Source organism: Anolis sagrei, chromosome 11, assembly GCF_037176765.1.
Source record: "Anolis sagrei isolate rAnoSag1 chromosome 11, rAnoSag1.mat, whole genome shotgun sequence".
In the NCBI taxonomy this organism is placed as follows: Eukaryota; Metazoa; Chordata; class Lepidosauria; order Squamata; family Dactyloidae; genus Anolis; species Anolis sagrei.
This window is the reverse complement of record NC_090031.1, coordinates 28,784,960-29,073,317: the sequence shown is the minus strand read 5'-3', so window position 1 is coordinate 29,073,317 and position 288,358 is coordinate 28,784,960. Positions and strand designations below refer to the sequence as shown.

The following is a 288,358-nucleotide window of genomic DNA, read 5'->3' as shown; positions in this document are numbered from 1 at the left end:
AACAGCGTCATGAGCGGATGCATCACTGGAGGAGCCATTGGCTTCCGGGGTGAGTAAGCCCTTCAGTTGGAAACATGGCTTTTTTTTAGTGCTGTGCTTCCTATGGTCTCATTTAATATTCTCATTGTATTGGGCCATTTCAGGAGAGGTAGGTAAGAAGGACTATTCTGATTCTGATAATTATTATTTATTTGGCCAGAGAGGCCACTTTTATGTCAGCAGGTTCTCTCCTTTGGCCCTCTAGCTAGGATCCATTTTCTCTCCTTAAGATCAAGTTAAGCCCCATCCACACTGCTATTTAATCCAGTTTCTGAATTATCTGCTTTGAACTGGATCATACGGTAGTGTAGACTCATACAATTCTTTAAGGATTTTATTTTTAGTTTAGTTCGAGTATAATGCTTCTAGGGTTTTAAATTATGTCATATTGGTGTTACCATATTTATTTATTTATCTTGTCAAAAGCAAATTTATTTATTTATTTACTTACATTTATATACCGCCCCTCTCAGCTCAAGGGCGACTCAGAGTGGTTAACAATAGGCTAATTATATAATATAAAATAATACATAATAATAATGCAGTTCTTTGAGTATGTTATAATAATACAATAATTGTATTAATAACATATCACATTTATTTGCGCATGTAATAATAATACATGATAATGCAGTTCTTAGTGAACATAATAATAATACCATAACTATATGTATTTATTTATTTATTTGACTTGTATACCGCTACTCCCAATTTGGCTCAGAGCGGTTTACAGCAGTAGATTAAAACAATACAATTAACTTTAAAATACAATAAAAACAAGAACAGACATAGTCCCGAATTATTCACCCATTTGTGCATGTATATATATTATATTATATATAAATATTATTACATGCACAAATGCTTTATTATTGTGTATTATTATATTATATTATATTATTACATGCACAGAGCTGCATTATTATATTATTTTACATTACTACATGCACAAAGAAATGCTTTATTATATTATTATAATATAATAAAGCATTTCTTTGTGCATGTAGTAATGTAAAATAATATAATAATAATAATGCAGCTCTATGCATGCAATAATATAATACACAATAATAAAGCATGTAATAATATATAATAACAAAGCGTTTGTGCATGTAATAATAATATATTAATTATAATATAATAAAGCATTTCTTTGTGCATGTAGTAATGTAAAATAATATAATAATAATGCAGCTCTGTGCATGCAATAATACACAATAATAAAGCATGTAATAATATATAATAATATAATAACAAAGCATTTGTGCATGTAATAATAATATATTATATTAATTATAATATAATAAAGCATTTCCTTGTGTATGTAATAATACAATAATTTAATAATATATAATAATAATATAAAGCATTTCTTTGTGCATGTAATAATTGATGATACCGTTATAATGTATTTTAATAAATCACAATCAAAAACTTGACATTATACTAGATATCCTTTGATCAGAAGCAAGCCACAGGGAGTGTCTCTGGTGTCGCTGTGAGAAGGTCCTCCCTTGTGCATGTGACAGGGCTCAAACCTCATTGGAGTCAGTGGTCTGTGGTTTGCTCTCTTCTGCGAGAAATGCTGCCTGAAGGCCATCCAGTCCAACTTCCTTCACCAGGGCAAGAAAACATAATCAAAGTCCTCCTTACAGAGCCATCCAGCCATATAGATATATATGATTCAGACACAAACACATATATGTATATGACAGATATAGTACCATAGATTTGAAAGGGACCCCTAAAGAAGGACAATGATTTGTTGCAAGTTCCAAAGTAGGCAAACTAGACAATCTCCACATCAACACTGACAAAGAAACCGCAAGATATACGGTTTGCCCACAAGCAGAAAGACATGACATAGATTAGAAACCAACACTTTCTCATTACTTCATTTTCCAGATCACCAGGCTGGGCCACAGCAACACGTGGCAGGGGATGGCTAGGATAATAATAGTAGTAGTAGTAGTAATAATAATAATAATAATAATAATAATAATACATCGCACAGTCCTAGATGCTTGGGAAGTGTTTGATTTGTGATTTTGTGATACGAAATCCAGCATATATCTCTCGTTTGTTTGTGTCAGTAAAATAATAATAATAATAATAATAATAATAATAATAATAATAATACATCACACAGTCCTAGATGCTTGGGAAGTGTTCGACTTGTGATTTTGTGATGCGAAATCCAGCAAATATATCTCATTTGTGTCAGTAAAATAATAATAATAATAATAATAATAATAAATCACACAGTCCTAGATGCATGAGAGTGTTTATCTTGTGATTTTGTGATATGAAATCCAGCAAATATATCTCGTTTGTGTCAGAAAATAATAATAATAATAATAATAATAATAATAATAATAATAACAATAATAAATCACACAGTCCTAGATGCTTGGGAAGTGTTCGACTTGTGATTTTGCGATATGAAATCTAGCATATAGATCTTGTTTGCTGTGACATACTGTGTTTTTGTATCAGTAAAATAATAATAATACATCACACAGTCCTAGATGCTTGGGAAGTGTTCGAGTTGTGATACGAAATCCAGCGTATATATCTCGTTTGCTGTGACATGCTGTGTTTTTGTGTCAGTAAAATAATAATAATAATAATAATGATAATAATAATAATACATCACACAATCCTAGATGCTGGGAAGTGTTTGACTTGTGATTTTGTGATACGAAATCCAGCATATAGATCTCATTTGCTGTGACATACTGTGTTTTTGTATCAGTAAAATAATAATAATCTTTATTTATACCCCGCCACCATCCCCCCAAAGGGGACTTGGGGTGGCTTACATGAGGCCAAGCCCAAAAATACATTACAGCAAAATACAATAAAATAAAACCAGAACAACAGAACTAACACCACAATAAAATAGATAAAGCACAGGAATACAATAAAACAAAATAAAACAGAACACGGTAATGCAATGAGAAATCAGTCACAATGAGCGGGTCACATGTACAACATAAAATGATTTTCTCTGGATGAGAAAAAGAAATGATTATAAGGATATAATAATAATATATAATTATATAAATTATAATATATTTATATTATTTATATTATAAATAATATAAATATAAATCAGGGATATAACAATAATAATAATATAGTGTTTTATTTATTTATTTATTTACCTTATTTATATACCGCTGTTCTCAGCCCGAAGGCGATTCACAGCGGTTCACAACAAATACGAACAGCAAAAATTCAGTGCTACAGTATAGAAACAGTTAACAACCTAACACATTACATGACCCATTCACTGTCGTCTCGTCATCAAAAACATGTTCCAGATTCGTCATCCATTTTTCCATTCCAGTGTTCATTAACCAATCATTGCACTAATTATTCGAACGCCTGCTCAAATAGCCAGGTCTTCACTTTTTTGCGGAATACCATTAGAGATGGTGTTAGTCTAATGTCCGTAGGAAGGGTGTTCCACAGCCGAGGAGCCACCACCGAGAAGGCCCTATCTCTCGTCCCCGCCACGGTCATCTTGAACCACAAGGAGAGGCAAGAAATAATAATAATAATAATAATAATAATAATAATAAGCAGAAATAGACCCAAGTGAAATGGAGAGTGGTATTATTGTTGAGCCCAACATGATGTGTATCTTGTCCCAAAGCCTGCATAGGATAATCTCCCACAAATAAGAGCATTAAAGGGCTTCCAGCTTAAGCTTGTTACATGAAGCCTGGGGTCTCCACAAAGCTGTTGCCTTGGGATGACCGTTTCCAGGATGACACAGCATTGAGCCACTGCCGTCAAAGGGGTCCCAAGCTGGAGTCCTCCTGCAGCCAATGCACAACGTAAAAGGAGCGGAACCAAGGGCTGAAAGGAAGGAGAGGAATGGAAGGTGGAAATGATGAAAACTTGCTCATCCATGGCCTCCTTTTGCCTTGCAGCCGGTGCCAAAGCGGGTCTCCTGGGCTGCGGGGGCTTTGCTGCCTTCTCTGCCGTCATCGACTACTACCTGAGGTAGCGTGAGCCGTCTTTTGTGCCGACAGACGGGACGGCTTCCCGAGGAGATGCATCCCACAGGAAGAAGCCAGCGCCTCCGCTTGCCTGGGTCCCATTCTGCCAAAGGTACAAACGGATTGGCGTGGGGCTGAGCTCTGCTCAAGTTTTGTGGATTCAGGAAAAACATCAGGACTCGCTTTCCCCAGAGGTGAAATTAGCGACTAATACAGCCACAACTGAGCTTTGGAGGCGGTTGTTGTGGGTTGAATCGGAATAGAGATCAACACATGGGACAGACGCTCCCTTATTGTTTGCGGTTGTTTGAGATGTTGGTTTGTTCTCTGTGTGGCTTTTGCAACCAAGCGGGAGGGATTGGGACCCTCTCACAAGGGGCAAGTATCCAGAAAACAGAATGAATATGGTTTCCTATTCAACCCAGTCTGTAAATCGTTTCTATTTTGTCATTAAGCTCGATTCTTTGGGGCCTTTCAAGGATTCAAAGTGGGGATTGAAGTGGGAGGAAATGGCTGTGTTGAGGGCCTTTTTCCTCTTCAGATCGCACCCCCCCCAGATCTCTTTAGTAATTAAAGCTACCGTATATACTCAAGTATAAGCCGACCCAAATATAAGCAGAGACACCTAATTTCACCACAAAAAAAATGGGAAAACGTATTGACTCGAGTCTAAGCCGAGGGTGGGAAATGCAGAAGCTACTGGTCAATCTCAAAATCAAAATAGAGACTAATAAAATTACATTAATTGAGGTATCCACAGGTTAAATGTTTTGAGTATTTACATAAAACTGTAATTTAATATAAGTGTCCAACTCTGATGAAACCATTATGCCAACCTTTTTCAAGGTAAATGTGCTTACATATCCTTCCAATAAGAATAGAGTAAAATAATAAATGTCATAATTATAATATAGTAAAATAATGGAACTGTAATAATAACAGTAATAATGCAGTGAAATAATGATAGTAACAGTGAAATAATAAATGTAATAATAGAGTAAAATAATGGAAATTTAATAATAGAGTGAAATAATAAATGTAATAATAGAGTAAAATGGTAAATATAATCATAACAATGATAGAGAAAAATAATAAATGTAATAATAATAGTAAACAATAAATAAATATAATAATAGAGTAACATGCTAATTATAATCATAACAATGATAGAGAAAAATAATAAATGTAATAATAATAATAATAGAGTAAAATAGCAAATGTAATAATAATAGTAAACAATAAATAAATATAATAATAGAGTAAAATGCTAAATATAATAATAAATAAAGTAAAATAATAAATGTAATGATAGTAAGAGAAAAATAATAAATAATAAAAAAATAAAACAAAAAATTAATGTAATAATAGAGGAAAGTAATAAATATAATAACAGTATAACTGTATAACAATACTAAAAACAATAAATATAATAATAGAGAAAAATAATAAATGTAATGATAAGAGAATAATAATAAATGTAATAATAAATAGAGAAGAATAATAAATATTATAACAATATAACAATACTAAAGTAAAACACTACAGTAAAATAATATAATAATAAATAGAGTAAAATAATACATTTATTTATTTATTTCTCACATTTCTATCCCGTCCATCTCAACCCCCGAAGGGAAATGTAATAATAATAAAAAATAAAGTAAAATAAAAATATAATAATAAATAGAGTAAAATAATAAATTTATTTATTTATTTATTTATTGCATTTCTATCACGTCCTTCTCAACCCCCAAAGGGAAATGTAATAATGATAAAAATAATAGAGTAAAATAATAAATATAATAATAAATAGAGTAAAATAATACATTTATTTATTTATTTATTTATCGCATTTCTATCACGTCCTTCTCAACCCCCAAAGGGAAATGTAATAATAATAAAAATAATAGAGTAAAATAATAAATTAATAATAATAATAATAATAATAATAGAGTATAAAATAATAAGTTTGACTCGAGTATAAGCTGAGGGGAGTTTTTTCAGCCTTAAAAAAGGGCTGAAAAACCCGTCTTACACTCTAGTATATACAGCGTATCTTCTATTCCAAGACCCATTCTCCCTCTTTCAATAAAAACAGGTGTATCTTATGTGTCTCTTACGGTGGAACAGAAATTAAGGTGCGTCTTACAATCAGTGTCATCTCACAATGGAAGAAATATGGTAACGGGGCAGAGAAAGGTGAACAGGAATGACCTCTTCCTCTCTCATCCTTTTTGAAAATGGAAAGATCGAAAGAGGATCTCATCCCCTCTGTACCCGTTGAGACATCTTGCTTTTTTTTCGACTTTTTTATGGAATTAACGTCCTGCAAAAGAATCACGGCGCAAATGATAACACCAGACGATTCCTTTGTGCAAACGTTGTGGGTTTTATTAACAGTTTTTCCTTTGAAAGACATGATTTTACATCGATGAAAAAGTTGTTGTCTATAGAAGGGGAAGGAAATTAACCTGTGATGAGACACAACCAAAATTATATATATATAATATTATATATATATATATAGATCCTTAAAACGAGTCAAATATCAATGATTCCTATTTCATCTCCCTGCCCCATTGTCAGAAACAAATAGAAAAGGCAAGCAGGGATATTTTTTGGATTGATGTCGGGCTTACGTAGGAATTAATGCCTATTTTCCTTGGCATCTGCAACTGTTTCACACACACACAGATGCAGAGTTTGGCCCCTAAATCAAGTAGAATATCCCCGGTCCCTGAATTGTCGCCGCATCGATTCCCAACCCGCTTGAGGAAATGGAGCACAATAGTACCAGTTGGAGGAAAGAGGCCCCCACCATTTAAACGTAAGTCGTCGTTCTACTCTGTAAATAAAAATCTTATTAAATAATACACAAAATGAGAGAGAGAGGCCTTGGATGTGCAAGAAGCGAAAGGAAACCCGGGCACGGCCTCCTCCCTGAGCCTTCCGTAGTCGAACCCTGTAAGCAACGAAACCCTGTTCCGAGGCGGAGAAAAGGATGCCGGTTTCCCCACGAAAAGGCTCCGGATCGAGGAGACCCGTCGCCTTTGTGAAGCCGTGAATTCAAGAGGATAATCCACGAAGTGAAACGGGGTGTTACTCAGTCCTTTGGGGGGATTTTGGCAACAGAATTAGCTCCGCGTCGAACCATAAATAAACCGCAAAGGGAAATGAGAGCTCGCTTTCTTCTCTCTCTCTCGTTCGCACACCAAAGTCACCATTTCGCCGCCAGCTTCGGAACCTTTTTACGGCACGAGAGTAGGGAAACCGATAGGAATAAAGAGAGAAAGAAGGACGGGAAAGGGAGCTCCTGCTTCCTTCCAAGCCGCCATTCAGGGAGGAGAAGGTTGCCCTCATCGTTGTGGGGCAGAATGTCCTAAAGATCCCCAAGAAGCTGCCATACTTTGAGAGGTTGGTCCGCCGAGGCTGTGTCGATTCCTGGGAATCGATACAAAAAGGGATTCGGACCGCTAAAGGGGGGAAGAAGGGGGAAGGTTGTACAAAACGGTTGTCCGAGAGGCACAGGCAGCGCGAGTCCTGGGGAACAACAACAACAACAACAAGTTGTTGTGAGTAACAACAACAACAACGTCCTCCTCGGTTTGGAGCAGCGTCCGGGGTCCGCGTCTCTCCGCTTCAGAAAAGCCGGGCCATCGTTCACTTGTAAGCTACACGTCGGTAGAGAAGTAGAGCAAGTTGCGCTTGAGCTCGGCGAAAGAGAGGGGCGGGTGCTGCAAGTAGTACAGCAACACTTGGACCTGCAGAAAGCAGACACAAAAAACATGTAGGGATGGTGGAGAATGTAATCCATCATTGGGACTCACTGTTGTGTCCCTCTTTTCTTTATGGCCCCAAAAAATCCAGGGTCGTTTTACCCAACCCAACACTAGACGCAAGGAGATAGTTCAACAGGTTTGTTTGGCCAAATCACCCTGCGGGGTGAACAAGGGAAAAAAGGGAGATGTCTCAGCCCCAATGGGTGACATCATTGGACACACCGACCTGTCCAGACTAATGTATCATATTGGTGGGGTTTGCAGGGCAGTGGCAGGGGATTATGGGATCTGGACTACACATCTCTATCATGACCATCTTAAAGTACTGCTGGGGTTTGGGGAGGCGGGGGGATTGATAGGGTGGTGGGAATTGTAATTCACCCACACTTGGAGAGCCATGTATGGAAGTACAGGCCATCCCCGGGTTACAAACATCCATTGGGCTGTAACACAGCTGGTTAATCGTCAGCAGCAATAGATCACTGCCAACCGGAAGGAGTCAAGTTCGAAGTCAAGTTGGATTGAGTACCCAACCGTCAACCTAAGCTAAGCAGTTCGAAAACAGCTAAGTTGTGAGAAATTAGGCACTGCTTTAGCGGGGGAGATATTTTACACCACCATAAAATGCTGGTGATCAAAGAACCAAAAAGAGATCGTCATCTCAGCGAATGGAGCAACAGCACTCCCCTGTGGCCAGAATTGAGCATAACCTCCAGGCGCCAAAGGTGGAAAATGCCGAAATGCCTCTATCTGTCTGTCTTGTATATCCTGAAAGGGTTATTATCATGGGGAAAAAGTACCTGTTCTGATAAATAATTTAGCGAATTTTAAAATAATGATAATAAATAATGATGATGATTTGTAATGGATAGAATTAGAAGACGTAAAAGAGCTGACATGTCAGCTTATGATGTTTATTTATACCCCGCTTTTTCTCTCCACAAAGGAGACTCAAATTGAGGCTCAACTCATGTGTTTTCTAGGACTTTCTTAGGCTGATTATTCTGAAACGCAGGCCAAAGAAATAATAATAATAATAATAATAATAAGGCTCTTCAAATAATAATAATACATGGCTCTTTAAATAATAATAATTATTATTATTATTTAAATAGCCATGTATTATTATTATTTGAAGAGCCTTGTTATCATTATTTAAAGAGCTGTGTTATTATTAGTAGTACTTAAAGAGCCATTTATTCTTATTATTTAAAGTACCATTTATTCTTAGTTTTATTATTTAAAGTACCCTGTACTGTTATTTCACAAAACATTGTTATTATTAAAAGATCATCATCATCATCATTATGAAAAGATCAATATTATTATTTAAAGAGCCTTATTATTATTATTATTATTATTATTATTATTATTATTATGAGATCCATATTATTATTTAAAGAGCCTTACCATTATTATTACTATTATTAAAAGATGCATAGTATTATTATTTAAAGAGCCTTGTTGTTATTATTATCATTATTTAAAGAGCCGTGTTATCATTAGTAGTACTTACAGAACAATTTATTCTTATTATTTAAAGTACCATTTATTCTTAGTCTTATTAGTTAAAGGACCCTGTACTGTTATTTATTAAAAGATCATAATCATTATTATTATGAAAAGATCCATATTATAATTTAAAGAGCCTTATTATTATTATTATTATTATTACTATTACTATTACTATTATTATGAAAAGATCCATATTATTATTTTAAGAGCCTTATTATTATTACTATTATTAAGATTCTTCTTCTTCTTCTTATTATTATTATTATTATTAGAGTCTTGATATAATCATTAACGAGCTGTGCTATTATTAGGTTCTTGTGGGTTTTTTCGGGCTATATGGCCATGTTCTAGAGGCATTTTTCCTGTGCTATTATTAGTAGTATTTAAAGAGCCATTTATTCTTATTATTTAAAGTACCATTTATTCTTAGTCTTATTAGTTAAAGAACCCTGTACTGTTATTTAACAAAACACTGTTATTATTAAAAGATCATCATCATTATTATGATGATGAAAATATCCATATTATTATTTAAAGAGCCTTATTATTACTATTATTAAAAGATACATGTTGTTATTATTAAAAGAGCCAGTTATTATTATTATTATTATTATTATTATTTAAAGAACCATTTATTATTATTGTTAATATTATTTAAAGAGCCTTATTACTGTTATTATTTAAAGAGCAATATTATTATAACAGGAAGACATTGGTGATTATATGTTTTTAATGGTTTTTTAATGGACTTTTATAATGTTCTAAATGTTTTGAATTATATGATATGACTACTACGGCAGTGAATAGCTGCCTCTTTGTAAGCCGCCTTTGGGCTGAGAAAGGCGGGATAGAAATATCGTAAATAAAATAAATAAATAATAAATAAATTACGGTTAGAGCCCTTTGTTATTATTGCTATTACTATGATGATGATGATGTGAATGGTGCTTTCAATGGCAAGGTTGTGCCATCGTTGTGGGCGTTTGCCCTGCCCTTCCTGACCTGGGCCATGACGTCGTGGGACCAGATGTCGGAGGCCAGGCTGAGGGGCCCCTTGCTCTCCCCCTCGGAGGGCCGCAGCAGCGTGGGGCCAAAGACCGTGGCCAGGTTGTGCAGAGACATCTTGTTGACCGGCTCCTTCTCGGCCGCCCTGGCAAGGACAAGAAAGGAAAGGAGGGACGGCCTTGATTGCGGGAACCCAGGTACGGGAAACCCCCATCCAGACCACACCTTGACTTGATCACACATCCTAAATTGATCTGAAAACAAAGGGGTATTGCTTCATTCTTTTCAGCCATCTTTTTCCTTTGAGGGAATCCAAGGGAAGGACAGGGAAAGAAGGTTAAGGAGAGAGAAGCAGGGGCAGGGGATCCCTCCACTTTGGGGAGAGATAGATAGAAGAAAAGGAAAGGATAGGGGATGAAAGGAGGGGAGAAGAGAGAAATGAGAGAAGGAGTGAGGAGAGGAAAGAAAGAGGGAGAGTAGGAGAAGAGCGTAAATGAGAAAAGAGTAGAGGAAAGGAAATGGGAGAGATGAGAGGAGGGGAGAAGAGAGAAATGAGAGAAGAAGTGAGGAGAGGAAAGAAGGAGGGAGAGTAGGAGGAGAGCGTAAATGAGAAAAGAGTAGAGAAAAGGAAAGGAAATGGGAGAGAAGAGATGAGAGGAGGGGAAAAGAGAAATGAGAGACGACGCAAGGAGAGAAATGGAGAAAAGGAGAAAAAAAGAGGAAAGGAAAAGAAAGAAGAAAGAAGGAGATGAGAAAGAGAGAAAAGAGCAGGGGGGACGAGAGGAAAAGGAGAGTAAGATGAGAAAGGGAGAAAAAGAAGAGAAAAGGAGGGGTGAAGAGAAATGAGAGATGAAGGGAGGAGAGGAAAGGAGGGGAAGAGAGAAATTGAGAGGAAAGGAGAAAGGAGCGAAAAGGAGGAAAAGGAGGAAAATGGAGAGGAGAGGAAATAAAAGTGAAATTTAGAGGAGAGAAAGAGGAAAGGAGAAGAAGAGAGGATAATGAGAGGGCAAGAAAAAGAATAGGAAAAGAGGAGAGGAAAGGAGAGAAGAAGAGAGGAAAAGGAGAAGAGAAAAGGAGAGGAAAGAAGAAAAATTTGGAGGATAGGAAGAGATGTTGGAAAAGGAGAGAAGAGAAAGAGGAGAAGACAGGAAAGGAGAAGAGAAGAAAGAAAAGAGAAGGAAAGGAGGGGAGAGGAAGAGATGAGGAAAAAGGAGACAAGAAAAGGAGAGAAGGGAGGGAAGAGAAAGAAAAGAAGGAGAAAGGGAAAGAAAAAAGAACAGGAAAGAAAAGAGAGGAAAAGAAAGAAGAGAGAAAATGAGAGGAGGTGAAGAAAGAAGAGACCCCCAAGATGGAAAGAGTAGGTGGTAAAGGAAAGGTGAGGAGGGACGGGAAGATGGCCTGACAGGAAGGTTGCTTCTTCCTTTGTCCCAAAGGTCTCCAAAGTGCCCTCCCTTCCGCTGCGTGTTGTCCAACGGGACAGATGTGTTCTCCTCCCCGAGACACGAGTTTTCCTGGCGGCCACAGTGAGGCCTCTCCTTTCCCTTTCTCCAGCTTGTTTCTTGACCAGCCAAAGAGGGAAGGGAAGGAGGGGAAACCACGCCAAGAAGGCAGGATTCCAGTCCCGGTTCCAACCTTCCCGTCAACCCCGTCCAAGCCACAGCTCTTGAAGAAGTGTTGTGTCCTCAGCAAAAGGCCACGGAACAAAAACTCAGCCTCTTCTTACCCAGATGTTTCCAAAAACGCTTCCTATGCACCTGTTGTTACTGCGATCGCTGCCTGACCCAGCCACAAAACAAACAAACAATAACCAAGGAGTTGCAAGGAAACTGGGTTGCAAACCAAAATATCCTCTCCTGGATGCTCTGAATCCCTTCCAAGATGGAGAAGAAGGTTAGGGTCCCCCACAGAAGTGACAACATCTTTGGAACCTAAGATGCCCAGACTCCAAAGAAGGGAATGGAAAGAAGGAAGGAAGGAGAGAGGGAATAAAAGAAAAGGAGGAGAAGGGAAGAGAAGAGAGGAAGAAAGGAGAAGGAGGGAGAGAGGAAAGGATACAAGGGAAAGAGGGAAGGCAGGAGTGGAAGGAGGAGAGGAAAGGAGAGAAGAAAGAAAGGAGGGAGAGAGGAAAGGATACAAGGGAAAGAGGGAAGGCAGGAGTGGAAGGAGGAGAGGAAAGGAAAGAAGAAAGAAAGGAGGGAGAGAGGAAAGGATACAAGGGAAAGAGGGAAGGCAGGAGTGGAAGGAGGAGAGGAAAGGAAAGAAGAAAGAAAGGAGGGAGAGGGAAAATTGGAGAGGAAGATAAAGTAAAGGAGAGGCAAGGGGAGAGGTAGGGAAAGAGGAAAGGAAATAGGAAGGAGAGGAAGAGGGGAAAGGGAAGGAAAGAAGGGAAGGAATAAAATGAGGGGGAGGGAAGGAAATGAAGGGAAAGGAGAATGGGGAGAAGAAAGAAGGAAGGATGGAAAGAGGAAAAATGAAGAAAGGAGAGGAAGAGAAAGGAAAGAACAGAAAGAAGGAGACAGGAAAGGGAAGAAAAGAGAGAAGGGGGAAGGTAGGGAGACAGGAAAGGAAACAGGAAGGAGAGGAAGAAGGGAAAGCATTAAGACGAAGGGAAGGAAACAGAAGGGGAAGGAGGAAAGAGAAAAAGAAGGAATGATGGAGAAGAAGAAAGGAGAGGAAGGGAAAGAGGAAGGGAAGGAGAAAGGAGAGGAAGAGAGGAAAGTGAAGGAAATAAAAGGGAAAGAATAGAGAGAGGTAAGGGAAGTGTGAGAGAAAGCCTCAGTGTTAGTAGGTCTCGGTATGAGAGAGGCCTCAGTATGAGAAGCTTTGGTGAGGGAAGCTCCAGTTTGAAGGCCTCCTGTGTGAAGCTCCTGTGTGTGAAGGCTAATGTGTGTAAAAATACACTGTGCAAAAGCTCCTGTGTATTTGCTCAGGCTTTCTGGAGCGAGGAACGTATGTACTCGCAGTTTCCAAAGAGGGGAAGACAACTCACCGCTTCAAGTGTTCCAGCAGGAAGAGGAAGGTGATGAGGTTGGGGTCCGGCAAGGAGCGCAAGAGGTGCATCATGCAGTTCTCTTTGGCCGCCGGGTCGGAGAGGGCTGCAAGGGAAGCAAAGCGGTGGGAATAGCCGCCAAGATTGGGACTGGCCCGTGTTGCTGGGCCAAACACACAAGGGCTTCTCTCTCTCTCTCTCTCTCTCCCTCTCTCTCTTACCGATGCCCTCCATGAAGGCAGGGTAGAGCCGGTCGGTGAGGAGGGGCTCGGGCAGCTCCCGGAAGTACAGCTTCAGGGTCCCCGCAATGGCATTGATGTCCATGTCGCTCAGCATCATCAGGATGTCTTTGCTGTCTGCGGGGAAGGAAGCGACACCAAGCCGTTACGAATACGACACACCCGGGAAAGCTCTGGATTCAGGCCCCCATCATCCCTGGGCGAGAGAGAAGGCAAAGGCGTTGCCATTTTCTCTCTCTAGAGCAGCGGTCCTCATCGAAGCCCCCGTCTCAGACTTTAGACCCGCTGCTCCTTCTGCTATTCCGACCCCCGCTTGGACTTCCATTGGAAGTCAGTAAGAATGAGGACGTTGCAGGTTGGTGTGTGTCTTTCCTCTCTCTTGATGGGACAGCAGAATAAGTGAGGAACGGAGAAGGGAGAGAGAGAAAGGGTGGAAGGAAAGGGAGGTAGAAAGAAGGGGAGGAAGGAATGAAAGAGGAAAGGAAGGAGTGGAGGAAGAGAGGAAAGAGGAAAGGGAGACAGGGAGAAAGGAGAGAAAGAGAGACAAAGGGAAGAAGGAAGGGAGGAAAAAGATGAAGGAGAAAGGGAGGAAAAAGAAAAGGAAATGGAGAAAAGAGAGAGAAAGGGAAGAAGGAAGGAAAGAGGAAGGGAGGAAAAGATGGAGGGAGGAAGGAAAGAGGAAAGGGAGATGGAGAAAAGAGAGAAAGAGAGACAAAGGGAAGAAGGAAGGAAAGAGGAAGGGTGGAAAAAGATGAAGGAGGGAGGGAGGAAAGAGGAAAGGGAGATGGAGAAAAGAGAGAGACAAAGGGAAGAAGGAAGGAAAGAAGAAGGGAAGAAAGAAACAAAGGAAGGGAGGAAAAAGTTGACGGAGAAAGGAAGAAGGAAGAGAGGGAGGAAGGAAAGGAAAGGGGCGGAAGGAAAGAAGGAAAAAGATGGAGGAAGGAAGGCAAAAGGTGAAGGAGGAAGGAGGGAAAGAGACGAAGAAAAGATGAAAGGGAGAAGGAGGATGGAAAGAGGAAGGAGGGGTGGAAGGAAGGAAAAAGCTGGATAAAGGAAGGAAAGAACAAAGGAAGGAGGGGAGGAAGGAAGGAAAAAGATGGCGGAAGGAAAAAGATAAGGGAAAGAATAAGGAAAGATAGAGGAAGAAAAGATGAAGGAAGGAAGGAAAATGAGGAAGGAAGGAGGGAGGGAAGGAAAGGGAGACAAAGGAAAGGGAGAGGGAGGGAGGAAAGAAATGGAGGGGAGGGAGGGAGGAAGGGAAAAGACAAAGGGAGGAGGACAGAAGGAAAGGGACAAAGGAAGGAAAGAGAAACGAAGAAAGGCACGGAGAAAGGAAGGAAAAAGTTGAAGGAAGGAGGGGAGGAGGGAAGGGAAGGGAGGAAAGAAAATGAAAGTGAGGAGGAAGGAATGAAAGGAAAGGAAGAGAGGGAGGAAGGAAAGAGAGACGAAGCAAAGAGGGAAGGAAAGAAGGAAGGAAAAGGTAGGAAAAAGGGGAGGAAAAAAAAGACAATATATATGTGGAACCTAGCATGCACATAGTTTCCACTCTACTACCCAGCTGTCTTTCCCTCTCTTAAAAAAAATAGATGCAAATAACTGCAGGCGGGTACGCATTGGAGCTTTGAGAGAGTTAGGAAAGGAGCCAAGGAGCATTGTCTGCCTGCAAGGAAAGCCAAGAGAAGGGTTTCTCACTGGCATCAAAGGCGGCCTTCAGGGCCTGGATGTCAGTGGCCACCCCGGAGATGCGGTAGATGCCCACTTCGTCGATGCCACGCTTCTCGACTTCCTCGATGCACTGGCGGACGATGTAGGGCACCTTGGAGCGCTCCCGCCTGGGAAATAAGGGAGGAAGACGCATATGAATGATGGGGAATTTGCATGGCCCCACCCACTGCCTCTCCCTTAACCCAATGTATATTATATTATATTCCCTCTGCTGGATGTATAGATAACCAACCCCTCAAGCTTTCCCTTCGGCATCACCTACTTGGTGACCACGCTGATCTTGACCCCAAAGACCCCCGTTTGCTTTTTGGAGGGGGTCCTCTTCAGGCTCAGGTCCCGGCTGGTGAACTTCATGGAAAACTCCACCTTGACCTGAAAGGAGGGAGAGAAGGAAAGCAGGATTGAAAGACAAAGAGAGGAAAGGAGGAAGTTCCGTACACAGAACTGTATGGGATTGAGAAGACCCTCCTCCTCCTCCTCCTCCTCACCCCATTCATCTCAATGACGTCCATGTGCCAGTCCTTGGTCTGAACTGTCTGCGGGTCGAGCTGCCAAAACAAAACAAAAAGGGAGGAAATGAGAGCTGGAGATGGTGTTTTATCTTCAGGGTGGACTACAACTCCCAGAATCCCCAACCCATTCAAAATGGACGTCCTTTAACTCATTGTAAAGTTGTACAGATCTGTTCCGAATCCTAGAAAAGCCACTTTTGGGGCCTGAGAGGCACTGCTCCAAAGCAATGAAAATAAACTGTGACGATAACGACAACGTGAGTTAGGAAAAGGCCTCTATAGGAAAGCGAGTGCAGGACGGTCCCCGGAGAGGCATCCAAAAGCGGTGCAGAACGTCCCATTGGAAAGCTGGAATGCTCCACGCCGAAAACAACAACAACATTGCAGGAAATTTTCCATGTGTTGTCAAGGCTTGTATGGCCGGAATCGCTGGGTTGCTGTGAGTTTTCCAGCCACGAAGTCACACAAAGCCTATCGCCCCCGGACGCGTCCTTGTCCGCCCCCCAAAAAAGCCCTGAAGCAGCTTTATTTGACCCCCTTCCTCTGCAAAGGCCTCTTCTCCTATTCCCTGCCCGTCAGCAGAAGGAGAGAAGGAGCGCAGGAAGGACGGAAGGAAGGAAGGACGAGAAAGGGGAGAGGGGGTCGGCTCTAGGTCATTCGCTCCACCACTGAAACCTTATTTTCGCCGGGAGTTATAGTATTATCTAAAGGAGCGCCCGACTTTAGTATACTATAGTTATGCATAAAGTCCAATGTATACAGACACCGAGGCACCCAGAGAGCAGCCAGACTGTCCCAAAAGAAGGCGAGGGTTGAATTGGATCTTCCGTTGTTGTTGTTGTTGTTGTTGTTGTTGTTGTAGGTACCCAGCGATGCCCGGGTTAGGTATTTTTGAAAATATCTATACACTGTTCCAGGTGAACTGCAACTGCCATAGTTCCAGGAGAACTACAATTCCCATCATTCCATGCAAACTACAGCCCCATCATTCCAGGAAAACTACAACTCCCATCTATCTAGGAGAACATCATTCCAAGAGATCTACAACTCCCATCTATCTAGGAGAACAACTCCATCATTCCAAGAGAACTACAACTCCCTTCATTTCATGTGAACTACAACTCCCATTGCTCCAAGTGAACTACAATTCCCATCATTCTATGTGAACGATAGCTCCCATCTTTCCAGGAGAACTACTATTCCATCATTCTAGGTGAACGATAACTCTCATCGTTCCAGGAAAACTAGAACCCACATCATTCCAATCGAACTACAACTCCCATCCTTCCAGGAAAACTACAACTCTCATCATTCCAGGCAAATGACAACTCCCATTGTTCCAGGCAAACTAGGCAAATCCTATCATTCCAGGAGGACTACAAACCCCATGATTACAGATGAAATACAACTCCCATCATTCCATGCAAACTACAACCCCCATTTTCCCAGAAGAACTGCAACTCCCATCTTTCCAAGAGAACTACAACCTCTTTCATCCCAGATGAACTACAACTTCCATCATTGCAGGTAAACTCCTACCTTCCCAAGAGAACTTCAAACCAAAGTTCCTTTACAAGTTACGGACTCTGATACCCCCAGAGAGCATCCAAACAGTCCAAAACAAACAAAAACGAGGACTGAATCAATCCATCCTCAATGTTATTATAACTTCTATTATTGTTGTTGTTGTTGTTAGGGCTGGCATGTCCTTACCCTAAACCACCATCACCACCACCTCCTCCTCCTCCCCCAATTCGAGTAGGGGGTCCCTCGTATGTCTTTCTCCCCATCAAAGCCAGAAGAAGAGAGAACGGGAGAGCGATTCCGACCCCAAAGCCCTTCGGATCCCTTCCCAAAAATGTTACTAAGCCCATTAAAGGGGAATGACCACCTTTGGCTGGAGGAGCAGCTTGCTGCGGACCCTTCCCCAGAGCCGGGCGCCGGTGTTGGGGGTCCTCCGCTTGCCTTCGGGGACTTCCTTCTTCTCCTCCAAAGAGCAGCGGTGCGGGACCTGGGTCATCTTGTTCCCCAGAAGCCTCCCGAATATGTATATATATGTGTGTGTGTATTGCAGGAGAGAAGAAGAAGAGGAGGAGAGGATGGGGAGAAGGACAACGGGTTTCCTCTCCATCCCCTTCTCCTATTACAGCCTCTCCTTCTGCATGTTAACTCCATCGGTGCCAGGTCTGTCACCCGTTTTGAACTCCATCATTCGAAAAAGGAAAGGGCATTCGGAGGACAAGCTTCTCCATAATAATAATAATAATAATCCAGCATATAGATCTCATTTGCTGTGACATACTGTGTTTTGTGTCAGTAAAATAATAATAATAATAATAATAATAATAATAATAATATACTTTATTTTTAACCCGTCCTCTCTCCCCAAGGGGACTCAGGGTGGCTTCCAAAAATAAAATAAAATAAAATATACAATAAAATGGCAAATATTCAATGCTAAGTGCAAATAACAATAAACACACAGAGCAACCATTAAAATTATTCCCACCACATACGCATATAGAAGCCAATTTCTCCAGATCTGTGCCAACACAATTCTGTGATTCATAGAATCAGAAAGTTGGAAGAGACTTCGTGGGCCATCCAGTCCAACCCCATTCTGCCAAAAAGCAGGAAAATTGCATTCAAAGCCCCCCCCCCCCCCCCGACAGACTGAATAACCTGTTCTCTGTGATCTGTTAAGAAAACAAGAGATTTGCCAGTGCATAGAATCAACAGAGCTTCAGAAGTGTTTTTCAGTGCTCTCTCTCTCTCTCTCTCTGTAAATATATATATATATATATATATATATATACACACACACACACACACACATACATACATATATATATACACACACACATATACATATGCATACACACTCTCCCATAAAACAACTTGTTTCATATCATGCACTCAAGAGACAAAAATGAAGTAGGACTTGGATAAAAATAACATATTTGGTTTACTCATATCTGGCCCCACACACAGTGCTGGACACACATTGGATCTGGTTTTCTGCCAGGGATGGGAGCAAGGTAGCGGTGTTGAGGAGTTGTCCATCTCTCCGTTGCCATGGACCGACCACTATCTGGTCAGCTTTAGACTCACTGCACCTCCCAACCTCTGCAGAGGTGGGGGACCCATTAAGTTGGTCCGCCCCAGGAGGCTAATGGATCCGAATGGATTCCTGACGGCTCTTGGGGATTTCCCCGCCACCTCGGTTGGTGATTCTGTTGATGCCCTGGTATCCCTCTGGAACGGGGGAATGGCCAGGGCAATAAACACGATTGCTCCGGAACGTCCCCTCTCAAGTAGCCGAGCTAAACCAGCGCCTTGGTTCAACGAGGAACTGGCAGCGATGAAGCGAAGTAAGAGGAGACTAGAGACTGTGGTGTTCAGGACAGGAGACTGTGGTGTTCAGACCCGAGCGAGTTAAATCGAACACGGTTTATAGCCTTCCTCAGGGCCTATGCCGTGGCAATTAAGGCAGCAAAGAAATCTTTCTTTGCTGCCAATATTGCGTCCGCAAAGAACCGTCCGGCTGAGCTGTTTCGAGTTGTCAGAGGTCTATTAAATCCCACCACTCCGGATGGGAACCCTGACAACTCAATGGCCCGCTGTGAAGCATTTGCTCGGTTCTTTGCGGACAAAGTCGCTTTGATCCGTTCTGACCTGGACGGCAGTCTCAGAGGATGTAACACGAGCATCTGCTTGTCCGATTTTGTTGGATTCATTTCAATTGGTGAAACCTGAGGATGTGGACAAGATACTTGGAGGAATGAGGGCAACCACATGCATCCTAGACCCCTGCCCATCCTGGCTTCTAAAGGAGGCCAGAGGGGGATTGGCCGAGTGGGTGACGGTGGTGGTTAATGCCTCCCTTCGGGAAGGCAAAATTCCAGCCAGCTTAAAACAAGCTGTGATAAAACCGCTGTTGAAAAAACCATCACTGGATCCCACTCAATTCGTCAACTATCGGCCTGTTTCCAATCTTCCCTTTTTGGGCAAAGTCCTGGAACGTGTGGTGGCTTCACAACTCCAGGTATTCTTGGTAGACACTGATTATCTAGACCCGGCACAGTCTGGCTTCAGGCCGGGACATGGTACCAAGACAGCCTTGGTCGCCTTAGTGGATGATCTGCGCCGGGAGCTAGACAGGGGGAGTGTGTCCCTGTTGGTTCTGCTGGACCTCTCAGCGGCCTTCGATACCGTCGACCACGGTCTCCTTCTGAGATGCCTCGCGGGAATGGGCCTTGGTGGCACTGTTCTGCAGTGGCTCAGGTCCTTCCTAGAGGATCGTACTCAGAAGGTGTTGCTGGGGGACAACTGCTCTACCTCACAACCATTGTCTTGTGGGGTTCCTCAGGGCTCAATTCTGTCCCTCATGTTATTTAACATCTACATGAAGCCGCTGGGAGAGATCATCCGGAGTTTCGGGGTACGGTGTTATCTGTACGCAGACGACGTCCAACTCTGTCACTCCTTCCCACCTACTACTAAGGAGGCTGTTCAGGTCCTGAACCGGTGCTTGGCCGCTGTGTCGGACTGGATGAGGGCGAACAAATTGAAATTGAATCCAGACAAGACAGAGGCACTCCTGGTCAGTCGTAAGGTCGAACAGGGTATAGGGTTACAGCCTGTGTTAGACGGGGTTACACTCCCCCTGAAGACACAGGTTCGCAGCTTGGGTGTGATCCTGGACTCTTCGCTAAGCTTGGAAACCCAGGTTTCGGCGGTGTCCAGGGGAGCATTTGCACAACTAAAACTTGTGCACCAGTTGCGCCCGTACCTCGGGAAGTCTGACTTGGCCACGGTAGTCCATGCTCTGGTTACATCCCGTATTGATTACTGCAAAGCGCTCTACGTGGGGTTGCCCTTGAAGACTGCCCGGAAGCTTCAGATGGTCCAGCGCTCGGCAGCCAGGTTGTTAACGGGAGCGGCACTCAGGGAGCATACCACTCCTCTGTTGAGCCAACTCCACTGGCTGCCAATCTGCTACCGGGCACAATTCAAGGTGCTGGCTTTAGCCTATAAAGCCCTAAACGGTTCTGGCCCCACTTACCTCTCCGAACGCATCTCCACCTATGAACCGACTAGAACATTAAGATCGTCTGGGGAGGCCCTGCTCTCGGTCCCGCCTGCATCGCAGGCGCGTTTGGCGGGGACGAGAGACAGGGCCTTCTCAGTGGTGGCCCCTCGGCTATGGAATGCCTTACCAGCAGACATCAGACAGGCACCTTTGTTGCTGGCATTCCGGAGAAAGGTCAAAACTTGGCTTTATGAACAAGCGTTTGGTTAAACAGTGCAACTGAACATAGGAAGATGGTAAATGGAACATAGGAATGGCACAAGGATTATGAGAACGGATCTGATTTTACGGAGGCGATGTTTGATTTGTTATTGTTGTTTGATTGATGCTATTGTTTTTGTTGTTGTAATTGTTGTGTTTTAATTGCATGTAAACCGCATTGAGTCGCCTATACAGGCTGAAAAATGCGGTATACAAATAAAGCAAATAAATAAATAAATAATACTCATAACCTTCATGTGTTCAGCATAACACAGGTCCACAACTTATCCGTCACTGACTGACTTTGCAGCTGCAAGGCTATTTGATGCTAATCAAGGTGGCCAATAGCACACTCGCTTCCAATGGACAAGAGTTCTTTCTCCCACCCTGGACATCATTCCACAGTGATTGATATATATATATATATATATATATATATATATATATATATATAATATACACATGCACGCACATACACACGGCCCGCTTTCCTAGTTTCCAACAGACTTCTCAACCTCGGAGGATGCCTGCCATAGATGGGGATGAAACGTCAGGAGAGAGTGCTTCTGGAACCTTGCCAGACATTCTGGAAAACTCACAACCCAGTGATTCCGGCCATGAAAGCCTTCGACATGATCAAAACACTTCAGCTTCTTCCATATACACATCGCTTCATTCCAAACCCAAGCAAACGATCCCAGAGATTGGAAATTTGTGAATGGAAACATCTCGTTCTGGCATCTTTCTCACCTTGAGAAAGTGGTTATTGATTCCCAATGAACCAGAAACAAATAACCCTCTTAAAATATAACGTGTTCCAAAGCTGCCTTCGTTTCCTCCCTCCCTTCCTCCCCATATTCCTCCTCCTCCTCGCCCCATTCATCCCTACCTGGACTTGCCCCTTGCCCACGATCTTGTCCACGATCTCGTTGTTGTCCTTGTTCATCTTGCTCTTGTCGTAGCATTTCTCGTAACACAGGATCCGGAGCGTCTGGGAGCCCTCCAGCTCAATCTCAAATTCCTGCAGAAATTGGAGAGAAAGAGAGGATGAGTGGTTGCTTCTTAGCATTGCACACACATATAATGCACACACACACACACATATATACATAGACAAATTATATAGCTAATCCTTTCTATACACTGCCCTCTTGTGGTTGCCTCTGAGCACAGCATGCATATATATCTGTATCTATATCTCACCACTAGCTAATCCTTTCTATCATATTTCCTTTTTGTGGTTGCCTCTGAGAACAGCATGCATATACATAGCTAATCCTTTCTATATACTTCCCTCTTGTGGTTGCCTCTGAGCACAGCATGCATATATATCTCTATCTATCTATCTATCTATCTATCTATCTATCTATCTATCGCCACTAGCTAATCCTTTCTATCGCTATATTTCCCTCTTGTGGTTGCTTCTGAAAACAGAAGGTATATATATAGCTAATCCTTTCTACACACTGCCCTCTTATGGTTGCCTCTATGCATTGTAGACATAAATATAAACCAGGAGCTAATCCTTTCTATACACTGCCCTCTTGTGGTTGCCTGAGCACAGCATGCATCTATCTATCTATCTATCTATCTATCTATCTATCTATCTATTGCCACTAGCTAATCCTTTCTATCGCTATATTTCCCTCTTGTGGTTGCTTCTGAAAACAGAAGGTATATATATAGCTAATCCTTTCTACACACTGCCCTCTTGTGGTTACACCTAAGCACTGCGCATATAGCCAGTAGCTAGTCCTTTCTAGAGGACTGTAAAACACATATATATAGCCAGTAGCTAATCCTTTCTATCCACTGTCCTTTTGTGGTTGCCTCTGAGCATTGCAGACAGAAATATAACTCAGTAGCTAAACCTTTCTATACACTGCCCTCTTGTGGTTGCACCTAAACACTGCACATATTAGATATATATAGCCAGTAGCTAATCCTTTCTATGCACTGCCCTCTTGTGGTTACCTCTGAGCATTGCAGACACAGATATAACCCAGTAGTGAATCCTTTCTATACACTGCCCTCTTGTGGTTGCACCTAAGCACTGTGCATATAGCCAGTAGCTAATCCTTTCTATGCACTGTCCTTTTGTTGTGGCCTCTGAGCATTGCAGACATAAATATAACTCAGTAGCTAATCCTTTCTATACGCTGCCCTCTTGTGGTTGCACCTAAACACTGCACATATTAGATATATATAGCTAGTAGCTAATCCTTTCTATACGCTGCCCTCTTGTGGTTGCCTCTGAGCACTGCAAACATACATACTTATAAGCCAATAGCTTATCCTTTCTATACACCACCCTCTTGTGGAGCTTCCGAGCATTGCATTTTTATATATATAGCCAGTAGCTAATCCTTTCTATAGGCTGCCTCAGCCACACTGCCATCTCCCTCTATGTGTGTGTTTGGAGGCCTAGGCACTCTGTGCTTGCTCAGAGGCATCGTGGGCCGGGCTCACCTCGTTCCACTGGGGCTCGGTGGTGTCCCTGAAGACGCGCGTCTTGGCTTTGCTGACGAAGTACCCGAAGGAGTCCACTTCCAGCGTGCAGTACAGGTCTGGCAAGAAGAGAGGAAGGCGGAAAGGGGTGCGTGAAGGAGGGAAGGAAGGAAGGAAGGAGAGAAGAGCAAGTTTTGGGAGGAACGCATGCAGCCCAAGGCTTGGACTCACTGGCCGAGTGTTTGAAGCCTGTGGCCGAGTGGACGATGACGTGCAAGAAGCCATTCATGCCTGGGGATTCATCATCTGCAAAAAGTGGAGAGAGAGGGGAGGTTGGCTTGCTTTTAGTGTATTTATCTCCAGGTATGGTTGGACTACAGCTCCCATCATCTTCTCCTATCATCCTCTAGACTGCAACTCCCATCATCACCTATCCAAGTGCAGCTGGGCTGCAATTCCCATCACTCCTTTCTGGATGTGTATATACCACTACTCCGATCACCCTCTATCCAGATGCAGCAGGACCACAACTCCCATCATGTGCTATATGTATGTTGAGACTACAACTCCCACTATTATCATCATCATCATCCTGTATCCAGGATGAGCCTGAACTACAACTTCCATCATCCTCTACCCAAGACTGGGCTGGACTGCAACTTCCATCATCCTCTATCTAGATGCATCTGGTCTATAACTCCCATGATCCACTATATGTAGTTGAGGCTACAGTTCCCATCATCCTCTATCCAGGATGAGCCAGAACTACAACTCTCATCATCCTCTATAGCGGGGGGATGGGAGTTGTGGTCCAGCCGCATAAAGGGTAGGAGATGATATGAGTTTTAGCCCAGTCACATCTATGTATTTCAGGCCACAACTCCCATCATACCCTATCCAGGATCAGCCTGAACTACAACTCTCATCATCTTTTATCTAGGATTTGGCTGGACTGCAACTTCCATCATCCTATATCTAGTTGCAGCTGTCTACAACTCTCATCATCCACTACATATATATGTTGAGGCTAAAGTTCTCCTCATCCTCCATCCAGGATGAAACTGAACTACAACTCCCATCATCCTTTATCTAGGATTTGGCTGGACTGCAACTTCCATCATCCTCTAGATGAAGCTGGTCAACAACTCCCGTCATCCACTATATGTATGTTGAGGCTACAGTTTTCATCATCCTCTATCCAGGATGAGCCTGAAACACAACTCCCATCATACTCTATAGTGGTTGATGGGAGTTGTAGTCCAGCAACATCTATATATGTTGACGCTACAACTCCCATCATTTATATAGGTTGAGCCTGAACTATAACTCCCATCATTCTTTATCCAGGATTTGGCTGGACTGCAACTTCCATCATCCTCTATCTAGCTGCAGCTGTCTACAACTCCCATCATCCACTATATGTATGTTGCGGCTACAACTCCTATCATCCACTGTATGTTGAGGCTACAACTCCCATCATCCACTATATGTATTTTGAGGCTACAACTCCTATCATCCATTATATGTATGTTGAGGCTATAACTCCCATCATCCACTATATGTATGTTGAGGCTACAACTCCCATCATCCACTATATGTATGTTGAGGCTACAACTCCCATCATCCACTATATTTATGTTGAGGCTACAACTCCTATCATCCACTGTATGTTGAGGCTATAACTTCCATCATCCACTATATGTATGTTGAGGCTACAACTCCCATCATCCACTATATGTATGTTGAGGCTACAACTCCTATCATCCACTGTATGTTGAGGCTACAACTCCCATCATCCACTATATGTATGTTGAGGCTACAACTCCCATCATCCACTATATGTATGTTGAGGCTACAACTCCCATCACCCTCTATCTAGGATTTGGCTGGACTGCAACTCCCACCGTCCGCTACCTAGATGCGGCTGGACTACAACTCCCATCATCCTCTTACCTGGATGTGGCTGGACAATTCCCATCATCCTCTATCCAGGAAACGGCTGGGCTACAATTCCCACCATCCTCTATACATGCAGGACTACTACATACATCCTCTATGCAGGACATGGCTGGACTACAACTCCCATAATCCTTATTAATCCCTCCCAATCCTCACAATTATTTAGCTGGGCAACGAAAGGAGTCTTTGTGGTTCAAACAGACGTATAAACAAGCAATATTTTCACTTTTCCACAGCAATAGAGAGGTCTAGAGAGAGAGAGAAGCCTCCTGAACGTGGGCCACTCACCGTCCTTATTGCTGGTGACCGGGAGGTGATGGACGGTGCGCAGCTTGAAGCAGGAACCGGTCAGTACTTGCAGCTCAATGGAGCTGAGCACAAAGGCCTGGAGGTCTAAGGAAGGATCCAGACGACGGGAAGGAAGACATCAGGAAGCAGGCATTAACAATGCTATTGACATCGTGCCCCAGGCCAAAGTGGAAATGCCCCCTTTGAGGCCAATGCCATAGAGTTATACCATATATATACATATATATATGCCCTCACCTTTCTTTTGCAGTTTTTGGATGGCTTCCCTCCATTCGGCTCGTTCGTAGTCGGACGACAAAAGGAATAAGTAGCTCTGGAAGGGAAAAGCAGACCGTCGAGTCCTGCTCAGTGGGCAATGTGTCCGCTCCGGATTGCCATCCGAAGCTTCAGAGCGAGGGAAGAGAAAGGTCAGCCCTTCTCACCACCCTATTGATTGGAGGTAGAGCAGGCTTGGGCCAACTTGGGCCCTCCAGGTGTTTTGGACTTCAACTCCCACAATTCCTAACAGCCGGTAGAGCTAGAGGTACCTTTCCGTTGCGGTTGTGGATCCGGAAAGGGATGGAAGGCGAGTTGAGGAGCAGCCAGAACTCGTTGTCAAACATCTTTTTCTTGAGGCGCTCCACCGCCCGGCTCTGGCCTTTGTTGGCCTTCTGCAGAAAAGAAGGAAGGAAGGAAGGAAATAAAGGAAAGGAAAGGAAAGGAGGAAGGAAGGAAGGAAGGAAAGAGGAAAGAAAGAAGGAAGGAAGGAAAGGGGAAAGGAGGAAAGGCAGGAAGGAGGAAGAAAAGAAAAGGAAGGAGGAAGGAAAGAAGGAAGGAAGGAAAGAGGAAAGAAGGAAGAAGGAAGGAAGGAAAGAAAAAAGGAAAATAAAGGAAAGAAAGAAAGGAAAAAGGAAGGAAAGAGGAAAGAAGAAAAGAAGGAAGGAAAGAAAAAAGAAAGAAAGGAAAGAAAGAAAGAAAGGAAAGAGGAAAGAAGGAAGGAAAGAGGAAAGAAGGAAGGAAGAAGAAAGGAAGGGAAGAGGAAAGGAAGGAGGGAGGAAAGAAGGAAGGAAGGAAAGAGGAAATAAGGAAGAAAGGAGGCAAGAAAAAGAAAGATGGAAGAAGGAAGGAAGGAGAAAAGAAGGCATTAGGAAGGAAAAAAGGAAGAAGAAAGGAAGGAAGAAAAGAAAGAAAGAAAGAAAAGAAGGAAAGAAAGGAAAAAGGAAAAGGATTGAAGGAGAAAGAAAGGAAGGAGGCAGGAAAAAATGAAGAAGGAAGGAAGGGAGGGAGGAGAAAAGAAGGAAGGAAAGAAAGAATAAAGGGAGGGAGGGAGGGAGAAAAGAAGAAAGAAAGGAGGAAAGGTTGGACTGGGTGGCCTTTGGGGCTCCCTTTCAACTCGAGGAGTCTAATAATAATAATAATGTAATTAACAATAATAATATAATGCATAATAATATTATAATGGGGGGGGGGAATCGCCTGCCCACCTCCTTCTGGACCTCGCTCTTGATGGAGGAGATCTTCATCTTGACGTCCTCCAGGTCGTGGTCGGGCATGGCCTGCACTTGAGGGCAGGCGTCCGACTCCTCTGGCGAGGGGAAGACCAGCTCCGCCAGCGGCAGGTACCACTTGCACTCATACTGCTGGGGCTTCCTGCCAAAGAGAGAGAGAGGCGCACAAGGAATCAAGGCACACTGCCTTCCTCTGGATGCCGCTTGGGATCACATTGGCCTTTCCTGCTGCAGCATCACACTCCCAGCTCATGTCCAGTTTGGGGTCATATCTATTACTATGGTCAAGTCGTTAACTATGTGACATAGAGAACAACAGTAATTCTACCTTCTTTCCTGGCATAAGGGGTTGGACTGGATGGCCTTTTGGGGGGCTTTCCAACTCCAGAGCAGCCAATATAGTAAACATAATAATGGTATAATCTATAATAAAATAATCTATAATAATAATATAATCCATCATCATAATAAAATAATCTATAATAATAAAATAATCTATTATAAGCTATAATATTAATAATAATAATAATAAGTAATATAATGTATTGTATTGTCGAAGGCTTTCATGGCCGGAATCACTGGGTTGTTGTAGGTTTCTTCGGGCTATATGGCCATGGTCTAGAGGCATTCTCTCCTGACGTTTCGCCTGCATCTATGGCAAGCATCCTCAGAGAGGATGCTTGCCATAGATGCAGGCGAAACGTCAGGAGAGAATGCCTCTAGACCATGGCCATATAGCCCGAAAAAACCTACAACAACCCAATATAATATATTATTATTATTATATAATGTAATATAGGCCTTCACCTGCCAGCGGCCTTCTTGAGCTTGGCACAGAGCAACCAATACAATAATAATAATAATAATAATAATAATAATAATATATAATAATGTAATCACAATATAATCTATAACAATAATATATAATATATCTAGACTCTGAAAAAAATAATAATATATAATAATAATATGTAATATAATAATAATAATAATAATAATAATAATAATAATAGAGGTAAGAGTTTTCCCCTGACATCAAGTCCAGTTGTGTCCGATTCTGGGGGTGTTGTCCATAGACACCTCCAAGGTCATGTGGCCAGCATGACTGCATGGAGCGCTGTTACCTTCTCGCTGGAGCGGTACATATTGATCGACTCACATTTGCATGTTTTCGAACTGCTAGGCTGGCAGAAGCTGGGGCTAACAGCGGGAGCTCACACTGCTCCCCAGATTCGAATCTGTGACCTTTTGGTCAGCAAGTTTAGCAGCTCAGTGGTTTAACCCACTGTGCCATCAGGGGCTCAATAATAATAATAATAATAATAATAATAATAATAGTAATGTAACATAAACATATGGCCTTCTTGAGCTTGGCACAGAGCAGCCAATATAATAATAATAATAATAATAATAATAATAATAATAATATAATTATAATAATATAATATGACATAATATAATATTATAAAATAGCAGTAGCAATAATAATAATGGAATATAACGTTTCTCACCCGGCGGCGGCCTTCTTGAGCTTGGCGCAAAGCAGCCAATATAATAATAATAATAATAATAATAATAATAATAATAATAGAATATATATAAATCTATAATAATAATAACATAATCTATAATAATAATATAATGTAACATAATATAATATAATATAATATAATATAATATAATATAATATAATATAATATAATATAATATAATAGCAGTAGCAATAAAAATAATGGAATATAACGTTTATCACCTGACGGCAGCCTTCTTGAGCTTGGCGCAGAGCATTAATAATAATAATAATAATTTGTCATGTCAGGAGCGACCTGAGAAACTGCCAGTCGCTTCTGGTGTGAGAGAATTGGCCATCTGCAAGGACATTGCCTAGGGGACGCCCGGATGATTTTTGATGTTTTTTTTATCATCCTTGTGGGAAGCTTCTCTCATGTCCCCGCATGAGGAGCTGGAGCTGATAGAGGGAGCTCATCCACCTGCTGGCACAGGGGTTCAACCCACTGCGCCACTGGGGGCTCAATAATAATAACAGTAATAGAATATATTTATACATCTATAATAATAATATTAATATAATCTATAATAATAATGTAACATAATATAATATAATAGCAGTAGCAATAATAATAATGGAATATAATATTTCTCACCCAGCGGCGGCCTTCTTGAGCTTGGCGCAAAGCAGCCAAAATAATAATAATAATAATAATAATAATAGAATATGTTTATACATCTATAATAATAATAATAACATCATCTATAATAATAATATAATGTAACATTATATAATATAATAGCAGTAGCAATAATAATAATAATGGAATATAACGTTTCTCACCCAGCGGCGGCCTTCTTGAGCTTGGCGCAGAGCAGCATGTCGGTGAAGAGGAAGAGGTGGCGCAGCTTGCGGGACCCTTCGGCCACTTCCACCAGGAAGCCATCCTTGACCAGCTGGCGGGTCTGAGGAGGAAGGAGGATGAGTGGGTGGCCCAGGGTCATGTGACCACTCCCCCCCATGGTGACCCCCGACCCGTGACCCCCACTGTACCTCCCCCTTGGGGGTGGTGACGGCGGTCCTGCGGGGGTCGATGTCCTCGTTGATGCTGGAGAGGAAGGTCTGGGAGACGCGGAGGGCGTCCTGCAGCAGAGGGAAGTCCGGGTGGTCGGGCGGAGTGTGCTTCAGCAGGTCCTGCCAGCAAGAATCATATATATATACATATTTATTTATTTACTTTGCTTATATACCGCTGTATCTCAAGCCCGAAGGCGACTCACGGCGGTTCACAAACATACATATATACACACACACACACACATATATACACACATTTATATATACACACACATATATACACATATATATACACACACACACACACATATATATATACACACACACACATATATATGCAAACACACACACATATATGTATAATAGATATATGTATATATGTATATGTGTGTATATATATATGTGTGTGTGTGTATATGAATAAAATAAAAATAAAATTATTATTTTATTGCTAGTTTATAATATATATATATACACACATATATACACACACACATATATATGCAAACACACATATATGTATAATATATATATGTATATGTGTATATATAAGTATGTGTATATATGAATTATTATTTTATTGCTAGTTTATAATATATATATATATATATGCAAACACATATGTATAATATATATATGTATAATATATATGTATATGTGTATATATATATATGTATATGTGTATATATGAATAAAATAATAATAAAATTATTATTTTATTGCTAGTTTATAATATATATAACATATATATACATATATATACATATATACACACACACATATATATGCAAACGCACACACATATATGTATAATATATATTTGTATATATATATGTATATGTGTATATATGAATAAAATAATAAAATAATTATTTTATTGCTAGTTTATAATATATATATACACACACACACATATACACACACACACACACATATATATGCAAATGCACACACATATATGTATAATATATATGTGTATATATGAATAAAATAATAATAAAAATATTATTTTATTGCTAGTTTATTATTTATATATATATACATACACACACACATATACACACATATATGTAATATATATATATGTAATATATATATATATATATACACACACACACACACACACATATATATATATATATACTACTAGTAATAAAATAATATATCCATATATATATACTAATCCTTTCTATCTCTATCCAGTTTTTTTGGCACACAGACCTGATATACCCAAATATAAATACTGATGGGTTTTGAGTGGAATTGGCCTGGACATTTTGGAGTTGGAGGTATGTGTCTAAATGTATATATATCTAATAATAATAATAATATAATGACGAAAGGAGGATAATTTACTTACATGTAACACGAGTGTGCTGCGGGTCACACGGTTTATTGGCTTGTAGAGCAGTGCTATAAAATGAGGTGGAAAAATAAATGTAACTAATCGGAATATTTTCTAAACTTAATAACATAATATTATTATATACAAATATACAAATAATATAAAATTTTATATGTATGTAATATAATGTATATAATATGATGGCATATTAGAAAATATGTAAATCACAAAATATACTATAACAATATTATATTATATTAATATTATATATATATATATATATATATATATAATACAAAAATAAAATATAATATATGTAATAATAACTATAGAGTGATAATATTATAATAGTGATAAAATAGTATGTATATAATATCACACAATGATAGCAACAAGGAAGGAGGGTTGTAATAATAATTATTATGGTAATAAATATATTGTAACAAGGCAATATCATAAAATATAGTAAAAATATAGAAATATAGAAATAATTTACTAATATATAATATTAGAAATAATATACTAATTCGTGCCCCATAGGCACAAATGCAACGAAACCACCCTTTGCTGCGGCAGAGAAAGAACAAAGGGTTTTGGGCTTCATTCTGGCCTGAAATCAATGGGGGAAAAAGGATATTATTACGTCATGGAAGGGAAGAATGAATGAATGAATGAACGAGAAGAAAAAGAAGAAAGGGAGGGAGAGAGAGAGAGTGAGAGAGGCACACACAGAGAGAGAAAGGGAAGAAAGGAAGGAAGGAAAGAAGAGGAAAAGGGAGGGAGGGAGGGAGGGAAGAATGAATGAATGGATGGATGGATGAAAGAGAAAAAGGAAGGAAGGGGGAAAGACACAGAGGGAAGGGGGAAGGACGGAAAGAAAGAGAGGAAGGGAGGAAGAAGGGAGGAAGGAGAGGAAGGGAGGAAAGGAAGGAAGAAGGGAGGAAGGAAGGAAGGAAGGAAGGAAGGAAGGAAGGAAGGAAGGAAGGAAGGAAGGAGAGGAAGGGGGGAAGGAAGAGAAGGAAGAATGGATGAAAAAGAAGGAAGGAAGAAAGGCACAGAGGAAGGGAAGAAGGGAAGAAAAAAGAGGAAGGAAAGAAAGAGTGGAAAGGAAGGAAAGAACAAAAGGAAGAGAAGAAAGCGAAGAAAGAGAGGGATGGGAGGAAGGAAGGGGGAGAAGGAAAGAATGGATGAAAGAGGAAGGAAGAAGGAAGGGAGGGTGGAAGACACAGAGAGGAAGGAAGGAAAGAGAGATATGAAGGGAGGAGAGGAAGGAAGGAAGGCAGGAGGAGGGAAGGGAAAAGAAAGAAGGAAGGGAAGAAAGAGAGGAAGGGAGCAAGAGAAAGGAAGTAAGGAGGGAAGGGAAGAAAGAAAAAAGAAAAGAAAAAGAAGAAAGGAAGGGAGAGAGAGACACACAGGAAAGGAGAGAAGGAAGGAAGGAAAGGAAGAAAGGAAAGATGATGGAAGAAGAGAAAGGAAGGAAAGAAGGAGTGAAGGAAGGAAAGGAAACAAACAAACAACAAATTATAATAACTAAACAAATAATAGGATAAACCGACTGTAATATGGAAGAGAGAAGGGTCCCACCGTAGGAGCAGTGGCAGCAGAAGCGGACGATGAGCAGGACCTCCATGGAGGCTCCATCGAGGAAGAAAAGAAGGAATGAAGGAAGGAAAGAAAGAGAGAAAGGGGGGAAGAGAAAGAGGGGAGGCACCCCAAAGAGGCGGGTCCCTTCCCCTCATTCTCCTCCAATAGGGACACAAGGGGCTTGATCAATACTATGGCCGTCATGCATTATTCATGAGACGAAAAAGGGAGGAAGGGGAAAGGCGGACAAAGGAGGAAAGGAAAGAACAGAATCCAATAATCCATACCTTCCATGGAGACGGAGGTGTGGCTCTCCTTGGAGTCCTTCGGCCCCTTCACCTTCAGCTCCTGACCAAAAGGGGAATATTATTATTATTATTACTATCATTGTATTATTAGGATTATCAATATTATTATTACTACTACTACTACTATTATTATTATGACTACCATCACTGTATTATTATTATTACTATTGATGTTGTTGTTATTTACAGTATTATTGCCCTATTATTATTATTACCATCATTGTATTCTATTATTATTTACAGTATTAATTGTCCCATTATTATTATTACTACTACTATTATTGAAAATATTAAAATATAATAATGTATAATAATAATATTAAAATATAATAATGTATGATAATAATAATAATATTACTACTAATACTATTATTGAAAATATTAAAATATAATAATGTATAATAATCATAATAAAAATAATAAAATATAATAATGTATGATAATAATAATATTGGTGATATAACAATGATATAGCAATAATGATCATAAAGTATTGATAAGATGATCTATTATTAATAATCATGATAACAAAATATTGATGCTATAACAATAACAGTGAGAATAATGATGATCTATTCATAATAATAAATATTATAAATATTATTACTGCTATATTAGTATTATATTATTAATATTTTTATTATCATTATTATTAATAATATATCATCCTGTATTGATGATCTAGTATTGATACCTGTGCTCCTCTCTCAATAATCATAATAATATTAGCAATATAATAATAATGCTAATATAATAACTAAAATGGTGACATAATAATAATAATAATAATAATAATAATGCCAATATAATAATAATGCCAATATAATAATAATGCCAATATAATAATAATTGGCATTATTATTATATGGGCATTATTATTGTCAACAATAATACCAATATAATAATAATGCCAATATAATAATAATTGGCATTATTATTATATGGGCATTATTATTGTCAACAATAATAATCACAGTAACATAATAATAATGCCAATATAACAACAACAACAATGCCAATATAATAATAATCTTGGCAATAATAATAATAATCACAGTAACATAATAATAATGCCAATATAACAACAACAATGCCAATATAATAATAATCTTGGCAATAATAATAATCACAGTAATATAATAATAATGCTAATATAACAACAACAATGCCAATATAAGAATAATCTTGGCAATAATAATAATAATTACAGTAATATAATAATAATGCCAAAATAATAATAATAATAATAATAATCTAGTATTGATGCCTGTGCTCACCTCTGAATAATAATAATAATAATAATAATAATAATAATAATAATAATAATAATAATAATGCCTCTACTCACCTCTGAGATTTTCTGGAACTGGTTGTTATTCTGGCTGCACTTTAGAGCCGTTTCTAATGCGACCTTGTAGTTGTCCACAAAGGCCTTGTAGACGCCCAGCTGGGAGGCCTGTTGTGGGAGGAAGAACACAACAAATAAATAAACAACAACAACAAAAAACACAACAATAATAATAGTTGCTGCGTGACCCACCATCTTCTGGAAGAGGTGTCCCTGCACCGCAGCGCTGTCCCAGGCCTGGACCCGTGGCCAGAGCCCATCATAGAGCTCCTTGTGGATCTCGTAGATCTCCTGGATCTTGTAAAAGATGGTCTCGATCTGCTGGGCCGTCAGCACCGGCTGTGACGTGGTGGCAGTGGCCCTCAGAGGCTTCAGCGGCTGCCGGCAGAGATTATTATTGTTAGGGTTGGACTGGATGGCCTCTAGAGGTTCCTTCTGACTCTCGAATTCTATTATTGTTGTTGTTATTATTATTAGGGTTGGACTGGATGGCCTTTAGCGGTCCCTTCCTACTATGATTATATTATTTCAGCTCTAGAATTCTATTCTATTATTATTATTATTATTATTAGAGTTGGACTGGAAGGCCTCTAGGGGTCCCTTGGATTCTTGAGTTCTATTATTATATTCTATTATTATTATTATTATTATTATTATTATTATTGGGGTTGGACTGGAAGTCCTCTAGGGCTCCCTTGGATTCTTGGACTCCATTATTATATTCTATTATTATTATTATTATTATTATTATTATTATTGGGATTGGACTGGATGGCCTCTAGGAGTCCCTTGGATTCTTGGGTTTTATTATTATATTCTATTATTATTATTATTATTATTATTATTGCTATTACTATTATAAGATTTGGACTGAATGGCCTCTAGAGGTCCCTTCCTATTCTAGGATTATTATTTTTATTATTTTATTATTAATAATATTGAGATTAGACTGGATGAACTTTGGAGGTCCCTTCCAGCTCTAACATTCTATTATTATTGTTGTTGTTGTTGTTGGGCTAGATGGCTTTTAGAGGTCCCTTCCGACCCTAGGATATTATTATTATTATTATTATTATTATTATTATTGGGATTAGACTGGATGGCCTCTAGGATTCTATTCCTTCAGCCATGATATTGTTTTTAAAATGTATAATGTGTGTTCATTGTGTGTGTTTTAATCTGTATTCTTGGGCTTGTCTCCTTGAAAGCTGCCCCGCTAATAATAATAATAATAATAATAATAATAATAAATTTTTGGTCGTGTCAGGAGCGACTTGAGAAACTGCAAGTCACTTCTGGTGTGAGAGAATTGGCCGACTACAAGGACGTTGCCCAGGGGACGCCCGGATGATCTGATGTGTTATCATCCTTGTGGGAGGCTTCTCTCATGTCCCCGCATGAGGAGCTGGAGTTGATAGAGGGAGCTCATCTGCCTCTCCCCGGATTCGAACCTGCGACCTGTCGGTCTTCAGTCCTGCCGGCACAGGGGTTTAATCCACTGCACCACCAGGGGCTCCCCTTTGGGGTATAAGAATAAAGTTATTATTATTATTATTATTATTATTATTATTATTATTATTATTATTATGGGACCATTATCAGCTAAGCAAACCAATTGGGGTTGGACTGAATGGCCTCTAGAGGTCTCTTCCAACTCTAGTATTCTATTATTATTATTGTTATTGTTGTTGTTGTTATTATTATTATTATTATTATTGGGGTTGGACTGAATGGCCTCTAGAGGTCTCTTCCAACTCTAGGATTCTGTTATTATTATTATTCTATATTATTCAATATTATTATTATTATTATTATTGGGGTTGGGATGGGTGGCCTTTGGAGGTCTCGTCCAACTCTAGGATTCTGTTATTATTATTATTCTATCTTATTGTTGTTGTTATTATTATTATTATTATTATTATTATTATTATTATTATGGGACCATCCAACAGCTCGGCAAACCCATCCAGCCTTTTGCTTCCTTTCTGCGTTTCACAAAATACAGAAGAAAGAAAGAAAGAAAGAAAGAAAGGAAAGGAAAGGAAAGGCTGTTGCGCAAGAAAGGAAAGAAAAAGAAGGAAGCAGAAGCTCCAAATAGAGAAGCCAAAAGAGACGCTTTTCTTTCGAGATGAGGATGGAAGACCTCAAAAAGACATCCGAAAAAAGAGAGAGAGAGAGAGTTTATTATGTTGGGCAAGTTTGCTCTAGATGCATCATCAGTGTGCTCTCTGGCTGCAGGGTAAACTACAACTCCCACCATGGTGAGTCAGTCCCCTCCAACCCTTACTCAACTCCAGGAGGCAGAGTTCGTCACGGGGGTTCTCTGTGCCAAGTTTGGTCCAATTCCATCATTGGTGGAGTTCTGAGTGTTCATTGATTGCAGGTGAACTATACATCCCAGGACCTCCAACTCCAAAAAGTCCAGGCCAATTTCCCTCAAAACCCACCAGTATACAAATGTGGGCGTATTGGGTATGAATGCCAAGTTTGGTCCAGATCCATCCTTGGTTGGGTTCATAGTGCACTCTGGATGTAGGTGAACTACAACTCCTCTAACACCCTCCAAAGAACTTTAGTATGTTTTGTTGTTCATGGGAGTTCTGTGTGCCACATAAGTTCCAGATTGTGTCAAGCTAGTTCGGTCCATTGCTGGTGGAGTTCAGAGTGCAGTTCTTAGATGGCAGGTGAACTATACATCCCAGGACCTACAACTCCTATAAATTATGGTGATTAATTCCTCTGCTTGCTGTGTGCCATTGAAAAGAATAGGAAAGAGTTAAGGGAGAGGCAGTGGGCGGGGTCATGCAAATTCCACACCAATGGAGAGAGTAAGGAACACTGAGATGCCTGTGGTGGAGGAAACGCATACAATCTAGGATGGAATAGTGCCCATAGGAAAACCTTGACTTGGGTGGTTTTGGTGGAAGACATTGGCAGGGCTCTTGGACATGTTCACGGAGCTTGCTATAACCTGCCGCGTCATTGGAGGGAGGGCCATTGGTGTTTCCTGAGTGGTGGGAGATATAGTTTTTTGTCTAAGTGGGCACCCCAGCCACACACACACATACAGATTTTCACTTTTATTATGTGTATAGATAGATAGACAGAACTATTATGATGGGGCTGAGAGTCTGCGAGATTCCAATGTCGGGGTTGAGAGTGTGTGACTCACCAGGAGGAGGGCCTCCAGCTGGTGGAGATACATCTCTTCGTTGGCCAGGAAGTCCTTGAGCACCACCAGGCGCATGTCCTGCCCCTTCCCCTCCGCATCCCCTGCCGCTCCCTGGGAAGGAAAAAGAGGAAGAGAGAGAGAAACAGAGAAAGGAAGGAAAGAAGGAAGAAAAAAGAGGAAGGGAGAGAGAGAGGAAGGAAGGAAGGAAGGAAGGAAGGAAGGGAATAAGGAAGGAAGAGAGAGAGCAAGTAAGAGGGAGAGAGAAAGAGAGAAGAAGGAAGGAAGGAAGGAAGGAAGGAAGGAAGAGGGAAGAAAAAGGAAGAATGAGAAGAAGGAAGGGAGAGAGAAAGAGAGGAAGGAAGGGAGAAAGGAAGAGGGAGAGAGAGAAAGAGAGGAAGAAAAAAGAAGGAAGAGAAGAAGAAAGGGAGAGAGAAAGAGGAAGGAAGGAAGGAAGGAAGGAAGGAAGGAAGGAAGGAAGGAAAGGATGGCAAGAAAGAAAGAAAAAAGGAACAAGGAAGAAAGAAGGAAAGAAGAAGAAAGAAGGAAAGGAAAGAAGGAAGAAGAAGGAAGGAAGGAAAGGAAGGAAAGAAGAAGGAAAGAAGAAGGAAGGAAGCAAAGGAAGGAAGGCGGCAGGAAAAAAGAAAGAAGGAAAAAGGGGAAGAAGGAAGGGGAAGAAGGGAGAGGGAGAGAAAGAGGAAGGAAGGAAGAGAAGAAGGATGGGAGGAGGAAAGGGAGAGAGAAAGAAAGAGAAACATAGAGGAAGGAAGGAAAAATGGAAGAAAGAATAGGAAGAGGAAGACAGAAAGATGGCAAGAAAGGAAGGGAAAAAGGAAGAGAAAGAAAGAAAGAAAGAAAGAAAGAAAGAAAGAAAGAAAAAGAAATAGAGGGAAAGAAAGGAAGGGAGAAAGGAGAGGGGGAGAGAAAAAAGGGAGGAAGAAAGTAAGGAAGAGAGACGAAGAAGGAGAGATAAAGAATGAGGAAAACAGAGAAAGGAAGGAAGAAGAAGAGAAAAGAAGAGAGAAAAGGAAAAAGAGAAAGAGAACGGAAGAGAGAGAAAAAGAAGGAGGAGAGAGAAGGAAAGAAAGGGAGAAAAGAAGATAGAAAAAGAAAGAAAGAGGAAAAGAAAGATAAAAAAGAGAGAAACAGAGAAAGAGAAAGAAGGGGAGAAAGGAAGAAAGAGTAATGGTAAATATAGCAACATATATCATCCAGTTATCAATAGAATAAAATATAATTTTTATATTATTATCTTTGCAGTATTATTATTAGCAGTAAAATTATTATTAATAACAATATTATATATCATTGCAGTATTATTATCACTATTATTATTATGATACAGCCTTGCAATATTTTTAATATGGACTTGTAGTATATTATTATTAATCTTATATAGTCTTGCAGTATTATTATTATTATTATTATTATTATTATTATTTTATGCAGCCATGCAATACTGTTATTATTATTATTATTATTATTATTATTATTATTCATATATATTCTTGCATTTCAAAGTGGTCAACAATGCAAATAGGCAAAAGCACTCTGCACATGCTCAGGGGAACAGCCTCAAAATGGGATTCACTGAGGAGGTGCGGCTCAGAAAGGATCCCACCAAAATTATTATAATAATAGTAATAAGTCTTTGGAAACCAAACTCAAGTCTAAACACGATTAATTAATTCCGGTTTTACATAACATTCCCTGGAGGCGGTTTTCCATATAAATAAATAACACTTTAAATATGTCATATTTTAAATAATACTGGGCACAAAAGGAAGGCTCGTCATTATGTTTTATTATCATATTTATAATGTTGTTGTTGTTATTCTAAGTGGGTGATTTCTAAAGTGCTTTGGATTTCAAAATTGGGGGTCCGTGTTGTCAGCCTATATTAATATTATCATTATTATATTTACAATATTTATTTTTATATTTATATATTTACTATATTATTATTATGTTTACTATATTATTACACTTTATATATTATTATTTACTATATTATTATTGTCATCATATTTACTATATTAATATTTATTCAATTTATTATATCTGCTATATTATTATCATTATGATGATAATTTTATTATATTATATTTATATTTGTTTACTATATTATTATATTTACTAAGTTTATATTTTTACATTTATTTTTATTTATTATATTTTCTATATTTATATTTATTTTTATATGCATATATCTACTATATTATTATTATTATGTTTACTATATTATTGTCATCATTACATTTACTATATTCATATTTATTTCTATATTTATTATATTTGGTATATTATTTTCATTATTGCACTTTTATTTTTATTATTTTATTATATTTATATACTATATTTTATTATTATATTTATTAAGTTTATATTTTTTACATTTATTTTTATTTATTATATTTAATATATTATTATATTTACTAGATTTATATTTATTATATGAACTATATTTTTATTATCATCATAGCTATATTTACTATTTTTATATTTAATATATTATTATATTTACTATCATTATATTTATCATATTTACGATATTATTGCCATTATTTACATATATATATATATACACACACACACGACCTTTACCTTTACTTAATTATAATACATATAAATATTGTAAATACAATAATGGTGGTAATAATACTATAGTAAATATAGTATTATTACTATAGTAAATATAGTATTATAGTATAGTATTATTATCCGACTCCGGTACTCATCTCCATTTCTAAGCCAAAGAGCCGGCGTTGTCCTTAGACACCTCCAAAGTCATGTGGCCTGCATGACTGCATGGAGTGCTGTTCCCTTCCCACCAGAGCGGTACCTATTGACTTACTCACATTTGCATGTTTTCAAATTGCTAGTTCGGCAGAAGCTGGGGCTGACAGCGGGAGCTCACCCCACTCTCCGGATTTGAACCGCCTACCTTTTGGTCAGCAAGTTCAGTAGCTCAGCGGTTTAACCCACTGCGCCACCAGTATTTATTATACTATATTATTAGTATCATTATTATATTTACTACATTTCTATTCATTTTTGTATTATATTATTATTACTATAGTTACATTATTATTATTATTATTATTATTATTATTATTATTATTATTATTATTAGTTTCCTATTTGGAAGGGTCCCCCAAAGGCCACCCAGTCTGACCCCTTTCCTTTTGCCAGGCAAGAAGATAGTATCATCATCATCCATAATCATCATCATCATCATTCTAGACTTGGAAAGGGCTCCCCAAAAGCCATCTAGTCCAACCCCCTTCTGCCAGGAAGGAAGATAGAATTACTATATCATCATCATCATCATCATCATCATCATCATCATCATCGTCATCATGATGCTAGAATTGGATAGGGTCCCCCAAAGGGCATCCAGTCCGACCCCCTTGAAAAATAATATAATAGAATAATAATAAAAATGTTATGTTATAATTATATTATATTATATATTGTTATTATTATTATTAGTCTCCTATTCAGAAGGGTCCCCCAAAGGGCATCCAGTCTGACCCCTTGAAAAATAATAGAATAGAATAATAATAGAAATGTTATATTATTATATTATATTATATATTGTTATTATTATTATTAGTCTCCTATTTGGAAGGGTACCCCAAAGGCCATCCAGTCCAACCCCTATAATAATAATAGAATAGAATAGTAATAGAATATTATTATTATTATTATTATTATTATTATTATTATTATTTTCCTATTCAGAAGGGTTCCCCAAAGCCCATCCAGTCTGACCCCTTTCCTTCTGCTAGGCAGGAAGATATGATCATCATCATCATCATCATCATGATAGAGTTGGATAGGGTACCCCAAAGGGCATCCAGTCCAACCCCCTCGAATAATAATAGAAATGAACCACAACTATTATTATTATTATTATTATTATTATTATTATTATTATTATTATTATTAGTCTCCTATTCAGGAGGGTCCCGCAAAGGCCATCCAGTCCAACCCCTTTCTTTCTGTCAGGAAGGAAGCTAGAATTACTATATCATCATCATCATCTTCATCATCATCATCGTCATGCTAGGGTTGGATAGGGTCCCCCAAAGGGCATCCAGTCCAACCCCCTAGAATAATAATAGCAATGAAAAATAATAGAATAATTATATTATTATTATTATTATTATTATTATTATTATTATTAGTCTCCTATTCAAAAGGGTCCCCCAAAGGGCATCCAGTCCAACACCCTAGAATCATAATAGCAATGAAAAATAATAGAATAATTATATTATTATTATTATTATTATTATTATTAGTCTGCTATTCAGAAGGGTCCCCCAAAGGGCATCCAGTCCAACACCCTAGAATAATAATAGAATAGAATAATAATAGAAAATTATTATTATTATTATTATTATTATTATTATTATTATTATTGTTATTGTTGTTAGTCTCCTATTCAAAAGGGTCCCCCAAAGGCCATCCAGTCCAACCCCCTAGAATCATAATAAAATATTACTATTATTATTATTATTATTATTATTATTATTATTATTGTTAGTCTCCTATTCGGAAGGGTCCTCCAAAGGGCATCCAGTCCAACCCCCTAGAGTTATGATAATAGAATAGAATAATAATAGGAGTTATATTATATTATATTATATATTGTTGTTGTTATTATTATTAGTCTCCTATTCGGAAGGGTCCCCCAAAGGCCATCCAGTCCAACCCCCTAGAATCATAATAGAATAGAATAATAGAATAATAATAGAAATATCACATTATTATTATTATTATTATTATTATTAGTCTCCAAAGGCCATCCAGTCCGACCCCCTAGAATAATAATAGAACAGAATAACAATAGAAATATATTATTATTATTATTCTCCTATTCAGAAGGGTCCCCCAAAGGCCATCCAGTCTGACCCCTTTCCTTCTGCCAGGCAGGAAGATATCTTCATCATCAACACCATCATGCTAGAGTTGGCAAGGGTCCCCCAAAGGCCATCTGGTCCGACCCCTTTCCTTCTGCCAGGCAGGAAGATGGAGTTGTTATTATGACGAGGATGGAGAGTAGGAAAGGGACCCCCAAAGGGCATCCAGCCTGACCCCTTTCCTTCTGATGATTCTGATCCTCCTCCTACAGGAGGGAAGGGTCCCCCAAAGGCCATCCATCCTGAAGCCACCTGTGGAGGGGTCACCTGTGGAGGGTTGGCTTCCTGGGCGAGGACTCTGTCGAGGAAGAGCAGGGCCTCCTCCTCCTCCTCGTGCATGGCCGGCTGCCTTGGCCCGGGACAGGACGGTCCTAGAGCGAGGGCCGGCCCCAAGGCATCCCGCCCGGAGTGGATCCGGAACCCAGGCAGGCTTCAAAGGAGGAAGAGAAAGGGAGAAAGAAGGAAGGAAGGCTGGCCTGGCTCCCCTTTGAGGAAGTGAGTGGCCCAAAGCAAGAGGAGGAGGAGGAGGAGGAGGAGGAACCAGCAGCTGCCAAAAGGGAAGGAGGAAAAAAAGAAAGAAAAGAAAAGAAGGATAAAAGGGAGGAGGAAAGAAGCCACGCCTGGAGAAAGGAGGGAGGAAGAAAAGGAGGAGGAAGAAGGGGCTGAAATGGGTGGCCATCTGCCAGGAGGGATTGGACGGTGTCGACTTCCTTAGGGTCGGACTGGATGGTCTCTGGGGGTCCCTTCTGAATAGGAGACTAATAATAATAATAATAATAATAATAATAATAATAATAAGTGGAAGAAAAGGAGGAGGAATGGGCCAAAATGGATGGCCATCTGCCAGGAGGGATCGGACGGTGTCGACTTACTTAGGGTCGGACTGGATGGTCTCTGGGGGGTCCCTTCTGAATAGGAGACTAAAAATAATAATAATAATAATAATAATAATAATAATAATAATAAGTGGAAGAAAAGGAGGAGAAATGGGCCAAAATGGATGGCCATCTGCCAGGAGGGATCGGACGGTGTCGACTTACTTAGGGTCGGACTGGATGGTCTCTGGGGGGTCCCTTCTGAATAGGAGACTAATAATAATAATAATAATAATAATAATAATAATAATAAGTGGAAGAAAAGGAGGAGGAATGGGCCAAAATGGATGGCCATCTGCCAGGAGGGATCGGACGGTGTCGACTTACTTAGGGTCGGACTGGATGGTCTCTGGGGGGTCCCTTCTGAATAGGAGACTAAAAATAATAATAATAATAATAATAATAATAATAATAATAATAAGTGGAAGAAAAGGAGGAGGAATGGGCCAAAATGGATGGCCATCTGCCAGGAGGGATCGGACGGTGTCGACTTCCTTAGGGTCGGACTGGATGGTCTCTGGGGGTCCCTTCTGAATAGGAGACTAATAATAATAATAATAATAATAATAATAATATGTATCGCATTATTTACCTACATATCACAAGGTCCAAAACACTTGGGACTAGTGGTCTTGTTTGCTGTGTACTAGCCTTGGTATGTATCAAATAATAACAATAATAATAATAGCAATAACAATTATAACAATATATAGCAACAATAACAATAAATAATAACAACAATAATAAATAATAATGCTGGTCAAAGGACATTTAATCAACTACCGAGCTTGCAAACTTTGTGCTTTGTTTGTTTGTTTGTTAAAACTGGTTTGCTCATGACATGATAAATAAATAAAATTAATAATAATAAAAATAAATAATAATAACAATAAATAATGACAATAATAATAATAATAAGTAACCACAATAAATAATCATAATAATAATAACAATAAATAACAATAAAAATAAATAATAAGGACAATAAATATAATAATAAATAATGATAATAACAAGAATATCTAATAATAAATAATGACAATAAATATCATAACAATAACAATAATATTAACAATAATAATGAATAATAACAACAATAATCAAATAATAATAATAATAATAATTCTATCTTCCTGCCTGGCAGAAGGGGGTCAGACTGGATGGCCTTTGGGGGTCCCTTCTGAATAGGCGATTAATAATAACATTAATATAATAAAATGTATTATTATTATTATATTTTCCTTTATGAGAGAAGAGGGTTGGACTGGATGGCCTTTGAGTTCCCTTCCAAATAGGAGACTAAAGGTGGTCCCAGTGGTGATCGGCACACTGGGTGCAGTGGCTAAAGACCTTGGCCTGCACTTAAACACAATCAGCGCTGACAAAATACCAGCTGCAGAAGGCCACCTTACTGGGATCTGCACACATTATTCGCCGATACATCACACAATCCTAAACACTTGGGAAGTGAGTGACATGTGATCCAATACAACAGCCAGCTGTGTAGTAATCTTGTTGTGTTTCAAATAATAATAATAATAATAATAATAATAATAATAATAATGTCTTGCAGAAGGAAAGTGACTAGCAATAATAATAATAATAATAATAATAATAATAATAGTAATAATAATAATATCTTCCTGCCTGGCAGAAGGGAAATGTCTAGCAATAATAATAATAATAATAATAATAATAATAATAATGTCTTCCTGCCTGGCAGAAGGAAAGTGACTAGCAATAATAATAATAATAATAATAATAATAATAATAGTAATAATAATAATATCTTCCTGCCTGGCAGAAGGGAAATGTCTAGCAATAATAATAATAATAATAATAATAATAATAATAATAAGGCAGGATAAAAAAAATAAAGACATTAAATATATGTTTCGGGTCGAATGCCCCGAAATATGTGTCTCGTGGTCAGGCCTCTTTATGGGGCCAAAGCCGAACAGCAGAGACTGCATTCGGAGAAAGAAAGGAAGCCACAAAACCACAAGGTTTGCATTGGAAAAAAACGGGGTCCCTTTAAGAAGAGAGAAGAGCGGGGCCTTCTGCAGGCAGGAAGGGGTGAAAAACAGAAGGCTCTTTGCAAAAGTCCAAAGTGCAACCAGGAAGGATTTAAGGAGAGCTCGGAAGCCAAACAAAGCCTTTAAGAATGGGGACAAAGGGGCCTTGGGAGCACGAATAATAATAATAATAATAATAATAATAATAATAATAATAATAATAATTCCAATAAGCAGAACCTATACTATGTTAGGGCTAATAATAATAATAATAATAATAATAATAATAAAGACTCTGTCCCAGTGGGGATCGGCAAACTGGGTGCAGTGCCTCAAGACCTTGGCCTGCACTTAAAAACAATCGGTGCTGACAAAATTTCCATCTATCAGATGCAAAAGGCCACCCTACTTGGATCTGCAAGCATTATTCGCCGATACATCACACAGTCCTAGACACTTGGGAAGTGTCCAGCGTGTGATCCAATTCAACAGCCAGCAGAGTGACCTTGTTTGCTGTGTACTGATCTTTTTGTGTTTCAAATAATAATAAATGATAATAATAATGTAATATAAAAATAATATAATTCCTGGGTTGCTGTTGCCTTTGACAACACAATAATAATCCCAATTAGGAGATGCCAGACTAGGTTATGGCTATTATTATTATTATTATTATTATTATTATTATTGCAAAGTCCACAGAGCCATAAAAACCATTATTATTATTATTATTATTATTATTATTATTATTATTATTGCAAAGTCCACAGAGCCATAAAAACCATTATTATTATTATTATTATTATTATTATTATTGCAAAGTCCACAGAGCCATAAAAACCATTATTATTATTATTATTATTATTATTATTATTGCAAAGTCCACAGAGCCATAATAACCATTATTATTATTATTATTATTATTGCAAAGTCCACAGAGCCATAATAACCATTATTATTATTATTATTATTATTGCAAAGTCCACAGAGCCATAAAAACCATTATTATTATTATTATTATTATTATTGCAAAGTCCACAGAGCCATAATAACCATTATTATTATTATTATTATTATTATTATTATTATTATTGCAAAGTCCACAGAGCCATAAAAACCATTATTATTATTATTATTATTATTATTATTGCAAAGTCCACAGAGCCATAATAACCATTATTATTATTATTATTATTATTGCAAAGTCCACAGAGCCATAAAAACCATTATTATTATTATTATTATTATTATTATTATTATTATTATTGCAAAGTCCACAGAGCCATAAAAACCATTATTATTATTATTATTATTATTATTATTATTGCAAAGTCCACAGAGCCATAAAAACCATTATTATTATTATTATTATTATTATTATTATTGCAAAGTCCACAGAGCCATAAAAACCATTATTATTATTATTATTATTATTATTATTATTATTATAGAAGAGAATGGGAATAGGACTTCAATCCCGACATTATATTCCCATTGATGTAGCCTAAGATTGCATTGGCCTTTTTTGCTGCAGCTTCACACACTTGGCTCAGTCATATATATATATAATATACATACATACATATATACAAATGTGTGTGTATATATATATACTACTACTGTCAAGCTGCATTGCTGCTCTTACCCCATTGTTGCTGGTGCTCCCATTGGGCGTTGCATGGTCGGCCCCCTCGTCCGGGCCCCGGGCCCCCAGCTGTGGGGACATGGTGGGGGACTCGTCAATGTAAGGCATGGCCTCCGGCGGGGGCGCCTTGGGCTCCTCGTTCCCCTCCGCGTCATAGTCCTCCGACCCGTAGCTGAAGTCTGTTCAAGTGGAAGCAAGGAGGGCAAGATTAATACTTAATAATAATAATTAATAATAATAACAATAATAAAATATATAGTGGAGATCATATTAATATTAAATGATAATAATAATATATGGTAAACATAATATTAAGATATGGTGAGTATAATATTAATAATAAATAAGGATAATAATACTAATATTAATAATATATGGTGAGGATAAGATGGTACCAATAATAATAATATTATTATATGGTGAAGATAATGTTAATATATAATATATGGTGAGGATAATGTTAACACTGAATAATGATAATATAGTATAAATATATGTAATAATAATAATATGGTGAGAATAATATTAATATTAAATAATAATAGAAATATATAGTAAGAATAATAATTAATGTTAAATAATAATAATAGAAATATATAAAGTAATAATAATAATATTAATATATGGTGAGGATAATATTAAAATTAAATAATGATGATAATTATTATAATTAATATATATATAAGTAGCTGAAGTCTGTCCAGAGGAAGAAGAAGCAAGAAGTCATTATTATATAGCCTTGCACCATTATTAACATTATGATTATATAGCTTTGCAGCATTATTATTATTATTATTATTATATAGCTTTGCAGATTCTATTATTATTATTATTATTATTATTATTCTGTCTTGCAGTATTTATTATTATTAATAATAATTATGATTATATAGCCTTACAGTATTATTATTATTAATAATAATAATTATGATTATATAGCCTTGCAGTATTATTATTAATAATAATTATTATGACTATATAGCCTTGCAGTATTATTATTAATAATAATTATGACTATATAGCCTTGCAGTATTATTATTAATAATAATTATGACTATATAGCCTTGCAGTATTATTAATAATAATAATTATGACTATATAGCCTTGCAGTATTATTATTAATAATAATTATGACTATATAGTCTTGCAGTATTATTATTAATAATAATTATGATTATATAGCCTTGCAGTATTATTATTATTATTAATAATTATGATTATATAGCCTTGCAGTATTATTATTATTCCTCCAACCAATAGCTGAAGTAGATGTCACAATAATATAAAATATAATGATAATAATAGTAATAATAATAATAATAATATGAGATTCCATACTCAACCTGGCCTTCCTCCCATAGTTGATTATGATTATACACACACACACATACCTACATACAAACATACACACATAAAATAATATAATATAATAATATAAAATAATAATAAGGCTCAAGGCACATGATACAAGACACAAAGGGGGGGGGGACTCAGTGCAATCTGGACCTTGCAAACGGGGGAAATGGAGCGCAAAGGCTCTCATGCATAATTAATAATGCTATTAATTAACATGCAGAACAGTATCAATGCAACTGGGACATATCTAGATAGATAGGGAAATATAATATACTCGTTTCAAGGCCCCCAAAACCCCAACTGCCTTGCAGCAGTGGGTTCTGCAGTTTAACGGCCTGCAAAAATCCCATGGTTTTTGTTATTTTTTTTGTGGGTTCCACTGGCACACAAATAGGGTTTGCAACCATGCACGTTGCATGCAAATAGGGCATTTTGCAAGGGAAAAATTCACCAAAGGCATGGAACACGATGCAAAATGGCCAATGCAAATGCCCAGGAATGGACTTCCTCTTTGAAGCAGAGACTGGATGAGCCTCTGCCGAGAAGGATTGATGGGTAGCCTGCCTGAGTTCCTTCCTCCCACCCGTAAAATGACATAAGGCTGCGTTGGATTGCAAAAACATTGCTTTCGTGATGATTGTAAAGCCACTTTTGAGTCAGTGTAGACGTGGTTGGCCTCCTCCATAGCAACCAGAGATGAGCTAAGGAACGAAGGAGGAGGCGGAGAAGAGCGTCATATATGTTCCTTGATGATAAATAGGAAAAGATAATTTTGGGATGAGAAGCATGCACACATTCCTCCCATCATGATGATGCATTCCACCTGATAATGATGATAATATCACACTGATGATGATGATAACAGTAGTAATAATAATAATAATAATAATAATAATATCACTATGATGATAATAATAATGATATTACTGATGATGGTGATCTTACTCTGATAATAACAATATAGTAAAATTATATTATATTATATAACTGTTATTGTTATATGAGTATAATAGTGATAGAAGGATGCAGCAGCAGCAAGAGGGGGCGGTTGCCGGGGAGGCGGTTGCCGGGGAGTTGGTTGCCGTGGAGACAAGAGCAGCAGTGGGAGAGCTGTGTGTGTGTAGGATGCAACTGTCTTTTTTATGGCGGGGATGTTATTCGGCGTAGCAACCGTCTCTATCCCTATTTTGGCCTTGCATTCCTTGCACAATGTTACGGCAAATCTGATGCACAAATAATTATTCTTTGCACAAAAGCCAGGGGTGGAAATATTGCAAATCCATTTCGTGTTTACGTTCGGATCTTGCATTTGGAAGATCCTGCTTTCAATAATAATAACAATAATATACCTTCATATAATTATTATTATCTGAATATCCTAATGTTCAATGACTTTTGTGTTCAGGTCCCATTTTACATTATAAATAATAATAATAATATAGTACAATTATATTATTATATATCTTGTATATTATTATTATTATTATTATTAGAGTATCTTAATATTCAATGCCTTTCATCTTCAGGTCTCATTTTAAATGATAATAATAATAAGAAGAATATAGTATAATTATATTATACTATCTTGTTTATTATTATTATTATTATTATTATTATTATTTGAGTATCCTAATATTCAATGCCTTTCGTCTTCAGGTCTCATTTTAAATGATAATAATAATAATAATATAGTATAATTATGTTATACTATCTTATATTATTATTATTATTATTATTATTTGAGTATCCTAATATTCAATGCCTTTCATCTTCAGGTCTCATTTTAAATTATAATAATAATAATAATAATAATAATAAGATAGTATAATTATATTATACAATCTTATGTTATATTATTATTATTATTATTATTATTATTATTATTTGAGTATCCTAATATTCAATGCCTTTCGTCTTCAGGTCTCATTTTAAATGATGATAATAATAATAATATAGTATAATTATGTTATACTATCTTATATTATTATTATTATTATTATTATTATTATTATTATTATTATTTGAGTATCCTAATATTCAATGCCTTTCATCTTCAGGTCTCATTTTAAATGATAATAATAATAATAATAATAATAATAAGATAGTATAATTATATTATACAATCTTATGTTATATTATTATTATTATTATTATTATTTGAGTATCCTAATATTTAATGCCTTTCATCTTCAGGTCTCATTTTAAATGATGATAATAATAATAATAATAATAATAATAAGATAGTATAATTATATTATACAATCTTATGTTATATTATTATTATTATTATTATTATTATTATTATTTGAGTATCCTAATATTCAATGCCTTTCATCTTCAGGTCTCATTTTAAATGATAATAATAATAATAATAATAATAAGATAGTATAATTATATTATACAATCTTATGTTATATTATTATTATTATTATTATTATTATTATTATTTGAGTATCCTAATATTCAATGCCTTTCATCTTCAGGTCTCATTTTAAATGATAATAATAATAATAATAATAATAATAAGATAGTATAATTATATTATACAATCTTATGTTATATTATTATTATTATTATTATTATTATTATTATTTGAGTATCCTAATATTCAATGCCTTTCGTCTTCAGGTCTCATTTTAAATGATGATAATAATAATAATAATAATAATAATAATAAGATAGTATAATTATATTATACAATCTTATGTTATATTATTATTATTATTATTATTATTATTATTATTATTTGAGTATCCTAATATTTAATGCCTTTCATCTTCAGGTCTCATTTTAGATGATAATAATAAATAACAATAACCTCAGCAGACTAAAAGCCAAAATCAGGGTCACAACAACATAGAACTGCAATATGCTGACGATAACATAGTCTGTGCACATTCAGAAGAAGACCTGCAAGCCACTCTCAACAGCTTTGCAGAAACATACAAGCTCGAGAAAACCAAACTGCTCTTCCAGAAAAAGGTATCAGCTAATCGCTCTGCATTATTATTATATGAGTAACCTAATATTCAATGCCTTTTGTGTTCAGGTCCTGTTTTACATAATAGTAAAAAATGATATTGTATAATTAGATTATACTACTACTATTATTATATGAGTATCCTAATATTCAATGGCTTTCATGTCCAGGTCCCATTTTACATGATAATAATAATAATAATAATAATAATAATACAGTATAATTATATGACTTTGATTATTATCTGAGTATCCTAATATTAACTGCTTTTAGTGTCCAGGTCCCGTTTTACATAATAATAATAATAATAATAATAATAATAATAATAACAACAACAACAACAATGTAAAATAGCTATATTATATGACTATGATTATTATCTGAGTATCCTGATATTCAATGCCTTTCGTGTTCAGGTCCCATTTTACATAATAATAATAATAATAATAATAATAATAATAATAATATAGAATAACTATAGAAGTATCCTAATATTCAATGCCTTTCATGTTCAGGTCCCGTTTTACATGATGATAATAATAAATAATAATATAGTATAATTATATTATATTACTATAATAATTATTATTATATGAATGTCCTAATATTTGTTGCTTTTCATGTTCAGGTGCTATTTTACATGATAATAGTGATAAATAATAATAATAATATAGCATAATTATATTATATGACTATTATTATTATCCGAGTATCCTAATATTCAATTTCTTTCGTGTTCAGGTCCCATTTTACATAATAATAAATAATAATAATATGGTATAATTATGTTATATGACTATTCGTATCCTGGACAAGTCCCCAATGTTTGTATTTTCTCAAAATATTATTATTATTATTATTATTATTATCATTATCATCTGAGTATCCTAATGTTCAATGTATTTCATGTTCAGGTCCCGTTTTACATGATAATAATAATATAGAATAATTATATTATATTACTATTATCATCTGAGTGTCCTAATGTTCAATGTCTTTCGTGTTCAGGTCCCATTTTACATGATGATAATAATAATAATAATAATAATAATAATAATAATAATAGTAATAGTAATAATAATAAACAATAATAATATAGAATAACTATATTACATTACTATTATTATTATTGGAGTATCCTAATATTCAATGTCTTTCGTGTTCAGGTCCTGTTTTACATGATAATAATAAATAATAATATATTATAATTATATTACTATTATTATTATCTGAGTATCCTGATTGCCTTTCATGTTCAGGTCCTGTTTTACATGATGATACTACTACTACCACTACCACTACCATACTACTACTACTACTACTACTACTACTACTACTACTAATAATAATAATAAATATAATATAATTATATTTCTATTACCTGAGTATCCTAATGTTTAATGTCTTTCGTGTTCACACTTGTTTTACATGATAATAATATTTATTTTATGTATTTACTGCATTTCTATACCACTTTTCTCACCAATGAGGGGACTCAATGTGGTGTACATCAAAAAAATGCCAACTTACATACAACACCAAAGCATAATATCCAAAAACAATGAGATATACTAACTATAAATTAAAATCAGATTAAACAAGGAACATAAACAAACACTGAGGCAATGAAAGTACATAATCAAAACATCTTAATGTGAACCTTAAAATCACATAATCCAGAATCGTAATCATTTCTTGCACTGCATTACTTTACTGCCTTGGTCCCACAGTTATGTTTATACGTTCTTGCTGAAGGCCAGGAGGGAGGCCGCTGATCAAATATCACTAGGGAGAAAGTTCAATAGACAAGGGGCCACCACTGAGAAGGCCCCATCTCTCGTTCCCGCCAGTCACACTTGCGAGGAAGGTAGGACTGAGAGAACGGCCTCCCCAGGAGATTTTAACCTCAGAAGTGGTTCATAGAGGGAGATACGCTCGGACAGGTAAACTGGGCCTAATCTCAGTGGAGAGTTCCATAGACGAGGAGCAACCACTGAGAAGACCCCATCTTTTGTTCCCACCAGTCACGCTTGTGAAGGAGGTGGGACGGAGAGCAGGGCTTCCTCGGACGATCTTAACTTCTGAGATGGTTCATAAAGGGGATACATTCGGACAGGTAAACTGGGCCTAATCTCAGTGGGGAGTGAGTTCTATAGATGAGGGGCCACCATTGAGAAGGCCCTGTCTCTCGTTCCCACTATCTGTGCTTATGAAGGAGGCGGGACTGAGAGGAGCGCCTCCCTGGATGATCTTAACCTCCGAGATGGTTCATAAAGGGGGATATGTTCGGACAGGTAAACTGTGGGGAGGGAATTTCATAGACGAGGAGCCACCACTGAGAAGGTCCTGACTCTTATTCCCACCAGTCGTGCTTGTGAAAGAGGTGGGACTGAGAACAAGGCCTCCCCGGATGATTTTAACCTCCAAGATGGTTCATAAAGGGGGATATGTTCGGACAGGTAAACTGGGCCTAATCACAGTGGGGAGGGAGTTTCATAGACAAGGGGCCACCACTGAGAAGTCCCCGTCACTTGTTCCCACCAGTCGTGCTTGCGAAGGAGATGGGACTGAGAGTAGGGCTTCCTCAGATGATCTTAACCTCTGAGATGGTTTATAAAGGGGGATACGTTTGGACAGGTAAACTGGGCCTAATCTCAGTGGGGAGGGAGTTTCGTAGACGAGGAGCCACCACTGAAAAGGCCCCATCTCTTGTTCCCACCAGTCGTGCTTGTGAAGGCGGTGGGACTGAGAACAGGGCCTCCCCGGATGATCTTAACCTCCGAGATGGTTCATAAAGGGGGATACGTTCGGACAGGTAAACTGGGTCTAATATCAGTGAGAAGGGAGTTCTGTAGACGAGGAGCCACTACTGAAAAGGCCCCGTCTCTTGTTTCCACCAGTCATGCTTGCAAAGGAGGTGGAACTGAGAACAGGACTTCCCCACATGATTTTAACCTCCGAGATGGTTCATAAAGGGGGATACATTCAGACAGGTAAATTCATCCTAATCTCAGTGAGGAGGGGCCATCACTGAGAAGGTCCCGTCTCTTGTCCCCACCAATTGCACCTGCGAAGGACAGGTAAACTGGGCCTAATCTCAGTGGGGAGGGAGATCTATAGACGAGGGGCCACCGCTGAGAAGGCTCCATCTCTTGTTCCCATGCTTGCGAAGAAGGTGGGACTGAGAGCAGGGCCTCCTCGGATGATCTTAATCTCTGTGATGGTTCATAGAGGGAGCTACTTTTGGACAGGTAAACTGGGCCGGAACCATTTAGGGCATTATAGGCCAAAGCCAGCACTTTGAATTGTGATCGGTAGCAGACGGGCAACCAGTGGGGCTGACGTAACAGAAGGCATGTCCTCTCTCTGTACGCCGTTCTGGTGAGGAACCTGGCCGCTGCCGTTGGACTATTCGAAGCTTTCGAACAGTCTTCAAAGGCAGCCCCATGTAGAATGCATTGCAGCAGTCTATTAGAGATGTGACTACTATCCAAGTTCATAGGGTAAATAATAATAATAATTATATGTGTCAGCCTGGCCTGCCTTACAAGATTGTTGTGAAGACAAAAAGTGGAGTCAAAGCAATCTTGAGAAAGGAAAGGAGGGTCAAAATGTAAACAGCAACCCCACAACAACAGAAATAATAACAGAGATGCAATCACAAAAGCTAGAAATTAAATAATAATAATAATAACAACAACAACATAAAGATGCAATTACAAAGATGTAGAACTAAATAATAATAATAATAATAATAATAATAATAATAATAATAATAATAATAATAATGAGATGCAATTACGAGGGCTAGGAATATATTATTACTATTATTTATTTATTTATTTATTTGCTAGCCTTTGTAATTGCATATCTTATTATTATTATTATTATTATTATTATTATTTTCCTAGCCTTCATAATTACAGATATGAAATTGCAAAGGCGAGGAAATAACAACAATAATAGTAATAATAATAATGACAGATGCCTTTACAAAGGCTGGGAATTAAATACTGCTACTACTACTACTACTAATAATAATAATAATAATAGCGACAGAGATGCAATTATGAAGGTGAGAAATTTAATAGTAATAAATAATAATAATAATAGTGACAGAGATGCAATTGCAAACACTAGGAATTTAATAATAATAATAATAATAATAATGACAGAGATGCAATTACAAAGGTCAGGAATTAAATAATAATAATATTACTACTACTACTACTACTAATAATAATAATACTGATAGAGATGTAATTATGAAGGTGAGGAATTAAATAATAATAATAAAATAATAACAATAATAATAGTGACAGAGATGCAATTTCAAAGGCTAGGAATATAATAATAATAATAATAATAATAATAATAATAATAATATAGAAATGCAATTACAAAGGTTAGGAATTTAATAATAATAATAATAAGTATCCGCCTGCCTACCTCACAAGGCCGTTGTGAGGAAAAAGACAGCTCCCCAAAGGAAAGAAGGGACCGAAATCATAACGATAATGATATGGGGGGTCTTAAAGCAACCCAAGCCTTGTTTGCTATCCAAAAGGAGAGACCAAGCCCCGTGAACCCCAAATATCTTGGGGTTTCGGGGAAAACAGAACGAAGGAACGAAAGAGGAAGAGAGAAGGAGACAGAGGCTCGGTTGCATAAGCAATGATATCACCACTGTGTGTGTCTCCCCATTGAGGTGGACCCCCAAAATAGAGCATATCCACATCATATACCCCCCAAAATAGATCATACTTATATATACTTATACATACATACACATACATAGATAGATAGATAAATAGATAGATATGTATCCATTTCAAATGGGATTTATATAATCCTAAGCTTTTCCACTGAGAATATATGGGGGTCCCCCCAAAATATTGGGGGTCAGCACCCCAAAAAGGAAGGAAGAGATACCAAGGGATGTTGGTCCATGTCAAGCCTCAAAGGGAAAGGCACAGGGATGCAGGATGGAAGGGATGCCCGATGTCGTAAAGGGGGACCCCAATGTTGACATGAAGACCCCCCCAAAAAGAGGCACCTACTGCTATAGAGGGTGTCGATCCAGGAGAGGCGGGGAAGGCCGGTGCTGTGGTGGCTCAGCGGCTCCATGGAGGGCTCTGCATGGCAAAACAAAGGAGGAGAGAAGGATGGAGGGATGGGGAAAGAGGCTGGCGGAGGAAGAGAGAGAAGGAGGGATGGAGAGAGAGAGACAGGGAGAGAGATGGAAGGGGAGGAGCTCCAGCACAGACAGGCGTCCAGACGTCTACGCTTTTTGGGAAGGGGGGCATCTCTAAGTGGGTCGAGGACCACTTATGATATTATGACACATATTACTATATTACTATTATCTAAATATTATTATTATCATCAGAAGAGTGAGATCATCGTCAGATATTATTATCATCAGAGTGATATTATAATATCATAATCACTATCAGAGTGATATCATCATCATATAGACAGATAGATAGATAGATGGATAGATAGATGATATCAGAGTGATGTCATCATCATCAGATCAATATTATTAATATCACAATCAGAGTGATATCATCATCATCAGATCAATATTATTAATATCATAATCATCAGTGATATTATCATCATCAGATCAATATTATTAATATCATCATCAGTGATATCATCATCATCAGATCAATATTATTAATATCATCATCATTGGTGATATTATCATCATCATCAGAACAAAATTATTAATATCATCATCATCATCATCATCATCATCAGTGATATCACCATCATCAGATCAATATTATTAATATCACCATCACCAGTGATATTATCATCATCAGAACAATATTATTAATGTCATCATCATCATCATCATCATCATCAGTGATATCATCATCATCAGATCAATATTATTAATATCATCATCGCCAGTGATATTATCATCATCAGAACAATATTATTAATATCATCATCATCATCATCATCATCAGTGATATCATCATCATCAGTGATATCATCATCATCATCAGAACAATATTATTAATATCATCATCAGTGATATTATCATCATCAGATCAATATTATTAATATCATCATCATCAGTGATATCATCATCATCAGATCAATATTATTAATATCATCATCAGTGATATCATCATCATCAGATCAATATTATTAATATCACCATCACCAGTGATATTATCATCATCAGAACAATATTATTAATATCATCATCATCATCATCATCATCATCATCATCATCAGTGATATCATCATCATCAGTGATATCATCATCATCAGATCAATATTATTAATATCATCATCATCAGTGATATTATTATCATCAGATCAATACTATTAATATCATCATCAGTGATATCATCATCATCAGATCAATATTATTAATGTCTTCATCACAGTGATATCATCATCATCAGATCAATATTATTAATATCATCATCATCAGTGATATTATCATCATCAGATCAATATTATTAATATCATCATCATCAGTGATATTATTATCATCAGATCAATACTATTAATATCATCATCAGTGATATCATCATCATCAGATCAATATTATTAATGTCTTCATCACAGTGATATCATCATCATCAGATCAATATTATTAATATCATCATTACAGTGATATCATCATCATAACAAAATTATTAATATTATCATCACAGTGATATCATCACCATCAGATCAATATAATTAATATCATCATCACAGTGATATTATCACCATCAGATCAATATTATTAATATCATCACGATATCATCGTCAGATCAATATTATTAATATCACGATATCATCGTCAGATCAATATTATTAATATCATCATCACAATGATATCATCAGAACAATATTCTTAATATCATCAGAGTGATATCATCATCATCAGATCAATATTATTAATATAATCACCATCAGAGTGATATCATTATTATCATCAGAGTGAGAGTATCATCATCATCAGTAATATTACCATCATCATCATCAACATCATCATCATCACAGTGATACTATTATCAGAGTGATATCAGATATAGATAGATAGAATACACATATCACACACATATATAGTATATATATTAGATATTGTATCGGCGAATAATGCGTGCAGATCCCAGTAAGGTGGCCTTTTGCAGCTGGCAGATGGTAATTTTGTCAGTGCCGATTGTTTTTAAGTGTAGGCCAAGGTCTTGAGGCGCTGCACCCAGTGTGCCGATCACCACTGGGACCCCCCTGACTCTGGTTTTGCCAGAGTCTTTGCAGTTTGATCTTTAAATCCTCATATCATGTCATCTTTTCCAGTTATTATTATAATTATAATAATTATTATTATTATAGTCAGACAGATAGATAAGAAGATAGACAGACAGACAGACAAAGTAAACATATTACATACATTATGACTATCATCATCATCAGCAATATTACTATTATAGTCATCATCATGAGAATGATATTAATTTCACCAGAGTTATGTTATTATATTAATATCATCATCATTGGAATGTTATTATTATTATCATCATCATCATCATCACAATGATAGTATCATCATTAATATTATTATCATCATCACGGTGATATTATTATCATCAGTGATATCATCATCATCGGTATTATCATAATTATCAGTAATATTATCATCAGAGTGATATAATCATAATCATCAGAGTATTATTATCATCATCAGTAATATTATCTTATCATCATCATCATCAGAGTGATATTATCATAATTATCAGTTATATTATAATTATCATCAGGTTGATATTATTATTAGCTTTATCATCAGAGTGATATTATCATCACCATCGTCGTCATCATAGTAATCCATTGTGTCTTGTTAGCATCAAGTGGCGGGGAGTTCCATAGGGTAGTAATAATAACAATAGGGAAGAAGAAATGATAATAATAATAATGAATGAGAATAGTAATAATAGCATTATTAGGACTATTATTATTATTATCATCATCGTGATCCATTGTAGTCATTAATATGGCATTTTGTTAGCATCAAGTAGCAGGGAGTTCCATAGGACAATAATAATTGGGAACAGGAAAAGAAACTGAAATGATAATAATGAATGAGAATATTAATAGGATTATTATTATCATCATCATCGTGATCTATTGTAGTCACTAATTGGCATTTTGTTAGCATCGAGTGACAGGGAGTTCCATAGGGTAATAACAATAGGGCAATAATAATAATAGGGAACGAGAAAAGGAAATGATAATAATTAAGCATGAGAATAATAATAGGATTATTAGGATTATCATCATCATCACCGTGATCTATTGTAGTCACTAATTGGCATTTTGTTAGCATCAAGTGGCAGGGAGTTCCATAGGGTAACAACAATAGGGCAATAATAATAATAGGGAACGAGAAAAGGAAATGAGAATAATAATGGAATTATTAGGATTATCATGATCATCATCATGATCTATTGTAGTCATTAATTGGCATTTTCTTACCATCAAGTGGCAGGGAGTTCCATAGGGTAATAACAATTGGGTATACAAATACAGTAAATAAATACATAAAGTAATAAAAATAATAGGGAACGAGAAAAGGAAATGATAATAATAATGAGAATAATAATAATATGATTATTAGAATTATTATAATAATCATAGTGATCCATTGTAGTCATTAATTGGCATTTTGTTAATGTCAATTGGCAGGGAGTTCCATGGGATATCCTTCAGCCTAAAGTCTTTCAGGATTGATAATGATGATGATAAGAAGGAGGAAAAGAAGAGGAAGGAGAATGACTGGGGCCAAGGGTCACACTCTCTCCAGCATTTGGGTCACGATCAAGAAAGAGAAGTGCAGATTATTATTATTATTATTATTATTATTATTATTATTATTATTATTATTTGAAACGCAACAAGATGAGTCCACAGCAGACAAGATCACTCTGCTGGGTGTTTTATTATTCTTATATTGTATTGTTGAAGGCTTTCATGGCCGGAATCACTGGGTTGTTGTAGGTTTTTTCGGACTATATGGCCATGTTCTAGAGGCATTCTCTCCTGACGTTTCGCCTGCATCTATGGCAAGCATCCTCAGAGGTAGTGAGGTCTGTTGGAAGTAGGAAAGGGGGTTTATATATCTGTGGAATGACCAGGGTGAGACAAAGGACTCTTGTCTGCTGGCGCTATTATTATATTGTTATTGTTATTGTTATTATTATTACTATTAATATCAATGTGGTGGAAGCTCCTGATTTGGGGCTTTTAAATAAATATGGGCTGGATGGCTATCTGTCAGGAGGGATCGGATTGTGCCTTTTCTGCATGGAGACAGAAGGGGGCTGGACTGGATGGCCTTTAGGGACCCCTTCCAACTCTATCATCATCATCATCATCATCATCATCATCTTTGGGCCACTGGTACTCAGAGAGTAATACAATTTTGGGAGTTTACAGCACCAACTAGTGGCCAACACAAGTATTGCAAAAATTACACTATTGAGTAGCCAAATCCAGAAAAGTCCCAAAAGGCCAGAAATGCCACACACATACTTATAATATTGTAATATAATATGTACTATTATATATAGTAATATATATACTAATATATATATATATATATATATATATATACACACACACACACACACACATACACACACACACACTAATATATATATATATATATATATATATATATAAATATATAATAGCAATATAAAATAATATTAGAAATATAATAGCAATATAAAATAATATAAATATATAATAATAGAGATATAAAATAATAATAATAATAGAAAAATAAAATTATATATATATGCATATATAAATAATATTAGAGAAATAAAATAAAAATAATAGCAATATAAAATAATATTAGAAATATAATAATAGCAATATAAAATAATAATATAAATATATTATAATAATAATAGAGATATATAATAATAATAATAATAGAAAAATAAAATTTATATATATATATATATTCGTATATAAATAATATTAGAGAAATAAAAAATAAATAATAAATAATATTAGAACTATAATAGCAATATAAAATAATAATATAAATGTATAATAATAATAGAGATATAAAATAATAATAATAGAAAAATAAAATTATATATATATGCATATATAAATAATATTAGAGAAATAAAATTAAAAAATAATAGCAATATAAAATAATAGAAATATAATAGCAATATAAAATAATAATATAAATATATAATAATAATAGAGATATAAAATAATAATAATAATAACAGAAAAATAAAATTTATATATATATGCGTATATAAATAATATTAGAGAAATAAAAAAAATAATAGCAATATAAAATAATAGCAATATAATAATAGCAATATAAAATAATAATATAAATATATAATAATAGATATAAAATAATAATAATAATAGAATAAAATTTATATATATATATGCATATATAAATAATATTAGAGAAATAAAAGAAAATAAAAATAATAGCAATATAAAATATTAGAAATATAATAATAGCAATATAAAATAATAATATAAATATAATAATAATAGAGATATAAAATAATAATAGAAAAATAACATTATATATATGCATATATAAATAATATTAGAGAAATAAAAAATAGCAATATAAATAATATTAGAAATATAATAATAGCAATATAAAATAATAATATAAATATATAATAATAATAATAGAGATATAAAATAATAATAATAATAACAGAAAAATAAAATTTATATATATATGCGTATATAAATAATATTAGAGAAATAAAATAAAATAAAAATAGCAATATAAATAATATTAGAAATATAATAATAGCAATATAAAATAATAATATAAATATAATAATAATAATAGAGATATAAAATAATAATAGAAAAATAAAATTATATATACACCAATATATGTATATAATATATACACACACTTATATTTAAAATACATATATAAACAGAGACTAATATTTATACTTTACTATTAATAAATATAGACCTATTTATATTATTATAATACAGGGAAGGAGAAAAAAGAAGGAAAGAAAGTAGCCCTGCTTCAGCTTTTCCCTTCTTGCACTTCTGATCTCTTAAAAGGGGGCGTGGCCTGATTTGGGACGGCCCCCTCCTCTTTGTTTGAAGGGCGGGGTTCACTTGGCTCCTGGCCCCGCCCACTATTCATAGGCCCCGCCCCCACTCCCATATGGCCCCGCCCACTCCCACTGGCTTTCAATCCAGATCGGTGTGAAATACTAATAGAAATATAAAATAAAAATAATAATAGAAGAATAAAATAATAACATAATAATAATAGCAATATAAAATAATGATAGAAATATAATAATAGACATATAAAATAATATGTTGACTACTGCAACGCTCTCTACATGGGGTTGCCTTTGAAGACGGCCCGGAAGCTCCAACTAGTCCAACGGGCGGCAGCCATGGTATTAACAGGAGCAGGGCGCAGGGAGCATACAACTCCCCTGCTGTACCAGCTCCACTGGCTGCCGATTAGCTACCGGGCCCAATTCAAAGTGCTGGCATTGGCCTTTAAAGCCCTAAACGGTTCTGGCCCAACATATCTATCCGAACGTTTCTCGGCCTATCAGCCCACCAGGACCCTAAGATCTTCGGGAGAGGCCCTACTCTCTATCCCACCTGCTTCACAGGTGCGGCTGGCGGGAATGAGAGACAGGGCCTTTTCTGTGGTGGCCCCGTGGCTTTGGAATGCCCTCCCTATAGAGATAAGATCAGCCTCCTCGCTGATGGTTTTTCGAAAAAAACTGAAGACATGGATGTTTGAACAGGCATTCGGCTAATCCGAGGCGACGAAGTTTTCGATCATGGACTGGCAATCACAGACAACGAAATTGGATTATGATTTTAATTATGAGATGCTTTGGTCTGTATTGGTGGCCCAATACTGTGTACTGTATATGTACTTGTGTTTTATATTTTTAATCTGAATATTGTTGTTTTTAAATGCTGTAAACCGCAATGAGTCGCCGATTTAGGCTGAGATATTAGCGGTATACAAGTGTACTAATAAATAAATAATAAATAAATAAATAAATAATAATAGAAATATATATATATATAATAGTAATAATAATAGAGATATAAAATAATCATAATAGCAATATAAAATAATAATAGAAATATATAATAATAATAGATATGTAAAAGAACAATAATAGAAAAATAAAATAATATTAGAAATATAAAGTAATAATAGGAATATAAAATATTAGAAATAAAAAGTAATAATAATAGAAATATAATCGTAATAGAGATATAAAATAATAATAATAGAAATATATAATAATAATGGAGATATAAAAAAACAATAATAGAAAAATTAAATGATATTAGAAATATAAAGTAATCATTATAGGAATATAAAATATTAGAAATAAAAAGTAATAATAATAGAAATATAATAATAATAATAATAGAGATATAAAATAATAATAATAGAAATATATAATAATAACGGAGATATAAAATAACAATAATAGAAAAATAAAATGATATTAGAAATATAAAGTAATAATAATAGGAATATAAAATATTAGAAATAAAAAGTAATAATAATAGAAATATAATAAAAATAAAAATATAAAATAATAATAATAAAATAATAGAAAATAAAATAATAATAGAAATATAGCAATAATATTAGAAAAAAGTAATAATAACAGAAATATATAATAATAGTAATATAAAGATAAAATAAGAATAACAGAAAAATAAAATAATAATAGAAATATATAATAAGAATAGAAATATATAATAATAAAAATAGAAATAGAAAATAAGAATAGAAATATAAAATAATAATAATATTAGAAAATAATAATAATAATAATAGAAATATATAATAATAGTAATAGAACTGTAAAATAAGACTATAAATATAAAAAATAATAGAAATATAGCATAAGAATAGAAATATATAATAATAATAGAAATATAAAATAAGAATAATAGAAATATAAAATAATAATAATCCACACTATATACAATAATAATAGAAATATAATAATAATAATAATAATAATAATAATAATAATGCACACTATATAAAAGAGTAATAATACAATGCACACGATACCTGGTCTCCTGGGGAATCCCTCTTATCTGGCCTCCCAAATGCCCTTCCATTGGTTTCCTCTTCTATTTCTGGGAAATGGAAGTTCAGTCCAAAGAGGTTTCCCCCTTCTTCTCCCAATGCAGAGTGAATGCGGAGGAAAAGGAGAGCCCCAAGTCCCATTGGCAAAGCCTTGGCATCAGTCCCTTGGCGGAGACCCCGGTCAGTCAGTGGCAATAATGCAACAGGCAAAGCCCCCCAAAGCCTGCCTTCTTTCCTGCCTTCCTTCCTTGTGGGCTTTCTCTCTTTGCAAGGAGAAGGAGCTGCAAAGGCCATCAAGGAAGGAAGGGCTGAGTGCTTTTTTGGAGCCGGTCCCAATGCTGAAGAAGCAGGAAAAACCCCATTGAGAGACTCTGGATGGAGGCCCCACAAGGGAACCCACAGGCCTGGCGCCAAAAGGACACCGGGGGGGGGGGGGGGGGCACACAAGCCAGAAAGTGAAATAGTCATTATACACAAACACACACATCTATATATATTATTGAAAGTATTAAATGTCAATGATAATAATACGATCATGATGAATTACATCTGCTGCTGATGATTGTCTGTCTATCCATTTATCTGTCATTTGTCTCTCTGTCTTTCTATTGCTGTCTGCCTGTCTATCTATTTTCCTATCTATCTATCTATCTATCTAGATATCTATATCTCTAGTTTCCTGTCCTGTCCTATCTGTCTGTCTATCTATCTATCTATCTATCTATCTATCTATCTTCTTGTCCATCTATCTGTCATTTGTCTATCAACCTATCTATCTATCTATCTATCTATCTAGATATCTATATCTCTAGTTTCCTAACTTATCTATCTATCTATCTATCTATCTATCTATCTGTCTGTCTGTCTGTCTGTCTGTCTGTCTTCCTGTCTATCTATCCATCTATCTGTCTGTCACTTGTCTCTCTGTCTTTCTATCTGTCTGTCTGTCTGATTATATGTCTATCTGACTATCTATTTATCTCATCTATCTATCTATCTATCTATCTATCTATCTTCCTGTCTACCTATCCATCTATCTATCTGTCTGTCGCCTGTGTCTCTGTTTTTCTATCTGTCTATCTGATTATCTATCTATTTATCTATCTATCTGTCTGTCTATCTATCTGAATGTCTGTCTGTCTACCTATATTTCTATCCATCTTTCTATCCATCCATCTATCTATCTATCTATCTATCTATCTATCTATCTATCCATCCATCCATCCATCCATACATACATACATACATACATCCGTCTATCTATATCTCTAATTACCTATTCATCCATCTCCCTATCTTGATATCTATCTCTCTAGTTATCTATCTATCTATCTATCTACCTATCAGTCTTCCTGTCCATCTATCTGTCATCTGTCTATCTATCTATCTATCTATCTATCTATCTATCAGTCTTCCTGTCTACCTATCCATCTATCTGTGTGTCATTTGTCTTTCTATCTATCTGTCTGTCTATCTGATTATCTATCTATCTGACTATCTATCTATATCTCTAATTACCTATCCATCCATCTCTCTATCTTGATATCTATCTCTCTAGTTACCTATCCATTCTATCTATCTATATATCTATCTAATCTATCTATCTATCTATCTATCTATCTAAGAGAGAGAGAGAGATGCATTATTGTTGTTGTTTTTGTTCATTCGTTCAGTCGTCTCTGACTCTTCGTGACCTCATGGACCAGCCCATGCCAGAGCTCCCTGTTGGCCGTCACCACCCCCAGCTCCCTCAAGGTCAATCCAGGCACTTCAAGGATGCCATCCATCCATCTTGCCCTTGGTCGGCCCCTCTTCCTTTTGCCTTCCACTTTCCCCAGCATCATAGTCTTCTCCAGGCTTTCCTGTCTCCTCATGATGTGGCCAAAGGACTTCATCTTGGCCTCTACTCTCCTTCCCTCCAATGAGCAGTAGGGCTTTCTTTCCTGACGTATGGACTGATTGGAGATGCATTATATAGAACAGTATATTAAAGTATCCTATCTATCTATCTATCTATCTATCTATCTATCTATCTATCTATCTATCTATCTATGCCTCTTGCATTTCTGCCTCTGTCCACCAGAGGGAGCAGGAGCACAAGGCTTGCCTTAATCAACTAAGGCTGGGTCTACATTGCCATAGGATCAAGTTTCTACATAATATAATATTAATATATTCAGTTTCTGAATTAAATATAAATATCAAGTTTCTAAATTATATATAAAATATATAATATAAATAAAATCTAGTTTCTGAATATATCATATAATTCATTCTGAATGTAATACAGTACAATATGATACACAATCCAGCTTCTGAATTATATATAAAACATTAATTCCTTTTTTCATTCATTCTTTCCTTTCCTCATTTGTTCATTCTTTCTTTTTTATCCCTTCATTCGTTCTTTTTCTTTCTTTCCTTCCTTCTTTCATTCTTTCAATCATTATTCTCTCTTTCCTTTGTTACTCTTTCTTGTTTTTTCTTTCCTTCCTTCATTTCATTCTCTCTTTCCTTTATTCCTTTTTTTCATTTCTTCCTTCCTTCCTTCCTTCCATTCTTTCCTTCCTTCCTTCCTTCCTTCCTTCCTGTCTTTTCTTTTTTACTTCCCTCCTTCTTTCATTCATTCCTTTCCTTCCTTTTTCCTTCAATTCATTCTTTCATTCATTCCCTTTCCTTTCTTTTCCTCCTTCCATTCATTATTCTCTTTCATTTGTTACTCTTTGTTTTTTCTTTCATTCTTTCCTTCCTTCCTTCCATCCATCCATCCATCCATCCATTCTTTCCTTCCTTTCTCTCATTCCTCCTTTGCTTCTTTCTTGTCTTATAATAATAATAAGAGGAAGAAGAAGAGGAAGAAGAAGGAGGAGGAGGAGGCAACTATGACGTCTCTGGCACAAGCCAGTCAAGGTGGTCCCAGTGGTGATCGGCACACTGGGTGCAGTGCCTCAAGACCTTGGCCTGCACTTAAACACAATCAGTGCTGACAATATTACCATCTGCCAGCTGCAAAAGGCCACCTTACTGGGATCTGCACACATTATTTGCCGATACATCACATAGTCCTAGACACTTGGAAAGTGTCCGACGTATGATCCAATACAAGAGCCAGCAGAGTGATCTTGTCTGCTGTTGACCCATCTTGTGTTTCAAATAATAATAATAATAATAATAATAATAATAATAATAATAAGTGTGATCCAATACAACAGGCAGCAGAGTGTCTGCTGTGGACTCATCTTGTTGTGTTTCTAATAATAATAATAATAATAATAATAATAATAATAACTTTATTTATATCCCGTCCATCTCCCCAAAAGGACTCGGGGTGGCTTACAGAGCTGTTTGCTGGATTTTCATTCATTCATTCATTCTTTCCTTCCTTCCTTCTGGGGCAAACCTGTCATTATTCCCCGGAAGAGCAAGGCCGGCTTTTGAAGTCTCCCCTAAGGATGTTTGGGAGGCCCTTCCTTTCCTATAGGCAGATGTATGGGTTGACAGGCAGGCTTTGCACCCTCCGCAAGGACATTCCTGGAGGTCTTTGGCTTCCTCCTGGGTAGCAATTTGAGGCCTTTTGGCCCCTTTTGATCGGAGGGCGGATCGGAACCCAGAGCACATTCCTTTCCGGGGAAGGACCCTCCCCAAAAGCCCCGGGAATGAAGAGAGAGGCCTCCCCTCCCCATAAGGAAGGCTCCATGGCCCCATCTCCACAACATGATAATATAATATAATATAATATAATATAATATAATATAATATAATATATAAACATTGTATTGCTGTGCATCATAGAAAAGGGTAGGAAAGGGTTAAGGGAGAAGCAGTTTGCAGGGTAATGCAAATTCCCCACCAGTGGAGAGAGAAAGGAACACTGGGGTGCTTGTGGTGGAGGAAACACATCGAATCTAGGATGGGATTGTCCCCGATAGTATAATATAAACCAATGTGCAGCATAGGAAAGGGTTAAGGGAGAGGCAGTTTGCAGGGTAATGCAAATTCCACACCAGTGGAGAGAGAAAGGAACACTATGGTGCCTGTGGTGGAGGAAACACATCAAATCTAGGATGGAATTGTCCCCGATAATATAATATAATATAAACCTCTGATTGCTGTGCGTCATAGGAAAGGGTAGGAAAGGGTTAAGGGAGAGGCAGTTTGCAGGGTAATGCAAATTCCACACAAGTGGAGAGAGAAAGGAACACTGGGGTGTCTGTGGTGGAGGAAACACATCAAATCTAGGATGGAATTGTCCCCAAATGAAAGCCTTTCCTTGGGTGGTGGGCAGTGTGGTGTTGGTGGGGGACATTGGCAGGGCTCTTGGACATGTTTACAGATCTCGCTATAACCTGCGATGTCATTGGAGGGAGGGCCATTGGTGTCTCCTGAGTAGTGGGAGACATAGTGTTTGTGGAAGTGGACACTCCAGATTTTCATTTTTATTATGTGTATAGATTGTAGCATATATAATATATCTATATCTATCTATACACATGATGAAAGTGGAAATACGTCTGTGTGTGTAGCTGGGGTGTCCACTTCCACAGACAAGCTCCTGCCTCCACAAACACTATATCTCCCACTATTCAGGAGACACCAAAGGCCCTCCCTCCAATGACATTGCAGGTTAGAGCGAGCGCTGTAAACATGTCCAAGAGCCCTGCCAATGTCCTCCACCAACACCATACTGCCCACTACCCAAGTCAAGGCTTTCACCCTAGATGTCATATGTTTCCTCCACCACAGACACCCCAGTGCTTCTAACTCTTTCTACTGGTGTGGAATTTGCATGACCCCGCCCACTGCCTCTCCCTTAACCCTTTCCTATTCTTTTCTATGGCACATAGGAAACAGAGGAATTGATCAGCAACTAGAGTGGTTTGGGGAGAATTCACCATTATTTATAGTTGTACGTCCTGGGATGTATAGTTCACCTCCAATCTAAGAGAACTCCAGAATTCCACCAACGATGGACCTGGAACTCACTTTAGCACATAACCCTCATGACCAACAAAACACACTAGAGGTCTTTGGAGGGATGTATAGAAGTTGTAGTTCACCTCCATCCAGAGTGCACTATGAACCCATACAATGAGGGATCTGGACCAAACTTGGCATGTATATCCGATATGCCCAAATTTGAATACTGGTGGGTTTTGAGGGGAATTGGCCTGGACATTTTGGAGTTGTAGGTACTGGGATGTATAGTTCACTTCCAATCAAGCAGCACTCTGAACTCGACCAAAGATGGAATTGGAGCAAACTTGGCACACAACCAGCCAAAAATACTGGAGGTCTTTGGGGAAAAGTCCCCTTGATTTGGAGGAGTTGTAGTTCACCTACACCCAGGGAGCACGCTGAACCCAAATAATGATGGATCAGGACCAAAATAAGCACACAGATCCGATATGCTGATATTTGATTACTGGAGGGGTTGGAAGGAAACTGACTTTCCTTTCTGGGAGTTGTAGTTCACCCACAACCAGAGAAACTGTGACCTCCACCGATGATGGACCTGGACCAAACTTGGTACACAGAATTCCCATTGACTAACTCAACCTACTGGAGGGATTGGAAGGGACTGACTCACCATAGTGGGAGTTGTAGTCTATCCTGCAGCCAGAGAGCACACTAAACCCCACCAATGATGCATCTACAGCAAACGTGCCCAACATAACAAACTTTAAGTACTGATGGAGTTTCGGGGGGATAACATGGCATGATGGGAGTTGTAGTTCACCCACAAACATGTGCAATATGTACAATTCAAAAATTGGTTTTTCAAATAACCTGAATGCCAAGTGTAATATAATGCATAAAGCCTGCAAATCTTTCTAGCTGGTATTATTGTATTTTGCAGAAGCCCTGAAAATGAGACAAAGGTCCCATTCATGTCGTCTCCGTCCCGTTCTTAACTGTGAATCGTTAGCAATGTTTGTAACTCGAGGACAGCCTGTACTTTGCAAAGCTGGCATTGGTTCAGGTCTTCCTCTCTCCTTCCGAATCCTCCCAACGAAAAGGGTGGCGATTCCAAACCGGAGGCAGGCAATTAGTGTCATGAATTATGGCCAGAAAGAGGATGTTTCCGGCGTGGAGGAGAGCTCCTACCTGGGGGCAGGTGATAAAAAAGGGGTGGGAATGTGGAAGGATGCACTCCAAGGGATGCTCGGGCATGTTGCTGTCCATTTGCATTCGCCATGTCTCCGGAGCAAGGAGACGCTAACGGGACGTCTGTCTCGCCGGAGAACCGTCCATCGGAAGTGAAGGGAAACAACAAACGTCCGGGATGTTCCGAGTCCCGTCGTGCGGCGGCGAATGTCCGCGAGCGCAAACGGGTTCTGGACTACAACCGGGCGTTCAATGCGCTGCGGGCGGCTCTGCGGCACCAGGCCGGCGGGAAGCGGCTCTCCAAGATCGCTACCTTGCACCGGGCCATCCGTCACATCGCCGACCTCTCCAGAGCCTTGTGCGTGGAACACTGCCAGTCAACTCCGGGGCACAATCCGCACGGCGACGGGCCTCCGGAAGGCGGACAGTACTTTTCGGGACCTTCCTCCCAACACTGTTATGATGACAACCACGACTACGAAGCCCGGTGCTCATCTTGCCCGGACGGGTGCTCAATGAAGTGTGCAAGTGGCGTGCAAAGCCGGCACACTTTCCTTTGGGAATGCAGGTATTTCTAAATGAGGACACACCTTCCTGACCATCCTGATTTGAACCCATGGCCGGCGCTACAGGATAGAAACATCATTGATGGGACCTTCATCTCACCGAACTTCCAGGTTTCATAGATTCCCGGGCTTCTGCAAAAGCAATTAATGAAAGCAAGAAGGACTTGCAGACTTTTCTGAACTGTGTAGATTATCACAGATTCTCAGGTCTCTGCAAAGCTAGAAGTGGGGCAAAAGCTAGTGTTGTCCCATGGAGGGTGAGTGAAGAGTATGAGGTAAACCTCTGTGTGAGATAAACTTCATGTGAGAAAGCTCCAGTGTAAAGGATACTGTCAGTACGAGTCAGTGGGCCAAAGTTAGTGTTGTCCTGAGGAGAGTGAATAGGCCAAAGCCTGCTAGTCAGTGGGCCAAAGCTATTGTCGTCCTGAAGAGTGTGAGGTAAACCTCTGTGTGAGAGAACTCTCATGTGATAAAGCTCCAGTGTGAAGGCTACTGCCTGTACAAGCCAGTAGGCCAAAGTGAATGTCGTCCAGAAGAGAGTGAGCAGGCTGAAGCCTGTTAGAGTCAGTGGGCTAAAACTATTGTCGTCCTGAAGAGTGCGAGGTAAACCTCTGTGTGAGAGAACCCTCATGTGAGAAAGCTCCAGTGTGAAGGCTACTGCCTATACGAACCAGTGGGCCAAAGTGAATGTCGTCCTGAAGAAAGTGAGCAGGCTGAAGCCTGTTAGAGTCAGTGGGCCAAAGCTATTGTCGTCCTGAAGAGTGTGAGGGAAACCTTTGTGTAAGAGAAACTTTGTGCGAAAAAGCTCCAGTGTGAAGACTACTGCCAGCACAAGCCAGTGGGACAAAGCTAATGTCACCCCATGGAGAGTGAGTAGACCAAATCTTGCTAGAGTCAGTGGGCCAAAGCTATTGTCATCCTGAAGAGTGTGAGGTAAACCTCTGTGTGAGAGTACCCTCATGTGATAAAACTCCAGTGTGAAGGCTATTGCCTGTACGAGCCAGTGGGCCAAAGTTAGTTTCGTCCTGAGGAGAGTGAGTAGGCCAAAGCCTGCTAGTGTCAGTGGGCCAAAGCTATTGTCATCCTGAAGAGTGTGAGGTAAACCTCTGTGTGAGTGAACCCTCATGTGAGAAAGCTCCAGTGTGAAGGCTACTGGCTGTATGAGCCAGTGGGCCAAAGTTAGTATCGTCCTGAGGAGAGTGAGTAGGCCGAAGCCTGCTAGAGTTAGTGAGCCAAAGCTAGTTGTCCTGAGGAGAGCAAGTAGGCTGAAGCCTGTTAAGAGTCAGTGGGCCAAAGCTAGTGTGACCCTGAGGAGAGTGAGCAGGCCAAAGCCTGTAGTAGGCCAAAAGTTAGCATCGTCCTGAGGAGAGTGAGTAGGCCGAAGCCTGTTAAGAGTCAGCGGGCCAAAGCTAGTGTTGTCCTGAGGAGTGTGAGATAAACCTCTGTGTGAGAGAAGCCTCGTTTGAGAAAGCTCCAGTGCAAAGGCTGCTATGTGTAAAGCTACTATGTATTTGTTTATTTGTGTTATGGGAACCTTGTTCTTGTATGTAGTGCAACCATATTATTTTACTACAGAAGGTCCAAAGACTGTAATTTGCTAGGCGTGGAAACAGATTAACGAACTGATAAAGACCCAATGAAACCAGGACAGTGTGCAATGCAAGATGCACAAGAACAAGGGTCAGGAGGAGAACGCAATCAGATTCGAATCCAGAGTCCTTTGGAGACTAGAACCCAGCCTGTCCTACCTTGCAGGGTTGTTGTTGTTGTTTCTATAATGGATAGGAAGTTGTGGACCAAAAGATAGATTTTGACTGATTCCAAGACTCTGTGAACATTACAATCCACTTCCTGGAGTTTGCTGGATCCGGTGTTGCTAATGGAGCGATAATGGCTTCTTCTCTTGTGAGTTTCTAATCACACACACACACACACACACACACAAATGTATTTCAAGCTGCTTTTAAAAACTATCTGGTTTGGAATGGGCTTGGCAATTGTGGTCTTATGTTGTTGTTGTTGTTGTTATTATTATTTTCTTCAGGGCGATGCTCTAAGAGTAAGTGGCATGCCCGTTGTTGTTGTTGTTGTTGTTAATCTCATGTGAAAGGAGCAGGGAGATGCTCAGAGAAGAGGCCACAAGGTGGCAATGCCACACCAGTTACAAACTCCAGCCAAAAATGATTGGCAATGTAATATGGGATGAAAAGAGACCCATTTGAATCTTATATTTCATTATCTTATATATTATATGTCATATTATTATCTTATATATCATATTATATCACATGTCATATTATATTATATTATATTATACTATATATTATATTATATTATATTATATTATATTATATTATATTTATTATAAAAAGGTAAAGTTTTTCCCCTGGCATTAAATCCAGTCATGTCCGACTCTGGTGCTCATCTCCGTTTCTAAGCCGAAGAACCGGCGTTGTCCGTAGACACCTCCAAGGTTTTGTGGCCGGCATGACTGCATGGAGGGCTGTTTACCTTCCTGCCGGAGCAGTACCTATTGATCTACTTGCATTTGCATGTTTTCAAACTGCTAGGTTGGCAGGAGCTGGGGCTAACTGTGGGAGCTCACCCCGCTCCCTGGATTTAAACCACCTACCTTTCAATCAACAAGTTCAGCAGCTCAGCGGTTTAATGCACTGTACCACCAGGGGCACACATATTATAGTAAAAGGTAAAGGTTGTCCCTTGATATTAAGTCTAGTCATGTCTGACTCTGGGACTCTGGTGTTCATCTCCATTTCTAAAGCGAAGAGCCAGAGTTGTCCATAGACACCTCCAAGGTTTTGTGGCCGGCATGACTGCATGGAGGGCTGTTACCTTCCTGCCGGAGCAGTACTCACATTTGCATGTTTTCGAACTGCTAGGTTGGCAGGAGCTGAGGCTAACTGTGGTAGCTCACCCTGCTCCCTGGATTCGAACCACCTACCTTTCAATCAGCAAGTTCAGCAGCTCAGCAGTTTAACGCACTGCACCACTGGGGACACACATATTATATTATAATACATATTATATTATATTATATTATACATTGCATTATATTATATTATATTATATTATATTATATTATATTATATTATACTACTAGCCATCCCCTGCTACGCATTGCTGTGGCCTAGTCTGTGTATATGTGTTTTGTGTGTATACATGCGTGTGTATATGCGTGTGTGTGTGTGTGTGTGTGTGTGTGTGTGTATGGTTTTGTGCATGCGTTGTAATGTAATTTTTAATTTTTGGCTTTTTAAATCTCTTCTGCTGTGTTTTTTTTTTTTAGTGTTTTTATGAGTGATGGTCACTTGTTGGCCTGATTGGTGTCTTGTGTCCAAATTTGGTGTCAATTCATCCAGTGGTTTTTGAGTTATTTTATTCCCACAAACAAACATTACATTGTATTGTCGAAGGCTTTCATGGCCGGAATCACTGGGTTGTTGTAGGTTTTTTTCGGGCTATATGGCCATGTTCTGGAGGCATTCTCTCCTGACGTTTTGCCTGCATCTATGGCAAGTATCCTCAGAGGTAGTGAGGTACCTCTGAGGATGCTTGCCATAGATGCAGGCGAAATGTCAGGAGAGAATGCCTCCAAAACATGGCCATATAGCCCGAAAAAATCTACAACAACCCAAATATTACGTTTTTATTTATATAAAAGATATATTATATTATACTACATATTATATTATATTACATTATATTATGCTATACAGTGTATTATATTATATTATACTATACATTATATATATATATATATATATATTATTTATAAATTTGTCCAACAAAATGTATAAGCATGCATTCTTCTCTCTTTTTACAGTAGCTTAGACAAAAGAGTATATCATATTATATACAATCTAGCAGTAAAAAAACATCAAAAACATCTTTAATAATATTTCTTATCATTATTTTTAAATTTCTTTTACAACTTATACTACATATAACTCTATCACACACCTTTTATCCACTTATACATATTGTATTTCTTTATAATTATTATTATACCACTTTTCCCCCTCTTCTCCTTAGTTTGTTATATTGCTACTATATTATGTTATATTATATTATATTATACTACATATTATATTATATTACATTATAGTATCAATAATACTAATCATTGCAATTATAATAATAGGAATAACAGTAATAGCAAGCATAGTAGCAATAATAATATAAATAATAACACTAATAGCAATAATAATAATAATAATAATAATAATAATAATAATAATCCTTCCTGGAAAGCGAAGGACAATTTGGGGGAAATATCCTCCCAGAATATCCCAAAACCCAAACCATCCCCTCCAGAGGGGTTGCACGAGACCGAAATAACCCCCCGAAAGACTTTGTGGGGATTTATTTCCATTTTTGGCATGGCTTCCTTTGGAAAGGGAGGGTCCCAATAAGTGTGATAAAACCAATGATAGAGGCAATATCAAAAAAGGATGCATAATTAATGCACTTCTGCTGGGAGGCAGGAGGGCGAGGCTATCTCTCTATCTCTCTATCTATCCATCCATCCATTCAAAGGGCTCCTCCTCCTCCTTTGGATAGGGCTGCTCAGGTTGGCAAAAGCCTTATTTGGAGAGGAAAGGGAAGGAGGAGAAGGAGAGGAGAAGGAAAAGAAAAGGAGAAAAAGAGAAGGAGAGGGAAAAGGAAAGAAAGAAAAAAGGAGAAGAGAAGGAAAAGGAAAAGGAGGTAAAGGAGAGGAAAGGAGGAGAAGGAGAAGGAGAGAAAGAGAGAAGGACAGGGAGAAGGAAAAAGAGAAGAAGAGGGGGGAGAAGGAAAAGGAGAAGGAGACAAAACAAAAGGGACCCCAAAAGAGAGTAAGAGAGGGAGAGAAAGGGAAGGAGAAAGAGAAGGAAAAGGAAAGGAAAGAGAGGCAGAGAGGATCCTTCAAGGGGAAAATCAGGCACTTAAGGAGAGAAAGAAGGAGGAGGGAAAAGAAAAGGAGATAAGGAGAAAAGGAAGAGGAGAAAGTGAGTGAGAGGAGAAGAGAGGAGGAAGAAAGGAAAGGGAGAGAAAGAAGGAAAAGGAGAGAAGGAAAAGAAAAGGGGAAGAGGAAGAAAAAGTGAAGGAGAGGAGAAGGAAATAAGAGAAAGAAAAGGAAGGAAAAGATAAAGGAGAAGGAGAAAAGGAGGAGAAAAAAGGAAAAGGAGAGAAAAGGAGAGAAAGAGGAAAAGGAGAAGGAGGAGAGAAGAAAGAAAAGGAGAGAAAGGAGAGAGAAAGAAGGAAAAGGAGGGAAGGAAAATAAAAGGAGGAGGGGGAAAGGAAGAGAAGGGGGAGGTGAAGGAGAGGAAGAAGGAGAAAAGGAGAGACAGGAGAGAGAGAAAGAAGGAAAAGGAGAGAAGAAAGAGAGAAAGGAGAAAGAGAAGAAGGAAAAGAAAAGGAGAAGAGGAAGAGGAAGGGAAGGAGAGGAGAAGGAGAGAAAGAAGAGGAGAAAGAGATAGAAGGAAAAGGGGAGAGGGAAAAGAAGGAGAAGAGGAAGAGAAGGAGAGGAGAAGGAGCCTTCAAGGAGGAGATGGGCATCTGAAGGGCCATGGCTCTGGATCCCGAGAAGGCACCTCCGGAGGTCCCAGGCGAGAGGGAGAAGCTGCTGGAGCCCTTGGCCCCCAAATCCCCTTTGGAGGAGGCTCCGGGGGTCTCTGGCGAGGCGGAGAAGAACGGAGACGCCTTGAAGGAGCCCCTGAGTTTGGGGGTGGCCCCCTTCCCTCCCCACGGGGGGCCCCCTTCCCGCCCCAAGGACTACCTCTGCCTCGCCATCTTCGCCTGCTTCTGCCCCATCTGGCCCATCAACGCCGTCGCCTTGGTCTTCTCCATCATGGTAAGGCATAGCCAGGCGTGCGCTTTTGGAGAGCCCTAGGGGGACCCACTTCCCAGCCCTCCCCACAAAAAGTGGGGCGCCCTAGAATAAAGTTAAGGGGCTCCTCAAACTCCCTAAAGGACCACCTTTTGGATCCACTTTGAATTTTGTTTGGGGCGGTTTCCATAGCGACGGGGGAAGGATCCCAAAAATGAGGTTCCCTTACTAGGCTCAGTCCCCGTGCGCTTTTGGAGAGCCCTAGGGGGACGCACTTCTTCACCCTCCCCACAAAATGTGGGGCGTCCTGGAACGAAGCTAAGGGGCTCCTCAGACTCCCCAAAGGACTAACTTTCGGACCCCCTTTTAATTTTGTTTGGGGTGGTTTCCATAGTGAAGGAGGAAGGATCCCCAAAAGGGGGTTCCCTTTCTTTGCGTAAAAAGGCAGGCTCAGTCACCGTGCGCTTTTGGAAAACCCTGGGGGGTCGCACTTCCTTGCTCTCCCCACAAAAGGTGGGGCGCCCTAGAACGAAGTTAAGGGGCTCCTCAGACTCCCCAAAGGACCACCTTTCGGACCCCCTTTGAATTTTGTTTGGGGCGGTTTCCATAGCGACGAGGGATGGGTCCCAAAATGGGGGTTCCTTTTCCAAAGCGCGCAGTTCTTTAAGGAATGGAAAGCCATGCTTAACTGCACTTTTGGAGAGGCCTGGGGGGACCCACTTCCTCGCCCTCCCCACAAAAAGTGGGGCGACCTAGGATAAAGTTAAGGGGCTCCACAGACTCCACAAAGGACCACCTTTCGGACCCACTTGAAATTTTGTTTGGGGAGGTTCCCACGGCGACGGGGGAGGGGTTCCAAAAACGGGGTTCTGGATGGATGCAGCCAGGAAAGGAAAGGAAGTTGGGCGAGAAAGAGCTTGGTCTCCAAAGTGCACAATGTTGGGAAAGTTGGGCCAAAAGGGATGAAAAGAGCCCCATTTCAATATAATATAGTATAGTATAGTATAGTATAGTATAGTATAGTATGATATGATATAATAAAATATTTATTTATTTATTTAGGGCTTTTATATCCCATCCTTTCTCAACCTCCGCAGAGGGACTCAGGACAGCTATATAGTATAATAATATAATAATTATATATAATATAATATTATATATATATTACTATTCATTGTATTGTATTATATCCTACTATACTATTATACTGCGGAGCTCCTGATGACACAGAGGGTTAAACTGCTGAGTTGCTGAACTTGCTGATCGAAAGATCGCTGGTTCAAATCCAGGGAGTGGCGTGAGCTCCCTCTGTTAACCCCAGCTCCTGCCAACCTATCAGTTTGAAAACATGCAAATGTGAATAGATCAATAGGTACTGCTCTGGCGGGAAGGTAATGGCGCTCCTTGCAGTCATGCTGGCCACATGACCTTGGAGGTGTCTATGGACAACGCCGGCTCTTCGGCTTAGAAATGGAGATGAGCACCAACCCCGAGAGTTGGACACGAATGGACTTAATGTCAGGGGAAAACCTTTACATTTACTATACTATTATACTATATATTCTATTATATCATATCATATTATACTACACATTGTATTATATTATATTATATTATACTATTATACTATATATCATATTATACTACATACTATTGTATTGTATGATATTATACTATACTATTATACTATATATTCTATTATATCATATTATACTACACATTGTATTGTATGATATTATACTATACTATTATACTATATATTCTATTATACTATATATTATATTATATTATATTATATTATACTACACATTGTACTATATTATACTATACTATTATACTATTTATTCTATTATACTATATATTCTATTATATCGTATTATACTATACATTGTATTGTATTATATTATGCTATACTATTATACTATATATTATATTATATCATATTATACTACATATTGTATTGTATTGTACTATATTATACTATATTATTATACTATGTATTCTATTATATTATATCATACTATACTATACATTGCATTGTACTATATTATACTATACTATTATACTAAATATTCTATTATACTATATATTTTATTATACAGGGTTAGTCAAAATGAATAGGCCAATTCGGGTACAATTAATTTTCTGATTGGCCTATTCATTTTGACTAACCCTGTACTATATATTCTATTATATCATATTATACTACACATTGTATTGTATTACAATATACTATACTATTATACTATAAATTCTATTATATTATACTACACATTGTATTATATTATATTATATGGCGCAGAGGGTTAAACTGCTGAGCTGCTGAAGACTTGCTGATTGAAAGGTCGCAAGTTCAAATCGGGGGAGCGGGGGGAGCTCCCACTGTCAGCCCCAGCTTCTGCCAACCTAATGTATAATAATAATAATAATATATTCTGTATAATATTATATTATACTATACTATTATACTATATATTATATTATATTACATTATACTATACAGTATATTGTATTGTATTGCACGACATTACATTACATTAGGAGAAGCGTATGGGGAAAGCGCACCACGGCAGCCAAAGTGGGGCCAAACTGTGTCAGTCCTACAGTGTAGATGCACCAAATTCATCACTTTCTTTGTAAGGTTTGCAGATGTTTTGGTCACTTGGGGATTTGGGTTGGACATGACTTGTGTCTTTCAGGAAATAAAGCAATCCTGGCAGAGGCCAGGAGGGATCTTTCTCTTTCTGCTCGATAAGCAAACCATTCCTCGGCCATGTAAAAGGTGTTTGTTTGGAGCGGCCCAAGGAAAGAAAAGAAAAAAACCTGGCCAGCTCTCCATCTCTTTAAGTGCTTTCCTCCTTTGGTTTCGGCCCCAGAAGGGAAAACATTGGCAGGAGAAGGTGCTTTTAGGGGAAGATGGGTGGGAGGAAAAAACCCAGTCCTCTGAGCATGCGCAGAGTGCCTGTCCACCCACAGCAAGCACAGCCTTATTGTTTTAACAGTGTGAAATGGTTGGATGTGACTGGCGTCCTCATTGACTGGGTCTCATTCTCTTGTAACATGGACCGGTCCTTAGGTTTTAAATTGGGTGAGACACTTGGATAACAACAACAATAATAGAGAGTCTGCTATGGCCAGGTGGTGAGTTACTTGTACTCTCATTTAAGAGGAGAGCTTACTACTACGAAATAATAATCATAGAATCAAAGAGTTGGAAGAGACCTCATGGGCCATCCAGTCCAACCCCCTAATAATAATAATAATAATAATAATAATAATAATAATAATAATACATCACACAGTCCTAGATGCTTGGGAAGTGTTTGTGATAAGAAATCCAGCATGTAGATCTCATTTGCTGTGACATACTGTGTTTTGTGTCATAATAATAATAATAATAATAATAATAATAATAATAATAATAATAATAATAATATCACAGTCCTAGATGCTTGGGAAGTGTTCAACTTGTGATCTTGTGATACAAAATCCAGCATATAGATCTAATTTTTGTGTCAATAATAATAATAATAATAATAATATTTTTTTGTCGTGTCAGGAGCGACTTGAGAAACTGGAAGTCGCTTCTGGTGTGAGAGAATTGGCAGTCTGCAAGGACGTTGCCCAGGGAACACCCGGATGTTTTGATGTTTTTATCATCCTTGTGGGAGGCTTCTCTCATGTCCCCGCTTGGAGAGCTGGAGCTGACAGAGGGAGCTCATCCGCCTCTCACCGGATTCGAACCTGTGACCTGTTGGTCTTACTCTGGCACAAGCCAGTAAAGGTGGTATCCAGGGGTGATCGGCACACTGGGTGCAGTGCCTAAAGACCTTGGTCTGCACTCAAAAACAACCGGTGCTGACAAAATCACCACCTGTCGGTGGCAAAAGGCCATCTTACTGGGATCTGCACACATTATTAGCTGATACATCAGATAGTCCTAGACAATTGGGAATTGTCCGACGTGTGATCCAATACAACAGCCAGCAGAGTGTCTGCTGTGGACTCACCTTGTTGTATTTCAAATAATAATAACAACAACAACAACAACAACAACAACAACAACACCCTGCTATGGAGAAGTGGTGAGCCACTTGGACTCCATTTAAGAGAGGAGAGCCTAGTAATAATAGCAATAATAATATATAATAATATATAATAATAATAATAACAATAACATTAACAACAACAAAAGTGGGGCCTGTCATGGTGATGTGATGAGTCACTTGGACTCCATTTACGAGAGGCGAGCCTAATAATAGTAACAATACAAATACATAATAATAATAATAATAATAATAATAATAATAATAATAATAATAATGGCCTGTCGTGGCAAAGCCACTTGAATCCCCATTCAAGAGAGGAGAACCTAATAATAATAGCAATAATAATATGTAATAGCAATAATAATAACAACGGTGGGGCTTGTCATGGTGATGCGGAGAGCCACTAGGACTTCATTTAAAAGAGGCGAGCCTAATAATAATAATAATAATAATAATGGTCTTCGTGGTGAAGCGTTGACCCACTTGAATCCCCATTTAAGCAAGTCTGAGTCCCTCTACTGAGGTGAGAAAATCAGGATATAAAAGTTTTAAATAATTTTAAATAATTAAGATAGGAGAGCCTCATCATAATCATCATCATCATCATTATCATCATCTATGGGGCCAAAGTGGTGCAGTGCATTAAATCTCTAAGCTGTAGAACTTGCTGACCGGAAAGTCAGTGGTTCGAATCTGCGAATGGGGTGAGTTCCCGCTGTTATCCCTAGCTCCTGCCAACCTAGCAGTTCAAAAACATGCAAATGTGAGTAGATCAATAGGTACTGCTCCGGTGGGAAGGAAACGGTCCAGCATAGTGGTCGTATTTGTTGTGTACTAATCTTGTTGTGTATCAGATAATAATGATGATTGAAAGCCGGCCATGGTCATAAGGAAGTGCCTGTTTTATGTTTGGTGCCAGTCCAGGAACAGTGGGCAGCAGGGAGACCTGGACGGTGCCCGGCGCCTGGGTCGAGTGGCCCGCTTCCTCAGCCTCCTCTCCATCCTCCTGGGCTCCGTCATTATCCTCACCTGTTCCCTCAACTTCGCAGGTAAGAAACCCAGGGAGGGTCAGCAGGCGGAAAGGGAACCCCAAGGGCCATCTAGTCCAGCCCCAAGACTGCCTAGAAAAGGAGGCTCCACCACCATCCAATGGGGTCCATAATTGATGAAGCTTGGAAAGGGGTCCCAAAGTCTATCCAGTCCCACCCCTTTGCCACTCAGGAATAGGCTAAACTAAAGCAGGCCATAATTGATGATGTTCGGAAGGGGTCCCCAAAGAGCATCTAGTCCAACTCCTTTGCCATACAGCCTTCTTGGAAGATGGCCACTCGACCTCTGATTCAAGACATCCAGAAAAGGAGGCTCCACCTCCATCTAAAGTGATTCATAGTCCATGAAAGTTGGAAAGGGGTCTCCAACGGTCATCTAGTCCCACCCCATTCTAAAACAGGCTAAACAAAAGCAGTCAATAATTGATGACATGGGAAGGGGGTCCCCAAAGGCCATCTAGTCCAACCCCTTTGCCATTCAGGCAGAGGCTAAATGAAACCAGCCCATTTGAAGAGGGTCCCCAAAGGCCATCTAGTCCAAGCATCTAGAGAAAGAGAAGGATGGATGGATAGATATGGATGGAGGGAGAGAAATACAGAGGTGAATATAGATGGATAGAGAAAGAGGGATGGATAGATAGATATAGAAATGGGTGGATAAAGAGAAAGATAAATAGAAAGGGACAGTGAAACAGGGATAGATGATAGATAGATAGATAGATAGATAGATAGATAGATAGATAGATAGAGATTAATACATAGAGGGATGGATGGAGAGAGAGAAATACAGAGATGAATATAGATGTATAGAGAAAGAGGGATGGATAGATAGATATAGAGATGGGTGGATGAAGAGAAAGATAAATAGAAAGGGATAGTGAAAGAGGGATAGATAGACGGATAGATAGACGGATAGATAGATAGATAGATAGATAGATAGATATACATACAGGGATGGACAGAGGGATGGATGGATGGAGAAAGAGAGGGGATGGATAGATATATATGGATGGAGAGAGAGAAATACAGCGGTGAATAGATCGATGGATAGAGAAAGAGGGATAGACAGATGGAGAGAGATGGATGGAGAGAGAAATACAAAGATGGGGAGATAGATGGATAGAGAAAGGGATGGGGAGAGAGAGAGATGGGTAGAGGGATGGATGGAGTTAGAGAAAGAGATGGATAGAGAGAGCGATTGATAGATGGAGAGAAAAATACAGATGGATGGATGGAGATAAATAGAGAGGGAAGGTTGATGGAAAGATACAGAGATGGATGGAGAGAGAAATACAAAGATGGAGAGATAGGTGGATAGAGAAAGGGATGGAGAGAGAGGGATGGATGGATGGATATAGCGATAAATACAGAGATGAACAGATGGATAGAGAAATGGATGGAGAGATGGAGAGGGAGAGTAATTGATAGATGGAGAGAAAAATACAGATGGATGGATGAAAAGAGATAAATAGAGAGGGAAGGATAGATGGAGAGAGATCAATAAACTGCATTGCCATAGGAAGGAGAACTGTGGACTCAACAACAACAACAACATTGAACTGCAAAGACTCTGGCACAAGCCAGTCAAGGTGGTCCCAGTGGTGATCAGCACACTGGGTGCAGCGCCTCAAGACCTTGGTCTGCACTTAAACACAATCGGCGCTGACAAAATTACCATCTGCCAGCTGCAGAAGGCCACCTTACTGGGATCTGCATGCATTATTCGCTGATACATCACACAGTCCTAGACACTTGGGAACTGTCCAACGTGTGATCCAATACAACAACCAGCAAAGTGATCTTGTCTGTTGTGAACTCATCAAATAATAATAATAAATATATAATAATAATAATAATATAACAACTCTATCTTCCTGTATAACATATTGGGGATGGACTGAATGATCCTTCCAAACTCTAGGAGTCTAATAATAATAATAATAATAATAATAATAATAATAATAATAAATACATCACACAGTCCTAGACACTTGGGAAGTGTCTGACGTGTGATCCAATACAACAGCCAGCAGAGTGATCTTGTCAGCTGTGGACTCATCTTGTTGTGTTTCAAATAATAATAATAATTATTATTATAATATAATAACTCTATCTTCCTGCATAACATATTGGGAATGGACTGAATGATCCCTCCAAACTCTAGGAGTCTAATAATAATAATAATAGTAGTAATAATAATAATAATTATTATAATTATTATAAATACAGTCGTAGACACTTGGGAAGTGTCTGACATATGATCCAATACAACAGCCAGCAGAGTAAACTTGTCAGCTGTGGACTGATCTTGTTGTCTTTCAAATAATAATAATAATAATAATAATAATAATAATAATAATAATAATAATAATAAAGATATCCAGAAAAGGAAGGTCCACCTCCATCCAAAACAGTCCATTGTCCATTATAATGGGAAAGGGGTCCCCAAAGGCCATCTAGTCCAACCCCCTTTAAGCCATGCAAGGAGATACAAGGGAAGCACTCCTGAAAGATGACCACCCAGCTTGTTTCAGGGTAAATTGACTTCCCTTTGAAGTAGGCCTAGAGTTGGAAGGGGCCCTCCAAAGGCCATCTAGTCCAGCCCCATCCTGTATGACTAAAAGCAAACCTATATTCCTTGAATTGTGAATAATAATATCCTGCCAAAAGGGAAACGGTAACAAGCTTGTGTTGGAAAGGGACCCATTCTGTCTTTCTTCCTCTACTCCCAACAGGTCTCCTGAAGGCCAACTGAAGTGGAAGGAAGGCCAAGAAGATGGCCTGCAACGCATGGGACAAAGGCAATTAGACCCTTGGATTTCCTGAAGATGGACAAATGGACGAACAGACGGAGATGGGGGGTTTTCTCGTTTGTTGCAGACTCCTTTTCGTCTCTGCAGAATGAAGGCAAACGTCCCTTTCTTTCCACGCGAGAGGCCCACCCACCAGGCAACGTCCAGCTCTGTTGCAACCTTGCAAAACGTTTTGTATTCCCGACGAACCTTGTCGCAGAAAACTATGCATGGTTGAATGCATCAAATCCCCCCAAAATAGGCCCATCTTTGGGTTAATTCTGCATGGAGGAGGTTGACGTTGGAAGTATGGAGGATTCTGCATGGAAGAGGCTGACGTTGGTTGACATTATATTATTATTATTATTGGGGATGAAATATATGTATTTGGGTTTACATGCACGATTCCTACACCCTGCAAGAAATGCGCCCTTAATGCTCCATCCCCCTTCATGGACTTCGTTTTTTCTCAATGGGAAATGGTTTCTTTCCCTGGACGGGCCACCAAGAGACGTTGTGTTGACAAAAGACCCGCTCCTGGCGGAATTGGAAATCATGAGCTCGATGTGGGTTCCTTCCTTATGGGGAAGAGCAAGGAGATGGACGGCTATTTGGTTTGGTTTTTCAAGCATCGCCCTTTTATGTAACCCCCATTTTCCTCCTACTTCAAGGGTCCACATTTTGGCTGTCACTCAATCCTTGTATCTTCTTCTTCTTCTTCCTGCAAGAACCCGTTTCCCCTCCATTTATATTTCTTGGCATGAAGGATATTAAAACAAATACTCGAGACCACACCAAATACCATGAATGGTGAACATGACAATGTTGTGCTTCTGGTTTGTCCAAAGGCTGGGAGAGTGTGACTATGCCCAAGGCAGAGGGAGGGAGGAAAGGAGGGAGGGAAGGAAGTAAGAAAGGAGGGAAAGGGGGAGAGAAGGATGGAGAGAGGAAGAGAAGGAAGAAGGAGGGAGAGAAGGGAGGAAGGCAAGGAGGAGGGGGGGGGAGGAAGGAAGGAGGGAGGGAAGGAATGAAGGGGGAAGAAAGGAAGGAGGGAGGGAGAGAAGGAAGGAGGAAGAGAAGGAAGGAGGGAGGGAGGGAAGGAGGGGGAGCAGAATGGAAAGAGGAAGGGATGGACGGAAGGAAGGAGTGAGGGGGGAAGGGAGAAAGAATGAGAGGGGAAGGAAGGAAGGAAGGCAGGAAGGAGGGAAGGAAAGGAAGGAGGGAGGGCAGGAGGGAGAGAGAAGGAAGGGAGGAGGGAAGGAAGGAAGTAGAGAGAAAAGGAAGGAAGGAAGGAAGGAAGGAAGGAAGGAAGGAAGGAAGGAGGGAGGGAGGGAGGGAGGGAAGGAAGGAAGGAAGGAAGGAGGGAAGGAAGGAAAGGAAGGAGGGAGGGAGGGTGGGAAGGAGAGAGAAGGAAGGGAGGAGGGAAGGAAGGAGGGAGAGAGAGAGAGAGAGAGAGAGAGAAAAGGAAGGAAGGAAGTAGGGAGGGAGAGAAGGAAGGAAGGAAGGAAAGGAGGGCAGGAGGGAAGGAGAGAGAAGGAAGGGAAGAGGGAAGGAAGGAGGGAGAGAGAGAGAGAGAGAAAAGGAAGGAAGGAAGGAGGGAGGGAGGGAGGGAGAGAAGGAAGGAAGGAGGGTGGGAAGTAGAGAGAAGGGAGGGAGGAGGGAGGGAAGGAAGGCGGGAGGGAGGAAAGCATGCCTTGCTTCTGCGTCTCCACTTCAAATTCTATCTGTCCTCCACTCATCCTTCATGTTTGTATGGATTTAGCTATATCATCTATTTATACACCCAGACCAAGAAAGAGATCTATTGATGCATCCATCCATGGAGGTAGGTCCCACCCCCCCTCTCCCTATCTATCAATCTCTCCATCCTTCTCTTTATTGATCTTTCTCCATCTATCCATCTCTATTGATCTCTCTCCATCCATCCTTCTGTATTTATCTCTCCGTCCATCCATCCATCTCTCTCTATCCATCCCTTTCTCTGTCCTTCTATTCATCTCTGTATTTATGTATTTCTCCATCCATCTCTTTCTCTATCCATCTCTGTATCTATCTCTTCATCCATCTCTGTATCTCCATCTATCCATCCCTCTCTATCCATCTGTTTATCTGTCTCTGTATTTATCTCTCTATCCATCTCTGTATCTATCTCCATCTATCCATCCCCCTCTCCGTTCACCTCTCTATCTCTGCATTTATCTCTCTCCATCCATCCACCAACACATCTCTGTATTTATCTCTATCTCCCTATTCATCTCTCTCCATCCATCCCTCTCTATCTCTCCACTCATCCGTTTCTGTATCTTTCTATCCCTCTCTACTCATCCATCCCATCTATGCACCGATCTTACCAACCTATCTAGCTAACCATCTCATCCATACAGATCTATTTACTTCCCTCCCTACAGCTATCTATCATCTATCTACGCATCCACCATTCATGTAGAGGAGGTCCTCAACCTGTGGGCCCTGAGATGTTTTGGCCTTCAACTCCCAGAAATCCTAACAGATGGGAAACTGGCTGGGATTTCTCGGAGTTGTAGGCCAAAATACCTGAGATCCACAGGCTGAGAACCACTGATAGAACTATCCTTCAATCATCTATCCCTCAAGATAAACAGATGTTTACATATCTATGCATCTATCTATACATGGAGATTTCTCTATTATCTAATTTAATTTAATTTAACCTATCTGTCCATTGAGGTAAGAAGAAAGGTAGATTTATCTATCCATCTATATCTATCCATCTATATCATCTATCTAGTCATTCCTATCTATCTGATTGATAGATATAGGAATGACTAGATAAATGATATAGATGGATCTATTGTCATCCATCCATCCATCCATATCTGTCTATTCGCCCATTCATGAATATCATCTATTCCTCCATCGATCTATCTAGATCCATCTATCTCCATCAGATGATACAGATGGGTGTCCTTATATCTCTATCCATCCATCCATCCATCCATCCATCCATCCATCCATCCATATCTATGTCTATCCATCCATCTTTCTCTCTCTAGTCATCCATCTACACATGCAGATCCATCCATCCAATTTATATATCCACCCAATATCTCTCTCATCTTTCTATTCATCCATCCATCTAGATGTATCCATCATCTCTAGCTATCTATCCATCCCTATCTATCTATCTATCTATCTATCTATCTATCTATCTATCCATACATATAAATCTGTCCATCCATATCATTTATCTATCCATCCACCCAATATCTCTCTCTCTCATCTTTCTATTCATCCATCCATCCATCTCTATCAGATGATAGAGATGGGTGTCCATCCATCTCTATCTATCCATCCATAACTATCTCTCTCTCTAGTAATCCATCCACACATGTAGATTCATCCATCCATATCATTTATATATCCATCCAGTTTCTCATCTATTCATCCATCCATTCATCTAGATGTATCTATCCATATCTATCAGATTATAGAGATGGTTGTCCATCCATCCATATCTCTCTCTCTACCTATCCATCCTTATCTACCTACCTACCTAATTCATCCACACATGTAGATCCATCCATCCGTATCATTTATCTATCCATCCATGCAATATCTCTCTCATCTATCTCGTCATCCATCCACACATGTAGATCCATCCATCCATATCATTTATATCTCTCTCTCATCTTTCTATTCATTCATCCATGTATCTAGATGTATCAATCCATATCTATCAGATGATAGAGATGGGTGTTCATCCATCTCTATCTATCTATCTATCTATCTATCTATCTATCTATCTATCTATCTATCTATCTCTCTATCTCTCTATCTCTCTATCATCTATCCATCCATCCATCCATATCTATCCATCTAATCCATCCACACATGTAGATCCATCCATATCATTTATATATCCATCCACTATCTCTCTCATCTTCCTATACTTTCATCCATGGATCTAGATGTATCCATCCATATCTATCAGATGATAGAGATGGGAGTTCACCCACCCATCTCTATCCATCTATCTATCTATCTATTTATCTATCATCATCCAGATCTATCTTTCCATCCATCCATCCATCCATCCAAATCTATCTCTAGTCATCCATCCGCACATGTAGAGCTATCCGTCCATCCATATAATTTATTTATCCATTCATTCAATCTTTCTCTCTCTCATCTCTCTCTCCATCCATCTATCTACCTCTCTATCCATTCCTTGGGGAGAGGCGGGTAAGAAATAAAAAGTATGATGACTGCTGTTGCCATTATTATTATTATTATTATTATTATTATTATTATTATTATTATTCCTACTATCATTATTATCAACCATGGCCCTCATCTGTGGAGATGGATCTATCCAGAGACATTTGCTGCCCTTAGAAAACTAGCTTCTGATCCAAGCCATTCCCTTAGTCATCGATGTGGATGCACATTGATATTTTGGAGCCTGCATTTCCGCTCTCCCGGAAAACGCGGCAGAGACACCAAGCCATTTCTGAGATTAAATAAATGCATTTTCTTTTTATTATTTCGGAAGAAGTGCCTGTTATTTCACCAGCTCCGCCAAGCTTTCGGAGTCCAAGAAGAAATTGAATGTTACCTCCTTTTTCCGGGATGATGGTGATAAGAAACACTCCTGGAATTCCACCCAAAGGGGCCAGAAGATCGGAGAAACCCGCATTCCTTTCCGTTTTCCCCACCAAAAACGAAATGAAGTAAATGGGATGCCTTTGCCAAAATAGGGACCCTCCTTCTCCCCTTTCAATCCTACGCACTGCTTTGGTTTACTGCCATTTTTTTTGGTCGGGAGACGGTTTTAAGCTCTGGTTCCCCTCCCCATACAAGGCCCCAATCCCTTTCCTCTGCTATTCTTCTCATCTCTTCCTCCCCATCAGCTCTCTCCTGGTCCACCAAATATTGAATGAGATTGGAGAAATATTTGAAGGAGACAGATATAGAGATCTTTCTGACTCCAGTTGGAAGTCAGAGAAACGGGGGATGGAGATCTTGAGATAGAGCTCCAGCTGGGGATGGAAGCAACATGGACAGGAAGAGACTGATAGATAGATAGATAGATAGATAGATAGATTAGATAGATAGATAGATAGATAATGTATGGATGGATGGACAGATAAGACAGAAAGAGAAACATTGGACAGGAAGAGATAGAGAGACAGACAAAAACATTGGATAGGAAGAGAAGAATGGATGGATGGATGGATAGATAGATAGATGATAAAAGAGACAGAGAAACATTGGACAGAAACAGATAGATAGAAAGAGAAATTATGAGAGATAGAGAGAATAATCCAGTTGGAGAAACATTGGACAGGAAGATATGGATGGATGGATAGATAGATAGACAGTTGATAAGAGAGAAAGAGAAATACTGGAGAGGAAGAGATGGGCAAAATAGATGATAAGAGAGATACACATTGGACAGGAAGAGATGAATGGATGCATAGAAAGATAGATAAGAGAGAGAGAGAAACATTGAACAGGGATAGATAGAAAGAGAAATAATAAGATAGATAGGTAGATATATAAGATAGATAGTAAATAGACAGACAATAGGGAGGGCCATCCAGTTGGAGTTTGCAGAAATGTTAGACAGGAAGAGATGAATGGATAGATAGATAGATCGATAGATAAGAGAGACAGAGAAACTTTGGACAGAAAGAATAGATGGAACGAGAAATGAGGGTGGGGAGGAGAAAGTTGAGAGACTGGAGAAACACTGGAGATGAAGAGATGGATGGATGGATAGATGGATAGATATATGATAAGAGACACAGATAGAGAAACACTGGAGAGAAAGAGATGAATAGATGGATGGATAAGATAGATGATAGAGAAACAGATCGAGAAACATTGGACAGGAAGAGATAGAAAGAGAAGTGATGAGTGAGAGTCAACCACTTGGAGACTGGATAAACACCGGACAGGAAGAGACAGATGGATGGATGGATGGATGGATGGATAGATAGATGGTAAGAGAGATAGACAGAAAAACACTAGGATGGGTACAATAGAAATAGATAGATAGATAGATAGATAGATAGATAGATAGACAGACAGACAGGTAGACAGACAGACAAGAGAGACAAATAAACACTGGACAGGAAGAGAGAGATAGAAAGAAAAAAATAGAGAGAGATCTATCCAGTTGGAGACTGGAGAAACACTGGTCAGGAAGAGATGAATGGATAGATGGATAGAAAGATAGATAGACGGATAAACATTGGACAGGAAGAGATGGATGAACAGATAGATAAGATAGAGAAGAGATAGGTATCCATTCAGTTGGAGACTGAAGGAACATTAGATAGAAAGAGAGAGAGATAGATAGATAGATAAAAATATCCATCCAGTTAGGATAAGAGAAACAGTGGTTGGAAATATCTATCTATCTATCTATCTATCTATCTATCTATCTATCTATCCACCTGCTCACCCGCCCACCAACATTCCTCTATCTGTCTATCATTCCTCTACCTATCTATCCATCCATCCATCCATTCATCCATCCATCCATCCATCCATCCATTCCTTCCATTCCATCCACCTACTCTATCCATCCATCCATCCACCCACTCACCCACATTCCTGTTTATCATTCCTCTACCAACCTATCTATCCATCCATCCACCCATCCACCTACTCTATCCATCCATCCATCCATCCATCCATCCATCCATCCATCCATCCATCCATCTATCCATCCATCCATCCATCCACCCACTCACCCACATTCACTGTTTATCATTCCTCTACCTATCTATCCATCCACCCATCTATCTATCCATCCATCCATCCACCCACTCACCCACATTCCTCTGTTTATCATTCCTCTACCTATCTATCCATCCATCCACCCATCCACCTACTTTATCCATCCATCCATCCACCCACCCACTCATCCATCTACCTACAGTCCTCTATCTGTCTATCCATCCATTCACCCACCTATATTCCTCTGTCTGTCTGTCTGTCTGTCTGTCTGTCTGTCTATCTATCTATCTATCCATCCATCCATCCATCCATCCATCCATCCACCAACCATCCACCCACCTACAGTACTCTATCTGTCTATCATTCCTGTCTATTCATCTATTCACCCTCCTATATTCCTCTGTCTATCATTTATCTGTTCATCTGTCTGTCTGTCCGTCCGCCCACCCACCCACCTACCTACAATCCTCTATCTGTCTATCATTCCTCTATCAATCCATCCATCCACCCACCATTCCTCTGTCTATCATTTATCCATCCAGTTAGAGATTGGAAATTTTCTATTGAATGGATCTTCAGTTGGGGATCTGAGAAATGTTAAGATGGCGAGATAATATAGCTACATCTATATATACCTTCAGTGAAGAGACTGGAGAAGTATTGGCTGGGGAGATCTATCCCATCCATCGTATGTATGGAGATATATATCCCATCTATCTCAAGCTGGACCAAGTTAGAATCCGAGTTGCAAAAAGTTAGAACCCAAACAGACCCTAAGCTAGATTTCTAACAAACCGTGCAGGTTAAATCCATTGAAACGAAGCTTCCAAAGCGATTTAATTAAATTCCTGGGAGTTTTTTTTTGGGGGGGGGGGAATGGGGGGCGGACAAAGAAATCCAACTGCCAGCATCCCAACTGGCTGCATGGACTGGGGGATACTGGGAACCCCAATCCAAAAAAAAAAAAAGGGAGATCTTTGCAGACCGGGGCAGAGAATGGGAACCGAGCCCAAACTCCAGAGCAACGCGAATGAGGAAAGGGGATAAACAAGGCCGTCATCATCACCTTGGGAAGGAAGAGACGGAGAGAGCGTCCCGCCTAAGCTTCCTGCCTCGGTTTCCCCAAAGCCGTTAAGAATGTGGCCTTAATGGGAGGGAGTGGGCCGGCCATTTCGACCCCCCCCACCCGAAAGTCTCTCTCGTGGTCAGGGCGCACAGCGTCCGTCAATGGAATGCGTAGAGGAGGAGGAGGATGGTGCAGATCCCGATGACGGCGCCCAGGATGAAAGTGTCGCGCCGCTTGCGCAGGTTGATCCGCTGGATCAGGCTGTTGACGGCCGGAAAGCGGTCTTTGGGGCAGAGAGTTAAGGTCAAACGACGCCTCCGGAGAGAAGATGACACTGAGGGAAGTCCCTTTACATATAGATAGAGAGATAGATAGTAGGGCTGTGCAAAACTATCGTTAGTTAGACTGAGACTGAGGACATGGCATTCTGGGAAATGTAGTTTGGGAAGGCAGGATAGAAATATCGTAAATTATTATTATTATTATTGACATGTTGGCGAAAAATTGAGGACTCAGCCTACAAGAAGGGTTGGGAGCTGGTCATGTTCACCTTGGAAAAGAAAAGAGGGAGGAACGACCCAAAGGCATCCTTTCAATTCCTCAAGAAATAAAGTGCTGGATCTTCAAGGGACAGCAGCAACACCTTCCAGGGTCAGGCTAGATGGCCTTTGGGTCGCTTCCAAAAGACTGGACTGTTTGTGTTGTTTATGCGAAAGGATACTGGCCAAGGAGTTCATCTTGCTCTGAATGGACTTCATCATCCCTCGCTGGGAGGTCATGTTTTCCTTGGTCGCCATTGCAATGCTAGGATCGAGAGAAAGAGAGAGAGAGAAAGAGAGAGAAAGAATGAATGAAAGAGAGAAGTTGTGCCATTAGAACACAAGAATAAGGTATTCCTTTTCCCATTGCATTGTGCGACTTTTAGAATCTAGGGCTTTATTTCGGTTTCTTTTGTTGGCTTGGAGTCATAACAACAAAAACAACGAGCACACAACAACAACAACAACGAGCACACAACAAGAACAACAACAACAAGAACAACAACAATCAGTCACGAGAAGAGGCAGGTAAGAAATAATAATAATAATAATAATAATAATAATAATATATTATTATTATTATTATTATTATTATTATTATTATTAGAATCATAGAATCAAAGAGTTGGAAGAGACCTCATGGGCCATCTAGTCCAACCCCCTGCCAAGAAGCAGGAATACTGCATTCAATATTGCATATTATTATTATTATGACACAAAAACACAGTATGTCACAGCAAACAAGATGTATATTCTGGATTTCATATCACAAAATCACAGGTCAAACGGTTCCCAAGCGTCTAGGACTGTGTGATGTATTTTCGAATGATGCGCGCAGATCCAAGTCAGGTGGCCTTTTGCAGTTGACCGATTGTGATTTTGTCTATTATCATCATCATCATCATCATCATTAGAAACACAGTAAGATTAGTGCACAGCAAACAAGATCACTCTGCTGGCTGTTGTATTGGATCACACGTCAGACCCTTCCCAAGTGTCTAGGGCTGTGTGATGTATCGGCAAATAATAATAATAATAATAATAATAATAAATTATAATAATATATTATTATAATATATAATAATTTAATTGGGAATGCTGTGTTTAATAATAATAATAATATATTATTATTATATTATAATATATTATTATTATTATTATTATTATTATTATTATTATTACTATTATTATTATTATTATTTCAATGCATCCTAGCCTTGGAGGAAAAAGAATATAAATCAATCCAAAAATGATAATAGCAGACTATGCAATGCTGACCTTCTTTTGCAACATTCTGAATGCCATTTAGAAGTTTAGTAGGAAAGCCTATTGAAACGAAGGACCAAGAAGGGTATCGAATCACGATGGAGGACCTCAAAAATGCCTTGTAGAGGATGTACTTTGTCAGACATGGTTGCACAAAACCATAGATTACAGCAAACCCTATCCAAATCAAGGACTTTGGGAGCAAGAATATCCCAAAATTGGTTGCGTTGCATATTACTTTTTTCAAAAAATGGCGGAAAAAATTCATTCGGCGGAAACTAACGGGGGGTGGTCCAAGGGCCAGAGCCTTAATTATGCCCAAAGTTTGCACCGTTTGGTAGCAAAAGAGGGCAGATGCTCTCCACTGTCTGCCGGGGAATTGGCTTGTTTTAATTGGGAACGCTGTGTTTCCATCACGGCCCGAAACGTCTCCTCCTGGAGGGAGTTATGTTCCTATTTTTAAAGTGCAATATTATTATTATTATTTTAAATGATGGGAAGAATCCTTCAAGCTAAAAAGCTGTCAACAAACAGAAATTAAGGGAGGGAGAGAGCGAAGGTAAAGGAAAACAAACACACCTTTGAGAATATTATTGTATTTCATCACATAATAGTCGCACCCCCATTTTCCGGGTGCCAAAAATTGTATTTTTTGTTTTCTTCACATAATAGTCACACCCACATTTTCTGAGTGTTGAAAATTGTATTTTGTGCTTTCTTCACATAATAGTCGCACCCCCATTTTCTGGGTGCCATAATTGTATTTTATTTTGTTTTTCCCACGCAATAGACACACCCCATTTGAGGCTGATTCTCCTTCCTTTCTTTGAAGGCAAGACCGTTTAAAAACTACATAATGGAGGCCTCTGGAGTTCCACTCTTCTCTCCTCCCTCCTTTCTTCTTTCTCTGAAAGCAGTTTAAAAACTATGGAAGCTCCACTCTCCTCTCTTCTCTTTTCAAATTTAAGGCAGTTTAAAAACTATAAAATGAATGTTTCCCAAGCTCCACTCTTCTCCCTCCTTCTTTCTCTGGAGGCAAAGCAGTTCAAAAACTACATAATGGATGTCTCTGGAGCTCCACTCTTCTCTCCTCCCTCCTTCCTTCCTTCTCTGAAGGCAAAGCAGTTCAAAAGCTATATAATGGATGTCTCTGGAGCTCCACTCTTCTCTCTTCCCTCCTTTCTTCTTTCTCTGAAGGCAAAGCAGTTCAAAAGCTATATAATAGATGTCTCTGGAGCTCCACTCTTCTCTCCTCCCTCCTTTCTTCTTTCTCTGAAGGCAAAGCAGTTTAAACACTACACAACTGAGGTCTCTCCATCTCCACTCTTCTCTCCTCCCTCCTTCTTGTTATAATTTTATGTGACTTTTTAAATATTTTTGTACCGTTTTGACCTGTTGTATGATATATGTGCACTCTGGAGTCCCTCGTACGCCACCCTGAGTCCCTTTGAGGAGATGGTGGTGGGATATAAAGATGATGATTGTTGTTTTTATTATTATTATTATTATTATTATTATTATTATTATTATTATTATTATTCCAAGGCTATAAGGCAGTTTACAAAACCTGGAATGGAATTCTTTGGAGAACGGAGGGAAGATGTGAGAAAAACATCTCATCAACCCGTCAGGATCTTGCTCAGAAGGCAGCCGGCCAAGCACTAATGTTAAATACATTTCAGGCCCCGGTTCAATGAAAATGACAACAAATGCTTTCTGTTGCATTAAAGGAATGAAATGTGGAAGAAAAGAAAAAAAAAACAGGAGTGGGGGAATAAAAGAAAACAAAGAGAGGAAGGAAGACATCATTAAGGATGAGCTTGATTGCCGGTTTTTCCGACAGCTACTTAAAAACCTCCCACGAGTCTTTGGGGAATAGGAGGGGGAGAAAACATTTTCTAGAAGCAAAGGCACTCTTTCTGCTCCAGTTTCCTTATCTGTCCACTCGAAAAACCTTCCTATAGATTTTGGGGGGCCACAAGTCCTGGTAGTCTCTGACCAATTTGGGAATTACGGGAACAGAAACCCTACAAGTTTGAGAAATTGCTCGATGGATGAATCCGTCCTATAATGACGGACAGAGACTTTTGAGATCGTAGATCAGAAAAATTATGAAGACTTGAGTTTTTGCTTCCTTTAGGAGATACAGCTTCATTTCGTGGGATGCCGAGATAATGAAAACAGGTTGTTAGGAAAGACAGCACAACAGAGGTACATAGGCAGAGAAGGAATATCTGGCTACGCATTGCTGCAGGAGAAAGCAATACATCCATGATAAATGGGCAACCAGGATGGTCTTTATCCCGGAGGAGAAATGGATGTAAATCAGGTGGTAGGACATCCCAGAAACCCTGTTGCAGGACTTTCCTGGACATTGTATAGCTCAGACCTCCAAGATTTGCTCCTCAAACAAAACAATCACAAAGGGAGACGAGAAAGAGAAATGGATGACATCTATCCACAAACTCCATTCCGTTGGCGGTGCTTTCGCCAGAGTCAATGGTTTCTTGGCTCACAAGAAATTCATGCACGAGGCAATCAATCCAAAACTTCATCCGCTATTCAGAGGCTGGCTTGGCTTGTACAGAAAACCCATTTCCCACCCATGTCAGTTCAATTACCTTTTTTTGACCATCACAGAGATCAAACTTGCCACTCTCTACATCTCCAGTGCATTTTTCTCTCTCTACTCATCCATTCATCCACCCATGGAGACAGATCTATCTACCTACCTACTGACCTACAACCCATCTAGCTAGCTATTATCTAGTTATGCCTCCATCCATCCATGGAGATAGATCTAGCAATCATCTATTCATCCATGCATTTCTCTCTCTCCATCCACCCACGGAGACAGATCTACCTACCGACCTACTATGAATCCATCCAGCTGGCTATCATCTAGTTATGCCTCCATACATCCATGGAGAGAGATCTAGCAATCATCTATCCACCTATGCATTTCTCTCTCCCTCTCTCTCCACCCACCCATCCACCCACGGAGACAGATCTACCTACCTACTTACTACGAATCCATCCAGCTAACTACCATCTATTTATGCCTCCATCCATCCATGGAGAGAGATCTAGCAACCATCTATCCATCCATGTATTTCTCTCTCTCCGTCTTTCTCCACCCACCCATCCACCCACGGAGACAGATCTGCCAACCTACCTGGTGACCTACAAAACCCATCTAGCTAGCTATCATCTATTTATGCCTCCATCCATCCATGGAAAGAGATCTAGCAATCATCTATCCATCCATGCATTTCTCTCTCTCCCTCTCTCCACTCACCCACGGAGACAGATCTACCTACCTACTAACCTACAACCCATCTAGCTAGCTATCATCTATTTATGCCTCCATCCATCCAGCCATCCATGGAGAGAGATCTAACAATCATCTATCCATCCATGCATTTTCTTTCTCTCTCCCTCTTTCTCCACTCACCCATCCACCCACTGAGACAGATCTACCTACCTACCTACCTATGAAACCATCTATCTAGCTATCAACTATTTATGCCTCCATCCACTCATGGAAATAAATTATCTATCACCTCAATGACATACCTGTAGTTTGGAGATAGAGCTATCCATCCATCTATCTATCCAGATCCACAGTCTATGAATCCATCCATTAAGATATCCATCCATCTCTGTATCCAGAGCCACCATCTATACATCCATACATTGAGATAGCTATCTATCTATCTATCTATCTATCTATCTATCTATCTATCTATCTATCTATCCACCCATCCATCCACCCATCCATTCCTGTATCCAGAACCACTATCTATACATCCATACATTGAGATAGCTATCTATCTACCCACTCACTCACCCACCCATCCATCCCTCACTGTATCCAGAGCCACCATCTATGCATCCATCCATAGAGATATCTATCTATCCATCCATCCATCCATCCATCCATCCATCTATCTATCTATCTATCTATCTATCTATCTATCCACCCATCCGTCTACCCAGACCCACCATGTATGCAACCATCTATGGAGACATCAAATTTTTTTACATGTATTCATCTGTTTAACCAGATCCACCTATGCATCCATCTATGTACATCTCTCTCTCTCTATAGATCTATCCATCTGTCTATACATCTCCACCATTTATGCATTCATATATGGACATCTATCTATCTATCTGTCTGTCTGTCTATTGATCCATCACCCACCCCTCCACAGAATTATATCTAACCATTTATCGATTGATCTATGCATATAGACTGTCCATCTATCTATCCAGATTCACCATCTATGTATCTATTCATGATGTCTATCATCTATCACCCATCCATCCACTGAGACAGAGCTATATCTGTTTATCGATCCATACATGTATATAGATGTATCCATCTCTCTAGCTCTCCAGATCCACCATCTATGCATCCATCCATTGAGATTTATCAATCATCTCTCCATCCAGTGAAGTTTCACTCTGTGCATTTGACGAAGTGGCACATTTCTGCCTCTCTCTTAGACGTTCCAGAAGTCCCTTTAATAGCCTTTCATCCTAAACCTTTATGTCTGTGAGAAAGGGAAAGGAGATCGAACCCTACGCTTTTACAGGAAGCATCATTATGGTTTAATGCATTTACGAGGCTATAGTCTGGCCGTGAGCCAACTTCGGCCCTCCGGGTGTTTTGGACTTCAACTCCCACAATTCCTAACAGCCTACCGGCTGTTAGGAATTGTGGGAGTTGAAGTCCAAAACACCCGGAGGGCCAAAGTTGGCCCATGGCTGTAGTGCCAAAGATATAGCGAATGGAGACTCTCGGAGCAAGAGGCGACTTGAAAACAAAAGGGTTTTGAAGAGGTGGTTCAAAAGGCATGGGATTGGGAGAGGACGTCGATGGGTATACAGAGGGAGGTAAACAACAACAACAACACTCTCATCCCTCTCCCGAAACCACCAGACGCAAGCAATTTGGAGCCAAGAGGGAGATTACCTTGTTCCAACCCTAATGGCTGAAAACCACATCGAGCCTCCGTCAGCCAGAAAAGAGAAAAAATTTGCAACCTTGCAAAAGCAAGCGGGCGCAATCTGTCGCGAGGGAGAATGACGGAAGGGTTCATTAAAAGACGGGGCCGTTTCGTTCCCTCCAGAGGGGAAGCAATTCCCCAAAGCAGCGGCCGATTAATCATGGTAAACAGGTAAAGCCAGGAAATAGCGACAGGTCCCGTGTCGTTGCAATGAAACCAAGTGTGTGCAATGCTGTGCGGGGAAATCGTCCTCCTTGCCTTGACTGTAAATCCCATCGCCTCTAGGAAGGCATACAGGGATGGGAGTTGTAGTACAGAGGTGCACTCACCAGAAAGTGGGTGGTAATAACAGTAAATATGTTGAATCTTACCTTATTGTTTCTTCTATCAGCCGGTCGGAACTGAGAGGGAAACAAAAAAAAGACTCTTAATCATAATAGCATTTACCTATTTCTTTTTCCTTGAGATCTAAATAACAACAATAATTATTAGCATCATAATCTCAGTTATTATTATTGTATCTATATAAATAAAAATGTAATGTTCGTTTGTGGGATTAACATAATTCAAAACCACTGGACGAGTGTGTGTGTGTGTGTGTGTGTATATATATATATATATATATAAATGTAATGTTTGTTTGTGGTATTAACATAACTCAAAAGCCACTGGACGAATTGACACCAAATTTGAACACATTACACGTATCAGGCCAACGTGTGACCAGCACTCATAAAAACACTGAAAAACACAGCAGAAAGGACTTAAAACCCCAGAAAAGCTAAATGACGATACATAAAAAAGGAAGTTGAAGGGAAGGAAGGGGAGAAAGAAAGAAAGAGAGTAAGAGGGAGGGGAAGAAAGAAGGAAAGAGAGATGGAAGGAAGCAAAGAGGTAGAGAAGGAAGAAAGAGAAAGAGGAAGGAAAAGAAAAAGGGAGGAAGGAAGGGAAGAAGTAGAGAAGGAAGAAGAGAAGGAAAGAAAAAAGGGAAGAAAAGGAAGGAAAGAGGGAGCGAAAGAAAGAAAGAAAGAAAGAAAGAAAGAAAGAAAGAGAGAGAGAAGGAAGGATGGAAGCAAAAAGCAAAGGAAGGAGAGAAAGGTGAAGGAAAACAAAAAGGGAGGGAGGAAGGAAGGAAAGAGGCAGAGAAGGAAGGAGAGAAGGAAAGATAATAAGGGAAGGAAGGAAGGAAGGAAAGAGGGAGCGAAGGAAGGAGAGAAAGAAAGAAGGAGAGAAAGAGGGAGGGAAGGTTGGCCACAGCAATGCGTGACAGGTACAGCTAGTCTATATAAATAAAAATGTAATGTTCGTTTGTGGGATTAGCATAACTCAAAAACCACTGGACAGATTGACACCAAATTTGGTCACAAGACGCGTATCAGACCAACAAGTGACCATCACTCACAAAAACACTGAAAGACACAGCGGAAGGGACTTATAAAGCCAAAAATCAAAAATTACATTACAACGCATACACAGAACCACACACACACGCACATATGCGCAAACACACATATACACATACATGCACAAAACACATATACAGAGACTGGGCCACAGCAATGCGTGGCAGGGGATGGCTAGTCAATAATATTATCGTCATCATCATTATTTTCCCTTGAGATCTTCTCATCATCATTATAATATAAATTATTACCATTATCATCATCATCATTATTTTTCCTTGAGATCTCCTTATTATTGCCATATCTATATGAATAAAAATGGAAACATCCATCTGTGAATGACCTCAAATTTCCCAAAATACTTCACCGATTGCTTCGAAATTTGGAAAGAATGTAGCACTCGAACAGGTGAATGTTTTTATGCATTCACATACCTACTATCATGTAGACGTTGAACTAAAAATCTAAAACTCTTTCTTAAAACATGAAGAAATTCATTTAAATCCTTCCCACTGATTATCAACAACAAAAAATAATAATGTCCCCATCATATTGATCAATTATTTTGAGCCCTAAATATACAATTGTCTTTCGCTCACACAATATGGATTACCGATATCAAAGTTAAGAGGACGCTGCATTGACGGCGGTATCGACTGCCCCGTGGATGATAGTGCATTCGGTGCTTTGCTGCCAAATCCCATAACCATGTTTTAAAATAAATGTTCTGAAGAGAGTTGTGTTAAAAAAGGGGGCAAGATGGCGCCTGCAGATTGTAGTTTGCCCATCTATGATATATAAGTCACGCACGGAATTAAACTGAATAGTGGATATTACTCAAATAATAAAATAATTGTTGCCTTCGACAACAAAAACATTATTTTCCCTTTGTTGTAGGTCACTTCCAGCATTGAGATACATACACACACACACACACACAATCTCCATCCATCTACATTCCCCTATCATTCCTCTATCTATCTATCCATCCATCCATCTACCTTCCTCTATCATTCCTCCATCTATCCATCCATCCATCTACATTCTTCTATCTATCATCTATCTATCTATCCATCCATCCATCCATCTACATTCTCCTATCTGTCTATCATCTATCTATCTATCTATCTATCTATCTATCTATCTATCTATCTATCTATCTATCTATCTATCTATATATCTATCTATATATCTATCCATCCATCCATCTACATTCTTCTATCTGTCTATCATCTATCCATCCATCCATCCATCCATCCATCCATCTACATTCTTCTATCTGTCTATCATCTATCTATCCATCCATCCATCCATCTACATTCTTCTATCTGTCTATCTGTCCATCCATCCATCTACATTCTTCTATCTGTCTATCATCTATCTATCTATCTATCTATCTATCTATCTATCTACCCACTCACCCACCCACCCACCCAGGTATGCGGGAAAGAGAAGGAAGAGAAGAAAAAAGGAAGGAAATAGAGGGAAGGAAGAGAAGGAAGGAAGGTAGGAAACAGAGAGAAAGAGAGAACGAAGGAAAGAAGATGGCTAGGAAAGAGAAAGGAAAGGAAGAGAAGGGAGAAAGAAAAGAGGGTAGGAAAGAGGGAAAGAAGAGAAGAAAGAGAGAAAGAAAGAAAGAAAGAAAGAAAGGCAGATAGGAACAGAGAGGGAAGAACAAGAAGGAGAGAAGAAAGGAAGTAAACAGAGAATGAAGGAAAGGGGAGGAAGGGAGAAAGAAAGGTCGGAAACAGGAAGGAAGAGAAGAAAGGAAGGAAGGGAGAAAGAAAGGAAGGAAACAGAAAAGGAAGGAAGGGAAGGAAGGAAGGGAGAAAGAAAGGAAACAGAAAGGAAATGAAAGGAAGATAGATTGCCAGGAAAAAGAGAGGGAAGGAAGGGAGAAAGGAAGAAAGGAAACAGAGAAGGAAGAAAGGGAAGGAAAGGAGAAAGAAAGGAAACAGAAAGGAAATGAAAGGAAGATAGATTGCCAGGAAAAAGAGAGGGAAGGAAGGGAGAAAGAAAGGAAGGAAACAGAGAAGGAAGGAAGGGAAGGAAAGGAGAAAGAAAGGTAGGAAACAGAAAGGAAGATATTAAAGGAAGATAGATTGCCAAGAAAAAGAGAAGGGAGGACGGGAAAAAGAAAAGAAGGAAACAGAGAAGGAAGGAAGAGAGAAAGAAAGGTAGGTAGGAAACAGAAAGGGAAATAATCCAGTGGTCTGAACCAATACTGTTGTTGCATCCATTTACCATCCATAAAATGCTATTTTATCGTCATGACGTGTGTCAGTTTTGGGTCCAAAACGAAGGTCCCAAAACCAATAGGGCTTTTGGATCATTCAAAACCCATGTTGAAGTTTCTGTGGTCTCTCAGATGTGAAGACGGGCAAGAAACAGCTTGCTTTTGGGGCTGGTAAAAACATAACAACGTCTCCAAACCGACCCAGATTCCTGGATCTGCTGGGAGACAGGCCTTTCAGTCTATTTGATCTGGATCGGAAATGTTTTACAATTACTTGAAGCCAGAAAATGGAGAAGAGCTTTCAGAGAGAGCAGCCTGTTGAAGAGGGAAATAAATGAGCCCCGGGTGCATTCAAAAATGGAGCAATTAGCAGCAAGAAAGCAGATACGGAAGCAAACCAACTTCAGAGAGAGTTTGCCACCTTTCTCCTTTTTTTAGCCAGAACCCGAAACCAAGTGGGAGCTCCTCCTCAGGTGAGAACACGATGTCTCACCTGGATAGAAAAAGAGGGAGGCCTGACAACAAATATGTCGATATATTTAAATATACAACGAGGCGTTGTGTAAACGAAGAAGAGTCTGTGGCCTGGATCCCGAAGGGGGGGTGGGGGAGGCAACAGGGCTTCCAAGAAAAATGAAAAACCACTCACATAATGATAATAATAATAATAATAATAATAATAATAATAATAATCGTGTGATCCAATACAACAGCCAGCAGAGTGATCTTGTCTGCTGTGGACTCATCGTGTTGTGTTTCAAATAATAATAATCATTATTAGTTTTTACATTCTGCTGTGAATTTGGATATACTGGAGCCTGACAAACCAAGCTGCTGCTGCTGCTATTATTATTATTATTATTATTATTATTATTAACACAAGATTAGTATAATAATAATAATAATAATAATAATAATATTAAGTTTTTACATTCTGTTGTGAATTTGGATATACTAGAGCCTGGCAAACCAAGCTGCTGCTGCTGTTATTATTATTATTATTATTATTATTATTATTATTATTATTATTAGAAACATAAGATTAGTATTATAATAATAATTAGTTTCTACATTCTTTTATGAATTTGGATATACTGAGCCTGACAAACAAAGCTGCTGCTGCTGTTGTTGTTGTTATTGTTATTATTATTATTATTATTATTATTATTATTATTAACATAACAAGATCAGTCCACAGCAAATGAAAATGAACAAATTCTGGCTACCAGTATTTTAAAAAACGCTAAAATCATAACAATAAATAAAGAATAATATTCAAAACAGGGGAACTCTCAATGAAGGATTCCCCCAGACAGTAAGAAGCCACACCTTGTAAACTGCTAGGCCATTAAATGCTAATTAAGGTGGTCAATTGAAACATTCACACCTACCTCCAACTGACAAGAGTTCTTTCTCCCACACTGGACATACCAGAGATATACAGTATAAACCCAAATTTCCTAGTTTCTAACAGACCTCACAACCTCTGAAAATGCTTGCCATAGATGCAGGTGAAATGTCAGGAGAGAATGCTTCGGGAACATGGCCCGATAGCCCGAAAAACATACAGCAACCCAGTGATTCCAGCGATGCAAGCCTAAATTTGTCACAATATCTCATAACCAAACAGGGAAATCTCTGGTATAGACCCTATTACTATTAATAGTTATTATTATTCTGCTCACAAAAAGCAATCCAATTTACAATTTGAAACAGGATGAACAGAGGCCCCATCAAGGCTGTACCAGATCCAAATTGGGGCAAATTAGTAAACTACAAACCCTACAAAACATATCAAACATGGATTGGAGTGCTGTGATGAGAAAGGGCTTGTGCTGGATGGGGAAGCTCTCTATTTATGTCCTTTGTGATGTATGGGTTTTCTCCTGCCTTCCTCCTGAGGCTGAGAGTGTGTGACTTGTACTCAATGGCTTTCGAGTCCCAGTCTCCCACTTTCCACCCTCACTCACTCACTCCCTTTCGGATCCAAGGCCGAACCCGATCAAGGGAAGCAAACACCAAATGGAGAACTGATGCTGAGGTGAGGTGTGGAGAGATATAAATACATGGAGTTAATGACTCGCGATGGAAAAGGTGCTACATTTCCCAAGGCTGAGCAGCCTCCAATTTCGGGAGCAGATGGAGAGGAGAAGCACGGCGCTCCGATCCAAGCGCCGGACCGGCTCGGAGATCTTGCTTTATTTTCCCCAAGCAATTTGGAGAAGACATCTGTCTCTTTGCATCCTGGGGAAGGAACAGCTTGCGGGAGACGGAGAAAAAACATCTCTTTTTCCCCTCCAGAAAAGGCAAACTTGCCCAAAACTCTCTGGTGAAGAAAAGATGGAACCGTAGAGTTGGAAGGGGGCCTAAATTATTGCTGTTAATAAGTTTTGTATTCTTAAGTTTACGGCATACGTGTCGGATATTGCGTCGTAAGGACGAATTTAACGAATCCGATACGACTTCCGAATTTTGACTTTTATCACCTTACCCAGTGTCCGGGTGATTTGAAAATGGCATTGTTTGTTTTGGGAAGTTCGGTAATATCTCTGGATGCAGGGTGAACTATAACTCTCATACTCTCCACATACCCCTCCCCAACACCCAAATTTCTCCAGTATGCTATGTTGGTCACCAAGATTTTGTGTGCCAAGTTTGGTCCAGATCCATCCGTGGCTATGTTCTGTGCTATCTGGATAAGGGTGAACTACAACTCCCAGAACTAAGGTCAGTCTCCCCCAAATACTGCCTGTATGCACAGTTGGCCATGTTGGGTCCGTGCACCAAGTTTGAGATTTGACGTCAGCTGGGTTCAGTGCTCTATGGATAAGGGTGAACTACAACTCCCAGAACTAAGGTCAGTCTCCCCCAAATACTGTCTGTATGCACAGTTGGCCATGTTAGGTCTGTGTGCCAAGTTTGGTTGAGATTCGACGTCAGCTGGGTTCAGTGCTCACTGGATAAGGGTAAACTACAACTCCCAGAACTAAGGTCAGTCTCCCCCAAACACTGCCTGTATGCAAAGTTGGCCATGTTAGGTCTGTGTGCCAAGTTTGGTTGAGATTCGACATCAGCTGAGTTCAGATAAGGGTGAACTACGACTCTCAAAATCAAGGTCAATTTCCACAAAACCCTGCAGTATGTTCAGTTGTTCATGGGGCTTCTCTGTGCAAAGAGAATGCAGGTCAACTGTAACTCCCATAAATCAATGTCAATATCTCCCAAACTTCTCTAGTATGTTCTGTTGGCCATGGGGCATCTCTGTGCCAAGTTTGGTCCTGGTCTGCCATACGTGGGGGTCGCAGTGGTCTCTGGAAGTGAGTGAAGGTCTCTGGAAGTGAGTGAAGGTCTCTGGAAGTGAGTGAAGGTAGTGCAAATCCCATCATCTGTGGTCCATCCTCCCCAAACTGCACCAAGATATAAAATGGGATATGGGGGTGGGGTGGCTGTATGCCAAGTTTGGTCCCAGTCCCTCATTCATGACAGTCGCAGTGGTGTCTGGAAGCGAGTGAAGGTACTGCAAATCCCATAATCTGTGCAAGTTTGGTCCATCGTTAGTTGGGTTCACCGTGTTCTTTGGATGTAGGTGAACTACAACTCTTATAGCTCAAGGTAAATTCCCTCCAAACATCCTGTGTGCCAAATGTGGTCCAGATCTATTGTTGGTGGGGGACACAGTGTTGTGTCTTGATGCAGGGTGAACTACAACTTCCATCATGTGGAGTCAGTCCCCCAACTCCCTCCATCATCATCCTCATCCTCATCCTCATCATCATCAGAAACACAACAAGTCCACAGCAGACAAGATCACTACTACTATACAGATGCCCTCACTGATTGACTTTGCAAACTTCATGGCTACTCAATGCTATTTAAGTTTACTCGTTGCAACATCCACACTTGTTTCACACTTGTTCTTTTCCCCCACTCTGGATATTATTCCACAGGAATAGATACACCCCACTTGCTTCTATGCAGACACCCTCACTGACTGACTTTGCAAACTTAATGGCTACTCAATGCTATTCAAGCTTGCTCATTGCAACATCCACACTTGCTTCAAACAGAGAAGGGTCCTTTCTCCCACCCTGGACATTATTCCACAGGGATAGATACACTCCACTTGCTTCTATGCAGACACCCTCACTGATTGACTTTGCAAACATCATGGCTACTCAATGCTATTCAAGCTTGCTAATTGCAACATCCACACTTGCTTGGAACAGAAAAGGATCCTTTCTCCCACCCTAGACATTATTCCACAGGGATAGATACACCCCACTTGCTTCATCACTTCTATGCAGACACCTTCACTGATTGACTTTGCAAACTTCATGGCTACTCAATGCTATTCAAGCTTGCTAATTGCAACATCCACACTTGCTTCAAACAGAGACGGGTCCACCCTGGACATTATTCCACAGGGATAGATACACCCCACTTGCTTCACTAGCAACAGAAGGTCTGAGATGCAAGTGAAGCGTCAAGAGAGAATGCAACTGGGACACGGCCATACAGCCTGAAAAACTCACAGCAACCCAGTGATTCCGACCATGAAAGCCTTTGACAACACAATTTTAAAACAGTCGGGGATTAATGTTAAGTCATCCGCAGCTGTCGGAAACCCATTCCGGGAATGCGCTAATGGGCCCGGCCAGCCGGCTAAGTGTTGCTGCGCCTTTCCACTCTCTTGGCAGAGAAAAGAGGCTTCGGAGAAGGAGGCGCGGGGAGGAGCTCCTCTACGGAAACACGGGCACCATAACACCAGGCAAGCCAAAGCAGCACGGGCTTGAATGGCGGTGAAAGAACGGCACCGAGAAGTAGAGAAACAGGAGGTTTAGCATAGCTGGTAAATCATAATATAGTAATAATAATAATGATAATTCACTTTATTTATAACCCACCACCATCTCCACAAAGGGGACTCGGGGCGGCTAACATGAGGCCAAGCCCAAAATAATACAACATACTAAACACAGAATAACAAAATATGAAATAACAAAATCAACAATATAAAATAGCATAGTAAATCATCAGCAACTATAAGATCTATCAACTGAAGGTTGCAAGTTCGAAACCCCGGGTTGCCATGAGCAGCCGACTGTCAGCCCTGCTCACTGTTTACCTAAGCAGTTCGAAAACAGCTTTAGCTGTTATTAGAGAAATTAGGTAAGACTAAAAGCAAGGGTGGTGTTTTACAACGCCATAAAGAAAAAGAAGACCAGAAAATGCTGGAATGAGGAAGTCCTGACGGCTCTTCGTCATAGAGGATGGAGTGACAGCACCCCCTGTGGACTTGAGCCCAACCGTCTATGGCATCAAAACAACATCTTCTGTGCTGTCTGTCTGTGTACGGTCTATACAAATGGCACTGAATGTTTGCCATGTATGTGTACTTGTGATCAACCCTGAGTCCCCTTAGGAGTGAGAAGGGCGGAATATAAATAAAGTGTTATTATTATGTTATTATTATTATTCCGTGTTATCTATTCTGCTGCATTCTCAAAAGCTTGCTCAAACAGCCAGGTCTTTACTCCCCCCCCCCCCCCCGGAAAGTCAGGAGGAAGGGGGCTGATCTAATATCCCTGGTGAGGGAGTTCTATAGCCGGGGGGGGGGGGGGGGGGAACCACTGACAAGGCCCTGTCCTTCATCTCTGCCAATCGCACTTGCGAGGCAAGCGGGATCGAGAGTAGGGCCTCCCCAGACAATGTTAAGCTCCTAGATGGTTCATAGGAGGAGATACGTTCGGACAGGTAAGCTGGTCCGGAATCGTTTAAGGATTTATAGGCTGAAGCCAGCACTTTGAATTTGTTTGGTAGCAAATTGGTAGCCAGTGGGGCTGATGCAACAGAGGAGTAGTGTGTTCCCTGACTGCCGCTCCTATTAGTAACCTGGCTACCACCCGTGGGAATATTTAAAGCTTCCGAACAGTCTTCAAAGGCAACCCCACATAGAGCGCGTTGCAGTAATCTACTCGGGATGTAACAAGAGCGGTAGCAAATTGGTAGCAAGCGGAGCTGACGCAACAGAGGAGTAGTGTGTTCCCTGAGCGCCGCTCCTCTTAGTAACCTGGCTACCACCCGTGGGAATATTTAAAGCTTCCGAACAGTCTTCAAAGGCAACCCCACCTAGAGTGTGTTGCAGTAGTCTATTCGGGATGTAACAGGAGCGGTAGCAAATTGGTAGCAAGCGGAGCTGACGCAACAGAGGAGTAGTGTGTTCCCTGAGTGCCGCTCCTCTTAGTAACCTGGCTACCACCCGTGGGAATATTTAAAGCTTCCGAACACTCTTCAAAGGCAACCCCACGTAGAGCGCGTTGCAGTAGACTATTCGGGATGTAACAAGAGCGGTAGCAAATTGGTAGCAAGCGGAGCTGACGCAACAGAGGAGTAGTGTGTTCCCTGAGCGCCGCTCCTCTTAGTAACCTGACTACCACCCGTGGGAATATTTAAAGCTTCTGAACAGTCTTCAAAGGCAACCCCACGTAGAGCGTGTTGCAGTAGTCTATTCGGGATGTAACAAGAGCGTGGACCACCGTGACCAAGTCACACTTCCCAAGCACCCGGATAGCCACCGTTTCCTGCAACGCCCGAATGCCTCGCCCAAAGTTCAGAGCTGCATTAAGAGACGGAGTGTGCATTCAGTTCATTGCAATGAAGATAATTTTACTGTCAGCTGCGGCCTGTTTTTTGGAGGGCGGAAAACGGGAGGAGAAAAAACACAGTGAGACATCTATCCAGCCTCCAAAGTAAAGGCCTGTTGAGTAAGAAATATTCAAAGCTGGGTCGCCAGGAAAGGGCAGTGCGTTGGGGTCAGATGTGCCCATGACAATGGACGAGCAACGAGCAAAGCAAGACTTGAAGCAACACACTTCCTACTATTCTCTGGCCTGGATAATAAAGATTGATTCAGCCTTGGGGGGAAACATGCTTGGAACTCCTTTCAGAAATCTCCCACCCTTTTTCTCCCCCTCCAAAAGTGTTTTGTATCTCCTTAATGGATGCACAAAACGCTGCGGAAAATCTAATAACGCTCCATCGCTCCTTTCGATCTCAGAAAGCCATCGATCATAGGAAATCAGAAGGGGTAGCGGTGAAAGGCGGAGGTGATGGCGCAAAACCAGGGAAAGCGCCAGGTCCTGATGGCTTAAGATAGTGCCACATTTCGGCACAGAAAAACAGCTGTTTCTCGGGGTTTTCTGCCTGCGTTTTGTGTCTGGAAGCATTCACTTCTAAGCTACTGGGTCACCCACCGCCTTATATGCCTTTTTAAAAGAAACTAGGCCTCCGAAATCAGAGGCTTGAGCTCAAGGCATCAGGTGAGGGGGTGTTCTAGGGCTCCAAAAGCATCAGGTACCATTTTAAAAATAATCTCTCTCCCTGGTTATTTTTGTGTGCAGAAAACGGGGGAAGAAATGGACAAAAAGGCACAGACAGAAAGGATAAGTTACCGACACCGCATGATACTTGGCTCTGAATGTATCAAAAATGGTTTTGCTGGCTTTCACCACTACTAACGGCAATAGCAGTAAAACTGCTACCACTATAATAGTAATAGCAGCAGTAAAACTACTACCACTTATTACTCCTATAATAATAGCAGTAATGCTACCACGAGTATTACTCAAATAATAATAATAATAATCATCATCATCATACTAATAATAGCAGTAATGCTACTACCACTAGCATTACTCCAATAACAATAGAATTAATAGGAGTAATAATATCACTAGTATTACTCCAATAATAACAGTAATAATAACAATAATAGCAGTAACACTACCACTTATTACTCCTATAATAACAGCAGTAATGCTACCACAAGTATTACTCCAGTAATAATAATAGCAATACTACTATCACTAGTATTACTCCAATAATAATAATAATGATAGTAATAATAGCAGTAATACTACCACCACTAGCATTACTCCAATAATAACAATATTAATAGAAGTAATACTACTACCATTAGTATTACTTCTATAATAATAGAAGTAATACAATTACCACTAGTATTACTGCAATAATAACAATAACAGTAATACTACCACTGGTATTACTCCTATAATAAAAGCAGTACCACAACTATCACTAGTATTACTCCTATAATAATAATAATAATAGAAGTAATGCAACTACCACTAGTATTACTCCTATAATAATAGCAGAAATACTACTACCAGTAGTATTACTCCAGTAACAACAATATTAATAGCAGTAATACTACTACCACTAGTATTACTCCTATAATAATAGCAGAAATACTACTACCAGTAGTATTACTCCAGTAACAACAATATTAATAGCAGTAATACTACTACCACTAGTATTACTCTAATAATAATAATAATAATAATAATAATTTGTCATGGTGATGAACTTATCTAAATTCTCTGACCGAATTATTTTACACTCGCCACTCTCCTCCCCCTGCTTTCATCTCCTAATTTAACCCCATTTTTACCAAACATATTATTTTTTCAAGTTTTATTGTGTCTTAAATTATTTAGTTAACCATTACAGGAGTATAGCGATTAGTGTCTATTTGTCTCTGTGTTGTTTTCTTTTATTGTTGACACGGTCAGCGGACTAATCAATAAACAGATCTATCTATCTATTACTACTACTACGTCTACCAACAACACCCAACAGAGCTCATCTTCTCTGTGGGAATTGCCTCTACAAACCGCCAAAGAATCGATTCATGGACTGGCCTCGGCTATAGTTATATAAGCAGACTCCCTTTTTATTGATTTCCCCTGTTATTAGGACAATAGGGAGCTTGGTTCCGACCAACTTGGTTCCCTTTTCCCCTCCAAACACTTTGCAGGATGAGTTTTCCCGAAGCCTGTCTATTCATCACTGGGTCCTGTGCTTCCCTTTGATGGAAAGCTTGCCGGCAGATGAATTATTTACTCCACTCTCGCCTAAAAGGGCATTAACAAGGAAAAGTAGGGCTGAATTGGACAGGGTTCAGTGGAGCAAAGCAACACAGCATTATAGATTTAGGAGAGACCCCCAAGGGCCATCTAAACAATCCCCCTTATGCCAGGCAGGAAAAGTACAATCAACTGACAACAAGCAATTCCTTCCAATGGGATAAAGAAGCCTTTCACTCCAATTTGAATGATGGTTTAACATTTGTAAAGTCAACTGAACCAAGATCCGTTGAACAATGGTCAACTAAACTCAGACCCGTTTGAATTATGGTTTAACGCCTGGAAGGTCAGCTAAACCCAGATCTATTTGAATAGTGGTTTAACATCTGGAAAGTCAGATAAACCCAGACCCATTTGAATTATGGTTTAACATCTGGAAGGTCAACTGAACCAAGATCCATTGAAAAGGGTCAACTAAACTCAGACCCATTTGAATTATTAACACCTGGAAGTTCACCTAAACCCAGATCCATTTGAAAGGTGGTTTAACATCTGGAAATTCAGCTAAACCCAGACACATTTGAATTATGGTTTAACATCTGGAAAGTCAACTGAACCAAAGTCCATTGAACAATGCTCATCTAAATTCAGACCTATTTGAATGATGGTTTAACATCTGGAAAGTCAACTAAACTCAGACCCATCTGAATGATGGTTTAATGCCGGGAAGGTCAGCTAAAACCAGACCCGTTTGAATTATGGTTTAACATCTGGAAAGTCAACTGAACCAAGATCCATTGAACAATGGTCAACCAAACTCAGAACCATTTGAATTATGGTTTAACATATGGAAGGTCAGCTAAACCCAGACTCATTTGAATTATGGTTTAACATCTGGAAAGTCAACTGAAGCAAGATCCATTGAACAATGGTCAACTCAACTCAGACCCATTTGAATTATGTTTTAACACCTGCAAAGTAAGCTAAACTCAGACGCATTTGAATGGTGGTTTAACACTTGGAAAGTCAGCTAAACCCAGATCCATTTGAATGATGGTTTAAAATCTGGAAAGTCAACTAAACTCAGATCCATTTGAACAATGGTTTAAGACAGACATCTTCAAATTGCGGCCCTCCAGATCTTTGGGCCTCCAACTCCCAGAAGCCCTAATGAGTTTGTTCAATTGTCAGGAATTCTGGGAGTTGAAGGCCCAAACAGCTGGAGGGCCACAGTTTGAAGATGCCTCGTTCAACATTTGGAAAGTTAACTAAACTCAGATCCATTGGAACGATGGTTTAATGTTTGAAAAGTCAATTAATCCCAGATCCATTGAACAATGGTCAGCTAAACTCAGGATCCACTTGAATGGTGGTTTAGTATTTGGAAAATCAGCAGAACGCAGATCCCTTTGAATGATGGCTTAACATCTGGAGGGAAAGTCAACCAAATCCAGGTCTATTTGAACAATGGTTTAACATCTGGAAAGTCAGCTGAACCCAGATCCATTTGAGCGATGGTTTAACATTTGGAAAGTCAACTAAACTAAGATCTATGTCAACAATGGTTTAACACTTGGAAAGTCAGGTAAACATTTGAGTGATGGTTTAACATCTGGAAAGTCAACTAAACCAAGATACACTTGAAAAATGGGCAACTAAACAGATCCATTTGAACGATGGTTCAACATCTGGAACATCAACTAAACCAAGATCCATTTGAACAATGGTTTATTTTGGATTTAGACAGCACACTAAACTAAGATTACTTTCACTATGGTGTGCTTAAGCAAAGCAGTTTCAGAAACAGTGATCTGAAGTCGGCTCGCTGTGAACAAACGATGACAGCAATATAATGTGAGCATTGGCTATAAAATACCAAAACAATGATAGCAAATACTGTACTAAACCATGGTTGTTTTTGACGATGGCTGATTAATCTTAATTCTAACGACAAGTCAGCATCATAAGTGGTGACATAAAGATGGTTTGTTGCAATCGAACCACAGTTAGCATCAATGAAAAAACTCCAAAACAATCTCCTTTCCTTCCCGCTGACCTATGGTTTGTATGGCACTGATGCCATTCCTACCAAATGGAGACTACAGCTCCCTATATGTTGTCACACAACGTGGCCTTTTTGCCAAATCTTAAGGACATCCTTCCTGTTTATTCACCGCAACGTACATCAACAAAGATCGAATGCCAGAGGAAATTACGGGTTCACCACTAACAGCAAATGCAATTTCCTGTTGGGTTCTTCGTCCCCCAAAACACAATCCTTTTCCCTGATATCCCAAAAGGAAAGTGAGATTCATGAGGAAACAGCACCCCCTTGAGTTGGAACATGGGTACTGTTTCCCCATTCCATTTCCACTGGGAAAAATGGTCCTAGAAATACATAATTTCACCAAGTGAACTAGAAAAGGAAATGAATGATGGAGGAAGACTCTTGGAACCCGTTGGAGCAAGATCTCAGCCACAGCTGGACAGCAGTTGTTATTACATAAGACAACAACAATGGGAGGAAGACTGTAGTCAAAGCTGGGCAGCAGCTACTACTAAATATGATTATGATATAAATAATAATAATAATAATAATAATAAGTTGTAAATCTTAAATTCCACCTCATATTGCACTTTCTAAATAGTTCACTGACAATAACAATGATTATGATAATAATGATAATAATAACAGCTTCTAACAGGCTGTTCAATAATAATAATAATAATAATAATAATAATAATAATAATAATAATAATAATCCCTCCTCCCTTCCCTGTTTTCTCCCTTTCTTTCTTTCCTGTCTTCCTTCCTCCTTCTTTCCTTTCTTTTTAATCCCTTCCTTCCTCTTCTACCTTCCCTCTTTCCTACCTTTCTCCCTCCCTTCCTCTTTCCTTCTTCCCCTTTTCCCATGTTTCTTTCTTCTTTAATTTCTCCCTCCTTTCTTCCCTATTTTCTACCTTTTCCCCTCTCTCCTTCTTTCCTTCTCCTTTCCTCCCTTCTTTTTCTTTTTCTCGCCTTTTTCTTCTTTTCTCCATCCCTTGTTCCTTCCTTCCAACCTTTCTCCCTCATTTTTTATTTCTTTCTTTCTTTCCTTCCGCCCTTCCTCTTCTCCCTTTCCTTTCCCCAACTTTCTTTTTCTCCCTCCTTCCTTCCCTTTTCTACTTCTCATTATTTCTTTCCTTCTTTCCTCACTTCCTCTTCTCCCTTTTCTTTTCCCCACCTTTCTTTCTTCTTTTCTCCCTCCTTCCTTCCCTTTCCTACCTTTCTCCCTCTTTCTTTCTTTCTTTCTTTCTTCTTTTATCCCTCCCTCCATCCTTTCTCCCTCCCTTTTTCTTCCTCTTCTCCCTTCCCTTTTCCATCTCCCCTTCCTTCTTCCTCCTTTTCTCCCTCCCTCCCCTCCTCTTTCTTGCTCCCTCCTTTTTTCTTTCCTACCTTTCTTCCCCCTTCCCTCTTTCCTAGCTTTCTCCCTCACTCCTTTCTCTTTCGTTCTTTTCCTTCTCCCTTCCTTTTCCCTCCCTCCTTCCTTCCTCCCTTCCCTTTTCCCCACCTCCCTTTCTTTCTTACTCCTTTTCTCCCTCCCCTCTTCCCTTCCTTTCTCCTTCCCTTTCTTTCTTACTCCCTTTTTCTTGTCCCTTCTTTTTCCCCCTTCTCTCTTTCCTCCCTCCTTCCCGCTTTCCTTTCTCCCTTTTTCTCCCTCTCTCCCTCCTGCTTTCCTATCTTTCTTCCTCCATTCCCTCTTTCCTACCTTTCTCTCTTCATCCATTTCCTTCTCTTTCTTTCTTCTTTACTCCCCTTTGCTCACCTCCCTTTCTTCCTCCTTTGCTCCCTCTTTCCTTCCTTTCTCCGTTCTTCCCACTTTTCCTTCCTTTCTTCTTTCCTCCCTTTCTTCCTCCCTCCCTCCTTCTTTTTCTTTCAGCGTCCACAGAAGAAGTGAGGCCTAGGCACAGACTTACTTTCGGAGGTGTTCGTGCTCCTTCAAGAAGAGCTCCGTCCGCCGGTTGTTGACGCCGCTCCCGCTTTTGTAGGATCTGAAAGATGGAGGGGGGCAAATATCACTGTGGGCAGGAACGGCCTCAAGGGCCTCTCTGAAACCCAGAAGCCCCCTCTATCCGGACCCCCGCTTCCTGATGAGAAAAGCCAGGCTGAAGATGCAGATTTCACTCACTCGATATCTTTCTGCACTGAGCCGAGGAGGTTTTCTCTTTCGCGGACGGCGAGGAAGTTGGTTTTGGTTTTGTGGAATTCATGGGTGTAGTCCTGCCGTGAGAATGATAACAACCATGATGAGAACAGTAAATAATAGCAACAATAGAGATTCCAGGCTGGTTCAGCCCTTGGTGAGATTCCCAATGAAGTATTCACTGGAAGCCTATCTGAGCCCTTTGAGCGGAAAATGCGATTAGACTAACTGAAAACACTGGCCAAGGGTATTTAAAATACAGCAGGTCCCCCTTTTTCATGGGGGTTAGGGACAAAGGACCCTAGAATGCATGCCCCTCATATAAGGGGTTGTAATGTAATAACAACACAACATCATAGAGTGTTGTACTGTAATAATAATAATATGCAGGGTTTACTGTACTAATATTATTATTACTAATATAAAGAGTTGTACTGTAATAATAATAATAATAATAATAATATACAGGGTTGTACTGTAATAATAATAATAATAATAATAATATTATGCAGGGCTGTATTGTACTAATAATATTATTAATAATATAAAGGATTGTACTGCAACAATAACAGCAATAATAATAATAATATACAGGGTTGTACTGTAATAATGATAATAATATGCAGGGTTGTATTGTACTAATAGTAACATTAATAATATACAGGGTTGTACTGTACTAATAATAATAATAATAATATGCAGGGTTATACTGTACTAATAATACTAATAGGTATATACAGGATTGTACTGTAACAACAATAACAATATACAGGGTTGTACAGTACTAATGATAATATTAATAATATACAGGGTTGTATTGTAATAATATTAATAACAATATATAGGATTGTACTGTACTAATAATAATATTTATAATATACATGGTTGTACTGTAATAATAATAATAATAATATACAGGGTCGTATTGTACTAACTATATTATTAATAATAATATACAGCATTGTATTGTAATAATATTAATAATAACAATATACAGGGTTGTCCTGTACTAAAAATAATATTAATAATATACAGGGTTGTACTGTAATAATAACAATAATATACGGTACAATTATTATTATTAATAATAATATATAGAGAGTCATACACACCAGTATTCAAAACACACCAGTATTCAAACTTGGACATATTGGGTATGCATGCCAAGTTTGGTCCAGATCCATCATTGTTTGGGTTCATAGTGCGCTCTGGATGTGGGTGAACTACAACTCCTATACATTCCTCCAAAGACCCCCAGCATGTTTTGCTGGTCATGGGGGCTCTGTGTGCCACGTTTGGTCCAATTCCCTCTTTGGTGGATTTCTGACTGCTCATTGATTGCAGTGAACTATACATCCCAGTACCTAAAACTCCTGTAAATCATGGTGAATTCTCCCCAATCCTCTCTAGTTTTTTCAATTGCTGATCAATTCCTCTGTTTGCTGTGTGTCATAGAAAATAATAGGAAAGGGTTAAAGGAGAGGCAGTGGGCGGGGTCATACAAAGTGCACATGAATGGAGAGAGAAAGAAACACTGGGATGTCTGTGGTAGAAGAAACACATAAAATCTAGGATGGGCTGGTGGTGGGCAGTATTGTGTTGGTGTTTGAGTTTGTACTAGCTTCGGCCAGGCCTTTTAATTGCTCTGAATAGGCAGGATTATTTTTAATATATATGTGTTATTGTGATAATTTTATGCTTATGTTGTTTTGTTAATTTTAGGTCATGCTGAGTCCCCCTCGGGGAGACAGAGCGGTGTATAAATAAAGTTTATTAATAATTATTATAATTATAATTATTATTGTTGTTGTTAGGTTCTTGTGGGTTTTTTTGGGCTATAGGGCCATGTTCTAGAGGCATTTCTCTAGAACATGGCCCTATAGCCAGAAAAAACCCACAAGAACCTAGTGATTCCAGCCATGAAAGCCTTCGACAATACATTGTTGTTGTTGTTGGCAGGGCTCTTGGACATGTTCATGGCACTCGCTATAACACACAATGTCATTGGAAGGAGGGCCTTTGGTGACTCCTGAGTGTTGGGAGTTATAGCTGTTTGTGGAGAGGGAGCTTGTCTGTGTCAGTGGACACTCCACCCCAGACACGCACACATATTTTTATTTTTTTATATGCATAGATATTTTAATATTTTTAATATTTTAATGTTTTAATATTATTTTAGAATTCAATCCGCCCGTCGCGTGTTGCAACGAACATGCAAAATGTGTCCGCTTGACTGACAATCTTAATTGGGGCTTATTTTTGGGGCAGGGCTTATATTACGAGCATCCTGACAAATCACGCTAGGGCTTATTTCCCGGTTAGGTCTTATTCTGGGGGAAACAGGATGCAATTGAGGAAAGCATGGGAATCCAAAGCAGAAATGATCCAGCATCATGAAAGAGAATTCTCTAACCAAAGAGTGGGAGAAAATGGAGAGGCATTTCAAAAAATATGTCTCACAACAAGAAAGGTCGGAAATTCCTACCAATAATTGGATAAGAATAGGGAGTAGCCATAGAAAAAAAGTTTGACTCTGAAGTGGTGTCTTTATATTTATTGTTTAGTTAATAAATACATTTTTTGAAAGGGAGCACAAACGACACGAAGGTGGACAGTCCTACCTACCTGCAAGATGTCTCTGTGCCGCTGCAAGGTGTGCATGAGTGCTGCGTTGAGGGAGGGCACACCGGCGCTGTTGGCATACTCTGACATCTTATCGTTGATCCCTGTGAGCTGCAACACAGAGAGAGAGAGAGAGAGAGAGAGAGAGAGAGCACAAAAGACTTTCTTTCTTACTTCCTTATTTCCTTTTCTGTCTCCTTTCCTCCATCTCTTTCCCCCCTCCATCTCATTTTTTCTTCCTCCCTTCTTTTTCTGACTTTTCTCCCTCCTTCCTTTTCTCTCTTCCTCTTCTATCACTCCCCTTCCCTCTTTTTTCTTTCTCCTTCCCTTCCTCTTCTGCCTCCCTTTGTTCCTTTCTCCCTCTCTTTCTCTTCTATCTCCCTCCCTTCATTTTTCTTTTTTCCTCCTTTCCACTATTTTTCTGACCATTCTTCCTCCCTCCTTCCCTTTCTCTCTTCCTCTTCTGTCTCCCTCCTTCCCCTTCTTCCTCTTTCCCCCTTTCCTCCCTTTCTTCCTTTCTCCCTTCCTTCTTGTCTTCTTCCCTCCTTCCCGTTTTCTCTTCTATCTCCCTCCCTCTTTTCTTTTTTCCTCCCTCCTTTCCACTATTTTTCTGACAATTTTCCCTCCCTACTTTCCTTTCTCTCTTCCTCTTCTATCTCCCTCCCTCCCTCTTTTTCTGATCATCATTCCTCCCTCCTTCCCTTTTTCTCTTCCACTTCTGCCTTCCTCCTTCCCATTCTTCCTCTCACCCCTTTTTCCTCCCTTTCGTCCTTTCTCCCTTCACTCCTTTCTTCTTCCCTCTTTCACTTTCCCTTCTATCTCCCTCCCTCTTTTTCTGACCATTCTTCCTCCCTCCTTCTCTCTTCCTCTTCTGCCTCCCTCCTTCCCCTCCTTCCTCTCTTCCTCCCTTCTTGTATTTCTCATTCCCTTTCTCTCTTTCTCTCCTATCTCCCTCCCACTTTTCTTTTTCCTCCCTCTTTTAAACTCTTTTCCCAAGCTTTCTTCCTCCCTCCTTTTCTTCCTCCCTACTTCCCTTTCTCTCTGCCTCCCTCCTTCCCTTTCTTCCTCTCTCCCTTTCCTTTCTTCCTTTTCCCCTCCCTTCCTGTCTTCTTCTCTTCCTTCCTTCCTATTTTCCTCCCTCCCTCCACTTTTTGTTCCTTTCACTCTCCCATCCTGTTCTCCTCCTTTCCTTCCTTTTTCCCTTTATTCCTTTCTCTTCTGCCTCCGTTTTTCCTTATCTTTTTCTTCCCTCTCTCTTTTACTCCCTTTTCTTTCTTCCTCTTTTTCCTTCCTTCTTCTTTTTCTTTTTCCTCTCTCCTTTCCTTGTCCTTCTCTCCCTTCCAATTCTCCTCCTACCCTTTCCTTCCTTCCTTCCTTGCTTCCTTCTTACTTCCTTTTCTGTCTTCCTCTCTCCTTCCCTTTCTTTCCCTCCCTCTTTTTTCTTTCTTCCTCCCTCCCTTACCTCCTTCCCTTTCTTTCTTCCTTTTTCCTCCCTCCTTCCCTTTTGTTCTTTTTCCTCCCTCCCTATCTCTCCTTTTTCCTCCCTCTATTTTTCCTTCCTCTTTCCCTTCCTGCTTTCCTCCTGCCCTCCTTTCCTTCCTTCCTCTTCTGCCTTCCTTTCTCCTTCCCCCTTTCCCCCCTCTCCCTCTATTGCATCCTTTTCTTTTCTCCCTCCCATTTTTCTTCCTCTTTTTTCCTCCCTTCTTCCCTTTCTCTTCCTTCCTAGTTTCCTTTCCTTCTTTTCTCCCTCCCTTCTGGCTTCCTCTTCTGCCTCTCTCTCTCTCCTTATAATAATAATAATCTTTATTTCTATCCTGACCCATTTCCCCGAAAGGATTCGGGGCAGCTTTCCCTTTCTTTCCTTCCCCCTCTTTCCCTTTCTTTCTTCCTCCCTCCTTTGTTTCCCTTCCTTTCCTCCTTCCTTAACCTTAGTTCACTGTTAGGGTCTGCCTTCAAGTCAATTCTTCCATCAGCCCTAGAGGCACAATCCAACACTCCAACGAGGGTTGCTCTCCCTCAGACAGATGCTGTTCTCCTTGCCTATGACTTGGTCTCAGAAGCAACATGGAGTTTCCAATACTGGGGACAGGTATGGGAAAGTTAAGGGCTTTTCCTAATTGGTGGCGGAAATTCCTCACCTTCCCCAGGAGCTGCTCAATCTCCACAGCCATCGTTTCAAACATTCGGTCTTGGCTCGATCCGTTCAGGAGAGGAGTTGTGTCGGAGCTGAGGAATACATGGACGAGAGGCCGAGAAAAAGAGAGCTTCGTTGTAAACATGCCACAATTGCAAGAAAGTAGATTTAATTTTGACAGGAATCTGATAAAATCACAGATTGGAACCCTATATTTTGACTATACCATAGAACACTCTCCTCAGGACGACACTAACTTTGGCCCACTGACTCTAACAGGCTTCGGCCTACTCGCTCTCCTCAGGTCAACACTAGCTTTAGCCCACTGACCAACAGGCTTCAACCTACTCACTCCCCTCAGGACAACACTAGCTTTGGCCCACTGACTCTAACACCCTTCGGCCTACTCACTCTCCTCAGGACGACACTAACTTTGGCCCACTGACTCTAACAGGCTTTGGCCTACTCACTCTCCTCAGTACGACACTAACTTTGACCCACTGACCAACAGGCTTCGGCCTACTCACTCTCCTCAGGACGACACTAGCTTTGGCCCACTGACTAACAGGCTTCGGCCTACTTACTCTGCTCAGGACGACACCAGCTTTGGCCCAATAACTCTAACAGGCTTTGGCCTACTCACTTTCCTCAGGACGACACTAGCTTTGGCCCACTGACCAACAGGCTTTGGCCTATTCACTTTCCTCAAGACGAAACTAGCTTTGGCCCCTGACTAACAGGCTTCGGCCTACTCACTCTCCCCAGGACAACACTGGCTTTGGTCCATGGACTCTAACAGGCTTCAGCCTACTCACTCTCCTCAGGACAACACTAGCTTTGGCCCACTGACCAACAGGCTTTGGCCTACTCACTCCCCTCAGGACGACAATATCTTTGGCCTACTGACCAACAGGCTTCGGCCTACTCACTTTCCTCAGGACGACACTAGCTTTGGCCCCTGACTAACAGGCTTCGGCCTACTCACTCTCCCCAGGACAACACTGGCTTTAGTCCATGGACTCTAACAGGCTTCAGCCTACTCACTCTCCTCAGGACAACACTAGCTTTGGCCCACTGACCAACAGGCTTTGGCCTTCTCACTCCCCTCAGGACGACAATATCTTTGGCCTACTGACCAACAGGCTTCGGCCTACTCACTTTCCTCAGGACGACACTAGCTTTGGCCCCTGACTAACAGGCTTCGGCCTACTCACTCTCCCCAGGACAACACTGGCTTTAGTCCATGGACTCTAACAGGCTTCAGCCTACTCACTCTCCTCAGGACAACACTAGCTTTGGCCCACTGACCAACAGGCTTTGGCCTTCTCACTCCCCTCAGGACGACAATATCTTTGGCCTACTGACCAACAGGCTTCGGCCTACTCACTTTCCTCAGGACGACACTAGCTTTGGCCCCTGACTAACAGGCTTCGGCCTACTCACTCTCCCCAGGACAACACTGGCTTTAGTCCATGGACTCTAACAGGCTTCAGCCTACTCACTCTCCTCAGGACAACACTAGCTTTGGCCCACTGACCAACAGGCTTTGGCCTTCTCACTCCCCTCAGGACGACAATATCTTTGGCCTACTGACCAACAGGCTTCGGCCTACTCACTTTCCTCAGGACGACACTAGCTTTGGCCCCTGACTAACAGGCTTCGGCCTACTCACTCTCCCCAGGACAACACTGGCTTTAGTCCATGGACTCTAACAGGCTTCAGCCTACTCACTCTCCTCAGGACAACACTAGCTTTGGCCCACTGACCAACAGGCTTTGGCCTTCTCACTCCCCTCAGGACGACAATATCTTTGGCCTACTGACCAACAGGCTTCGGCCTACTCACTTTCCTCAGGACGACACTAGCTTTGGCCCCTGACTAACAGGCTTCGGCCTACTCACTCTCCCCAGGACAACACTGGCTTTAGTCCATGGACTCTAACAGGCTTCAGCCTACTCACTCTCCTCAGGACAACACTAGCTTTGGCCCACTGACCAACAGGCTTTGGCCTTCTCACTCCCCTCAGGACGACAATATCTTTGGCCTACTGACCAACAGGCTTCGGCCTACTCACTTTCCTCAGGACGACACTAGCTTTGGCCCACTGACCAACAGGCTTTGGCCTACTCACTCTTTCAGTGCTGGACTCACACTTTTGTAATAAAAATATGCAGTTAATTTTTAATATTGCTGATAGGAGAAAAGGAAGAAAGGGAGGAAGGAAGGAAGAATGGGGAGGAGAGAGAAAAGGAAATGGTGGGATGAAGACAGGAAGGGATGGAGAGAGAACAAAAGAAAGAAAGAAAGAAAGGAAAAAGAGAGGGGAAAGAGTAGGCCGAAGCCTGTCGGTCAGTGGGCCAAAGCTAGTGTCATCCCGAGGAGAACGAGTAGGCCAAAGCCTGTAGAGTCAGTGGGCCAAAGCTAGTGTCATCCCGAGGAGAGCGAGTAGGCCAAAGCCTGTTGGTCAGTGGGCCAAAGCTAGTGTCATCCCGAGGAGAGCGAGTAGGCCAAAGCCTGTTGGTCAGTGGGCCAAAGCTAGTGTCATCCCGAGGAGAACGAGTAGGCCAAAGCCTGTAGAGTCAGTGGGCCAAAGCTAGTGTCATCCCGAGGAGAGCGAGTAGGCCAAAGCCTGTAGAGTCAGTGGGCCAAAGCTAGTGTCATCCCGAGGAGAACGAGTAGGCCAAAGCCTGTAGAGTCAGTGGGCCAAAGCTAGTGTCATCCCAAGGAGAGCGAGTAGGCCAAAGCCTGTAGAGTCAGTGGGCCAAAGCTAGTGTCATCCCGAGGAGAACGAGTAGGCCAAAGCCTGTAGAGTCAGTGGGCCAAAGCTAGTGTCATCCTGAGGAGAACGAGTAGGCCAAAACCTGTAGAGTCAGTGGGCCAAAGCTAGTGTCATCCCGAGGAGAGCGAGTAGGCCAAAGCCTGTAGAGTCAGTGGGCCAAAGCTAGTGTCATCCCGAGGAGAGCGAGTAGGCCAAAGCCTGTAGAGTCAGTGGGCCAAAGCTAGTGTCATCCCGAGGAGAGCGAGTAGGCCAAAGCCTGTTGGTCAGTGGGCCAAAGCTAGTGTCATCCCGAGGAGAGCGAGTAGGCCAAAGCCTGTTGGTCAGTGGGCCAAAGCTAGTGTCATCCCGAGGAGAGCGAGTAGGCCAAAGCCTGTTGGTCAGTGGGCCAAAGCTAGTGTCATCCCGAGGAGAGCGAGTAGGCCAAAGCCTGTTGGTCAGTGGGCCAAAGCTAGTGTCATCCCGAGGAGAGCGAGTAGGCCAAAGCCTGTTGGTCAGTGGGCCAAAGCTAGTGTCATCCCGAGGAGAACGAGTAGGCCAAAGCCTGTAGAGTCAGTGGGCCAAAGCTAGTGTCATCCCGAGGAGAGCGAGTAGGCCAAAGCCTGTAGAGTCAGTGGGCCAAAGCTAGTGTCATCCCGAGGAGAACGAGTAGGCCAAAGCCTGTAGAGTCAGTGGGCCAAAGCTAGTGTCATCCCAAGGAGAGCGAGTAGGCCAAAGCCTGTAGAGTCAGTGGGCCAAAGCTAGTGTCATCCCGAGGAGAACGAGTAGGCCAAAGCCTGTAGAGTCAGTGGGCCAAAGCTAGTGTCATCCTGAGGAGAACGAGTAGGCCAAAACCTGTAGAGTCAGTGGGCCAAAGCTAGTGTCATCCCGAGGAGAGCGAGTAGGCCAAAGCCTGTAGAGTCAGTGGGCCAAAGCTAGTGTCATCCCGAGGAGAGCGAGTAGGCCAAAGCCTGTAGAGTCAGTGGGCCAAAGCTAGTGTCATCCCGAGGAGAGCGAGTAGGCCAAAGCCTGTAGAGTCAGTGGGCCAAAGCTAGTGTCATCCCGAGGAGAACGAGTAGGCCAAAGCCTGTAGAGTCAGTGGGCCAAAGCTAGTGTCATCCCGAGGAGAGCGAGTAGGCCAAAGCCTGTAGAGTCAGTGGGCCAAAGCTAGTGTCATCCCGAGGAGAACGAGTAGGCCAAAGCCTGTAGAGTCAGTGGGCCAAAGCTAGTGTCATCCCGAGGAGAGCGAGTAGGCCAAAGCCTGTCGGTCAGTGGGCCAAAGCTAGTATCATCCCGAGGAGAGCGAGTATAAAATTCAGATTATCCTCTCTGGATTACATGGCAGTGTAGAGTCATATAACTCAGTTCAAAGCAGATCATGTGGATTATCATAATTGATAATCTGGATTATACGGTAGTGTAGATGGGGCCTACAGCTCTGAACTCACTGGGTACCTTTAGGCAAGTCACACTCTCTCAGCCTCAGAGGAAGACAAAAGCCCATCCTCTGAATAAATCTTTGACTTGCTCGCCTTGAAAGCACACAACAACACAATCCTAATTAACAATTGGAAAGTGAGGGGCTAAAATCCTATTTGTTGCCTTTAGGTGAAGGCATAGCATCAACACCACAACTCTAATTAATAATTAATTATCCCTTTTATGGAAAGTGAGGTGCTAAAACCCTATTTGTTGCCTTTAGGCCTGCCATAGGGCCACCCTAGAAGACAGAAAGAAACCCACAAACACTTCCAAGGGAGAACGTTTGGAGACCAAATGAACTATAGGATCAGATAGTCATAATGCACTTTTATACACACACACACACACACACACACACACACACACACACACTTCATATTTGTGTCCTAAATTTTGAATTATTTCAGTGCGTTTGTTCTGGCCTTCCGCCTTTTCCACCCAAAAGGGAGAGAGAAAAAGGTTCATGCGGTAGTACCTATACCTGTCGCGCCTTCCGTCTCTGGAGCTGCCATGGCTGTAGCTGGTGCAGAGCTTGCTGAAGGAGACCAGCTTGAGGTCCAGCTCATTCTCCAGCTGCCGGGCTTGCTTCCGCAGGTCTACACAATGGGGAAACACAACGGCCAGACAAACAAATAATTATTGTGCTGTCAAAGGCTTTCAAGGTCAGAATAACTGGGTTGCTGTGAGTTTTTTGGGCTGTTTGGCCATGATCCAGAAGCATTCCCTCCTGACATTTTGCCCACATCTATGGCACGCATCCTCAGAGGTTGGGAGGATTATTATTATTATTATTATTATTATTACTACTACTACTATTAGCACCTGTTTGGATGTTTTATAGCCTTTCAAAGGGGTCTAGTGCCAATATAAGTTTTGTCAGTACCTGTTTAACGGAGTTTAGGGCCTTCTGAATGGGTCTAAACCAATGTAAGGATCTTCAGCATTCATTTAGTGGGGCTTATGGCATTTATATGGGGCTCAGTGCCAATGCAAGGGTTTATAACCCCCAATTTATATGGGCCAGAGTGAAGAGAGAGGGGGTCAGGGAATAGTTCCACCTTGTCTCCTGTGCTATTCGAATAATATAATATAATATATCGTATATACATATATTTATAATATTATAATGTAATGCAATATACTACTACTATTACTACTACTACTAATAATACCATATTATAATTATATATTTATATTACATGTAATATTACTAATAATATTACAATATAATGGTATAGTACAATATAGTAATATTTAATACTGATATTGTACTATTTATTTATTTATTTAAAACATTTATATTCCGCCCTTCTCACCCCGAAGGGGACTCAGGGCGGAGCACAGCATATATACGGCAAACATTCAATGCCGGGACACCAATTCTTATATACGTACATAAACATTAAAAACATTTATCAAAATATTAAAATACATCATTTATTTTGACGTCATCCACGTCAAATCTAATTGGCCTGGTAATCTTTCCTATTGCTGCTTTATTGCCCTGTCCCGAAAGCTTGGTCCCACCAGGAAGGGAGTTCCATAGCCGGGGAGCAATCACCGAGAAGGCCTTGTCTCTTCCCCACCAATGGTGCCTGTGACAATTGCGGGATGGAAAGCAGGGCCTCCCCAGAGGATCTTAATCTCCACGATGGTTCATAGGGAGAGATCCGTTTGGACTATGTTAATAATATAATATTGTATGTATATATACCTTGTAAGCTGATCTGAGTCCCCTTCAGGGTGAGAAGGGCGGCATATAAATGTTGTAAATAAATAAATAAATAAATAAATGGGGGGGGGGGTTAGGGCCTTTTGAAGGGGTCTTTATCACCTGTTTGGGGGTGTTATGGACAGAATATAAATGTTTTAAATAACATTAAATATTGGTCTAGGTGCCAATAAAAGCATCATCAGCATGAGTTGAAGGGGGTTTAAGGCCTTCTAATGGGGTTTTAATGCCAATGTAAGGTTTTCATTTCATTTCATTTCTTTGACTTGTATACTGCCACTCCTAATTTGGCTCGGAGCGGTTTACAGCAGTAGATTAAAACAATACAACCAACTTTAAAATACAATAAAAACGAGAACCGACATAGTCCCGAGTTATTCACCCATCGAAAACTTGTTGGAAAAGAAAGGTTTTACAGGCTTTCCGAAAAGTAAGTAGCTCTAGGATGGTTCGGGTTTCAACTGGCAAGGCATTCCATAAATAAGGGGCCACAATCGAGAAGGCTCTCTGCCTAGTAGAGGACAGATGATAAGTCCGGATGTTGGGGACTTCAAGCAAATTTTGGTCCTCGGACCAAAGTAATCTCTGGGGTTGGTAGGGGGATAAGCGGGCCCTCAGGTATGCCGGCCCCAGACCATATAAGGCCTTAAAGGTTAGTACCAGCACCTTGAAAGTAATCCAGTACTCAATCGGAAGCCAGTGCAGCTGTTGTAGAATTGGGGTGATACGACACCTCACTGGCACCCTGGCGAGAAGACGAGCCGTCGCATTTTGCACCAGCTTCAGTTTTTGGATCACTGACGAAGGAAGGCCAATGTAGAGGGCGTTACAGTAGTCAAGCCTCGAGATGACCGTCGCCTGGATCGCCATAACCAGGTCGTTCCTAAATAGGAAGGGAGCCAGTTGCCTAGCCTGACATAGGTGGAAAAACGCAGATCTGCTCACAGCAGAGACCTGGGCCTCCATTGTGAGCAGAGGGTCCAATAAGACACCAAGGCTTTTTACAGAAGGTGACAGACGTAGTGTCTCGCCATCCAGGGTAGGCAGCTGGATCTCCCACCCAGACGGCCCAGCCAAAGGATCTCCCTCTTCGCTGGATTCACCCTCACGCAACCATCCAGTAACAGCCTCAAGGCACTGATGGAAATTTTCGGGTCCGGAGTCCGGAGTATGGTTTGTGGCACTTGTCTGATGGTTGCCGGGTCTTCTGAATGAGTCTAGTGCCAATGTAAGGACTTTTAGCATTCATTTAGCAGGGTTTAATGCATTTCTATGGGGTTCAGTGCCAATGCAAGGCTCTGTAGCCTCCATGTAGGGAGTTTCAGGACCTTCTGAAGGGGCCTAGTGCCAATGGAAGTGTCTTAAGCACCTGTTTGGGGATTTCTGGGCCTTCTGAATGGGTGTAGTGCTAATTTATTTATTTATTTACTTTGCTTTGTTTCTCAGCCCGTAGGCGACTCAACGCGGTTCACAAGAGCAAAAGTCAATCATAACAACATACAATTTAAAAACCATTAACAGCATAGCATACAAAGTAATGACATATTAATAACAACACATTAACGTCTCATAACTAGAGTCGTGATCCAATTCGTCAGCTATAATTCCGTTCCTATATTCATCATATTCATTGTGCTGCTTATCCGAATGCCTGTTCAAACAGCCAGGTTTTTAGTTTTCTTCGAAACACCATTAGCGAAGGAGCTGATCTAATGTCCATGGGAAGGGCGTAAGACTTTTAGCATTCATTTAGCGGGGTTTATGGCACCCCAGTGGCGTAGTGGGTTAAAGCGCTGAGCTGCTGAGCTTGTTGACAGAAAGGTTGCAGGTTTGATTCCAGGGAGCGGCGTGAGCATCCGGTGTCAGCCCTAGCTTCTGCCAACCTAGCAGTTCGAAAACATGCAAATGTGAGTAGATCAATAGGTACTGCTCTGGTGCGAAGGTAACGGCGCTGCATGCAGTCATGCCCATGGCCACATGACCTTGGAGGTGTCTATGGACAACGCCGGCTCTTTGGTTTAGAAATGGAGGTGAGCACCACCCCCCAGAGTCAGACATGACTGGACTTAATGTCAGGGGGAAAAGTCATCTTTGTATGGCTTTTATATGGGGTTTAGTGCCAATGCAAGGGTCTGTAGCCCCTATTTTGGTAATTTCAGGACCTTCTGAAGGGGCCTAGTGCCAAAGGAAGTGTCTTCAGCACCTGTTTGGGGGTTTCAGGGCCTTTTGAAGGAGTTGAGTGCCAAAGGAAGGACTGTCGGCCTTCTCTGAGTGGAGTTTTGGGCATTTCTATGGGGTCCAGTGCCAATGGAAAGGCTTCGAGGCCTTTGGAGGGGCTTCGGTGCCAAGGCAAGGCTCCTTGGCGCTCTCCCGCCTGCCTCCTTCCTCGGCCTCCCCTCGTTCCCCGCTCCCCAAACGGGGCCTTCCCCCCAACAGCCCGCTCACCTTCCCAGTAGTTGCTGCTCCCACTGCTACCGCCTCCGCCTCCCGCCGCCATCTTTGTTGTGTCCAACGTCAGCCGCGCCATAGAGCGAGTACGGCCAGAGCGCCGCCCGCAGCTTCCTTCCGGTCGGAGGCTAGGCTTCTATTCTAAGGGAGCATAGAGGGCGCGCTAGAGCGGCCGGCATCCAAACATTCCGCAGCGACACCTAGCGGCTGGAGGCCAGGCCCAACCCAATTGTTTCCCTTTTAGCTTTCTTAATTGAAAGCAAGATATATGGCTCGACTATATATATATGTATACGGATATGTGTATATATGTGTATACGGTATATGTGTATGCATATGTATGTGTTTATATAAGTGTGCGTGTTTATATGTACATGTGTGTATATGTATGTACAGGTATGTGTGTATGCATATATACACATATACATACACATATATACATATACATACATTTATTTATTTATTTACATATACATGCATATGTATATGTGCATGTGTATGTACATGTGTGTATACATATATGCACATATCCATTCACACATATACACATACATACATTTATTATTTATTTACGTATACATACTTATACATATGTATGTATATGTTTGGGGTTTTACATATACATACATACATTTACATATACATACATATGTATATGTGTGTATATGTATGTACCTTTATGTGTGTATACATATATACATTCACATATATACACATACATACATTTATTATATATTTACATATACATATGTGTATATGTATGTACATGTATGAGATTTAAAGATGGGCAGGAAAAGAAATGTAAAGATGGGCTCAAAGCCAACCTTAAAAACTCTGGCATAGACACTGAGAACTGGGAAGCCCTGGCCATTGAGCGCTCCAGATGGAGGTCAGCTGTGACCAGCAGTGCTGCAGAATTCGAGGAGGCAGGAGTGGAGGGTGAAAGAGAGAAATGTGCCAGGAGGAAGGCGCGTCAAGCCAACCCCAACTGGGACCGCCTTCCACCTGGAAACCAATGCCCTCACTGTGGGAGAAGATGTAGAGCAAGAATAGGGCTCCACAGCCACATACGGACCCACAAGGAAACCCATGATGGAAGACCATCTTACTCGTCCAACGAGGGATCGCCTAAGTAAGTAAGTAACATGTATGTGTGTATACATATATACACATATATATTCACATATATACATTTATTTATTTATTTACATATACATACATATACATCTATATATGATTATATATATATGTGTGTGTGTATATATATATAGGTTATTGACACGATCAATACCCTAATAATATTATAGTATAATGTTATAGTACAATATAGTAATATATAATATTAATATTATGCTATGGAAATAATAGAATATATTGTATTTACATTTTGCTTCTAAACTGCTCTGAGTCCCCTTTGGGGAGAGAAGGGTGGCATATAAATGTCGTAAATAAATAAAATACATGCATATAAATATTAGTTTACATATATACTCTGGGGGGGTCACAAGGGGGTGTCAGAGGGATCGCCAAAGACCATCAGAAAACAGTGTTTTCTCTTGGTCATGGGGGTTTTGTGTGGGAAGTTTGGCCCAATTCTACCATTGGTGGAGTTCAGAATGCTCTTTGATTGTAGGTGCACTATAAATCCCGGCAACTATAACTCCCAAATGTTAAGGTCAATTTCCCCAAACTCCACCAGTATTCGCATTTGGGCATATTGAGTATTCGTGCTAAGTTTTGTCCAGATCCATCATTGTTTGAGTCTACATTGCTCTCTGGACGTAGGTGAACTACAACTCCAAAACTCAAGGTCAATGCCCACCAAGCCCTTCCAGTATTTTCTGTTGGTCATGGGAGTTCTGTGTACCATGTTTGGTTCAATTCCATCATTGGTGGAGTTCAGAATGCACTTTGGTTGTGGGTGAAGTATAAATCCTAACAACTACAACTCCCAAATAACAAAATCAATCCCCTCCAAACCCCACCAGTATTCAAATGTGGGTGTATCGGGTATTTGTGCCAAATTTGGTCCAGTGAATTAAAATGCATCCTGCATGTCAGATATTTACATGACGATTCTGAACAGTAGCAAAATTACAGTTATGACGTAGGAACAAAAATGATGTTATGGTTGGGTGGTCACTACAACATGAAGAACTGTATTAAGGGGTCGTGCCATTAAGAAGGTTGAGAAACACTGTTTTAGAGAGTGGTCTGGGAGGGTTTTTTTTTTCAGCAGCCAAGATGGGCAGCGATCAAGGAAGCGAATTGTCCACACCTTTGTACTCAACAATTGAGACTGATCCAGTGTAATCCCACTCACAGAGTTGCTCGACACCTCATCGTTGGCCTCTCTCCAATGACAGCATCAAAATCAACTCTTATATGAGACATTTTTCACTGTGAAATGGTCATGAAAAGCATCACATACTGAAGGTTCAAATAAAGAGTATAGAAGGGAGAGCACCCAAGTTAAACCTTACAGTTTGTTTTGCTGTAAGTATTGCCAACTTATAGGAGCAGAGTTGCCCTCTAGACAGTGTTTTGCTGCATAAAACAAGTCGATGTCTTTCCCCTTTCATTTTCCCAAGGATCTCTGTATACCAGAAAGCCTGATTTGTAAATGATCAGAGAGGTTTGGAAGCAATCGTGTCAGTAACCCTGGTTAGATTTGGTTCCACTTATTGACCAGGGTTTCAACAGGATTGTCAATGGTGATGCCAGCCACAGAACCCCTAAAAACCTCTTGGAATCTCAAAGGATCAATTAGCCTTTGAAGGCTGTCCCTTTTAGTAGGTCCTCCATCTCTGCAGGGGAAGGTTGAAGCTGTGATACTAGCCTTGACCGGAAAGTGATCTGTCCATGACAACTTGAAGGAATCACCTCCACCCAGAGATCCATATGTTCGAAGCTGAAAATCTATTATATATGTATATTTCTATATATAGGTATATAGGTTCTACACACACAGACTAGTTACATATGTGTGTGTGTATAGGTTCCATATACAGATGAGTTTCATCTATGTATGTGTGTGTGTGTGTGTATATATCGTACACACATATATATTGGGAGGGAAAGAGAGAGTATACAGGTGTGTGTGTGTATATATATGTATATATATGCGTGTGTGTTACATATATATACCCACATATAATAGTGTATGCATAATGTTATATATAAGTCTATTATGTATGCATAATGTTATATATAAATATATGTAGGTTCTGTCTATATACAAACAACTATTATACTTGTTTACAGGTTATATATAGATATATGGTTTCATATACATGTGTATGGGAATTATGTTTGCAGGTTATATTTATATATAGAGAGAGAGAGAAAGAGGGAGAGGGGTTACATATGTATATACACAATATATATAGCTTATATGTCTGTTATATACAAACACTATTATAAATGTATACAGGATATATAGTTTCCTCCCCCCCCTCATACACACACACACACACCCCCCTATACAGATATAAGTTCTATGTGTAGGTTCCATACGTGCACACACACACACACACACACATTATATATGTGTCTGTGTTATATACAAACACTATTATAAATGTATATAGGTTATATATAGTTTCTCTCCTCTCTCTATATATATACCTAGATATAGGTTCTATGTGTAGGTTCCACACACACACACACACACATATTATAAATGTATAGAAGTTATATAGTTTCTCTCTCTCTATAGATCTATATATACTTATATAAATATAGGTTCTATATGTAGGTTCCATTATAGAAGTTCAATATACTCAAACATTGCTTCCTGCTCAAAATTATTAGAAATATTGTGTAAACCATGGACTAATGAGTTGCTTACCTGTAACTCTGTATTTTTTTTTAGTGGTAGTCTGTGAATTTGCTCATATGAATCACATATGGGTTATCAGCTGTGCATGCGCAGAAGATAACCCATATCTGACCCATATGTGTGTCTTTCACAGACTCCACAAAGAAGAATTCAGGTGTATATGAATAATCTCCTTTTTAGGTCCCATTTCCTGGGGATCTAAGGATGTACTCCAAATCCAAAAGGGTATCCTCCATGTGCATATTTGTCTCCGTGTAGAAGCGCTTACATGATGTAAACATAATGAACATGGAGGTTTTTGTGCACTTTGGAGAGCGGCAACAAAAAGTGCGCCTCACATAAGGTTTAATGACTTAAATGCCAAGGCACACTCTCTCAGCCTCAAAGGAAGCCATCACGAACGAAGCAAACCAGACACAGGGAGGGGAGACCTCATAAAATAGCTTTATACAGATTAGAGCTCAGTGTACATGTTAAAAAAACACACCCACGCGCGCACACATGCCAAATGCACTCGGCTTGGGCAGAAAGAGAGCCACAAAACGAGGCGTTTGCTTTGGAAAAGGCACGGACCCCAACATAAAATGAAAAGAAAGACGGCCGTCAGTGAGAAGGCTTTTACACCAGGCCTGGTTCCCTTTACAAAAATAGACATCTCTGGCAAACGCTTCCCAGAAGAGAAGGGCTGCTTAGGATCGGGATGAAGAAAAAGCTCCTTGAAAGCAAGTTAAGAGCAAGACAGAAAAGGATTCAGTGGGGAGGAACTGAAACTGTTATTCTCATGTCAGATCAATCATTGGAAGCAAAAAGTCCGAGAGAACGACTACTAAATTTTGCAAATTTAGTACAGTAGAGTCTCACTTATCCGATATAAACAGGCTGGCAGAACGTCGGATAAACGAAATGTCGGATAATAGGGAGTCTCTGACTGTTACCTGTCCGACGCAGTGCTAGACACCTAAAATACTAACGACGGAGACTCAAAGGATTAAGGCAAGGCAACGCCTCAGGGCTAGAGGGCCCAGCAGGAAGTGCCCAGATGCAGAAGAGCGTGGAAATCACAGAAGGAAGGAGGGAGGATGCTTCCACTTCCGGTCCTGCCTCTTTCCCCACTTTCCTCCCTCCTCCTCCTCGTCTTGCCTTTTCCACTTATTGGGAATGGAGAGAGAGTTGGGGAGCGCTCCTTTAATTAGAGAGAAAATGGTGGAGGAAAAGGTGGGCATCGGATAAGACAGAATGTCGGATGAGCGAAGGTCGGATGAGTGAGACTCTACTATATTGGGAATGGAGACAAACTTGGGGAGCGCGCCTTTAATTGAAGGGGAAATGCTGGACATCAGCTAAGACGTAATGTCAGATGAGCAAAGGTCGGATAAGCACGACTCTACTGCATTGGGAATGTATTGAACTCATTGAGCCTGAACCTCAGCTATGTTCCTTTTCTCAGCCATATTGTTTTGATGTTGTTTAGAATTGTGATTGTTTTTATATTTTATCTGATGTTTTTAATTGTTTGTGTTCTAATTATAACATTTTGGGCTTGTCCCTTGTAAGCCACCCCAAGTCCCCTTGGGGAGATGGTTGGCAGGGTATAAAAATAAAATTATTATTATTATTATTATTGAGAGAGACGTGGGGGGCACTCCTTTAATTGAAGGGGAAATGCTGGAGGAAAAGGGGGTGTCGGATAAGACAGAATGTCGGATGAGCGAAGGTCGGATAAGCAAGAATCTACTGTAATTAGGAATGGAGAGAGACTTGGGGAGCGCTCCTTTAATTGAAGGGGAAATGCTGGAGGAAAAGGGGGTGTTGGATAAGACAGAATGTTGGATGAGCGAAGGTCGGATAAGCGAGACTCTACTGTAATTAGGAATGGAGAGACTTGGGGAGCGCTCCTTTAATTGAAGGGGAAATGCTGGAGGAAAAGGGGGTGTTGGATAAGACAGAATGTTGGATGAGCGAAGGTCGGATAAGCGAGACTCTACTGTAATTAGGAATGGAGAGACTTGGGGAGCGCTCCTTTAATTGAAGGGGAAATGCTGGAGGACAAGGGGGTGTCGGATAAGACAGAACGTCGGATGAGCAAAGGTCGGATAAGCGAGACTCTATACTGTATTAGGAAAGGAGAGAAACTTGGGGAACACTACTTTAATTGAAGGGGAAATGTTGGAGGAAAAGGGAGGTGTCGGATAAGAGTGCTGGATGAGAAAGAATGTTGGATAAGTAAAAGTCGGATAAGCGAGACTCTACTGTAAAGAGCAAACTTTTGCTAGAAAATCCAAAGGGAAACAAAGCTAGCAAGATGAAACAGACACTTGTGGGGACTTTTGTTTTCCTCTGCCATCAAATCCAATCTTGTTCAATATCAGCGAAATCCTGCGCAAAGCGACTCAACGCACATTAGGCTGTCATTTGCCACCATTCAGCCTTTCTCTCCCAATCTCTTTCTTATGGATTACCTTACAATGACCTAACGTCCATCCCTTCACCAACATATTCCCCAATCCAAAACAAAAAAGGCTGGGCAGCATAATGCAATGTGTTAAGAAACCTGTTGTCCTGCATTACAGAACTTCAGCTTTCGCTGAGTCGTATCCATTTCACCCTCACACCGAGGCCAATCTCACACCGAGGCCTTTCTCACACTGAGGCCTTCTCATACTGAGGCCTACTAACACATCATCCCATCATCCTTGGGCAGCGGCTTGGTCTCCATCCTTGATGAGCAGGAATCTTAAGACAAGTCAGTCATCACCAAGTCTAGTCTCAGGAGAAGAGGACCGTGAGAAAGAAAACATAATTCTGGAAAAAGAAAGGGATTTTCTAATCCTTTTGGGGGAGGAATAACTCCCAAAATCCCCCAACTAAAGCGGTAGGTCGGTTTTATTTTCTGGGATTGAAGTAGTGTAAGTACTTATTTCCTCCCCTCCAAAGGTTCAAAGGTTACGGAGCGTCAAAACCAAACCCTTTGGCACCAAACCGGGGAATTCAGTACCTGGCTCTTTGGAGACATTATTATTGTGAAACATTATTCTTTCCAGCTCCAAAAGGGAGGGAGTCGAAACTCTGCATCCTCCAAAATGGCGCCAGGGAAATCGCCTCCAACAAGGTCCGTGTTGTGTGTCATTTTCGGAGGCATGACGAGAAATAGCTCTGTTTGTTTTGATCAGGTAACAGTCAGTGTCTCCCAGAAAGGATCCAAAAGGAATCCTTCTGAGCGGAAGAAGGGACAGGAGCCAAGATGGCCATCCCTGCAACCAAAACACACCGGAGACCAAAACGGAGTTTGGGAATTCAAGCCCCGTACTGTCCTTTCTCCCTCAATAAGGGCAAGAGGGGTTCGTGCAAACGTTGCTGAAGGAAGAAACATGTCTGTGTCAGAGGCAACCTCGTCAGCCATCCCAGAGCCTTCCCAGTTGCAAGCGGCCAGGGCCCGGGACCAACCCCGGGGTCAGTGCTTGCTGGAGTAGAGTGTCTCCTCTTCGGTGTCTGTCTCGTCCTGGAACTCGTGGCTCAGCAGGGACTTCTTGGAGCCCGCCGACATCAGGCGGATCTCGTCCTCGTAGTCATCCTGGTGCTGCCGCAGCCGGTGGAAGCCGTCCTTGTGACGGTTGGACTTGATGGAACAGACGCACCAGATGATGCAGGCCGTCAGCACCAGGGCCGTCATCGTGGCACCTACACACACACATACACACAAAAAAGGCTTAGGACTCAACTGTCAGAAATATTAAAAACTTGCTTGGGTATTTGAAAAGACACTGTTTTGGGGTGTTTGGTAACATCATTAAGTTAATTAGTAACACTATTATTAGGAAAAAGCCAGAATGCAATTTCATTTTTTATGAATGCTCCAATTAGAAAATATTATTTATTATTATTATTTCAAACATTTTTACCCCGCCCTTCTCAACCCCTAACAATGTGGGTGAACTATAGTAATAAAATAATAATGAAACTTTATTTATATACCGCTGTATTTTAGGGACTAAGGGCGGTTTCCACGCAACAACATCAAAACATACAGAGTCACAACATGAACAAAAAATAACAGTAACAGCAACATAAGCATGGAGTTACCCAACAATACATCAATAAAAAAATCTGCCCTACTCTTCATGTCTATTTGTTAGGCATGAACTACAATTCCCAGAATCGTGGGTCAATTTATGTATTTATTTAGTTACTAGTAGTCCCCTGCCACGCATTGCTGTAGCCCACATGGTGGTTCTGTGTGGGAGGTTTGGCCCAATTCTATCGTTGGTGGGGTTCAAAATGCTCTGTGATTGTAGGTGAACTATAAATCTCAGCAAGTACAACTCCCGAATGTCAAGATTCTATTTTCCCCAAACTCCACCAGTTGGAGTTTGGGGCATATTGAGTATTTGTGTAGAGTTTGCTCCAGATCCATCAATGTTTGAGTCCACAGTGCTCTCTGGATGTAGATGAACTACAACTCCAAAACTCAAGGTCGATGTCCATCAAACCCTTACAGATTTTTCTATTGGTCATGGGAGAAGTGTGTGCTAAGTTTGGTTCAATTCCATTGTTGGTGGGGTTCAGAATGCTCTTTGATTGTAGGTGAACTATAAATCCCAGCAACTACAACTCCCAAATGGCAAAATCAAAAAAATTTGAGTGAAGGACATACATTGGGTTGCTAGGTGTCTTGTGTCCAAATTTGGTGTCAATTCGTCCAGTGGTTTTTGAGTTCTGTTAATCCCACAAACGAACACTACATTTTTATTTATATAGATATAACAATGTGGGTGAACTGTAATAATCAAATAATAATAAAACTTTATTTATATACCGCTCTATCTCAGGGCGGTTTCCAAGCAACAACATCAAAACATACAGAGTCACAACATGAACAAAAAAATAACAGTAACAGCAACATAAGCATGGAGTTACCCAACAACACATCAATAAAAAATAATCCTGCCTGCTCTTCATGTCTATTTGTTAGGCATGAACTACAATTCCCAGAATCGTGGGTCAATTTATGTATTTATTTATTTACAACAGTTATATGCCGCCCTTCTCACCCTGAAGGGGACTCAGAGCGGCTTACAAGATATATATTACATACAATATATTATATTATGAGCATAGTACAATATCAGCATTAAACATTGCTATATTGCACCATAGCACTATATCGTAACATTATTAGTAATATTACATGTACTATATTATATTATCTTACTATATTGTACTATACCATTATATTGTAATATTATTAGTAATATTACATGTAATATAAAATATATAATAATAATATCGTATTATTATTATTAGTATTATATTGTATGACATCCTCCCCAAACCACGCCTGTACGCACAGTAGGCCATGTTGGGTGTCTAGTTTGGTCTAGATCTGTCGTCGACTGGGTTCAGTGCTCTCTGGATAAGGGTAAACTACAACTCCCATATGCCAAGAGCAGTCACCCCTAAACCCTGCCAGTATTCACAGATGGCCATGTTGGGTCTGTGTGCCAAGTGTGGTCCAGATCTGTTGTCAGCTGGGTTGAGTGCTCTTGGGATGCAGGTGAACTACACCTCCCAAAATCAAAGTAATTTCTCCCAAACCCCTGCAGCATGTACTGGAGGGGTTTGAGGGGACTAACTCGTTATGGTGGGAGTTGTAGTTTCCCCTACAGTCAGATAGCACACTGAACACTACCCATGATGTATCTAAACTAGTCCAATGTAATAACAAACTGTAAGTACTGATGGAGTTTCAGGGGGTTAATCTGGTATGATGTGAGTTGTAGTTCACCCACAACCTTATTGGGATCCAAGATGTCTGATGCTGTGTTCTTTACATTGCTAAGCTGTGTCTGAACTTTCCTATCTAGTTCTGTAGCTATGTAAACAAAGCCTTCTTTAACTTATAAAGCTTGCCTCTGCTCCTGAATTGCTGAATCTCAATTGCTCTACTGCTGGCACTAGAAGCTTCTGAACTGCTGCTCTACCATTTGGAATGCTTGAAATGAAACCTCGACTCTGTTTGCTTGGGATGTTAGATGACAGGGAAGAGAAGGGAAAGTTGACCGGTTTCTTTACCTGCCACAGTGACAACCAATTCCCTGGGGAGCCCCAAAATCTTGTTGTCGATGGCAAACTGGATGTGCAGGAAGCTGGGCACGTCGGGACGGACCAAGACCTGGAAATGGACAGCAGCCTTTTAGAGTAATGACTTCCATTTAAGTTAAAATGGGATCAATACCCTTTGGGATACACTCCAGATTAGCCTACTCAGATCTTCCCTCCTTTCGTCAAAGAACTCAGTTTCAGGCTTTGTAAACTGCCTTTAGGCCTTGGAAAGAGGAAGGAGAGAGGAGAGAAAAGTGGAGCTTCAGAGACCTCCATTGTGTTGTTTTTAAGCTGCCTTGCCTTCGAAGAAGGAAGGAGGGAGGAGAGAAGAGTGGAACTCCAGAGACCCCCATTGTTTTGTTTTTAAGCTGCCTTGTCTTTGGAGAAAGAAGGAGGAAGGAGAGAAGAGTGGGGCCCCAGAGACCTCCACTGTGTTGTTTTTAAGCTGCCTTGCCTTCAAAGAAGGAGGGAGGGCGGAGAGAAGAGTGGAGCCCCAGAGACCCCCATTGTTTTGTTTTTAAGCTGCCTTGCTTTCAAAGAAGGAGGGAGGAGAGAGGAGAGAAGAGTGGAGCTCCAGGCACCTCAATTTAGTTACTTTTAAGTTGCTTTGCCTTTGAAGAAGGAAGGGGGGAGGAGAGAAGAGTGGAGCTCTAGAGACCTCCATTTAGTTACTTTTAAGTTGCCTTGCCTTTGAAAAAGGAAGGGGGAAGGAGAGAGGAGTGGAGCTCTAGAGACCTCCATTGTGTTGTTTTTAAGTTGCCTTGCCTTTGGAGAAAGAAGGAAGAAGAAGAGAAGAGTGGAACTCCAGAGACCTTCATTTAGTTGCTTTTAAGTTGCCTTGCCTTTGAAGAAGGAAGGAGTGATGAGAGAAGAGTGGAGCTCCAGAGACCTATTTCTTATTGTTTTTAAACTGCCTTGCCATCAGAGAAAAAAGGAAGGAATGTGCTTTAAGTCCAAAAAAATTCATAGCATAACTGACTGCCTTCCACCACTCTTTGCCCTCCGCCTCCCAAGCCAGAAAGGAGAGTGAGCTCCCGCTGTGCGCTCACCTGGACCTGCTGCCGCTGATACCCTTCGGCCATGGCGTGGATCTTGTGGTACCCCGGAGCCAGCAGCACATGGAAATAGCCCCCTTCCTTGGTCAAAACCGTCACTCCTTCATTGAGGACAATTTGCGCTTTGGACACCGGTCGTCCGTGCCTGTCCTGGACATAGCCATAGACTCCTTTGTGAACCTATGGGGAGGAAGAGCAAGGTTTGAGGGGTGGCGTTTAGGAAGAAGAGGAGCATTCCTGCAGCAAAGGACTCCCTGTTTTGTGAGGCACACATCCTTCTGGGAAACAAGGACAAAGGATGCTATTGGACAGTTGGAAAAATTCAGAGAGATATAAGAGTGAGATACAAGTCCATCAGAGTTAGAAACAGAAGTTAGAGAGTTAGACTTAAGTCACTTTGGAGTTGGTTCGTTGGTTAGTTAGATGCAAAAAGGAGAGATGCAAGATAGGTCAGTCATGATGTAGGCTTTTTAAAGTAAGTGATCTTTATGTTGGTTTTTATGATGGTGCGTTTTAACAATGTGGGGCCCTGCCTTGAGCTGTGAGGAGAGGTGGGTAAGAAATAAAAATATTATTATTACTGTTATTCTTATTATACACTTGTGCCTCTGCCAAATATTATACACATTATTATTATTACTATTATTATTATACACATGTGCCTCTGCCACATTTATTAATATTATACACTTGTACCTCTGCAAATCTTATTAATATATATATGATTATGATTATGTACATTATCATTATTATACTCTTGTTCCTCTGCAAATCTTAATAATAATAATAATAATAATAATAATAATAATAATAATAATTATTATTATTATCAGGTACATTATTATTATACTCTTGTGCCTATGCAAATTTTATTAGGGTACATATTATTATGTACATTATTATTATTATTATTATTATTATTATTATTATTATACTCTTATGTCTTTGAAAATCTTATTAGTATACATATTCAGTTCTTGTGGGTTTTTTCGGGCTATATGGCCATGTTCTAGAGGCATTTCTCCTGACGTTTCGCCTGCATCTATGGCAAGCATCCTCAGAGGTCTGTTGGAATTAGGACAAATGGGTTTATATATCTGTGGAATGGCTGGGGTGGGGCAAGGAGCTCTTCCCTGCTGCAATTAGGTGTGAGTGTTTGGCTAATCACCTTCATTAGCATTTGAAGGCCTGCTTGAACCTGGGAAAGCCTGTTGCTGGGAGGTGTTAAACTGTGCCTGGTTTCTTCCTCTCTGTTGTTTAGCTGTTATAATTTTAGAGTTTTTTAATACTGGGAGCCAGATTTTGTTCATTTTCATGGTCTCTTCCTTTCTGTTGAAATTGTCCACAAGCATGCTTGTGGACAATTTCAACAGAAAGGAAGAGACCATGAAAATGAACAAAATCTGGCTCCCAGTATTAAAAAACTCTAAAATTATAACAGCTAAACAACAGAGAGGAAGAAACCAGGCACAGATTAACACCTCCCAGCAACAGGCTTTCCCAGGTTCAAGCAGGCCTTCAAATGCTAATGAAGGTGATTAGCCAAACACTCACACCTAATTGCAGCAGGGAAGAGCTCCTTGTCCCACCCCAGCCATTCCACAGATATATAAACCCATTTGTCCTAATTCCAACAGACCTCTGAGGATGCTTGCCATAGATGCAGGCGAAACGTCAGGAGAAATGCCTCTAGAACATGGCCATATAGCCCGAAAAAACCCACAAGAACTGAGTGATTCCGGCCATGAAAGCCTTCGACAGTATACATATTATTATTATTATTATTATTATTATTATTATTATTATTATGTACATTATTATTATGCGCTTGTGCCTACGGAAATCTTATTAGTATACATATTATCATGTACATTATTATTATACTCTTGTGCCTTTGAAAATCTTATTAGTATACATACAAATCTTATTAGTATACAGATTATTATTATGTACATTATTATTATACACTTGTGCCTATGGAAATCTTATTACTATACATATTATTATGTACATTACTATTATTTTACTGACACAAAAACACAGTATGTCACAGCAAATGAGATCTATATGCTGCATTTCATATCAAAAAAATCACAAGTTGAACACTTCCCAAGCGTCTAGGACTGTGTGATGTATATTATTATTATTATTATTATTATTATTATTATTATTATTATGTGCATTATTATACTCTTGTGCCTCTGCAAATCTTATTAGTATATTTGTTGTTGTTATTATTATTATTATTATTATGTGCATTATTATACTCTTGTGCCTCTGCAAATCTTATTAGTATATTTGTTGTTGTTATTATTATTATTATTATTATTATTATGTGCATTATTATACTCTTGTGCCTCTGCAAATCTTATTAGTATATTTGTTGTTGTTGTTATTATTATTATTATTATTATTATGTGCATTATTATACTCTTGTGCCTCTGTTATTATTCTACTTCTTGAGTTCAGACCCGGGGCACCTCATTCTTATAGACTTGTGCCACTGCAAATCTTAGTATTACACTTCTTATACTTCTTATACTTTTACTGATGCAAAAGCACAGTATGTCACAGCAAACAAGATCTATATGCTGGATTTCGTATACTTCTTATACTTATACTTCTTCTTCTTCTCCTTATTATTATTAATATTATACACTTGTGGCTCTGCAAGTATTATTATTATTATACTTATTATCAACATACACATAAGATTATTATACACTTGTGCCTCTGCCATTATTGTGCTGCTTTGTTTCAGGCCCAGGGTGCCTCCCAAATCCCAATTTACACTCCTTCATTGTATTTACTTATCAACAAGTTGCTTCAGGAAGTTAACTCCATTGCAAACCATGGCTAAACAAAGATGTCACCCTATTTAAGCAGACACATACCTCGACCAGCATGCTAAGAAGGGACTTCTTGTTCTCTGCCCAAAGAGCGTGGAGCTGCCCAACACTGGGGAAGTAGCAACAGCCGGTGTAGACGGTGATCTCTGGGCAATGTCCATAGGAAAGGCTGAAATCCTGCAGAGCCCAAAGGACAAACAGGGCTGAGATAAGTGATACAGCAGGGGTTCGCAAACTATGGCCTGTGGGCCTGATCAAACCATTTTTGGTCAGTCTGAGAGAGGAGGGCAACATGCTGGACAGAGGAAGACTTGGGAGAGAAAGAAAGGAAGAGAAAGGAAAGAAAGAAAAGGGAAGAGAAAAATAAAGTAGGGAAGAAAGGAAGGGAGGGAGGGAGGGGAAAAGATAGGAAAAGAGGCAAGGAAAGAAAAATAAGAAAGAGAAGAGTAATAGAAAGAGAAAGGAAGGAGGGAGGAAAGGAAGGAAGAGAAAGAAAGGTGAGAAAGATAGGAAAAGAGACAAGGAAGTAAAGAGCAGAAAGAGAAGATAAAGGAAAGAAAGGAAAGGAGAAGGGAGGGAGGGAGGGAGGGAGGGAAAGCAGAGAAAGTAAAGGGAAGGGAAAAAAGAAAAGCGTTAAGGAAAGAAAGAAAGAAAGAAAGAAAGAAAAGGAAAGGGCTAAGAGATAGAGAGAAAAAGGAGAAGGGAGGGAAAGAAGAAAAAGAAAAGAAAGGAAAGGAAAGGCAGAGGTAAGATAGAAGAGGCAAGGGAAAAAAGAGAAGAAAGGGAAGAGGAAAAGGAGAGAAAGAAAGGAAAAGGGAGGGAAAAAAGGAAGAAAGAAAGGAAAAGGGAGGAGACAAGGTAGGAGAAGAGCTAGAGAAGGAGAAGGAATAGAAAGGAAAGGCAGGGAGAAAGACAGAAGTTATAAGGAAAGAAAGAAAAGAAAGGGAAGAGAAAGAGGAGAGAAGGGAAGAAAGGAAAGAAGAGAAAGAAAGGGAGGAGAAAAACAGGAAAAGAGGCAAGGAAGTACAGAGCAGAAAGGGAAGAGAAAGAGAAGGGAAAGAAAGACAGGGAGGGAAGGAAGGAAGGGTGGATGGAAGGAAGAAAAGGGAGGGAAGGAAAAGAGAAGCTGCAAGGAAAGAAAAAAAGGAAAGAAAGGAGAAGGGAAGGAAGGAAGGAAGAGAAAAGAAAGGAAAGGCAGAGGTAAGATAGAAGAGGCAAGGAAAGAAAGAAGAGAGGGAAGAGAAAGAGGAGAGAAAGAAAGGAAAAGGGAGGGAAGGAAGGAAGAGAGAGAAAGGAAAGGCAGGAGAAAAGATAGGAGAAGAGCTAGAGAAAGAGAAGGGAAAGAAAGGAAAGGAGGAAGGACGAGAAAGGAAAGGCAGGGGGAAAGACAGAAGTGATAAGGAAAGCAAGAGAAGAAAGGGAAGAGAAAGGAAGAAAAGAAGAGAAAGAAAGAGGGGAGAAAGATAGGAAAAGAGGCAGGACGTAAAGAGCAAAAAGGGAAGAGAAAGAAGGGCAGGGAAGGAAGGAAGGAAGAAAAGCAGAGAAAGTAAAGGGAGGGGAAAGAAAAGAGAAGTGTCAAAGAAAGAAAGAAAAGAAAGAAAGGAAAGAACAAGAAAAAGAGAAGGGAAAGAAGGAAGAGAAAGAAAAGGCAGGGGGAAAGAGAAGAAGGGAAAAGAACGGAAAGGAGAAGGGAAATAAGTTATGTGCCCTGCATTGAGGAATTTGTTCAATTTTTTTTTCCAAACTACCGTTTAACCAGGCATGGGCAAACTTCGGCCCTCCAGGTGTTTTGGACTTCAACTCCCACAATTCCTAACAGCCTACCGGCTGTTAGGAATTGTGGGAGTTGAACTCCAAAACACCTGGAGGGTCGAAGTTTGCCCATGCCTAATCTAAACCAACAGTCTAAGGGACTGCGGACCAGCCCTCAGCTTGTTTTGAGGACTCAGAGAACAGAGCGCCAAACACTAAAGGGAACTCTCCAAAAACGGCTCCAAAATACCTTCATGCTGCCCAGGTGACTGTACCATTCAGCCCCTAACAACACCCCACCGGGAATATTTTCGTCTGTAAAGAAAGAAAAAAAAAGATGGGAATGAGAAGCACTTCCGACAAATCCACAAACAACACAACTGAACTGTCTTGGAAAATGTCCCCCACCTGATTTGTTGGGGCAGCCTGGCTGGCCCAGGTGCATCGTGGGATGGTTGTTGGCGTACACCGAAGCCAAGTGCCGCAAAGTCTCCTTGTATTCCACTGTTTGGGAAAATCACAAAGAGAGAGTGGGATCAATTTGGTAGACATGACTTCTAGGCATGCATAGAGTTGCTCGGATAACTTGTTGCTCATAATAATTTCATTAAAATTACCTTTATGAAGCAATATTGAAGCTTTGCCCCTCCGAAGCTTTTTTCCACCATTTTTGTTACGACTCGGGAAGTGAGTTGGAAATGATTAAGATTTTCCCTGCTTCTGGTCCCTGGCCTCGACTCAAGCCAGAGAAGCCAGTTTTAAAGCCAGAGAAGCCAGTTTTAAAGCCAGAGAACACAGTTTTAAACTAGAGAAGGAAGGAATTTCCTGGCCTCAGCTCAAGCCAGAGAAGCCAATTTTAAAGCCAGAGAAGGAAGGAATTTTCTGGCCACGGCTCAAGCCAGAGAAGCCAGTTTTAAAGCCAGAGAAGCGAGTTTTAAACCAGAGAAGAAAGGAATTTCCTGGCGTCAGCTCAAGCCAGAGAAGCCAGTTTTAAACCAGAGAAGGAAGGAATTTCCTGGCCTCAGCTAAAGCCAGAGAAGCGAGTTTCAAACCAGAGAAGAAAGGAATTTCCTGGCCTCAGCTCAAGACAGAGAAGCCAGTTTTAAACCAGAGAATGAAGGAATTTCCTGGCCTCAGCTAAAGACAGAGAAGCGAGTTTCAAACCAGAGAAGAAAGGAATTTCCTGGCCTCAGCTCAAGCCAGAGAAGCCAGTTTTAAAGCCAGAGAAGCCAATTTTAAACCAGAGAAGGAAGGAGTGTCCTCCATTTGTTTTTCCCTGCTTCTGGTCCCTAGCCTCAGCTCAAGCCAGAGAAGCCAGTTTTAAACCAGAGAAGGAAGGAATTTCCTCCACTTGCTTTTCCCCACTTCTGGAGTAAAACAACTACTTTCAAAGTAAAGACCACCCAATGAAACAGGAAATAACACTTTCAAACCATTAACGAAAGGATTTGGAAGTTTTGAAAAGTTTTGAATTTTTTTCTGTGAAAATCGGAATTGACTTTAGAATTGAACCACTCTACATCCGAAACAAGTTTTGAACATTTTTTTTATCAACCAAGTATAGAGTGTTGCCTTACCTGTCTGCACAGGTTTGTCGTAAGGGTACGTGGCAAGCAGCGAGCCACCGTCCAAGGCGACCGAGAGGCTGAAATCCCCCTTCAGGATCAGGTTCTCCATGATGGCTTTGGTTTCCGGCTCTCGGGCCGCAGAAGAGTTGCCTAAATAAAGGAAAAGATACACAAGTGAGATCATGAGAGAGAAGAAGGCTCTGTTAATCAAAAATATGATTCCTGCCCCATATATTGAAACCCTCCTGAAGAAAGATGCAGTGGATGTTATCTTCTTACAGGAAACACACCAGAATAAACGGGGATCGAATGAATTAAAATTGAGCTGGATAATTCCATATTCTTTTCTATGGCACACAGCAAATAAAGGAACTGATCAGCAACCGAACATACAAGAGAGGTTTGGGGAGAATTCACCCTGATTTATAGGAGTTGTAGGTCCTGGGATGTATAGTTCACCTGCAATTAAGAGATGCACTCTGAACTCCACCAATGATGGACCTGGAACTAACTTAGAAGCCCCAAGACCAGCAAAACATACTGGAGGTCTTTGGAGGGATCTATAGGAGTTGTTGTTCACCTACATCCAGAGCGCACTATGAACCCAAACAATGAGGGATCAGGACCAAACTTGGTACGCATACCCGATATGGCTCTGGCCCATCCTCTATTTGGGTATCAGCCAGGACGCCAACACATTAAATCAAGGAACAGCTTCCTAAGAGACACTTACAGGAACACCTCAGCAAGCGAGAGTCCAAAAGTGGCAGGCGAAAAACTCTGAATTTCAATCAGTGGCTGATACCAATAATTATTATTTCTTATCAAAAGCATTGCATAAATAGTATTAATATAAGAACCGCTCTTATTTTCAGGGAAATGTGGTATCTCTCGGGAGACACCCTGCCTCTCTCCATGCTCACGGGAGAAGAACAAAATAGAGGATTCGGAGGCTTTTACTTGTGAAATCTGTATCCAGGTCTTTGCCGTTGGCGTTGGCCAGCCCCATCTTGGAGGTGCAGTCTCCTTCCCGGGCAACCTCTCGCCCGTCGGGGTTCAGGGAAGGCACAATCACAATCCGGGTGTTGTCAATCAGCTGCAAATGAGACACAGGGAGCATCATAGAATCACAGAGTTGGAAGGGACCTCTAATGGCCACCTAGTCCAACCCCATTCTGTCAGGCAGGAAAAGCACAATCAAATCACCCCTGACAGATGGTCATCCAACCTCTGTTTCAAAGCAAAGAGAAGGAGCTTCCACCAGACTCTGAGGCAGTGAGTTCCTCGTATGAACAGCACCCTACCTTTGTGATGGCAGCGTTCTTCTTGTAGTTCATGCAGAGGAACTCGGCCAGGGCCAAGAGCAGCTCAGTGCCCACCGGGGCGTTGCCGTGGAGGCCGGCCACAAAGCGGATCTTGGGCTCCTCTGGCTCCGAGCGATTGGGCCGGTCGGAGATCTCCAGGGAGGAAATGTAGCGGTATTCGCGGCTCTGGCCCAAGCTATTGCAGAGAGACAAACAAACAAAACACCCAGAAGAGAGTGAGGCTGATTATGCGGCCGGGGAGCTTTTTCAACAAAGGAAGAAGCATCTGCATACTAGAGGGAAAAATGGACCTAACTCTGACTCTTGGAGCATCACCTTTTAGAGGGCCAGGCGTTTCAGAAACCAAGCAGAACCAGGCCCCAAGAAATCACAGAACACTATTCATCTGTCTATCTATCTATCTATCTATCTATCTATCTATCTATCCATCCATCCATCCATCCATCCATCCATCCATCCATGTGTATATATCTCCTATCTATCTATCTATCTATCTATCTATCTATCTATCTATCTATCTATCTATCCATCCATCCATCCATCCATCCATCCATCCATCCATCCATCCATGTGTATATATCTCCTATCTATCTATCTATCTATCTATCTATCTATCTATCTATCTATCTATCTATCTATCTATCTATCTATCTATCCATCCATCCATCCATCCATGTGTATATATCTCCTATCTATCTATCTATCTATCTATCTATCTATCCATCCATCCATCCATCCATCCATCCATCCATATATATCTCTTATCTATCAATCCATCCATTCCTGTGTATATATCTCCTATCTATCTATCCATCCATATATATTTCTTATCTATCAATCCATCCATCCATCCATGTGTATATATCTTCTATTTATCTATCCACCCATCCATCCATCCACCCATCCATCCATATATATCCCTCATCTATCAATCTATCTATCTATCTATCTATCTATCTATCTATCCATCCATCCATGTTTATATCTCTATCTATCTATCCATCCATTTGTATCTATCCATCCATCCATCTGTATATATCCCTTCTATCCATCTGTCCATCCATCCCTGTATATATATCCATATCTATACATCTATCTGGATATATCTAGCCATCTATGTGTATATATCTATATCCAGCCGTTAATTGGTCTGTATCTCTTTCTCTCTCTATCTAACTAACTATATATATGAGTATATATCTGTCTACCCAGCCAGCCAACCAACTCTTCCTTTTTTGCAATATAAGAAAAAACAATTGTAGTCATCCTGACAGAAGGCCATTCAGCCACTACTTAAAGACCTCCAGAAAAAGGTTTCAAGGCAGTCTATATTCCACTAAAGCTGGAAGAGACCCCAAAACGACATCTAGTTCAGCCCTCTTGTGCCAGGAAGGAAAAGCACAATCAAAGCCCTCCTAACAGATGGCTATCCAGCCTCCGCCAGACTCTGAGGCAGAGAGTTCCCCTGTTGAACAGTTCTAAGAATCAGAAGGTATGCTAGAAAACAATCCTGCCTAATAATAATTACAATAATTAGTAATGGTATTGTTATTGTTACTGTTATTATTACAGAGTTGTTTATATAAGGGAGGCAACGTAAGGCAATCTATATTCCGAACAGTGCTGCCTAATAGCCCACCTGGAGAGATTGGTGATGTGTGGATAGTTCAGGTTGAGGCCCCGGAGGAACATGGAGCGGTCATCGTAGAGGCGGAATCGCGAGGGCTGGACGTCGGCCGAGGAGGAGAGTAGCAGGCGCTCCAAGCCGTCCTCGGCTGAGAGGTCCTTGATCAGGGTCTCAAACTCCTTCCGGACGTCGTCCACGGCATCGGCCACATTCAAATCCGGTGCCTTTCCCTCCTCCGCCTTGGAGTCTTTGGGGCTCAGAGTAAAGTTCACCTGTGTGGCGGATTTATCCCCAACCTTCACCGTCTTGGTTTCAGAATTATACCTTTTTAAAAAAACAAAGCAGAAGATGAAGAATGTGTGAATATGCAGGAATTAAGAAATATCCCGAGATGCTGGTGGGGATAGCAATCCTCTGGAAAAGTGGATATAACAACAACAGCAACAACAACAACGTAAACACAACCTGTTAAGCTTTCTGTTCCAAGGAAAGTCAAAGCTATTCCCGCACAAATAATAACAATATTAATAATAATATAAGCACAACCAGTTATGCTTATTGTCCCAGGGAAAAACAAAGCTATTCCTTGACATAATGATAATAATAATATAAACACAACCTGTTATGCTTATTGTTCCAGGGAAAAAACAAAGCCATTCCTTCACATATTATTAACAATAATAAGATAAACTCAGCCTGTTATTCCTGTTCGTGTTCCAAGGAAAGATAAAGCTACTCCCGCACAAATAATAACAATATTATTATTAATAATATAAACACAACCTGTTATGCTTATTGACCCAGAGAAAAGCAAAGCTATTCCTCCACATAATGATAATAATAATAATAATAATATAAACACAACCTGTTATTCCCGTTCCTGTTCCAAGGAAAGACAAAGCTACTCCCACACAAATAATAACAATATTACTAATAAGATAAACACAACCTGTTATAGTTATTGTTCCAGGGAAAAACAAAGCTTTTCCTCCACATAATGATAATAATAATAATAATAATATAAACCCAACCTGTTATTCCTGTTCCAAGGGAAGGCAAAGCTACTACTATATTATTATTATTATTATTATTATTATTATTATTATTATTATTACAACAACAATCTGTTATGCTTACTTTCCAGGGCAAGACAAAGCTAAGCATCCACATCAAATAATAATTACAATAGTAACAGTAATAATAATAATAAAAATATTACACATCTGCGCACATCATTCGACAATACATCACACAGTCATAGACACTTGGGAATTTGTGATACCAAATCCAGCATATATATCTCGTTTGCTGTGACATACTGTGGTTTTGTGTCAGTAAAATAATATAAACACAACCTGTTATGCTTACTGTTCCAGGAAAAGACAACATTTTCCTTACAACAAGGAAATAGTAATGACCAAAACAACAATAACAATATAAACACAAGCTGTTATGCTTATTGATGCTTGTGGTGATATCAATCCTCTGGAAGAGTGTGCAGAAAAAGGTACTTTTCTAGACTGCAACTCTCAAAATCTCTCAGCTAGTTTCCCCAGTATAAGCTGGAGTAATAATAGTGTCTTGAGATGGTTTTAAACAGTTGATTTTAAAGTAGATATAAATGATTTTAATATTTGTGCATATTTATAGTTTAATGTCCTGGCATTGAATGCTTGCCCTATATATGCGTGCTCTACCGGCTGTTAGGAATTGTGGGAGCTGAAGTCCAAAACAACTGGAGGGAGGGCTGAAGTTGGCCCATGCCTGCCATAAAGGTTCCCAAGTTCCTTGCCAAACTGCGGCACTTAGAATCATAGAATAATTGGAAGAGACCACATGGGAGAAACGCCCAGTTGTGAGACTCACCCTCTGGCCGAGGCCGTGATCCTGTAGATGCCCTGGGTGAGGAGGCGCCAAAAGTCCCCGCTCTTGTAGGTGACGACATGGTGGTCGATGCCGGCGACACTGATGGTGGCGTTGAGGATGCCCCGTCCATCTGAGGCATCCAACACAAAGCCTCTCACGCCAGTGTGAACCTGGGTGGAGGAAGACATGCTCATTTCGGAAGCCTGGCCTTCCAAATCCATTTGGCCTTTGTGTCCCATCCCTACCTTTATGATAGATAGATCTGCTGATCGGTGAGTTTACCAGTTATAAATATATCTATATATATAAAAATGCTCTGTTCGTTTTGAGTGACATCGTAACTGAAAATCCACTGGACGAATTGCCGCCAAATTTGGCCATAAGTCACCTACTAACCCAAGGTGTGACCATCACTTAAAAAAATGATTTTGTCATTTGGGAGTTGTAGTTGCTGGGATTTATAGTTCACCTACAATTATAGCGCATTCTGAACTCCTCCAACAAATGCGGTAAATAAATAAATAATTAAATAAATTGGAGGAATTTAGAGGAGATGTAGTTCACCTACACCCAGAGTGCACTATGAACACAAATAATAATGGATCTGGAACAAACTTGGCATGCATACCCGATATTCCCAAATTTGAATAAATGTAATTAATAATAATAATAATAATAATAATAGAGTAAAATAATGGAAATGTGGTGTATCAAATAATAATAATTTGATTATAACAATATAACACCACATTATAACAGTAATGATAAACTGAAATAATAAATGTAATAATAATAATAGATAGTCAAATAATAAATGAAAAAAATAACAATAGAGTAAAATAATGTAAATGTAATAACAATAATAATAATAACTAGAGCACTCTAATAAATGCAATAACAATAAATGGAGAAAAATAATAAATGTAATAATAATAATAATCAATAGAGTAAAATAATATACATGTAAAATAATAATAGAGTAAATAATGTAAATGTAATAATAATAATAATAATAAATAGAGCACTATAATAAATACAATGACAATAAATGGAGAAAAATAATAAATGTAATAATAATAATAAATAGAGTAAAATAATATACATGTAAATGTAATAATAATAATAATAATAATAATAACTAGAGCACTATAATAAATGCAATAACAATAAATGTAGAAAAATAATTAATGCAATAATAATAAATAGAGTAAAATAATGTAAATGTAATAATAATAATAATAATAATAATAATAATAATAATACCAGAGTAAAATGATAAATAACTATGACTTGAGTATAAGCCAAGGGGGACTTTTTTAGCCTAAAAAATCTCTGATTATAGTCGAGTATTTCTGGTACATATCCCGCATGTTGCAAAGCCTGGACTTCGCCATAAGGTTTCCGGCTTCAACTAGCCTCACCTGTTTGATGAACTGCAGCAGGGACCGGCGGTTCTGCTCCCAATAGAGCGGCAGGTCCTTGGCCCTTGGGTACTTGACGCAGCCCAGCTCAATGGTCACTTCAAAGCAATTGGTGTTGAGGTAGTTCCAGTCCTGCATGCCACCTGGGACAAGGAGACCAGAAGAGCCCTCAGAAGCGTTGACATGGCTGAGTCATTTCCAAAAATGGGAGAAAGCATTCAAAAAGGTAGACCAGCAACTACAACAATTTAGCAGGTCAGAAGGTACTTGAGCACAACAGCAGAGTGAGTGAGCTCCAGCCATTGACAGGAGCAGAGGCAAGCTTGAAAAAAAAATATACCAAAGACCTTGTGGAAAGACAGGAAACTGGCCATCTAATTCTCTATCTGCCTGCAGACATCTTGTCCCTCTCCATGCTCACAGGAGAACAAAGGGCCTGGCTATCTAATTCTCTATCTCTCTGCAGACATCTTTTCTCTCTCCAGAGAGAGGGGCAGACAGAGAGGACAATGAGAGAAGGGCTTTTCCCTGACAACTCAACCTCATCTGCCTATCTAATTCCTTGATGAGGACTATAAACCTGTGCAGGATGTGGATGAGTTCCAACAAAGTACAGAAAACAAAGCAAAGCAAGCCAGAACGCTACCACAGGTGCCCTTCTACATTCGCAAAACAACAGGAAAGCTTTAGGGACCAGGTAACAGGCCAGATTAGAACAAAACGTGGGCCAGAGCCTGAGTGTTCCACCTCTCTTTACCTGGCACATTATACCAATGGGCTCCGTTGGTGATGCCGTGGGGAAAGTACTCCTCGGGAAGCATATCTTCGCACGGGTGGCCCTGGGACATCTGTACGTTCTCCTGAGGAAACAAGAGGAAATGAGCCTGGATATCCCAAGTCTAGACATATAAGGTCCAAAAATCAGAACGCATGACGAATTACCGAATGGAATATACTTACTTACGTACAGTATTTATATTCTGCCCTTCTCACCCCAAAGGGTGAGTTTGGAAAAACAAAACAAAACACACATGAATGCTGAGAGAGTGTGACTTGCCCAAAGGCCCCCAGTGAGTTCGGAGTCACAGTGCCAGGTTCAAACCACTAAATCATGCTTTCTGGATTCTCAACTCTTTCCTTCTTTTTTCCCCTACCTGCCATATATACTCGAGTATAAGCCAACCTGAATATAACCCAAGTCAACTAATTTTGCCACAAAAAAATGGCAAAACAGATTGACCCGAGTATAAGCCAAGGGTGGGAAAGGCAGTAGCTGCTGGTAAATCTCAAAATAAACATTAATTGAGGCATGTTTTTTGAATATTTACATAAAACTGTAATTTAAGATAAGACTGTCCAACTCTGATTAGACCATTAGTCTAACCTTCTTCAAGGTAAATGGGGTTGTGTATCTTTCCAGTAATAATAAAATGAGTGAAATAATAAATGTAAAAATATTAAGAGTATAATAATGTAATAATAATAGAACTAAATAATAAATCTAATAATAGAGTAAAATAATAATGTAATAACAATAACAAGTAGAGTAAAATAATGTAAATGTAATAAAAATAATAAATAGAATAAAATAATACATGTATTAATAAGAAGAATAATGTAATAATAAGAGAGTAAAATAATAAATGTAATATAGTACATTAATAAATGTAATAATAATATAGTATAATAATGTAACAATAATAATAATTAGAGGAAAAGATTAAATGAAATAATAATAAAGTAAAATAATAAATGCAATAAAATAGTAATAGTTAAATAATAAATGTAATAATAAGAGAATAAAGTAATGTAATTGTAATAACAATAACAGAGTAAAAGAATAAGTGTAATAATAATAATAATAATGAGAGTAAAATAATATATGTAATAATAATTAAATTAATGTAATAATAATAGAGTATAATAATGTAATAATAATTAGAGTAAAATAGTAAATGTAATAAAAATAATTAGAGTAAAATAATAACTGTAGTAATAACAATAAAGAGTAAAAGAATAAATGTAATAATAACATTAATATAGTAAAAGAATAAATGTAATAATAATAATAATAATAGAGTAAAATAATGTAAATGTAATACGTTATAGTAATAAATAATGTAAAATAACAAATGTAATAAAAATAAAAACAGAATAAAATAATAAATAACTTTGACTCGAGTATAAGCCTAAAAAATGGGTTGAAAAACTCAGCGTATACTTGAGAATATATGGTAAATAGTTTTCTTCTTCCCTGGGCGTGAATACCAGCAATGGTGGTAGCAGCATGTCTAAAGTTTAGGGCAGGGGAGCTGGGTAAATGGTCTTAGGTTTGAGGACCCTTCACCTGACACATCTCAGCAAACAACAGAATATTTATTTATTTATTTATGACATTTTTCTCACCCCGAAGGGGACTCAGAGCAGCTTACAAGGCATATATACATACAATATATTATTAGAATAGTACAATATCAGTTTTAAATATTGCTATATTGTACTATATCAATTATACTGTAATATTATTAGTAATATTACATGTAATATAAAAATATAATTATAATATCATATTATTATTATTATTAGTAGTAGTATTATATTGTATTACATTATAATACTATAAATATTATATGCATATACAATATATATTATATTATATTATATTACATTACCTTGGCATAAGAAAGAGCAATTTGTTGAAAGACGGCATCATCCGGAGAGCGACTGTACGTGGCAACTCCTTGCCGGTCGTCGTCATAGGGATAGTTGACAACCAAGGAGCCTACAGCGGGATACAGAGAGGGATAATACATAACCCACATTTCTCAAGGTCTTATCTTTGGTGGTCCATTAATCCCAGCACAAAGAAGCATCTGTTTCAGTCACAACCTGGAGATCAAGACTAGGATTAACCAAGTCAATAAAGCAACAAGGAAAACTGAGCAACAGGCAAGTCAGTTCCTGTTCATATATACATTCAGTCCTCAAAATCACCTCTGTAGGTTTGTTCTTAAGTTGAATTTGTTTGTGAGTCAGAACAGGGACATTTTGAAAGAGTAACACCAGCCAGATATAGATACAGATTAGTTTTGGGTAACATAGGGAAGGGTGAACATCCCCGTGGAGTTTGTTTTGCTGTCTGTGCCTCGCTTCAGAAGATTTCAACTCACTTCCTGTCCCTGTGAGAACGGGATTTTGGGAAATTTGGGAAGATTGCCGCAAAAGCTTCAGTGGAGAGCCCTTTTCCCCAGGAGAACTGAATTTCCTTTCCGAGGAGAAGATTTCTCTCACTTCCTGTTGTCTCAGTATCGTTCTTAGCTGTGAGTCATCTGTAAGTTAGATGTTTGTAACTCAGGGACCGTGTGTGTGTATATGTAAAAGGTAAAGTAAAGGTTTTCCCCTGACATTAAGTCCAGTCGTGTCTGACTCTGGTGCTCATCTCCATTTCTAAGGTGAAGAACCAGTGTTGTCCATAGACACCTCCAAGGTCATGTGGCCAGCATGACTGCATCGAGCGCCATTACCTTTCCACCAGAGCGGTATCTATTGATGTACAGTGTTCCCTCGCTACTTCGTGGTTCACTTTTTGCGGACTCGTTTTGTTTTCAGCGACCCAATCACAGTGGACCTTGCATAGGTATGAAGTGAGGTGTTCTTTTTGAGAGGGTGGAAATAAGTGAAAGGAGGAGAACCGAGGAAGAGAAGAGTGGTGCGGTAGCCAATCAAAGCCTCCCTTTTAGCGGCCCAATCACAGTGCACCTTCTATTAGTGGGGCTTTTGAGTGGGAGGCAGAAATAAGGAGGGGCGAGTTTGTGTACATTAGCCAATCAGAGCCTCCCTTTCAGCAGCCCAATCACAGTGCAACTTCTATCGGTATAAAGTGAAGTAATACATGAGGTGGGGCTTTTGAGTGGGAGGCAGAAATAAGAAGTCAGAGCGAGCTGGTGCGTGTTATAATAAATAGTAGTAGTAGTAGTAGTAGTAGTAGTAATAATAATAATAATAGTAATAATCTTTATTTATACCCCACCACCTCCTCCCCAAAGAGGACTCGGGGCAGCTAGCATGAGGCCAAGCCCAAAATTACAGTACAGCAAAATAAAATACAAGAAGCAAAATACCATCAAAATAAATACATGAAATAACAAAATAAAATAAACAGTTTCAAAATAACATGATAGAGAAATAGAACACAGCGGGTCCGGATGGAGCAGCCCCACCCTCGGCATGAAGGGACTGAGAGAGTGGGGGAGAGAGAAAGAGCAGTACTTATTGATCTACTCACATTTGCATGTTTTCGATCTGCTAAGTTGGCAGAAGCTGGGGCTAACAGCAGGAGCTCACCCCACTCCCCAGATTAGAACTTGCAGTGTGTATGTGTGTGTGTGTGTGTGTGTGCATATATGAATGTGTGTGTATGTATGTGTGTATATTATATACATGAAATGAAATGAACTAGTGTTGGCAGGTAATTTGCCCTTAAAACCCAGTATCCATAGGATGATTTATCCCTTTCTGCCTTTTCTAGCCAGTGGTCTGGAGTAACTCCCCAAGTCAAAAACATTCACAAGCAAACATGACTTTCCCAGGCAGGAAGTTCCGCTTAACTCAGCAACCACTCCCTTGAGGTTTTTGTGCAGAGGACAGGGAAACCGTCCCAAGGCAGCTCTCAATCCAGATCTAGGCGGCAGAAGGACTATGAGATCTGCTTTCTTCTTACCTCCATGCAAGTTTGCGGACAGCACAAAGGGATAGCTCTTCAGCCAGCTCATGACGGCAATGGTCTCGGGCTGCAGGGGGTCCGTGATGTTGACAAACTGATCGGGGAAGTTGCGGTTCAGATCGTAGTTGTTGCTGTTGTTTCGGCCCACGACACCTGAGGCGTCTCCTGAGGAAAGAGAACCACCAATCTGTTATGCTTACTGTTCCAGGGATGGACAAAGCTATTCCTACACATAAATAATAACAATAGTAACAACAATATTATCCATACGCATCCATCTATCTCTCTATACACATAATAAAAGTGAAAATATGTATGTTTGTGTGTGACTGGGGTGTCCACTTACACAAACAAGGTCCTGCTTCCACAAACAACTCTAGCTCTCCCACTGCTCAGGAGACACCAAAAGCCCTCCTTCCCATGACATTGCAGGTTATAGTGAGCACCAGGAACATGTCCAAGAGCCCTGCCAATGTCCTCCACACACACCACACTGCCCACCGCCCAAGTCAAGGCTCTCATTCAGGGACAATTCCATCCTAGATTTGATGTGTTTCCTCCACCACAGACACCCCAGTGTTTCAAGCTTGTTTTCTGCTGTCCTGGAGGCTAGGACACAATGGAACAATGGCTTCAAACTACAAGAAAGGATATTCCATCTGAACATTAGGCAGAACTTCCTGACTGTGGGAGCTGTTCAGCAGTGGAACTCTCTGCCCCAGAGTGTGGTGGAGGCTCCTTCCTTGGAGGTTTTCAAACAGAGGTTGGGTGGCCATCTGTCGGGGGTGCTTTGAATGTGATTTTCCTGCTTCTTGGCAGTGGTTTGGACTGGATGGCCCAAGAGGTCTCTTCCTACTCTGTGATTCTATGAGGGCCGGACTTTAGCACAGCTGGTTCATCAGCAGCAGCAATACATCTTATTTATTTATTCATTCATTTATTTATTTACGGCATTTATATGCCACCCTTCTCACCCTGAAGGGGACTCAGAGCGGCTTACAAAATACATATACAATACATTATATTATTAGCATAGTACAATATCAATTTTAAATATTACTATATTGTACTACACCATTATATTGTAATATTATTAGTAATATAACATGTAATATAAAATATATAATTATAATATCATATTATTATTATATTGTATAACATTATAAATAATATATTATATATATATACAATATTTTGTATTATATATAATATAATATAATATAATATTATTCTTACCAATCGAAAGGTTGGCAGTTCGAAGCTCGGGTAGGGGTGAGTACCCGACCTTCAGCCCAGCTCACTGTTCATCTAAGTCGTTCAAAAACAGCTGAGAGTAGAAACGTTGCTGAAGCCGGGAGGTATTTTACAGCACCATTAAAGAAATATCAGCAAATGCCAGCCATCAAAGGAAGGAGGAAGTCTGTGATCAAGGGCTCTTCGTCATAGAGGACGGAGCGACAGCACCCCCTTGTGGCCAGAATCGAGCACAACCTCCAGGGTGCTGAATTTGGGGAAAATGCCAACATAATACCTCTCTCTGTTGCCTGTCATGTGTGTTTAATGACATTGAATTTTTGCTGTGTATGTGCTCTGTTATCTGCCCCCTGAGTCCCCTTTGGGGTGAGAAGGGCAGAATATAAATACTGCAAATAAATAAATAAATAAATAAAATAAACACAACACTAGGTGGTAATATAATGAGATTCCTAACACCCTTCTAGTCACTTGTAACACTGTCTCTACATTATTTGGACACAATATGACAAAAGAGGGGGATAGACAGCAGACAAGGCCCTTCCCTTGCAAAAGAAAGAAAGATGGAGGTACCGAGGGAGTTGGGACCACGCAACTACCTTCGTGGGCTTTCTCGTAGCCATCGGGGTTCATGGAGGGCATGATGTGGATGCGAGTCTTTTGGACCAAGTCGGTGACTTCGGGGTCCGTCCCATAGTTCCTGCAGAGGAACTCGATGAGGTTGAGGAGCAGCTCTCGGCCCACCACTTCGTTGCCGTGCATGTTCCCCACGTACTTGAACTCGGGCTCCCCTGGATGGGAGAAAGAAAGCAAATGCGGCTTTCACGGGGCCCTTTCTTCCAAGAAGCGGTTCAACAGGGTAGATTTATTTTATTGTATTTTATTTGATTATGTAAGCAAAATATAACATTGTCACAGTTCCCTTTACCATATTTCCTCATATAACATTCTGATGATGCCTGTTTTTCTAGCCTTTACAATTCTATACTTATACCTATCCAATTTTTCCCTTTCCCTCTTTCCTCCCTCCTCTTTCCCAGGAACAGTTGTACCTCTGCTCTGTATTATTTTATTTGTTTGCTCATGAAGACTGCCTGATTCAATTCCTTGTATTTTCCTTTTACTCTGGCTATTAGCCTTTTCCGTTCTGACTCCCAGGTCTCCTTGGGATGTCCATTTGTATATGTATCGTATATACTTGAGTATAAGTTGAGTTTTTCAGCCTTTTTTAAGGTTTAAAAAGCCCTACTTGGCTTATACTCGAGTCAAGGTTATTTATCATTTTATTCTGTTATTGTTGTTATTATTATTATTATTACATTTATTATTTTACTCTATTATTATTACATTTATTATTTTACTCTATTATTATTATTACATTTACATTATTTTTCTCCATGATTATTATTACATTAACTATTTTGCTCTATTTATTATTATGTATATATTTTTCTCCATTATTATTATATTTATTATTTTACTCTATGTATTATTATTATTAGCACCGGGATTGTGGCGCAGCTGGCTGAGTGTCAGCTGCATTAAGATCACTCTGACCAAAAGGTCATGAGTTCGAAGCCAGCCCGGGCTGGAGTGGGTGTCCAGCCATTGTGTAGCCCGTTGTCGACCTTTGCAACCCGAAAGACAGTTGCATCTGTCAAGTAGGAAAATAAGGCACCACCTTGTGTGGGAGGCTAAATTAAACTAATTTATGAGGCCATAAAGAAAAAAGACTCCGGGGAATGTGGAATGCGGAAGAACTTCATCGGTGTCGTTGATGGACGATGAAAAGCAGCAGCTCCCCCGGCGGCCAGGAAAAAAAAAAAGAAGTTAAATAGCCTCAGTGTATTTGTGTGTTAAATGTTGTTTGTCAAACTGGCATTGAATGTTTGCCATATATGTGTTTACTGTAATCCGCCCTGAGTCCCCTGCGGGGTGAGAAGGGCGGAATATAAGAACTGTAAATAAATAAATAAATAAATATTACATTTACATTATATTTCTTGATTAATTTACTGTTATTATTTATTATTTTACTCTACTTATTATTACATTTACATTGTTTTTCTCCATTACTATTATTACATTTATTACTTTTCTCCATTATTATTATTACATTTATTGCTTTACTATATGGCCATGTTCTAGACTTCTAGAACATGGCCAGATAGCCCGAAAAAACTTATAACAACCCAGTGATTCCGGCCATGAAAGCCTCTGACAATACATTTACATTATTTTTCTCCATTATTATTATTGTTATAACAGGTATTATTTTACTCTAGTATTATTACTACATTTATTTTTCTCCATTATTATTGTTATAACAGGTATTATTTAATTCTAATATTATTATTACATTTATTATTTTACTCTTTATTATTATTGTTATTACATTTATTTTATTCTATTTATTATTATTACATTAATTATTTTACTCTAATTACTATTGATATTACATTATTTTTAATTTTTATTATTATTTTACTCTATTGATTTTATTATTAATAAATGTAATAAAATAATAATAATAATAATAATAGAGTAAAATAATAAATTCTTTGACTCAAGAATAAGCCGAGGGGAACTTTTTCAGCCTTAATAATAATAATAATAATAATAATAATAATAATAACAACAACAGAGTAAAATAATAAATAACTTTGACTCAAGTATAAGCTGAGGGGAGCATTTTCAGCCTTAAAAAAGGGCTGAAAAACTCAATTTATACTCGAGTATATACAGTAATCTGATAAGTATTCATCCCATTTTTAAAGTTCATATTTCCCGTGCTCTTTCCAACTTGACGCTACCGTAGCTTGGGTAGCTGCTATTATATATTTTACAATTTTGAACCCATTCTTTATTCCCACCTTCACCTACTATTTTCTAGATAAGGAATTGCTTTTTGGTTCAACTTGCCAACCTGCAGATCCAACAGAATAGACTACCTGGTTCATGGACGCCCGGGTTGTCCGAAATCTCCATGGCGTAGAGCTCCCTCTGCTCCACCGACTTGCCCACGGAGTAGAGGCGGGCAATGTTTGGGTATTCGGTGGCATATTTCCTCAGGAAGATGCCCATGTCTGGGAAATGGTGGTGCCGGAAATCTTCTGGCTGGATCAGCTGGTGGGGAGGGGTGGGGATCTCGAGCTCTGTAGCGTTTGTGGCATTGACGGCGGCCTCTGTGGCCGTGACGAGAGCAGCCTGGGTGGGATCTGAGGGCGGCAGGACCACTGTAGGCTGCAAGGAGAAGTCCACAGCGGTGGCGTTCCCTTCCATCACTTCCACATCCCTTTTGGTGAGTGGTGCGTAACTAGAGAAGGGGAACAATTCTATCGTTGGTGGGATTCAGAATGTTCTTTGATTGTAGGTGAACTATAAATCCCAGCAACTACAACTCCCAAATGCCAAGGCCTATTTCCCTCAAACTCCAACAAGTGTTCACATTTGGGCATACTGAGTATTCATGCCAAGTTTGGTCCAGATCCATCATTGTTTGAGTCCACAGTGCTCTCTGGACGTAGGTGAACTACAACTCACAAAAATCAAGGTCAATGCCCAGCAAACCCTTCCAGTATTTTCTGCTGGTCATGGGAGTTCTCTGTGCCAAGCTTGATTCAATCAAGGTAAACAACGTAATAAACTCAACTATTGATGGAGTTTTTCGGGCTGAACCTGGCATGATGGGAGATGCAGTTCACCCACAACCGCATGCATTTTGTACAATTAAAAAACTGACTTTTTCAAATAACTTGGGCATTGCTGAGTATCCTAGCTATTACATACATACGTGTGTGTGTGTATATATCTTTCTGTGTGTGTATATATACTAGCCGTCCCCTGCCACGCATTGCTGCAGCCCAGTCTGTGTATATGTGTTTCGTGTATATATATGTGGTTTTGCACATGTGTTGTAATGTATTTGGCTTTTTGAGTCCCTTCCGCTGTGTTTTTCAGTGTTTTTGTGAGTGATGGTCACTCGTTAGCCTGATAAGTATATTGTGTCCTAATTTGCTGTCAATTCATCCAGTGGTTTTTGAGATATGTTATTCCCACAAACAAATATTACATTTTTATTTATATAGATATATACACGCATACACATATTGGATAGCATAGGGAAGGTTTAACACTCCTGAGACATTTATTTTACTGTCTGTGCCCCTCATAGAAGAACAGAGTTGGAAAAGACCAATTGGGCCATCTAGCCTAACCCTGTTGTCATACACAGGCTGGGTGGCTATCTATCAGGAGTGATTTGATTGTGCTTTTCCTACCAAAAAGTGCCTTCATTGCCATTTGGCCACTAACATTGCTGCCTGCTTAGAGCTCCTTCTTTAACAACACCAAAGCTTCCAGAAATGAAAACGTAGGGGTGCATCTATCAATGCTGGAGAATGATTCCCCTTAAATTGCCTTGGTTCAATGCTATGGAATTGAACCAAAAGCCGCTTCTCACACCAGAAGCGACTTGCAGTTTCTAAAGTCTCTCCTGACACAAAAAAAATATCTATGGAATTGTGGGAGTTTTAGTTTTACAAGCCCTTGAGACTTCTCTGCCAAAGACCAGAGGAGGGCTATTAAAATGATCAAGGGTCTGGAGAATAAGCACTATGAGGAACGGCTTAAAGAGCTGGGCATGTTCTGCCTGCAGAAGAGAAGACGGAAAGGAGACATGATGAGGGCCATGTATAAATAGGTGAGGAGAAGTCTGCTGCCCTGGAGACTAGGATGCAATGGAACAATGGCTTCAAACCAAGAAAGGAGATTTCACCTAAACATTAGGAAGAACTCCCTGCCCTGGAGTCTGGTGGAGGCTCCTTCTTTGGAGGCTTTTAAATAGTGGCTGGATGGCCATCTGTTGGGGGTGCTTTGAATGCAATTTTCCTGCTTCTTGACAAGGGGTTGGACTGGATAGTACATGAGGCCTCTTCCAACTCTATGATTCTATTACTGCTTACGCTTTACCAAACTACAAATCCCAGGATGCATAGCACCGAGCTATGAAATGAGAGAGAGGAGGTCCCAAAGCAGATTCCACTTTTGCTTTGGCTCAGCACAAAGATAGGATGCAAATCTATGGCAGTCCCTAACTCTGGCAAAGTCATTTAGCCCAAAAGCATGAGCATTAGATTCAAGCAAATAGGATAAATCAAGAACTCCCTGCGCCAGAGATTTTACCCCGGGACGACCGCTGTGATGTTGTAGATCCCGGGCACCAGCAGGCGGTAATAGTCCCCAAACTGCCCAGAGGTGACGTTGTGAGCGATCCCGGCAACCACGATAGTGGCGTTTTCCAAGCCAGCGCCAGTGACGGCATCCCGCACAAAGCCTTTGGTTCCCATGTGGACCTGAACAAAACAAAACAGAGAGCAAATGGGAAAATTAGGCGCCTCATTCTCACATCAGGTAGTGAGAAAATACAGCACTGTCATGCATAGCACGGTATCCATAGCTCGAAAAAAGTATGTGTGTATGTGGCACAGGTGTCCATTTACACAGAGAGCCTCCCGCCTCAACAAACAGCTTCAACTCCCACCAATGGCTCTCTTTCCACTGACATTGCAGGTTACACTGAGCACCACATCCCATGGTTCCTCTCTCTCCATTGGTGTGGAATTTGCATGACCCCTTCTATAGCAAACACAGCAGAATTGATCAGCAACCAAACATACTGGAGGGGTTTGGGGACGGACTCAACAGGATGGAAGCTGTAGTGCACACAGCACTGTGGGACTCACCGACAACAGACCTGGACCACATTTGGCACACAGAACCACCATTACCAGAGTTAGGGAAAATTGACTTTCATTGATAGGAGTTGTAGAGAGAGCACTGGGAACTCAACCAACGATGGATCTGGACTAAATTTGCCATGGATGATGGGATTTGCAGTACCATAACTCACTTTCAGAGACCACTGCAACCCCCACAAATGACGGACTTGGACCACACTTGGTACACAGACCACCTCCTTGATCCACTATATGTCCTGGTGTGGTTTAAAGGAGGCTGGATAGCGGATGATGGGATATGCAGTACCTTCATCCCCATCGACTCCAAATTTCACAGACCACTGCAATCCACACAAATGACGGATCTGGATCAAATTTGGCACATAGACTCTCTATGACCCAGTGATTCCAGCCATAGAAGCTTTCGACAATACAACTTGTTATGCTTATTGTTCCAGAGAAAGACAGTATTACTCCTACTACTACAACAACAGCACAACCAACAACAACAACAACACAACCTGTAGACAAAGCTGCTTTTTCAAATAACCCAGGAGAATGCCAGGTACCCAAGCTTGTCTATATTTAGTGGCTTGTTGTGGGAAGAAGGATTGATGAGACTGCTTTCCATGATAATAGTCTTCCAGGAGTGTCGATTTCTCTCACTTGCCTCACCTCCGTCCTACTTCACAACTAGGAGTCATATGAACCAGGAGTCATATTCTGTAACTTGAGGACTGCTGAACTATTTACATTTACTATCCCCATTACAAAAGCAGGACAATGGAGAAAGACACCTGCAACGTAAGTTTGGATTCATCTGAAACATGAGACGCTGCTGCGGATTAGTGAACAGAGGCTGCCATTCAACCCCGCCGCAAAGGGGACGCAGCCAAAGAATCCTGGAAACGAATCGCTCTGCACTTTTCCAACCGTGTTCAGAAAAAGATGATTGTAAGTGGAGGCACCTAGCCATCATTTCAGGGGCAATTACGAGGCTTTCCATGCCCTGCCATTGTGGCCGGTTCTCTTTCAGAAGGGCCAATGAATGGAGTTTGGTGGGTATTATCTCGGCTCTCTCTCTTTAAATGGGATTCCCTTGCTTACAGAGAAGCCGTTTTGAACAACAGCACACCGACAACAAAACGGTCTTCTGAATTGATATCACAACAGTCAGCATCACATTGCAACGGACCAAAAAGCAGTGAGGATTCCTTGTAAAGGGCTTTGCAACAAGCGGCCTTGTTATAACTGCCAACAATGGCTTGTTTTCTCTCTTTACAGGCGAGGGAAGAACTCATTTTTCTTTCTAGAAACAAGAACAAAAATGGCTGGTTGTGAGTTTTCCGGGCTGGCTGGCCATGTTCCAGAAGCATTCTCTCCTGACATTTCACCCACATCTATGGCAGGCATCCTCAGAGGTTGTGAGATTTATTATTATTATCATTAGCACCTGTTTGGAGGTTTTATGGCCTTTCGAAGGGGTCTCCCGATGTCTTGCCCACATCTATGGCAAGCATCCTCAGAGGTTGTGAGATTTACTATTATTATTATTATTATTATTATTATTATTAGCACCCGTTTGGAGGTTTTATGGCCCTTCGAAGGAGTCTCCTGATGTCCTGCCCACATCTATGGCAGGCATACTCAGAGGTTGTGAGATTTATTATTATTATTATTATTATTATTATTATTATTATTATCATCACCATCATCAGCAGCACCCGTTTGGAGGTTTTATGGCCTTTCGAAGATGTGGTCTTGCCCACATCTATGGCAGGCATCCTCAGAGGTGTAATGTCTGTTGGAAACTAGGCAAGCGGGGTTTATATAATATCCAGGATGGGAGAAAGAACTCTTGTCTGTTTGAGGCAGGCGTGAATGTTGCAATTGGCCACTGAATGGCCTTGCAGCTTCAAAGCCTGACTGCTTCCTGCCCAGGGGAATCCATTGCTTTTCCAGAATACAATAAAAAGAGGGGTAACATATGAAGAGTAAAAGAAAGTAGGGAAAAAATAGAAATTGTGGGGAGTGTAGGTAAAAAAACGGGGGTAGGGTGGGTTTGTTGGTATGGCTAGCCCTGACTGATTATTGTCTGGAATTCCCCTGTTTTCTGAGTATTGCTCTTTCTTCACTGTCCTAATTTTGGAGGTTGTGGACAATTTCAACAGAAAGGAGGAAACCATGAAAATGGAATAAAATCTGGCTCCCAGTATTAAAAAAAAACTTCAAAATCGGGACAGTAAATAAAGAAGAACACTTAGAAAACAGAGGAATTCCAGACATGAATCAATCAAGGCCAGCTAACACTTCCCAACAAAGGATTCCCCCAGGCAGGAAGCAGCCAGATCTTGAAGCTGAAATGCTAACCAAGGCGGCCAATTGCAACATGCATTGTCCAGCATACAAGAGTTCTTTCTCCCACTCTAGACATTATATATACCCCACTTGCCTAGTTTCCAACAGACCTCACAACCTCTGAGGATGCCTGCCATAGATGTGGGCAAAACATCAGGAGAGAATGCTTCTGGAGCATGACCAGACAGTCAGGAAAGCTCACAGCAACCTAGTGATTCTGGCCATGAAAGCCTACGACAACACCAGAACAGAAGTAAACGTGAGGCATATCAGTGATATTTCTGTCCCTTGAAACGCCGTCTGAAGTTTACTCTGGCAGAGTCATCTATTTTGTTATTTCATTAGTCACCCTGAAGTCTATTCGTTTAAATCCCTAAAGAATAGTTGTGGGGCTTTCTGTTTACATCCATGTTGGAGTCGGAAAAGGACAGGGAGCGAGCTAACGTTCTTGGGAGGCACGCTTAATATTTTAGGGGCAATTATGAGACTCTCAACATACACCACTCATTGCTATGAGCTAAAAGATTAGCGAGGTCCCCATCTTCTGAGACAGCCAAAGACCCAAATGACAAAGTGTTTATGACAATGAATCAAAGGGAAGCCTTACTTTTTCAATAAAGGTGAGGAGGGATTCCTCATTGTTCTTCCATTCTTGCTCGAGCTGGGAAGCTGGTGGGTATTTGCAGCAGGAAAGCTCAAAGGTGACCTCAAAGCAGTTAGCCCAAAGGTAGTTATAGTCCTGCATGCCTCCTAAGGGAAGAAGAACAAGCCACCGCTCAGTAACAGCATTCAGAGAGCGGAATTGGTAGGTGTTGTTTCAAGCGGATGACTGAGGAAAGGCTGGCCTTGGCTATTATAGTTATGCCCTTCAGACAAAAGACCACAGAACAGTGTTTCTCAAGCTTCCTAATGCCGCAACCCCTTAACGCAGTTCCTCATGTTGTGCTGACCCACCAACCCTAACATTATTTTCGTTGCTACTTCATAACTACTGCCAACCTAGCAGTTCGAAAACATGCAAATGTGAGTAGATCAATACGTACTGCTCCGGCGGGAAGGTAAGGGCGCTCCATGCAGTCATGCTGGCCACATGACCTTGGAGGTGTCTACAGACAACGCCGGCTCTTTGGCTTAGAAATGGAAATGAGCTCCACACCCCGGAGTCAGACATGACTGGACTTAATGTCAGGGGACAACCTTTACCTTTACCTACTTCATAACTAGAATTTTGCTCCTGTTTTGAATCGTCCTATAAATATCTGATATGCAGGATGTATTTTCATTCACTGGACCAAATTTGGCACAAATACCTGATACACCCAATTTTGAATATTGGTGGGGTTGGGGGAGAGGATTGATTTTGTCATTTGGGAGTTGTAGTTGCTACGATTTATAGTTCACCTACAATCAAAGAGCATTCTGAACCCCACCAATGATTGAACTGAAACAAACTTGGCACACAGAACTCCCATGACCAACATAAAATACTGGAAGGGTTTGCTGGGCATTGACCTTGAGTTTTGGAGTTGTAGTTCACTTACATCCAGAGAGTACTGTAGACCCAAACAATGATGGATCTGGACCAAACTTGGCACGGATACTCAATATGCCCAAATGTGATCATTGGTGGAGTTTGGAGAAAACAGACCTTGACATTTGGGAGTTGCAGTTGCTGGAATTTATAGTTCCCCTACATTCAAAGAGGATTCTGAACCCCACCAATGTATAAATGGGCCAAACTTGCCATACAAAACCCCCATGACCAACAGAAAATACTGTGTTTTCTTATGGTCTTTGGAAACCCCTCTGATACCCTCCTTGTGACCCCCCCCCTTCAGGGGTCCTGATCCCCAGGTTGAGAAATGCTGCCACAGAATCATAGAGTTGGAAGATACTGAATGAGCCATTTAGTCCAATCCCCTGCCATGCAGGAAAAGCACAATCCAACTGTCCCTGATAGATAGCCATCCAGCCTCTGTTTCAAAGTCTCCAAAGAAGGAGCCTCCGCTAGACTGAGGCACTGAGTTCCACTTTTCAACAGCCCTAATAAAGTATTTCTCATGTTCAGGTGGAATCTCATGTCATTTGAAGCCATGGCTCAATCGAGGCCTAGTCTCCAGAAAGGAAGCCAGCTCCCTCTTCCTTATGACCTCCTTTCAGATATTTAAACATGGCTCTCATGTCTCTTCTCCACCTCCTCTTCTGAGGCTAAACAGAACCAACTCTTTACACCACTCCTTAGAGGGATTATTCATGGTCTCCAGACCTTTGATCCTTTTAGTTGCCCTCCTCTGGACACCTTCCAGCTTAGAATCAATAGCCCTCTTAAATTGGACACAGGGTTATTCAAGGTAAGGTCTGACCAAAGAAGAGCAGAGGGGCACCATGACTTCCCTTGATCTAGGTCCGCAAACACATGGAGGGCATTCTGAACCCGTAATTCTGTTCCTGACGCTTCATGGGCCATGACTGAATGAACTACAGTGACATTTTTCCTCGTGTACTTTCTCCCTTGCCCTCCTGCTGGCACGGCTACCCTTCTAAGCAAAGTTATCAACAGCTGAGGGATTTAAAAGCAAGTGCTGCTTATCAAAGAACAGTCCTTATCAGTTTGACTTTATGAAGCACAGAACTTTTTATTTATCTCTTTTTTCCCCTTAGGTTGTGGTTCACCGAACAAGAATAAGAATGCTCTCATATACCAGAGCAGGAACACCTCTGACCTTAAACACCAGACCAGCTTGATAAAAATCAGCAAGCAGTTTATTGTAGAATATATGTAGGCAAAGCAGTAAATCTTTTTTAGTAAAAACAGTAAAAATCCAATATAGGAAATAGTCCATAAGCTTCAAAGGAAAACAAAATCCATGAGTACATCTAAAATCCATGAAACTATGCACTTGAATCCATGAAACAAGACAGCAGGAAAATCTCTTAGACAAATCTTAAGCTTGGCAAAAACTAGACAAATCTTAAGCTTGGCAAAAACTTGGTACATGAAACTCAGAGCACTTGAAAGCAAGACCGTGATAAAATAACATTAACCCAACTTAGGCAACTCTTTACCATGAATCATTATAAAGCTTTTCCAGATTCCAAAATGGAAAGGAAAGCATTTTTTACCTTCCCGGCAGGTAAAGGTTTGTTATTTCTCTTTTGCTGTAGCCGAACTGATTGTCTCAGTCTCTGAAGACTTTGCCTCTGTTTACTAAAACTGCGTATGTCCAAACTTTCATTATCTTCTCCTTCATTAACTCCTGCGGTTGACAAACCATGTTCAGACAGTTGTTCTGAGAAAAGTGGCAAAGGGCCTCTCCCAAGAATGTGGCCTTGTGAATCTTCCTGAGACAGCTCAGGCCTCTCTTCTGAACTTAACTCAGGCCCAAGGCCCATCATCAGAAATGTCATCCGCATTTTCATAATGAACATCAGACACAATCACAGCCTGAACAGGCTGGCATACAACAAATTCAACCTTTGGGCACAACAGCAAAATTGTCCATTAACATAACTGTAACCAGAAGGATATGTCAAAGGAGAACCAGTGTGACAATATCTGTTCAGCCAACTCCAAAAAGGCCAGTGTGTCCTTGATAATAAAATGTTAAGCAGCTCAAGGTATTTCCCCATACAAAGACTTCCTCCAAAAAGATCCAACTAAGCTTCCCCAAGTAGACAAACATGTATGTCATGCAAGAGCGGTGGGGCAAAACCCACTACCGCAAGACATATGCAACGGAGCGGCTTCAGGATATCCTGGTTCAAACTAAGCAAAAGCAGGTTTTGCAAATACCTCTCCTCCAGTCCGCTCATCCACCAATCTCTGTCAATAGAGGAAAACCGCTGTTCCCACCACAATTTGGGTGTGCCCACATCAGTGTCGAAGGAAAAGCCAAAATAACGGGAAATCTTTTGTTATGACAAACACAACTCTGGCTTTGGGCATGTTTTGGAGGATTCTGCCTGAAAAGTGCAAGACAAACTCAAAACTCTGTGGTGAAAGCAACCCTCTGACTAAAAAGACAGCTCAAAGGTCATCACAAACTCAACATCGAAAAATGTTATACCTAATGGAAGAAAAACAGTTGTGCTCATCAGATTCAACAATAACTACTGTAGTAACTTTGCTAATCTAGACCTCTAGACTTACATAATGTCAACAGGTAGTCAGCTGCAACGTCCCAAGGCCAGATATAGATGTTTGCTTACATTTAACAGATGCGTTTGACGACAATTGAGGTTGGTGATTTTTTTACATGTAGTTTTACTGGACCATAATAAAATGCAAACGGGAGCATAATGAAATGCAAACAAGCCCGTCAACACCCATGTCATCACACCAAAGCTCGTGTGTTCCAACAGCAGTAAATCCTGTATTTATGTGATTATTGTGAACCATCAAATCAAATGTGCCCCTCCGTTTGCAAAACCCTGACACCAAAAGAAAGTAAATATTGCATTATACCATAGAGAAATTGTGACCTGCCTCTCTTTACCTTGAACATCATACCACTGAGCGCCATTGGTGATGCCATCCTTGAAAGTTTCCTCCTCCTCTCCAGGGCAGTCTGGGGTCCCGGTCTTCATGATTGGGTGGTTGGACGCATACGCTTTGGCCAAATATTTAAAAACCTCGTCGTCGGCCGATTTGCTATACACGCCGGACACCTTGTGCAGAGCGGAGTCATCAAAGGGGTAGCTGGCAACGACCGTGCCCCCGTGGAAGTTCCCAGAAAGCACAAACCTATTTGGAAAATCGAAGCACAGCGGCCATTAGGAGAGCGAACAAAGACGCATCCACTTTAGATGGCATGTTTCATCCCTTCTACTTCATTTATATAGTGGCTTGAGTGCTGGGCTCTGGGGATAAGGGTTCGAGTCCACTTTGAGCCACTAAACCCACTGGTGACAACTAGGTTGCTGAAGGAAACAATCTGAAGGCACACAAGAAGAAGAAGAAGAAGAAGAAGAAGAAGAAGAAGAAGAACAACAACAACAACAACAACAACAACAACAACAACAAATACTGAACGCAGAAGTTATCCAAAAGCTACTGAACTACATGCCATGATAAAAGGCCTTCCTTGAATATGTATGATTATTCAAAAATAGTTCCTTGGAAACACCCAAGACGAATGCCAGTCACTGAGAAGACTTAAGGAAAGCCTAGTAAATGTGACTGCAATGTATTGTTGGCAAAACATTGAATCCTAGAGTTAGAAGGGACCCCAAGGGCTATCCAATCCAACCTCCTTCTGCTTTGCAAGAAAAGCACAATCAAAGCTCCCCAGATAGATGGCCATGCAGTCCCTGTTTCAAAGAGTCCAAAGAATGAGTTTCCACCAGACTCTGAGGCAGAGAGTTCCACTGTTGGACAGCTCCTCTTTCAGTCAAGAAGCCCTTCCTAATTTTCAGGTGGAATCTTCTTTCCTGTTGTTTGAAGCCATGGTCTAGTGCCCAGGGCTGCAGAAAAAAAGCCTGCTCCCACTTCCTTATTACATCCTGACTGATAGAACTTCATAACATGACTACTGGAGAAGAGTGAAATGTAATCTGACAGGATACAATACAAAAATGTGACTATATATTGTAGTTTGGTTTTTAAATGGCTTATTTTATAATATTCATATTTATTATTGATGTATTTGGTCCGTTGTTTGTATGATTTTAAAATGTAAGCCGCTTTGGGTCCCATGAGGAATAAAAATGGAGTATAAATAAAGATTTACTATTATTATTATATCATTATTATCTGAAACACAACAAGATGAGTCCACAGCAAACAAGATCATGCTGCTGACTGTTGTATTGGATCTGTGTCTAGGATTATTATTATTATTATTACTACTACTACTACTACTACTATAATAATTATTATATCCTGCCAAATATTTAAACATGACTAAATATTTGGAGTTAAGGCCCATACCTGGTGCTAAGACCCATAAAAACTCATATAAGGTTGTAGTTTACAAGTCACTTGTCATACTCCAGAGCAGGATCACCTCTGACCTTAAACACCATACCAATTGGGTAAAACCAGAGAGCAGTTTATTGAACAAAATATGTAGCCAAAGCAGTAATAAGCAATCAACAGTAAAAGTTAAAAATCCAATTTAGTCCATCAGCTACAAAGGAAAACAGGAACAAAGAGTCAAAAGAAGCCAGGTATTTAAATCCATGAACAACACAGGAAGAAAATCCCATAGGCAAAACATGAGCTTGACAAACCTTGAAACACAGAGCATATGAAACATAATCTTGGCATTATCCCGACGTTGCCTCAACTGAAGCAATTGTCTCCCATGAAACAGTATAAACCCTTCCCTGACTCCAAAACTGCAAGGAACACATTCTTTTTCAGTTTTGGTTTGTTATTTTTCTTCGGTTGAATCCGAGCTGATTGCTTTAATTCCTGCTCGAAGTGCCTCTGTTTACTAATTTTCCTGTTCAAGGTAAATTAAAATCTCAGACAGCTGCTCAGGGAACAGTGGTGCAAGGCCTTTCCCGAGCATGTGACCTTGAGAATTCTCTTGCAGCTCCTCAGGCCTCTCTTCTGAGCTCAATTCAGGCTCAAACAACCCCTCATTTCCAAATCCAACAGACCCTGCCCCAGGAACTGGATCAACATCCCCATTCCCATCATTAACATCAATATGATGACTCCATCATGAACATCCACATGAACATCAGACACAATCACAGGCTGAATGGCCTGATATACAACATCACTGTTGAGTGGAGCGACTGAGACAATTTCTCTCACTTCATGAGAAGCGAAGTAGATAATGAGCGTAAACATGGATATCGCTTAGTTTGCAAGACTGAATAGGTCTTCTAGCCTAGACACAAGCAGTCAAGGATATATCTTAAGACTTTTTCAGCTTGATGCATAGCCATTGCCATTGTCATTTTCAGGTGAGCCGATCCCAGAACTGGAATCTTAAAAAGCTGACCAATGACCAAAGCAGTGAAAGGGGAAAAGGTATTTCTGCATTTCCTGCATTCTGCTCAAAGTATTCACAAGCTGTTTCTAAAGGCCAAGGCCTCCCAAAGCAATGGATAGTAATAACAGCAGGCAAATCACAAAAGAATCCAGTAGGTACTGAAAACGGTGATTTTGGAACACACAGCCATTAGGTTCTTGTCAGGAAAAACAGTCATGAAATTATATTTATGTCTCCCTGAAACATCAAGGGAAAGGCATGCTTTCATTTGTTTATCCAGTTTTGTACCAGCCACACACTGTCACAATTCTAATAGCACTGAACACCGTTTGGGAGCCAAGAGGCCAACACAATGGCTCGCTTTGTCCAGCTTTATTTCGTGACTTCTGTAACAAATTATTTTAAGCCCCAACCATTTTCAAACACAATCAGGTTTAGAATTGAGGGCACAATGGTTTTGAGATAACCTCCCAGCGGGCATACCAAGCCGAGCTTTCAGGACACCAGGAGTGTTTGCATTCCCTCCCCGGGTTCTATGTTTTCTAATTATCAAACAAATAAGTTTATAAGAGAGCATAAATATTCACGGGCGACAGTCCACTTTATCAGATGCAAGTAATAAAATGGACCATGGCCCACCAAAACGACAGCTGCAGTAAGTGTGTTCAACTTGGCTTTGTACCCAAAGAACCCTTCATGGAGACCCTAATCTGTGTCTCCCCTTTCGTGATCTCTCTCTCTCTATATATATATTTATATATAGCCTCTATTTTGAGTGACATCATAACTCCAAAACTTTTGGACTAATTGCCAAATTAGGAATGACAGGCACACACACACAAAATTGATTTTGTCATTTGGGAGTTCTAGTTGCTGGGATTTATATTTCATCTACAATCAAAGAGCATTCTGAACTCCACCAATGATGGAATTGAACCAAACTTGGCACACAGGACTCCCATGACCAAAAGAAAACACTAAAAGGGTTTGGTGGGCATTGACCTTGAGTTTTGGAGTTGTAGTTCACCTGCATCCAGAGAGCACTGTGGACCCAAACAATGAAGGATCTAGACCAAACTTGGCACAAATACTCCATATCCCCAAACATAAACACAGATGGAGTTTGGGGGAAATAGACCTTGACATTTGGGAGTTGTTGTTGCTGGGATGTATAGTTCACCTACAATCAAAGAGCATTCTGAACCCCACCAATGATAGAATTGGGGCAAACTTCCCACACAGAACCCCCTCAGAACACATAATAATAATAATAATAATAATAATAAGAAGAAGAAGAAGAAGAAGAAGAAGAAGAAGAAGAAGAAGAAAAAGAAGAGCTGACACGATATGAGGATTTAAAGATCAAACTGCAAAGATTCTGGCACAAGCCAATCAAGGTAGTCCCAGTGGTGATTGGCACACTGAGTGCAGTGCCTAAAGATCTTGGCCTGCACTTAAACATAATTGGCGCTGACAAGATTACCATCTGCCAGCTGCAGAAGGCCACCCATCTCCATGCATTATTCGCCGATATTTCACACAGTTCTAGACACTTGGGAAGTGTCTTACGTGTGATCCAATACAACAAACAGCCAGCAGAGTGATCTTGTCTGCTGTGGACTCATGTTGCTGTGTTTCAAATTATAATAAACTTTATTTGTACCCTGCCTCCATCTCCCTAAAGGGGATTCAAGGCAGCTAACATGAGGCCAGTCTAATATTACAGTACAAAAAAGTAAAATAAAAAGAAGCAAATAATAACATTGAATAACATACATAAAATAACAAAATATAGAATAAATAGCCTGATCGAACTACAGGAACTGTAGTTTGAACAGGCATAATATGAAATATGTGTTCACTCATCAAAGGCACATCGGAAGAGCCAAGTTTTTAGGTGTTCTGGTGGTCTTTGGTGACTCTTCTGACCCCCCCCTCCCTTATGACTCCCCAGAGGTCCTGACTCCCAGGTTATGGCCATCCAGCCTAACTCCTTTCACCAGGGCAAGAAAACATAATCAAAGCCCTCCTGAGAAAGAGCCATCCAGCCATAGATATAGATAGATATAATTCACACACATATATGTATATGACAGATATATTATCATAGATTTGAAAGGGACCCTTAAGAAGGACAAGGATAGGTTGCATGTTCCAGACAATCTCTACGTCAACACTGACAAAGAAACAGCAAGAAATACTGTTTACCCACAAGCATTTTATATATATTTATTTATTATTTATTAATGCACTTGTATACCGCTAATATCTCAGCCTAAATCGGCGACTCATTGCGGTTTACAACATTTAAAAAACAATATTCAGTTAAAAGCATAAAACACATATACAGTACAAATTATTGGGCCACCAATAACAATCCTATGCAACTCATAACTGGAATCGTAATCCAAAATTCATCGTCCGTGTATAACCAATCCTTAGTCATCACAATTCGTTACAACGGATTAACCGAATGCTTGTTTAAACATCCATGTCTTCAATCTTTTCCGAAACACCATCAGCGAAGGGGCTGATCGTACCTCTATGGGGAGGGTGTTCCAAAGCCGAGGGGCCGCCACAGAAACCAACACTTTATGAAACCAACACTTTCTCGTTACTTTATTTTCCAGATCACTAGATCACAGCAATGTGTGGCAGGGGATGGCTAGTATATATATAAAGGCAAGGCCACGCAGCAGCACAGCTTTGCTTCCTGGGAGGCCCACCTTGCGATAACAAATAATGACTTTGTGTGAACTGCTGGCATTTTTGTTGGCTGGTTGGGCCCTTCCAATATTTCTTTTTCTGCTGCATCTTTTCAATGGCCTTATTGTGTGTGTGTTCCCGCCCCCACCCCCTCTAAAAGTCACTCAGCACTCTGAAGAGGGAAAAGAGCAAACAGAACTAGGAAAACAGGGAGGCAGAGACTGAAGAGGAAGAAATGAATTGCCCAATCCCTCTTTAACCTGTTGCGTTACTTGGGGCAAACAGGTTTTTTTTCATCTCCTAATTCATGAAGAGTAGAACTTAAGCAGCATGCTTTCAAAAGGCCTAGTTCCACCACAGCTTCCATTGTCAACAAGGGTCACATATTTATTTGTTTATTTATTTACGACATTTATATGCCGCCCTTCTCACCCCGAAGGGGACTCAGAGCGGCTTACAAGGTATATATACATACAATATATTATTAACATAGTACAATATCAGTTTTAAATATTGCTATATTGCACTATATCAATTATACTGTAATATTATTAGTAATATTACATGTAATATAAATATATAATTATAATATCATATTATTATTATTATTATATACAGCACTCAAACCCCACATATTCATCTCAAAGTGTCCTGTGATTAGTCAAGCCCCTCCCACATATCATCAGCTCCAAAGACATGAGCCAAGCCCCATCCTACCTAGCATTAACCCCTCTCACGTACGGGTCAAGCTGCTCCCACCCATCCTCAGCCCCAAAGGTGGATGAAGACCCCACCCACACTGTTGTTAAATTGCTCCCACCCAGAGCTAATCCTTCCCACAAGGGGGGCAGATGTTTTTCTTTTTTCGTGTCAGGAGCAACTTGAGAAACTGCAAGTCACTTCTGGTGTGAGAAAATTGGCTGTCTGCAAAGATGCTGCCAGGGAGACATTGCCCAGATGTTTTGATGTTTGACATCCTTGTGGGAGGCTTCTCTCATCTCCCCACATGGGGAGCTTGAGCTGATAGAGGGAGCTCATCTGCGTTCTCCCCAGATTTGAACCTCCGACCTGTCCATCTTCAGTCCTGACTGCACAAGGGTTTAACCCACTGCAGCACTGGGGGCTCCTCCAATCTAATCACCATTTATATATGGAAATGAAGCCCCCACACACCTAGCCTCAGCTCCTCCCCTTGTGAGTGAAGCCCTTCCCATCCAGAGTTGACTCCTTCAGGTGGGCCAAGCCCACTCCCATTCAGCCTCTGCCCCGCCCACATGGGTAAGCCCTTCTCACATGGGTGTCAATGCCCCTCCCATGTGTGGGTGAAGGCTCCTCCCCCAGAGGCCAGGCCAGATCTCACCAGTCCTCACCAGTTCCCACCTGAGTGTCAATGCTTCTCCCAACCAAAAGTGGGACTGCAGAAGCTGAAGTCCAAAACACATGGAGGATAGGCTGGAGTTTGCCCATGCCTGCACAAGACTCAATGTAACCCTCCTTCAGGATGTCCAAGCCCCTCTCAGGCAGCCTCAGCCCTGTCCACATGTGGGTGAAGCCACGCCCACTCATATAAGCACCTCCCATTTGGATGTCAAGGCTCCTCCCAACCAGAAGTGTGGGAGTTGTAGTCCAAAACACCTGGAAAGAGAACTGAAGTTGGCCCATACTTGCACTAGACACAATGCACCCTTCCTTCATGGAGTCCAAGTCCCTCCCACCTGGGCGCCAATGCTCCTCCAAAGCAGAAGTGTGATTGTAGGAGTTGAAGTCCAAAACATCTGGTGGGAGGGCTGCACTAGACACAAAGCACCCCTCCTTCAGGGGGGTCCAAGCACCTCCCACCAAGAAGCAACTCCTTCTCCAAGGGAGTCCAAGCCCCCTACTCAGCTTCAGCCCCACCCACATGGACAAACCCCTCCCACCTGGGTGCCAAAGCCCTGCCCAATCCAGAAGTGTGATTGTGGGAGTTCAAGTCCAAAACACCTGGCGGGAGGGCTGCACAAGACACAAAGTACCCCTCCTTGAGGGGGTCCAAGTCCCTACCAGCCAGCCTCAGCCACACCCACATGGATAAACCACTCCCACATGGGTGTCAATGCTCCTCCCAACCAGAAGTGTAATCTTGGGAACTGAAGTCCAAAATAACTGGAGGGAGGGCTGCACTAGACACAAAGTACCCCTCCTTCAGGGGGTCCAAGCCCCTACCTGCCAGCCTCAGCCCCACCCACATGGTTAAGCCACTCCCACATAGGTGTCAATGCTCCTCCCAACCAGAAGTGTATTCCTGGGAATTGAAGTCCAAAATACCTGGAGGGAGGGCTGCACTAGGCACAATATACCGCTCCTTCAGGGGGTCCAAGCCCCTCCAACCTAGGTGCCAATGCTCCTTCAAAGCAGAAGTGTGTTGGTGGGAGTTGAAGTCCAAAACACCTGGAGGGGGGGCTGCACTAGACACAATGTACCCCTCTTTCAGGGGCTCCATGCCCCGCCCATCCAGCCTTAGCCCCTCCCACATGAATAAGCCCCTCCCACCTGTTTATCCATGCTTCCAACCGGAAGTGCATTTGTGGCAGTCCAAAACACCTGGAGGGAGGGCTGCACTAGACACAATGCAACCCTCCTTCAGGGGGTCCAAGCCCCTCCCACTTTGGTGTCAAGGCCCCTCCCCAGAGGCCAGGCTCCGCCCACATGGATAAGCCCCTCCCACTTGTTTATCCATGCTCCCAACCGGAAGTGCATTTGTGGCAGTCCACAACACCTGGAGGGAGGGACACAAAGCACCCCTCCTTCAGGAGTCCAAGCCCCTCCCACTTGGGTGTTAAGGCCCCTCCCCAGAGGCCAGGCCCCGCCCACATGGATAAGCCCCTCCCACTTGTTTATCCATGCTCCCAACCGGAAGTGCATTTGTAGCAGTCCAAAACACCTGGAGGGAGGGCTGCACTAGACACATAGCACCCCTCCTTCAAGGCCTCCATGCCCGCCCATCCAGCATTAGCCCCTCCCACACGGATAAGCTCCTCCCACTTGTTTATCCATGCTCCCAACAGGAAGTGCATTTGTGGCAGTCCAAAACACCTGGAGGGAAGTCTGTACTAGACACAAAGCAGCCCTCCTTCCGGGGTCCAAGCCCCTCCCACTTGTGTGTCAAGGCCCCTCCCCCAGAGGCCAGGCCCCGCCCACATGGATAAGCCCCTCCCACCTGTTTATCCATGCTCCCAACCGGAAGTGCATTTGTGGCAGTCCACAACACCTGGAGGGAGGGCTGCACTAGACACAAAGCACCCCTCTTCGGGGGTCCAAGCCCCTCCCCCTTTGGGGGGGTGTCCCTCACCGGTTCCTCTGCATCCACTGGAGGAGGGCTCGCACTTCGGGGACGTCCTGGAGTCCCCGCTGCTGCTGCAGGCGCTCCTCGTCGGTGGCGAACTGGTCGGGGAAGGCGCGGTTGAGGTCCTTCCCGCGGGCGTTGTCCCTCCCTCGCCCGGCCTGGTCCTCGCAGTGCCCCGGGGAGGCGCGGGCGAAGCCGTCGGGGTTGAGGCTGGGCAGGAGGAAGAGGTCGGTGCCGGCGAGGAGGCGGCGGGCGCGCGGGAGGCCCTCCTTCCACCCGCGGAGCAAGTGGCGGGCCAGGCGGGGCAGGAGGGCGCGGCCGAGGGCCTCGTCGCCGTGCATGTTGGCCACCAGCTTGACCTGCGGCCTGCCCGCCTTGGGGGGCCCGCCCTCGGGCTCGCCTTCGGGGAGGCCCTCGCTGAGGCGGAGCACCCACAGCTCGCGGCCCTCGGAGGAGCGCCCGATGGAGAAGAGCCGCGCCAGGCCCGGGGGAGACTCCTCCTCCGCCAGGCGCCGCAGGGAGGCCTCCAGCTCGGCTTCCGAGAGGTAGCGAGGCGCTTCGGCCTCCTCCGGGCCCTCCTCCGCCCTCAGGCCCCGGAAGGAAAGGAACGCCACGGCCAAAAGCAGCACGCTTCCTCCCGCCATGGCTCCTCGCCGCTTCTGAGGCAGCCCCGGCGCTCGCTGAGGTAACTCGACACCCCATTGGTCGCGGGGAGCCACCAATCACAAACTGACCAATGAGGGACGGCGAGGCTCAAGGGTGGGCCAATCGGAATGAGGAGGCGGGGATATAAAGGTAAATCAGCCACGGCGAGGCTCAAGACAAGCCAATAGGAATGAGGAGGCGGGGAATTAAAGGCCAATCAAGGGAGTTAAGGCTCAAGGTTGGGCCAATAGGAATGAGGAGGCGGGAAAACAAACCCAATGAGGGACAGTGAGGCTCAAGAGGAATGAAGAGGCGGGGAAATAAGGCAAGTCAGCGACGGTGAGGCTCAAGGTTAGACCAATAGGAATGAAGGGGCGGGGAAATAAAGGCCATTAGACCAATAGGAACGAGGAGGCGGGGAAATAAAGGCCAATCAGGGACGGTGAGGCTCAAGGTTGGGCCAATCGGAATGAGGAGGCGGGGAAATAAAGGTAAGTCAGTGACGGCGGGGCTCAAGGCAAGCCAATAGGAATGAGGAGGGGAAATAAAGGCCAATCAGGGACGGTGAGGCTCAAGGTTAGACCAATAGGAATGAAGGGGCGGGAAAATGAAGGCCAATCAGCGACGGTGAGTCTCAATAGGCATGAGGAGGGAGAAAGGAGGGGGGAAAAGAGAAGGATTAGCCAATCAGTGACGGCGAGGATGAAGATGGGCCAATGGGAATGAGGAGGTGGGGAATAAATAGCCAATCAGAGGCGGCGAGGCACAAGGGTAGGCTTATAGGGAATTATTAATAAAGCCTATATCTTCTTTTTCAAATCCTCAACTGTTCCATCATCTTAGCCGTTCCTAGTTCATTTTCCGATTTATCTAGTCGTGCTGTGGTTCCAAACGCTTGCAGAAAGAGCCAGGTTTTCACTCTTTTCCGAAAGGTAAGGAGGGAGGAGGCTGATCTAATATCCCTAGGTAGAGAGTTCCACAGCTGAGGGGCTACCACAGAGAAGGCCCTGTCTCTCATCCCGCCAAACGTGCTTGTGAAGCAGGCGGAATCGAGAGCAGGGCCTTCTCAGACGATCTCAAGTTTCTGGAAGGTTCATAGGGAGAGATGCGTTTGGATAAATAAGCTGAGCCGGAACCGTTTAGGGCAGTGGTTCTCAACCTGGGGTCCCCAGATATGTTTGGCCTTCAACTCCCAGAAATCCCAGTTGTAGGCCAAAAACATCCGGGGACCTCAGGTTGAGAACCACTGGTTTAGGGCTGTATAGGCTAAAGCCAACACTTTGAATTGTGCCCGGTTGCAAACTGGCAGCCAAGGGAGTTGACACAACAGCGGAGTTGTATGCTCCCTGATTGCAGCTCCTGTTAGTATCCTGGCTGCCAACAGAAAGGAGGAAAACATGAACATGAACACAATTTGGATCCCAGTATTTTTTTTTTAAAAAAACAAAACTATAAATTTTTAATAGTAAATAAAGAGCAAAACTCAGAAAACATGGGAATTCTAGACGGGAAACAATCAGGGTTAGCTAATCACCTCCCAACAAAGGATTCCCTCAGGCAGTAAGAAGCCACATCTTGAAACTGCTAGGCTGTGAAATGCTAATGAAGATGGCCAATGGCAACATTCACACTTGCCTCAAGCAGACAAGAATCCTTTCTTCCACCTTCCAAGAAAGGATTCCCAGGCAGGAAGCAGCCAGGCTTTGAAGCTGCAAGGCCACTAATGCTGATCAAGGTGGCCAATGGCAACATTCACACTTGCCTCAAGCAGACAAGAATCCAACAAAAGATTCCCAGGCAGGAAGCAGCCAGGCTTTGAAGCTGCAAGGCCATTTAATACTAATCAAGGTGATTAATTACAATATTCACACTTGCCTCAAGCAGACAAGAGTTCTTTCTCCCACCTCCCAACAAAGGATTCCCAGGCAGGAAGCAGCCAGGCTTTGAAGCTGCAAGGCCATTTAATGCTAATCAAGGTGGCTAATGGCAACATTCATGCCTGCCTCAAGCAGACAAGAATCTTTTCTTCCACCTGCCAACAAAGGATTCCCCCAGGCAGGAAGCAGCCAGGCTTTGAAGCTGCAAGGCCATTTAATGCCAATCAAGCAGACAAGAGTTCCACAGGTATATAAACCTCCCTTGCCTAGTTTCGAACAGACCTCACAACCTCTGAGGATGCCTGCCTTACATGTGGGTGAAACGTCAGGAGAGAATGCTTCTGGAACAGGACACAGAGAAAGAGAGAGGGAGCCCCCTAGTGGCGCATGCGTGTCACGCCCTTCTGGCGCCAAAGAGCAGGAGCGGAAGAGGCGGAGCGGCGCGCGTGTCAATCAACGCTCTGCCTAGTAACCGAACCGGAAGTAGGCCTCTAGCCGCGCCCAGGCTTTTCTTTTTCGTCTCCTTGGTGACCGCGGCGCCTGCGCAGTGATGCTCCGCGCTCTGGGCTTCCCTCGCTGCCCGCTTCGGTGTCCTCGAGTCTCGAGGAGAAGCTTCGCCGACCAGGCCGCAACGTAAGTCTTCCCAGCATGCAGTGCGGCAGCTGACCTAGTTGCTGAGGCTTTGCAGCCGGGTAATTACCCGGATGTTGCCAAGCCGGAAGCATAGACCACAGAGATTGGGGGAAAGGTGCCTAGAGCGGACAGGAAGTGATGTAATTCTAACAGTTTTGCTGCATTCTCAGGATACATTCTTCATATTCGCAGCTTTAATAATAATTATTCATTTATAATAAGAGTTAATAAATAATATTTGATATAATTATAATTGAGTACAATTAATATATTAAATATTCATAATGTTTGATATATTTTAATATTATATGGAAGATAAAAATAGTTAATAAAAATTAATTTAATACAAGTATAATAGTATATTAAATCTAAATAATTATTAATAATTGATATATTACTTAATTGATATATTACTTAATGTGATTATAATTTAATACAAGTATAATATATTAAATTATGTTATTTATAATTTAATACAATATATAATTTAATACAAGTATATTATATTAAATCTAAATATTTATTAATAATTGATATATTATGATTGTGTTATACTATTATTAGTAATTAACAATTATTAATTTTGGTGTAATATTTATAATATACTATAATATGTAATATAGTATAATAATTAATAACTGATAGAATTATAATGTAATATAATTATAGTATTATATCAAATATTAATAATTATTTACATTTAATATAAGACTTATAATATGTAACATAATAATAGTTCATAATAATATAATTATAATATAGTATATCATATCAAATGTTAATAATTATTATTATTAATAATTAATATCTAGTATAATATTTATAATATATGTAATATAGTAGTTAATTAAAATTATAATTTACTCCAATTATAATAACATATCAAATATTATTACTGTAACATTGAATTCTGCTGTCTCTTGTTGTGAACTGCTGTGAGTCGCCTTCGGGCTGAGAACAGCGGTATATAAGCAAGGTAAATAAATAAATAAATATTAATAATTAGTATTTACTATAATATTTATAATATAATATGTAATATAATAATAGTTAATTATTTAATTGCAATTTAATACAATTATAATACTATATTAAATATTATTAGTTATTATTATTAAAGAGAATATTTATAATATAATAGTTAATAATTAATAATTAATATACATATAATTTACTACAGTTATAATATATCAATTAATAATAATGATTATTTAATATATTTATAAAATAATTTGTCACAATAGTTAATAACTAAAATACTATAATTAAAATTTAATGCCATTATAATATATTAAATATTAATGATTATTAATTATTTATAATATAATATATTCATTCTAATTTATGGAGCCCCTGGTGGCGCAGTGGGTCACAGGTTCGAATCCGGGGAGAGGCGGATGAGCTTCCTCTATCAGCTCCAGCTCCTCATGCGGGGACATGAGAGAAGCCTCCCACAAGGGTGATAAAAACATCAAATCATCCGGGCGTCCCCTGGGCAACATCCTTGCAGACGGCCAATTCTCTCATACCAGGAGTCACTCCTGATACGGCAAAAAAATAAAATTCTAATTTATAATTGTAGTCATTATAGTATTATAATTATATAATAATATACAATAGAGTATACTAATAATAATAGCCTGCCTTTCCACTATGTCAAATGCTGCCCAAATGTCCCAGATTCCCTCTCTTCCTCCTTCCTTTGTCCTCTGCTTCCTTTCATTGCTGCAAACCCGATTCAAAGTACAAGTCTCAGCCGCAGGTAAAAGGCTGGAATAGAGCAGGCATTTTCTCAAAGCGAAATGGGAAAAACTCCCTTCTTTCCCGGCAGGAGATTGGACATGCTTGGGGATGTGTCTTGACCTTCCTTCCTTCCTTTCCCTCTCTTCCCTGCAGACCGGTGCCAGTCTCTTATTGCGTCTTTGATGGGGCCTCCACGCAACCACCCCTTGTTTTCCTCCACGGGCTTTTCGGGAGCAAAGGCAACTTTGCCTCTTTGGCCAAAGAGATTGTGCGGCGGAGCGGGCGCAAGGTGAGTGCAGGAACTATAGGATTCTATGATAGATGGATGGATCAGTTGATGGAGAATGGATAGGTAGGTAGATAGGTGGAAGGAGGGAATTATAGATAAATAGATAGATGCAGAGAGAGAAAACAATACATAGATGGATGGAAAGGTTGGTAGGTGGTTGGATAGATGAAAGGAAAGATAGATGGATGGATGGAAGGAAGGAAGGAAGGAAGAAAGGAAGAGAGAGAGAGAGAGATAGAAGAAAGAAAGGAAAGATAGGTAGGTGGATAGATAGATAGACAGATAGAAGGAAAGATGGATGGATTGATAGATGGATGGAGGATGGAAGGAAAGATAGTCAGGTAGGTAGATAGATAGGTGGAAGGAGGGAATGACAGAAAGATAGACAGAGCGAAGGATACATGGATGGATGGATGGGCAAGTAGGTAGGAAAGTGGATGGATGGATAGGTAGGTAGATTGATTGATATGCATGAAAACATACAGGAAATTGGACTGGATGGCCGTTGGGGTCCCTTCCAACTCTAGGATTCTATGACACCTGTATAAGCAGAGACTGGAGGCTCATATGTTGGGAGGGGTTGGAGGGTGCCTTCCTGCCTGGCCAAGGGGAGCTGGACTGCATGGCCCTCTGGGGTCCCTCCAGCTTTGGTCCAACCCCTCTCTTGGCCCTCCAGGTGCTGACAGTGGATGCCCGCAACCACGGCGACAGCCCCCACCACCCCCTGATGACCTATGAGGCCATGAGTGATGACGTGCACCTCCTCCTGCTCCAGCTGCACCTGGAGCGCTGCGTCTTGGTCGGCCACAGCATGGGCGGCCGGACAGCCATGGCTGTGGCCCTGCGGTGGGTAAGTTTCCCCCGGGGAGCCCCGGGTCCCTCTGGGGAAGAGGTTGGCATTGGAACCATAGTTCAATATTGGCAGAAGGGGGTGGGGCTGGATGGCCCTTGGGATCCCTTCCAATCAGGATTCTAGGATGGATGGATGGATGGATGGATGGATGGATGGATGGATAGATAGATAGATAGATAGATAGATAGATAGATTCTAGATCCTAGATAGATAGGTAGAGACGGGAAATATGCTAAGAGGCCAAACCTGAGGCTGAGGGGAAGAGTTCCTTGATGAGAGACTCAGGCGAGACGGTGTCTCTTCTCCCTTCTGCAGCCAGAGCTGGTGGAGCGCCTGCTCTGCGTGGACATCAGTCCAAGGGGGCCCTCTGCTGTCTCCAAGTTCCATCCGCTGGTGGAGGCCCTGAAGGCTGTGGAGCTCCCTGAGGGCGTCCCTCTCTCCACAGCGCGCCGCCTGGCCCAGGAGCAGCTGCGGAATACCATCCAGGTAAAGCTGAGAGAACATGACCTGTCCCACGGTCACTCAGTGGGTCTGTTGTAGCCTGGTCCGATTCCGAGTGCTCAGAAGATGATGAAGGGGGTGCAGGGATCGATTCAGAGGGCCTAGAGGAGGATAGATGTGGCCCGGAGAGAGTTGTTTTGGAATCTCCTGGCAGTTCCCACAAGACTTGAGAAAGCGATTATCAGTTCTCACGAGAACCTGCCAAAAGTGTGGGCTGAGAGAAATGTGGGAAACAAATGTTTGTCTAGTGCTTGGAACTGTCGAGACAGGGCATGCAACAAAGACAGATTCGCTTTTCTCAGAGAATTAGAGATAAGGAGAGGAAAAGCAGGTGTGTGCAAAATGATGTTATGGGAGGGATTAGGGTCTTTTAAAGTGGTGCCTGCTTGCACAATCCTTTGTGAGAGCAACATTGTATTCAGGTGAACAGCTCAGGCCTGGGAACCCCTATGACCACTGCACCACACAAGAGTCCAGGATGTTAGCAAATAGTTTATTGTAGAAAAATATTAAAATATGGTTTTCTGTGAGTGAACAGATGGCAACTATTTGGTGGCATATGTCCGGTATCAGAAACTAGAACTGATGTTGTCTATCCAATGCAATTTTCGGAATCAGCACCCCAAATAACTAAACCGAATCTAAAGTTCACCAAAAACTGATTCATAACAGTGGTTCCCAACCTTTTTTTGACCACTTTGACCAGAGTGGTCCCTGGTCAAGTGGTCCCTGGTCAAAAAAAGGTTGGGAACCACTGTTCCAACCTATATCTCTTCACCACTCTCAGCCTCAGAGGAAGGCCACAGAGATCAAAGTGAGATGCAAGCCATCCCCGAGTTAGAAATGTCTGACTTACAAAGTGAAGAATGGGGCTGAGACAGCTGGAAGTGAGAGGGATCTCCTCAGAAGGAAGGGAAATCTTATTATGCCGGGGAAAAGGGGTCTCTAATGAAGCTTTATCCCCAATCCTTGTTTCTATACAAAGCCTAAAGGATCCTTGCCGCATCTCTTTCTTTGTACATAGGATCCACCCATTCTCCAGTTCTTGCTCACCAACCTGGTCTCGTCTGAGGGCCGCATTGTGTGGCGGGTCAACCTGGATGCCGTCTCCCGTCACCTGGATGGCCTCATGCACCTCCCTGACTTCCAGGCATCCTACTTGGGGCCCGTCCTTTTCCTCGGTGGTGCTAAGTCCCCCTACATCAGGTGAGCGGTCATAATAATCCAGTGCAACTTGTTGACCTGTGCTCTTTTAGACAAGGAATCCTTGGAGGCAGACTTGCCCATTTCTTCCTTTGAAGTATAGTCTACAGAACTGAGCTTTGTGATTGATCTCCTATCCAAGCCGTAGCCAATATTGATCCTGCTTAGCTATTATTATTATTATTATTATTATTATTAACTTTATTTGTACCCCGCTAGCATCTCCCGAAGGACTCGATGCGGCTTACAAAGGCCAAGGCCTCATTACACAACATAACAATACAAAACCGAAAGCAAATTAAAAACAATTAAAGCACTATAAACAACAAGCAATAAAACAATACACTAAGACACAATAAAACTGGGCCGGGCCAGAGTAATGGGTACAGGATTAAAAGTGCTGATGTGACAGGTGGTATATAAGGGCAAGTGCAGTGTGCGGTGTGCAGCAATCTTAGTTCTGATAAAGTGCTTATGGGACTTGGTATTGGAGATTTCCTATTCTGGGAAGGCACATCGGAACAGCCAGGTCTTCAAGTTCTTTCTAAAGACTGCCAATGTAGGGGCCTGTCTAAGATCTTTGGGGAAGGTGTTCCAGAGTCGGGGGGCCACCACAGAAAAGGCCCTGTTTCGTGTCCCCACCAAATGCGCTTGCGACGCAGGCCGGATCACGAGCTGGGCCTCTCCAGATGAATGAAGTGAGCGTGTGGGTTCGTAAACGGAGATGCGGTCACGCAGGTAGGATGGTCCCAAACCGTTCAGGGCTTTGTAGGTAAGCACCTGCACCTTAAATTGGGCTCGGAAAATAAACGGCAGCCAGTGGAGCCGGGCTGAGTCCCTCTTATGAGGTGAGAAGCTCGGTATATAAAACTTTGAAATAAATAAAGCTCCTTGAACAGGAGGGTTGACCTCTCTCTGTAAGGAGCACCAATTAACATCCTGGCCGCTGCCCGTTGGACCAGTTGAAATTTCCGGGCCGTTTTCAAGGGCAGCCCCACGTAGAGCACATTACAGTAGTCCAATCTAGAGGTGACCAAGGCATGGACCACCCCGGCCAGATCAGCCTTTGCGAGGTACGGTCGCAGTTGGCTCACAAGTCTCAATTGTGCAAAAGCCCTCCCAGACACCGCCGACACCTGAGCCTCAAGTGTAAGCGATGAATCCAAGAGGACTCCCAAACTGCGGACCTGTGACTTCAGGGGGAGTGTAACCCCGTCCAACACAGGTTGCCACCCTATACCCCGGTCAGGTTTACGATCGACCAGGAGAACCTCTGTCTTGTCAGGATTGATCTTCAGCTTGTTCCTCCTCATCCAGATAGACACAGCGGCCAGACACTCGTCCAGGACCCAGGAGGCCTCCTTGGAATTGGGTGGAAATGAGTAATAGAGTTGTGTGTCATCTGCATAGAGGTGGCACCTAACTCCAAAACTCCGGATGACCTCTCCCAGCGGTTTCATTTTAAGATCAAACAAGTTCAGGTGCCTGTAGGAGATTTAGTTCCGGCTATGTACGAGCCACCTTTGCCTTCCTGTGTTGAGCTTAAGTTCATCTCATTTGCTTCCCATCCTCTGTGCATTAATGTTTTGGTCAGCTGGTGCTAACCCCATTAATATCATAGTTTTCGTTAAGGAAGGTGTTTTTGCCATGTCTTGTTTCTTTTCACTATTTAAAAATATCAGCCAATTCTCCATTGAGTTAAGATTTTTTTTTTTGCATGATGTTATCAATCGTTTTCATCAGGTCATGAAATTGCAATGTAGAGCCATATTTTCTATTACAGACAATATGAAGTTCACATTCCAAGTTATCAAATGCCTTTAAGCACCCAAAATTTATTATTTTTCCTTGTTTTTCATTGAAAACTTTAATCCTATTTATTCAGTGATTGACTACAAAATTAAGCTGAGTCTCAGTTTTTGGTGTGGCACTTGTTCATCCCACAGGGTGGTTTGGCCAAATAAACCTGTTGAATGCTCTCTTTGCTTCCAGTGTCTGATTGGATAGAGACCCTGGGTTTGTTTTTGTTTTTTTTGGACCATAGAGGAAAAGAGGGACATGGCAAGCGTGTCCCAACAATACAAGATGGTGTGCGGCTGTTTAATGGCAATTTCGGTGGACAAGGCTCTTATGGTTTCCTCCCTTTGCAGCTCTGAGGATTTCCCCGATATTGAAAGGCTCTTCCCGGAGGCGGAGATTGAGTACATACCTGATGCTGGGCATTGGGTTCATGCCGACCAGCCGCAGCACTTTGTGGCCGCCGTCTGCCGCTTCATGGAGCAACCTCCGCCCTAGACAGCCATCCCAGGCGAGCCCCCAAAACCAGCAGTCGGACAACATGCTAGGACTGGCATTAAGCGAGAAGTGGAACAGCCTCTGGACTCATTGCTTGTACAGTATTTAATAATAAACAATGCATTCATTTCGTATGGCGGCCTTGGGTTGAAATGGACTGCCCTCATCGTTCCTGTTGCCGCTTTGAGAAGGGCTTCCGAGACTAACTGACATATTGAGGGGGAATGTACAGAGCTCTGGGGCTCTTGCGGGAGTTGGGATGGAAGGTATGTTCCTATTATTATTATTATTATTATTATTATTATTATTAGACTCCTATAGTTGGAAGAGGAGCCCCCGGTGACGCAGTTGGTTAAAGTGCTGAGCTGCTGAGCTTGTTGATAGAAAGGTTGCAGGTTCGATTCCGGGGAGTGGCGTGAGCTTCCGCTGTCAGCCCTAGCTTCTGCCAACCTAGCAGTTCGAAAACATGCAAATGTGAGTAGATCAATAGGTCCCGCTCCGGCGGGAAGGTAACGGTGCTCCATGCAGTCATGCCGGCCACATGACCTTGGAGGTGTCTACAGACAACGCCAGCTCTTCAGCTTAGAAATGGAGATGAACACCACACCCCAGAGTCAGACATGACTGGACTTAATGTCAGGGGACAACCTTTATCTTTTTTTATAATTGGAAGGGGTCCCAAGGGCCATCCAGTCTAACCCCATTTTGTCATAAAGGAAGGTAGAATTAGTATAATATTAGGTTGCTATATTATTATCTATTATTATCTATTATTATTATTAGACACATAGAATTGGAAGGGACCCTCAGAGGCCATCCAGTCCAGCTACTTTCTGGAAGATAGAATTACATTACTATCCTGCTTCTTCTTTCTTGAAACAACTGAAAATTGCAAAACATGTCAATTAAAACCCCAACTAGAATGAAACACAGGACTTATTAAAAAAAACATAGTTATATTCAATAAAACCATGTTTTTGCACACCTGGGCTGTCCATCATTACAATTAACCTAATTTCCCATTGAGGAGGAGGCAAACTTGTTTTCAGCTGCTCTAAAGACTGAGACACAACGGAGCCATGGATTCAAACAGCAGGGAAAGAGTCTCCATCTCAACGCCAGGAAGCGCTTCTTGAAGGTAAGTAAGGTTCGTGTGTAATACAGAGTCTCTTTCTCTGGAGGCTTTGAAGGAGAAGTTGGATGGATAGAGTGTTGGACTGGATGGCCTTTGGGGACCCCTTCCAACTCTGGAATTCTATGATTGATAGATAGATAGATAGATAGATAGATAGATAGAGGGTTGGATGGATGGATGGAGGGTTGGACTGGATGGCCTTTGGGGGCCCCTTCCAACTCTGGAATTCTATGATAGATTAGATAGATAGATAGATAGATAGATAGATAGATAGATAGATAGATAGAGGGTTGGATGGATGGATAGAGGGTTGGACTGGATGACCTTTGGGGACCCCTTCCAACTCTGGAATTCTATATATACACTAATTGATAGATCGATAGGGAGTTGGACTAGATAGCCTTGGTGGTGGTGGTGGGGGGGACGGGACTTCCAACTCTGGAAATCTATGATAAATAATCTATCTGAGAATTCCAGAGAGTTGGACTAGATGACCTTTAAGGGCCCCTTCCAACTGGAATTCTATGATAGATAGATTGTTAGATCAATAGCTCGACAGATCGATAGATAGGCAGACAAGCAGACAGAGAGTTGCACTAGATGGCTTTTGGGGGGCCCTTACAGCTCTGGAATTCTATGATGGATGGATGGCTAGAGGGTTCAACTGGATGGCCTTTGGGGGCCCCTTCCAACTCTGGAATTCTATGATTGACTGATGGATGGATGGATCGATTGATTGAGGGATGCACTTGATGGACTTTGGGGCCCCTTCCAACTCTGGAATTCTATGTATGATAGACAGATAGATAGATAATCTATAGATAGATAGATGGATGGACGGACGGACGGATAGAGGGTTGGACTGGATGGCCTTTGGGGACCCCTTCCAACTCTGGAATTCTATAATTGATTGATTGATTGAGGGATGCACTTGATAGACTTTGGAGGAGGGCTTCCAACTCTGGAATTCTATGTATGATTGACAGATAGATTATCTGTAGACAGACAGACAGACAGATAGATAGAGGGTTAGACTGGATGGCTTTTTGGGACCCCTTCTAACTGGAATTCTATGATAGATGGATCATGGATGGATGGATAGAGGGTTGGAGGGGACCCCTTCCAACTCTGGAATTGTGTGATTGACTGATTGATTGAGGGATCCACTTGATGGACTTTGGGGGCCTTTTCCAACTCTGGAATTCTATGTATGATTGACAGGTAGATAGATTATCGATAGATAGATAGATAGATAGATAGATAGATAGATAGATAGATGGATGGATGGGTAGAGGGTTGGACTGGATGGCCTTTGGGGCCCCTTCCAAGTCTTGTCCCTGTATTGGTAGCTGCAGGAAATCCCCTCTGGGCCTCTCCTCCTCCTCCTCCTCCTCCCCTTGTTTGCCAAGCGAGCGTTTCCGTCAATGCTTGGGTTTTGCTTTCACAATTGCCTTTCCTGGCCCAGCCCGGCCAAGTTCCACTTCCTCGAGCCTTTGCTTTCTTTTCCTTTCCTTCTTCCTCCCTGGAGCCTTGAAGGGCCATGGCCGGTAGGCTCCTTCTGCCTCTTTGCACCCTCTTGCTTCTCTCCTTTCCATTGCCAAGAATAATCATAATATTGATATTTCTAGGACTAGGGGAACGCAGGCACTGAACATACTTGCTTTTTGCGCCTTGGCTTGTTGTCTCGTTGGCCCTGTGACAGCACTGCAACGTCATTAATTTGAATGTCATTGCAATTGAACTTTGGAGGGTTTTCTAATACAGTGAGGTTCAGGTTTTTATGCTAAACAGAGTTTTAATTTAATTTTAGGTAGCAAGGAAGGACGGTAATACATGGATTATTGGATCATTATTATTTTAATGATACTATAATATTATTTTATTTTATTACTGTCTTGTCAAAGGCTTTGATGACTGGAATCACTAGGTTCTTGTGGGTTTTTCCAGGCTATATGGCCATGTTCTGGAGGCATTTTCTCCTGACGTTTCGCCTGCATCTATGGCATCCTCAGAGGTAGTGAGGTCTGTTGGAACTAGGAAAATGGGTTTACATATCTGTGGAATGACTGGGGTGGGGCAAAGAGCTCTTGTCTGCTGGAGCTAGGTGTGAATGTTTCAACTGACCACCTTCATTAGCATTTGAAGGCCTGGCTGAGCCTGGGGGAATCTATTGTTACAACAGCAAAACAGCAAAACAGCAGAGAGGAAACAACCAGGCACATCTAAACACCTCTCAACAATAGATTCCCCCAGGCTCAGCCAGGCCTTCAAATGCTAATGAAGGTGGTCAGTTGAAACATTCACACCTAGCTCCAGCAGACAAGAGCTCTTTACCCCACCCCAGTCATTCCCATGACCTGGGGGAATCTATTGTTGAGAGGTGTTTAGATGTGCCTGGTTGTTTCCTCTCTGCTGTTTTGCTGTTGTAACAATAGATTCCCCCAGGCTCAGCCAGGCCTTCAAATGCTAATGAAGGTGGTCAGTTGAAACATTCACACCTAGCTCCAGCAGACAAGAGCTCTTTACCCCACCCCAGTCATTCCCATGACCTGGGGGAATCTATTGTTGAGAGGTGTTTAGATGTGCCTGGTTGTTTCCTCTCTGCTGTTTTGCTGTTGCAACTCTAGATTCCCCCAGGCTCAGCCAGGCCTTCAAATGCTAATGAAGGTGGTCAGTTGAAACATTCACACCTAGCTCCAGCAGACAAGAGCTCTTTGCCCCACCCCAGTCATTCCACAGATATGTAAACCCATTTTCCTACTTCCAACAGACCTCACTACCTCTGAGGATGCTTGCCATAGATGCAGGTGAAACGTCAGGAGAAAATGCCTCCAGAACATGGCCATATAGCCCGGAAAAACCCACAAGAACCTTATATTATTACTATTTATAATTACTGACAATTCGGTTTTATATTTGGGTTGTGTTGCTGATTCTCTCCATTGGTGTGCAATTTGCATGATCCTGCCCACTACCTCTCCCTTAACCCTTTCCTATGCATAGAAAAGGGCACTTGTAGGTCCCGGGATGTATAGTTCACCTGCAATCTAAGTGCACTCTGAACTCCACCAACGATGGAACCAGACCAAACTTGGCACACACAACACCCATGACAAACAAAACATACCAGAGGTCTTTAGAGGGATTGATAGGAGTTGTAGTTCACCTACATCCAGAGCGCACCATGAACCCAAACAATGACGGATCTAGACCAAACATGGCATGCATACCCAGTATGTCCACATTTGAATACTGGTGTCATGACCTTACTTACTGGTTTTGGGGGAGCCAGGAAATTAGGCCATGTCTTAGACCCGTCTATGTATATTTTAAATCTGGGAGAAGATTGCCACGGAAATGGGAGCAATGCAGGGCGAGACGTGAGGGACATAAACTGTCAGTTGGAATTTTGTTGCGTTCCCTAATGTATGCTTTTGAATTAAAGCCTTCCAACTTTGTTTGTGAGGCAGTTACTTCGTCAGAAAGCTACATATCTGGACAACTGGTGGGTTACGAGGGGAAATGGTCTGGACATTTTGGAGTTGTAGGTACTGGGATGTATAGTTCACCTGCATTCCATGAGCACTCTGAATTCCACCAAAGATGGACCTCAAACTCACTTGGCACACAGAACATCCACCAAGGAAACATATCGGAGGGATTGATAGGAATTGTAGTTCACCTACATCCAGAGCGCACTATGAACCCAAACAATGACGGATCTGGACCAAACATGGCATGCATACCCAGTATGTCCACATTTGAATACTGGTGTCATGGCCTTATTTACTGGTTTTGGAGCCAGGAAATTAGGCCATGTCTTAGACCCGTCTTGTGTATACTTCAAACCTGGGAGAAGATTGCCATGGAAATGGGAGCAATGCAGGGCTAGGCGTGAGGGAAATAAACTGTCAGTTGGAATTTTGTTGCGTTCCCTAATGTATGCTTTTGAATTAAGGCCTTCCAACTTTGTTTGTGAGGCAATTACCTCACCAGAAAGCTACATATCTGGACAACTGGTGGGTTATGAGGGGAAATGGCCTGGACTTTTTGGAGATGTAGGTATTGGGATGTATAGTTCACCTGCATTCCATGAGCACTCTGAACTCCACCAAAGATGGAATTGGACCAAACTTGGCACACAGAGCCCCCATGACCAGCAAAAAACACTGGAGGTCCTTGGGGGAAATTCTCCTTGATTTGCGGGAGTTGTAGTTCACCTACATCCAGAGAGCACTGTGGACCCAGACACTGATTAATCTGAACCAAACTTGGCACACATACCCAATATGCTGAAATTTGGTTATTGGAGGGGTTTGGAGGAAACTGACCTTCCTTTCTGGGAGTTGTAGTTCACCCACAACCAGAGAAACAGTGACCTCCACCAATGATGGACCTGGACCAAATTTGGCACACAGGATCCCCATGACTAACTCAATCTACTGGAGGGGTTTGAGGGGAGAAACTACCATGGTGGGAGTTGCAGTGTACCCTACAGCTTCTCTGTGTCCAGTTTTACCTTTACCTATCTTTCATGGTACAGATAAGAAGCTGTCGGAGGTGAGGGTGCAGTTTGTGGCCGGGGTCAACAAAGCGGTGGTGGCCCAGATGGTGGACGACCTGCTGTGCGAGGGGGTCCTGAATGATGAGGAGGCTGATGAGGTGAAGGAGAACCCCAAGAAGCAGGACCAGGCCCGGGTGCTGCTGGACCACGCCCGCAGGAAGGGCCACCGGGCCAGCCAGGCCTTCATCCAAAGCCTGTGCACACGAGACGTCTTCCTGGCTGAGCGCCTGGAGCTCACTAACACCCAACCCTCAGGTATCCCATTGGGAGGGAGAGGGGCATCCAGAGGCCATCCAGTCCAGTCCCCTTCAGTTGGGTCTCCCGGTGGATGGAGAGGATGGATGGAAAGATAGATAGATATGATATCTATCCATCCATCCACCGGGAGATTCAGCTGAAGGGGGCTGGACTGGATAGACAGGATGGATGGATGGATGGATGGATGGATGGATGGATAGATGGATGAGTGGATGGATGGATGGGTAAATGAATGGATAGATGATAGATAGATGAATTGATGGATAGATAGCTTGGATGGATGGATGGATAGATAGGATAGATTGATTTGTGCATGGGTGGATGGATGGAAGATAGATAGATAGATAGATAGATAGATAGATAGATAGATAGATAGATAGATGGGTAAACGTATAGAATGATAGATAGATAGATAGATAGATAGATAGATAGATAGATAGATAGATAGACGGATTGGATGGATAGATTGATTGATAGATAGGACAGATAGATAGAAGAGTGGATGGATGGATAAATGGATGGATGGGCTGACGGATAGATAGATAGATAGATAGTTGGATGGATAGATGAATGGATGACAGAAGCATAGATTCTGTATTCTAGATAGATAGATAGATAGATAGATAGATAGATAGATAGATAGAGATACAGATACATACATGGGTTTGGACTATTCTTGCATAAATAAATAGATGGATTCAACTCTATGATAGACAGGTAGCCAGATTTTATTCTAGGAGTCATAGATAGATAGATAGATAGATAGATAGATAGATAGATAGATGATAGATAGATTCAACTCTTGGATTCTAAGATAGATAGATAGATAGATAGATAGATAGATAGATAGATGATAGATTCAACTCTTGGATTCTAAGATAGATAGATAGATAGATAGATAGATAGATAGATAGACAGACAGACAGAGATAGGCAGATAGATAGATGGGTAAACGTATGTCTGGGTGGATATACAGAAAGGTGAATAGATATATAGATAGGATGGATGGATGGATAGATAGGACAGATAGATGAGTGGATAGATAAGATGGATGGATGGATGGGTGGATGGATGGAGAGATGGGTAAATGGATGGAGAGATAGATATAGATAGATAGATAGATAGACAGACAGACAGACAGAAAGATAGACGAATGGATGTATAGATTGATAGATAGACTGGATGGATAGATAGGATAGATAGATGAGTGATTGGATGGACGGATAGATGGGTAAATGGATAGATGGATAGATAAAGTTGGAAAAGGACCCCAAAGGCCATCCAGTCCAATCCCCTTCTGTCATAAGGAAGGCAGGATTGCTATAATATTATTACTTATTATTATTATCTATGATTATATTATTACCTATCATCCGGGGAGAGCGCGGATGAGCTCCCTCTATCAGCTCCAGCTCTCCATGCGGGGACATGAGAGAAGCCTCCCACAAGAATGGTAAAAACATCAAAACATCCAGGCGTTTCCTGGGCAACGTCCTTGCAGACGGCCAATTCTCTCACACCAGAAGCAACTTGCAGTTTCTCAAGTTGCTTCTGACATGACAAAAAAATTTAAAAATCTATCATGATGAATATTATTATTATTATTATTATTATCATCATTATTCTCATAGAACTGGAAGGAAAACTAAAGGCCACCCAGTCCACCCCCTTCTGCCATAAGGCAGAATTGCTATATTATTGCCTATTATTATTACCTATTATTATTATTATAATTAGACACATATGAGTTGGAAGAGACCCCAAAAGCCATCTGGTCCGAAAGTAAGGCACAGTTCAATCCCTTAAGTGGTTTGAAGCCAAAGTGCTTAATTTAAGCCTGTCCATGAGATCATGCCGAAGACACCTGGACTTCAAGGTCTTATCGTGGTCTCTTTGTGAATATCTAGTTTGTCTATTTTTCACTCCTTGCGTTCTCAGGCCTAATCTATTTTCCTGGGAAAACTCCCCATCTGCCCAAGGTCTTTTCTCAAGGGAATTTTCGCTTTCCACTGTTGCCTGAAAACGAATCCAAAACATCGGCCTCACCTGCCTGCAATTCTCTCCGTTCACTCACAGACTCCTCACTTTGAAACTCACTTTGAAACCTATCATCCCCTCCTCTGAACTACGCTTGCTGAGCTACAACAGTGTCTTTATCTCTCATTCTATTATCTATTAGAAAGGGATCTTGGGACTGAGTGGCTCACACACTGAGCCCAGAGTGTGATACGGTGGCAGAAAAAGCCAATTTGATGTCATTCCCTAAGTCAAAACCTCTTGCTTTGTGCTTTCAGGACAACCGGAGCCCCAAAGAAGCACAGAGGCCAAAGCCATTTGTGTACCGGAGTCCAGGAATGGGATGAAGCTTTGCCCACCGGACCTGTGTCGGGAGATACAAGCCAAGGAAGCTGAAGAGGTGAGGATACCTTCGCCAAAACAGAACTTCCATTTATTATAATCGATGCAGCATGGAATCGCATTGGCCTTTTCCACTGCAGCGTCACAGTCTTGGCTCATGCCCAGCTAAGCCGTGACTGAAACTGGGTTTTGACTCCCGCAATGCAGATCTATCCTCTTGGGGACCCACGGACCCGGACCCGCCTGGCGCTGATCATCTGCAACATCACATTTGCCCACCTCGACAAGCGAGGAGGAGCCGAGGTGGACCTGAAGGAGATGACCCTCCTCCTGGAAGGACTGGGATACCGAGTCGAGACCAAGACCGACTTGACCGCAAAGGTAGAAGGGAGTCAGAAACGGGCAGAACACCATTCCAGGTGCAGCCTGACCAAAACAGATTCGAGGGGGACGATTATGATTATCACACCCTATAACACAATTTTGAAAAAATCCTTTTCCTGGTTTGAAAGTGTCACTTCCTGTTTCATTGTGCGGTCCTGCCTTTGAAAGTTGTTACAGATACATGCATAATTTTGGATGACCTTTGGAGTGTCTTTCAACTCTAGGAATCTGATTTACTTACTTACGTACATACTTAGGCGATCCCTCATTGTCTGAGGATGATGGTCCTCCAAGGTCAGTGTTCTGGCGGTGGATCCGTAGATGACTGTGGAGCTCTCTTGTTGACTTGCATGTTCTCCCGCAGTGAGGGCATTGGTTTCCAGGTGGAAAATGGTCCTGGTTGGGGTTGGCTTGACATGCCTTCCTCTTGGCACGTTTCTCTCTTTCGACCTCCATTCGTGCCTCTTCAAATTCTACAGCACTGCTGGTCACAGCTGACCTCCAGCTGAAGCGCTCAAGGACCAGGGCTTCCCAGTTCTCAGTGTCTATGCCAGAGTTTTTAAGGTTGGCTTTGAGCCCATCTTTACATCTCTTTTCCTGTCCACCAACATTCCGTTTTCTGTTCTTGAGTTTGGAGTAGAGCAACTGCTTTGGGAGATGGTGGTCGGGCATCCGGACAACATGGCCGGTCCAGAGGAGTTGATGGCGGAGGTCCATTGCTTCAATGCTGGTGGTCTTTGCTTCCTCCAGCATGCTCACGTTTGTCCTCCTGTCTTCCCAGGAGATTTGGAGGTTTTTCCGGAGGCAACGCTGATGGAGTCATTCCAGAAGTTGCATCTGACGTCTGTAGTCCACGTCTTGCAGGCGTATAGCAGGGTTGGGAGGGGAATAGCTTTATAAACAAGCCCCTTGATCTCCCTACGGATGTCCCGGTCCTCAAACACTCTCTGCTTCATTCGGAAAAATGCTGTCTCCCAAAGCAGTTTCTCTACTCCGAACTCAAGAACGGAAAACGGAACATTGGTGGACAGGAAAAGAGATTTAAAGATGGGCTCAAAGCCAACCTTAAAAACTCTGGCATAGACACTGAGAACTGGGAAGCCCTGGCCCTTGAGCGCTCCAGCTGGAGGACAGCTGTGATCAGCAGTGCTGTAGAATTTGAAGAGGCACGAATGGAGGGCGAAAGAGAGAAACGTGCCAAGAGGAAGGTGCATCAAGCCAACCCCAACCGGGACTGACTTCCATCTGGAAACCAATGCCCTCACTGTGGGAGAAGATACAGATCAAGAATTGGGCTCCACAGTCACCTACAGATCCACCGCACACTGGAGGATCATCCTACTCGGACAATGAGGGATCACCTAAGTAAGTAAGATAGATAGATAGATAGATAGATAGGGAATTCTAAATAGACAGCTAAACACACACACGTGTTTGTGTGTGTGTGTGTGTGTGTGTGTGTGTATGTATATGTAAGTATGGGCATATACAAGTGAAGATACAAGACATACCATTACAAGAAGTACTATGACTCGTTTCAACATCTAGACAATAGACTCCTCTTGATGCAGCCTAGAAGTTTGGTGTCATCTGCAAATATGATTAATATGCCCACTATGCTATGGTATCAAGTGAATGCCGAGGATGTTTGCTAGCCCTGTTGCTCTACCATAGCTTGACACACATTGCCACTTTCAGGACATGGCTGCCTGCTTGAGGGACTTTGCGGCCCGGGAGGAGCACAAGGCCTCGGACAGCACCTTCCTGGTTCTGATGTCCCATGGCATCCGGGATGGGCTTTGCGGCATCCAGAGCCATGACAAGGACTCCGATATCCTCCCCATCGATGAGGTCTTCTCCATCTTTAACAACAATAGCTGCCGCGCTCTGTACGAGAAGCCCAAGGTGGTCATCATCCAGGCCTGCCGCGGAAGTAGGTTGGGTGTCTTTCTGGGGGCGAAGTCATTCCCGCCGTCTTCCCTAGAGGCCATCTAGTCCCAACTTACTGCAGTTGCTCTAGATCATTGATACTCATTGCTGTGTCTCTTTTCAAAAAAGGTCTCTATCCGATTAAGACATTACGAGGCGAGGAAGTCAGATATACAATAGGTTTATTTGGACAGCTCTCTCTGCGGGGTGGGCAAGGAAAAGTGCCGTACTTGAGAAATGCAATTTGTAAGGGGGGGGGGGGAGAGAGAGAGAGAGAAAGAGAAGGGACTAGTTAAAATTTCCCAAAACTATTTCATGCACACTGCTCTTTCCATCTTTGTTGTCATTGGTGCCTCCTTATCAGCAACTGGCAACAACAACAACTTTCTTCCTGGCTTGTAGTCCTTTGAACGTTTCTCCTCTTTTCATCCAACTTTTGTTCCTCCAGCTAACAAAGGCATCACTTACGTGAGTGATTCGGTGGTGCCAGTGGCTCCGACCATCAATTTGACCTTGCCTGGAAATTACAAAGAGGATGCCGTTCAGAAGGCCCACTTGGAGAGTGACTTCATCTGCTTGCATTCCACCACTCCGGGTAAGTCTCTTTCGGAGTAGGGCCCCCGCAGCATTGCAATGGAGGACTTTTCAATGTGCTGAGAAATGTTTTTTCCAGGTCCCTTCAGCACAGCTTTGTAGTCAGGTGTGACTAGACTCATTCTGGAGAACCTATATATGTCTTGAGACATTCTGGTGGACCTATACATGGGTAGCTGGTACATAGACATTCTAGAAGAGGCATCTTTGCCTGGATAGCCCATGAGGTCTCCTCAAACTCTGATTCTTTTGGTCCTCTAATGCGACTCTATCATCCAATAGAATCGTCCTGGAGGACCTATGGATGCCGAGAGAGGTTCTGGAGGATCTGTACATGCCTAGAGAGCTTCTAGTGGCCCTAAAAATGACTAAGACAGCTTCTGGAGTACCTACAAATATGCAGAGATCTCCGGGTAGCCCTAGAAATGTCTACAAAAAACTTCGGAGATTCTTAGAGAGGAATCTTTAGGTCCTCCACTGCGATTATATGGTCCCATAGAATCATTCTGGAGGACCCGTAAAAGACTAAGAAAGTTTCTGGTGGCCCTATCAATGCCTAGAGAAGGTTCTATAAATGGAGACATTCTGCAGGAACTTTAAATGGCTAGTGAAGGTTATGATGCCCTTATAAATGCTTAAGAGGTGTTATGGAGGACCGATAAAAGCCTAGATAAAGTTCTGATGGCTCTATAAATGCTTAGAGAGGTTCTGGGGGACCTACAAATGCCCAGAGAGGGTTCTGATGGCCCTATAAATGCTTAGAGGTTCTGGAGGAACTATAAATGGCTAGAGAAGGTTCAGATGGCCCTATAAAGGCTTAGGAAGGTCCTGGAGAACCTATAAATGCCTAGAGAAGGTTCAGATAGCCCCATCAGTACCTAGAGAAGGTTCTTAGAAAAGGTTCTAGATGATCCATAAATGCCTAGATAAGGTCCCAATGTCCCCATAAATGCTTGGAGAGGTTCTGGAAGACCTATACACACTTTCCTTTTGATGTTTAGGTTCAAAATCTTAATTTTTGTGATGTCATTTTTTAATTTTCATAGTAATGTTTTATTATTATGGCACTGAATGTTTGTTGGAAACCACCCTGAGTCCCCACGGGAAGATAGGGTGAGATATATTGTTACTATTATATAGAGAGGTTCTGTAAATACCTGAGAAGGTTCTGAAGGACCTTGAAGGCCTAGAAAAGGTTCTGGAGGATCTATAAATGCTTAGAGAAGTTCTGAAGCACCAGAGAAGGTTCTGATAGCCCTATAAATATCTAGGGAAGATTTTGATGGCTGTATAAATGCTTTGAGAAGGTCCTGGAGGACCTATAAATGCTTAGAGGTTCTGATGGAGCTATAAATGCCTAGAGAAGGTTCTGATGGCCCTATCAATGTCCAGAGAAGGTTCCGATGTCCCTATAAATGCCTAGAGAAGGTTTTGATGGCCCCATAAATGCTTAGAGAGGTCCTAGAGGACCGATAAATGCCTAGAGAAAGTTCTGATGGCCCTATAAATGCTTAAAGATGTTTTGGAGGACCGATAAATGCCTAGAGAAGGTTCTGATGGAGCTGTAAATGCTTAAAGATGTTCTGGAGGACCGATAAATTCCTAGAGAAGGTTCTGATGGACCTGTAAATGTCTTCCATCATTTCCCCATCCTCATTTCCTCCCCAGACAATGTCTCCTGGAGGAGTCCAGAGCGGGGCTCTGTCTTCATTGTGGAGCTGATAAAGCAAATCAAGGCACACGCCTGGAACCGCAACTTGGAGGACATCTTCCGGAAGGTGAGTGCCGCCAGCCCCTTTCCGTTGGGATTGTCTAATTCGAGAAACTCCTTGGAAAGCCCCCATTTCCGTCTCCACTCTCCTCCTTTGTAGGTCCTGCAGGCCTTTGCCAACAATCCTCCCCTCCAGATGCCTTCGAAGGACCGGACCACCTTGACCAGGAAGTTCTACCTCTTTCCGGGCAACTGAAGCCCTCCCTTCCAACCGGGGCCAGTCTCACTTGGGACGCATCTACACCGTAGAATTGGTTCAGTTTGATTCCACTTGAATCTGACTAAAGATCAGGAGACCTAAATCAAGGCATTCCACAAACCAAAATGAATTGTTGGGGGAACAAATGCATTTTCTTGATTGTCCTGACATGTCTCTTTCTATAAAAGTCAAATTTATGTATGTTTATTTACATGGGTGCTTGATCCACAATGGCTTCTCCTTTGCAGCTTGATGGGATTTGGACCAAACTCGGCATTTTGAAGATCTGGCTTAAAACTCCTAGCTCGGTTTTGGGGGGAGGCCTGATATGAGGATAATGGGAGTTGGAGTCCCGCCACATCCAGAGAGCTGTGTCTTTCACTGCCAGTTCCTGCCTAACCTGATCTGGGGACGATGGGATTTGCTGCTGGCCAAATCTAATGCTTATGGGACTGCCTTCCTATCAAATCCCTTGGATTCACCCTCAGTAATAAGAATTAATATGTAAGTATAGTAGTAATAATAATAATAATAGGCAGTAATAATAATGCAATTAGAGCAATGGTGCAATAACAATAAGCAATAATAATCTCAAAGCAATAGGCAATAATAATAATGCAATAAGAGAAATTGTGCAATAACTAAAAGCAATAATAATCTAAGAATAATAGACAATAATGCAATTAGAGTGATGGTGCAATAACTATAGCAATGATAATCTAAGAATAATAGGCTACAATAATAATGCAATTAGAGTGATAGTGCAATAACTATAAGCAATAATAATCTAAGAATAATAGGCAACAATAGTAATGCAATTAGAGTGATGGTGCAATAACAATAAGCAATAATAATCTAAGAATAATAGGCAACAATAGTAATGCATTTAGAGTGATGGTGCAATAACAATAAGCGATAATAATCTAAGAATAATAGGCAACAATAGTAATGAATTTAGAGTGATGGTGCAATAACAATAAGCAATAATAATCTAAGAGTAAAAGGCAACAATAATAATGCAATTAGAGCGATGGTGCAATAACTATAAGCAATAATAATATAAGAATAATAGGCAATAATGATTATACAATAAGAGTGATGTACAATAGCAAAAAGCAATGATAATGTAAGAATAATAGGCAATAATAGGCAACTCCAAGTGGCCAGCTACTGGTCAAATGACATTTAGTATAATGCCAAGTTTTAAAAAACTTTGTGCAATAATAATAGAAAATAATAATACAACAATAATAAGATAATATGAAAGAATAGTATTATTCATTCATTTATTTATTTGCATTATTTCTACCCCGCTCATATCAACCCGAAGGCGACTCAGAGCGGCGTACATAGTCGGCACAATTTGATGCCATAAAAATACATACATTGATAAACAAAAGAGCATTATAGTGCAATTAAACATAAAGACAGTGCATAATAACAATTTTAAAACTAAAAACTATATCCTCTCATATGAAAGTAGTGAAAATGATAAGAAATAAGAATGCAATAACAATAACAATGTGTAAAAATAATCATAAATAATAATGTGCAATAATAATAATGCAAGAATAATGTGCTAAAATAATCACAAATAATAATAATAATATGGAATAATAATAATGCAAGAACAATAACAATGTGCAAAAATAAGCATAGATAATAATAACAATGGTAAATAATAATGAAAACAATAATGTGCAAAAATAATCATAATGATAATATGAAATAATTCAATAGTAATGTGAAATAATAATAGAAAATAATAATACAGCAATAAGAAAATGTGAAAGAATAGTAATTACAATATGAAATAATAATAATGCAATACTATGAATAAGAAACGATATGAAAGTAGTGTCAATAACAGAAATAATAAGAATGAAATAACAATGTGCAAAAATAATCATAAATAATAAGTGCAATAATAATAATATTGCAGGAATAATAATGTGCTATAAATAATCACAAATAATATGAAATAATAATAATGCAAAAACAATAATGTGTAAAAATAATCATAATGATAATATGAAATAATGCAATAATAATGTGCAATAATAATAGAAAGTACTAATACAATAAAATATGAAAGAATAGTAATTACAATATGAAATAATAATAATGCAATACTGTGAATAAGAAAAAAATATGAAAGTAGTGTCAATAATCACAAATAATAATATGAATAATAATGCAAGAATAATAATAATGTGCAAAAATAAGCATAGATAGAAATGATAATAATAGGAAATAATAATGCAAGGACAATAATGTGCAATGATAGTAATATGAAATAATAATGCAATAATAATAATAATAATGCAAGAACAATAATGTGCAAAAATAATCACAAATAATAATAATATGAAATAATAATAATGCAAGAGCAATAATAATGTGCAAAAATAAGCATAGATAGTAATAATAATAAGAAATAATAATGCATGAACAATAATGTGCAATGACAGTAATATGAAATAATAATGCAATAATAATAATAATGCAAGAACAATAATAATGTGCAAAAATAAGCATAGATAGTAATAATAATAGGAAATAATAATGCATGAACAATAATGTGCAATGATAATAATATGAAATAATAATGCAATAATAATAATGCAAGAACAATAATAATGTGCAAAAATAATCACAAATAATATGAATAATAATAATAATGCAAAAACAATAATAATGTGCAAAAATAAGCATAAATAGAAATGATAATAATAGGAAATAATAATGCAAGAACAATAATAATGTGCAATGATAGTAATAGGAAATAATAATGTGCAATAGTAATCATAATAGGAAATGAGAGGACTGCAGGAAGAATCACAACCTGCAAAGCCAATCACCAGGAAGACTCAGGAAGTGTCTGTCCCAGCCTCGCCTTCTGATTGGTCCAAGTCCAGGCGTCGCGCGGGCGGGGCTACAGGCTCAGCCGAGGAAGGCAGTGCGCATGCTCAGAGCCGCCCTCCTCGCCTTGCCCAGACGCGCCTCCCCACTCGGCCAATCGGAGCCGGCCCCTCCTCGCCCCGCCTTCTCGGCCCCTCCTTTGGACGGCGCCGAGCGCAAAAACGGTCGAGATTGGCCGGCGCGAAGGACGCGCTGTGAATTCCCATTGGCCCATTCTCGAGGCAGAGGAGTGGCAGCGCAGCCGACGAATCGCAGCGAGGGAGGGCGAAAGAGCGGCGCGGCGATTGGGCGAGAGGGGCAGGGGGCGGCGATTGGGCGCTGGGCGGGCGAGGGGGCGGGGCCTGCGCGTGTGGTGTTTGAGGTGGGAGCAGCGCCGTCCGGAGGAGGAGGAGGAGAAGCCGTAGCGCAGGTGAGGAAGCCCCTCGGCGGCGGGATTTCCCCCTTCTCCCTCCCCGCCAGGCCGCACAGGCCCCGCCGGAGCAGAAGGCCCCACCGGCTAGGCCTCAAGCCTGCGCTCGAGTGGGCCCTGTCACTCACAAGACGGAGGGGGGAGGAGCCTCCGTAGGCCGCGCCCCTCCCCGGACCCTGCTCCCGAGTCTCTTCCCGCAAGCCACGCCCCTTCGGCGTTCTGCGCATGCTCGGGGCATATGCAGCCTCTAGAGATGGACAAGGCCCTGCCCTTCTCCCCTTCTGTCCTCCCACTCAGATGCAAAACAATATGGAATACTCACAGCAATAGGAAATGATAGCAATGTAAACATTTATTTCGTATCAAAAGCATTGCAATATTAATATAATAAACACTTTATACTATATATACATATATACATATATATATACAATTATATGCAAAAACATTACAATATAAATATAATAAACACTTATACTATATATATACACACACAATCAATTATAAATTAATATACATTAATATATAAGTATTCCTTTATATTAATATTTCTATTATTTCATATCCCTATGAGTGTTCCATATTATGCTGATTAGTGCACATTAGGAATACTACTGTTTGTAATATATTACAATATTGTTAATATTATATATAATATATATTAGTATAATAATATAATGTCATTATAAATTGTATATATATTACTATATATTAGTAATATCTAATATTAATATTTTATTGTGCTAATTTATTTATTTGTCCTGTCAGGACAACCAGTCAAATTATATTACATTTCTAACAGAACAAAGCAAACAAACAGACAAAATACAAAGTGAGTCTGGTAGTTGATTAAATGTCCTTTGACCAGTATCTGGCCACTTGGAGTGCCTCTGGTGTTGCCGCAAGAAGGTCCTCCATGGTGCATGTGTCAGGGCTCAGGGTGCATTGCAGCAGGTGGTCAGTGGTTTGCTCTTCTCCACACTCGCATGTCGTGGATTCCACTTTGTGGCCCCATTTCTTAAGATTGGCTCTGCATCTCGTGGTGCCAGAGCGCAGTCTGTTCAGTGCTTTCCAAGTCGCCCAGTCTTCTGAGTGCCCAGGGGGGAGTCTCTCATCTGGTATCACCCATGGATTGAGATGCTGGGTTTGGGCCTGCCACTTTTGGACTCTCGCTTGCTGGGGTGTTCCAGCAAGTGTCTCTGTAGATCTAAGAAAAGTATGTCTTGATTTGAGTCGTTGACGTGCTGGCTGATACCCAAGCAAGGGATGAGCTGGAGATGTCTCTGCCTTGGTCCTTTCACTATTGGCTGCTACTTCCCGGCGGATGTCAGGTGGTACAATACCGGCTAAGCAGTGTAATTTCTCCAGTGGTGTGGGGCGCAGACACCCTGTGATAATGCGGCATGTTTCATTAAGAGCCACATCTACTGTTTTAGCGTGGTGAGATGTGTTCCACATTGGGCATGCGTACTCAGCAGCAGAGTAGCATAGCGCAAGGGCAGATGTCTTCACTGTATCTGGTTGTGATCCCCGGGTTGTGCCAGTCACTTTTCGTATGATGTTGTTTCTAGCGCCCACTTTTTGCTTGATGTTCAGGCAGTGCTTCTTGTAGGTCAGAGCACGGTCCAGAGTGACTCCCAGGTATTTGGGTGCGCTGCAATGCTCCAGTGGGATTCCTTCCCAGGTAATAATCCTCAAAGCTCGGGATGCTTCTCTGTTCTTGAGATGAAAGGCACATGTCTGTGTTTTAGATGGATTAGGGATCAGCTGGTTTTCCCTGTAATAGGCAGTAAGAGCACCTAGAGCTTCGAAAAGCCTCTGTTCTACCATCTCAAAGCTCCCTGCTTGAGCAGAAATGGCACAATCATCAGCATAGATGAAACTCTCATCTATATTGTGCTAATATTATTATGTAATGCAATATACTAATAATAATAGATTATAATATTTTTATATTTCACATTCCATGTAATATTACTAATAATATTACAATATACTGGTATAGTACAATATAGTAATATATAATACTATTACGCTGTGCTAATGATATAATGTGTACACATATAATATTGATAATATTATCTTATGCAATATAATACTAATAACAATGCAATATAATAATTTTATATTTCACATTACATGTAATAATTCTAATAATATTACAGTATAGTGGTATAATATCATATAGTAATATATAATATTAATATTGTGCTGTGCTAATAATTTAATATATTATATGTACATATGACTTGTAAGCCACTCTGAGTCCCCATCGTGGTGAGAGAGGGCGAAATATAAACATTGTAAATAAGTAAATAAATTATTATATATTGTTATATTATTAGCATAGCACGATATTGTATATTGTATTACCTACCACTATACTGCAATATTATTAGTAATATTACATGTAATATATAATATACCATTATTATATTATTATATATTTTTATATTGTATTATATATCATAACAATAAAACTGTATATCATATATTATAGATTATCAGTAGTAATTGTATTTAATATATTATTATTATATTGTATTATTTGTATTACATTATATTATTATATGTACATTAATATATTATTAGCATAGCACAATATTAGAAATATATATTAGTATATTGTACTATATACCACTCTACTGCAATATTATTAGTAATATTACATGTAATATATAATATGCAATTATTATATTATCATATACTGTTATGTTGTACTATATTAGTATACCACAATGTATATAACACACTACCAGCATAATATTCTATTAGTATTATATGATATATTGTACTATATATCATAATATTAAAACAGTATGTCATTCTATATTATTATATATTATATTAACAGTAGTAATTATATTTAATTTATTAGTATTACTATATTTTAGTATTATTATAGTATTATCTTGTATTATTAGTATTGTATCAATTACAATGTTATTAATACTATGTGTATATATAATATATGATAAATGTTGTATATTGTACTATAGTATAGAATATATGCAATATATATAATATAGTGTATGTATATAGTGTGTGTATATATATTGTTATACATACATATATATAGTTATATATATATATTGTACTACACTATACTGCAATATTATTAGTCATATTACATGCAATATATAATTGTATAAAAATAATAGTTTTATTTCAATATGTAGTACAATACTAAAATATACTGGTGGTGTATTATATATATTGTGGTATAATAATATAGTATTACATGTAATATTACTAATAATATTTTGGCATTGAATGTTTGCCATTGTGTTTATTTTGCTGGAAACTGCCCGGAGTCCCCCTGGGGATAAAGGGTGGGTTATAAATAAAGTATTATTATTGTTATTGTTGTTAATATTGAAGTATAGTGGTATAATACGATATACGATATAACACAAATATTGTGCTATGCTAATTATGTCCTCCCACTCAAGAATAATGTGCATAAATAATAGTATTCATAATTTGTATATTATATATTACATTAATATTACTACTAATAATATAATATTATATATTACATGTAATATTACTAATAAGAATTGTATATTATATACGAGCTTGGGTACTCGGCTTTGCCTGGGTTATTTGAAAAAATATTTTTTTTAATTGTACTAAATGCATAAGTTTGTGGAGTGAGAACAATAATGTTAAAAAATTATAATAATCAGGATAATAATAGAAAATAATAATAATTCAATAACAACAATGTGAAAAATAATAATGATAATAGGAAATCATAATGCAAGAACAATAATAATGTCCAAAATAATCATAATAATTGGAAATAATCATAATGCAAGAACAATCTTATTGTGCAAAAATAATCAAATGACAATAATAATGACAAATAATAATGACAATAATAATGGTTGGAAAGCTGCTTTGACCCTTGCCACTCATTTTGTAGTCAGATGAGCACCCAAATGAGTTGGAGGAGGGAAAGACTGGGCCATTTTGAAAGGGAGGTAATTGAGATTCTGGGACAGATTGGGGTAAGTTGTAAGAGGGATAGAGAAATATGATGTGTACATTCAGTTTTATCATGCTTATTTACTGTATTATTATACGTATTGTATTTAACTTACTATGTAGAGTTTTATTAAGTTGTATCAAGCTTTGTTGTTAGGTTTGGCATGGTGATATGGCCTAAGGGCTAATCAAATAAAATGTGTATAGGCAGTAAGATTAATTTCTGACATTGCAATCGACTGAAAACAAAGCAAACCTTAAGATGATCAACACAAAGATTACATAATGAAAAAGTGAATAGTTCTAACCATTACAATCAATAAGAAAATATATCAAAGAATATACAATAGAGTCTCGCTTATCCGACATAAATGGGCCTGCAGAACGTCGGATAAACGAAAATCTTGGATAATATGGAGTCTCCTACTGTTACACGGCCTTGAGACGGCCGTATTTGGGATATTTTCCCCTATAAGAAAGTCGGCCATTTAATAAACATTGACATTTTGGAAGGAGAGCGTATGGTCCTGTGCTTTGCTCTGAAGCTGAGAGAGTGTGACTCCCAAGAACAGTCCAGATGAAGAGAAAGGAAAGGGGGAAAGGTACAGGGGAAAGAAAGAAAGAAAGTCGGGAGAGGCTGCAGCAGTTTTTGCCTAAACCTACAAATTAGTTTCTCCCTTATTTTGACTTGAGAACAGATGTCAGCAAATAGACCTTTGAGACTGCGCTACATAGCAGAGTAGACTCATATAATGCAGTTAAACTGCACGGTAAGGCAATGTAGTTGCAACTTGAAAGAAATGTGCAGAATCAGCTTCTGGAGACGCCCGCCTGCCATCTGGTTGTAGCATTTTAGGTGCTTTTTGGACTGCAACTCCCATCATTCCTACCCTTGGCAATACTAGCTAGAGTTGATGACGATTGTGCCGAGGCTTTGGATGGAAATATATGTGATTCTATAGGCAAATTTCGACATAAATAGGTGCGATTCTATAGTCAGGTTTCAGTGGAACTAGATGTGATTCAGTGGTTCGCTTTGGGTGGAAATAGTTGCAATTCTACAGTCAGGTTTCAAGGGAAATAGGTGCGATTTTATAGTTAGGTGTCAATGGAACTAGACGTGATTCAATGGTCGGCTTGGGTAGAAATAGACGTGATTCTATAGTCAAATTTCGATGGAAATAGATGTGATTCTGTAGCCGGATTTCGATGGAAATAGATGTGATTGTATAGCCAGGTTTCCATGGAACTAGGCGTGATTCTATGGTCAGCTTTGGATGGAAATAGATGTGATTCTGTAGTCAAATTTAAATGGAAATATGTGTGATTCTATAGTCAGGTTTCAGTGGAACTAGGCATGATTCTGTGGTCAGCTTTGGGTGAAAATAGACTTGATTCTATAGTCAAATTTCGATGAAAATAGGTGCGATTGTATAGCCATGTTTCAGTGGACTAGGAATGAGTCTATGGTCAGCTTTGGGTGGAAATAGGTGTGATTCTATAGTCAAATTCGATGGAAATAGGTGTGATTCTATAATCAGGTTTCAATGGAATTAGACTTAATTCTGTGGTCAGTTTTGGGTGGAAATAGACGTGATTCTATGGTTAAATTTTGATGGGAATAGGTGTGATTGTATAGTCAAGTTTCAGAACTAGATGTGATTTTGTGATCAACTTTGGATGGAAATAGACATGATTCTATGCTTAAATTTTGATGGGTATAGGTGTGATTCTATAGTCAAGTTTCAGAACTAGATGTGATTTTGTGATCAACTTTGGATGGAAATAGACATGATTCTATAGTCAAATTTCAGTGGAAATCGGTGCGATTCTATAGTCAGGTTTCCACGGAACTAGACATGATTCAGTGGTCAGCTTTGGATGGAAATATATGTGATTCTATAGTCAAATTTCAATGGAAATAGATGCGATTCTATAGTCAGGTTTCAATGGAACTAGACGTGATTCTGTGATCAACTTTGGATAGAAATAGATGTGATTCTATAGTCAAGTTTCAATGGAACTAGATGCAATTCTGTGATTAGCTTTGGGTGGACATCAATGTGTTTCTATAGTCAAATTTCAATGGAAATAAGTGCGATCCTATGCAGGCCTTGTCCAGCATTTCAGGCATGGAGAGAAGTATAGAGGGACTTTAGGAACAGCGATGCTTCAAGTGGAGAAGGTAAACAGGCGAATGTTGCACGCAAAGGTCCTGGACTCCGATCTCCACCCTTGGGGCCATAGTTCGAGCGATTTGAGGGTGTTGTTTTCCCTCCGTGGGTTGCTTCCCAAAATAAGAGGACCTGAAAGCGTTACCACAGGCCTCGCTTCCCCAGCTGCAGACGGTTGGTAGGTGGGTGAAAGGCATCGTAGTTCAACTTTCGCTCAGCCGGGAAGAGTTGAGCTGAATCCTGCTGAAGATGCAAATCTGGCTCCTTGTTTTGAAAGCTGGGTGGCCGCCGTTCCCAGAGACGGTTTGAGATGATGTCTATTCTTAAGGATTATGTTGTTGTTGTGTTGCCTCAAGTTGTTCCTGACCTCTGTCGACCCCTTGCGGGTTTCCCTGAGGCTGAGGGGTTATGTGGGGGGAAATCTCTTTCGGTTGTATTGTACAAATCGGTTTCGTCATGTTCGGGGACAGCCTCGGTGACATTTGTGTGAAGGAATCCGACCCATCGCTGGCCAATAAAAAGAGAAGCTCTCAAACGTCCCACTGAAATCCTCTCTTCTGATCCTGGCTTGTGCGATTCCTAGCATCCCCTTCAACCAGCCCTTGGTGAGGGATTATGGAAGTCATAGACTTAATAATAATAATAATAATGATAATATAGTCTGGCAGGGATGTACGTTTCCACCTCTATTTCAAAAACAAAGGATGTGTTTATTTTCAGCGGAGGTTTTCCAATTTTCAACATCAGTCAAGAATTTTTTTGCCACTTTTCAAGCATTTTCAGGTGTGTTGTCGAAGGCTTTCATGGCCAGAATCACTGGGTTGGTATGAATTTTCCGGGCTCTCTGGCCATGTTCTGGCAGCATTCTCTCCTGCTGTTTTGCCCACATCTATGGCAGGCATCCTCAGAGTTTGTGAGGTATATTGGAAACTAGGCAAGGGAAGTTTACGTATCTGTGGAATGTCAGGATGGGAGAAAGAATTCTTGTCTGTTGAAGGCAAGTGTGAATGTTGTAATTAATCACTGTGATTCCTGCCTGGAGGAATCCTTTGTTGGAAGGTGTTAGCTGCTGAACCTTTTCATGTTAGCTGAACATTTTCAGGTGTTCTTTCCATCTCTACTTTGTGTTCCTTGAGTGCGAATGAAGGGCTTTCCTGCCTGGGGGAATCCTTTGTTGGGGGGTATTAACTGGCTGAACATTTTCATGTTAGCTGAACATTTTCAGGTGTTCTTTCCATCTCTGCTTTGTATTCTTTGAGTGCAAATGAGGGGTTTTCTTGCCTAAATGAAATGATTTCCAAATGATGTTCTGTTGTATTTCCGCACGGCACAGTTATAGCACTTTGACACCTTCCTGAGAAATCTTGGGATTATTTTGGTGAATTCTCTGCTACGGCGGTCCAATCCTGAACTACAGCACTAGCCCTCTTATCAGATAATTTCAAGGAGCATTCCATAGTAATAATAATTAAAAATATTTTTATTGGGTTGCTGTGAGTTTTCCAGGCTGTCTGCCATGTTTCTGAAGCATTCTCTCCTGACATTTGACCTGCATCTATGGCAGGCATCCTTAGAGATTGTGAGGTCTATTGGAAACTAGGAAAATGGGGTTTATATATCTGTGGAATAATGTCCAGGGTGGGAGAAAGAACTCTTGTCTGCTTGACAGTGAGTGTTACAATTGGCCACCTTCATTAGCAGCTTCAAGATCTGGCTGCTTACTGCCTGGGGGAATCCTTTGTTGAGATGTGATTAGCTGGCCCTGAATTGTATTGTCAAAGGCTTTCATGGCTGGAATAATAATAATATTGTATTGATGGAGTCTTTCGTGACCAGAATCACTGGGTTGTTGTGAGTTTTCCGGGCTGTATGGCCATGTTCCAGAAGCATTCTCTCCTGGACAGAGGCCTCACAACCTCTGAGGATGCCTGCCATAGATGTAGGCGAAAAGTCAGGAGAGAATGCTTCTGGAACATGGCCAGACAGCCTGCAAAACTCACAGCAACTCAGTGATTCTGGTCTCCATCAATACAATATTATTATTATTTGTTACTTGTGGCTTGAGATGTGGTACAATACAGTCCACGCACACCAACCTCATATGCATGCAATCAGATGCATTCCAGTCCCGCAGCTCTGTCCCAGTTGCTTAGCCAATCCTTCCTTCCTTCCTTGATCCTAATCCCGCCTCACCTGACCCTTCCTGATCCTGGCCTGGCTATTTATTGCCCTCCTTGGTCCTTGTCTTTGTCCGGATATGGGCTGCTTGTTGGTTAGTCCCGGTTCCAGGTGGAGGGCTGTGGGTGTGTCTGTTTGTGCGTTGTCGAGTTACATGTCGGTGCAGAGTTCTCTGGCATTCTTTTACATTTGGCAGAGTTTGAAGTCCATGCTGTCAATGTCAAAACCGCAAATGGGAAGGGATCTGTATTAGGCGCACCCTCGATAATGGGAAACCTATTTGGTGGCAATGCTACGGATGAGACCCAGCCCCACCCAGCAGTGGGACCTTTAGCAAACTTTGTCAAAAAGAAAAAAAGGCACAAAATACACTATTCAAGCTCTTGAAGGTGTTTAAAATGCTCCTGGATAGGCCTTCAACTTCTAGCAAACTCGTGACACTGTTTCCTTGGCAAGGAAAGTTTTGTTCTTGCCTTTTCTCTCTGTCTGCAGACTAAAAGGTCTGTGTTTGGTATCAAATGTTGTCTTTGTTGTTGTGACGTTGGTCTGGACGGGATCTCAACACAGGTCGAAGGCCTTTGCTGGGAACAAGAAACCTCCAGGTCGAGTCTTGCAAGCTCAGGGCAGCCATTGCTCCTTTGACGGATGATAATGACTCTTTCTGTTTCCCTACTACAGCGTTTCTCATCCCTAGGTGGGTCACGGGGGTTTCAGAGGGCTCGTCATCAGAAAACATATATTTCTGGTGGTCTTAAAGGCTGAAGATCTCTCCGCATGCCCTTCTCTTCCTTTTTGGAAACAGACGGCGAATCCTCACACCAAAAGCCCCCCTCCGCTGTGATTGGTCACCCTCTCAGCCAAGGGGAGGGCTGCTTCTGAGACTCCAAGTGGGAAGAGGAGAGCAGGTGTCGTTGGCGCATGGCAGCGTGGTGCGCATGTATGGGTGAGGGAAAGTGTGTGAGGCTGGAGAGAGGCTCACGCCAGCAAGTCCCTACAAAGCGTGGGTGTTCTGTGTGGGAAGTTTGGCCCAATTCTATCATTGGTGGGGTTCAGAATGCTCTTTGATTGTAGGGGAACTATACATCTCAGCTATTACAACTCCCAAATGTCAAGGTCTATTTTCCCCCAAACTCCGCCAGTGTTCACATTTGGGCATATTGAGTATTTGTGCCAAGTTTGGTTCAGATATGTCACCTACATTGAGTGCTCTCTGGATGTAGGCGAACCACAACTCCAAAACTCAAGGCCAATGCCCACCAAACCCTTCCAGTATTTTCTGTTGGCTGTGGGAGTTCTGTGAGCCAGGTTTAGTTCAATTCTATTGTTGGTGGGGTTCAGAATACTCTTTGATTGGAGGTGAACTATAAATCCCAGTAACTACAACTCCCAAATATCAAGGTCTGTTTTCTCCAAACTCCACCGTTGTTCACATTTGGACTTATTGAATATTTGTGCCAAGTTTGGTTCAGATATGTCATCTATATTGAGTGCTCTCTGGATGTAGGTGAACCAAATTTGATCCAGATCTCTCATTTTGTGAGTCCATACTGCTGTATGGATGTAGATGAACTACAACTCCAAAACCAAAGGTGAATGCCCACCAAACCCTTCCAGTATTTTCTGTTGGTCATGGGAGTTCTGTGTGCCAAGAGTGGTTCAGTTCCATCATTGGTGGAGTTCACAATACTCTTTGGCATTAGGAAGAAGGTTGAGAAACGCTGCCCTACTACTTTGCTGGGTATCATTATCTGCTGGTGGGATTCTGTGATGCAAGGGGTTGCATTGTAGGACGGCCTTCCATGCTAGACAGACAGGCTCAGACATCAGTAATGGGGCATCTCAGGCCAAAGGTTGCGACTGGATCTTGGGAACACACCAAGATCTTGGGGAACATCTCAAAAAGCAAAGCCACCCAGTTTCAAACACGGTTTGGCCTTCATATTTGCTCAAGCATCAAGGCATGACCGGGCAACAATGGCCACGGAGTTGGGCTTTCAGACCACCCACGGGCCTATTCAGACCGTGAGAAACCGGATCAGGGCTCGTACTCGGTTTCAGTTCTGCTGCTTCTAAATTTGGCTGCCACTCGAACTCTCTCCCGCCCCTTCCTCAATGCGTTTTGGCCGTAGCAAAGGTAAGGCTGGGTTCACAGGAGGCTGGTGGAAATGGGAATGCTCCAAAGGTTGGGGAGTTGTCCTGGATATTTCTGCGTAGCACCTGTAGAGAACCCTCTCTTGCAGATTTATGTCGCTGGTGGATTCTGAGTGCATCAAGAAGAACAACCTGTACTGCCTTCCTGACAATTTGCCAACTTTCTGGAGGAATCGAAGTCTCGTTTTTTTAGCTCGTAACTTCAGGATCACTCGTGTTTCTCTTTCTCTTTCCTTTCTTTGCACTGGGGCTTTCACCAAGCAGGCGAACCAGACAGTCCTGTACGTATTTGCTGAAAAGTAAGCTGTATTGAGGGACTTATTCTCAGTTAGGTGTGGCTCGGGCTGTAGTGTAACCAGATGGGCCTCGGTAGATTAACTAGTGTATGCATATCATACCTAAATGATAGTTATCAAGAGCGCAAGCTTTGCTTTAAGGAGGTGCCTGCAACTCATTTTGGAGAAGGCAGTCCCTTTTCTGTGATGGTGGTTGATTCTTGCCATTTGTATAGACTGTTTTTGCGTCTTTGTTTTTCTGATCTATAGCAGCCCCAGGGCAATTCTATCACAAGGTTTTCTTGGGTTGGTTCAGAAGAGGTTGGTCATTAAAAAAAATCAACTGCTGACTTTTTCAATCAGTCAGCATGTTTTGGGAATGCTGGCTGAGGATTCTGTGAGTTATAGTGCTGGAAATAGCAACCTCCCAAGCCTTTCATTATTCATTTGTTAATGTATATATTTGCTAACCTATATTCTATACTAGCTGTCCCTGGCCACACGTTGCTGTGGCCTAGTCTGGTTAAATGGGAACGAAAGCAAAGAGAAAGAGGTGGTTTCTAATATATGTGATTTTTTTTGTCGACATTTTTGTCGTTCCATATTTTTCCCTGTCACAGGTATGACATCTATTTAATAGTAGGTATGTGAAAACTAAAAACATGCGCCTATGAGGGTTGTACTAGATTGCCTTTGGGGACCTCTCCCAGATTTATGATAGCTATCATGTGTGTGTGTGTGTATTAATATGAATGTATGTGTGTGATATATGGCTGCTTGGCTTTCTGTCTGGAGGGCTTTGCTGGTGTCTTCTTGCATGGTAGAAGAGAGTTGGATTGGATTGTCTTAGGAGGTCTCTTCCAGATTTATGATACCTGTCATGTATATGTATATAATATATATGTGTGTGTATGGTTTATCATATTTTCATCTGCCTGGCCATCTGTCTGGAGGGCTTTGATGCTGTCTTCTTGCATTATAGAAGAGGGTTGGATTGGATGCTCTTTACCTGTCCTTTTGTATATACAGAGACCTACACAGTTACCTGGAATGGGTTGGAATAGGAATAGGATCATATCCTTCCCAGCTCAAGTTTTGGTAAAAATCCTTGTTGACTTGTTTAGATCTCTTCCTGACTTCTCTTCCATTGTTGCTTTCTCTTCTCAGGAACATGTCAATTTCCAGTGCACTCCGGCACCTGCAGGCCGAGGAGGATTGATTCCCAAGGTATGTCACTATTCAATTTGATATCCCAACTTGGAATAATACACTCACAATATAAAGCCAAACCTAACGTTTTCTGGAAACCTCATTTTGCAAAACCAGAAATGAGTTCCCAGTCACTTCTCTATATTTCCCCCCAGGTCTGTTTGTTTCTTGGGAAGTCCATGCGTCTCCCAGAGACGGGAAGTAAGCTTCTGAGCTTGCCGGGGGTTCATAACCCCAGAGTAATACAGAAGTCCTAAAATGACATGTATTTATTTATTTATCATGTCAGAAGCAAGTTGACATGTATTTAAAGGTCACAAAGTTTAAAAACTTGGCATGATGCTAAATGCCCTTTGATCAGAAGTTGGCGCCTAGGAGTGCCTCTGGTGTTTCAGTGGGAAGGTCCTCCATTGTGCATGGGGCAGGGCTCAGACTGCATTGTAGCAACTGGTCTCTTTTCCACACTCACATGTCATGCACTTCACTTTATAGCACCATTTCTTAAGGTTGGCTCTGCATCAAGTCTGTTCAGCGTCTTGCAAATCAACCAGTTTTTTGTGTGCCCAGAAGGGAGTCTCTCATCCAGTCTCAGCCACTGATTAAAGTTCTGGGTTTTGCCTGCCATTTTTGGACTCTCGCTTGCTGAGGTGTTCCTGCGAGTATCTCTGTAGATCTTAGGAATCTGTTTCTTAATATAAGCCCCACAAATTGGCATACTTGCTGATATCCTAAGAGAGGATGGGCTGGAGATGTCACTGCCTTGGTCCTTTCATTATAATCTGCTACTTCCTGACGGATGTCAGGTGGTGCAATACTGGCTAAACAGTATAATTTCTCCAGCGGTGTAGGACATAGACATCCTGTGATAATGTGGCATGTCTCATTAGGAGCCACATCCACTGTTTTAACGTGGTGACATGTGTTCCATACTGGGCATGAGTATTCAGCAGCAGAGTAGCTTCACTGTGTCTGGTTGTGATCCCCAGGTTGTGCCAGTTGGCTTTTGTATGATATTGTTTCTAGCATTTACAAGTACTTCTTGTAAGTCAGAGCACAGTCCAGGGTAACTTCCTGGAATGCTCCAGGGGGATTCCTTGCCAGGCAATCCTCACAGCTTGAGATGCTTGTCTGTTCGTAAGGTGAAAAGCACATGCCTGTGTTTTAGATGGATTAGGAATCAGTTGGTTTTCCCTGTAATAGGCAGTAAGAGTGCCTTAAGTTCCAGAGAGCTTCTGCTCAACCATTTCAAACCTCCCTGCTTGAGCAGTGATGGCACAATCGTTAGCATAGATGAAACTGTCTGTCCCTTCTGGCAGTGGCTGATCATTTGTGTAAATGTTAAACATGGATGGAGTAAGCACGCTCCCCTGAGGCAGGCCATTCTTCTGTTTTCTCCATCTGCTTCTCTGACCCTCGAACTCAACAAAAAGCTCCTGTTTTGTAGCAGATTTCCTATGAAGTAGGTGAGGTGGTCGTCCTTTAAAATATTGTACATTTTTCTCCGGAGGAGGCAATGATTTACGGTATCATATGTTGTTGACAGGTCTACGCATACCTATTTAGGAACAATGAATGACCCTTACTCATAGTTTGGGAATAAGTGAGAGTGAGGGGGTTCTCACCTAAGAAGGCAAAGTCAATTTCACTCTGACTCACACTATATTTCGGCCAGAGTTTGCCTGCCTGCGAGAGATGCGCTTTGTGACAAAATGAAATTCATGCATAGTTCACGTTTGATCAGCCCACACATTGCCTTTCCAGAGAAAGAAAATATCCCATGCAGATTATCAATAATGAGCAAGTAGTTTACTCTTCGTAGTTCAGAACAACATATTTATTTGATTTTGTTGGTGGCCCTTCTCTGGACTCAAAGGTACAATCATGTGATCAATTGCATCAACTCACATAATGTCCTTTTAGAGAGACTTAAAATGGTCTTTCTTTGTCTATGTGGAGAATCATCCTCCAGCAGCTCATGAAGCAAGAGCACACTGCAAAATCTCTCTCTCTGCTCTGTGCAAGCACCTGCACAGTTTAAGCCAGAAAAATGTAACAGTATGCAAAAGTCCCAGGCTCAGCTAGCTCCCTGGGCGAAGTTCAACCAATCAATTTCATACATCTTATTTCACAGTTGTCAAAGGGTAAAGGAGGCCAGTTCAGAGGCAGGAAATGCCTGCATTTACTCACCAGGGATGAAAACAGACTCTTCTTACTTGTCCTGATTGTACCTTTGAGTCCAGAGAAGGGCCACCAACACAATCAAAGGTCTGGAAACTCTTATGAGGAAAAAACTTAGGAATTTGGCTATGTTTACCTTGGAGAAAAGAAGGCTGAGAGTGCCTTCCTGCCTGGAAGAAAGGGCCTGGGCTGTCTGATTCTCACCAGGCTTCTCTTTTCTTTCCCTCGCCCACAACCAGGAGCAGCTCTGGAGGAAGGACCGAGGGATCCGTCGCCTGGAGAACAACCATGGTGAGTGGGCTTCCTGCTTTATGCTATATCTCTCTTTGTTGCATCTGTTTGAGCTTTGTTGGAAATTCCTCGTTTTGGGGCTTTTGCTCCAAATGAAAGAGACACGCAAAATAACTGATCTTAGGCCTAGCGTTGCAGATGTTCTCCACAGGCTCATGCATTCAATCTAGGGTTTCTGGTCAGAGAATCAACCTCCCAAACCTGGGTGTTGGTCCTGTACTTTTTCATTCTTGTCCAAAGAGGAATCTTCCCTGGTCAGAGTGGCAAAAAGGGAAGCATAGCCTGTCCCAGGAGAACCTAAAAGAAGCAAACACCAACGCCCATCATCCCCAAAATTCACCCTGGACTTATACAGTCAGTTCCCAAGTTATGAACTAAATTATTTAGTCACTTTTAAAAATTGTATGGAATGTATAAGGTTTGGGTGAACTACAACTCCCATCATGCCAGGTTAACCCCAAAAAACTCCATCAGTACTTCAAGTTTGTGATGTTGGGCAAGTTTGATCTATATTCATCATTGATGGGATTCAGTGAGTTCTCTGGCTGTAGGGTAAACTACAACTCCCACTATGGTGAGTTAGTCCCTGCAAACCTCTCCAGTAGGTTGAGTTAATCGTGTGGGTTCTGTGTGCCAAGTTTGGACCAGGTACATCATCAGTGGAGGTCACAGTTTTTTTGGTTGTGGATGAACTGCAACTCCCAGAAAGGAAGGTCAGTTCCCCCCAAACCCCTCCAGCAGCCAGATTATGGAAAATCAGTTCTGTGTGCTAAGACTGGTCCAGATCCATCGGTGTTCACAGTGCTGTCTGTATGTAGGTGAACTGCAACACCCTCAAATCAAGGTTTTTGGGGTTTTTTTGTCGTGTCAGGAGCGACTTGCAAAACTGCAAGTCGCTTCTGGTGTGAGAGAATTGGCCGTCTGCAAGGATGTTGCCCAAGGGACGCCCGGATGATTTTTATGTTTTTATCATCCTTGTGGGAGGCTTCTCTCATGTCCCTGCTTGGGGAACTGGAGCTGACAGAGGGAGCTCATCCGCCTCTCCCTGGATTCGAACCTGCGACCTGTCCTGCCAGCACAGGGGTTTAACCCACTGCGCCATCGGGGGCTCAAATCAAGGTGATTCCCCCCCAAAGATGTCCAGTATTTTTTTGCTGGTCATGGAGGTTCTGTGTGCCAAGTTTGGTCCAATTCCATCTTTAGTGGAGTTCAGCGTGCTCATTAATTGCAGGTGAACTATAAATATCAAAGCCAATTCCCCTCAAAACCCACCAGTATTCAACTTTGGGCATATTGTGAATGCATGCCAAGTTTGATCCAGATCCATCATTGTTTGGGTTCATAGAGTGCTCTGGATGTATGTGGACTACAACTCCTGTAAATCCCTCCAAAGACTGCCAGTATGTTTTGTTGATCATGGGGATTCTGTGTGCCAAGTGAATTCCAGGTCCATCGTTGGTGGAGTTGAGAGTGCAGTTCTTAGACTGCAGGTGAACTATACATTCCAAGACCTACAATTCCTATAAATCATGGTGAATTCTCCCCAAATCTATCTAGTATGTTCAGTTGCCAAACAATTTCTCTCTGTTTGCTGTGCCATAAAAAAGGAAAGGAAAGCATTAAGAGAGAGGCAGTGGGTGGGGTCATGCAAATTCCAAATCCATGGAGAGAATAAGAAACACTGGGATATCTGTGGTGGAGGAAACACATCAAATTTAGGATGGAATTGTCCCCGAATGAAAAACTTCACTTGGGTGGTGGGCAGTGTGGTGTTTGTGGAGGACATTGTCAGGGCTCTTGGACATGTTCACGGCGCTCTCTATAACCTGCAATGTCATTGGGGGGAAGACCTTTGGTGTATCCTGAATAGTGGGAGCTAGAGCTGTTCGTGGAAGTGGGAGTGTCTGTGGAAATGGACACACATACATATTTACACTTTAGTTATGTGTATAGATAAGCATTGGATCACATAGGGAAGGATGACTACTTACTTAGGTGCTCCCTTGATGTCCAAGTAGGATTGTCTTCCAAGATCAGTGTACTGGTGGTGGGTCTGTAGGTGACTGTGGAACCCTATTCTTGACCTGCATGTTCTCCCGCAGTGAGGGCATTGGTTTCCAGGTGGAAGATGGTCCCGGTCAGGGTTGGCTTGACGCACCTTCCTCTTGGCACATTTCTCTCTTTCACCCTCCATTCATGCCTCTTCAAATTCTGCAGCACTGCTGGTCACAGCTGACCTCCAGCTGGATTGCTCAAGGGCCAGGGCTTCCCAGTTCTCAATGTCTATGCCAAAAAAATAACAAAGACAGCGGACCTGATGGGATCCCTGCTGAATTTTTTAAAGAGGAGGACCTGAGCTGACAAAACAACTCCACCAGTTCATAGAAAAAGTGTGGGTGACTGAGAAAATCCCAGCAGATTTCGAGGATGCCACCATCATCACCCTCTTCAAAAAGGGGAAAGAACAGACCGTGGAAGAGTGAGCACCACTGTGGTGTTCACTTTGCTGTCTGTGCCCCCATTCAGAGGATTTCCCTTCACTTTCTGTCCGTGTGAGAATTGGATTTTGAAATATTTTTCTTGTAGTGGAAACAAGGATTGGAGAGAAAGCCCCATGACAATAACTCTTCCAGGAGTGGATTTCCCTTCCTTCCGAGGGGAAGATTTCTCTCACTTCCTGTGGTCTCAGCCCCGTCCTTAACTATGACTCATTTGTAAGTCAGGGACTGCCTGTACATAAGGTGGAACTTGGTATATATGGTAGGTGCAGCAGCATGGATATGGAACAACAAGAAGAAAATACCATTATTACCCGCCTCTCCTTGTGGCTTAAGGGAACGTTTTTGCATGGGTTTCCAGGGTTCTTTCCAAGCATCCAGTTTCCAAGAATTTAAACTGAAATCTGTAAAACATCCTTATATATCCTCAGGAGTCTAGTCTGGTGTTGTCAAACAGATAAAGTAGTGTCTAATTTGTCTAATTCTATTACCTTTTTATCATTTGTTTTTTTATGATTTTGCTATTTTTATTTTACTCTGTTATTACTAAGTGTTTTATGTGATGTTGTTGTTTTTGTTTATATGTTTTGCTTTCTTGTAATTTCGTTTGGGCTTGGCCTCATGTTAGCAGCCCCGAGTCTTCGGGTAAAAATAAAGTTGTTTATTATTATTATTATTATTATTATTATTATTATTTCTCAGTCCGGGAATTGGGACCCCTGAGAGGGTCACGAAGGGGGTTTCAGAGAACTTGACAAACACCATCACAAAACCTTTAGAAGGTCTTAGGAACCTTTTTGGCAGAGAAGGCTGAAGATGGTCAAAAAAAGGTTGGGAACCACTGATTTAGATAGATGAAGAACGAAACTCGGGGCAATTTGAGGAGGTGTCAAGTGGTCCAGCTCCCTAGGCAATCTTCAGCCCTCCAGGAGTTATGGGCTTCAATCAGCCATTGATTGAGGTTCTGGATTTTAGCCTGCCACTTTTGGACTCTTGCTTGCTGAGGTGTTCCAGCGAGTGTCTCTGTAGATCTTAGAAAACTATTTCTTGATTGAAGGTGTTGGTGTACTGGCTGATACCCAAACGGGGTGGGCTGGAGATGTCACTACCTTGGTCCTTTCACTATTGGCTGCTACTTCCTGGCGGATGTCAGGTGGTGCAATACCAGCTAAACAGTGTAATTTCTCCAGTGGTGTAGGGCGCAGACACCCTCTGATAATGCGCGATGTCTCATTAAGAGCCACATCCACTGTTTTAACGTTGTGAGATACACACTGGACTTGCGTATTCAGCAGCAGAGTGCAAGGGCAGATGTCTTCACTGTGTCTGGTTGTGACCCCCAAGTTGTGCCAGTCTGCTTTCGTATGGTATTGTTTCTAGCGCCCACTTTTTGCTTGATATTCAGGCAGTGCTTCTTGTAGATCAGAGAACGGCCAGAGAATGACCAGAAGTGACTTGCAGCATGCATTGATGCTGAAGCAAGGAAAATATATTTGTCCTCCTTAGACATGTATAGGGCTGTCAAAGAAAAGATCCTAAAATCCAGAAAGGTATGGCTTCCTGGGAATGGAGCAAGACATCTGTTGCAGAACTGGGAAATAGATGAAAGGGAGAGGGAGGGACGTCTCCATTTCCTCCTTTTTTCCTTTCAGGATCAAAGACCCTAAGCGTTTGGAAGGGGGGAGTTTGCCCTGTTTGCTCCATCAGGATGACTGAGCTTTCAGGAACAGGGTGTCCAGCTTTGTTTCCAAGGAGCCGGAGAGCAATTTGGGAGGGGAGAAAGGCTAATGTCCGGAGGAGAGTTCTTCCTGTTCTGTCCTGGAAGCACCGGCACGTCTTCTTCCTTCCGGGCAATGCTTCTGAGACGTGTCGGCAGTGCAAATGGGAACCCAGCGGGAATCCGCGAAGGGATGAGCCAAGAGAGGGGCAGAGAGTTGCCGAAGGAGCCAGGCCAGGTCTGTGGATTGGCAGCACAGGTGTTGACATGTGCCCTGACGTCTGGGGATTTCCATCCCTTGGAAATGGGAGCATAATTGAGTTTTTTCTGGCCAGGCGATAGAAAGAATTGTCTCTTTGTCAGCTCTGGAAGCAATGCTTTTCTTTGGACCTAGTTGTAGTTCTATCCCTTTGCCCCTATTCTGATGGATTCCTTGGTTTTTTGTTTTGTGTTGTTGTTGTTGTTGTGGGAGAGATAGCTGTTCTCCATAAGGTGGATTCCCTACATCTGAATAGAGTTGGGCTGGATGACCTTGAGGGTCCCCATTTTGTTTCCCATTCCCAGATCTCTTTTGAATGGATCAGGAATCTGAATGCCTGAGGTTTTTGGGAGAGACGGGTTAAGAGCAGTGTTTATCAACCTGGGGGTCGCAAGGGGGTGTTAGAAGGGTCGCACAAAGACCACCAGAAAACAAAGGATTTTCTGTTGGTCATGGGGTTTTTCTGTGGGAAGCTTGGCCAATTATATCGTTGGTGGGGTTCAGAATGCTCTTTGATTGTAGGTGAACTATACATTCCAGTAACTACAACTCACAAATGTCAAGGTCTATTTTCCCCAAACTCCACCAGTGTTCACATTTGGGCATATTGAGCATTTCTGCCAAGTTTGGTCCAGATTCATGATTGTTTGAGTCCACAGTGCTCTCTGGATGTAGATGAACAACAGCTCCAAAACTCAAAGTCAATGCCGACCAAACACTTCCAGTATGTAGGCTTGTCCATAGCGGTATGGTTTCTGCTGCATCTTGATGGCTTGGTGGTCCCTAAGTAGACTTGTTCACAGCTGCATGGTATCTGCTATGTCTTGATGGCTTGGTGGTCCCTGTGTATACTTGTCCACAGTGGTATGGTCTCTGCTGCGTCTTGATGGCTTGGTGGTCCCTATGTATGGTATCTGCCATGCCTTGATGGCTTGGTGGTCCCTCTGTGGACTTGTCCACATCTACATGGTATCTGCTGTGTATTGATGGCTTGGTGGTCCCCGTGTAGACCTGTCCACAGATACATGGTATCTGCTGTGTCTTGATGGCTTGGTGGTCCCTATGTAGACTTGTCCACAGCAGCATGGTATCTGCTGCATTTTGATGGCTTGGTGGTTTCTATGTAGATTTGTCCACAGCTGCATAGTATCTTCTGTGTCTTGATGGTGGGGTGGTCCCTATGTAGACTTGTCCACAGCAGCAATGTACCTGCTGCATCTTGATGGCTTGGCGGTCCCTATGTAGATTTATCCACAGCTGCATAGTATTTGCTGTGTCTTGATGGCTTGGTGGTTCTTATATATGGTATCTTCTGTGTCTTGATGGCTTGGTGGTTCCTGTGTAGACCTGTCCACAGCTACATGGTATCTGCTGTGTCTTGATGGCTTGGTGGTCCCTATGTGGACTTGTCCACAGCTACATGGTATCTGCTGCATCTTGATGGCTTGGTGGTCTCTAAGTAGATTTGTCCACAGCAGCATGGTATCCACTGCATCTTGATGGCTTGATGATCCCTATGTAGATTTGTCCATAGCTGCATAGTATCTGCTATGTTTTGATGGCTTGGTGGTCCCTATGTATGCTATCTGCTGTGTCTTGATGGTTTGGTGGTTCCTGTGTAGATTTATCCACAGCTGCATGGTATCTGCTGCATCTTGATGGCTTGGTGGTTCCTATGAAGACTTGTCCATAGTTGCATGGTATCTCCCGTGCTTTGATGGCTTGGTGGTCCCTATGTAGACTTGTCCACAGCTGCATGGTATCTGCTGTGTCTTGATGGCTTGGTGATCCCTATGTAGATTTGTCCACAGCTGCATAGTATCTGCTGAGTCTTGATGGCTTGGTAGTCCCTATGTATGCTATCTGCTGTGTCTTGATGGGTTGGTTCTTTTGGGGCTGGCTGAACCTCCCGTCTTTCTGTGTGGTGCCCTATTAGCCTGCTTTCCATCGTAAACAATAGGCAGCCTCCTATTGTCCTGTGCATTCCTTTGGATAGGACTGAAAATGGAGTCCTAGCTGGGGATGGATTGAGTCCACCTCGCAGTCCTCCAGCTCCAAACGGGGGGGGGGGGGGACTCCATTTTCTGCCGTGCCTCCCAGGGAGTCCCTGGGCTGCCTTCCATCATTGGAAGAGGGTGGAGCCTGTATGCCTCCCTCCTCCCCCTCCTCCTCCTCTCCATCTTCCCCTCCCCTCCATTGTGAGGCACCTGCTTTGAGGACGGCGAAGGATGCTCTCCTCCTCCTCCTCCTCCTCCTCCTCCTTGTTGCCAGGCCTCTCTCTGTGCCAATAAGGAGGGAGGAGCAGGGGGAGCGATGCCATTGGCGTGCCCCCGGCGGCCCCCGGGAGGAAGCCACCACCATGACTCGGCGGCCGGCCCGCATCGTCGCCTGCTCCATGCTCAACTGCTTTGTAAGTGGCCTCCATCTTCCTGGCCCTCTCCTTCCCCACCCCCTTTGCCTTCGCTCTTCTGCCTTAGCACAGCATCCTTGGGGAGTGGCTCCCTCTCTCCTTTTGCCCCACATTCTTTGCCTCGCGGTGGGAGAGGAAGGGGTGCCGCCAGCTGCGTTGCTGCGTTAAGACCCCTGCTGTCTTCTTTTATTATTCTTTTATTTGGGGGGTGGGATTGCGGGCATGGTTCTGAGCCCGGCCTTCTTTCCTCATCACCCTTGATATCGAGTACCTATGGGGAGAACGGTGGGGTACAAAGAACGATCGTACTGACAGCATAACAGTCATCATCATCATCATCTTAGTAGAATGGCAGGATAGAAATAAGGATAATAATAATAATAATAATAATAATAATAATAATATAGATATTCTGATGGAGAGAATCACAGGATAGAAATAAAGATGATGATGATGATGATGATGATGATGAAGATAGATAGATAGATAGATAGATAGATAGATATTCCGATGGGGAGAATGGTAGGATACAAATAAAGATAACAACAACAACAATAACAATATAGATATTTTGATGGGGAGAATGGCAGGATACAAATAAAAATAATATTATCTTAATAGATATTCTAATGGGAGAAAGGTGAGACAGAAATAATGATGATGATAACAGTAGATATTTTTATGGGGGAATGGCAGGATTGAAATATAGATGATGATGATGATGATGATGATGATAGTAATAGTAATAGTAATAATAATAATAATAATAATAATAATAGATATTCTGATTGGGACAATGGCAGGATAGTAGTAATAATAATAATAATAATAATAATAATATAACAATAGAGATATTCTGATAGGGAGAATGGTAGGATAGAACTAAATATGTATATATGAATAATAATATAATAATAGATATTCTGATGGTGAGAAAGGCAGGATAGAAATAGAGATGATGATGATGATGATAATAGTAGTAGTAGTAGATATTCTGATGAGGAGAATGGCAGGATAGAAATAAATATGGTAATAATAATAATAATAATAATAATAACAACAACAATAATAGTAGATATTCTGATGTGGAGAATGATAGGATAGAAATATATATATATATATGAATAATAATAATATTATAATAATCATAATAGATATTCTGATTGGGAGAAAGGCAGGTTAGAAATAATGATAGTAGATATTCTGATGGGAGAACAATAGGATAGAAATAAATATATAATAATAATAATCAATATATATTCTGATGGGGAGAAAGGCAGGATAGAAATAAGGATGGTAATAATAATAATAATAATAATAATAGATATTTTGATAGGAAGAATGGTAGGATAGATATATCAGTAATAATAATAATAATAATAATAATAATATCTTAGTAGAGATTCTGATGGGGAGAAAGGCAGGATAGAAATAAAGTTCATCATCATCTTAATTGATATTCTGAGATACCAGCTGCTGCTCTTTCGACTCCCGTCTTTTGCGATCTGTGGTCAGGATTGCAAACCTGCGTCCTCTTGGTTAACGGATTCCCCTCTGTTTGTCTGCCCAAGGGATCAGAAACGCGTGTTCCCAGTGTCTTTAAGGCGCTTTTGCTGCGGTAAATCCCCCCCTCCCACCGATGTCTGCCTTTTTGTTCCTCTGGATCGCAGCCACATGGCTGCTATGGGAAGCGTAGGCCTTTCCCTTGCGATCCCCCCACCTTTGTCCTTCCTGGCCCTCTCTGAAGGTGGCTTTGGTCTGGTTTGCGTTGGGAATAGGAAGAGGCAGGCCCACTCTGTGAGCTTCCACATCGGCAATGGATGGTTGGGTGCGCACTTAGTCAGCAAGCGTACGGAAAGCTGCCTTGGAGGACGGCCGGACTTGGGCCTGGCGAGGAGAAGGCAGAAGGCCTAGAGGAGGTAGTCTGCATTGGCTTGGGAAGGAGAAATGTGACACAAATGCCTTGGAACTCCTGGACGTGTCATTGCTGCATGTTGTTTTGTTTTGTCTCATCTGTGCGCCGTCTCCAATGCTTTCCCAAGCCTCGCTGTGTTTACACAGGGATGCCAGGATAGCGAGAAGGTACAGGCGCGAAGAGTGAAAACTGTGTATATGTGTGTGGCGGAGGTGTCCACTTACACAGACAGCCTCCGGCCTACACAAACAGGCTCCAGTCCCAAGTGCTGAGAAGCCTCCAAAGGCACTCCCTCCATTGACACTGCAGGTTAGCGCGAGCGCCATGAACGTGTAGCCCAAACACTGCCAATGTCATCTCCAAACACTATGGCCCACCACCCAAAAACTTTGCTTTGTGCCATAGGAAAGGGTAAGAAAGGGTTAAGGGAGAGGCAGAGGGCGGGGTCATGCAAATTCCACACAAGGAACCCTGGGATGCCTGCCTGTGGTGGAGGAAACATGTCAAATCTGGGATCTAGGATGAAATTCTCCCCGAATGAATGCATTCATTTGGGGACAATTTCATCTTGGATTTTAGATTTGACATGTTTCCTCCACCACAGGCAGCACCCCAGGGTTCCTTGTGTGGAATTTGCATGACCCCACCCACTGCCTCTCCCTTAACCCTTTCCTACCCTTTCTTATGCCACAAAGCAAACACAGAGGGATTGATCAGCAACTGAACAGACTGGTGGAGGGGTTTGGGGGACTGACTCAACAGGATGGAAGTTGTAGTTCACCTTGCATCAAGGCAGAGCAATCTGACCCCCTTTGATAATGGACCTGGACCACATTTGGCACACAGAACCCCCATGGCCATGTTTGGGGGAATTGACCTTGATTTATAGGAGTTGTAGTTGCCTCCTGTACTTTACTAATAACATAATATATTGCATGCACATATAATATTTATAATATTATAATGTAATACAATACTAATAATACAATATTATAATTATATATTTTATATTACATGTAATATTACTACTAATATTACAATATAATGGTATAGTACAATATAGTAATATGTAATACTGATATGCTAATAATGTAATATGTTGTATGTATATATATCTTGTAAGCCACTCTGAGTCCCCTTTGGGGTGAGAAGGGCAGCATATAAATCCCATAATAAATAAATAAATAAATAAATAAATAAATAAATAAATAAATAAATAAAAGTTTACCTATGTCCAGAGAGTACTGTGAACCTAGCCAGTGATGGATCTGGACCAAAGTTTGCTTTATGCCATAGGAAAGGGTAGGAAAGGGTTAAGGGAGAGGCAGGGGGCGGGGTCATGCAAATTCCACACAAGGAACCCTGGGATGCCTGCCTGTGGTGGAGGAAACATGTCAAATCTGGGATCTAGGATGAAATTCTCCCCGAATGAATGCATTCCTTGGGTGGTGGGCCATAGTGTTTGGGGAGGACATTGGCAGCGTATGGGCTCCATGTTATTTTTAATAGTTTTGATTTATTTTTGAAAGAAAAAGAGGAGGAATTCAGGGTAAGAAATTTGGGAAGGAGGGGTGGAAAATTTGGGAGACAGGAAATAGTACTATCTAGGGGAGGGGTAAAAGGGAAAGCCCTATTATTATTTTTTAAAGTAAGGGTAGAAAAAATTGGGAAGCTGGGGCGGGAGGACAAAAAGTGGAGAAAATATTGGGAAGGGAGATGAAAAAGGAAAAGAGAGAAGAAACAAAGGAAAAAAGGAAAAAGAAGGGGAAAAAAGTGGGAAAAATTCCACACAAGGAACCCTGGGATGCCTCCTTGTGGAGGGAGTGCCTTCAGGGGCTTCTTATCACTTGGAACTATAGGCTGTCTGTGTAAGAGGACATCTCCGTCACATACATACATACACCTTACTTTCTTGTAACGTTACATTCCGGAGAACCCTCGTATTTGCTTTCCAGAATTACAGTTTTCCATCTCCAGATTGTAAAACAATGACTGTCAGACCTTTGCCTGAAAACGAGGAGGAAAAAAAAAAGGGCGAAATTGCCCGGATCGTGAGGTCCGCAGGCAAGCCAGAGCCTTGCTTGATATATTTAGACAGGACTGGTGAACTCAGATGTCTTGGTGCTGAATTTTCCAGTGAGGGAATGATGTCATTTTCCTTTCCTTCTAATATGAAAAAAAATAGATTTCAGTCCATCCTTGAAATGCTGTTCTTTTCTTGGCGCTCCAATGGAGACAATGCATGTTATTAGACAAAAAGGAGGCGTCTTTAATTGGATCAGGAAAACATCCAAAAATCAGTCTCTTGGTGGTTTGAAACAGAACCCTTTCCGCCTTGCGTCTTTCTTGTAGGAACAGGTTCTAATGTGTCAACTTTCCAAGGCTGAAAAATATACAAACACTGGTCTGGATTGTTCCTGAGACTAGTAATGTAGGTGTTTCAGTCTTGGATCCAGCAAACCACATGGACGAAGATGGATTTGTCAGATAGAGTCGTGTCCTTGGCCCGCTGAGTCAGAGTCAGTCAGCATCGGAGATGTATCTTGAGGGGAACATCTGAAGCCATCTTATGCTGTGATCCATCCAACCCACGTCTAGGGAGCTCAAATCCGGGGCCGAATCCAACAGTGTGAGGGTCACTTTCCATGTCCTTGGCTTTCTCAAATATTTTTCTTACGTTACCTGGTAGGTTCTCTGCTTCTGTTAGGACTCCAATTCTGAAAGGTTGACCTGTCTCTCTGAGCTTGTTGTGGCATAGTTCATCCTTTTCTTGACCAGGAACGGTCCTGAGTACTTCTGTGCCATCCCACTTTCTCATTCAGTTTGAAAACATCCTGGTTTCTCATTCCATTTCTCTTCTTTCTTTACTCCTTCCCTCAATTCTGCAAACTGAGTTTGGAGGGCACAGGTAAACAGTAGTAATGGGGAGAAGTGAAGAGGAGGCTAAATGAACTTCACCAGAGAGAAATGCTTTCCACTTAGGCAGAAGAAATGAAATGCACAGCCCATGTGAAAGGAATCTAGAGGTCTAAGAGAACCATAAGCCAAACATGAGTCCAGAATGTGATGCGGCAACTTTTAAAAGCCAATGCAATTGTAGGCTACATTAATGGAAGCATAGTCTCTAGATCTTTGGTTCCTAACATTTGACCAGTTTGACCAGGGACCTCTGACCAGGGACCACTTTGACCAGGGACATCCTTGACCGGGGACCTCCTTGACCAGGACTATTTGTCCAGGGACCTCTTTGATCAGGGACCACTTTGACCAGGGACATCCTTGACCAGGGACCTCTTTGACCAGGACTACATGACCAGGCAGCACTTTGATCAGGAACCTCTTTGACCAGGACCACTTTGACCAGGGACCACTTTGATTAGGGACCACTTTGACCAGGGACCTCTTTGACCAGTGACCACTTTAATTAGGGACCATTTTGACCAGGGACTACTTTGACCAGGGATCACTTGATCAGGGACCACTCTCCTATATTAGTAAAGGGTTACGAATCAGTGTTTTGTCAACTTTAGATTCGGTTTGAGGTGCTGATTCAGAAAATGTTGTATTGTATAGGCTAAATCAGCTCTTGTTTCTGATACAGAACACATGCCGTGGTCAGCGACAGGGAAGAAATGGCAGGCGGTGTGAAAGGAGCAGAAATAAATAAAACAAAATAAAATAGAGGAAGGGGGCTCACAGACCAGATTTTCATCCCCGTGGCCCACTGGTGGTCCATGGCCCACAGATTAAGAACCACTGCTCTAGATCAGAGGAAGTCCTAGTCCCCCTCTCTTCTGCTCTGGTCAGACCTCTCCTGGAATAGCCCTGTGCCAAGTTCTAGACAAAGCAATCTAGAGATGGAGATGTAGAAGCTATAAGGTGCCTAGAGAAGGGCCAACAAAATATTCCAAGGTCCGGAAACCATGACTCCCTATGAGGCGCTGAGGATGTTTAGCTTGGAGGAGGGAAGGCTGAGAGGGGACACCAAAACCACGTTTAAATATCTGAAACAGTGGTTCTCAACCTGTGGGTCCCCAGGTGTTTTGGCCTACAACTCCCAGAAATCCCAGCCAGTTTACCAGCTGTTAGAAATTCTTGGAATTGAAGGCCAAAACATCTGGGGACGCACAAGTTGCCAACCACTGATCTGAAAAGATATCGCAGTGAGCTTGTTTTCTGCTGCACCAGAGACTAGGACACATTGGAGGCATGGATTCAAATGGCAGGAGAAGAGGTTCTACTTAAATAGGATAACGAACTTCTTGTTTTAACAGTTTGAGGTTGGTAACGTCTGGAGGTTTGTGAGCAGAGACTGGTTGGCCATCTGTTAGGACGGCTTGGATGGTGTCTTCCTGCCTGGCAGAATGGGGTTGCCTGCCTGGCAGAATGGCCTTCCAACTCTAGTGGGGCATAAATGGTCTTGGAGTCCATTGGAATCTCCTTCTCTTTAAAGTCTTTAAGCAGAGAATGGATGGTCATCTGTCAGGACGGCTTGGATGGTATCTTCCTGCCTGGCAGAATGGGGCTGCTTGCCTGGCAGAACGGCCTTCCAACTCTAGTGGGGCATAGATGACCTTGGAGTCCATTGTTGTCTCCTTCTCTTTGAAGTCTTTAAGCAGAGGCTGGATGGTCATCTGTTTGGAGGGCTTGGATGGTGTCTTCCTGCCTGGCAGAATGGGGCTGCCTGCCTGGCAGAATGGCCTTCCAACTCTAGTGGGGCATAGATGGTCTTGGGAGTCCATTGGGGTCTCCTTCTCTTTGAAGTCTTTAAGCAGAGGCTAGGTGGTCATCTGTTTGGAGGGCTTGGATGGTGTCTTCCTGCCTGGCAGAATTGAGTTTCACTGGATGGCCTTCCAACTCTAGTGGGACAGAGATGGACTTGGAGTCCATTGGAGTCTCCTCCTCTTGGAAGTCTTTAAGCAGAGGCTGGATGGCCATCTTTTGGAGGTGCTTTGGTTGTGTCTTCTTGTTTGGCAAAAGAGATTTGGGCATGATGGTCCCCGTGATCTCTTTCAACTATGATTTTATGATATATAGATATATACTCACATACATGCTACGGGTTGGGCGTGATGGCTCTTGAGGTCTCTTCCGAATCTAGGATTCTGAGCTTTCTGTGCTAAGGTTCTCTCAACAGAACAAAAACAACGATTGTCCCTACAGTTCTCTCTGAAGATTTCAGCCTATCAGGTTTTTGCAAGAGCAAGGTGGGCTTCCATAGATACCTGGTCTCATGTAATGAGGTTCAGAACGTTTTCCTTGATAGAACGTGAAAGTTGGAAGCTACTCAAGGCTTCTTCTTCTAGTTCAAAGCTCTTCCTAATGCTGAAGCATCTCCATCCAAGAAAGGAGTCCACCATCCGAGGTCAGACAGTTCCTGCCACGTTCTTAATCTCAGCTCAGAAATTCTCCTTGTCCTTTGAATCCATGGATTTTGGAAACCAGCCATTCCACAAAAAAAACATTATGTTCCTCCCGTTGTTCCCATTTTATTTTAATTTTTAACAAACTGAAGCAGATGGGAGGAAAAGAAGAGCTGTTCTTTGTTGTCGGGTGAGAAGACAATGAAGGGAGCCATTCCAACACCAGATTATGCCTAAGCATGTTGGTTTTCTTAAGACTGAAAAAAAAATATCCAAATATATTTTTAAAGCATTTCTGCTAGGAATGTTAAGCATCTTGCTGACCTTGAAGACTGGTGATTTCATCCTTGCACATCACACAGACCACATTGTTGAGGATCCTGGTTGCTTTCACTTGGTGGCCAAGCTTCTGATTGGACTTAGTTTGTTATAGTTTCCCAAGGTCCATCCCCTTCTCTGGGTCCATTTACACTATGGAATGAATGCTCTTGGACCCCACTTTAAATACCATAGCTCCATACTATGCGGACCTGGAAGTAATAGTTTCCCAAGTTCCATCCCCTTCTCTGGGTGCATCTGCACTGGAGAATTAATGCAGTTGGGACCTATTTTAAATGCCATTATTATTATTATTATTATTATTATTATTATTTGAAACACAAGATGAATCCACAGCAGACAGGATCCCTGTGCTGGCTGTTGTATTGGATCAGACCTTCCCAAGTGTCTAGGACTGTGTGATGTATCGGCGAATAATGCATGCAGATCCCAGTAAGGTGGCCTTCTGCAGCTGGCAGATGGTAATTTTGTCAGTGCCGATTGTGTTTTCCAAGGTCCATACCCCTTCTCTTGGTGCATTTACAGTATGAAATGAATGCCCTTGCACCCCACTTTAAATGCCATGGCTCCATGCAATGGAGTCCTCCTGAGAGTTATAGTTTCCCAAGGTCCATACCCTTCTCTGGGTGCATCTGCACTGTGGAATGAATGCATTTGGACCTTACTTTAAATGTCATGTATCCATGAGATAGTCTTGGGAATTGCAGTTTACCAAGGTACATGAAAGTTCTCTAGGTGCATATATACCATGAAATGAATGCAGCTGGACCTTACTTTAAATGCTATAGCTCCATACTATGCAGTCCTGGGAGTTATAGTTTTCCAAGGACCATACCCTTCTCTGTGGGGCATCCAAGAGAGAAAGTGAGAGAGAGCATCACCGCTCCCCCCCCCCTTTCCATATTTGATTGTGATTTTCCTGCTTCTTGGCAGGGGGTTGGACTGGATGTCCCACAATATCTCTTCCAACTCTATGATTCTATGATTTCAAAGAGAGGAGGTTTTATTCCCCCACAAAGAACACTGGGGAGGGATGTTGGGCGATACCTAGCAATTACAGTGTGATGGCAAATCTACTGAAAGAATACTGAGTACAACCGAGTACCACAGATACATTTTGCAGTGTGATGAAAGTAGGGCAATCATCTGTTTCATTTCAAAACTGAGTATGACTGAGCTCTACTCTACCAAACACTTCCCTGCTTCAATGCAATGAAGTCCTAACTATACTGGGAGAAAGTTCTCCCACATTCAAAAAAATGGAGTGCGGGGCTAGGTTATCCAACTGAGCAGAGCTCTATTTGTTATTAATTTCACCCTAATACAGGTGGTGGTGTTGCTAGGATTCCCAACATTTGTGGTCTTTAGTAAGCTAAGGACGTAATACACGTCCCAAGGTCATGATGTGTGTTTCATAGTTCACCAAGGACCAGAACATTGGTGTCGTCCATGTCCCAATCCTCTTTTGTCCTTTAATTGGAGGGGAAATGCTGGAGGAAAAGGGGGGCATCGCTTAAGAGCGTCGGATAAGACAGAAGGTCGGATAAGTGAAGATCAGATAAGCGAGACTCTACTGTATTTCCTTAACAGTACTCTTCAGTAGACATTTAAGCAACACATACTGGAGCTCAGACTTGCTGGCTTTGGGGAAATTGGAATCCAGATTCATCATATCACACAAACTATGGTTAGGTGGATCTGTAATTGGTTAAGTCAGTGGTTCTCAACCTTCTTAATGCCGTGACCCCTTCATATAGTTCCTCATGTTGTGGTGACCCCCAACCATAACATTATTTTTGTTGCTACCTCATAACTGTCATTTCGCTCCGGTTATGAATCGTCATGTAAATATCTGATATGCTGGATGGGATTTTCATTCACTGGACCAAATTTGGCACATATGCCCAATACAGTACGGCCAAATTTGAACACTGGTGGGGTTGATTTTGTCATTTGGGAGTTGTAGTTGCTGGGATTTATATTTCACCTACAATCAAAGCGCATTCTGAACCCCACCAATGATGGAATTGAACCAAACTTGGCAACAGAAAATACTAGGAGGGTTTGGTGGTCATTGACCTTGAGTTTTGGAGTTGTAGTTCACCTACATCCAGAGAGTACTGCGGACTCAAACAATGATGGATCTGGACCAAACCTGGCATGAATACTCAATATTCCCAAAGGTGAACACTGGTGGAGTTTGGGGAAAATAGACTGTGACATTTGGGAGTTGTAGTTGCTGGGGTTTATAGTTCACCTACGATCAAAGAGCACTCTGAACCCCACCAATGATAGAACTGGGCCAGACTTGGCACACAGAATTCTCACGACCAACAGAAAATACTGTGTTTTCCGATGGTCTTTGGTGACCCCCTGACACCCCCTTGCAACCCCTCCAGGGGTCCCGACCCCCAGGTTGAGAACTCTGCAACAGACATTTGAGCAACATTCACTGGAGCTGTAAAACTTTCTGATTTTGGGGGATTTTGAATCCAGATTCATCGCACACATATAGAGAATTCTTGCCCATTGGAGGAGAGAGAAGAGAAGTGGGCAACTGGACTTGTCACTCTGGTGCCCATCCTATGTGGCAATGAGCAAGGAGGTGTGTTGTTGTCTGTCTCTTTCTTCCTTTCCTTCTTTCTCTTTCTCTGACCCCTTTCTCCTCTCTTTTCCAATTCAGGGTGAGGAGGGCCCTCCCAGTCTGGAATATATCCAGGCCAAGGACCTGTTCCCCCACAAAGAGCTCATCAAGGAAGAAGAATCGTTACAGGTGAGCTACCTCCATGAAAATGCAAGGGAGGAGGGTTGAGTTGTCCCAAGCCGTCCATGGTTTCAATCCATGAGTGCCAAGTTGAGTCAAAGCAACCATACACCTCTTGTATCTACCACACTGGCTGATCGTAAGGCTTCCAAGGCTCAATTCAAGCGACTGTTTTTGACCCACATATTTATTTATTTATTTATTTATCGTATCAGAAGTGAATTGAGGGTACAGTTGTAATCTATTTTAAAACACAAAGTAAGTGTAAAAACTTGGCATTATATTAAATGTCCTTTGATCAGAAGCTGGCCACTTGGAGTGCCTTTGGTGTCGCTATGAGAAGGTCCTCCATTGTGCATGTGGCAGGGCTCAGGTTGCATTGCAATGGGTGGTCTGTGGTTTGCTCTTCTCCACACTTGCATGTCGTGGATTCCACTTTGCAGCCCCATTTCTTAAGGTTGGCCCTGCATCTCATTGTGCCAGAGCACAGCCTTCCAAGTCACCCAGGGGGGAGTCTCTCTTTTGGTATCCGCTATGTGTTGAGGTTCTGGGTTTTCGCCTGCCACTTTTGGACTCTTGGTTGCTGATGTGTTCCTGCAAGTATCTCTGTACATCTTAGAAAACTATTTATTGATTTAAGGCGTTGGCATGCTGGCTGATATCCGAACAGGGGATGGGCCGGAGATGTCCCTGCCTTGGTCCTTTCATTATTGGCTGCTACTTCCCAGAGGACGACAAGTGGTGCAATACCTGCTAAACAGTGTGATTTCTCCAGTGGTATTGGGCATAGGCATACTGTGATAATGTGTCATGTCTTGGTAAGAGCCACAACCACTGTTTTGGTGTGGTGAGATGTGTTGCACACTGGGAATGCGTATTTAGCAGCAGAGTAGCAAAGCACAACGGCAAATGTCTTCACTGTGTCTGTTTGTGATCCCCAGGTTGTGCCAGTCAGCTTTCGTACAATATTATTTCTGGCACCCACTTTTTGCTTGATAGTCAAGCAGTGTTTCTTTTAAGTCAGAGCACGGTCCAAGGTAACTCCCAGGTATTGTGGTGTGCTGCAATGCTCCAGTGGGATTCCTTCCCCAGGTAATAATCAGAGCTCGAGATGCTTGTTTGTTCTTAAGATGGAAAGCACACATCTGCATTTTAGATGGCTTAGGAATCAGCTCGTTTTCCCTGTAATAGGCAGTAAGAGCTTCTGTTCAACCATCTCAAAGCTCCCTGCGTGAGTGGTGATGACATGATCGTCAGCATAGATGAAACTTTCTGATTCTTCTGGCAGTGGCCGATTATTTGTGTAAATGTTGAACTTTAATGGAGCAGTTATCCTTCCCTTAGGCAGGCTGTTTTTCTGTTTTCTGCTTCTCTGTTTGGTATCAGATGATGCTTGAGATGATGCTTGTCTGTTCTGAAGGTGAAAGCAAACATCTGTGTTTTAGATGGATTTAGAATCAGCTGGTTTTCCGTGTAATAAGCAGTAAGAGCACCTAAAGCTTCAGAGAACTTCTGTTCAACCATTTCAAAGCTCCCTGCTTGAGAGGTGATGACACGATCGTCAGCATAGATGAAACTCTCTGTCCCTTCTGGCAGAGGCTTGTAATTTGTGTACATATTAAGCATTGACCTACAAAGACCCACGTGAATATTTGATAGACCCCTTCCTCTCACAAGCTGGCACTGGAATATGTGGTTTGATGTTTTAATGGCCGCACGCCACCAATTCGCTTATCCCAACTCCTCGAAAGCAGCTGAATTCCTGTCCTTTTCAAAGCTGGCACAGTCCCCTCCTGCCTCGGGGTCACCTCAGGCAGCCTCCTGAAATAATGCAAATTGGTCATGCATGGTATAGCCATTTGCTTGCAGGACAACAAGAGCTCTGAGATGGGTTCAAATCCTTGCACAGCCGCAGAAACCTACTGGGTGGCCTTGGCTTCCAAGGAAGACTTCCCTGTACAAATAGTGCCCAGAAAGCACCACAACTGAGTTGCCATGAGTTGGAAACAATGTGAAGCCACACTGCGACAAGAAACCTAAGGGGTATTTTCATTGTGGTGTGCTGGAAGCTTGTGAAGAGTGGGTGAAAGGTGGTTTTGCGAATGTGAAGAAATGCAGGAGAGCTCAAAGAGATGCCGTCAAAGCGTGTCCCTTCCAGTCCCAACAGTTAGAGAAACGCAACCCCGTGGGAAGTTCACATCTCCGGCACAATTTCACAGAAAACCGGGAGGTGTTAAGCTTTCCTGGGAGCTGACAAAAAGAAAGAGTACATCTATTTTTAAATGACCAAGGTAGATTTTCTCCCGCCTCCCCAGACTGCCCAGAAAAACAAAAGCAGGCTTTGGATGAGAAGGTTCTCTTATGGTTTCATGGCCTCTTTCTCGTGTCCAGGTCCCGTTCGCAGTGCTGCAGGGTGAAGGCGTGGAATACCTGGGCCATGCCAGCGACGCCGTCATCGCCATCTCCAACTACCGGCTCCATATCAAGTTCAAGGACTCTGTCGTCAATGTAAGTTTTGGGGGCAGTAGCTACAACACAGAAGGCTTGGACTGGCCCAAGGAGATTTCAGAGCCTGGGAATGAGGAGCCCAGTACTGACTGAATTTTACTTTTCTCTCTTTCTCTCTTCCTAGGTGCCTTTGAGGATGATGGAAAGTGTGGAGAGCCGAGACATGTTCCAGCTTCACATTGTCTGCAAGGATTCCAAAGTCGTCAGGTAGGAGAAGTTCGAGAAGGAAAGGAGAGGAAGAGACATTGGGATTTCTTTGGGGTAGCTTGGCCCTTTAAATAAAGGTCGAAGGATATTCCCTCTCATCCTTTTCCTTATCCTTATCGGGGATGCTGGGAGTTCCATTCCAAGTGAGCGGGACACTTTGGTTCCCTGACCCTCTCTGCAGCATTATTAGCCTTTTGCTCTTTACTACTAACATTCAACCCAGAGGCTCAGATAAGAAGATTTCCACATTCTTTATCCAGCCATGCTGGGAAGCTCACGCTAGAGCGGTGGTCCTCTACCTGTGGGTCACAACCCCTTTGAGGATCGAACGACCCTTTCACAGGGGTTGCCTAAGACCAGTGTTTTAACCTTCCTAATGCTGCGACCCCTCAGTACAGTTCCTCATGTGGTGGTGATCCCCAATCATAAAATAATTTTCGTTGCTACTTTATAACTGTCATTTTATTACTGTTACGAATTGTAATGTAAATATCCAATATGCAGGATGTATGCTCATTCATTGGACCAAATTTGGCACAAATAGCCGATGCGCCCAAATTTGCATACTTGTGGGATTGGGGAGGGGGGTTGATTTTGTCATTTGGGAGTTGTAATTACTGGGATTTATAGTTCATGTACAATCAAAGAGCATTCAGAACTCTACCAACGATAGAATTGGGCCAGACTTCCACATAGAACTCTCATGACCAACAGTAAATACTGGAAGGGTTTGGTGGGTTTTGGAGTTGCAGTTCACCTACATCCAAAGAGCACTGTGGATTCAAACACTGATGGATCAGGACCAAACTTGGCACGAATACTCAATATGCCCAAATGTGAACACTGGTGGAGTTTGGGGAGAATAGCTCACCTACATCCAAAGAGCATTCTGAACCCCACCAACAATAGAATTGGGCCAAACTTCCCACACAGAACCCCCATGACAAATAGAAAATACTGGAGGGATTTGGGAGAAATTGACAGTGATGTAGGGGATAGCACACCTGCTCTCCCCTCCCTGCTTGGAGTCTCAGAAATAGCCTTCCCCTTGGCTGAGTGGTCAGCGGAGAGGCTGGCCAATCACAGCAGGAGTATGCTTTTGGTGGGAGGATTTACCGTCTGTTTCCAAAAAGGAAGAGGACAGGCAGAGAGATTTTCAGCCTTCTCTGTCAAACGGGTCCTAAGACCAGTAGAAATATGTGTTTTCTGATGATCTTTGGCGACCTCTCTGAAACCCCCTCATGACCCCCCCCCCAGAGGTCCCGACCCCCATGTTGAGAAAGACTGCACTAGAGGTTGAAGTGGATTTCCTTGAAGGTGCTTCCTGAGTGTCCATGACATGACCTGCAACATCCGCCTGTGTCTCATTCTCCCTCCGTTCCTCTCCTCTCCAGGTGCCATTTCTCCACTTTCAAGCAATGCCAGGAGTGGCTGAAGCGACTCAGCCGAGCCATCGCCCGCCCCACCAAGCCGGAAGACCTCTTTGCATTCGCTTACCACGCCTGGTGTTTGGGGGTCTGCGCTGATGAAGAAGACCAGCATGCCCACCTATGCCGACCGGGTGAGCGCCAGGATGGATGGCTTTTTGGCTTGGCAGCCCTTGGAATGCAGAAATGGGAACTTTGATCACCCAACTCCACTTCTCATTTAGTTCCTGGTCCAGTTCATGCCGTAGAGTACTGGGATGCATTCTGTATGGGGTTGCCTTTGAGGAATCCAGAGAGAGCTGCACCTAATATTAATTGGGACCAGACACTTGTTACAGTAGGTCCATTGGCCACCAGTTTATTTCCAGGAACAATTCAAAGCCCTGATTTTGACCCTATGAAGTTCAAGTTATTTGAAATCTCTGCTCTGTAGTTTTCCCCAGAATCTGGCACATTTTAAACAGACTTCACATTTTGATAATTGCTTTTTAAGATCTAATTTGTGAATCTTTAATGCTGTCAGCTCCATTGAGTCCCAAACCAATGGGGGGGAAGATGGGACGTTGCTTCTGCTGCTGACAAAGTATTTCTGTCCTAGTGTGGCTTACAAATAAAATGGAAAGCAAATAGTAAAGAAACCCTAAAACAATAAAGATAATTTGAAGACTTAAGGAAATAACTGACGAGATGTATTTATTTAGTGTCTGGTGGAGACTAGAGACAGGGCCTTCTCAGTAGTGGCCTCTCCGCTGTGGAATTCACTCCCCAGTGACATCAGAGCAGCCCCCTCCCTCCTGACTTTCAGGGAGAAAGAAAAAACCTGGCTATGGGACCAAGCTTTTGGCTAGCAAGTTAGTGAAGCATGAGTTTATGGAATTGTGAAATGACTAATGAAATGGCCTTGGATTTGGCTCTGGATGATGTGATTGTAGCGAATTGTTTTAATACTGCTGCTGACTTTTGGTTTTAATGCATATCCTTATATTCTTACTGTATGTATGTGCATGGCATCAAATTGCTGCCTCTTTGTGAGGCGGCTCTGAGCCCCCCTTTTGGGGTGAGAAGGGTGGGATATGAATGCAGCAAATAAATAAATGTGTTGTTCCTCCGCCAGGAGACCACGTCAAGTACCGCTTTGAGATGGAGCTGGCCCGGATGGGCTTCGACCTGCAGAATGTCTGGCGGGTTTCCGACATCAACAACAACTACAAGTGAGTTGGACGAAGGCTAGAGAAGGGAATGTGAACCTGCAGCATTGCCCCAAAACACCCGCTCTGTCTTTGATGCCAACTGCACAAGCCGCTATTGGCAATCCATGCTGCCTTGTTTTAAATGTTGGGTTGCTTCTTGTTGAATCCACATGGGTCCTTTTCCTAGGTTTGAGTTTTAGAATAGTTTCCTGTGTCCAGGCGCTGACCACCGCCTCCCTGTCTCCGCTTTGCTCAGGTTGTGCACCAGTTACCCGCAAAAGCTCCTCGTTCCCGTCTGGATCACGGACAAAGAGTTGGAGAATGTGGCTTCTTTCCGTTCTTGGAAGCGCATCCCGGCAGTTGTGTATAGGTACAGGGCTCGTCTGGCCTCTAGAAGGGGGGCTTGCTCATATCATGCTAAGAAGGGCCCCAAAATCAGTGCCCCTATCTTCTGTATATATATACACAAGTCAAAGTATGTATGTTGGCTGGTTGGTTTGGCATGTATATGAGGGAAAGGAAGGAAGGAAAGAAAGAGAGAGAGAAGGGAAAAGGGGAGGAAGGGGGAAGGAAGGAAGGAAGGAAGGAAGGCAGGAAGGCAGGAGAAAGGAAAAAGGAGGGAAGAAAGAGAAAGTAAAGGAGGGAAGGTAAGGGGGAGGAAAGAAGGAAAGAAAGAAAGGGAAAAGTGAGAGAGAGGGAAGGAAGGAAGGGGGGAGAAAGAAAAAAGGTAAGGAAGAGAAAGTAAAGGAGGGAAGGTATGGGAGGAAGGAAGGAAGGAAGGAAGGAAAGAAAGAAGCGATAAAAGAAGGAGGAAGTTGTATGAGGGAAAAGAAGGGAAGAAAAGGAAAGAAGAGCGGGAGAAGGTCTATGAGGGAAACAGGAAGGAAGGAAGGAAGGAAAGAAAGAGAAAGGGAAAAGGGAGAGAGAAGCAAGGAAGGAAGACGGGAGAAAGAAAAGGAGGGAATGAAGAGAAAACAGAAGAGGGAAGGTATGAGGCGAGGAAGGAAAGAAAGAGAAAAAGAAGGTAAAAAGGGGGGAGGGGAGGAAGGCAGGAGAAAGGAAAGAGGAGGGAAGGCAAAGGAAAGGAGGGAAGGTATGGAGGAAGGAAAGAAAGAAAAGGAATGAAGGAAGTGAGAGAAGAGAAATGCGAGGAGGAGAAAGAAATGAAAAAGAAAGAAAGAAAGAAAGAAAGGGAAACGTTATATGAGGAAAAACAAGCGAAGAAAAGGATGGAAGGAAGAAAGGAGAGCGGGAGAAGGTCTATGAGGGAAACAGGAAGGAAGGAAGGAAAGAGAAAGAAAGAAAGAAAGAAAGAGAAAAAGAAGGGGAAAAGGGAGGGAGGAAGAAGGAAAGTGGGAGAAAGGAAAGAGGGAAGGAAGAGAAAGTAAATCTGGGAAAGTATGACAGGAGGAAGGAAAGAAAGAAAAAGAAGGGATAAAGGAGGGGAGGAAAGACATAAAATGAGAGGAGGGAGGGAGGTAGGGAGGGAGGGAGGAAGGAAGGAAGCAAGGAAGCAAGGACAGAAGGATGGAAAGAAGTTGTATGAGGGAAAACAAGGGAAGGAAGGAAGGAGACCGGGAGAAGGTCTATGAGGGAAAAAGAGAGCCACAAAGAAAATGCAAGCCGAGGCAATGCTGGGTCTGTGTGCTAATATTCCTGAAGGAACATGTGAAGATAAATGGATTCCTTTTTGTGGTAAACAGTGTGATGGAGTGGCTCTTTGAGCTTATTGTCCCTACAAAGGAGAGGGGAGCATTGTTGGTTCTCTCTCAGGGGCAACTATGGCTTCTTGAAACCGGGTCCTGGGCTTGCAGGGACTCAATGCAAGGCACCAACATCTCTTCCAGACACTTGCGCAATGGAGCAGTGATTGCCCGCTGCAGCCAGCCCGAGATCAGCTGGTGGGGATGGCGCAATGCTGACGACGAGTACCTCGTGACCTCCATTGCCAAAGCCTGTGCCTTGAACCCAGGACAGCGCCTGGCCGGGGGGACCCCATATTCAGGGCCCAGTGAGGGCAACGAGGCCGTCGATGCTGGGTTTGGTAAGCAGAGAGGTCCTTTGATCTTACATTTTTTCCATCAGCTACCAAAAAAGGAGAGGGATCACAAGATAGTTGTGTTTTACAGATTCGTCGCTGACAGCCTGCTCGAGTGTGGAGAGTTCAGCAACCCCGCAGAAGCTCCTGATTCTGGACGCTCGGTCGTATACGGCTGCCGTTGCCAACCGAGCCAAGGGAGGAGGCTGCGAGTGCGAGGGTAAGAGCAGCAACATTCAAGTGGACTCCTTCCTTGCCATCCCCCCCACCCCCCAAGTAACCACCAAAGTACTGGGGAATTTCCAAAGGAAGAGGTCGGGCCTGACTGTTGTAGAATCATACACTAAGGCCTACCTCATACTGTGAGGTCTCTTTTACAGGCTAAGGCCTATCTCACACTGTGAGGCCTTCTCGCAGACTGAGACTTTTCTCCCACTGAGGTTTACCTCAGACTGATGGCTGCTAAGCTACAGGCACACCTGCTTATATAGAACTGCAGTTTTTGCAGTCGTTGCATCCTTTTAACCTTTTCAGTGCCTGACTCGCATTTCTGTAATTAAAAATATCTAGTTATTTTTTTATATTTCTGACAACTTTCTCTCAACGTTCCTTTTTCCAAGGTAAATGTCCCCAAACTCCCTCAGCCACTACTTAGAGATTGTTGGCTTCCAGATCTTTGATTGTTTAGGCTGACTTTCTGTGGACACCTTGGATACAACGAGCAAAGCCATTAGTTCATTTTTAAGTGGTAGTTCCTGGCTCAAGACCTTTGGATGGACTCCCAGGCAACGTCCTCCCTCTGTTTTGTGTTCCAGAGTATTACCCCAACTGCGAGGTGGTCTTCATGGGCATGGCTAACATCCATTCTATCCGGAATAGCTTCCAGTACTTGCGGGCCGTCTGCAGCCAGATGCCAGATCCCAGCAAGTGAGTCTCCTTTAGGTTTGGATTCTGGGGGAGAGTGGGGTGCCTCCGTCTTTTACTTCTGTGCTTGACCTCTTGCCTGTCTCCTTAACCCTTTCCCAGCTGGCTCTCAGCCCTGGAGAGCACCAAGTGGCTCCAGCACCTCTCTGTCATGCTGAAGGCGGCCGTCTTGGTTGCCAACGCAGTGGACCGGGAGGGACGCCCCGTCTTGGTGCACTGCTCTGACGGCTGGGACCGCACCCCGCAGATTGTCGCCCTGGCAAAGATCCTCCTGGACCCCTACTACAGGACGATGGAGGTAGGAGAATCACAGAACCCTCGAGTTTAAAGGGACCCCAAGGGGCAGGCAATCCAACTCCATTCTGCCAAGAAGCAGGAAAATCACATTCAAAGATCCCCTGACAAATAGCCATTTAAGCCCCCGTTTAAAAGCCTTCCAAGGAAGGAGCCTCCACCACACTCTGGGACAGAGAGTTCTGTGGGCGAGTGGGCTTATTAACAAAAGACCCTCCTCATAAATGCACAGCAGAGCAACTTATGAGCAGCAGCGTGACCCAATACCAGTAGCCCAAAGTGATATCTCTTCCACGGGAGCCTTTTTTTTGTAGTAAAATAATATAGTTGCACTATTTATAATAACAAGGTTTCCACAACACAAATAAAGTCCTTTATACTTCCTTCTTTGCTTCCATTCTGGGCTTCTTCATCATGTAAATAAAGAGCCTCCTCTCACAACAAACTTATACTGGAGCTTCACATAGCAGCCTTTACACGGGAGCTTTACACACAAGGACTTCAACCTGGGTTTTTTTCACCGAAGCTTCTCACACCAGACCTTCTCACACACGGCCTTCCTCACACTGTGAAGCCTGCTAATTGTGAGGCCTATTCTCCCACTGAGGTGTTCTCTCACACAGAGAGGCTTCTCTCACACAGAGAGCTCTCTCAGACTGAGGCGTTACTAAGCAACAGGCATGCTTGCTTATACTGAACTGCAGCTTTGCTGAGTCATTGCATCTGCTTAACCCTTTCAGTACTTGACTCACATTTTTGTAATTAAAAATACCTAGTTAATTTTTATTATTTCTGCCAAATTCCACTGCTGAACAGCTCTCTCTCACAGTCAGGAAGTTCTTCATGTTCAGGTGGAATCTCCTTTCCTGTAGTTTGAAGCCTTTGTTCTGCATCCTAGTCTCCAGGGCAGCAGAAAAGAAGCCTGCTCTCTCCTCCCTATGACTTCCCCTCACCTCTTTAAACATGGCCCTCATCCTGTCTCCTCTCAGTCTTCTTTTCTGCAGACTAAACCTGCTCAGCTCTTTCTGCCGCTCCTCATAGGGCTTGTTCTCCAGACTCTTGATCCTTTGAGTCACCCTCCTCTGGACACATTCCAGCTTTGAGTTAATCTCTCCCTTCAATTGTGGTGCTCAGAATTGGACACTGTGATTCAGGTGTGGTCTGACCAAAGCAGAATAGAATAGAGGGGTAACATGACTTCCCAGGATCTAGACACCATACCAGGCTGTTACTCCATCTTGTGATTGCAATGAAGGCAGAAAGATAAGAGTTGGGACCTTTCTATGGACTGGTTATGTTGGAGATGAGAGGGAGAGGAACATAGAGGGGTGTGTGCACCTCTGAAGCATCCTGAGGCCCATCTGTGACATTGTGACTTTCTCCTTGGCAGGGTTTCCAAGTGTTGGTGGAATCTGACTGGCTGGATTTCGGCCACAAGTTTGCAGACCGCTGCGGCCACCAGGAGAAAGCGGAGGACCAGAACGAGCAATGCCCTGTGTTCCTGCAGTGGCTAGACTCCATCCACCAGCTGCTCAAACAGTTCCCCTGCCTTTTTGAGTTCAACGAAGCGTTCTTGGTAAGAACCAAAAGCCCGAGAGTGGCATCTTACTCCATATTTTTAAAAATCGAATTGTCACAGGGACAGAAAGTGAAGTAACATCTTCTGAACATGGCCAAAGACAGAAAAACAAACACTGCAGGGGTGTTAACCCTTCCCTATGCTACCCAGATATATGTCTATATCTATATCTATAAATGGCTAGAGTTGCCCTTAAAAATGTCCATGTTCCAACTTATAAACATATTCAACTTACGAACAAACCTTTAGCACAGCTGGTTAATCACCAGCAGCAATAGATCTTACCAACTGAAAGGTTGGCAGTTCGAAGCCCGGGTCGGGGTGAGCACTTGATCTTCAGCCCATCTCACTGTCCACCTAAGCAGTTTCAAAACAGCTGTGAGCTGTGAGTAGAGAAATTGGGCACCACCATAAAAGAAATTAGGCACCAGCATAAAAGAAATACCAGAAAAATACCTGCAATCAAAGAGAGGAGGAAGCCTGTGAACAAGGGTTCTTTGTCATAGGGGATGGAGCGACAGCACCCCTCTGTGGCCAGAATTGAGCACAACCTCATGTCTGTAATATGTCTGTTGTCTGTCCTGTTTAACGCAGGAATGGGCAAACCCTTAACGTTTTTCTCTGCAGGTGAAGCTGGTGCAGCACACCTACTCCTGCCTTTACGGGACCTTCCTTGGGAACAGCCCTTGCGAGCGCGAGATGCACAACATTGCCAAGCGGACCTGCTCTGTGTGGTCCCTCCTCCGAGCCGGCAACAAGAACTTCCACAATCTGCTCTACATCTCTGGCACTGACCAGGTGAGTGGCACTCCCACAGGGATCAGGAAAAAAGGCCTGGGAAAGGTGTCCGTCGCATCCCCTGACTCTCGCTTTTTGCCAGGTGCTGCACCCGGTCTGCCACGTCCGAGCCCTGCACCTTTGGACTGCCGTCTATCTCCCGGCGTCGTCCCCCTGCCCTCTAGGAGAGGAGCGTATGGACCTCTACCTGCCTTCGGGGTCCCAGAGCCAGGAGTTCAGCAGCAGGTCGCTTGACAGGTGAGGGAAAGGCACCTGGCCCCAGGGCTTGAGCCCTTTCCTCACAGCCCGGTTCTCACAGTTCATGTTCACTGCAACTTCTGCGGATTTATCCCAGGCATGGGCAAATTCCAGCCCTCTGGGTGTTTTGGACTTTAATTCCCGCAATTCCTAACAGCATACTTGTCCCATTTCATCTGAAGATGATAGCTATGATAGATGGATGAATAGATAAATCGATGGATGGATGGGTGAGTGGGTGGATAGATAGATATATGGATAAGTGGATATATGGATGGATGGATGAATAGATAGGTGAGTGGATGGATGGATGGATAGATTGATACTACAGCATTACATTTAGAGATTGCAGGACAGTGACCACGTGGACAAAGGCCAAAGTAAAGGTGGATGGACACCATCAACAGATTGTGATGTTTTAATGTTTGGTTTTTAATGTAAATATTTATTTTATGGTGTTATTTCTGGCAATGAATTGTTGCCTAAGTTCTAAGTCCGTTCTGAGTCCCCTTCGGGGTAGAGAAGAGTGGGATATAAATGAGGTAAATAAATAAATATCAGCCCTCAGCTTCTTGCAAGTTTAATTTCACATTCAGTTTTGCAAGGTACTTAAACATTTGTTCCCATCCTCCTGTCTTCTCTGCTTCCAGGTTACCAAAGACCCGGTCCATGGACGACCTCCTCTCAGCCTGCGACCCCAGCAGCCTTCTGACCCGCACCTCGAGTGACCCCAACCTCAACAACCACTGTCAGGAGGTCAGGGTGGGCCTGGAGCCACGGCAGCCCAACGCTGAGGAGGTCATAGTGGACAAAGAGAGCTTGCCCGAGGAGCCATCTCAGGCAGCAGAGCAGCAGCAGCACGAACCCCCTGCCCTCCATCTTGGTGGAAGTGGCAGTTCGGACCCTTGCCAACTGCAGGACAGCGACTCGACTGCCCAACCATCGAGCAGCTCATCTTCGGAGGCAGGAGAAGTAGTAAGCGGGGTGGATTCCGTAGCAGCACCAGCTCGTTTGGGGCAGAAGATTTGTGGCCTGAATTCAGCCAGAACGGAAGAGCTGCTGGAAAAGCTTTCTGGTCTGGAGCCCAAGGGCTCTTGGGAACCTTTCGTTCTCCCCCCGGCGGAGCCCTCCCTCCGGCCTTCCCCGCGACCTCCTGGTTTTGGGAACCCACCGGCTCTGAGCGTTCGGCGACAGGAAGTCCCATCCTGCCGCAAAGAGGAGGAAGAGGAAGAGGAAGAAGGCAAGCGGAGCCACCACCCCGCGGGGAAAGCCCAGCCAGAGTGGTGGCGCAAGGCGGCCTCCCAGAGCCAGATGAGCGACTTCTCCCTTCTGGGTGCCAACTGGGACAGCTTCCAAGGGATGGGGGCCTCACTCCCAGGTGGGGATGGGGCACCGAGGCGGCTCCTCTCCTACGGCTGCTGCAGCAAGCGCCGGCACCTCTGGGCCTCGGGACTCGGCCTCAGCGGGCAGTGGTCTTCCAAGGACGGGGCCCGGCTCCCCTCTGGCCCTCATTGCCCAGGGAAGGCTGCCAGGCCGTGGTTGCCCTGCCATTTGAAGCAGGCCCTGGGCCCTAAGCCCCCAGCACCCAGCAGCCCCTCGCCGGCACCGCCTGCTTTCTACCTGGATGATGACGGGCTGCCCTTCCCCACGGATGTCGTCCAGCACAGGCTAAGGCAGATCGAGGCCACATACAAGCAGGAAGTGGAGCAGCTGCGCAGGCAGGTCCGAGAGCTTCAACTCCGGCTGGACATCCGCCATTGCTATGCTCCGCCTGCCGAGCCCCAGATGGACTACGAGGACGACTTTGTAAGTGCCCCTCTCTGTCATGGGTTTGGCCAGTTTTCCATGCAAGCCACATTTGTTCGAACTGGGACACCCCAGCAGAAAAGGAACTCTTCCCAGATTTTCCCATAGTGCCTTGCTTCCAACTATTGGGGGGAGGGGGGCAGGACAGCGCCCTTCTAGCAGGCCTTGGGTGGGCATAGATTGGAATTGAAGTCCTTCAGGTATCATGATCCCAAGCTATTGTTAATAATACTAATACAAATACTACTACTACTACTAATAATAATGTACTATTGAAGGCTTTCATGGCCGGAATCATTGGGTTGCTGTGAGTTTTCTGGGCTGTATGACCATGTTCCAGAAGCATTCAGGAGAGAATGCTTGTGGAACATAGCCATACAGCCAGGAAAACTCACGGCAACCCAATAATAATAATAATGAAAATAATAAAAAAATAATATTATGTGAATATATCACACAGTCCTAGACACTTGGGAAGTGTCTGATGTGTGATCAAATACAACAGCCAGCATAGAGATCTAATAATATCCCACTTGTTCTCTCTTTAAAGAGATTCAAAGCTATTAACAAAGTTTGAAATAAAATAAAACTGAAATGTACAATTTAAAGCTAAAGACATAGAAACACCAAAAAAGAATTAAACATAGGAGTACTAAAACTAAAAAGGTCAAACCATTAAATCATTAAAATATATTAAAATACAATTTAGGCTCTGAGTGTTCCCATCAACCACTGGAATTTGGTCTGGAAATACAACCAGAATTTGGGGGGGGGGGGGGGGGGAAGGGGTGGTGGTGGTGGTGTCAGGAGCTACTTGAGAAACTGCAAGTCACTTCTGGTGTGAGAGAATTGGTTGTCTGCAAAGACTTTGCCCAGGGGATGCCCAGATATTTGATGTTTTACCATCCTTGTGGGAGGCTTCTCTTACGATCCCGCATGGGGAGTTGGAGCTGACAGAGGGAGCCCATCCGTGCTCTCCCCAGATTTGAACTGCCGACCTTTTGGTCTTCAGTCCTGGCGGCACAAGGGTTTGACCCATTGTGCCACTGGGGGCTCCACCAGAATGGTCAAAGATCTGAAAACTATGAATCTCTCTGAGTAGCAGCTTAGGGAGCTGGGGGTGTTTAGCCTGGAGAACAGAAGGTTGAGAGAAGGAGAATGATCGCCATGTTTACATATAGGAATGGATGTCCCATTGAGGAGTAGCCAAACTTCCTGTCTGCAGCTCCAGAGACTGGGACACAATGGAGCAATGGATTCAAATTGCCTGAGAGCCCAGTGTAATTTCCTTCTTTGGAAATTCTGAAGCAAAAGCTAGGTGGCTGTCAGTAAGGAGGGCTTGGTTTGCGTGTCTCTCAACGGCGGGGGGTTGGACTGGATGGCCCTTGGGGTCTTATCCAACTCTAGGATTCCGGGATTCATATTGGCACCCCACTTTCCTGTTCCATTAGGACACAGTTTAGTGCAGAGCGCTTAAATTCTGGCATCTCCAGTTTAAAAATATTACATGCGGATAGCAACGTGGAAATCCCCAGAGAGCCAATGAGAACAAGCCGTACCGACCTGGGAGGGAAAGCAGTCAGAGTGATTTTTCTGCAGCTGAAGTGGGAGGTGGGGCTTCCCTCAAAGAGAAGCTGACATATGTCTTGGCTTCCATTACAGACTTGCCTGAAGGAGTCAGACGGCAGTGAAAACGAGGACTTCTATTCCGACCACAGCGAGGACTGTCTGTCTGAAACAAGCTGGGAGCCGGTTGACAAAAGAGAAACAGAGGTAGGGCATCTTGGGAGCTGCTGCTGCTACTTATAATGGATTTGTCTATTTTCTTGGGGATTTCAAGATCCAAACTTTCAAGATCTCCTTCTCTCCTGCAAACATTCCTCATTTCTCTTGCCTTGTCATCATAGTTCCTGATACTTCTGCGTTCTTACTCTTTAGTATGGAGAGTATGTGCTGTGTGCTTTGAGATCTCTCTCTGCTTGTGTGTCAGGAGAGATGTAGTGATTGAGTTTTTCTCTCTCTTGCTGTAATTTGTTGTTTGGGCTTGGCCTCATGTAAGCCGCCCCGAGTCCCCATCGGGGAGGTAGTGGCAAGGTATAAATAAAGATTATTATTATTATTATTATTATTATTATTATTTGAAACACAAAATGAGTCCACAGCAGACACTCTGCTGGCTGATGAATTGGATCACATGTCGGATGATGATGATGATTAAGAGTAGCTCAGAAGCTTAGAAGAGATGGTTGTTAAGAGTAGCTCAGACCCAGTTCTTGATTTTTAAGAAATGCAGTAATTTCTTATTATTGTAAGTACACCTTTTGTGATTTTTAAAGATTGGACTCTGCATATTTGTCTCCTAAACTCTGAATTCTTTGCAGTCACAACCAACTAGCTTTGCTCGCTAGTGAGCTGATGCTCAACTTTTGTATCCTGTTTGTTTTTGGGTAGTCTTCCTTAACGAAAAGGGTTATGGGCTCAGCACCCAACCCTTCAAAATGTTCCAAAGGAAAGTTGTGGCTATTTCGACCTCTCTTGATTTCTTGCAGGTCACACGTTGGGTTCCAGACCACATGGCTTCGCACTGCTTTAACTGTGATTGTGAGTTCTGGCTAGCCAAACGCAGGCATCATTGCAGGTAAGGCTCAGAAATGTCACCGTTGATCATCTCTGCATTTGTTCTTAACGTCCCTTCCCTTTCAATAAGGAAGAGAAGGTGCTGAGGCAGAGAGATTGGGTGGAAAGGGAACTACAGGCACATAAATTGGAAAAAACTGGGATTCCTATACAGCACATATCAATCCAATACACACAAGTTAAACCTACTAATATGGATGACTGACCATATATGAACCAGTAGCAAGGGATGGCTGAGGGCACTGCTTTGGAAGATGACCGCAACCTGATGCCTCAGTGACATTTTGGGCACACTTTGAGGCAACAGCTACATGCAGTGTGTTTGCCAACCACTTTTTTGCTGTTCTTGAAGACACAAATCCAAACCGTCCAGACAGATGGCAATCCAACCTCTTCTTTAAAAACCTCCTGAGAGAGAGATTACAGGGCAATATAATCATAGAATCATAGTGTTGGAAGAGACCCATCCAGTCTAACCCTCTGCCAAGAAGCTGGAAAATTGCATTCAAAGCACACCTGACAGATGGTCATCCAGCCTCTGTTTAAAAGCCTTCAAAGAAGGAGCCTCCACCACACTCCGGGGCAGAGTTCCCCTGCTGAACGGCTCTCAGGAAGTTCTTTCTCAGGTTCAGATGGAATCTCCTTTCTTGTAGTTTGAAGCCATTGTTCCGCATCCTAGTCTCCAGGGCAGCAGAAAACAAGCTTGCTCCCTCCTCCCTAGGACTTCCTCTCACATACTTATACATGGCTATCATGTCTCCTCCCAGCCTTCTCTTCTTTAGGCATTTCACTGAAATCTTTCCCTAATGTTGAGGTGAAATCTCTTTTCAAACAAATTGAATCCATGGCGCCATTGTGTCCTAGTCTCTGGAGCTGCGGCTTGGCTCCTCTTCATCCTTTCAAAATAGTGAAACATTGTGTTCAGCCTTCCTTTCTCTAAGCTAAACAGCTTCCTAAGCCACTCTTCAGTGAGATTCCTAGTTTCCAGACCTTAGACCAGTGGTTCTTAACTTTCCTAATGCCGAGACCCCTTAATACAGTTCCTCCTGTTGTGGTGACCCCCAACCATCAAATTATTTTTGTTGCTACTTCATAACTGTCATTTTGCTAGTTAGAAATCGTCATGCAAATATCTGATATGTAGGATATATTTTCATTCACTGGACAACATTTGGCACAAATACCTGATATGCCCAAATTTGAATACTGGTAGGATTGGGGGAGGATTGATTTTGTCACTTGGGAGTTATAGTTGCTGGGATTTAGAGTTCACCCACCATCAAAGAGCATTTTGAACTCTACCAGTGATGGAATTGAACCTAACTTGACACACAGAACTCCCATGACCAACAGAAAATACTGGAAGCATTTGGTGAAATTGACCTTGGATTTTGGAGTTGTAGTTCACCTACATCCAGAAAGCACTCAATTATGGATCTGGACCAAACTTGGCACGATTACCCAAGTATGGACACTGGTGGAGTGGGGAAAACAGACCTTTACATTTGGGAGTTGTAGTTGCTGGGATTTATAGTTCATCTACAATCAAAGGGCATTCTGAACCACATCACATTTACGACCCCCTCCCCCCAAGGGGTCCTGACTTTTAGTCTCCCTTCTCTGGACACTATCCATCTGGCTCACATCCTTCTTGAATTGCTTTGCCCAGAACTGGACACAAGATGATTCTAGATGAGATCTACCAAAGCAGAATAGTGTAGGACTATTGACAGTGGTTCTCAACCTCTGGGTCCCCAGGTGTTGTGGCATACAACTCTCAGAAATCCCAGCCAGTTTACTGGCTGTTAGGAATTGTGGAAGTTGTAGTCCAAAACACCTGAAGGGCCACAGTTGGCCTATGCCTGCTTTAGAGTCACACTGTAGAGCCACTGAGACTCCTAGCTCCCTATAATATGTACCCTATGGACTTAGTTTAGTCACTTCTTTCAAATCACTTCTGCCTTGGTGTATCATACCTGCTGTCTTCATTCTTTTCCCTGCAGGAACTGTGGGAACGTCTTCTGTGCCGGCTGCTGCCACCTCAAGCTGCCCATTCCAGACCAGCAGCTCTACGACCCGGTCCTGGTCTGCAACTCCTGCTACGACCACATCCAGGTCTCCCGCGCCCGGGAGCTGATGAGCCAGCACTTGAAGAAGCCCATCGCCACGGCATCCAGCTGAAGGCTGAATGAAGGCCGAGCGAGCCCAGCCGGGCCTTTCCCTTCACTTTTGGCAGACTGGAAGGAGGAGGAGCAGGAGCAAGAGGAGAAGGCTGCTTCTGTGGCAGCCCAGGAGGTCGGTTAGCGCAGCACTTGGTCACCGAGCCACACAGGCACTTGTTGGCCGTTTCTCTCCCAACCACCCCCGAACCCCGTCGTGTATTGGAAACCGGATTAAAAACATGCGATACGGCCCGCGCTGTGGTACTGTTGGTGGTGGTCCAAACGCCCAAGGGGCTCCATCGGAGACCGGTTGTGTTTTTCCTTCAGAGGGTTGGCCTAAATCCATCTTTCGACACTGTTATCTTTTTCTGGGTGGGGGGAAAGCTTGGTCTTAGTCAGCGGCGGGATCTCTGAATTGTCTGTACTCTGAACTTTGTATAAAGGGATGTCAGTAGGAGGAGACTTTCCGAAGGGGTTCCATTTCCAGCTCATCTTGCACAGAAAAGAAGTCAGCCAAGTTGCGTTTCAGCTCAGTTGGAATCCAAACCTTTCCTTCCCCATCTTGCAATGGCAGGAAGGTTGAATTGCGCATGGACAAGAGGGCGAGGGATTTGATTGATTGGCATCAATCAATCAATCAAAACGAGATCTCTACAGATCCCTGCCTGGGAATAGACTCTGTTGAAAGCAGTGTTTGGTTTGGACTTGCTTCCTGTCTCGTCTGCTGTGGTTATATATCAAGCAACGGGTTTTTCCCTTGGTTCTCTTCCCGGGGGGAGATGCCTCGATCCCCTCTTGCCGCACTTGTGTCTCCCCTTCTTTTGGGTTGCGTTTCTATCCCGAGGGCAGACTTTTGCGGGATTTCTAGATCTCCCGGAATGTGCTCTTTTATGTGTGCTTGAGGGTTTCCAGTCCAAACTGCTGCTAATGTTATTTCCTTCTGCACTTAGAGAAATGAAAGAAAAGAAGGGGGTGCCATGTTTTTTGAGAGCGAAGGGGCCCTGGTAAAGCAGGTGCAAAGGACAACTCAGATCATAATCCACCAATGCCCAAAAAGAACGCTTTCCAGTCCATTCCAACATGTCAATAAGCTGCCCGGGAGAAATGCCTTCTGGTTCGTGCGATAGTGAGCGAGTGGCCTTCAAATGGGACTGGGCCGCACCTCTTATCATCCCTTGCCATGTTGTTATTTGGTGATGGCTGATGCGAGTTGTGGCCCTGCATCTGAAAGGCTGCATGTCTCCTCCGCATTAAGACTTGGAATGCAGTTGACATTTCTGCTTCTCTCCACGAGCCATTTCGCAATTGCTTTTATTCTCGGTAGAAAGAAAAAAAAATAGACAAAACCACAAAAAGGCCAAAGGAAGTCTCCCCAAAACATCTCATCTCAAAAAAGAATTTGACTTCTGTAATGAATTTATGCTGGAAAATTCCTTATCTAAGCTGCTTAATTTACAAACAAACACGAAGTGATGAATCATTAATTCATCCATTTGAGCTTCAACACTTCTTGAAGCCTTTTTTTCAGCGTTGGATCTCCCGAATGGTATTTTGTGACCTCTTTTGGGGAAGGCGAATGAAAGAGGAAACTTTTCAGTGATTTAAAAAAAATACACAAAAGAATGGGCCATACTTTGAACTTTGTATAATAAAGGGATGTTAAGTAAGGAGGAGAGTTTGGACTTGGTTCCATTTTCCAGCTCATTTTGCACAGATGTTAAAACGCAAGGGAGGAATAGAGAGCAGGAAGGGCCCCTCGGAAGTTGGCCGCGGTGAGATCCAAGCTACTTTTTGGCGCTCGTGAATCCGTGTCTCTCGTCTTTCAAGCGAAACGAAACGGGGAAAGAAGAAGAAAAAAAAAATGACAACCCAACAACTCCAAAATGAGATCAGTAGCTTTGTGACAAAACAATGTGCTGTAAGAAATTCAATACAGTGGAATAAAATCTCTATATTAGTGCTGCTTTGTTGGGCCGTGTTATTTGACTCTGAAGGGTCTTTTCTACTTTTTCTGAGTATAGGTTGTAACTTTGTGTTTTGGTGCTCTGTTCTGTTGGGTTGTTTTACGGGCCTAGCAGCATTTTCTCCTGACATTATGCCCGCATTTGCAGTGAGACCTAATTTATTCCCCTTCGAAAGTGAAGCCTACTCCAGGGAAATGGAAGCTTTATTCACAAGTGAGGCCTAGTTTATTCCCTTAAGGAAGTGACGTCTACACCAAAGAAAGGGAGGCTGTATTCACCTTCAAAAGGGAGGCCTAGTTTATTCCCCTCTGAAAGTGAGGCCTACTTCATGGAAGGCACGTCCTAGTTTATTCCTTCACAAAAGTGAAAGTGTAGCCTAGTTTATTCCCCTTCAAGTGAGGCCTACGCCAAAGAAATGGAGGCTTTATTCATAGAGACCTAGTCTATTCCCCTTTGAAAGTGAGACCTGGATTTTTCCCCATGGAAAGTGAAGCCTACTCCAAAGAAAGGGAGGCTGTGTTCCCCTTCAAAAATGAGGCCTAGCTTATTCCCTTTCAAGAGTTACGCTTATCGAGGAAAGAGAGGCTGTATTTCCCTTCGAAAGTTTTATTTCCCCTTTCAAAGTGAAGCCTACTCCATGGGAGTCCACATTTCTTCAGAAAGTGAGGCCTAGTTTGTTCCCCTTCGAAATGGAAGCCTACTCCAAGGAAAGAGAAACTTTATTCCCCTCGGAAAGTGAGGCCTAGCGTATTCCCTTTCGAAAGTGAAACCTCGAAGGAAAGGAAGTCTATATTCCTCCAGAAAGCGAGGCCTAGCTTATTGCCTTTTGAAAGTGAAACCTACTCCAAGGAAGTCTATATTCCCTCAGGAAAGTGAGGCCTATCTTCTTCCCTTTCGAAAGTGAAACCTCCAAGGAATGGGAGGTTGTATTACCTCAGAAAGTGAAGCCTACTCCAAGGAAAGACTTTATTCCCCTCAGAAAGCGAGGTCTAGCTTATTCCCTTTTGAAAGTGAAACCTATCCAAGGAAAGAGTATTCCACTCAGAAAGTGAGGCCTCATGTATTCCCTTTTGAAAGTGAAACCTACTCCAAGGAATGGAGGTTCTGTTCCACTTGGAAAGTGAGGCCTAGCATATTCCATCTCAAAAGTGAAGCCTCCTCGAAGGAAAGGCAGCCTATGTTCCAAGGGTCCTCAAACTTTCCAAACAGAGGGCCAGGTCACAGTCCCTCAAACTGTTGGAGGGCTGGATTATAATTTGAAAAAAACATGAATGATTTCCTATGCACACTGCACATACCTTATTTGTAGTGCAAAAAACACTTTAAAACAATACAATTAAAATGAAGAACAATGTTAACAAATATAAACTTATTAGTATTCCAATGGGAAGTGTGGCTGGCGAGATAAGGTGGTTGTTGTTGTGTGCTTTCAAGTTATTTCAGACTTAGGTTGACCCTGAGCGAGGGCTGGGTAAATGACCTTGGAGGGCCGTATCTGGCCCCCGGGCCTTAGTTTGAGGACCCCCTGCTATATTCCCTCAGAAAGCAAGGCCTAGCTGATCTTTCAAAAATGAAACCTATTCCAAGGAAAGACTTTATTCCCCTCAGAAAGTGAGGCCTAGCTTATTCCCTTTGGAAAGTGAAGCCTCGTTGAAGGAAAGGGAGTGTATTCCCTCAGGAAAGAGAGGCCTATCTTATTCCCTTTGGAAACTGAAACCTACTCCAAGGAAAGCAAGGCCTAGCTTATTCTCTTTCAAAAGTAAAGCCTCCTTGAAGGAAAGGGAGCCTATATTCCCTCAGGAAAGCGAGGCCTATCTTATTCCCTTTCGAAAGTGAAAACTCCAGGGAATGGAGGGCTGTATTCCCTCAGAAAGCGAGGCCTAGCTTATTCCCTTTTAAAAGTGAAGCCTACTCCAAGGAAAGAGAGTATTCCACTCAAAAAGTAAGGCCTAGCTTATTCCCTTTCGAAAGTGAAGCCTCGTTGAAGGAAAGGGAGTGTATTCCCTCTGAAAGCGAGGCCTAGCTTATTCCCCTTCAAAAGTGAAGCCTCCTTGAAGGAAAGGGAGTCTATATTCCCTCAGAAGCCTGGCTTATTTCCTTGCGAAAGTGAAACCTACTCCAAGGAAAGAGTATTCCACTCAGAAAGTGAGGCCTAACGTATTCCCTTTCAAAAGCGAAGCCTCCTCGAAGGAAAGGGAGTCTATTCCCTCAGAAAGCGAGGCCTAGCGCATTCCCCTTCGAAAGTGAGGCCTACTCCAAGGCAAGCGAGGCTTTCTTCCCCTCAGAAAGCGAGGCCTACTCCCCTCGAGAGAGAGAGAGAGAGAGAGAGAGAGAGAGTGCGCGCGCGGGGTTAGGCCTCGCGGGCGGTGATTGACGTCTGCGTCCGTTGGCGGCCGGTTGGGCCCGCGAAGGCGGCTGGAACCGAACCGCGGGAGCGAGCGAGCGAGCGAGGGAGGGAGAGGCCGCAGTGATGGAGGACCCGCTCCTCTCGGCGGCGGCGGCGGCGCCCCCTCCGTCGCCCTCCTCGTCCTCGCCGTCGCCCTCCTCGTCCCCCATCAACCCCAACAACTTCCCGGCCAAGCTGTGGCGCCTGGTGAACAGCCCGCGGTTCCGCTCCATCCGCTGGGACGCCCGCGGAGAAGGCCTGCTCATCGACCAGCCGCTCTTCGAGGCCGAGCTCCTCGGAGGAGGGGGAGGAGGGGGAAACAACGGCAGCGGGGACGGAGCTCCTTCTGCGGCTCCTCCTCCCCCGGCTCCCCCTGCGGCCTCCTCTCCGGAGCTCTTCAAGACCACCAACTTCACCAGCTTCATCCGGCAGCTCAATTTGTACGGCTTCCGGAAGGTGGTGCTGGGCCCGCCCGCAGGAGGAGGAGGCGGAGCAGGAGGAGGAGGAGGCGGCGCGCCTCACAGCAACGCCTCCGCGGCCTGCTCGCCTTCCGGAGCCTCGGCCTCGCCTGGAGGGGGCCCCCTGCACCACTTCCACAGCCCGCACTTCCGCCGCGACAGGCCCGACCTGCTGGTCCACCTCAAGCGCCTCACCAGCGCCAACAAGGCCAAGCTGGCCGCCGGGCTGGAAGTCACCAGCAGGCCGCCCAACCGCTTCCAGCGCCTCCTCAGCACCTCCCTCCAGCAACACCACCAGCACCACCACCAGCAACAACAACAACCACCACTACAGCAGCCCGGCGGGGAAGGCCTTCTCGCCCCCCAGCAGCACGGAGGAGGAGGAGCGGGGAACCACAGCCCCGCAGGGCAGGCCGGAAAGGGAGGAGAAGGAGGCGGAGGAGGCGCCAAGGCCGGTGAGGCTCCGGGCCATGTGCAGAGCGCCGCCGGGCCCACAAAGGCACCCCAAGGAAGCTCCAGGGAGTGACACTTGGCCCCAAAGCATGTGCACACTGTGTATCCAAAGGCAACCCCAAAAGGAGTCGCACAAAGGTTCAGGGGCATGTGCAGAGTGTCCAAAGGCTCACCCTGAGCATGTGCAGAGTGCCACTTGGCCCCAAACCATGTGCACACTGTGTATCCAAAAGCAACCCCAAAAGGAATCACACAAGGGTTCAGGGGCATGTGCAGAGTGCCACCACGATCAGAGAGGGTGTCCAAAGGGTCACCCGAGCATGTACACAGGGCCACTGTATCCAAAAGCAACCCAAAGGAATTAGCAAAGGTTCAAGGGCATGTGCAGAGTGTCACCAGGCCCAAAGGGGGTGTCCAAAGGCTCAGCTTGAGCATGTGCACACTGTGTGTCCAAAAGCAACCCAAAGGAGTTGCACAAAGTTTCAGGGGCATGTGCAGAGTGTCACCAGGCCCAGAGCATGTGCAAAAGGCCACTGTATCCAAAAGCATCCCAAAGGAGTCACACAAAAGTTCAGGGGCATGTGCAGAGTGTTACCAGGACCAAAAGGGGTGTCCAAAGGCTCAGCCTGAGCATGTGCACACTGTGTATTCAAAAGCAACCCAAAGGAGTCACACAAAGCTTCAGGGGCATGTGCAGAGTGCCACCAGGCTCAGAGAGGGTGTCCAAAGGGTCACCCCGAACATGTACACAGGGCTACATGATCCTGAGCATGTCCAAAAGGCCACTGTATCCAAAAGCATCCCAAAGGAATCACACAGAGGTTCAGGGGTATGTGCAGAGTGTCCAAAGGCTCACCCTGACCATATGCAGAGTGCCACTTGGCCCCAAAGCATGTGCACATTGTGTATCCAAAAGCAACCCCAAAAGGAGTCACACAAAGGTTCAGGGGCATGTGCAGAGTGCCCCCAAGCATGTACACGGGGCCACACAATCCTGAGCATGTGCAAAAGGCCACTGTATCCAAAAGCATCCCAAAGGAGTCACACAAGGTCCAGGGGCATGTGCAGAGTGCCACCAGGCACAAAGGGGGTGTCCAAAGGCTAACCCCGAGCATGTACATAGGGCCTCTAGATCCTGAGCATGTGCAAAAGGCTACTGTATCCAAAAGCATCCCAAAGGAATCACACAAAGGTTCAGGGGCATGTGCAGAGTGTCCAAAGGCCCACCCTGAGCATGTGCAGAGTGCCACTTGGCCCCAAAGCATGTGCACACTGTGTATCCAAAAGCAACCCCAAAAGAATCAGACAAAGGTTCAGGAGCATGTGCAGAGTGCCACTTGATCTTGAGCATGTGCACAGGGCCACTGTATCCAAAAGCAACCCCAAAAGGAGTCACACAAGGTTCAGGGGCATGTGCAGAGTGTCACCAGGCCCAGAGAGGGTATTCAAAGGGTCACCCCGAGCATGTACATAGAGCCACTTGATCCTGAGCATGTGCACAGGGCCACTATATCCAAAAGCAACCCAAAGGAGTCACACAAAGGTTCAGGGGCATGTGCAGAGTGTCCAAGGGCTCACCCTGAGCATGTGCAGAGCGCCACTTGGCCCAAAAGCATGTGCACACTGTGTATCCAAAAGCAACCCCAAAAGGAGTCGCACAAAGGTTCAGGGGCATGTGCAGAGTGCCACTTGACTCCAAAGCATGTGCACACTGTGTATCCAAAAGCAACACAAAGGAGTCACACAAAGGTTCAGGGGCATGTGCAGAGTGTCCAAAGGCCCACTCTGAGCATGTGCAGAGTGCCACTTGGCCCAAAAGCATGTGCACACTGTGTATCCAAAAGCAACCCAAAGGAGTCACACAAAGGTTTAGGGGCATGTGCAGAGTGCCACTAGGCACAAAGGGGGTGTCCAAAGGCTCACCCTGAGCATGTACAGAGCACCACTTGGCCTGAAAGCATGTGCACACTGTGTATCCAAAAGCAACCCAAAAGGAGTCACACAAAGGTTTAGGGGCATGTGCAGAGTGCCACCAGGATCAGAGAGGGTGTCCAAAGGGTCACCCGAGCATGTACACAGGGCCATTTAATCTTGAGCATGTGCACACGGCCACTGTATCCAAAAGCAACCCAAAGGAGTCGCCCAAAGGTTCAGAGGCATGTGCAGAGTGCCACCAGGCCCAAAGGGGGTGTACAAAGGCTCGCCCTGAGCATGTGCAGAGTACCACTTGACCTTGAGCATGTGCACAGGGCCACTGTATCCAAAAGCAACCCAAAGGAATCACACAAAGGTTCAGGCCCAAAGGAGGTGTCCAAAGGCCTACCCCGAGCATGTGCAGAGGACCACTTTACCCAAAAGCATGTGCAGGGAGCCACATGACCCTGAGCATGTGCACAGAGCCACTGTATGCAAAAGCAACCCAAAGGAGTCACCCAAAGTTTCAGGGGCATGTGCAGAATGCCACCAGGCCCAAAACATTCAAAGGGGGTGTCCAAAGGCTAACCCCAAGCATGTGCAGAAGGTCACTTGACCCAAAAGCATGTGCAGGAAGCCACTTGACCTTGAGCATGTGCACAGAGCCACTGTTTCCAAAAGCAACCCAAAGGAGTCGTCCTAAGGTTCAAGGGCATGTGCAAAGTGCCACCAGGCCCAAAGGGGGTGTCCAAAGGCTCATCCCAAGCATGTGCAGGTTGCCACTTGACTCTGAGCATGTTCACAGGGGCAACTGTATCCAAAAGCAACCCAAAGGAGTCACCCCATGGCTCAGGGGCATGTGCAGAGTGCCACAGGCCCAAAAGGCACTCGGGGGGGGGGTGTCCAAAGGCTCACCCTGAGCATGTGCAGAGGGCCACTTGATTCTGAGCATGTGCACAGGGGCAACTGTATCCAAAAGCAATCCAAAGGAGTCACCCCAAGGCTCAGGGTCATGTGCAGAGTGCCAACAGGCCCAAAAGGCACCCAAAGGGATCAGAAGCTTCAGGAAGTGACCCTGAGCATGTGCAGAGGGGCCACTGTATCCAAAAGCAACCCAAAGAAGTCACCCCAAGGCTCAGGGACATGTGCAGAGTGCCACTGAGCCCCAAATGAAGCAGTAAATGGGTTCAAGGGTGATCCTGAACATAGGCAGAGTGCCACTGTATCCAAAAGCAACCCAAAGGAGTCACCCCAAGGCTCAGGATCATGTGCAGGGTGAAGCAGGGAACCAAAGGAGTCACCTCAAGGCACAGGGGCATGTGCAGGGTGCCACTTAACCCCAAAAGGAGGTAGCAAGTGGGTTACCGCTGGTAGGCTGTTAGGAATTGTAAGAGTTACAGTCCAAAATACCATGCTTGGGTTTCGCCCCAAGGCTCTTGTAGCTTCAAAGCCTGAAAATCATAGTGTCACATAACGTAATTCTTCAAGTCCCTCAAATAAGGAGGCGCATACAACATTAGGGGATCTGGAGCTATAGTTTAGTAGAAGAGTGTCGCATTTGCGATGTCTTTGCCACCTATCAAATATCAAGATCCCTGAAGGCTCCTTCCTTGCCCTCGGGCCTCTCAAAAAAGCCAGGGGGGAAAAATACTTGGTTTGCAGACATGACATCACATCCTCGCCCTTCCTTCCCTTCCCGGCGGGGTTTAAAAATAAAGCTGAAATTATGGGTTTTGGAAAGGAGGCCACACCGGAACCCGGCCAAGCCAGAAGAGAAGCCAATGGCCAAAACAACACCAGGCCCATCTCTTTCCCCCCAGGCTCCTGCAGGCTTTATTCGGAGGTTGCTGGGAGCTGTAGTTTTGGCTGAGGAATCCAAGATTCCCATTCGAGTGCGCCCTCTGCTGTGCTCTCCAGATTGTTCATTGTTTTTAAAACGCTGACATCATATATAGCAGGCATGGGCCAACTTGGGCCCTCCCTCCAGGTGTTTTGGACTTCAACTCCCACAATTCCTAACAGCCGGTAGGCTGTTAGGAATTGTGGGAGTTAAAGTCTAAAACACCTGGAGGGAGGGCCCAAGTTGGCCCATGCCCACTATATACGATGTCAACGGCAGGCTGTTAGGAATTATGGGAGTTGGAGTCCAAAACAGAGGAGGTCAGATCTGTTGGAAACTGGGCAAGTGGGGTTTAAATATATCCCTGTGGAATGATGTCCAGGGTGGGAGAAAGTACTCTTTGTCTGTTGGAGGCAAGTGTGGATGTTGCCATTCGCCACCTTGATTAGCACTGAATGGCCTTGCAGCTTCAAAGCCTGGTTGCTTCCTGCCTAGGGGAATCCTTTGTTGGGAGGTATTAGGTGGCCCTCATTGGTTCTAAAATCAGGACCGTAAACAAAAAGGATCACTCAGAAAACAGCAATTCCAGACAGGAAACTATCAGGGCCAGCTAATGCCTCCCAACAAAGGATTCACCCAGGCAGGAAGCAGCCAGACTTTGAAACTGCAAGGCCATTCAATGCTAATCAAGCCCCCCCCCCCCCGCGCAACATTCACACTTGCCACAAGCAGACAAGAGTTCTGTTTCCCACCCTGGCTGCTTCCTGCCTGGGGGAATCCTTTGTTGGGAGGTGTTAGCTGGCCCTCGTTGGTTCTAAAATCAGGACCGTAAACAAAGAGAAACACTCAGAAAACAGCGATTCCAGACAGGAAACTATCAGGGCCAGCTAATGTCTCCCAACAAAGGTTCACCCAGGCAGGAAGCAGCCAGGCTTTGAAACTGCAAGGCCATTCAATGCTAATCCAGCCCCCCCCCCCCCTGCAACATTCACATTTGCCACAAGCAGACAAGACTTCTTTCTCCCACCCTGGCTGCTTCCTGCCTGGGGGAATCCTTTGTTGGGAGGTGTTAGCTGGCCCTGGTTGTTTCTTTTATGTAATTCTCCTGTTTTCTGAGTCCTGTTCTTTATTTGGTGTTCTGATTTTAGAGTTTTTTAAACCAAAATCTGGTGACCAGTGTTAAAAAAAAACCCCTCTAGAATCAGGACAGCAAATAAAAAACAACACTCAGAAAACCGGGGAATTCCAGTCAGGAAAGAATCAGGGCCAGCTAACACCTCCCAACAAACTTTTTACTTAGGCAATCCCTTGTAGCCCGAGGATGATGGTTCTCCAAGTGTAGTGTCTTGGTGGTGGATCTGTAGGTGGCTGTGGAGCCTTATTCTCGAGTAGCATGTTTTCCCACAGTGAGGACATCGGTTTCCAAGTGGAAGGTGGTCCCGGTCAGGGCTGGCTTGACACGCCTTCTTCCTCTTGACACGTTTCTCCCTTTTGCCCTCTGTATGAGCCTCTTTGAATTCTGCAGCACTGCTGGTCACAGCTGACCTCCAGTTAGACTGCTGATAAAGCACTGCCCAGGCAGCAACCAGTCAGGCTTTGAAGCTGCTAGTCTATTCAGTGCTAATCAAGGTGGCCAACTGCAACATTAGCACTTGCCTCCAACAATACAATATTATTATTATTCCAGCCATGAAAGCCTTCGACAATACAATTCAGGGCCAGCTCATCACCTCTCAACAAAGGATTCCTGCAGGCAGTAAGCAGCCAGATCTTGAAGCTGCTAATGAAGGTGGCCAATTGTAACACTTATTGTCAAGCAGACAAGAGTTCTTTCTCCCACCCTGGACCATCAATAGATATATAAACCCCACTTCCCTAGTTTCCAACAGACCTCACAACCTCTGAGGATACCTGTCTTAGATGTGGGCGAAATGTCAGAAGAGAATGTTTCTGGAACATGGCCAGACAGCCCGGAAAACTCACAAAAACCCAGTGATTCCAGCCAGGAAAGCCTTCGACAACACCTTCTGCCATAGTTTAAATGGCTCACCGTTGGTCAAAATGGACAAAGTCTGGACCAAATCAACCAAAAACTGGATTCTCGTAGTACCAAGAATCTTCCCACTGGTGACAGCTTTAATTTCCCCCACTTGTGCCAATATTTTCTTGTTTCTTTCCGAACCTTTGCTTAAATAATTTGAGATGACAATATTTATTTTGAATCCCACTTTTCTCCCAATTTTGGGACTTATTGATATCACTGTAACCCAAGCATTTCACCTTTTTCTCGACATCAACACCCCCCTCGCTGTCGATTCTACGTATCCTCCAGTGCTGATATTTTTAATCCTCGTCTTTGGACTGTTCCCCTTAAAACCTGCCAAATTCTTTTCATTTTCCTGATATCACTTTTCCAAAAGAGATACCAGCTCCCCTGCAAGCGGCCTTGATTTAAACACATCCTCCTTTATCCCTCTCGCCCCGGATGTCTGTTTCTAAAAACTCGAAAATTGGGAACAGATAGACGAATTCATTGGGAGAGACTCATGCATTTCAAATACTTCGCTCTGTCTGTCCTTCCATAGAACACCAGGGGATCAAAATGAGACACTGAAAACTGCCTTTTCCTATAAAACAGAGTCAAATCATACTCAGTACAGGCGACAGTGAACAATTGTTGAACAAATTTTGTGCAAAAGTACAGAGATGCTGAGGATAGGAGTCTAAAAAAGTAATTTTCCTAAGATTTGCATAAGAGTCGCTCTCCTTTGTCCTCTAAATGCATTCCTAAATAGTTGAGAGACTGAGCAGATAGATAGATAGATAGAGTCTCACTTATCCGACATAAACATGCCGCCAGATAAATGAAAATGTCGGATAATACGGAGTCTCCGACTGTTATGAATGGAAGGGCTAATCTAGGATAATAGAATCACTGAGTTGGAAGGGACCTTAAGGGCCATCCAGTCCAACCCTATGTCTGCCTATCTGACTGTCCACATAGTCGAGTCCTGCTTATCCGACATATATGTGCTGGCAGAATGTTGGATAAACGAAAATTTCGGATAATACGGAGTCTCCAACTGTTATGAATGGAAAGGCTCATCTAGGATAACAGAATCACTGAGTTGGAAGGAACCTCAAGGGCCATCTGGTCCAACCATAGGTCAGTCTACCTGACTATGCACATCCAGTAGTGTCTCGTTGATCCAAAATAAACGGGACGGCAGAACGTCGGATCAACTGAAATGTCGAATAATACAGAGTCTCCTCCTGTTACCCGTCCAATGTGACGCTAGATACCTAGAATACTAACAACAGGAACTCAAAGGGTTAAGGCAAGGCAACACCTCAGGGCTAGAGAGCCCAGCAGGAAGTGCCCGGATGCGGGAGAGGAGGGTGGAAATCACAGAGGGAAGGAGTAAGGACACTTCCTCTTCCGGTCCTGCCTCTTCTCCATCTTTCCTCCCTCCTCCTCCTCCTCCTCTTTATCTTGCCTTTTTCACTTATTAGGAATGGAAAGAGAGTTGGGGAGCGCTCCTTTAACTGAAGGGGAAATGCTGGAGGAAAAGGGGGCGTCAGATAAAACAGAATGTTGGATAAGTGAAGGCTGGATAAGCGAAGCTCTTCTGTAATCATAATAATAATTGTATTTCTTACCCTGGTCCAAGTGGTCCCTGGTCCAAGTGGTCCTTGGTCCAACTGGTCGCTCGTCAAAGTGGACCCTGGTCCAAGTGGTTCCTGATCCAAGTGGACCCCGGTCAAGTGATCTCTGGTCAAAGTGGACCCTGGTCAAAGTGGTCCCTGGTCAAGTTGATCCTGGTCAAAGTGGTCCCTGGTCAAGTGGTCACTCGGTGAAGTGGACCCTTGTCAAATGGTCCCTGATCAAAGTGGACCCTGTTCAAGTGGTCCCTGGCCAAGTGGTCCCTGGTCAAGTGGTCACTCGGTGAAGTGGACCCTTGTCAAATGGTCCCTGATCAAAGTGGACCCTGTTCAAGTGGTCCCTGGCCAAGTGGTCCCTGGTCCAAGTGGACCCTGGTCAGGTGATCTCTGGTCAAAGTGGACCATGGTCAAAGTGGTCCCTGGTCAAGTGGTCCCGCGGTGAAGTGGACCCTGGTCAAATGGTCCCTGGTCAAAGTGGACCCTGTTCAAGTGGTCCTGGTCATGTGGGTCCTGGTCAAGTGGTCTCTGGTCAAATGTTCCCTGATCAAAAAAAGGTTGGGAACTCCTGCTGTAAGTGAAGCAAATAGTGAGCAATTGTTTTTATATTCACTAACCCATTAGAGTACACATACTTTAAATTGTTGTACAATTGTTAGAAAGTTTCATGAAAAACTCTTAAAAATTAAAAGTTTTAAAGCAGGGAAGGAAGGGTTGAAAATCAATATGCAGTGACTCAGACTGTATGCCCTTTAGCCTTCTCTTACCTCAATTTCTGGATGATACGATGTCAAAATCTGGGATATATGGCAATTTGCAGGACTTTTTGGACCACAGCTATGCATCTGTTGCCTCAAAGACAGAAACATTCCTCTTTCAGCCTGTAGCAAGGGGCTTACTAAGCATATCGCTATGAACAACTCAAATTACAAGTAGTTCTGACCGAGGATGTGAAAAACTGTCATCCCGTTCTTGTGTTTCTCAGAATCCCACCGGCTTTCTTCTTCTGTTCCAATTCTAGATTTTCAGGTTGCAAGTCTTCTTTGCCATGCTTCATACAAATGCATTACATCTTTTTATATATTGCATCTGAGATACAACAACAACAACATTTCCTTGGCCTGCGAAATAAACACTTTTGCAGGGAAATGCAGATCTGACAAATGTTTCCTTCTGTAATCTTAAAGTAGATGTACACAGAATTTTCCCTTCCCCTTCCTTTTTTTTCTTCCTTCGTTCCTTCCTTCCTTCCTTCCAGGATACTATAGCGTTGAGCCAGGCAGTTAAAACAGACCCAAACTGCATTCATTCAACCGTGTAGACACACCCAAAGGTGCCATTCCCCATCCCTGATGTAATGTCTTGTCGAAGGTTTTCATGGCTAGAATCACTAGGTTGCTGTGAGTTTTTGGGGCTGCTAGAATATGGCTGTACAGCCTGAAAAACTCCCAGCAAGCCACTAACAAGTAATGGTTTCTAAATTATTTCTTTTACAAGGATACATTTTATTTTTTACAGAATTTTTACAATATTTATGCGTTTTAATTACACTGTAACCTGCCATGAGGGGAGGTGGATAAGAAATACATTATTACGTTTACTGTAGAGTCTCGCTTATCCGACCTTCACTTAACTGACGCTCTTATCCCGATGCCCCCTTTTCCTCCAGCATTTCCCCTTCAATTAAAGGAGTGTTCCTCATCTCTCTCTCTCTGTTCCCAATAAGTGAAAAAGGCAAGATAAGGAGGAGGAAGAGTGAGGAAAGGGGGAAAAGAGGCAGAACTGGAAGCAGAATCATCCTCTCTTCTTCCTTCTGTAATTTCCATGCTCCTCTTCCATGTTCGGGCACTTCCTGCTGGGCCTTTCTAGCCCAGAGGCGTTGCCTTGCCTTAACTCTTTGTGCTGCATTGGACGGGTAACTGTAGGAGACTCAGTAGTAGTAGTAGTAGTAGTAGTAGTAGTAATTTTATTTGTACCCCGCCACCATCAACCCCAACGGGGACTCAGGGCGGCTCACATGAGGCCAAGCCCAAACAACAAATTACAATAAAATGCAATACAGATTACAATAAAGTAAACAACGTTGCAATAAAGTACAAAGCATATAAATACAATAAGCAATATACACACAGCATAAGAAAGCAATAAACAATATAATGACAGTGAGCGGGCCGCATATACAATAAAATGGTTTAAAAACTCAGGGTGAGTTAAAAGGAGATTATTTGCATGGGGGAACTCATAGAAAAACAGTGTAATAAACATACCTTTGTACAAGGGGGGTACTCCTAGGTCAAAATGTTGAGGGGGGCAATAGCGAAAGCTTGTGTGGCTACTCTCCAAAAGCGCAGCAGCAGAGCCAGGTCTTGAGATTCTTTTTAAATGCTTCTAAGGTAGGGTAGTATCCGACATGTTCATTTATCCGACATTCTGCCAGCTTGTTTAGGTCGGATAAGCGAGACCCTACTGTATGTTTGGACAACTTGACAATAAACATTCAGGCATACGCACACCCTTTGATGTCAACCTGGGAGTCTCCTTCCTTCTTTCCCATACTAGATATTAAGCCTCCTATGTAATGTCCAGTGACTGACAGTGCTGCTCTTTTCCCTCCTGCAGTGCCGCTGACTCTAGGCCAGTTCCACCGCTCCTTCCGCCGAGACAGCCTCTCTCCGTACTCCTACCTCTCACCCTCGCCTCACAGTCCCAGTGGCTACTCACTGAAAGGCAACGACCGGAGCCCGCTTCCTCCGCGGACATGGCCAGGCTCGCTGGGGATGCTCCCGGGGCAGGTGGACGCCTCGGCCTTCCCGGACAAGGCCGTCCCCTTCTCCGTCCTCCAGCGCTTCCCCACTGAGGTTACCTACACCCTGCAGCCCAGCGCAACCTCCGTCCACATCCAGCAAGGGACCCAGGCCATGGCCGCCGCCGCCTCCGCTGCTCAGAAGTACACTAGCTTTGCCGCCTCTGTGCCGTACTCCCAGGCGTACTACCCAGCAGGTGAGCGGATGAAGATCCACTTATTTCTTGGCACAAAATATCAGGCCCTGATATCTATTTATTACCTATCGCTTCTGGTGTGAGAGAATTGGCTGTCTGCAAGGATGTTGCCCAGGGGATGCCCAGATGTTTTGGTGTACTACCATCCTAGTGGGAGGCTTCTCTCATCTCCGCTGACAGAGGGCACTCAACCTGCTCTCCCCGGATATGAATCGCTGACCTCTCAATCAACAGTCCTGCTGGCACAAGGGTCTAACCCATTGCATCACTAGCTTTCCCCTTACTATTATCTCCCCCTTTTGAACTACATCCTGAAGAACATTAACAACAAAGTAGCCCCTCTAAGTGTATTTCCAAAAGTCTTTGTTTATTTTGACGCATGGCGTGGATTCTTTGTAAATCAACCAGAAGACAAGAGGCAAAACAAACCAGCACTGCAGAATGTCTTGTTTAGGAAAATGAAACAGTTGCTGACCTTCGTGATATTATAACTGTCTCTGATACTTTTTATAATGGGATATTTTTGATGTTTCTACTGACTGTTAGGAATTGTGGAAGTTGAAGTCCCAAACACCTGGAGGGCCCAAGTTTGCCCACGCCTGGTCTATAGATGTTTGCTTGTCGAACACCAAGGCAGGAACACCTCTGACGTTAAACATCATACCAGCCTGGTAAAACCAGCAAGCGGTTTATTGAAGAATATATGTACGCAAAGCAGTAAAATGAGCAAAAGCAGGAAAGTTCCCAAAACAAAGGATAGTCCATGAGCTTCAAGGCAAAATAAGATCTATTGGAATAACAGTCCATGAAACAAGGCAGCATGAAAAATCCAATACACAAAACAGGAGCTTGGCAAAACTTGGTACATGAAACTAAGAACACTCGAAAGCAACACCATCATGAAATTCCAGCGTTGATCCAACTGAGGCAACTCTTTCCCATGAATCAATATAAGGCTTTTCCAGATCCCAAAACTGATAGGAAAGCATTTCTCTTGACCTTACCACCAAATAAAGGTTCCTTATCTCTTTCCCCCCCTGTAAACAAACCGATCTTATTTGCACTTGAGCACTCTGTCTCTGATTTACAAAAGCCTTGCCTTCTATCTACACTCTCATTAACTTCTGCACCTGACAAATCATCTTCAGACCAGTTGCTCTGAGAAAGACTGTGAAGAGCTTCTCCCAGGAATGTGGCCTTGTGAATCTTCCTGAGACAGCTCGGGCCTCTCATCTGAGCTTATCTCAGACCCAGGCCATCAGGCCACCATCAGGAACATCATCCCCATTCCCATCATGAACATCAGACACAATCACAGGCTGACGTACAACAGAGCTCTTCAGTGGGACAGCTTTGATTAACTTGTAGCTATTCTTATAGGAGGACCCCCTGGTGGCCCCGTGGGTTAAACCCCAAAGTCAGACACGACTAGACTTCATATCAGGGGAAATCTTTACCTTTACTTATCCTTATAGAAGGCACTAAAGCTATGATCCTCAAGTGTTTCTGTTTTGTCTCCTTCCCTTCCAGCCGTACTGCAGTGTTGCTCTCCGTCGACCCACATGGATCCACTGAGCGGGTGTGGAAGCCCGACGCCTTCGACCTACACCCACTGCAGCTATTTTCAGGTGAGTCCTCAGCTGGAATCCATGTTGGGGCCCAATCCAGTGAGATAATGCACCTCTGAGAACGTATTTCACTTCTCTTTCGCGACTCCAGAATCCCTCCTTGCAGTCTTCATACCCCGTGGAGTTCCTGCCTTCTAACTGGTCCTGCAACGCCTCCGACGAAGCCAAGAAGACCGAGGTCAACCTGGAGGCCGTCTTCCAAATCGTGGACGAGATGCACTCCTCCCCAAAGCTGGAGATGGTCAAAGTGGAGCCTGTGGAGGGCCAAGGTCCGTCCGTGCCTCCGTGCCGCGGGCAGCCCTTGCTGGTGAGCGCCACCGGGGCCGGGAGCGAGGCCCCTTCCTCTGCCTCCTCTGCCTCCTCCTCCTCAGGCCAGGCCAGCCACCTGGAGCCCCTGACCCCCGTGGGTTCCGACATCACCTCCTTTGTGGTGGAGACCGACCACGCCATTGCCTGCTCCCTGCCCCAGTCGCCCCAGTTCATCTACACCATCCACACTGCCGAGTCGGTGGAAAATGCAGCCGCACAGATGGTCCAGCAGCCGGGATCCATGGTCCAAGTGCCAGTGAAGCTCAAGGATCCACTCAGCCAGCCTCCCACTCAGGCTGCTGTCGTCTTTGTCCAGGAGGAGCTCACCTTCAGCCAGGTAAAGGGGAAAGGGATGTTCAAGAAAGAAATGTCTCTCTTTGAAAAGCCAATATTTTCAACCAGAATCAAAACACACACACTGTGAGCTCCATATCTGTAGGGCAGTGGTTCTCCACCTGTGGGTCCCCAGATGTTTTGGCCTACAACTCCCAGAAATTCCATCCAATTTACCAGCTGATAGGATTTCTGGGAGTTAAAAGGCCAAAACATCTGGGGACCCACAGGTTGAGAACCACTGCTGTAGGGGTTCGATCTTCAGACTTTGCACGGGTATGTCTGAAGAAGAGAAGGCTGAAAGGAGATATGATGGCCATGTATAAATATGTGAGGGGAAGTCATAGAGAGGAGGGAGCTAGCTTGGAAAGGAGATGAAGACACCATCCAAATCCTCCCAACAGAGGGCCATTCATGAAAGCGCCATGCCCTCCCAACAGATGAAGATACCGACAGATCGTCATCCACAAAGGCACCATCGAATGCTTCCCAATAGATGAAGACATCATCCAAGCCCTCCCAACTGATGTTCTTCCATGAAGACACCATCTAAGCCCTCCTCACTGATGGTCCTTCATGAAGACAACACCCAAGCTCCCTTGACTGATGGTCTTCCAGGAAGACACCATCCAAACCCGCTGGACTGCAGATTGTCCATTAAGATGTCATCCAAGCCCTCCCGACTGATGATCTTCCATGAAAATACCATCCAAGCCCTCCCAACTGATGCTTTTCTATGAAGATTCCATCCAAGCCCTCCCGACTGATGATCTTCCATGAAAATACCATCCAAGCCCTCCCAACTGATGCTTTTCTATGAAGATTCCATCCAAGCCCTCCCGACTGATGATCTTCCATGAAAATACCATCCAAGCCCTCTCAACAGATGCTTTTCTATGAAGACTCCATCCAAGCTCTCCCGATTGATGGTCATCCACAAAGGCACAATTGAATACTTCCTGATAGATGAAGACACCTCAAGGGCCATCCAGTCCAACTCTATCTCTGTCTGTCTATCCACATACAGTAGAGTCTTGCTTGTCAACATAAACAGGCCTGCAGAACGTTGGATCAACTGAAATGTCGGATAATATGGAGTCTCCTCCTGTTACCCATCCAATGCGGAGCTAGATACCTAGAATACTAACAACAGAGACTCAAAGGGTTTAGGCAAGGCAACGCCTCGGGGCTAGAGCGGCCCAGCAGGAAGTGCCCAGATGTGGAAGAGGAGTGTAGAAATCCCAGAGGGAAGGAGGATGCTTCCGCTTCTAGTACTGCCTCTTTTCCCCCTCCCCCCCCCCCCCCGTCTTGCCTTTTTCACTTATAGGGAATGGAGAGAGAGTTCGGGAGTGCGCCTTTAATTGGAGGGGAAATGCTGGAGAAAAGGGGGGCATTGGATAAGAACATCAGATAAGACGGAATGTCGGATAAGCGAAGGTCGAATAAGCGAGACTCTACTGTGATAGAGAAATAACCTTTTGTGGAGTTAAGCCTTTGAAAGAATCTTAAATGTGAATATTGTATGTGGTCAGAATGAGAATGCTGCTCTGCTCCCCTCTTGCCAGGAGGATCCGAGCATCAAGTGTCAGGCCAGCCCCCCCGAGTCGGTGGTGGCTTCGGAGCAAATCGGTTTCCTCATTGCGGAGGTGGATCCGCTGGGCAAGTGTGCCAAAGACGCCGCTCCATCCATTCAAAACAAATGCCGGGAAAGAAGGAGCAGCTCCCAGAAGGGCAAATCCCCTGGTGAGAATGGCGGGACCCCAGAGTCGGTTATTTGTAAGGTACAGGCTTAAAGGGGTGATTTGGGGCTGTGGATCAGATTCATAGAATCTTAAGAGTTGGAAGAGATAATTCAGTCCAACCCGTTTCTGCCAGGCAGGACGACACGATCAAACAATTCCTGCGTTGTCAACCCATAGAAAAAGAACTACTGTCACGCTAGAGAAAAAAAAGCCTCACTGAACTACAAACTCCGGAATTCTGCAGGAGGCAGAAACCGGATTTTAAGTGGATTTTTTCTCTAGTGTAATGAAGTAGCAAGTTGCCTCTGAGGGGCAATTTCAGGTTTTAGGGGGAAATAGAAGGGCTTAGTACAGCGTTTCTCGACCTGGGAGTCGAAGCTCCGGAGGGGGGGTCTCAAGGAGGGTTCAGAGGGATCACCAAATACCACAAGAAAACATATATTTCTGATGTTCTTAGGATCCCCTTTGGCATAGAAGGCTGAAGATCTCTCCGCATGCCCTTCTCTTCCTCTTTGGAAACAGACGGCAATTCCCCAAAGCCCTCCTCCGCTGTGATTGGCCAGCCTCTCAGCCAAGGGGAGGGCTGTTTCTGAAACTCCAAGTGGGGAGGGGAGAGCAGGCATGCTCAGTACATAACAGCGTGGTACGCATGTACGAGCGAGGGAGAGCATGCGAGGCTGGAGGGAGGCTCTTGACAGCGAGTCTCTCCAAGGCATGGGGTTCTGTGTGGGAGGTTTGGCCCAATTCTATCATTGGTGCGGTTCAGAACGCTCTTTGATTGTAGGTGAACTATAAATCCCAGCAACTACAACTCCCAAATGTCAAGGCCTATTTTCCTCAAACTCCACCAGTGTTCACATTCGGGCATATTGAGTATTCGTGCCAAGTTTGGTCCAGATCCATCATTGTTTGAGTCCACAATGCTCTAAATCGGTGAACTACAACTCCTAAACTCAAGGAGAATGCCCATAAAACCCTTCCAGTATTTTCTGTTGGTCATATGAGTTCTGTGATCCAAATTTGGTTGCTGGAATGTATAGTTTACCTACAATCAAAGAGCATTCTGAACACCAACAATGGAATTGAACCCAACCTGGCACACAGAACTCCCATGACCAACAGAATACTGTGTTTTCCGATGGTATTTGGTGACCCCTCTGACACATCCTCTCAACCCCCCCCCCCGCCCGGGTCCTGACCCCCGGTCTTGAGAAACACTGCTGTAAGCTGTCCTTTCCCTTTTTTCTTCCTAGATCTCCACCTTCTCGTGGATGTGGCTTGCAAGCAAGAGCATTTCCCAAAGGAGGAAGAGCTGCGGGAGTGAGGAGAACCTGTGCAAGTGCCATTTGGGCCTCATGCCCTAGGAGGACTTGACTTGGGGGTCCTTTCTGTTGTGCCTTACTTAGCTTTCTCCTTCTCATCTCAATTTCGTTTCACATGTAAATAGGCTCACCTTTGTTTCGCCTCTTCCTTTCGTGTAGCTCTTAAGTTCTTTTACCAATCAGTTTGTCCGGATGTTATAATTTATTTGCCCAAAGTTCTTAATGGCAGACCACCTAGACTTTTGGATGGATTTTTCATGGTCCCAAATTCAGAATATTTCTTATTTTGCACACTCTGGGGATTATTCAAAGGAGGAGGGATTTCAATAAATGCAAAGCCAGCTGCTATCCCATGATTCTCCCCAAATTTACATAGGAAATTTAATTTTTTTCCCTTTCTTTTCAGCGGCAAATATTGTCACTCTTTGCCAGAGTTTTTGAATGAATAGCGTATTTTGAACCTTTAATATTTTCCTTATTTTAGGGACACTTTAATGCAAACGTTAAGGCTTCTCTCGTATTTATTGACAAAGAATTTTTAAAGGATATGTCTTAGTCCAAATATATGTATTTATGTTATAAGGATATATATTGTACTAGAATATATGTGGATGATTGGCAATGTGCTTCAAGCTCATTCACTCCTATTTTTAAATATAAGGGAATTCCTTAAAGGAAGAAAAACCCAGCGAGAACAGATCCGCGATTCGTTTCTTTGATCTTGATACCTTCCATTTTAAGGCTCAGATGGGACTGGGAATGGTAATGATCAAAAGAGAGAGAGAGAGATCCAGGGTTGGATTTCCTGCAATATTCCTAGGCTCAGTCAGCATTTGGAGGAGAAAGGATGAATGTAGTCTCTCAAGAATTCTGTAGCCACTTCTATGAAATGGATAACACTCTCAGGTCTGTCTCTCCAAAGCAGCCTTCGTGGCGTTTCCACAGTTTCAGCCCCAATGTGTTTGGCCAGTAAAACAATAAATGGAGTAGTCCAAATAAGCTTGCTCTTTGGCCAGTTTGTTGAGGGGAATAAAAGAGTTGAATTTTGAATTCAGTGGCGAATTCCATGTGGGTGAGTGGGCTTAACAAAAGACCCTCCTCATAAATGTACTGCAGAGTAAGTTATCAGCAGCAGCAGCGTGACCCAGCACCAGGAGCCCAAAGTGATAAAAACACACAAACCAATGTTCTCTCTTGCATAGGAGGCTCTTCTTTGTAGTAAAATAATATGGTTGGACTATTTACAATAACAAGGTTTCTATAACACAAATAAATACATACATAGTAGCTTTACCCACAGCAGACTTCACAATGGAGCTTTCTCACACAAGGCTTCTCTCACACAGAGGTTTACCTCACTAGCCTTGGCCCACTGACTCTAACACGCTTCGGCCTACTCACTCTCCTCAGGACAACACTAGCTTTGGCCCATTCTGTGGGGGCTTCTCTCATGTCCCCGCATGAGAAGCTAGAGCTCGAGAAACTACAAGTCACTTATGGTGTGAGAGAATTGGCTGTATGCAAGGATGTTGCCCAGGGGATGCCCGGATGATTTATGTTTTACCATCCTGTGGGAGGCTTCTCTCATGTCTCCACATGAGAAGCTTGCAGTTTCTCAAGTTTCTCTTGACATGGAAAAAAGAAGAAGCTAGAGCTTGAGAAACTACAAGTCGTTTCTGCTTTGAGAGAATTGGCTGTCTGCAAGGACATTGCCTAGGGGACGCCCGGGTGATTTATGTTTTACCATCCTATGGGAGACTTCTCTCATGTTCCTGCGTGAGAAGCTTGCAGTTTCTCAAGTTGCTCCTGACATGGAAAAAAGAAGAAGCTAGAGCTTGAGAAACTACAAGTCGTTTCTGCTGTGAGAGAATTAGCTGTCTGCAAGGACGTTGCCCAGGGAACGCCCAGGTGATTGATGTTTACCATCCTGTGGGAAGCTTCCCTTATGTCCCCACATGAGAAGCTGGAGCTCAAGAAACTGCAAGTTGCTTCTAATGTGGGAGAATTGACTGTCTGCAAGGACGTTGCCCAGGGGATGTCCGGATGATTGATGTTTCACCATCCTGTGGGACGCTACTTTCGTGTCCCCACATGAGAAGCTTGCGAAACTACAAGTCACTTATTCTGTGAGAGAATTGGCCGCCTGCAAGGATGGTGCCCAGAGGACACGTGGATGATTGATGTTCTACCATCCTGTGGGAGACTTCTCTCAAGTCCCTGCATGAGAAGCTCGAGCTCGAGAAACTGCAAGTTGCTTCCAGTGTGAGAGAATTGGCTGTCTGCAAGGACGTTGCCCAGGGGACGCCCGGATGATTGATGTTTACCATCCTGTGGGAGGCTTCTCTCATGTTCCCGCATGAGAAGCTTGCAGATTCTCAAGTTGCTCCTGACACGGAAAAAAAAGAGAAGCTAGAGCTCGAGAAACTACAAGTCGCTTCTGGTGAGAGAAACTACAAGTCGCATCTGTGGGAGAGAATTAGCAGTCTATAAGGATGTTGCCCAGAGGACGCCCGGATGATTGATGTTTTACCATCCTGTGGGAGACTTCTCTCATATCCCCGCATGAGAAGCTTGCAGCTTCTCAAGTTGCTCTTGACACGGAAAACAAGGAGAAGCTAGAGTTTGAGAAACTACAAGTCGCTTCTGTGGGAGAGAATTAGCCGTCTGCAAGGATGTTACCCAGAGGACGCCCGGATGATTGATGTTTTACCATCCTGTGGGAGGCTCCTCTCATGTTCTCTCCTTTTTAAAAAAAAATATTTTTCTCTCTCTCTTCTCCTGAACAAGGGATGAAGCTGGCTGAATGTTTGGATTTGGTGGAGTTTATGAAGCCATCTCCATGCTAAGTTTTCTTTGGAAATGCCTTGCCAAGCTGGATCTGGACACGGCTAGACTTTCCACTTTTGAGCAATCCTGCCTTCGCAAGGTCCGGCTTCCCTTTGAAGTTGCCCATCGAATGGATGGCGTGACTCACCTCGGCCCCAGGTGACGTCAGAGGAGGATAATGATGGGATGCCAGGGCTCTGACATCAGGGTGACCTGGAATTATCCTTACGGAGAAAAACAGCCCACCAAACGAAAGTTATGGATGGAGTCGATTCTTCTTCTGCCCAAGATTGCCAAGAAGGCCAGAAGGTCCACCTTTGCGAACCAAGAGAGCTGGCCCAACATCTCCCTTTGGCCAGGTCCCATCTCAGAAGGAGCTCCAAGGAGACCTGCCTGTGGATGCTTCCAGGCCAAATGCAGTTTGGTGGTGGCTCAGGAGAGGGAGTCTCAGAGCGCCTTTTCAGGGGGTGGGGTTGCTGCGGTTGCCTTGGGCTGCTCCACCCTCACTTTGTGTCAGCAGAGCTCAGCAGGTAGAAAGCCTCGGACGTCCCAAGGGAGGGAGGAGGGAAGGAGGCAGGCGGAGAGCACAAGCGGCAAACCACAGGGCTCTTTTCCCTTCCTTCCTTCCTTTCTTTCCCCTTCTCCTTGATCCAGCCGTGCTTTCTTCGCTCTCCTGGAAAGAAGCCTTTTCCCCAAGTCCACTCCACCACCTCTCCTTAAGACTTGGAATCCTTTCTGGCTCCCTTTGGGCTCTTTTTCGACACGCAGACTTCCTCGGATCTGTTCGGCCTCAGGAGGAGTTTTCAACAAAGTTCTAGCCAGTCTTTTTTTAGGCTGCTTTTTTGGAAGTTGGGTCTCAGCCACGCCTCGCTCGCCAGCCAACCAGCCAGAGTCACTTTTTCCTTTGGATTCAGACAGAGGAATTTCACATTTACCTGTATGCTGTGGGTAAGATCCAGTGCACATTTCAGCCGGACGCAACAGTAGCCCTTTTTTTGTCCGTAGTACAGCTGTTACTTATTCCCCGCGGATTGATTCCTCCATACCAGCTTTGCATGTGGCTCCAGACTTGCTTTTCCTTTCCTCGATTGATGCCTGCGACCTTTCTACGGCCACCAAGATTTCCTGCGGAGCATATTTCTTTTTTATTGTCTCGGATGTCTTCGTCTCTTGTTTTCACTAGGGCATGTCTCAAAGCGGATATATTAATTCCGACGGCTTGCACAGGCATGGAATAAAAAGCACACACGCATACACACACACAGGTGTCTGTTTGCAGTTGTTTTTCCTGTTTCGGGGCTTTTTGAAAACTTCCGAACAGTGGGAAAAAATCGTTTTCCTATGTGAGCTGCCGACACGCTATTAAGAGGTTCAATGAAGATCCAAAAAATTCATCTGAGAACTATATTTTTTCCTATGTGAGCTGCCGACACGCTATTAAAAAGTCAACCAAGATCCGAAAGAATCATCCAAGAACTATATTTTTTCCTATGTGAGCTGCCGACATGCTATTAAAAAGTCAGTGAAAATCCGAAAAAATCATCCGAGAACTGTATTTTTTTCTATGTGAGTTGCCGATACGCTATTAAAAAGTCAGTGAAGATGCCAAGCTCGGAAAATGAGAAGTCGGTGCTGGAGACATCAAGAAGACATAAATGATAATTGAACCGAAATGGGTTGGAGGTTCCAATGTTTACATGGAAGACTTCTTTGAATGCTGAAAGGAGTTAGACTCGACGGAGTTGCATCCAAGAGACAAGCAGTGGGCCAGAAGTCAACCAAGGCTCCTCAGGCCACTTGATGTGGGGTCATTAAGCGCCTCGACGGGTCGGACTGTCTTCGATGGGGAGCGGTCTCATTCCCAGCCCACCTTTTGACACTCTTAGAAGGATTCAAGGCGTCTTTCCTCATCGTGGCATTCATGCCCCCGTGGTTTGGGCCACTCCTTTGGAAGAGGACCCCGTTCAGGGCACTTGGAGCTCACCTTGGGAAGCCCAAGGCCCTGAGCGACTCACCACACGTGGCATGAAGGAACCCAAAGCTGAGGGCTTCTGAACCTCGGAGACATTCCTGAGCACTCACTATGTGCGGCCGGAGCGCACCGCTGCAGCTGGGAGTATGAGTGCTGGCCCCCAGCTACAGCTGGCAGTCCTCTGGCCTTGGCTCTCCTTCTTCTTGTTGTGCTTCACGCTGCAAGGGCAGCTGGGCTACTCGGGACAGGCCCTGGCGGCGGCCATGGAGCCCGAGCGGTCCTCCCTGGCCCAGAAGGCCCTCATCCGCGTGGTCCCACTCAAGCTGGAACCCCTCACCCTGGAAGGGGTCTTCGCTGGCGTGGCCGAGGTCACCCCGGCTGAAGGGAAGCTGCTGCAGGTAAGAGGCCCCATTTTCTTCTCTCCTAACCTGCTAAAACATTCGGTCTTCTAATGACAGCCATAGAGCGTGGTTGTCCTTGTCATATCTTTTCCAAGCCTATGTATTTGGGAATTTGAGATGGGAGGCATCTTAAGGCCTTGTTTTCTCTGTCGCTAGAATAGGAAATCATAAAATCCTGGAGTTGGAAGAGACCCCAAGGGCCACCTGGTCCAACCACCTGTATGTATGTTTGTATCTTTCTCTGTCTATCTCAATGAATGTATGCTGGAGTTGGAAGAGACCCCAAGGGCCATCCAGTCCAACCACTGGTATGTATGTATGCATCTCTCTGCGTTTCTGTCTGTCTGTCTATCTATCTATCTATCTATCTATCTATCTATCTATCTATCTATCTATCTGTATATATATATATATATATATATATATATATATACATCTATATACACCATACACACACACACACACACACACATACATCTCTACCTCTATCTATCCATCTCTACCTCTACCTCTACCTCTATATATATACATCCATCCATCTCTACCTCTACCTCTACCTATCTATGAATGAAAACAAAAGTTGGAAGAGACCCCAAGGGCCATCCAGTCTAACCATCTGTATGTATGTATGCATCTCTCTGTGTTTCTGTTTATCTGTCTACCTACCTACCTATCTATCTATCATCTACCTATCTATCTATCTATCTATCTATCTATCTATCTATCTGGATATATAGATTAATCTCTCTCCTTCTCAATCAATCAATCAATCCTGGGAAGAGACCCGTCCAACACCTATATGTATGTACACATCTGTGTGTTTTGTGTTTGTCTGTCTGTCTGTCTGTCTATCTATCTATCTATCTATCTATCTATCTATCTATCTATCTATCTATCTATCTATCTATCTATCTATCTATCTATCTATGAATGCCATCCAGTTCAGCCACCTATATGCATGTACACATCTCTGTGTCTGTCTGTCTGTCTATATACCTACCTACCTATCTGGATATATATCTATAGATCCATCCTTCCTCTCTCTCTTTCTCTCTCTTTCTAAATGCTAGAGTTGAAAGAGACCCCAATCCAGTCCAACCACCTATATGTATGTATGCATCTTTGTCTATCTACCCGTCTATCTGCACACACACACACACTATCTATCTATCTATCTATCTATCTATCTATCTATCTATCTATCTATGAATGCTAGAGTTGAAAGAGACCTCAAGGGCCAACCACCTGTATGTATGTATCTCTCTGTGTCTGTCTGTCTGTCTGTCTATCTATCTATCTATCTATCTATCTATCTATCTATCTATCTATCTATCTATCTATCTATCTTATCTATCTAGATATATATCTATAGATTCATCTCCCCCTCTCTATCTAGATATATAGTATATCTATAGATGTGTTTCTCTCTCTCTCTCTCTCTCTCTCTCTCTCTCTAACTGGATATATATCTATAGATTCACCCCTCACCCCTTTCTGGATATATATCTATAGATTCATCCATCAATCCATCCATCTCTATCTATCTGTCTGTCTGTCAATCTATGAATGCTAGACTTGGAATAGACTCCCCAAGGGCCATCCACTCTCTCTATGTATTGATGTATCTATATCTGTCTTTCATCAGCCAGAATCCCAGAGTTGGAAGGGACCTTAAGGGGCATCTAGTCCCACACTCTTCTGCCAGGCAGGAAAGCACCATCCAAGCCTTCCTGAAAAATAGCCATCTGCTCAAAACACTCTACAGAAGGAGACTCTACTTACTTCCAGGCAGAATAGCCTATGCTCAAGCAGCTCTTACTATCAGGATGTTCTTCTTATTGGGTCCCAGAAAGCGAGCTTTCTCCCTCCTCAACGTGACATCCTTTCCAATGTTTAACTCCGGCTATCACGTCCCGTCCCAACCTTCTTTTCTCTAAGCTAAACGTACCTAACTCCATAAGCTGCTTCTCTGAGGGATTCAGAGTTTCCAGGCCTTGGACCATTTTGGCTGCCCTTCTAAGGACACTTTTCCATCTTGTCCACCTCCTTCTGGAATTGAGAACTGGACACAGAATAATTGCAAGGGATCAGAATAGAGTGAGACAATGACTTCCCTCCACCTAGATGCTATCTTCCTATTGCTGCAGCCTAGACTAGTTTTTTTGTGGTCTACAAAGACTCCTAGATGCCTTCAAGGAGTCTTGCCATGGTCATCCTCCACAAATCCCTTTCCCTCTAGGTTCCTTTTTGAGGTCTGGGAGTCCTCTAGACTCCGTCCCACTAAGCATCTTTTCGTGTTCCCAGGTTTTCTCTTTCGTGGTCTCTGTGAAATCGCACATATGGTATGCGTGGGGATCATGGGGACAGAGGTGCTCCATGCGGAAGAAGAACCAGCCCTTTATGTCCTCTGTCATTGGCAAACGCTTGGTCTCTAGATCAAAGCACCGCTGCCTAGTTCCTGGCTTCCTGTGCCGTCTTGCCTTCAAAGCCGTGACTCACCGCGCAGGGTCCTCACATGACTCGGGCGCATTGTTCTCAAGGGAGAGCCACACAAAGCCCCAAAACCAGGCCGAATTTGACCAAACCACGTCTAGAAAACCCAGGGAAGTGCTGAAATATGCCACAATGTGGGTCCGTGTGGTTGCGCTCAAGAGCAGAGAGGGAATAGGGAGTTCATGGTTACATGAAGGCTGGGCCTTGTATCTCCAGCGGGATCCATACCTACGCATGATCCCCAAACATTGGTTCTTCAGGTGTTTTGGACTTCAGATCCCATAGTTCCTGACTGGTGGCTGAGCAACCTGGAGAATTCTACATATAATATTGATCATAATCTTGTAATACAATATAATACTAATAATAATCTATATAAATAAAAATGTAATGATCGTTTGTGGGATTAACATAACTCAAAAATGACTGGGTGAATTGACACCAAATTTGGACACAATACAACTATCATAATACACCACCACTCATAAAAATACACAGCAGAAGAGACTCAAAAAGCCAAAAACTAAAAATATACATTACAATGCATGCATGCGCAAAACCACATATACACACACACAAAACACATACACACAGACTAGGCCACAGCAACGTGTTGCAGGGGATGACTAGTACAATAATAATAATAATAATAATAAATTATATATTGCAAGTGATATTACTAATATTACTATAATTACTATAATAATTATATATTATATATTGCATGTAATATTACTAATAATATTGCAGCATAGTGGCATAATAATATATAATAATAATATTGTGCTGTGCTAATAATATAATATAATGTGCTTACATATAATATTGATCATAATATTGTAATACAATACTAATAATAATATAATGTAATAATTATATATTATATATTACATGTAATATTACTAATAATACTGGAGTATAGTGGTATAGTACAATATAGTAATATATAATACTAATATTGTGCTATGGTAATAATATGATATAATCTGTGTACATATTGATCATAATATTGTAGTACAATACAGTACTAATAATACACTATAATAATTATATATTATATATATATTACATGTAATATTACTAATAATATAGTAAGTATAGTGGTATAGTACAATATAGTAATATATAATACTAATATTGTGCTGTGCTAATAATCTAATACAATGTGCGTACATATAATATTGATCATAATATTGGAATACAATACAATACTAATAACAATACAATATAATAATTATATATTATATATTACATGTAATATTACTAATAATACTGGAGTATAGTGGTATAGTATAATATAGTAATATATAATACTAATATTGTGCTGTGCTAATAATATAATACAATGTGCATACATATATAATATTGACCATAATATTGTAATACAATACTAATAACAATACAATATAATAATTATATATTATATAATACATGTAATATTACTAATAATATTGCAGTATAGTGGTATAGTACGATATAGAAATATAAAATACTAATATTGTGCTATGCTAATAATATAATATATTGCGTGTATATATAATATTGATCATAATATTGGAATACAATACAATTAATAATACAATATAATAATTATATATTATATATTACATGTAATATTACTAACAATACTGCATCATAGTGGTATAGTACAATATAGTAATATATAATACTAATATTGTAATGCAATACAATATAGTAATACAATATAATAATTATATATTACATGTTATAATACTACTAATATTGCAGTATAGTGGTATAGTACAATATAGTAATATATAATACTAATATTGTGCTATGCTAATAATATAATATATTGCATGTACATATAATATTGATCAAAATATTGTAATACAATATAATACTAATATCTATCTATCCATCCATCCATCCATCCATCCATCTATCCTATCTATCTGTCTGTCTGTCTGTCTGTCTGTCTCCCTCTCCATCCATCCATCCATCCATCCACCCTCTCTATCTAAATATCTATCTATATATCTATCTGTCTGTCTGACTGTCTACCTCTCCATCTATCCATCCATCCATCTACCCTATCTATCTATCTATCTATCTATCTATCTATCTATCTATCTATCTATCTATCTATCTATCTATCTATCTATCTATCTATCCATCCATTTGTCTACCTCTCCATCCATCCATCCATCCATCCATCCATCTATCCATCCATCTATCCAGCTAATCTATCTTTAATACTTCTATTATCTATCTATCTATCTATCTATCTATCTATCTATCTATCTATCTATCTATCTATCCCAAAATTATTATCTATCAGAAAAATGTGTTTCCTAATGGTCTTTGGCGACCCCTCTGAAACCTGCTCATGACCCCCCCCCCCCCGGGCATCCCGACCTCCAGGTTGAGAAATGCTGTACTAATGTATAATACATATAATATATTAAAATTAACAAATAACAAAAATAATATGTCTCGCATAATAATAAAAATGAAGCATAATAATATAATTCAGGTGACGTTTATGCATCTCCCCAAACTTCCAGTCGTAAATGCCCATAGGACGGATACCATAACGTGGTACCATAACCACCACAATTGGGCAACGAGGCCAAAGGGCGGAGGTCTTGGTATTGTCCCTTGCAGGCGACGACGGGAAGTTTTGAGTTCTTTCTTATCTCTTGCGGGGCTCCTTATTAAATCTTTATGTGCACAGCGGGGGCAAGGAAGTGGACCAAGGCTGGGCCTTTTTTGGAGGGTCAGGGGTTAGTGGCCGGGCAAAAGGTCAGAGATTAAATTGCCCGCGTTTCCAGTTTGAAGGCCTTCAGGTGAGCCTGGCGGAGAAGAGTCAAAGTTAGTGGTCAGTTCAGAAGGTGTTTCTCAACCTCCTTAATACAGTTCCTCATGTTGTGCTGACCCTCAACCATAACATTATTTTTGTTGCTACTTCACAACTGTAATTTTGCTCCTGTTATCAATAGTCATGTTAATATATGATACACAGGATATATTTTCATTCACTGGACGAAATACCTAATACACCCAAATTTGAATACTGGTGGGGTTGGGAGGGATTGATTTTGTCATTTGGGAGTTGTAGTTGCTGGGATGTATATTTCACCAACGATGGAGTTGAACCAAGTTTGGTACACAAACTCCCATGACCAAGAGAAAATACTGGAAAGGTTGACCTTGAGTTTAGGAGTTGTAGTTCACCTACATCCAGAGAGCGCTGTGGACTCAAACAATGATGGATCTGAACCAAACTTGGCATGGATACTCATTATATGCCCAAATGTGAACACTGGTGGAGTTTGGGGAAAATAGACTTTGACATTTGGTAATTGTAGTTGCTGGGATTTATAGTTCACCTAATATAGGTCACGAATAATATACGTAATAATAACGTATTGGAAGCGACTGAACAAATAAACAATAACAACATAGTTCACCTACAATCAAAGAGCATTCTGAACTCCACTAACGATGGAGTTGAACCAAACTTGGCACACAGAACTCCCATAACCAACAGAAAATCCTGGAAGGCATTGACTTTGAGTTTGGGAGTTGTAGTTCACCTACGTCCAGAGAGCGCTGTGAACTCAAACAATGATGGATCTGGACCAAACTTGGCATGGATACTCAATACGCCCAACACTGGTGGAGTTTGGAGAAAATA

At 42.0% G+C, this 288,358-nt stretch overlaps 10 protein-coding genes across 17 annotated transcripts in view; 7 read left to right on the top strand and 3 right to left on the bottom strand.

Annotated features, from left to right (window-relative positions):
* The window catches only part of TIMM22 (translocase of inner mitochondrial membrane 22), a 10,114-nt gene extending 5,551 nt beyond the window's left edge, over nucleotides 1-4,563 (top strand). The window contains exons 3-4 of the mRNA XM_060756863.2: nucleotides 1-49; nucleotides 3,981-4,563. The exon at nucleotides 1-49 is cut by the window's left edge and continues 24 nt beyond it. Coding sequence (XP_060612846.2) covers nucleotides 1-49; nucleotides 3,981-4,057 — 126 coding nt within the window. The 3' untranslated portion in view covers nucleotides 4,058-4,563. The remainder of the gene's footprint in view (nucleotides 50-3,980) is intronic.
* Nucleotides 4,564-6,418: 1,855 nt separating this feature from the next.
* ABR (ABR activator of RhoGEF and GTPase) lies at nucleotides 6,419-56,694 on the bottom strand. Of its 4 annotated transcripts, XM_067472103.1 has the most exons (23): nucleotides 56,507-56,694; nucleotides 47,111-47,289; nucleotides 37,654-37,764; nucleotides 34,674-34,859; nucleotides 34,482-34,589; nucleotides 33,113-33,173; nucleotides 31,257-31,309; nucleotides 29,873-30,013; nucleotides 29,663-29,784; nucleotides 27,286-27,451; nucleotides 26,350-26,472; nucleotides 26,060-26,135; nucleotides 25,802-25,906; nucleotides 23,786-23,860; nucleotides 23,576-23,673; nucleotides 21,996-22,127; nucleotides 15,790-15,849; nucleotides 15,564-15,673; nucleotides 15,269-15,408; nucleotides 13,559-13,693; nucleotides 13,338-13,443; nucleotides 10,346-10,493; nucleotides 6,419-7,810 (listed from the first exon to the last, which is right to left on the bottom strand). In XM_067472103.1, the coding sequence occupies exons 1-23, from the start codon at nucleotides 56,571-56,573 to the stop codon at nucleotides 7,721-7,723; spliced, it is 2,592 nt and encodes an 863-aa protein (XP_067328204.1). In that variant the 5' UTR covers nucleotides 56,574-56,694; the 3' UTR covers nucleotides 6,419-7,720. The 4 variants fall into 4 exon arrangements, with proteins under 4 accessions (XP_067328204.1, XP_067328205.1, XP_067328206.1 ...); XM_067472104.1 differs by lacking the exons at nucleotides 47,111-47,289; nucleotides 56,507-56,694 and adding an exon at nucleotides 42,843-43,145; XM_067472105.1 differs by lacking the exons at nucleotides 33,113-33,173; nucleotides 34,482-34,589; nucleotides 34,674-34,859; ... (1 more) ...; nucleotides 47,111-47,289; nucleotides 56,507-56,694 and adding an exon at nucleotides 32,826-32,928.
* A 15,928-nt stretch (nucleotides 56,695-72,622) lies between these two features.
* Nucleotides 72,623-85,795, top strand: LOC132763898 (transmembrane protein 233). 3 transcript variants are annotated; one of them, XR_010910348.1, is made up of 4 exons: nucleotides 75,605-77,106; nucleotides 82,051-82,180; nucleotides 84,916-85,266; nucleotides 85,305-85,795. XR_010910348.1 is itself a non-coding variant. In XM_060757732.2 (3 exons), the coding sequence occupies exons 1-3, from the start codon at nucleotides 76,822-76,824 to the stop codon at nucleotides 84,933-84,935; spliced, it is 435 nt and encodes a 144-aa protein (XP_060613715.2). In that variant the 5' UTR covers nucleotides 75,605-76,821; the 3' UTR covers nucleotides 84,936-85,795. The 3 variants fall into 3 exon arrangements, 1 of the variants encoding a protein (XP_060613715.2); XR_009630281.2 differs by lacking the exon at nucleotides 75,605-77,106 and adding an exon at nucleotides 72,623-73,160 and having other exon boundaries at nucleotides 84,916-85,795; XM_060757732.2 differs by having other exon boundaries at nucleotides 84,916-85,795.
* A 3,663-nt stretch (nucleotides 85,796-89,458) lies between these two features.
* On the bottom strand, nucleotides 89,459-129,583 carry GOSR1 (golgi SNAP receptor complex member 1). 2 transcript variants are annotated; one of them, XM_067472093.1, is made up of 9 exons: nucleotides 129,463-129,583; nucleotides 125,761-125,881; nucleotides 121,053-121,140; nucleotides 118,918-119,025; nucleotides 116,278-116,369; nucleotides 116,066-116,140; nucleotides 99,956-99,985; nucleotides 93,486-93,568; nucleotides 89,459-93,047 (listed from the first exon to the last, which is right to left on the bottom strand). In XM_067472093.1, the coding sequence occupies exons 1-9, from the start codon at nucleotides 129,542-129,544 to the stop codon at nucleotides 92,923-92,925; spliced, it is 804 nt and encodes a 267-aa protein (XP_067328194.1). In that variant the 5' UTR covers nucleotides 129,545-129,583; the 3' UTR covers nucleotides 89,459-92,922. The 2 variants fall into 2 exon arrangements, with proteins under 2 accessions (XP_067328194.1, XP_067328195.1); XM_067472094.1 differs by having other exon boundaries at nucleotides 125,767-125,881.
* Nucleotides 129,584-133,734: 4,151 nt separating this feature from the next.
* On the bottom strand, nucleotides 133,735-180,601 carry CPD (carboxypeptidase D). Its single transcript, XM_067472092.1, has 21 exons — nucleotides 179,923-180,601; nucleotides 171,438-171,685; nucleotides 167,549-167,691; nucleotides 164,030-164,199; nucleotides 161,797-162,161; nucleotides 159,445-159,636; nucleotides 157,589-157,756; nucleotides 155,541-155,650; nucleotides 153,626-153,728; nucleotides 152,869-153,011; nucleotides 151,448-151,617; nucleotides 149,594-149,905; nucleotides 147,934-148,129; nucleotides 147,590-147,725; nucleotides 146,639-146,779; nucleotides 145,470-145,565; nucleotides 145,312-145,376; nucleotides 143,355-143,486; nucleotides 140,455-140,640; nucleotides 139,376-139,475; nucleotides 133,735-136,984 (listed from the first exon to the last, which is right to left on the bottom strand). The coding sequence occupies exons 1-21, from the start codon at nucleotides 180,558-180,560 to the stop codon at nucleotides 136,758-136,760; spliced, it is 4,041 nt and encodes a 1,346-aa protein (XP_067328193.1). The 5' UTR covers nucleotides 180,561-180,601; the 3' UTR covers nucleotides 133,735-136,757.
* Nucleotides 180,602-182,858: 2,257 nt separating this feature from the next.
* Nucleotides 182,859-190,089, top strand: ABHD11 (abhydrolase domain containing 11). Its single transcript, XM_060756874.2, has 6 exons — nucleotides 182,859-183,071; nucleotides 184,968-185,103; nucleotides 185,780-185,953; nucleotides 186,272-186,442; nucleotides 187,482-187,663; nucleotides 189,811-190,089. Exons 1-6 carry the CDS (start codon nucleotides 182,989-182,991, stop codon nucleotides 189,953-189,955), a joined length of 891 nt encoding a protein of 296 aa, XP_060612857.2. The 5' UTR covers nucleotides 182,859-182,988; the 3' UTR covers nucleotides 189,956-190,089.
* Nucleotides 190,090-192,528: 2,439 nt separating this feature from the next.
* LOC132763419 (caspase-1-like) lies at nucleotides 192,529-203,329 on the top strand. Its single transcript, XM_060756873.2, has 8 exons — nucleotides 192,529-192,637; nucleotides 195,634-195,909; nucleotides 198,207-198,328; nucleotides 198,478-198,651; nucleotides 200,353-200,587; nucleotides 201,032-201,178; nucleotides 202,846-202,955; nucleotides 203,049-203,329. Exons 1-8 carry the CDS (start codon nucleotides 192,631-192,633, stop codon nucleotides 203,142-203,144), a joined length of 1,167 nt encoding a protein of 388 aa, XP_060612856.2. The 5' UTR covers nucleotides 192,529-192,630; the 3' UTR covers nucleotides 203,145-203,329.
* A 3,064-nt stretch (nucleotides 203,330-206,393) lies between these two features.
* On the top strand, nucleotides 206,394-257,314 carry MTMR4 (myotubularin related protein 4). 2 transcript variants are annotated; one of them, XM_060756876.2, is made up of 20 exons: nucleotides 206,394-206,478; nucleotides 218,414-218,473; nucleotides 220,873-220,924; nucleotides 238,109-238,198; nucleotides 240,581-240,697; nucleotides 240,822-240,904; nucleotides 242,299-242,465; nucleotides 243,446-243,542; nucleotides 243,778-243,891; nucleotides 245,369-245,565; nucleotides 245,651-245,779; nucleotides 246,375-246,486; nucleotides 246,586-246,781; nucleotides 248,168-248,353; nucleotides 248,984-249,154; nucleotides 249,237-249,391; nucleotides 250,042-251,197; nucleotides 252,860-252,970; nucleotides 253,747-253,835; nucleotides 255,838-257,314. In XM_060756876.2, the coding sequence occupies exons 3-20, from the start codon at nucleotides 220,922-220,924 to the stop codon at nucleotides 256,013-256,015; spliced, it is 3,351 nt and encodes a 1,116-aa protein (XP_060612859.2). In that variant the 5' UTR covers nucleotides 206,394-206,478; nucleotides 218,414-218,473; nucleotides 220,873-220,921; the 3' UTR covers nucleotides 256,016-257,314. The 2 variants fall into 2 exon arrangements, with proteins under 2 accessions (XP_060612859.2, XP_060612858.2); XM_060756875.2 differs by lacking the exons at nucleotides 206,394-206,478; nucleotides 218,414-218,473; nucleotides 220,873-220,924 and adding an exon at nucleotides 227,598-227,808.
* A 3,116-nt stretch (nucleotides 257,315-260,430) lies between these two features.
* Nucleotides 260,431-277,252, top strand: HSF5 (heat shock transcription factor 5). The gene is made up of 6 exons (XM_060756877.2): nucleotides 260,431-261,259; nucleotides 271,291-271,671; nucleotides 273,202-273,299; nucleotides 273,391-273,945; nucleotides 275,507-275,684; nucleotides 276,937-277,252. Exons 1-6 carry the CDS (start codon nucleotides 260,431-260,433, stop codon nucleotides 277,005-277,007), a joined length of 2,112 nt encoding a protein of 703 aa, XP_060612860.2. The 3' UTR covers nucleotides 277,008-277,252.
* Nucleotides 277,253-280,318: 3,066 nt separating this feature from the next.
* RNF43 (ring finger protein 43) overlaps nucleotides 280,319-288,358 on the top strand; it is a 63,883-nt gene continuing 55,843 nt past the window's right edge. Inside the window, exon 1 of the mRNA XM_060756878.2 lies at nucleotides 280,319-282,201. Coding sequence (XP_060612861.2) covers nucleotides 281,950-282,201 — 252 coding nt within the window. The 5' untranslated portion in view covers nucleotides 280,319-281,949. The remainder of the gene's footprint in view (nucleotides 282,202-288,358) is intronic.

Coding starts and splice junctions, on each gene's coding strand:
- GOSR1 (XM_067472093.1), bottom strand. CDS start 129,544: ATGGCGCGGCTGACGTTGGACACAACAAAGATGGCGGCGGGAGGCGGA. Junction 121,141..125,760: donor GGAAGGCGCGACAGGTATAG/GTACTACCGCAT, acceptor TGTATTCCTCAG/CTCCGACACAACTCCTCTCC. Junction 93,569..99,955: donor CTGATAGAAGAAACAATAAG/GTAAGATTCAAC, acceptor TCTCGATCCTAG/CATTGCAATGGCGACCAAGG.
- CPD (XM_067472092.1), bottom strand. CDS start 180,560: ATGGCGGGAGGAAGCGTGCTGCTTTTGGCCGTGGCGTTCCTTTCCTTC. Junction 162,162..164,029: donor ATCACAGCGGTCGTCCCGGG/GTAAAATCTCTG, acceptor CCCCTTCTCTAG/TTACGCACCACTCACCAAAA. Junction 147,726..147,933: donor AGAACGCTGCCATCACAAAG/GTAGGGTGCTGT, acceptor TCTCATTTGCAG/CTGATTGACAACACCCGGAT.
- ABHD11 (XM_060756874.2), top strand. CDS start 182,989: ATGCTCCGCGCTCTGGGCTTCCCTCGCTGCCCGCTTCGGTGTCCTCGA. Junction 183,072..184,967: donor TTCGCCGACCAGGCCGCAAC/GTAAGTCTTCCC, acceptor TCTTCCCTGCAG/ACCGGTGCCAGTCTCTTATT. Junction 185,104..185,779: donor TGCGGCGGAGCGGGCGCAAG/GTGAGTGCAGGA, acceptor TTGGCCCTCCAG/GTGCTGACAGTGGATGCCCG.
- MTMR4 (XM_060756875.2), top strand. CDS start 227,758: ATGACTCGGCGGCCGGCCCGCATCGTCGCCTGCTCCATGCTCAACTGC. Junction 245,566..245,650: donor GGCCGTCGATGCTGGGTTTG/GTAAGCAGAGAG, acceptor TGTGTTTTACAG/ATTCGTCGCTGACAGCCTGC. Junction 248,354..248,983: donor AGTTCAACGAAGCGTTCTTG/GTAAGAACCAAA, acceptor TTTTCTCTGCAG/GTGAAGCTGGTGCAGCACAC.
- LOC132763898 (XM_060757732.2), top strand. CDS start 76,822: ATGGCTCTGGATCCCGAGAAGGCACCTCCGGAGGTCCCAGGCGAGAGG. Junction 77,107..82,050: donor CCTTGGTCTTCTCCATCATG/GTAAGGCATAGC, acceptor GTTTGGTGCCAG/TCCAGGAACAGTGGGCAGCA. Junction 82,181..84,915: donor CTGTTCCCTCAACTTCGCAG/GTAAGAAACCCA, acceptor TACTCCCAACAG/GTCTCCTGAAGGCCAACTGA.
- ABR (XM_067472103.1), bottom strand. CDS start 56,573: ATGGAGCCGCTGAGCCACCACAGCACCGGCCTTCCCCGCCTCTCCTGG. Junction 25,907..26,059: donor CCAAAAACTGCAAAAGAAAG/GTGAGGGCATAT, acceptor ATCCTTCCTTAG/ACCTCCAGGCCTTTGTGCTC. Junction 13,444..13,558: donor TGCCTTCATGGAGGGCATCG/GTAAGAGAGAGA, acceptor CTTCCCTTGCAG/CCCTCTCCGACCCGGCGGCC.
- HSF5 (XM_060756877.2), top strand. CDS start 260,431: ATGGAGGACCCGCTCCTCTCGGCGGCGGCGGCGGCGCCCCCTCCGTCG. Junction 271,672..273,201: donor CCAGGCGTACTACCCAGCAG/GTGAGCGGATGA, acceptor CTTCCCTTCCAG/CCGTACTGCAGTGTTGCTCT. Junction 273,300..273,390: donor CCCACTGCAGCTATTTTCAG/GTGAGTCCTCAG, acceptor TCGCGACTCCAG/AATCCCTCCTTGCAGTCTTC.
- LOC132763419 (XM_060756873.2), top strand. Junction 195,910..198,206: donor CACTAACACCCAACCCTCAG/GTATCCCATTGG, acceptor TTGTGCTTTCAG/GACAACCGGAGCCCCAAAGA. Junction 201,179..202,845: donor CTTGCATTCCACCACTCCGG/GTAAGTCTCTTT, acceptor TTTCCTCCCCAG/ACAATGTCTCCTGGAGGAGT.